At 47.6% G+C, this 240,990-nt stretch overlaps 4 protein-coding genes, 1 long non-coding RNA gene and 1 pseudogene across 9 annotated transcripts; 1 reads left to right on the top strand and 5 right to left on the bottom strand.

Annotated features, from left to right (window-relative positions):
- Positions 1 to 15,744: 15,744 nt before the first annotated feature.
- Positions 15,745 to 22,888, bottom strand: TMEM119 (transmembrane protein 119). Its single transcript, XM_077876054.1, is given in 5 exon segments — positions 15,745 to 17,592; positions 17,595 to 17,738; positions 17,741 to 17,905; positions 20,938 to 20,992; positions 22,826 to 22,888. Coding segments are annotated over 3 exon segments (840 nt in total). The 5' UTR covers positions 17,895 to 17,905; positions 20,938 to 20,992; positions 22,826 to 22,888; the 3' UTR covers positions 15,745 to 17,050.
- Positions 22,889 to 38,655: 15,767 nt separating this feature from the next.
- SELPLG (selectin P ligand) lies at positions 38,656 to 48,457 on the bottom strand. The gene is made up of 2 exons (XM_077876053.1): positions 48,279 to 48,457; positions 38,656 to 40,948 (listed from the first exon to the last, which is right to left on the bottom strand). The coding sequence occupies exon 2, from the start codon at positions 40,941 to 40,943 to the stop codon at positions 39,531 to 39,533; it is 1,413 nt and encodes a 470-aa protein (XP_077732179.1). The 5' UTR covers positions 40,944 to 40,948; positions 48,279 to 48,457; the 3' UTR covers positions 38,656 to 39,530.
- Positions 48,458 to 60,594: 12,137 nt separating this feature from the next.
- Positions 60,595 to 137,255, bottom strand: CORO1C (coronin 1C). 3 transcript variants are annotated; one of them, XM_077876049.1, is made up of 11 exons: positions 137,124 to 137,255; positions 108,574 to 108,773; positions 88,197 to 88,319; positions 74,013 to 74,142; positions 71,004 to 71,185; positions 69,744 to 69,863; positions 68,659 to 68,763; positions 66,535 to 66,680; positions 64,530 to 64,587; positions 64,189 to 64,434; positions 60,595 to 63,015 (listed from the first exon to the last, which is right to left on the bottom strand). In XM_077876049.1, the coding sequence occupies exons 2-11, from the start codon at positions 108,766 to 108,768 to the stop codon at positions 62,896 to 62,898; spliced, it is 1,425 nt and encodes a 474-aa protein (XP_077732175.1). In that variant the 5' UTR covers positions 108,769 to 108,773; positions 137,124 to 137,255; the 3' UTR covers positions 60,595 to 62,895. The 3 variants fall into 3 exon arrangements, with proteins under 3 accessions (XP_077732175.1, XP_077732178.1, XP_077732177.1); XM_077876052.1 differs by lacking the exon at positions 137,124 to 137,255 and adding an exon at positions 119,974 to 119,995; XM_077876051.1 differs by lacking the exon at positions 137,124 to 137,255 and adding an exon at positions 113,090 to 113,109.
- Positions 137,256 to 138,797: 1,542 nt separating this feature from the next.
- LOC144299505 (cytochrome c oxidase subunit 8A, mitochondrial pseudogene) lies at positions 138,798 to 139,665 on the top strand (annotated as a pseudogene).
- A 17,928-nt stretch (positions 139,666 to 157,593) lies between these two features.
- On the bottom strand, positions 157,594 to 160,158 carry LOC144300034 (uncharacterized). Its single transcript, XR_013366680.1, has 2 exons — positions 159,395 to 160,158; positions 157,594 to 158,341 (listed from the first exon to the last, which is right to left on the bottom strand). It is a non-coding gene; the product is annotated as an uncharacterized LOC144300034 (long non-coding RNA).
- Positions 160,159 to 162,975: 2,817 nt separating this feature from the next.
- On the bottom strand, positions 162,976 to 224,562 carry SSH1 (slingshot protein phosphatase 1). 3 transcript variants are annotated; one of them, XM_077876047.1, is made up of 15 exons: positions 224,446 to 224,562; positions 219,291 to 219,331; positions 196,969 to 197,072; positions 193,035 to 193,099; positions 192,610 to 192,731; positions 187,584 to 187,652; positions 186,239 to 186,304; positions 182,953 to 183,147; positions 181,587 to 181,680; positions 180,142 to 180,270; positions 177,584 to 177,630; positions 175,989 to 176,135; positions 174,250 to 174,450; positions 171,646 to 172,213; positions 162,976 to 169,047 (listed from the first exon to the last, which is right to left on the bottom strand). In XM_077876047.1, exons 1-15 carry the CDS (start codon positions 224,512 to 224,514, stop codon positions 167,794 to 167,796), a joined length of 3,171 nt encoding a protein of 1,056 aa, XP_077732173.1. In that variant the 5' UTR covers positions 224,515 to 224,562; the 3' UTR covers positions 162,976 to 167,793. The 3 variants fall into 3 exon arrangements, with proteins under 3 accessions (XP_077732173.1, XP_077732174.1, XP_077732172.1); XM_077876048.1 differs by lacking the exons at positions 219,291 to 219,331; positions 224,446 to 224,562 and adding exons at positions 210,540 to 210,707; positions 211,385 to 211,585; XM_077876046.1 differs by lacking the exons at positions 219,291 to 219,331; positions 224,446 to 224,562 and adding an exon at positions 200,646 to 201,142.
- Between the last annotated feature and the right edge of the window lie 16,428 nt (positions 224,563 to 240,990).

The following is a 240,990-nucleotide window of genomic DNA, read 5'->3' as shown; positions in this document are numbered from 1 at the left end:
TGAAGACCATTCCCTATCTGTTCCTATAGACTTGCCACATTCTAAACAGCTGCACAGCATTCCATGTATGAAGGTCCATAGTTTAGTTTTCTGTTGATGATTGTGTAATTATTTTCATAGCAATGTCCCAATTAGGGGACCCAGCATCTGGTATAGTTCTTAATCTACTAGAGGACTCCCTGAATGCTAATTGAGTGGATGCATGCATGCATGCATGCATGCATGGATTGGGTGGGTGGATAGATGGATGGATTGGTGGGTGGGTGGATGGATGGATGGATGGATTGGTGGGTGGGTGGGTGGGTGGGTCGATAGGTGAATGGATGGATGGATTCATGGGTAAGTAGATGGATGGGTGGGTTAGTGGATGAATAGGTCAATGGATGCGTGGATGGATAGAAGAATGTGTGAGTGGTTGGGTGAGTGGATAGATGGATGGATGAATGGATAGATACGGTAGGGATCTATCAATGGATAGATGGGTAGGTGGATTAATGGGTAAATGGATACATAGATGGATAGTGGTGGATGGATGGAGAGATGGATGGATGGATGGATGGATGGATGGATGGATGGATGGAGAAACAGGATCAGAATGGTTAAATGACTTGCCCCAGATGACACAGCTAGGAAGCAGTAGGTGAGCACTCCAATAATGTCCCCTATCCCCCTCTCACTCCTTTCAAAGCACCACACCACAGCAATGACCATGTCTCTAATTTAACCTTTTCTAGATGCTATTCTTGGATTTGGGCCACTTGGGACCACATCAGAATGCACAGTTTTAGAACCTCACATTAAGCATGTCCTGTCAAAACTTGCTGTCTCTATCTTGGAGTCTTCTTTAAAAGCCAAGCAAATGAGAGGCGCCTCTTGATAACTGAGGCTCCTTCAACTTGAGGCAGGAGTGCAGACTCTGTGTCTATCCTCATGGCAGGAAAGAATACTTCTAGGTCCCACTGAGTCTTGGTAGAGTGAGGAAGACCCTACAGGCAAGCTCCAACCCCAAGCGGGAGATAGATGTGGAGTGCATTCCTCATCCATGGCTCTTTCTGGCCTATCTCCTTGCTTTCTCCCCGCTCCAAGGTGACATCAGCCAACCCTCAAAAAGCCACCTCCCCAGAGAATGTGGTCCCCACACAGGGAGGCAGCAGCAGGGCAAAGTTGAGTGAGCTGGGAATGCTGGAATCAGACAGGGTGGATTCAAATGCCGGCTGTCCATGCATGACCCTGAACAAGAGACTCCAAACATCCCAAGCATCAGCTTACTCATCTGCAAAATGGGAATGATAATCATAACCTGCCCAGTCAAACTGTCAGGACCATTATATGGGACAATGCAGTAAAGTGCATGATACATAGAGCTCATCATTGTCACGGCGTCTGTTAGGATCACACACAATAGTTCAGCCCTGACTACATACCAGGCACAGTTGCCCAGTGTTGTTACAGAGGCGCTCACTGACTCCCCGCAGGAAGCCTAACATGCTATTATTATCCCATTTTATAGATGAAGAAACTAAAAGGTAAAGTGGCATGTCCAAGATCACACAGCTAGAAAGTAACAGGCGAAATTGGAGCCCACGGCTGTCTGAGCCGGAGTCCCGGCACTCTGCTTGCTACTACTCGACTCCATTCTCTCTACTGCCCTGATTACTATCAGCATCGGTATTATCACGGCTATTATGGATAGTAACTGTTGTTACTCTTACTCCTACTGTTTGCTGCTACTACTACTGTTACTCTTTTTAAAATACTAGAACCTCAAGACTTCCAACCTATGGTATCTTTGCCCTGAGACCGGCCCTCACAGTAAGGCCTAGTCTGGCTGCCCCAGCGCAGGACACACACAGATGTGACTTCTGTCACACACGGCTTGTTGGGCAAGCTCCTTTCACAGTGCTTGGCCAACCACAGGCATGGCTCTCCCCCAGATCCAGCCTCAGATACCACCACTACCCTCCCCGCCCAGCTATCTTTGGAAAGCTCTAGGTCCTGCCCTCACCTCAGAGAAGCCCAGGTCCCAGAATAACTCCAAAAGGCCCCTACAGTGAGGACAACTATTACTGCCCTAGAGCTGCTGGTGCCAAAGAAGTTCCAGGGGCCTCCCATCCTGCCCCTGGTACCTCAAGCCAATGGGTCACAGGAAGCCCCAATGGGGACACTGGGCTAGACCCCCCTTGGCCCAAATGCCTCCCCACCATATGTAGCCCTATGTCACTGGCCCCTTTGAATATGACCACAGGGCCTTAGGGAGCAACCCTGGATGCGGACCTGGGGGCTTGGGTTCTGATCCCAGCTCTGCCATGATCTCTGCATGTGACCTTAAGTGGGTACCGAACCTTTCTGAGCCTTAATTTCCCTTCCTGAAAAATCAGCAGAAAACCAGCTCCTAAGTCATAGGATTATTGTGAGGATTGAATGAATTATGACATGTCAAGTGAAACACAGAACCAGGCATGCAGTAAGAGCTCAATAAATGTTAACTGTCATCACCCTTACCATCACCCTGCCCACCATCAGCAGCAGCACCACCATCATCCTCTTTACCATCACCACCATGCCCATCATCATCACCATGATCCCCATCATCATTACCACCATCATTGTCACCCCCATCATCACCACCATAAGCACCATTACCACCCTCCCTATCATCATCCTTACCATCACCACCACCACCATCAGCAGTATCACTCCCATCATCACCATCATCATCATCACCATAATCCTCATCATCATCACCATCATCATTGTCATCCCCATCATCATCATTATTAATACCATCACCACCATGAGCAGCACCATCACCAAATTCAGCAGCAGCAACAGCACTGTCACCATCATGATCATCACCATCATCACTGTCCCCATTATCACTGCTATTAACTAAATCGTGTTTACCCCCAATCCATACAGTGAAACCCTAACCTACAACATGACTATCTGAAGATCAGGTCTCTAGGAGGGAATTATGGTTAGATGAGGTCGTAAGGGTGGAGCCTTACAATAAAGATCCCTCTGCATGGTCTCTGAGGAAAGACCATGTGAGGACAAAGCGGCCATCTACAGGCCAAGAAGAAAGCCCTCACCAGAAACTGATCCCTGTCCAAACCTTGACCTTAAACTTTCCAGCCTCCAAAACTATCAGAAAGTAAATTTCCATTGCTTAAGCCATGTGGTCTGGGGTATTTCGCTCTGGCAGTGCAAGCAGATGGATACATCTACCATCACCACCACCACCATCATCACCATCACTGTTACAGGTCAGATTCCCCAGGAAGCTGACTCTGAGATGGAATGTAGCATGAAGGGTATTTATTTGGGAGTAGTCCTGGTATCAACACCTGTGGAAGGGTGGTAAGAAATCAGGATTGGGCAGAGAAAAGAGATAGGCAGCAGTGTACCCCTGACAAAAGTGCCCGTCGATCCCACGGGAGCTCTAAATCTGAGAGCCCCTCAGAGTTGTCCTGCATCCAGGCCCCTGTCACTTACAATCTCTAGAACGTACCACAATATTGAGTTCAGGACTTCATCTTCCCACTCATTTTCCAAAGGAGATGTGCAAAGTACAAGAAGAGGAGCCAAGGGCTTACCACCAATGAATAAATCATTAATGGTGGAATTCCAGGCATCTGTTGGGTTTACTATCTCGGGGCAAAGGAGCTTTGTGGGAGCTTCTCACACTGTCCCACTTGCCTTGCTGCCTCAGAGTCCTGTTCACTTTCCCACAACAGCCGGGCCCCTGGGACCATCTCCCTTTGAGTGGGTACTCATCCATTTTAACCCCAAAGGCTTGGGACAGCTTGGCCCTGCTTCTTGGCAAGCCTTCTTGGGCGGTCGCTGGGATCTGTCTCCTCTTGACCTTTCCCACTCTTTTTTCTAAGGAGCTGAACCAAAGGACGATCTGCTCGTGCAAGCGAGTCCTTTTCTGGCCAAGCTGATGGAGCTGAGGGCCTCAGGGAGAGAGCCTGGGTCAGGGTCGCTTGTGTTGCATGGCCACGGACAAGTGTGGCCTCTCTCATTTAGAAAATCTTCAAGGGGCTGTTACAAGGCAAAATGAGGTCACATGATCATCCACAGGACAGGCCCTTAGCAGGCACCACAGGGCAGAAGGAAAAGTCAGGATTTATGCTAAGCAACAGCTTCCTGAACCTCTTTGGCCCCTCAGGCCTTACCTGCCTACTTATTGCTCCACTCACCCCATTCCACCTCCAGTGGCCTCCTTGCCATCCCTCAGACTCCCCAAGCTCATTCCCATCTTAGGGCCTTTGTACTTGCTGGCCCCTCTGCCCAGAGCCCCCTTCCCCAGAGCTTCCCAAGGCTGCCTCCTCCATTGGGGTCCTACCTCACCCCATCCCCCAGGGTTATGGTAGAAACCCATACCTACTCACTAGCTCATCACCCTCGTCCATTTTCTCCACTGTATACAGCCTCACCTTGCTCAGAGAGGGTATGTCTGAGGATTCAACACTCAATCTCCAATGCCTGGAACAGACTGTGTACAATACGGGAGGCCCTCCCAAAGGCTCGTTCTGGCCACGGGTCCTAAGAAAGCTCGAGGCAAAAGAGACCTGTTCTTACTCCCTGGGCAAATCTTTCTCCCACTCTGTATTTGCAGTTTCTCTGCAAAATGAGGGGATTGGACCCAATGACTCCATATTCCCTTCCAGCTCAAACAAAAAGATTCCACAAACTTGGACAACTTCTCATTTTAGCCAATAACCAACTCATGCCAGAACATGATTCATCTCTGCCGATTTCGCCTAGCAACCAGCCCTTCCCCCCACACCCGGAATCAACCCCCCCCCAAAGAAAAATTTTTCCCCCACCACACACTTGGCCCGCCTTCCCCCACCCCTCCGCTGGCATCCTGGAGAGGAATGCAAGGCTTCGAGGTCCCCCGCCCCCCCCACCCTGTCTGTCTGCCACCAACATTTTAACGCAACCTCAGAATGTCTCGGGCTATGTCTGGAACAGGCTGAGGAGAGCTGTTCCCCCTCGGGATTAGTACAGGAAACAGCAGCAGAAGTCAGGCAGGCAGAAAGCGCTGACCCAGCACCGGGAGATCATTTCTATTCCGATGCCTCACCCTCCTCAGGCCTTGAACAGCGTCTGCGTTTCAGGGAGGAAGAAAGGAGAGGCCGGGAAAGTGAACAAGGCAGCGGGAAGGCTGCACTCCCGAGACAAAGCCAGCCCATTCGGATGGCCCGAGGGCCGTTTGCCCCCAGGTCCCCACCCCGAGAAAAGGGACTGGTCTCATCTTAGGAAATACTGGAAAGCATTTAATAAACTTCAATACCGTTTGTGACACAAAATCTTGGCAATCTAAGAATAGAAAGGAATTTCCTCAACTTGAAAAAGGATATTTACCAGAAAACTAATAGCAAGTGATTTGTCCACTGGGAAACTTTGGAAGTATTACCATTAAGATCAGGCACAAGGCAAGGACGTCCACCGCCGCCGCCGCCACCACCACCACCATCACTGCCATCACCTATACCTCCTTAACCACCACTCCACCATCACCTCCACCATCTCACTATTACCTCCACCATCATAACCATCACCACCACCACCTCCACCATCATCACCATCACCTCCACTGCCTCCACCACACGACCACCTCCACCATCATCAACATCACCTCCACCGCCCCCACCATCACCACCACCTCCACCATCATCAACATCACCTCCACTATCACCACCACCTCTACCATCACCTCCACCATCACCACCATCACCATCACCTCCACCTCCTCCACCACCACTTCCACCACCTCTACCACCACCATCTCCACCATCACCACCACCTCCTCTACCACATCCCCAACTCTACCAACACTCCACCTCCATCTCTTCTTCTACTATCACTTCACCACCTCTGCCACTATTCCTACCTCTACCTCTACCTCTACCATCATGACCACCTCCATCACCATCACCTCCGCCAGTCAATATTGACAGTCAGGGGGCCTGGGTTCAAGACCTGCCTGCCTCGGCCATTGCCTTTTGGATAACTTTGAGTCTCATTTTCCACCTTTGTAGCTTGAGTGGTAGGACTGTGCCAACTGTTTGCAAACCACACTCCACTGAGGGCCAGGGGCTCCTGCAGGGGAGCACAGGGAGACAAATAGGTGCCTTCAGAGTAGCCCATCCCCCTTCCAAAATGTAGCTCTTTTTTCATGCAACTTACGTTAGGATTCCTGGTGAGAGTTAATTAGAACAAAGGATTCTGTGGCTCAAAAGAGTTGAAAATCAGTGGATACACAATCAATACAAGCAGAGACTAAGGATAGAAACAAGTAATTCATGGGAGAAGTACTCTGTAAGGAGAGAGTTCCCTTTCTCACCAGTATTCAGACAGCCCTACCTAACCCACCAATGGGATACCACTTCTCACCTATTGGATGGGAAAAAGCCTGAATGCCAGCAGTGTCGTCAAGGATGTAGAGAAATGGGGGGTCCTTCTAGACCAAGATGGGAATGGAAACTGGTGCCGCATCTTGGACAAGTCATTTGGCAGCATCTGTGAGCAGGCTATGCATGTTCCTTTGACCTGGCGATCCCACCAGAAGGACCTACAGGCAGGAGCACTCCCTGGGTCTGCAAAGACAGGCACCTGGAGGACGCCCTTGGAAATGTGTGAGGACACAGGGCCACCCAGCTCTGCCATCTGTGACCTCCCTTCACGAGCTCACCCAGGGCCTGCTGCAGCCTCTGTACCTACCCAGGGGAATCCCGAACTGGCTCCATTCTGGGGACACCTGAAGCCCGGGTGACCGGAAGCCCTCACCTCAGTCACACACCTGACTTGTGTGTATAAGTCCATCACGCCAGGGCTGCTCCCTGGAGCTCAGAGCCCTTTCCATTCTCATAAGGTAGACCACAAGGAGGTTGAGCTCCCAGGGCAGACCTAGGATCTGAGCCCTCTCCCCCACGTGCCGGCTGTGTAACCTTGGACAAGTCACCTCACCTCCATCAACAATTCGCCAGAGCAGGGATGGTTTCCTCGCCAGCTAAATGAAGTTGATCAAACCAACTCTGTAGTGATTTTTCAGGTGAAACCATTTACGTGAAAAGCAAATTGGGAAATACTATGTCAGTATTGACCACCCCTCATGTTGCAGCACCCCCCCAACAGCCAATTCTCTCTGAATATCCCCTCACTGGGCAGGAGCACCATCATTACCACTGCCACACTGATGGGCACAGAGACAGCTTCCCTTCTTCCACCTGTAAACAACACTGGCATGAACATCCTCATAGGTCCATGTGTAGGCCAGCCCTGGAAAAGAATTTCTGGGGCAAAGGGCAGGGACATTTACAACAATGGTCAATGTGGCCATCTGACCCCTCCGAGAGGGCCATTCATCTTCCCTCTGCTCTGCTGAAAACCAGACCATGTGAAGATCAAATCTGAACAAAGACAAGATGTTCCTGTCTTATGAGAGGTCATGGGAAAAAACCAAAAGTATTTCTAACTGGCTCCCCAATAGCTGGCCCCGTCCCTCCAGCCAGAGCTCTGCTGCAGGCCGGACTGTGGGGAAACTGGCCCTCAGGCCCGGCCTGTTCGACTTAGGTGCGCTAGAAGGAAGGACTTCCTAATAGGGAGGCATTCGCAGATGCTGGAGAGGACAGAATTTGCGGGAAGGATTCCTCTAGGGGTCTCTTAAGGGGAGAGAGGGGTAGTTTGAGTTCTCTGGGGAGGATTGGGAAGTGGCAGTGGAAGAAGCCAGATTCTCCCAAGACCTTCATGTCCAAGAATTGAGTGGCTCTTTGTACTTAGGGTAAATGGCATCCCGCAGTGCTTTCCCCAGGTGCTGACCATAACACCTCACACAGGAACAGTTTGGAACCCACCAGCTGGCTAAAATCCAGAGCAAGCCTCCTTCTTCCCTTTGCCAGAGACTCAGCTGAGGCCCAGGGAGGGCAAGTGACTTGCCCCCGCAGCACAGCCCGGGAGAGGGTAGAGCTGGACCCCCTCCCCCACCCCCACCCGGGGGCACGGACCCAGAGCCGGTGCCTGCCCAGGGCCTCCCACCTGCAAGTTCACGTCTCCGGAGAGCCCGAGGGCTGTGGGCCGGTCCTCCAGACCCGGTGGACTCGGAATCCCCGCACATGCCGCATCCTGGGCAGCACCAAGGGCCCCAGGGTGCCAAGGGCCGGCTGCTCCTTCACCTGCCACGTGACCTCGGGGTGATGCCAGGGGCTCAGACACCTGCTCCACCAGCGAGTGGGAGCGCCGCACCTGCGCGCATGCGCCGTGTGTGAGCCCGCAGGGCCCAGCCCCGCGGGCGGGGGGCTGTGGTCAGAGCCCCCTGCGCCACCTTTCTGCCCGCAGACCACGGGCGCCCCGGCCCCCGGCCCCTGTGACGACACCTGCTGCCCCAGCTGAGCTGCAGGGCCACGCGGAAGTGTGGGCGCCTTGGGCTTGGGCCTCTGCTCTAACCCTGTTGTCCTGCATTCGTTCGTTCGTTCATTCATTCATTCATTCATTCAGGGGCAGGATTGCAGGCCTTTTCAGAGCACCGGCCATGGGCTCCAAAGCCTCAGGAGATTCAAAGCCCAGCTCAGGCACCTTCTGGCTGTGTGGCCTTGAGCAAGTCACTTCACCTCTCTGAACTTCCATGTCTTCCTCTATAAAAGGTGCATAATATCTGTGCCTCCCTCAGCTCTGTGAGGACCCAGTGTATAGAAAGTGCTTAGTGCTGTGCCTGCCACACGGTGGGTACTCAAGTGATGGAAACTGGATGTGATAGTGGGATATAAACACTGACCAAGGACAGACGTAGGAGATGGGGGTAGAGGGGGGTTTTTCAGGGAACCTCGTCTCAACCCTCCCTAGGGTGGGTGCAAGGGAGATGTCCTACCTCCAATGTCACCCTTCCTCTCTGCTCCTCATTCAGGGAGCAACTCAAAGGGACCTCAGGACTCCTTGCTCAGCATTCACTGAGTACCTACTGGGTACCCAACTCCATACTGGGCTCTGACCCGCAGCGCTGGGCAGGGAAGCCACAGAATCTCAGAGATCAGAATGGCCCGCAGCATCCTCTCCGTAGCTTCCTGGCAGCAGGAGTGACAAAGATCGTCAGGAGAGTCTAGAGAAATGGAGCCCTTTCTCTACCCTGGACCCCGGGCCATGGGCTCGAGGAGCACCTTCTCATCTGAGTCTCACAACTGGGCAGGACTCGAGCTTTCACAGGGAAGGGGTTGAGGCCCCCAAAGCAGGGAGAAGCTGCCCAAGGTCACGCAGCCTGGAAGTGGAATCCCAACTCGGATTTGAATCCAAATCTTTTGGAATGCAGATACCTTCTGTCCTTCCCCTACACTGCCTGAAGGAGTCTCCCGCTCAGAGTCAGTGCTGATAAGTGGCTTGTTTTGTTTCATTTTGTTTTTTAATTTGTTTTTATTGACGTTTGATTTGCCAGCATATAGTATAACACCCAGTGTTTGGCTTGTTTTGTAGATGGGAACCCAACAAAGAAGGGAGGGAAGATATTCCAGGTCACCTGGCAACTAATCCAGCTGGGCCACCCTCCCCCCACCCATCTCCCCTCCTCCCACCTTTCCAACTCCCCAGAAATAGCCCTGGCACCCACCCCAGATGAGCCCAAGTCTCTGGGCTCCCCGACCCACGTTGTCAGCCACGTCTCCAGCTACACTCGCTCAGACAATGTCTAAGCCCTAACTGGGGTCACCACACCTCAGAGGGAACAGCTGCCACATGACCCCTGGCCCCCATCAGGCGCCAAACCCCTGCAGAGGGGCATACAGGGTTGGGGGGGTCTTTGCCCAAAGGGTAGCATGAGCCTGTCTCTTCTCTCCAGTCACACCCTTCGCCCCCTCCGTGGAGTTCACGGGACTTTCCTAGATACTGGCATTGTTCTGCTTTTACCAACATTTCCCGGCCCGTCTGCCCTGACCCACCCCAAGAAAACTCTAAAACAACTCTAAAGTTTCAAGTATCTAAGTAAGAATCACTGATCTTAGGATTCTGAAGCTCCTATTACTTAGATCTGGAAGGAAGAGGTAACTCTCGACACAGCTAGACACTTGGAGACAGAAGTTTCCCCCTTTGCACACAGTACGTCACAGTTTACAGCTAACAGAAGCTCACGGTTATTGAACACCCATGGGGGGCCTCTTCTAAACACTGGAAGTGAATGAACTCAACTTCCACCACCTCTCCGAGGCAGGGACCACCATTATTCCCACCTCACAGAAGCAGAAACTCAGGCCCAGGGAGGTTAAGTGACTTGCCTGAGGTCACACTGCCGGGTGGTAGCAGAGTTGAGATTCCAACCCAGGTCATGTGAAGCCCGTACCCCGCGCTCCACTGTGGACTGCGCTCCACTGTCCTACACATTGAGAAGTGCATTCACAGCATTCTGGGGAGCAGGGGGGAGACAGGACAGGGGCTGTGGTCCCAGGGCTTTATAAGTGAAGAGCCTGTAGTTCAAAGTTAGGTAAGCTGACTGCCCAAAGTCACGCAGCTAGAAGGAGCCTAACTAGGTCTCCTGGTTCCTTATTTCCGTATCCCTCTGCCTCTCTCCTCTCCTAGCTGTCCCCAAGCCTCCATGCCTGTACAATCCCAGTCTATCTTTTCCCCTCCAGGCCCCCTGGAGTCCCCCAAGCGGAGTCTTGTTTCCCAAACCCTAAGGCAGAGGCTACAGGTGGCCACCCATAGACCTGGAACCTCCAGTCTTCCAAGACACCCCCAGGTGTCCCTGCAGGGTCCCCGCGGGTGGCAGGATGCCCGTGCTGGGCACTGCAGAGGCCTCTGGCATCAGGGACCCTGGCAAGAGTGGATTTACGAGCAGGACTATTTTATACTTTGCAGCTGCCGCCATAAACCTTGAACCCATTTGGGGAGAGGGGAGCAGCTGCAGGGGATCCCCCACCCCGGGCCCTGGAGCCAGTGCCAAATCCTTCCTGCTATTTCTGAGCAGCCGGAGGAATCCTGAAATTAAAACCACTCAAAAAAATGACAAATCCCTGTCCCACTCCACATTGGCCTGCTTCTTCCCCAGCATCAGGTGAAGGGCCAGCGATGAAGCAGAGCAGAGCAGAGCTAGACACAGCACAGGACCGCCCACCAAAGACCCCAGATTCCTGGTCAGTTCTGCAGGGTCCTAGCCCCTGTCTGGTCCTCAGATGTCCGCGTATGAGGTGGGGTACTGGTCTAGATCAGGATTTCTGAGACCCTCCAAGCTTCAGAAGTTCACTACAGTAGCTTAGCTCAAACATTCCTACCCTAAGTTTCGGTGTTTTAACTGCTGGCTGTGTGACCTTGGGCAAATTACCCGACCTCTCTGAGTCTATTGTTTTCATCTGTCAAATGGGGAGAAATAACAACCGTCTCATTAAGAAAGCTGTAAGGGGGATCCCTGGGTGGTTCAGTGGTTTAGCACCTGCCTTCAGCCTAGGGCATGATCCTGGAGTCCCTGGATCAAGTCCCACATGGAGCCTGCTTCTCCCTCTGCCCGTGTCTCTGCCTCTCTCTCTCTCTCTCTCTCTCTCTAATAAATAAATAAAATCTTAAAAAAAAAAAAAGAAAACTGTAAGGAAGAAATAAACTAACATCAGGAGTTCACAGCAGCTTTCTTTGTAATAGCCAAAAGCTGGAAAACCACCCAAACGTCCATCAGCAGGTGAATGAATTAACAAATTGTAGTGTATCCACACAAGGGAATACTACTCAGCAGTAAAAAGTGGTGAAATATTAATACATACAATAGCCTGAATAAATCTCACAATATTTATGCTGCATGCAAGAAGCCAGATAAAAAGAGCACACAAATGGTTCCATTTATAAAAAATTCCAGAAAATAAAAATGAGTCATAGTGACAGAGAGAGTAGATCAATAGTGGTCTAAGGATTGAGGTGGGGAGGAACAACAATCAGCAGAGATTACAAAGGGGTACGAAGAAACAATCAGAGGTGACAGATGTGTCCATTATCTTGACTGTGTGAATGGCTTTATGAGTATACACGTATGTCAAATTATCAAATTGCACATTTTAACTGTGTGATTTTATGATGTGTCAATTATACCTCAACAAAGCTGTAAAAACTAATATCAGAGGATGCCCGGGCAGCTCAGTGGTTGAGCATCTGCCTTTGGCTCAGGTTGTGATCCTAGGGTCCTGGGATCGGGTCTTGCATCGGGCTCCGCAGCCGGGTCTATGGGTGCCCTGCTTCTCCCTCTGCCTATGTCTCTGCCTCTCTCTCTCTCTGTGTCTCTCATGAATAAATAAATAAAATCTTTAAAAAAAGAACTAGTATTAGTAAAGCACCAGACACATATAATAGCACATATATTTATGGCGGCCATTCCTGTTATTAATCACTATGGTTCCATCTAGATGATTCTTTGATTCATTTTCTGTCTCCTCCACTCACATATAGCCTCAGATCTGTTGTGCTAATGGTGTGTCCTCAATCCCTGGCACACAGTAGGTGCTCATTAAAGAGTCTGAGGTTGGAAAACAGAGTCCATGACCGTGGCAGTTGCTCCTTGGCCACCTTGGAACCCAGAGAGCTGATTAATGGCAACTGGGACAGACTCAGTGGTTCCGGGACTCTGCATGCACTGGGCAGTCACAGTCAACCCCCCGAGGGGGAGAGTAGGGTTAAAACAAGGAAGCAGGACCCACGATGAAATGCAACGGACACCCCGACATCAGTAGAAGGGCTCAGCAGTAGAAGGGTTCATCAGTAGAAGAACCACAAACAGGTTCTTAAAATGGAGCAGGAGGCTCAGTGCTGAAGGGCCTGGCTCGAGGAGTCAGACAGGCCTGGGTTCAAATCCCAGCTACGCCCATCTGTGTGACATTGGGCAAGCCTCTGCACCCTCTGTTTCCATATCTATAAAATGGGGGGTCATGATATTGCTCATCTCTCTGTGGGGAGTGTGGTGAGGGTTAAATGGATGTGCTGGCACAGAGGGCTTCCCTCAGCCTTATACACATGCACGCATGTGCATACACAGAGCACCTACTGTGTACCGGGCCACCCTGCCCAGTTCTGGGGACACTGTGGTGGACAGACCCACAGGCAGTGACAATTGCCCAGCTCTACCCTCAGACACTCTGATTTAATTGGTCTGGGTGAGCGGGGGCACGCCTCGCTGACTCAGTCGGTAGAGCACACGAATCTTGATCCTCAAGGTCGTCAGTTCAGGCCCATAGAGATGATTTTAATTATTTTATTATTTTTTATTATTTTAATTAAATAATTACCTAATTAATTAATGATCTGGGTGGAGCCCAGGAGTTATGATATTAAAAAGTTCTCATATAATCCCAACGTGCAGGTTGTGACCCTTACCAGGCAGGGTAAGATCATCTCCCTTTACACACATGGAAACAAAAGGGGTACGAAGAAACAATCAGGGGGGACAGATATGTCCATTGTCTTGACTGTGTGAATGGCCCAGAGAAGTGAGGCCACTTGCCCAAGGCCACACAGCTAAGGAAGGGTGGAGCTGGCATTGACCCCGGCAGTGTCCCCAGGGCTCAAACCACCTAATGACCCCAAGAGGGTTAAAGACGCTGAGCCTGGTACAGAGCTCCCAGGAGGCAGTGACTTCTGCCCATGCTCTTGCTTGGGACATGAGCCAGAGAATGCCCGGCCCCCCCCAGGGTGAGGCCGGGGTGATCCGAGAAAGTCAGGGCACCTGGAAGAGGCCCCTCCGGCCCCCCGCTGGCCCCCGCCACACCTCCCCAGAAGCCCCCACTTCCGCACGGAGTGGGGGTCTGTGTCTTGACAGGGTTTTGTTCCCCTCCCCCTCCCTCTGTACAGCCCGAGCGACAGCAGGCCTGGCCCCCAGACAGATGCGCAGCCTGGGGGCAGCTGTGCGGTTTTACAAGCCCTGGGACAGTGGGGGCCTGTTCTGGCCCTGGCAGATTCCCGGATCCCTGCGAACAGTGGGGACCCCCCAGCTCCCACCCACAAGCCCAGCCTCCCTCATGAGGCCACAGCACACACGTGCCCCCAGCCCCCTCCATAGCGCACCCTCTGCTGCTGCCTGGCCAGATGCGTGCCCTGGGAAGGCCCTTCCCGTGACTCCGACAAAAATGTGGGAGCAGGGGCACCTGGGTGGCTCAGTGGCTGAGCATCTGCCTTTGGCTCACTGGGTCCCGAGCTCCCGGGATCGAGTCCCACGTTGGGCTCCCTGCAGGGAGCCTGCTTCTCCCTCTGCCTGTGTCTCTGCCTCTCTGTGTTTCTCATGAATAAACAAATAAAATCTTTTTTTTAAATGTGGGAGCATACTGGAGGGCTCTAAGCGGAACAGGCCCCTGCTTCCTCCTCCCCAAGGGCTTCATTCACGCATCCACAAAGCTGTAGAGCCTGATGGAGAAGTCACTCTAGAATCAGACCAGGCTGGAGTCCCGGCTCTGTGACCCAGGCAACTGTCTGCCTCTGTGGACCTGTTTCCGCCTCTGCGAGGAAACAGCAGCAGGGCTCTCTCCTCAGGGTGGGAGTCTCAAGGAGTAAATGACGTTCGGTGCTTAGAGCAGTGCCTGGTACGTAAGAGGTGCTCGTTAGCTGTGAGCAATTATTAGTAGTACTGAGCCCAGGGGAGTGTGGGAGAGAGTCTGGGTGGGGGCTGTCAGGGGGGGCAGGTGACATCTAGGCTGGAAGCTAAAAGAGGAGGGGAAGTTAGCAAGACAAGGAAAGAGGTGGAAGGGTGCCTTAGGCAGAGGGAATAGTAGCTGTAAAAGCTCAGAGGTGAGGGAGAGGTTGACTCCCTCCCTGGGGCTCAAACTACCTCCTGAATCCCCACCCTCTTCAGTCCTGGAAGACACAGGCTACCGTTAAGGCCACACATTTTGTGTCCTCTAATGGGCCCCGTGACAATTAATGGGGAACCAGCGGCCAGGGAACTGCTGATTGCAAAATTCATCCCTGCCTGCTCCCCAGGAATCTCGACATCTGCTGCTGTCTTACCCGGGCTTTACTTGTTATGGGGAAGCTTATGTATATCCCAGCCACACCCGATTACCTCGGACCGTGCAGGAGCTCAGAAACGAGGGGAGAGCCTGTCCCACACAGAGACCCTGAGTGACTTGGTCCGGGACACGCAGCATTCACTTATCCATATTGGATTTTCCCTACATTCTTGGGCAGGAGCCGGTCTGGGCTGAGGGGGAGTGCCCTTCCCCACTGCGCGAGACAGAGGCCTTGTGTGTTATGAAACCCAAACCTGGTCCCCCCTGAAGGGATGTGGGGTCAGCGGAGGAGAGGAGCTGGGGGGACAGCCTCCCTGCCCCCCTCACCCCGGGGGATCCAGCACGTGCTCCCAGCCCAGCCACATCTGGATTCCAGCTGGCAGCTCCAGGGAGGAGGGGCAGCAGTGGCTGCAGGAACTTGCCATCAAAGGCAAGGAAGAGCCTGGTGGGCGAGGAGACAAAGGCTGGGGCTGCCTCCCACCCCAGGCCAAGGGTGCCAGGAGCCTGGCATTGTCCGCGAGATCTGTTCTAGTCCTCGGCCGCTCTGCCAGCAGGCGGGAGACTGAAACCTTGGCTGGCAGCTCTTCCCCTGCTCATGTTTCCCGGAAAAGGAGGTGGGAACCCCTTCGACGTTCCTTTCACGAATCTTCTCATTCAGCCTCTCGGGGCCTGCCTGATGTGTCTCCCCCCAAAAGCCCCACCCCATGGAACAGCCTGGAAGAAATACTCTACTCCCACCCCTGCCAGCAGACTCATTCCCATCCCCTCAGAAAACCAGCGACACTCAGGCCAGAATAAAGGTTTATTGTGCTGGTTTGCTATATCTCAGCACCTAAAAATTGTGCAGAGGTTGGGGGAGGGGCCCAGATGGAGGGGTGAGGAGGAGGACCCTCCAGAGCCTCCCCAAATCAAGACGGAGCTCAGGCTCCCTTGTCAAAGGCTAAAGAATGCTGTGAGCACAGGCTGCCAGACAACGCATATGAGCAAAGGGTGGGGGGGCCAGGGCCCCGCAGCTCCAGGCTGGGTGTTAGAAGCCCTCCCCTACCCCCTCAGACTCCCCCAGAGTGGGGCCCTCTCACATACAGACCCCCAGTTTCTGGGCTGCTTTGGGGGCCTGATAAGAAAGGCTCAATTCATTCACCCCCATGCCCGTAGCAATAATGGGATGAGAAATTCCTTCCCAGGCAGAGATGCTTGGAAGAACTTAAGCAGGCTGAGGCCCCCAGGCCCCACACCCCCAACCCCAACTAGGGGGCGCCTTCACGAACATTTGGGGCAGTAATTTTCCAGAGTGTGCTCTGCAAGTTTTTATTCTGTAGCTGTAAAAAAAAAAAAAAGAAAAAAAAAGTACCCTGTGGTCAAAAGCAGTTTGCGATAGATCAAGCCAAACCAGATTGTGCGCGGGGCCTTTCCTGGAGTATTTGCAGAGCCCTGGGGTGCTCTAAGGGGAGGGAGGGTGCAGGGAGCGGAGAGGCAGCGTTTCCTCAACTCATTGGACCCCAAAATCCTTTTCCCATGGAGTACCCCAGGGAACTCAGCCTTGGAAACGCTCACTTAGGGATGCGTCATGAGGCGTGCACAGGCCCCTTGGAAGCTTCCTGATTCACAGGCCCGCTTCTGCAGTAGCTCTAGTGACGCCCCTCCCGGGGCCTCTGACTCGTCCTGTTCACCCTCGTCCAAAACTCCTCGCTATCCTAATTTCTCTCTCCTACCTCTGTGGAAGAGCGGCAGCGTTGGCACCATCACAGGGGGCCTGTGACATACGTTGCCCAGATGACGTGGCTGATTTCGTGGGGTGTGTTATCACGAATACAGCGAGGATCCTTCCCATCCGCCCCCACCCCAGAGAGGCTGTTTGGGATGCAGCCCTCTGAGGCCGCAGGGGCGGGTGTCCCTGGTACCTGGGGTGATTCCTGGGGTAGACTGGAGACCAGCATCTCTGCCCGCTGCAGGGCCGGGACGCACGGGCATTGGCAGCAGGGGGTGGCCGAGGAGGGGGTGTCGGGAGCGGGAAGGGTCAGGGGCCTTTCCACCCCCGTGGAGGTGACCACTAGGGGTCGGACAGTCCGGGCCAGAGCCCCCGAGGCCTGTTAGACCTTGGGGGCGACACTGCAAGCACAGGGGCTTTCGGGGGGGTCAGCTGGTCCCCTGGCTTCCTGGGCCAGCGAAGGGGCCGACTCCGGCTCGCCTGGGCCCGGGCCGGGGTCGGCCTCCAGGGCCCCCTCCGCCCCCGCGGGGCAGGGCTCGGCCGGCGCGGCTGGCTTCTCGGCTGGGCTCCCGCGTCCCCGGGCTTCCTGGTCCACCTCCCGGCCGCCGCTCTCGTCCCCCTCCGACCTGCCGTCCAGCCTGGCTCCGTCCCCGCCGCCCAGGGCAGCCCGGGTGGGGGACCTGAGGTTCTGGGTGGCCGCGAGGATGTCAGCCTGGAGCTGCTGGGACGAATCCAGGGCCTCCTCGGGCCGGCCGTCGGGAGCCCGGTCGGGGACCTCGCTGAAGGCCCGCGGGCCCCCCGCCCGGTCACTCTGGTCCACGTACTTCTTCTTGGGGAAAGATGACGGGTAGTAGGCCGAGGCCTTGTGCTTCTGGCGGGTGATGAGGGCAGCGCAGACGATGAACATCAGCAGGAACGCCAGGAGCCCACCACGGCGATGAGCATCACGTACTGGCGGAAGAAGTCCACGATCCCGTCCAGGAAGTTGGTGGGGGGCTTGGGGCCCGCCAGGGGCGTGGGCTGGGCTCCCACCGATGTGGGGCTGAGCGCCGGGGTCCGGGGCGGCGGGGGCTTGGGGAGGAGGCCGACGAGCCCTCGGCGTCCCCGCTGCCCCCCGCGTCCTCCAGGGAGGCGGCCCGCAGGGGCATGGAGTAGGCCGCGGCGGGCAGGGCCCTGAGGAGCAGCAGCAGGGACACGGCCAGCCTGGGGGCCACCGCAGAAACCATGTTGGCGAGACCTGTGGGGAAGCGAGGCAGGAGAGAGCTCGGGTGGGACCCCAGGGCCTCGGCGGGCCCTGAGGAGGTGCGGGAAACGCAGACCACCTCCTAGCGGGCCACCTCCCTTGCGGGCCATGCGATGGGACCCGTTCGTTCCTACAGGGGGTTCTTGCCTGCCCTCCCACTTCATTCCAGCATCCTGGAGGGACCCCCAGGGAGTCACCCCACTTCACCCTGAGGTCCCGGAGGGCAGGGGCTGCATCCTATTTATCTCGGCACCCTCAGGGTTTCAAACCCGACCTGCTATACAGTAAGTGCTCAATAAATGTATCTTGACTGACCTGGCTGAATTAATAATGACTTACCCTTTCATTGCTTACCATGTGCCAGGTACTATGTTAAGTTTCTTTTTTTTTTAATTTTTTTATTTATTTATGATAGTCACAGAGAGAGAGAGAGAGAGAGAGAGGCAGAGACACAGGCAGAGGGAGAAGCAGGCTCCATGCACCGGGAGCCCGACGTGGGATTCGATCCCGGGGTCTCCAGGATCGCGCCCTGGGCCAAAGGCAAGCGCCAAACCGCTGCGCCACCCAGGGATCCCTATGTTAAGTTTCTTACACAGAATTTCATCGACTCCCGAGAACCACCTAATGGGGGGAGGTACTATTATCATCCCCATGTTCCAAGTATGGAAGCTGAGGCTCAGAGGGATGAAGTCACTGCCCAGCAAGAGCTGGGGTTGAGATCTGGGCACAGCATGGAGGGAGAAATGACGGTCAGGCTGGGTAAGTAAGAAATGGAGTAACTGATGGGGCGCCTGGGTGGCTCAGTGGTTGACCATCTGCCTTTGGCTCAGGGTGTGATCCCGGGGTCCTGGGATCGAGTCCTGCATCAGGCTCCCCACGGGGAGCCTGCTTCTCCCTCTGCCTGTGTCTCTGCCTCTCTCTGTGTTTCTCATGAATAAACAAATAAAATCTTAAAAAAAAAAAAAAAAGAAATGGAGTAGCTAAGGGAGCTGACCCCTCCTCCTCGGGGTGACCCTCCCCAGCAGCCCTCAGTCCTTCTGTGGTCCTGGTCCCTTCTTCAGGAGACGTGCAGGTTTTGAAGCTTCCAGACTCCCTGAGCTCAGTAGAGGGCCTGGATGCCAGGAACATGGTTAGCCCTCCCTCACCTCAAGGCGCAAAGTAGGGCCTGGAGGCCCGGGAGGGGACGTGCAGGCGGGGGGGAACCCTCGTGCCTGAGACAGAGCTGGAGCCTGCTGGAGCCCGAGTCCTAGGCCACCACTAAATGGGAACCAGATGAACCCCGCTCCTCCCTTCCTCCCCCCGCTGGAAGGCTGCTCCCGACGTGAACCCCCAGACCCCATCTGGCCCAGACAGCCAGGCTGACTAATACATTCCACATGGTCCAGGTTTGCGGAGGAGGCCAGCTTCTCAAACAAGGGCTCTCCCTGCCAGCCTAAGGGGGGCTGGGTGCTCAGACAAACCCAGAAGCCCCTTGCTGTGTCTCCCTTGTGGGCTGTCCCTGAGAACCCCCTCCTGACCTGTGCAGGGCTTGAAGCTCCAGGACTGAAAAGCCTTGGGATCCCCTTGCCTGACGCCCTCTCTCAGGTGTCAGGGGCCCAGGGGCACAGAGCGAGGTCCTGGGCTGGTGGGGAGGTCAGGTTCCCCACACCTGGGCTGTGTGGCCCCTTGAGTAGCCAGTTCTCACATGGCGGGCAGCACCGGCCTTGTGGGTCACTTGTGGGGATTCAGGGAGCTAAGTGGTTACAATGTCAGGACATGGAGTAGCTTGTTCCAACTGACCTGAGGTCTCCTAATTAAGGATCACTAATTGGAATTAATTCTACTGGTGTCTATTTGAACAAACTGGCTCAGATGACCGAGAAAACCAAAAGGTCATTCTAGGACATAAAAAGAAGCAAAACTACTCAGGGGTTCATTTTAAATTAGCTAATGACCCTGCACTTCCATCGCAGATGAAGCCCCTGCCCCCTTTGCCAGGGTTCAACCCTAGAGTGACCCTATAGCTCAACCCTATAGTTCAACCCTATAACTCAACCCTATAGCTGAACCCTATAGCTCAACACTATAGCTCAACCCTATAGCTCAACGCTGGGGGCTGGCACTGTCCACTTCTGCTTTGCAGACAAAGGACTGGAGGTTCCCAGACAGACAATGACTTGCCCAAGGACACACAGATGGTACGTGTCAGAGCTGGGATTTTAACCTTTCTCTATGTGACTCTGAGAATCCACACGCTGGCACCACACACGTGTACACACACACATTCTCACACACCACACACACATGCCACATACACACACTTGCACACATGCACATGTACACACACCATACATGCATATGCACACACTCACACATTATGCATATATACACACATGACACATACATATATTCAGGCACACACCCATGTTCACACATATACATTGCACAGAGACATACACACTCACAATACCTTCCTGTAGGGAAGGCTCCCATGTGCTCCGGGCTGGCCCCCAAATGAGCTAGCACCCCTGGAGGACATCACTCGTCTGCTGGAACCGGGGGCCTTCCCTACACCCCATACGATACTTGTCCTCAAAGGTCTCTGCAGATAGCTTTGGTCTTTGGGGTCCTTGTCCACGGTCACCTCCCTGCCTTGTGCAAATGAAGCTGAGGAGACCTTTCATAGTGGCTGCTGAAGTGTCTCACCACCGCAGGGGGCCACGAGGGGCGGGGAGGAGCAGTGGGGGGCATGCAGCCTGCCCCAGAGGCCAGGGCACAGCTAGGATCCCCGCCCCACCCCGGGCCAGTGCTGCCGTCTGCTACAGCCCCCCACAGCCTTGCTTTCCCCATCTGTAAAGTGGGGGGTTGGCGGAGCAGTGAGTGCAGGTCCTGCTCAGAGACACGAGGGCCAGGGGACACAAGTGCAGAGAGCAGCTGGCACTGGGTAGCCGCACACCCGGCAAGCTGGGGCCCAGGAGCAGCTACCCTGCCACCCCAGCAGAGCCCGGGGTGAGCCCCACCTTCACACCAGGCCGGCAGGTGCTCACCTCCATGAACCGGCTCCTTGCGGCCCCGCCTCGGGAAATGACCAGCTTTTTCACCCTGTTAAGTGAAATCTCAACCCTGACCACCCAGGAATCCGGGGAGCATACACACGCGCGTGTGCGTGCACACACACACACACACAGATACACAGAGACACACACACAGACACACACAGACACCCAGATACACGGAAACAGATACACAGAGACACACACATGCACAGACACACAGACATACAGACACACACACACACACACACACACACACACACACGCCCAGCAACGAGCAGGACAGAGGGGAGGGCCGCCTTCTCCCCGCAGCCCTGGGGTCAGGGACAGAGGTTAAGGAAAGAGGCCACACAAATGATCGCTGGCTCTTAGAGGCCGAGGCCCCGACTCTCAGGTGCCCCCACAGCCCTCAGCGGGGCTCCCCGGGAAAGGTGCAGGACAAGTGTGGGGGAGCCGGCTGGGCCTGAAAAGCAATGATGAGCCCCTGCCCTCTCTGGGCCTCAGTTTCCCCTGTGTACCCCAGGCCCAATGGCCCGGACAGCCCCGAAGCGGTCAGCCTCCCGCCAGCTGGCCCCACTCCTTCTGGGAGACGTTAGCCTAGTTCCCCAAGCCCTAGGTTCTTCCAGGGCTCAGAAGCCCACAGGCCCCTGGGGAGCGGGCTCAGGCCAACCCCTCTCATTTTACCAGAGGGGAGCCTCAGGGGAGCCTCAGGCCCGTGACTGGGAATGGCCTGCCCCGGGGGTCACCCAACCTGGGGCAGCAGAGCACGGGCGGAGAGCAGGTCTGACGGGCCCAGGGGACTTCAGGGCACAGCCGTGTCCGGGCTCAGCACGTCCCCTCTGAGGGCCTCGGCTTCCACATCTGTGCCATGGGGCTAAGGGCCCCGCCCCTGGACCAATGTTAGGACAGGAAGCCGCAGTGCCAGGTGAGGAGTGGGGACCAACTAGGGGGCACCTCAGGACTGTGCCGGGACCCCCAGCTTGGAGCAGGGCCTCCCTCCAGAGCCCACGTCACTCAGGGTTGGTGGTTTTGAAGGCCGTGGCCCCAGCAGAGGTGGGGAATACGCAGATGATGCAAATCCACCCCTTGGGCCCCGACCTAGGCTGAGGGGCCTGAGCCGCTGCCCCACCCCCACCCAGAGACTGGTGGCCAGAGGGGGAGGGGCAGCCCGCAAAAACCTGGCTTCAATTAGTGGCTTTTGGGGGAGGGGGGCTGGCTGAAGCAGTACACCCCCTGCCCCGGGGCAGCCAAGGACAGGGACTTGGGCCCCTTGGAAGGGAGGCCCGGAGAGGAAAGGGGAGTCCCGAGGCTCAAAATACACACCCACACAAAGCAGCGGCAGCAGGGACACACAATCTAGAGGCGCGCAACACAGACACGCTACCCTGTCTCACAGCACACACGCTCACAGCAACGGGGACACACAACGCCCAGACATCCCCAGAAAGTTTGCACAGCCCATCAGCACGGATCCACAGAGGACGCACAACAGACCCGAGCACATAGCCATCCCCGACACACACTCGGTTCCCCCACAGACCACGACGGTCGGGACATCCCGGTTCCACAGGAGCCTCCCGCTGATGCCGCTGATGCCAGGACAACTACCCGGGCGCCCACTTTTCGAGAACCCCTCCCCTACAGTTAGGCCACCACTGCACACGCGCACGCTGGCCCGGACACAGAGGAGGTGCACTCACACTCCGCCACCCGAACCCTTAGCACAGATGCCACGCGCACACAGCATCCAACACGCCCTCGGAATGCACACGAACTTAGAGACTCCCCCCAAAGTGCCTGTGCCGGCCTCCGTCCCTAAACCCCCAAGGCGCCCCGAGGCTCCCAGAACAGAGGGGACGCAGAGGGGACACCGGGGACTCACCAGTCCCTCCGCGCGCAGGCCTGGGTGCTCCCGCCAGGTGGAGCGACGGGGAGTGCCAGCTGCCGCTGCCGGGGCTGGCGCCGCCGCCCACCCTCCTGCCCCCGCCTCCTCCCTCCGCCCGGCGGCTGGGCTGCGGGGCCAGCTTGATTCCATTAGGAGGGTTTGGGGTGGGGACAGGGGAGGGGCGGGGCTGCGCTCGGCCACACACGATACCCCTGCTTCCAGCTTGCACGCCCACCCCCCCACCCACCCCCACACCCCGCGCGTGCTCGCGCGGTGCCCCCCAGCTCTGGGGGGACACCAGATGGGGCACTTCCTCCCTGACCCTGGGGCCCGGCGCTGGCCCATGCAGACAGGGCTGTCCTGTGGAGCTCCCCACCACCCCCACCCCCAGAGTGGGAGCCCCACCACCCCCACCCCCAGAGTGGGGAGCCGGGGCCTGCCTCCCTTCCAAAGGGGACCAAGGTCAGGGAGGTTGGGGAGCCCCTGGAAATGAGGAGGAAAGTCCCCAGTGCTGGGTTCCAGTGTGAGTCAGGTTTTCCAGAGGCTCGGGTGCAGGGTGGGAGCCGAGCGTGTTTGAGGGAGTGCGTGAGCGGAGGCCCCACGGAGGGCCCAGGCCTGGGCAGGGAGTGGGCTTCAAGCACCCACTGTCCAGCCCCGTTTGGGCTCTTCCCTGTCCCGGCCTCGGTTTGCTTCTTTGTGGCCAGGAAGCTTTCTGGGCTCCCCCTGGGCTCTGGCACATCATCCGTGGCCTGACAGGACCCCAGATGGAGTAGCCCAAGCAGGAGTCGGGGCCCACTTCACAGGTGGGCAAAGTGAGGCAGGGTGTAGTCAAGTGGCTCAGCCAGGAAACTGAGGCAAGTCAGTAGCAGCCCCTGGAGCTGAGATCTCTGGCTGACCCGACGACTCCAGCGGCTCTGCAGCCCTTTGCGTGCATTCATTCATTCATCCACACGCCGCTTCATTCGTTCACTTGGCAAATGCTTACTGAACATCCGTCGTGTGCCAGGCACCGTGCCCATCAGGTTCCAGGGGAACAGACACAAGCCGGCTCTCGAGGAGCTTTCATGTGGATGCGAATGACTTTTTACAGGACTGGAGGAGAGAGGTCAGGCCCAGGGCTCGGGGAACCCCAGGGCAGGGGAGGTCCCCTGAGAGAAAGAGGCAGGGAAGTCATCCTGGAGGATGAGGCTGTGAGCACGGGGAGTCTGAGTGAGACACTCCCCGAGAGTCCCCAGTGGAAGGACCTGGTGGACGGAGGCATTGCGGCCCGAATGCCATGCGGGTTACACTAGGCTAGAGCCCCAGGTGGACAAAGGGGAGGAGCAGGTAATGAGGGTTGAAGTCAGCAGGAGCCAGGCTAAGTGTCAGAAGGTCGCTCATCCAGGAGGCAGGAGGCAGTCGGGAGCCACAGGAGGTATGGGACAGGGAGGGGAGGACAGGGCTCCAGATTACTGTCATTCCTTCCAGCGGGCCCAGCAACCCCTGCTCACCTTCATAAAGGCCGGGGTGGGGGGACAGTTGTCTGTTTGGAAAATAAAACCAGACAAGTTTCCTTTTTTTTCTCAGGATCCGCCCCCCTCCAAAACCCGGCATCCTCCAGGGACAGGACAGCTGCCCACCCGCGGACCCGCACAGACACACACGCCCCCAGGTGCGAGGGGCCGCCCACAGACGCGTGCAGCAGCTGACCCCACCTTCCGGACAGCCAGCGGGCACCCCAGGAGCCCCTCTGCAGCGTCTGAGGGTTGCGGGGAACCTGCCCCTGAGAAATCCAGAGGCAGGGCCACGGCTCCCCCAAACAGGGCCTGCCCCCCGGCCTGACGGCCGCTCTGGCTCTGCTCCTCCTCTGGCGGCAGAGCAGCCGAGCCGACCCACAGGCAGACAGTCCTGGGTTCAGATCCCGCCTCCACTGTGTCCGGGCCCCTACGGAGCCTCCGCTGTGCCATCACTCTCTGCTGCTCACAAGGCTGCTGGCAAAAGTCGGAGGAGCTGGAGGCCAGGAAATGGCCTAGACGCCAAGTGTATGAGTTTCCTACAGTCGCTGTAACAAGCGACCGCAACCTTCGTGCCTTAAAACAACACACGTTTGTTCTCTCACGGTGCCAGCAGTCCGGAGGCAGAAATGGGTCTCCCTCCGCTGAAAGGCCGGTGTGGGCCGCGGGGTCAGCTCGTCCCAGAGGCTTCAGGGGGAGGGGACCTCAAGCCGCCTGCATTCCTCGCTCCTAGGCTCCTCGTCCTCACAGCCGGCTGCAGCAGGCGGAGGCCGCAGTCCCCCTGGCCCTCTTCCAAACTCTCTCCCGATTTCAAGGACCCCGGGGATGACGCTGAGCCCACCCAGGTAGCCCATGACGATGTCTCCCCATCTGCTCTCCTTAACTTAATCACGTCTGCAAAGCCCTCTCGCCAGGCCAGGGACCTCTCGGATCCGCAGCTTCCAGGGATGGGGGGGTGGGCGTCTCTGGGGGAGGCGCATTATCCGGTCTCCCACGCTGAGATTGAAGAGTATTTCTCGTTTCAGGCAGAGCTGGAGTCATCCACTCTGAAAGGTACAGAATTTTCCTGCCCTCCACGGAGCCTACCTCGGTGCCTCAGGCCCAGCAGGCCCCATAGGAGCTCGGGCAGAGGTGGATACACAAGCAGAGCCCCCTGGACAGATGTACAAACTGAGGCCCACAGCGGTGTGGCCTGGCCAGGACCCCACAGGCCAGACTAGGGGCATCCAGAGCTTGTGTCTCATCTGGAAATGAAACTGCCCGGCCAGTGATCCTCCCACCGCCTCCCACCGTTCCCCACAGTAGGGCCCCTGTTCTACCTCCATCTGGCCCCTGAAAGCCCCGTCAGACCGTGTCAACGCACACGCACACAAAGGCACGCGTGTTCCCCAAAGCCCAACGTCCCAACCCACAGTTCCCAGGACAGCAAAAATGTCAGGCACCCATGGGAGAGAAAAGGATCCTTGAGTCCCAGCCCCAGCCCATGCCTCAACGGTGGGGGGCTGGCACATCCCTGCCCCTCTCTGGGCCGCAGTGCAATGTGGGCTCCAACTAGATGTCTGCCACGAGCCCGCCAGCACTGAGGTTCCCATGCCCTAACATTCAGCCCTTCATTTGCCCCACAAATTTCTCTTGACATTTACTTTATACCCAGCCAGTGTCAGGCTCTGGGAGGCAGTGACGAGCAAGCACAGGCACAGAGCTTACAGAGAAGGCAGACCTGCAATAAACAAGTAAACAAACAAATGAATATCTAACTGCACACTGGGCTGAGTTGGGATGGGGCGGTTCTGGCGCTATAGGGGGCTAGTCTGGTCCCAGAGTTCACGGGAGCCTCCATGAGGCAGTAGTAGAGCTGCTCGTGAAGATGAGGAGGTATTTAGGAAGGCAAGGGTGCAAGAGGAGTCTCAGCAGTGAGAATAGCATGTGCAAAGGCCCTGAGGTAGATGGAACCCAGCACCTTCAGAGCAGTTCCTAAAGGTTATTATCGACAAATAGTAGATGAGCCCGTCTGCGGAGTCCATTTTGTGCACTGCCAGCATCGAGGAAAGTGCCTAGCACACAATAGGTGCTCAATAAATGCTTATTGATGTGCGCATGACCACTCTGACCGCCACTCTTGCATTCCCAGGTTCGGACAACCTCGTGCTCTGAGAGTTTTCTCCAGCCACTCTTTGTCCGAAGGTCTCACATTCTACACTTTCCGCTCCTGGGACCCGTTGTGGGGCCCAGCCCAGATGATCCCTATGGTCCACAGAGCCGTGGCTCCAAGGGGCGCAGGCAGGCCTGTGGCACAGAACAGGCCAGGCCACTCGTTTGCAACCTATAATTCCAGCCGTGAAGCCATTCAGAGACCCCACCCTGTGCCCACCGTACAATTAACAGCTGTGCCCCCGCCCTGCCGAACAGCCCCCAGCTCTAGCCTCTGGTGGGCTCGGAGCCACCTCTAATTACACAGCCCTCGGGCCACTGGGGCCTGCCCTCCTGGCAAAAATATCCCAAGCCTTTCATGTGGCTGGAGAAGCCTGGGCTGTGGCCCCATCACAGCATAGTCCTAGCCTTCAGAGGGACACCCATGGAGTGGCCTCCCGTGGGGTGCTCCAAGGAGGCAAAGTGGGCCTTGTCTGGGCAAGCCAGAGCTCTGGGTGGGCTGTGAAAGCTCCCTGGGCCTCAGTTTCCCCACCCGTAAACTAGAGAGGCTCATCCACTCCCCAGCTCTTTACTGGGCACCTCCTTGTGCCAGGATCTGTGCCAGGCACAGAGAGCTGTGAGACAGACACTGCCACCTTTGCTTGGGCCGTCCCCTCTGCCTGGTGCATTGTCTTCCACACACACCCCCCCTTGCCTGACCACACCCCTGCATATCTCATAGCTTGGTCATCACCACCTCCGGGAAGGCCTCCCTGACCCCATCCCCTGGAGCGGGAGCTCAGCAGCCTCCTCCGTGTCCACGAGGCTCCCCACTCAGAGCGCTGAGAACACTGGGCCCTCATGGCCTATCGACACTGGACTCTAGACTGTCAGCTTCTCAGGTCCAGAATCAGGGCCTTCTTCTGTGAAGGTATCCCCGATACCTGTGTCTGGACACAGCAGGTGCTCAAAAAATGCCATCCACTGGCTGAATGACTTTAGCAATCTGCCCATGTTACAGATGGGGAAACTGAGGCCTACACTGACTTTGCTCTGCACCAGCTCGTGCATGGGAACAAGAGAGACACCAGACCCCTGCCTGGGAACTCCTAATAGGGGACACAGATGAGGCACAAGTCAACTGGCAAATCAGAAAGATAACCCACCCCTGTAGGATGCTATCAGGGAGACAGAAAGGAAACAGAGTAGCTTAGAAGCAGGTGAGGGCATGTGGCTGGCAGCTATTTATGTGGCTGGGTCAGAGATAGCCTCCCTGAAGAGGTTTCTGAACTGAAGCCTGCAGGGTAAGAGAAAGTAGGCACTCGGGGTGCAGGAGGAAGAGCTCCCCAGGTCAAAGGAACAAGTGCAAAGGCCCTGAGGCAGGGAAGGGCGTGGCATGAGGCCTCTTCCAGGAAAACAAGACTAGGTCCTGATCTGAAAAGACCAGGCAGTAGTTAGAGCTTGGAAGTTGGGGGACCTGCATTAGCTCCTGGCCCTGCTCCCCACACACTGTGTGACTCGGGCCTCAGTTTCCCTTCCTGGATCAGGAAGGAGCAGGGGAGGCTCCCCCAAGCTCTGCCGTTCAGTGATCCTAGGTAAATTTTCCACTTGTTTGCACGCCCCCAGCAAACAAGCGGACGCTCACCCACTACGGATGGGAGAGAAATAGCACAGCCTCTTAGGAGAACCGTCTGGCAGTTTGTACGGAGATCACCGTCCGCGTCCCGGCCGGCCCAGCAAGCCCTCCCCTAGGTACCTGCCCAACAGAAATTAAGACACGCAGCCACACAAAGACCCAAATGCCCGTAAGTGCTCTAATCCATCAGAGCAAAAAAATCTGGAAACAACCCCGATGTCCACCAACAGAGAAACGGATGCCCAGCCCGTGGAGCCTCCTACGGGGGCGCTTCTCAGCAGCGAAGGGAGAGGCGGGAGACCCAGCGCCAGGAGAGGCCCCGTCGACAGGCCCAGCGGAAGAACTGGACCCCAGAGAACACACTCTGGGTGACGCCATTTACATGAAATTCTGGAACAAATGCAAAACCAAGCTATGAGAACAGGAGTCAGCGGGGCAGTTAGTTATCCTTGGCGCTGGAAGTTTCTGGGGCTGGAAATGTACACTGTCTAGACCCGGGGGGTGGTTGCCTGGGTGCATGTGTTTGGAAAAATCAAGGTGCAAGCTTCAGATTTGTGTCTTTTGTGGGGGTGATAAGTCAATTAAAAGTTTTTTCTTTTTAAAAAAAAGGCCTCTGTATCCCTCTTTTTTTTGAGGGGGGCGGCTGGAGCCCATAGGATCTCGGGCTTCCTGTGGCCGTGGTGGCCCCGCCAGCTGCACGCGGCCTTGTAAACATTTACATTTCCCCACACGGTGCAAGGAGCAGCTTCGTTAGCCCCACATGGAACCCATCCCGGAGCGCAGGAATGTAAACACCCGCTGCCATGCTGCAGACCTGGTCCCCCTCTCCCCGTCCGCATGGCCCACTGGGTGCCCTCGGGGGCTCCCTCCCCAGGAGGCCCGCGGCCCCCGCCCCACCCGCTCCCCCATCATGGGGAGGAATCCGGGGATGCTTCTGGATTCCTCCGCAGCACTGTTGGACTGACTTTGAGCAGAGGGGTGCTGGCTGAGAGGGAGAAGTGGGGAGGGCTGTGGCTGAACTTCAGGGGGTCCTGAGTCACCCAAACCTCAGTCCATCACCCCGCACGTCTCCTGCTTTCTTTCTGCACCTCTTGCTTTACACTAGGACCTTCTGTTCCATCTTCCTTCTCTCCCTCCTTTCCTCTTTTTCTCCCTCCTCCCCTCCTTCCTTTCCCCCCTCCTCCTTCCTCTCTCTCTCTCTCATTTTCCCTCTCTCAACATTTATTGAGCACATACTACGTGCTCATACTACGCTTTCCAAGCACTAGGGCTACAGCAGAGAACAACACAGATAAAAATCCTTGTCTGCATGGAGCTCACATCTGGTGGGACCAGCAGGACAATTAAAGCGATAACTTATATAATGTATATATGGTGTGGCATGAAGAAGAGTCAGGGAAGGGTGACATTCCAGTAAAGTAAAGCCCTGAGGGTGAGAGAGAGTGGGTCAGAGATGATGAGAGGAAGAGCATTCATTCCAGGCAGCGCAAAGAGCAAGTGCAAAGGTCCTGAGGTAGGGGACGCCTGGCATTTTCAAAGAGTGGAAAAGAAAAGTGTGGCCAGACCAGAACACAGAGCGTGAGGGGATGGTGAGAGGAAGTGAGGCCACAGGGCACCGGGGCCAGATCATGCGGGGCCCCCGCAGGTATTGGCAAGTGTTTGGGCTTTTATTGTAGGTGAAGACGGCCAGCCATGGGTCCCTGTGTGTGCAAAACCCTCCACCACTTCTCTCCTTGCACCAAACCCTTCTTCTCTTTACCCACCCCCAACGCTCTCTCTCTCCAGGACTCTGACCAAAAGATGGTTCTAGGTCTCATCTCTGGGGAAGAGAAGGGGCTCCATATGAGGCCCCCACGGAAGCCACACAGATCCCCAGCCCTTCCCGTGGCTCCTTCCACCCTGACCACCAGCTTCTGACTCGGCTGGGACCAGAAACTTGGCTGTGGGCACTGCTGAGAGCCTCCTCCTCCCGGCAGCCACCAGTCTTCTGCAGCTGGGCCTAGGGACATCCTCACAGAGACGGTCTTCTCGACATCCAGATCCACCTGCCAAGTGGAAAAGCCCCACATGCGGGTGACAGCGAGGAGGGAAACCCCACCTGCCCTTCAGGGACCTCTGGGTCCTGTTGTTTTGAAGCTGGGGCTAGGTTACTCAACCACTCTGGGCCTCAGTTTCCTCATCTGTGAAATGGGAGTAATGATAACACCTGGATCCCCGAGTTATCATGAGAAATCCATGAGCCTTGGCACCTGGTGCTAAATAAATATGCTGATGATAATAATAACAGCAACCAAGTGACACAGGGACTGAGAATGTTAAGCACACCATCTGGACAGCAGTGAGCGCAGAAGCCTGGCATACAGCAGGCGCTCCATCAGGCTACCGGATGGAAAGGGGCAGGGCGATTAGTCCCCCCACCCACCCTCCAGCAGGTGAGTCGGCAAGGGGTGCCCCCCATCCTAGGAGGGGTGTGCGCACCGACCCAGGGCTCCCCTCCACACCCCTGCACCCGCCACGCAGCGGGGGCTCCTGGGTGCGGGCGGCGGGTTCCTCTCCCCCGGGGTTAATTCAGCCCTCCCAGGGCAGGGACACAGGCAGGCGCTGGCTGGGGGAGATGGGCCCCAACAGCTGGAAACATCTGGTTTGAATTGTCGGTTGGAAGCACTGACCAGGGAGCCAAGGAATTTGTGAGCTAATTTTAGGCCAAAAGAGAGCTCAGCAGGGTGGGGGTTTGCTCCCCAAACCACAGGGACGGGGCTTCGAAGCTTGGGAGGCAGGGAGGCCTGCATGGGGCTGCTCAGGTGGCCCTGGTCTATCCCGAAGCCAGGGACCATCTCTCCCCACCCAACTGAGCCATAGCTGGGTGCCTACGACGTGCCAGCCACATGCGTGGCCACGTCCCACGGCCTCACGGTTAGCAAGGACTCCTCCTCCCCCCAGTTCACAGGTGTGGAAGCCGAGGGCCCCAGAAATTAGAGAGCTGCCCACCATCCTGCAACAGGGAAGCAGGGGGACAGGATTCAAACCACGGCTGCCTGGCCCCAAGCCTTACACACTCGGCTCCGTTGGCCTCCGCCCCCCTGTGCTTACACTCTTGTCAGTCCCATTGCTTTGTCTTCCTCCCCACGTCCTCACAGAGCCTCCCTTGCTTTTTTTGCTCATTCAGTAAATGTCCCCTGAAACTCTACTGTGAGCCAGGCTCCGGGCAGTGATGAGGGGAGACGACGAACGTGAGGGACAGGGGCCCCTGCCCTTGCACAGCAAAAACTGGCATCTCAACATTATCCCACAGTCATTGGTGCCTTGAAGGGAAAAGGGGTGGTGCCTTGAAGGGAAAAGGGGATTGTTGGTGGGATGCCTGGGTGGCTCAGTGGTTGAGCATCTGTCTTTGGCTCAGGTTGTGATCCCAGGATCCTGGGATCAAGTCCCACTTTGGGTTCCCCGAGAGGAGCCTGCTTCTCCCTCTGCCTGTGTCTTCTGCCTTTCTCTGTGTGTCTCTCATGAATAAATAAATAAAATCTTAAAAAAAAAAAAAAAAGAGCAGGGGGATTGTTGGAACAAAGACCTGTGGGCAGGGCTGCAGAGAAGGCCTCTCTGAAGACTGACATCAAGCTGGGACCAAAAAGATGAGACAGTGCCAGCCAGGAGGACATCTGGGAAGAGAACATTGGGTAGGGGAAACAGCAGGTGCAAAGGTCCTGAGGCAGGAGCATGTGGAGAAGAAAGAGCAAGAAGGATGGGGCCAGAGCACAGTGAGAGGGAGAATACGGTCCTTTGTGGTCATTTGTACCCAGCGACTGGCTGAGGCACAGCCGAAACTCCGCAGGAAATCACCTGAAGCCTCTCCCTCCTGGGGGCGTCCAGTGGCTGGACAACAGGGTCTCTGCAAAGAACCACCCCAAGGGGGCAGGGGGACAGCCCGGAACCAGCGCTGAGGCTGGAGGGGAGTGTGGTTCACGCGTACATGGCTTCCCTGGCAGGGTTCTTGTGCCTTGAAAGGGGTCTGCGTCTGTGCCCCTTTGGCACCTCTGTCTGGCACGGGACGTCAGGAGGCCCATTTCTCTCTCCTTTCTTGGGAAAAGCAGCCCTGAGCCTGACCCACCCAGCTCAGCGATGGCATTCTCATTCCTCCGACCTTGGGCATGGGGGTGCTCCGCAGTCTTGGGGGGCCAGGCCGGGGGCCAGCTGGGGCTACAGCCTTCCAACGTGTGGGACACACATAGCAGTGTGCACCTCGGCACTGCTGGCCTTGCGTTCCAGACACTTCTGGCTGGGGGGTCTGCCTGCGCGCTGCAGAGGGTTAGCAGCAGCCCCGACCACCCGCTAGATGCCAGGGGTGCCACCAAAGTATCTGCCGCCGTGGCCAATGTCCTGCGGAGGGCAGAGGCGCCCCCAGGTGAGGACCACGGGCTCAGAGCCTTCGTGTGCAGGCAGCAAGTATAGAGCGAGGGGCGCCCTGGGGCTCAGTGCTTGAGCCTCTGCCTTCGGCCCAGGGTTTGATGCCCAGGGTGTGATCCCGGGGTCCTGGGATCGAGTCCCGCGTCCGGCTCCCTGCATGGAGCCTGCTTCTCCCTCCGCCTGTGTCTCTGCCTCTCTCTCTGTCTCTCCTCTCTGTGTTTCTCATAAATAAATAAATAAAATCTTAAAAAAAAAAAAAAAAGGTATAGAATGACGGTTTACTCACCAGCCGGAGATTCTGGGCCCCAGAAAAGTCTGAAAGAAGCCAATAGAGCTCCCCTAGGACCGCGCACCGGGGGGCGCCCCTCAGCCATCGTGGGCTTCCTTCTAGGCTTCCCACCTCCGCAGCCCTAATAGCTGTGATTTAGGGAGCGAGCGGCGCTTCCCCTCCTGCAGCCTCGCCCTCCTGCACCCTCCGACCCCCCACCCGCCGCCGCTATTGCGCCATTTCGCGGAGGCGGAGACCGAGGCTGAGAGTCCAGGTGACCAGGCGCCCTTCGGAAACACTCTCATGCCCATTTCCAGCTGTCGGGACAGTCCACGAAGGCTGGCGGGTCACCTGCCGGGGGACATGCTGGAGGCGGAGGCGCGACCCCCCCCTCAAGCAGGCCCGCATGGGGGGGGGACGGGAGCAGGAGCCCAGGGGCGCCCACGCTGTCTTCGGGGCAATCTCCGTGCAGCCCAGCTTCAGGCCGCACCTCCAGGCAGATGTGCCCGCGCAGCCTCAGGCCCTCTGGCTCCCCGGCTGCCTGGGGGTGCCCTCACTGCCCACCGGGTCATCCCGGGCCGCTCCCCCCAGATCTGCTTCCTGCCCTCGGAGCTGTCCCTCGGCCAGGAGCTAGTACAGGTGCTCCCACTTTACAGATGGGAAAATCGGGTCTCAGAGCCGAGTCCGGGCCGGGGTTGAATTAGGGAGGACCTCTGCGCTCACGGAACCCCCGCCCCAGCGCCGCCCCTGCAGCCCCTGGCGCTGGGTGGGCACCGAGGGGCAGAGCCCAGGGGCCGCTTCCCAGCACGGGGTGCCCTCCACCGTGGCTGGCGTGGGTGCCCAGCGGCCCCCCCGGAGGACTCCGCTCTGTCCCCGAGGGGCGGTCAGGTGAGGCGTGACTCAGAGCAGTGGAGATCATGGGGGAGTTCCTCGAGGAGCCGGCCTCTCGGTGCGCCCCGCAAGTCTAAGGGCTAACCCCAGATCTGTGATTTTTCAAGCTGCGTGGCCTCAGGCAAAGCCACCGAACCTCTCTGAGCCTCAGTTTGTTCATCTGTAAAACAGGGTTACAGAGAGGCCCTACGTCCCAGGGCGAGGATGAAACCAGCAAAGAGAGACCACAAATCTAGCACAGAGTAAGTCAAGGTTGGCCCCCCGGGAGTGAGCGGCGCCCCCACTTCCCTGCCCCTGCGAAGGCTAACGGGCCCTTACTGTCCGCGGTTCCCTGGGGTGCTGCGACCATGCCTGTGCTGCAGATGAGGACTGGGAGGCTCGGAGAGGCACGCGGCAAAGACCGGGCGAGCACCTCTGACCTCTGACTCCTTCCTGAGCCTTCTAGGGCCTGAAAGCCCTCTCCAGACCCTGCCTCGTGCAGCTCCCACCTGAGTGGGAGGAACAGGGACACGAACAGTGGCTGCTGGGGCATGAGCAGACACGCGGACACCCAGCTTCCAGATGGAGAGACGGAGGCTGGGAGTGGAGAACAACCAGAAGTTATCTTTGGGTCAGCCAGCCTGGGCTCAGGGCGAAGAACCAGGAAGAGGAGGGGACAGCACACGGGGAGCCCAGAGGCATGGCTGGGTCAGCCCGGAGCTCAGCAAGGCCTCCGGGGCTGGGGTCGCTGTGCCCCAGAGAGAGGGAGTAGAAGGGGGCGATGACTCGGGCAGGAAACGTGTGTGAGAGTGAGGAGTGAGGAGGTCAGTCTGTCCGGCCCCTGAAACGTTTAGGTCAACAGGCAGCAAATGACAAGACTGGAAACTTCTTTGGTCCTCGGGCACCAGGGAGTCATATATATATATTTTTTTCACCGGGGAGTCATTGATGGTGTCTGAGCACAGGAGCAGCCAGCCGCTGCAGGAAAGGAGGGCTGCATCGAGGCAGGATCCGGGTGGGGATGCGGCCCCAGGAGACGTGGCCTGTCCCGGCCGCCCCGGGGCAGATGTCCCAGCCCCCCACCGTCACACACGCTCCTTCCCCGGAGCAGACCCGCAGACACGCCAGGCTCAGCAGCCCACCTGCCTGCTGCTTGTTCGTCGGCTCGCACGTGACGCACCTTCCCTCAGACGAGAACGGTTGAGTGAGCTCCGGGGGACGACGAGCTCGTGTGACCAGCACCCGCACCAAGGTCAAGCATGTTCCCATCACCCCGGAAGCCTCCTTCCAGCCCCCTCCTCCATCATCCCCAGCGACGGTAACCACTGATCTGATCCCCACCACTATAGATTGGTTTTGCCTCTTTCTGGACTTTTTACCATCGAAGCCACAGAGTAGACGAGTAGCCCTTGGGTCTGGCCTCTAACTCCGCGTGCGTTTGGGAGTCATCCACGCTGGTGCCCGTATCACCTATCCACTCCTTTTTATTCCGAGGAGTGTCCCATTGTTCACTGACCCGTTCGCCAGAGGATGGATCTTTGGATTGTTTCCCGCTTTTTGGCCATTATGAATAGAGCGGCCGCAGGCATCGCGTTCGGGTCTTTGTGCGGACGCACGTCTTCATTCTCTTGCGGAAATACCTAGGAAGGGAATTCGGAGTTGCCTGCGTGTGCAACGTGGTGCGATCGTGCAATACGGTGAATACGCGGCTAACTTTATAAGAAACCGCCACGCTGGCTTCCAAGGTGGCTGTGCCCTGTTGCACCCCCACCAGCACGTGTGTGTGTGTGTGTGTGTGTGTGTGTGTGTGTGCGCGCGCGCCGGCTTCTCCGCATCCTCGTCAGCACGCGGTATGCTGGGCCTTGAACTGTAGTCCTTCTGGCGGCGCAGGGTGACATCTCAGGGGGGCCGACATTTGCATCTCCCCGATGGCTAATGTTGGGGAGCATCTTTGCCAGCAGCCTCCTTGACGCTTCCGCCCGGAGACTGAACAGGCCCTGGAGACTCTTCACGGCCAAAGCCCATCCCACCACCCGGCCTGCTCCTTCCACTGACGACACCCACGTAGGAAACGGGATTTCAGGTTTTTTCCATCTCGTCATCACCCTGCCAAGGCATCACCAACTCCAACGCTTGCTCCTTCCCAGTTCTCTCTCCGTTCCTCACCTCTTGCACCCTCCACTCTGGCCCAGGCTCTCTTATCCTCACACAGGCCACCTCCCTGAAGCCACGCTGGCTCCCTCCCGCCGCCCCAGCCTTGTCCTTTCTCCCAGTGCTCCCACCCTGTTCTCTACACTGTTCTCCATGCCTGGAACATTCTCTTCTCCACACCCACCCTCAACAACTCTGCGCCTTTTCCAGCCTCCAACATTTTCCTGACTCCTCCCGTGGCCCCAAGATCTGGCCACATTGCACAGACTCAGAGTCCCCCAGTCCCCTACCCCTCCTTTTGGGCTCCGGGCCCAGCCACGATCTCCCATTTTTCTGGGTGATCGTTTGGTGAATCTCTTGCTGTCCCTCCAGCGCTGAGCCTCAACAGGCATCCCCGGGCCTCTCTTGCCCACATGGCATCCTTGGACCTAGCACAGTGGGCCTGGCACAGGATGGACACACTGTGACACTCAAGTTATGTGGCCTGGCTGAGCGGAGGTGGGGTGGGATATAGAGGGCAAGCCTGAGGAGCCTCTGCCCAGATCAGCTTCCAGGTGAACCCCCGCAGGGCTGCCCAGCCCGGAAGACACAAGAGACACAAAAGACGTAAACTTAGTATGCATCCCCTCCCACCGCCACCCCCACCTCCATTGCCTGATGTCCTGTCTACCCTCCTTCCTTCCTCACCAACAGAGCTGAAGTCAGCAGAGTCTGCTTTCTCAGCAGAGCAATGTGCTAGAGCAAGTGACCCAGCCTCCTGAACCTCAGTTTCCCCAACAGTAAAATGAGATAATAAGTATACCCACGTCCCAGGGTGGCTGTGAGGCCTGATAGATATTGCAGATGAAGTGCTGGGTGTGCGCTGGATGTGCACTCACTGCCCAGCGCGTGCCGGCTCCGTGCCCCCCTCCCCTCACCATTTCTCTTTGTTGGACCCCAGCATTACCACGTCCTGCTCTCTGCAAGGAGGGGAGCTGGCTTCGACCCTGTCACCTTCCCAAGTACCTGTGCCTTCCCTCCGCCACTGGAGCCACAGTGTGACTGATGGGGACTTCCAGGCACCAGGACAGGTCAGGCGCAGGGAGAGTTTGGGGCATGGCATTCCCCCAGAACCCCCACAGGGGCCGCAAGGGCAGCATGACATTGTGGTAGGAACATGGTTTTCTGCTCCAAGGCTGGATTCCAGTCCCAGATCCTGTGTGTCTCCTGAGACAGGTGACTTCGCCTCTCTGTGCCTGTTTCTTCTTCTGCAAAACGAGGAGAATCTGAGTCCTCCTTCCCAGGCTGTTGGAGGGGCAGGGAGGGAGATGTGGCAGATGCTTGCGCTTGGAATAGATGTGCTGAATGGATGAATGAGCGATTCAGGCAGGGGTTCAAGGTTGAGAGGAGGTCGGGGCAGGAGGAGGGCCCAGTGGTGCACAGGAGCCAGCCTATAGCCATCTCCCAGGGCCAACTGTTAGATTTTCAGAATTTTGTAAGCCAGTGTGCACTAAGTTAAATTATATATATATATATATACCTCTAATACTCAAAACTCATCACTTCCTAATTATTTTACTACATTCCGCTCCTGTGTTCTTGAGAGTATTTACGTCTGTTGCATTTACTGGATACATGGCTGGCTGCTCAAGAGTCAGCCCTGGGAGTGTTTACACCAGCGACATTGGCAAGCGCCGCGCGGCTGGGGTACCAGGCCCCGGGGAGCCGCTGGTTCCGCCCTCGCCAGCCCCTCCTGGGCCCGCAGCTCCGCGGCGCCCGATCCCGGCCCCTCCACGCGGGGAAGCCCCGGCCTCTCACGGCCCCAAGAGCTGGTGGCGGGCGCCCCCTGGTGGCTGCTTCGAGCACGCGTCTTCCTTCCCGAGCCTCGGAGCGCGAGCCGGGGAGGGCAGGCCCCTGGGGGGGGTCTCAGTGTCCTCCAGCGGCGGGGGGATGAGGGGGGGAGGGGGGCCTGGGGACGTGCTCCCTGCCCAGAGGATGGGATGACAAGACCCCACGGGGGCTGCTCAGATGTCCCCCAAGTCCTTCAGCCTCTGGGGCCCGGCTCCGGCTCCGTAATATCGAGTCCCTCCTCTCCCCCCACGTCGTCCCCCCGCCCCCCGCATGATTTTTCCCATCACTTGCAAAGAGCAAGCAAACCCATGTTTCTCATAATGTGCAATCCCGCCTTTTGCAGGGTCGGCTGTCCCGGCCCAGGGTGGGCACCCGTCTCCCACCAAATCACCTTGATCACCTTGCTCGTGGGTCACACTTGTTCTAGAGCGTCAGGGGGCGGGGCCGACATCCCTGCACCTCTCTGACTCTGCCCTGTTGGCCCAACGCCTGCCACCTTTCCTCCTGCCTGTCCCCAGGTGTCCCCTCTCCAGCTGCAGCCCACACCTACCAGGACTCAGCCCTGTCTTTGAACTCTCCGCAGGCCACAACCCAAAGTGAAGGGGTCCCTTGGCTCCCCAACAGGCCGCAAGAGGTATTTTTCTAGAAGACAGAAAGTCCTCCAAGGTGAGCTGCATTCCTCTCCCAGAAGGTTGAACCGTGTGCCTGAAGCCTCTCGTCCTTCTCCTGATACCAAAGTGACAGAAAAGCATCAGGAGGTGGAAGATCCCGGGTCTGAATCCCGGCTTGGCCACTGGGGAAGCCACTGGGGAAGCCTTGACTTTCGGATCTGCCCCTTGGGATCAGTGTGGGTCCAACTGTGTAAGGTGGGCACACGGTGAGTGTTGCTTGAATAGGGCGGCCGACTGTCCCGATTTGCTGGGGCTGAAGAGTTTCCCCCAACCCGGGGCTCCCAGCACTAAAATCACACAAAGTCCCACACAAACCGGACCATCTGGTCCCCCAGTGCTTAAATCAGGGGTCAGCAAACACAGAGCCTAATCCAGCCGGCTGCCTGTTTGGAAATCAAGTTTTATTAGAACCCAGCCAACCCCTTCTTCGTTTGTGACACGTTGTCCATCACCACATTCCACCTACGAGGACCCGTGGGGCTGAGAAGTTGCAGCTGAGACCACGTGGTCTGCAAAGTGTACAATATGTTCGGCCATTTAAGGAAAAGTCTGTGGGCCCCAAAGGACCAGCTCCCCACCAGGAGGAGTCACCCCGATACCCTGAAACATTCTGCCATCATTTGTTCATCAAAGATTTATTGAGGGCCTGTGCCAGGCCCTGGGCTGGGGAGTGAGCAAGTCAGAGTCCACCTTAAAATGTGGACACAGGGGCAGTTGAGAGAGGGCAGGATGGGGGTTACTCCCGGAAGGAAGCCCATTGGTACACATGGTCCCAAAGAAGGATGATATAGCCCTGGGCTCTCCAAGCCCACCCCAGACCCCATGGGCTAGGATCTCACCCTGGGTTCCCTTGAGAGATACCCAAGAAAACCCAAACTGCCTCCCAGTGGGGGGCAGGGGTGACCAGGAATGGCCTCAGGAACCTGGCACTTCTCCCCCCAGAGCCTCCTTCCTGTATGGTGACCACAGCCACCAGAAGACTTTGGGTCTTCCTTGGTGCACGGGGACGAGACCTCAGTGGCGGAGGCCCGAGAGGGAGCCCGGCCAGGCGTGAGCCAGGGAGGCAGGAGGGAGAGCAAGGTGGCTCGCTCACCGGTCCTGCTTTGGCTGTGGGAGTTCAGCTGCTTCCCGTCCTGGGGGGCAACCGCCCTGTCCTACAGCTCCCCAGGCTCCGCTCCCCTCAGCCGCGGCCGGAGGGGGCCTGGGAAGGCTGCGGAGGTCAGGGGGCGCTCGGTGGCGGAGCCGGGCGGGGGCGTTAAGGGAGGAAGCTCTGCAGGGTGAGGTCGTCCCCATCCCGGCCCTCCCTGGGCTCGGCCCTCAGGCCCTGGCTCTTGGCGTCGGGCAGGCCCCCGTTGGCCGCCGCGGTGGGCGTGGGCGCTTCGCCCCCCTCGGGCAGCAGGGATGAGATGCAGACCATCTCGGTGGGGGAGTAACTGCGCACGGGGTACACGTGGGTCTTGCGGGAGAGGCGCACGGCCAGCACTACGGTGCACACGAGGAAGGTAGTGGCGACCAGGGCCAGGACGAGGATGGCCAGCAGGCACTGCTTCACGGGGATGCGGTCCGGGCCCTCCGCGGCGGGGGGCACCGCGGAGCTCGGCGGGGGCAGGCCCTGACTATTTTTCCATCGTTTGATGAAGGCATCAGACAAATCGCCTCCTGTCACATTAGTGCTGTTTTGAGGATCAGAGGGCACAAGGACTGTGGTTAGGTGCCCTGTGGAGGCAGGTGTCGTGGACGGGCCCTTCACGGTGGCTGGATCTGTGGACGGGGCCTTTGTGGCAGCGGGCTCTGTGGACAGGGCGTCTGTGGCTCCTGGCCCTGTGGACAGGGTCCCCATGACAATAGGCTCCATGGACTGGGCCTCCGTGGCCGCCGGTTGCGTGGTCAGGGCCTCCGTGACTTCTGGCCCCGTGGACAGGGTCCCCATGACAATAGGCTCCATGGACTGGGCCTCCGTGGCCGCCGGTTGCGTGGTCAGGGCCTCCGTGACTTCTGGCCCCGTGGACAGGGTCCCCATGACAATAGGCTCCATGGACTGGGCCTCCGTGGCCTCCAGTTGCGTGGTCAGGGCCTCCGTGACTTCTGGCCCCGTGGACAGGGTCCCCACGACAATAGGCTCCATGGACTGGGCCTCCGTGGCCACCGGTTGCGTGGTCAGGGCCTCTGTGGCTGCTGGCTCTGTGGACAGGACCTCAGTGGTGGCCAGCTCTGTGGTTGGAGCCCCCTCTGTGAGTGGAGCCTCCGTGGTGGGAAGCAGTGTAGTGGCCGGTTCTTCGGTCAGAAAGTCCTGTGTGGCCACTTCCATGCTCAGGTTCCCCATGGTCACCCCTCCTGCGTCCAGGCCAGCAGAGTCCCCTGTGGCCGCCTCCAGAGTGGCTGGCTCTGGAGTTCCATGCCCCGTAGAATTCCTCTGCCCCAACATTGCCATCTCAGCCAGAAGTTTAGGGGTCAGGGGCATAGACTCAGGGGTGAGAAGCTCTGGGGCGTCTGTGCCTACTATGGAGTAGTCATATACGTCCAGTTCTAGCTCCTCATCCACTTGCCTCCTGCCCCGGGCAAGCAGGAGCTCTGGGGCCTCCTCCGTCCCACTCCGCTGTATCTCCCACGGCTGGAGGCTGTCGCCAGGGCCCAGCAAAACCAGAAGCAGGAGGACTTGCAGAGGCATGGCACCTGGAGGGAGACACGGACAGAAGGACATCAGGACAGCCTCCCCCCTGGGCCTGCCGAGCACCCTCTACTGCAATCCTGGACTATGTCTGATCTGGGGCAGGCACTTAGCATTCAGCACCCTCCTGACCCAGCGCACAGTAGCTCCCCAGCAAACAGCAGCTGTTATTGTTTCTCCACATGACTAAATCCATCCAGAGGGCTCTGCAACTCTCCTTATACGGTGCATAGACATAGTTTTTGCCTTCCTCTCCTTTTTGATTAAAACTTTAAAATTGTGGGCAAGGCAGGCCACTGGGGTATAGAAAGAAACTCTTAGAGCTTCGAGTTATATTGTTATGTCACCCCTTTGCGATTTCAATTTTTGCACACATTTCTAATCTGTCATGAGCCCAGCGGTACCTGCTTACAGTTCATAGATAGATCAATGTACATGCGTTGTCCACCGATGGGGTCCATGAGCCAAAGAGTTTGGAGACCACAGTCTACAGGATAAAGCTGCTTGTTTGGACACTTGAGGCCTTTGGAGTCCATTCCTGACCCGTCTCTCCGTGTCCCTCTGCTCTGCTTTCCTTTGTCTTGGCTCCCACCCTATGTGGCACTGGCCTGTTCCTCAGATTCTCAGTTTTTCCCATCCTCTCTCGGTGTCTCTGCTTGGTCTGTTCCCTTCTGTCCTCCCTTACACAACTCGGATGACAGTACCTACCTCATAGTTTATTGTGAGGTTGAAACAGGTAATGCCTACCTACGGAGCGCTTCAAACTTTGTTCCCGTTGCAAGCCCCAGCAAAGGGCAGCTACTTTGGCTCCATCAGTAAGCCTCTCCTGTAAGTCCTCCAGGGCCCAGAGCCATCAGCTATACTTTCTGCGGCCAGGAGAAACCTCCCACCTCTTCAGACCAGTCCTACCCTCAGGGAGCTGGCAGTCATCTCACCCGCCTGGGGGCCATTCTGCTGTGACCCTGCAGCCCCTTGGCCAGCAGCCAGAGAGGGCAGAGCCACTCCCTGCAACCATCTCCTTGGTCCTTCTTCCTGGCATTGCGAGCGCCCCTGCTTTTTCAATGGCTCTCCCTCTCCTTACGCTCCCCCTGGCCCTGGCTGGTTGTTCATGGGATTCAGAATCATGCACTTAAGGATCCTGTGGTGAGTGACAGCTGTGTTCCGGGCCAGGATTCGGGTATTCCTGGTTTCCTCGGACATAACAGCCCCAGCAGCATGCAATCCCACTCTGTCGGGGGCAGAGCCCAGATCATTTCCCATACTTTTCCTTGTACTTCACATAATTCAGAGCAGAGACCAGTTGCTCATCATTGCTTGAGTGACTATAACTTACTCGTAGGCCCCTGAATTTCTAGGCTCAACTCAATCCCCAGTCTGATCATGTCCTAAAATAATTTTTTAAGATTTTATTTATTTAATTGAGAGAGAGAGAAAGCACAAGAGGTTGTAGTGGCAGAGGGAGAGGGAGAAACAGACTCCCCACGAGCAGGGAGCCTGATGTGGGTCTTGATACCAGGACCCGAGGATAATGACCTGAGCCAAAAGCAGATGCTCAACTGATTGAGCCACCGGGCATCCCTTAAAATAATTTCTTAAGCCAAACTTTATTATATTTGCACTAGACACATCAGGCCTTTACGATTATCTTCATTTTACTATGGAGGGATAAGGCTCAGAGAGGTAAAGCAACTTGCCCGAAGGCACACAGCTGGCAAGTGGCAGAGATCAGACTGGAACCCAATGACGATTCAGGAAGACTTTGTGGAGAAACCTGACCTGGCTGAGGGGGCAGAAGGAGCCAAGCCTTGGAAGAGATCTTCGCTTATTGTGTCTGTGGCTGGGGACCCAGATGAGAGAAGGAAGGCAGAGTAAGAACAAAAAGGACCTTAAGGCACCTGGGTGGCTTGGTCAGTTAAGCATCTGACTCTTGGTTTTGGGTCATGTCATGACCTCAGAGTCCTGGGATGGAGTCCTGTGTCAGCTCCAAGTTGTTCAGGGGGGAGTCTGCTTGAGAGTCTCTCTCCCCCTCCCTTGCCCCTCCCCCCTCAAATAAACGAGTAAATCTAAAAAAAAAAGTACCTTGAAAGCTATCTCATCCAGAAAGGTCAGTCCCATTTGTACCAGGTGCTATTCAGGGCATAGGATTGAGAACACAGTCCTTGGGGTGAGACACAAAGATGTTCAGGTCCTAGCTCTGCTCCTTGTAAGCTCTAGGACCTTGAATTTCTCAGCCTCAATTTTCTCATCTGTAAAGTGGGGATAACTATCTGCCTCTATCTCATCCAGCTGTTAAGGAAATGCAACAAGATGATGGACTTGAAGGTCCAGGCTTGCAGTAGGTGCTTAATAAATGCATCACAGACACACACACACACACATTCTTTGCCTCCCAACCTGTGTTTAGGAGGCAGAGTGTCTTTGCACACGGGTGGAGTTCCTGCTTGGGGGTAACCTTGGCCCTGCTTTCCTGGGGGAGGAGTGGGGTGGATTTTAAGAAGAAGCCACCAGGTTGGGGCCGTATTTCAAAATCATGAAGACTTATACCCACCACCCCCACTGAGGCAGTTCTCGGTTCCTGGAAGGCAGAGCCCTCAGCACTTCCTGGAAACAGGGAGGGTGGGGACAAGAACAAAGGCCCCACCCACTGGTTCCAGGCTGAAGGAGGCACCTTGATGATTCAGGACCTTTTTATTTTTTAAAGATTTTTATTTATTTATTCATGAGAGACAGAGAGAGAGAGGAAGAGGCAGAGACACAGGCAGAGGAAGAGGCAGGCTCCCTGTGGAGCAGGGAGCATGACGTGGGGCTTGATTCTGGGACCCTGGGACCATGACCTGAGCTGAAGGCAGAAGCTTACTCCCTACTCCCCCCCCCCCCCCCCGCCCGAGCCACCCAGGCACCCAGGACCTGACTTTCTGCAGCCCAGAGGCCGGGAAGGAAGACATGGAAGGGGCTCTCCCCAGTGACTGCCCTCTCCCTGTGCGCGTCCCCACCATCCCCTGCATGCAGAGGCAGCTTGGAGGAGAGACCACTCAGCAGTTGTGTTTGTAACCTGAGCGGGTTGCCTCAGTTTCCCTATCTGTAAAATGGACGGCCTTGCTTCAAAGACTGGCCCTGAGAACCAAATTACGTGCTGCACGGAAGGTCCCCCATAGCTGGCACCCAGCAGGGGGTGTTTTACTGGGGGAGTCTTTTGGGGGCTGTGGACAGAGATGCAGAGGAATGAGCTCAGAGTCGGGGAGGTGGATGCAGCGGCCTCCCTACCTCCCCCTCCTGCCAGGAGCAGTGAGGATGCTACAGGTCCTGAGTGAGAGCAGAGACCCCCCGCCTCCACTGTGTGTTGAGATAAGACAGGGCACCCCAGGAAAGCCCCATCTCCCAGCCCAGGTCTATTTAGGGCGACTGCCTCGCCCAGGATGTTCCTGTTGTTAAGTGCTGAAAACCTCTCGGCCCCATACCTGGGCGCCAGGCAAGCCGGGCCGGCCGGTCACCGCAGCCTGGTGGCTGTCATCTCACGGGCTTCAGGGGAGAAGGACCACAGACCCCACAGCCACGAGCCAGGCTGCGCAGGTGGCAGGGAGAGGGGCGGAGGGCGAGCGCTGTGTCCCGCAGGTGGCCGGGAGCCTCAGTATCTGCTGAGACAAGTGTGTGACCAATGAGGGCGGCGAGGCGGACCCTTCCCCGCAGCCATGGCCACCTTGCGGGGCAGGACAGTGAGGCCCAGAAGGGTGAAGCCGCCTCCTCTTACGGCTTTCTGCCCCCAGAGCAGGGACAGTCACTCCCCACAGGAGAGGGGCGCTGGGAGAGGGGCAGAGAGCTGCTACATCCCATCTGTCTTCCTGCTTGCCTAACACGGTAGGTCAGATGCGGCCCATTTCCTGTCCCTTAGCCTAAAACCAGGTTGCTCTGCCCTTGCGCCACCCAGGCTGCTGTACCCTGCTCCAGACGGGGAGCCCGCGGCCGCCCCGGACCGCCCAGGAAAGACACCAGGGCGCTCCAAGAAGCTTGGGACTTCCCGTTCAGAATCTTGGATCCGGGAATCCCGGCACTCAAGGGTTTGGAAGCAGAGGATCAGAAGGACTGAGCATCAGGGCACCCGGGTGGCTCGGTCAGCTAAGCATCTGCCTTCGGCTCACGTCGTGGTCGTGATCGGATCCCCGAGTCCGGGATCCAGTCCATGGTGGGCTTTCTGCTCAACGGGGAGTCTGCTCCTCCCTCTGCCTCTGCCCCTCCCCTCCCCTCCCCTCTGCTCCGCAATCTCTCTCCTTCTCACATAAATGAATAAAATAAATAAATAAATAAATAAATAAATAAATAAATAAATAAATAAAAAAAAAGAGAGAAAGAAAGAAAAAAAGAAAGGAAGAAAGAAAGAAAGAAAGAAAGAAAGAAGAAAGAAAGGAAAGAAAGAAAGAAAGAAAGAAAGAAAGAAAGAAAGAAAGAAAGAAAGAAGAAAGAAAGAAAGAAAGAAAGAAGAAGAAGAAAGAAAGAAAGAAAGAAAGAAAGAAAGAAAGAAAGAAAGAAAGAAGAAAAAAAAAAAAAAGACTGAGCATCTCAGGGCATGGGGTTGAGCTGCCAGCCAAGAGAAGAGGAGGCTCCAAATCAATAAGTAGGTCAAACCGAGGCCCAGGTGTACCCCAGGGCCCCAGGGCAGTTCTCGGCCCAACTGATCCAGTATCAAACCAGATGCAGGCCCAGGTCTGGCACGCACAAGCTGTGTGACCTGGGGCAGCTGAACTCCCCTCTCTGGCCACAGATTCCTCATCTGGGATCAAAGGACAACCATAGCCCATACACTTCGTGGGGTGGCTGTGGGTTGAAGTGAGCTGGTTCAGGTTGAGTGTTTTGCACGGTAAGTGCTCAATAATGGCCACGTGTTATCTTTGTCATTCTGCATTCAGGGCCATATCCCTGAAAAATTCCCCCACCCTGGAATAGCTTTGACACACTTCTAATCTTGACAGAGAAGGCCGGGATGGAGAGTCCTAAAAAACCATCTCCACAGCAAGCCCCGGGCCATGGCCATCCCTGGTTTGCAAACCACAGGTATCAAGTGTAGACCATGTTCCAGAGACTGATCTAAGAGCTATGCATGAATCATTAGTTCAGTCAGGCCCTACCACCTCCTCTGTGACCCGCATGTGAAAGATGGGGATACCGAGACCCTCTTGGCATCTAGAGTCACGTACCCAGTAAGCGAGGGCTCAGGAACTTGAATCTGGGTGCTCTCGCTCCAGACGCACCTCACGGTCACAGCCTTCTATTTCATCCATTCTCCAGAGCTGAGCAAATAGGCACCTTCTCCAAGAAGCCATCCTGGGTTGCTCAGGCACTATTAGTCATTCCCATTGTTTAAACCGCTTAAAGTATTATTTACCATCTAAAACTTCATTCCCATTGGACCCTCAGCTTCAAAAGGACGGGAGCCACAGATGTCTTGCTGCTCATACCCCATGTCCAGGGCTTAGCAGACAGGCACTTAGCAGGCATTGTGACGTTTGCCCAGTGGAGTGCAGACTCTGTGGCTGCCCACTGCAAGCTTTTGCAGGGCACAGTCTCAACTGGGTCCCCAGCACCCCTGGGGGCTCATGAAAGGCCCGTTGCAGGAGGGGACCTGTGAATGGGAGACAAGCAACCAGCCCGCAAGTGCACAGGACATGCGCCTTAGAGCTTCTTGCACTGGGCCTGCCATCCTGCACATCCCGAGCTTTTCTCATCATTTCCCTGACCCCCATCAAGGAGCCCTTTCAGATTGTTTTGTTTTGTTTTTGTTTTTGTTCTTTACCTAGTGACCACCCGTCCCCACACATTTTAACACCGCAGATACACCTGTTTACTGTTCCATAGCTCTTTGCAGGAGCACAAGCCACAGTGATGGCTAAGATTTTTTTCTGCTCCCTCCTCACCAAAATAAACCCCACCAACTTTCACCTTCTCAACCCCAAATTTCCCAGCCTGGTACAGAGGAGGCAAGATAATTTACACAAATGAATTTAAAGAGAACTACACCTGGTTTTAGTTTAACACCTGATGCTTGTCCGAAGAATTGTCTGTGTAGACAGGCAGACGGACAAGCACACAGACACACAGACACACTGCAGCCATCCTATGTCCTTCCAGCCTGAGCCCCATGCCCCACCACCAGCTTCTTGCTCAGGTTCAGCAAAGGGGACCAAGGGACCTGGGCCGGGGTCAGGCCGGGGTCACGCTGGGCCCCACGAGGGTCCTGCAGCCAGATGGGGCCGCCGCAAGTCCAAGCTCAGCCGCCTCCCAGCCAGGCCACGATGGGCAGCTGCTTTTCCCCTCTGAGCCTCGATTTTCTCATCTGTGAAAAGGGGGCACAGCATTCTTGGAAGATTCCCCAGCCCCTCTGAAGGCCCTGCTCCTGCCTGGCCAGGCTTCCCAGGGGGTGCTCAGCCTGGCAGCCCAGCCCCTTCTGCCCTCTGGGTTTCAGTCTGCCCTGGCTGCTGGCCAAGTCTGATGAGGGAGGCATCTACCATCTCGGGTGTGGCCAGGCAAGCCCCGGAGGAAGCCACGGAGGGGTCTGGGGCCAGGAGAATCACCTCCTGAGTTCCCCGCCCGCCGAGAGGCCCGGTCTTGGGGCTGGGACTGGAAGTCAGAGATGGGAAAGGAAGAGAGTCCAGGAAGGAGGAAGAGAATTCGAGGCAACTGGAGCCCTGATCATTGTCTATGGGTGTTGATGGGTGTAGCACAAGCAGGGGGAGCGGCACGGGGAGATGGAGAAGCAGGCTCTCCACTGAGCAGGGACTCTGACTTGAGGCTCAATCCCAGGACCCCAGGATCATGACCCCAGCCAAAGGCAGCCGCTTAACCGACTGAGCCACCCAGGCACCCCTCGACTTTTTAAAAAGTGTGAAGAACGGAACTTTGGAGACAATATTGTTGTGGATCTGTAGCTATGAGGCTTCGACACGTCCTGCACCTGCTCACCCTTTCCAGAATCGCCTAGATCCAACCCCAGCACCGCTCTGAGCAAATCTCTTCACCTCCCTGTGCCCCACATGAGAGGAGGGGGTAGCATGATTTCTAGAGATATGTTCCTGATTTCTCTGATTTTTCAAATTGAGAACTCCCCCCTCCTCAGGCAGGGGCTTGCGGGCAAACCTGATGGAGATGGTGGGGAGGCTGGAAGTCGAGGTCGCAGAATCCAGAAGAGATGGCAGTAGAATAAGGCCACCATGTTGATCCGGAGCCCCCGGGGCCCTAGTTCGGAGTTCAGGTCCTGCCCCGGGCTGCCCCATGCTGTCACGCAGGCCTGCTGGTCCCAGGGCCACCACCCAGCCCCTCAGTGTGGTTTTGCGAGCCGGTACTTACTGTGCTCTATGCTCCGCAGAGCATGGGACAGCTGCCTCTGGGCCCCGGAGAAGCAGCTTCTCTGCCTTGGCGACAGGGACCAGGCCCAGATTGTCCGAGCACTGCCGTGGCACCCCGGCCGTAGTCCCCGCCAACCCTCAACGGCCTGCACCAAAGGAGGAAGCGAGAATGTGGTTACTCAGACACGACCACGTGACGGCCCACACCCCCTTGTTTGTGACAACTCAGTGACAGTGTGGATTGAAATGGAGCGGGTAGTGGGAGAAGGGACCTGCTGGGCCCAACATCACGCTTGGGTTCCGGTAATCAGGTGCACGCTGAAAACCACACGGCAGCTTTCTGCTGGGAGAGGGGTTGGGGGGCTGGGTGAAGAGGCATGACGCCACGGCCATAGAGTCAAGGTGAGGGGACCCCACCCTGGAAGGAAGGGAGTGACTGCATGCAGATAAGGATGGTTCTAGGTTCTTGTCCAAGAAGGGAATCAGGGGGGTGGGTGGGGGGAGAAGCCACGGAACACAGATCTTCCTGAGGTCTGCAAATATGAGGTGGCCATTCTTTCAAGATCCATCTCTAGGTGCACAGGTGGTCCTTTTCGCCACAATCAATGACTGGAGCTACATTGCAAATTCCACTGGGGCAAGACCTGCTTTTTTTTTTTTTAAGATTATTTATTCATGAGAGACACAGAGAAAGGCAGAGACATAGAGGAAGAAGAAGGCTGTCTGTAGGGAGCCCGATGCAGAACTCGATCCCAGGACCCCAGGATCACGACCTGAGCCACAGGCAGATGCTCAACCACTGAGCCACCCAGGTGCCCCAAGACTTGCTTATTTTATTTCTCTATCCTGACTCTCTGGTTGTGCCAACTCTGGTATCCCAGGCTGGATGCTCTGAGGTCCAAAAGGCAAGCAGTTCCAGGCTCTGGCCCTCCCTTCCTCTGGCGGGGAAGCCAGCAGGTGAACAAGTAAACAGGTCATGATGCATCGTAATGTCACCTTGCGGTGAGCCAGGGAGGGGCCCCTAACCCACCCTGGTAGGGGAGGGGGCCGGCAAGAGAACCTTCCAAGAAGTGGGTACATGGGATGACAAGTAGGGGTGCGCTACCCAGGAGGGTGGGCAGCCCAGGGGGAAACTAAAGGCATCCCAGGCAGACAGCACAGACCAAAGGCCAAGAGACATGAGAAAGCACAGAGCTCTCAGGGGAGTGAAGGAAGGCGTCATCTCCGAGGGTCTGGCCTGTGGCTTCGTACAACGTGGGATGCAGGACATATGCAGAAAGGGGTTCACACCCTGCCTTACACACAGGTTGTTCTAAAATGATAATGGGGGACACCTGAGTGGCTCAGCGGTTGAGCATCTGTCTGCCTCTGGCCCAGGGGGTGATCCCGGAGTCCCAGGATCAAGTTCCGCGTCAGGCTCCCCGCAGGGAGCCTGCTTCTCCCTCTGCCTCACTCTCTGTGTCCCTCATGAATAAATAAATAAAATCTTTAAAAATATATAAGTAAAATGATAATGGGGATGGGGCGCCTGGGTGGCTCAGTCAGTTGGGCATCTGCCTTCAGCTCAGGTTGTGATCCTGGGGTCCTGAGATCGAGTCCCACATGGGGCTCCCTGCATGGAGCCTGCTTCTCCCTCTGCCTCTGCCTGCCACTGTGCCTGCTTGTGTTCTCTCTCTCTGTCAAATAAATAAATACAAACTTTAAGAAAAAAATAAAATGATAATGGGGAGACCGTGTGGGTGTACACCATGACAGAACTGTTCCACGGGTGCCTGGGGTGAGCGGGTTGGCCATGCGGGGGTGGTGGGTTCCAGAGCGAGCAGATGCAGAGCCCCACATCCTCCAGATGCATCCCTTTCTCCCTGCGTCAGATGCAGCCACAAGCTGCGTCTCTGGAGGGCCGGGCACAGCCTGCGAAAAAGGAAACTGTACCACAGACCCACCCCTGGTCCTGTAGGCCGTCTGTGAGCTCTGAAAAGCATCCAGGAGCAGGGCCCTGCGGGAGACAACCTGCAAGGCCAGAGGCCTGATAACTGGCCTCCCACAGCTGTGAGACTGTGGGCAGGTCGCTTCTCTGGAGCCTCGGCTTCCTCGCCTGCAAAGCTTCGTAATACAGACGCGTAGCATTTCCTTGGCTCCCGCACACGCCAGGTGCTGTGCATCAGATCAGCTCATGTCACGCTCAGAGCAGTCCTTGGGGGAAGCTGAGACCCAAGGCGAGGCTGGGCCTTGCTCAAGGTCACACAGAGTAGGTGGCAGAGGCAGGTCCAGGTGGCCGGAAGATAAGCCCCTATCTCCAGGCCTGGCCTGTGTTGGTGCCGGCTGAGCGCCCGCATGCAGCGAGTCTGCCCTGCATTCTGGCGAGTGCTCTGTGCAAGGGGAAGGGTCACTTCGTGGCGGGGAAGCAACTTCAAGGTGAGACTTGCGCAGCTGAACGTGCCTCGCACAAGAGCAAATATCGCTAAGAGGATCCGGACTCGTGCCGTCCACGAGAAGACGGTAAAACCACATCTCGTGACACCTAACACCTGTGACACTCAAGCATTCAAAGCGAGCGGGTTTCTACTTCTACAGGCGAGAACCGCCCCCCCCCCCCCCCCCCCGCCCCAGTGCTCCAAAGATGCCTTCAGAGATCAAAGCGATGATACTCGATGTGAGAGAAACCCTGGAAAAAAACATCCAAGTGCCATCCTGATGGAAACCTGCTGCTCGGAGGGTGATACGGACGTGAACGCCGCACGTACTGAATGCCCACACAGCACTCACGCCTCGTTAGTGGAAAAGCAGGTGTAAAGATGTATAAACAGGGTGCTCGCAGCTGTGCGTGGGTTCCCGGACGACGCACTGAAAGAAATGCTCACAGTGCTTGTCTCTGCGCGGCCCAATTATGGGCGGCCCTTCCCTTTCTCATACGTCCTCCTCGGTATCTTTAAATAGAAAAATGCGTGTGATATGTCAGCTTTATTATCAGGAAATAGATATTTTAAGCAGCGCAAGGACTTTGTAGATACCCGAGATTTCAGGATGACTCGACTTAGCCCTCTGTCGGTCTCCACCCTTCTGGGGTGTTTGGGGGACTGCCCCTCCCAAGCCCCAACCCTGTGCTTCTCAGGGTTCTAAGTACGGTTTCCCAAGGCCCAGTGGCCACAGTGGTGGGGCCAGTCACATCACTTCCTCAAGTGCTCCTCAGCCTGGTACTGGAGGATTCTCTGGAGGCGTTTAGGAACCTACTCAGACATCATAGACTAACGGCCCGAGGGCAACTCTTCCCTAGAATAGGACCAAGGAGCTTTTTCTGTAAAGGGCCAGAGATTGAATCTTTTCAGCTTTGTGGATCTGTCCCAAATACCCAACTGCGCGGTGATGACATGGGAACAGCCATAGTCTATATGCAGTAAATGGGTGTGGCTGTGAGCCCATAACATTTTCATTGCAAAAAATAGGCAGTGGGTCAGATTTGACTTACCGGCTAAAGTTTACTGGCCCCTGACCTAGAAAAACGAGAGACACTGGCAGTAAGGAGAACCAAACTGCAATAAGAAGCGACCCACCAGGTCCCCGCGAATGGGCAGAATGAAACATGGGTCCCCTTAAGACTATGCCACTGGCTTTCTCAGTGAACGGCACGTGTACTGAGCCCTGAGCGCCAGGCACTGGGATGAGCCGCACACAAGACACACTCTGTCCTTGCCTCTGGGCGCCTATAGATCAGTGGCCAGGGCAAATGCCACCATCCAAGGCCACTGAACGTAGCCAGGTAGAAAAATACAGGTCTGAGAATGAGGAGAATTGGATCCTTGCCTCAGGCCTGCTGTGTTTAGGGAATTCACTTGACCTCTCTGAGATTGTCTCATCTGGAAAATGGAGGCATGAAGGCTTAGTGCAAAATAATGCAAGGAACCAGTAAAAGTCTAAGAGTAGATAGAGCTGCAGATGTAGCAGAGCCCAGTCGCAAAAACCCACTGTGGGTCTCCGGCCCCCAGCCCTCCATGTATATGATCCTTGCAACATGTGCAGGAACACTCTCCCTATGCAGGACTCAATGGCTCCCCATTGCTTTTAGAAGACTCAAATCCCTGACATGGTGGCCAATGCCTTAACCTCCCTTCCCCTCCAGCCTCATCTCACTCCCAGGCCTCCTTGTTCTCTGCTCCAGTGCCTTCTTTTAGCTCCTCTCATGTTTCCTCCTAACACAGGACCTTTGCACGTACAGCTCCGGCTGCCTGGAGCATTCCTTACTGCTCATCACCTGAGTAACTCCTACTCACAATTCAGACCCAGTTCACATGCCATCTCGTCAGGAAAAGTCTTTCCTGACCCCTGACCCCATCCATGATCTTAGAACACTGTGACCCTCTCCAATGTGCTTGATACCTACCTCTCTCCTTGGAAGTTCCAGAAGACACCCGTGTCTGTTTCGCCCACCATTGCATCTCCTGGGCCAAGCATAGTGCCTGGCATATAAGACTCAACAATGGCCAACATTTATCAGGTGCATCTTCATGGCAGGCACTGTCCTAGGCTCTTGACACATTTGTTTGTCACAATTAAACACCCTGGTAATTTGCCACAAATAATTGCCTCATGAGGAATTATTAGTATTCCTATTTTGGGATGGAAAAAGTCCAAGGTCCAGAGAGGTTAAGTAACTCACCTGAGGTCACACAGCTAAGTGAGAGAGCCAGGGTTTAAATCCAAGCTTTCTGTTTACTGAGCCTAAATGCAATCACAATAGATGTTTGTTGAATAAATATGCACATTATCACTGCTTCTCCAGGCAGACCCTGCCCGTTATGATTGGTCTAAGGGGATGCAACGCTCCCCACCACTCTCCAGCAGGATGAGCCACTGAGTGTGAGGTTTCTCTCTATATATGGACCCCCAGTGGTGGGGCTCTCCTTGGAACCAAGGGTCACTTATGGGCCTTTTGGCCAACATGTGCTCCAGGGAGTTCACTAACCAATTACTGCTGGAGCAGCCCCATTTTAAAGCTCGTTGGGCCCCCACTTGGACAACAGAAGACTTGCTCTCCAAGCAGTCTACTATCTCCTTATACCTGGACACTCCTAAATGGTTGTCCGTGCACTAAATGCAGTTTTGCTTATGTTAGCCGATGGGTGAAAACCCTTGTAGCTGCCACGTGATGATGTTTACACCAGCTTAGCGGAGATGAGGGGATGGGGGCACCTGTCAGTTGCATTTCACTCCTCTGTTGTTTCTGGTGGGGAGTGGAGTGGGGAGCTGTTCACACCAGTGACCAGTACAGCTGCAATGAAACTCAAACTGCAGAGACACAGATGCCAGCGAAGCTTAGCTTCGACCCCAGGTGTAAGCTGGTCGAACCATGCATTCAACAATTGAGGAACATGAGAAAAAACATTAAACACCAGTGGAATCCTGAGATTTCGTGGATGGGTAAGGACTGTGTCTGACAGGCTAGGTATGGCTGAGATCTGAACATCACTTTGTGATTTGCTCGAACTCACCGTGGCCCCTCCTTGCCCCTCCCCGCCAGATGCCCATTTACCTGAAAATGGTGCAGAACTGTGGGGGAAACGGCGTTACATCTAGAATCATGCCTGCCCTTTTTTTTTTTTTTAAGATTTTTATAATTTATTTATCCATGAGAGACATGCAGAGAGAAGCAGAGGCATAGGCAGAGGGAGAAGCAGGCTCCCTGCAGGGAGCCCGATGTAGGACTCAATCCCAGGACCCCAGGATCACAACCTGAGCCAAAGGCAGACACTCAACCACTGAGCCACCTGGGTGCCCCAGAATCATGTCTGCCTTCCAAGGTGGCCACTCTGCCTCCTAAGGAAGTGAGGCTCAGGGAAGGGCCCAGGTGGATTTGAGTCCAGGTTGACCAGACCAGACCACAAAGCCTATAGCTTCCCTACCAAACAAGCGTCCAAATGGCTGTGCCCAGTTTCTCTGGGGCAGCATTGGAAAAGTAGCCGCCATGGGTATCCTTTGTTCAAACGAAAGCAAAGATCCTTCTATAGAGAACAGAGCTGCTTTAATGAAAGGGAGGTGGTGGGGGTGGGGTCACACCCAAGGGCCTGCCCTCCCCCCTTCCCCAACACACACATCCTCTTTGATTGAAGGGAGGGCTCACAGGCTGTGATCTGCCAGTCTGAGCCATTGAAAGGGGAAATGGCCACTTTGGGGCCCACCACAGCTGGGATGCAATTCCCCTTCTCAAATGGGAACAGAACCTTGGGGAGTCCTGGATTCTGGTTGTCACTCTGGGCAGCCCCAGAAGCAGCTTCTGGGATGAAGGCCCTCAGAGTGAAGCTGCTCCTCTAGAGTAAACAGAACAGGGGCTCCCCAGGGCTCAAAGGAAGGGGCTGGTCCCAGACCTGGAAGGTCAGAGGGTAATCAAATATAGAAGTGTGCTCCAGGGGGGGCATCCAGGTGGCTCAGTGGTTGATTATCTGCCTTTGGCTCAGGGCATGGTCCTGGGATTAAGTCCTGCATCGGGCTCTCCCCGCAGGGAGCCTGCTTCTCCCTCTGCCTGTGTCTCTGCCTCTGTGTCTCTCATGAATAAATTAATAAAATCTTAAAAAAAAAAAGTGCTCCATTCTCAGTGATTTTTCCAACACTAGCAGTTGAAGGAATCAATGCCTCTGATGGCTACCCTGAGCACTGGGCCTGGTGATACAGTGATGGAGAACTCTGGAACTCAAACCTCAAGGGGCTCTGATAAAGGAGGAATACTGGCATGAGGAAGGAGTCTTGGTTGCAAACTCGTCTCAAACTGGCTTAAGTGGCAATGGGATTCCTGGGGTATCTCATGGAATTTGAGGTTAGAACTGTGGCTGGATCCTATGCATGGATTCAGTGAACTAAAGGGACCCAGAAGCCTTTTCTCCACCACTGCACACCTGCTCTGCCCGCTTGCTCCCTAGAATCCCCAAGTCTCTGGCCTCTGCAAAGGGAAACTCAGATTTGGCACCATGAGAAGTGGAGCATTGGCCCAGCCAGGGGAAGGTCATATTCTGGAAGCAAAGGTACTGCCATGCAGACAATCCCATTAGTGTCCCCATTCTCCGAAATGTCTCTATTTTCATTCATTTCTTTAGCAGATATTTTAAAATGTAATCTGCCAGATTCTAGGGATAACAGTGAATAAATGAGTTCTGTCTGTGCAGTTTACATTCAATTCAGGGGAAATAGTAAAAATCTCAAATGAAGTTGATAGATCTAGTGGAAACAAGGTGCTATGGGAAAGATGGCAGGAGAGGAGGAGCAAAGTGGTGAGCCTCACAGACGATGGGTGTTCTGGAGAGAGCAGTGCATGGAAAGATTAAAGGTAGGAGGCCTCCCCGAAAACAAGGGGACATGAGGAGAGGAGGTTAGGGAGACAGCAGGCCCAGCCAAACGTGCGGAAGTTAGATTTAATTCTGAGTGGGAAGAAAATCCTATAGAGAGTTTGGACTCTAAATACGGGGTTTGCAAGCTTTTTCTTAATGGGCCAGATTGTACATATTTTCGAATCTGTGGTCACAGAGTCAACTCTGAATGTGTAAAGAAAAAGCAGCCATCGATGTTGCTTAAACAGGAATGGCTAGGTTCCAAGAATTTTATGCTAAAACTTGAATTTTATATACTTTTTACTTGTCATTCTTTTTTAGTCCCCCCCCCAACCACTTAAAAATGTAAAAAATCTATTCTTGTGCACTCTACACAAACTTCCAGTGGGGTGGATTTGGCCTGTGGGCCTCAGTTTACTCACTTGTCTTACTACCTTAAATGGTTACTCTGGCCACTGTGTTGAGAACAGACAAAAGTAGGGAGCAGGAAAGTTGGTTTGGAAGCTGTGATAGTCCATTTCATGTCAATTTTACTGGACCATGGGGTACCTAGATTATTTGGGCAAATATTCTGAGTGTGTCCATGAGGGTGTTTCCCAGATACTAACATTCTAATCCTTAGACCAAGGAAAGCAGATTGTCCTCCACAGTGTGGGTGGGCCTCACCCCAATCAGGTGAAGGCCAGAAAAAGAACAAAAAGGGGGAGTTTAAGAGGGAACTCCTTGACTATCCTTGAGCCTTTTTTTCCCCATTGTCTTTGGACTCAAATGGAAACATCAGGTCTCCTGGGTCTCCAACTTGCTGAAAGGAGACCTTGGGACTTGTCAGCAACCATAACTATGAGCAAGTTCCTTATAATGACTTTATATATGTACACATCCGATTGGTCCTGTCTCTCTGGAGAACCCCACTGCAGAAGCTCAGTTCACATCAGAGATGGCAGTAGTGGTTAACAGTGGCAGTGTGAGAGGCAGCCACAGCCAACAGGAGTAGCTGAGTCTGTTGTGGGATATGAGAAAGGAGATGGGAATCAGGTGGGGTGGGAGGCAGGCAGCAAGTCCAGGGGGCAAGTCAGGGGGCTACCCCAGAGGAGGCTGAAAAGCATGGACTTCATTCTGGAGACAAGGGGAACCTTGTGCCCCCCTCAGGGGTCTCGACAGATTCTGTTCTAGAACACATCACTCATGAAGCAAAAAAGGGAACAGGTGGCTGGTGGTAGAGGAACCAGCTACAAGGCTGTTCAATGCTCTGTTCTCTCTACAAGGAGAAGTTTCTGGCAGGTGCCCAGATGCCTATATGGGATTCTCCACCCTGTCATCTTTTGTGGCATTTTAATCCACAGCCCCTAGTAGAAACTGGCCAGGGTGGTAATTCATTTTACTGTTTCAGGGGCTGTAGTTGATGGAGGGTGGCTCTAAGTGGTCCTGCAGGTTTGTTAACCATGAGGTGCCTCTTCTATCTTCTACAACCCAAGTATCATCTTGGCACGGAAATGAACCTGCAACAACTTCCTGTTATTTGTGGGGCAACTTCCCAGTTCTCAGACCTCTCAGTGCAGCCCAAAAGCTTGGATTTTGTTGCTAAAATACTGGTGATTTCTTGACCCTCAGGGCACACAGCTCCTGTCTGAACCCCAAACACAGCTGGACCACTTAAGTCATTTGCTCAACTACATTTTTTTCCAGGGCTTTCAAACCTTCACAGGAAAAATAAGTATTTACCCAGTGAATGCCACAACAGAATCATGTCTAGTGTGTGTGTGTGGTGGTGAAAAGGGTAATGGGGGGCGGGGAGTGGAGATTAGTCATGAGAAGACAGCAGGGCTATGATAAAGGCCAAGGCCTGCTGTTGGGGACCAGAGGCACCACTCATCTGGCAACCCACCCCCTCAAGGCCCCCAGGCACCCTGTGCTTCACCCCTTTATGCTGCAATCTACTTGCATCACCTGGACCAATTGGCGGTGAAGGTACTTTATTTGTAGCTGAAGCCCAAGCACAGCACCTGGCACCTGATGAGCTCCCTGCTCCTTCCCTTTGCAATGCTGATGACTGCACATTTTTAAAAAAAAAATATTTTATTTATTCATGAGAGACAGAGGCAGAGAGAGAAGCAGGCTTTCCACATGGAGTTTGATGTGGAACTCGATCCCAGGACCCTGGGATCATGACCTGAGCCAAAAGCAGATGCTCAACCACTGAGCCACCTAGGTGCCCCTGCTTGCCTCTTTCAATCTGAAGCTTTCCAAACAACCCACCAACTGGCTGCTAGTCTTTGTCTGATTCCTCTCTCTCCAGCACTGCCGCAAACCCAGCACTGTCATCCTGTCCAAAAATATCCATTCAGTCTTTGAGCCAGTGTGAGAAAGCCTCTCCACTTAAAAAACAAAAAACTAAGCACCCCGTGGTTTCAGTAACAGATCTACTTGCTTTCCGGCCTCCTGAGCATCCTGCAGTGATTCACTTGTCTCCCATCCCCGTCACCTGAGCAGCTGTGCTTCTCACTCAAACACTACCCCCACCCCCCATTTACGAACTCGGGCCCTTAAAATCTGTTTTCCTACCTGGTTGCATTTCTGTACAATAACAGTAAAGCTACGCTGAACTGCAGATTCTAGCAGCTTCTCTAAACTCACTGCCCTCCACTTTCCAGCCAACCTAACAAACTCAGAAGCTACTAGACCCTTGGGTACCTTTGAATCTGGAGCAGTTTCTCTCTCCCCACTTCTCCATTTCACCTTTTCCAGAAACTCGCCATTGAGAAACAAAGCTCATTCTGCCTAGTGTCGCCCAGCAATCTCCTTCCACCTCTGTGATGAACAGCTTGCCAACAGCCTGAACTCCTGGGGGCAGAAGGAATGCCGCTGGTGGCACACCCCACCAGGGAGGTGAGATCACCTCCATTTCAAACAGTGCAGGCAGCTGGAACGCAGATGAAGCACACTAAAATATATTATTTCGGGGGGCACCTGGGTAGCTCAGTAGTTGAGTGCCTGCCTTCCGCTCAGGGCATGATCCCAGGTTCCTGGGATGGAGTCCCACATCGGGCTCCCCACAGGGAGCCTGCTTCTCTGCCTGTGTCCCTCATGAGTAAATAAAATCATATCTATATATGATATATATATCACAGATATTAATAAACACCTTACTTCATATCATATTGGTTGGAAGTCTATTTCCCAGCTCCCATGACCTTTCACTTTTGACATATTAAAGTCTTATGTAATTGGGTTTTTATGGAGCCAATCTAGCTTTTCCTCTGAGATTTAAAAGGCTTCCCCCAGACTTAAGTCTAGATAGAAAAGGATTTTTTTCTTCTAAACTTGAAAATCAAGTTTCCATTTAACTACTGACTCCATCCGAACACACACTGGTGCTAATAGAGTCCCTGCCCCCAGGGATACTTAATGTCGCTGCACCACTTTCTCCCAGCCACTGACTTAGGATGCTTGTTTCAATGTATTACTATTTCATCATTCATACGTTGACTTTAATAACTTTTTTCTGGGAATTAAGATAGTTATGGGAAATACACAATTGAGTAAAATCTAATTAAATACAAATTTCCCACACAGCTGGTACCTCCACACAGCAGTAACAAAACTTGTGTTTATTCTACACGTAAATATACACTGCATATGCATATATCCTGAAAGATGGCTTGCCAAAAGCAATCCATCCTGGGCTGGTTAATTAACCAACCCCCCCCCCCCACACACACACACACACTGATTTTTCCTCTAATTCCTGAATGGATCTCCCACTAGTTTGCCTGGGCCAAAATTCCCAGAGATGAAAACTCTGGGCCAGAAGGCAGGAACATTTAGGACTTCAGATATACCTTGTTGCACTGCCCCTGGGAAAGGCTGTGCCAGTGTGTACACACTCCCTTCCAGTCTTTCAGGAAAGGACTTTAAACAAAGGGCACGGTCCCGTATTGCCTGTCTACTGGAGGAAAGTGTGTCCTTGGCCATGATGCATGTTCGAGTCCACTGATGGCTTCAGGACATGCTAATATGCTAGCAGAAACAGAAGGGTCACTGAGAGTTGACAGATTCTTAAGAGCCAACAATAAGTTTTTCTGGACACCAAGAGCACCAAAGGAAGTAGCCTTTAAAAAAAAACAGAAGTCTCCCTCCACTGGGCCTGGCTGGCCGTCTGGGGCTGACACGGTGACCTGTGGGTTTTCTGGCATGGACACAAGGCAGCGGAAGAGAGAGTCAGTTGTCAACACTTCACACATGCGTCTGCCCCCTGACTGTGGGCACAGAGGGGCACAGACAGTATCTGCTGCTTAACTTCCTGCAGCCACACAGAGGCTGACCACAAACCCGGCTGCCTTTCTCCTCACTGACTACAGCAACTTTAGGAGACTACATTTGAGGAGGGGGAGTTTTGTGCCAATTATTCATCATGTCTACAAACCTTTAGAAAAACCAAATGGTGGGGAATTCTTTGCTACAAATCACTGAAATGTCATGAGATGGTATTTTGGTATAAAAGGGGAAGCTAAAAGGGCCATGAAGTTCAACTGACCCTGAAAACCCTCTGTTGGAATAAAAATCACAGCTAAGCTGAGAAGGCTGTACTTGTACTGAAGAAAACAGTGCTTTCAAAAGCACAGTCAGAGACTCAGCAGTCACAATAACAATGCCAGCCATGCGGTAGTGGCAAGGGCTCTCAGTACGACTGGGCGCAGGTATCTCTCTTCCAAATGACATGGGATTCGTATCCCTCCTTCAGAGCAGGGAAAGAGATGCCCCAAGATTAGATCTGCCCCAGATCCCACCCCTGGTAAAGGCTAGAGGCTTAACTGGAGTCTGGCCTGTAGCCCTCACCCTGCTACACCCCACCCTACCTCCCCCTGTGCTGGAGGGCAGCGGCCTACCCACACTCACCCTGTACTCACCCTGAGAGAGGAACAGTCGCGCAGCTGGTTCCACTGAATCAGAGAGGCTGTGCGCTGCCTCAAAGACAGCTGAGGTGTGAAATAAACACGGACACCATTTTGTAATCAATGATTTTTTTATCTTTGAAAATGGAAGCAAGTGTTTTGACAGAATACTATGGCCGCTCTATAAGAGCCGATCTAGGAGTAATTCACTGGTTTTCCTCTGGGATAGCACGGCTTTAAAAAGAAAGAAAAGAAGAAGAAAAGAAAGAAAGACAAAACAGAAAGGATAATCCACAAACTTCAGGCGCTGACTTTGAGCCTGGCTGGGCACCTGTTCATTAAATAAGTCATAAGCTACGCACTAAGATCAGGATAATTTCTCCTTGCCCTCCGTCTTCTCTTTGAACCACATTTCCTATGGTGTTCCACCACCAACAATTTTGTTTACTTAATTTGATATCAGAATCTTAAAACATTTCTGAATCTTAAAAATGAAGGTCTTCAGCAGATTACGTTGATAAAGAAACATGTACAGATTTGAATATAAGTCATTGTGATTATTGTTTTCCTTATATTTCATTATCCACTCCAATATTACACACACACACACACACACACACACCAAACACTCAGATGCCCGGAAGTTGTGGAGACAGAGATCCCAATATTGGGAAAAAACATGGTACCTTTCCTACAAAGACATCAGCCCCAGCTTGGCCGTAGATTCCAACCCGCTGTCACCACATTCCATCTCCATCCTGATTCCCGGTTATAGACATTCCCTGCCAGTTCCCTTCCACATCAGCAGGAATAGGCGCCAAGAGCCCCCAGGGGGGCCCACTGGCACCATCTGTTCCATGTTCAACCACACTCACTCAGCTCTTCCCCGAGATTCCTTAAATCTTGCTCCTCAAGCGTGCAAAATGAAAACATGGAAATGGGAGAGAAGCTAACTTGGTAATGGAATAGGTATTCAGAGCTCAGTCCCTGGCCCCTGAGTCTGGGGAGCCTCTGTGGGAGCTGGAGGGGCAAAGCATGTTGGTTTGGTAGAGGGGGCAAAGGGACAGGTTTGTACACATTAAAGCTACAGCAGAGGCCTGTGCTCCTGGTTTTGCATAATTCTAGACCGTTCTCCTCAGTCTCAATATTAAATAGCACCCTCTGGCCTCCTCTTAGCTGAACGTGGAGAGGGCTGAGAGGCAGGAAGGACAGAAGGACTGGCTGGGGGAGCCCTGAGAGAGATGGCTGCATCTGGGAGACTGAGGGGAGGGCAGGGGCTCTGGTGGCACAGGGAGAGCCATGCTGCAGGCAGCATGGCACAGAGACAGCATGGGATGTTCGGAAGAGCAGAGGATCACGTGGGGGCACACACTCCCCTCCAGCTTCCCTAGGTCTTAGTCTCCTACTGTACTGAAGAGCTAGGCAAGCTGCTGAAATGGGCAAGAAGGAACACTCCACAGTGGCTTCTGTGGCTTCTTGTCCTGGGCCCTTATCAAGTATTGACCGAAACCTGAAACATGATGTTTAAAGTGATCAATGCAATAGATTCTATGTGTATAACAAAACTGCAGAAACACATGCTAGTTTAGGTTAGATTATAATCATCTGAAGCACAGGATAACCAAGAAGTGAAATTCCATCTGGTACAACCACCCAGTTTCTAGAAAAGAGAAAGAAAGAAAACAATACAATAGGAGCTTTTTTGATCAGAAGACTCCATGAAAGGAGAGGGTGGTGATCGAACCCACGTGATTTTTCAAGTCTTCCTTCTGTACAGTCATGAGGATGACCAGGTTTGTGCTGCAAACGAGCCAGCACCATGTGGCTACTGCTCTGATTGTTCTCAGATGAACGTGTATACAAAATAATATCTTATCTTCATTTAGTTTATAAACATACACAGTGCTGTCCCTTTCAAATTAAGAAAAAAAAAAAAAAACCACACACAAATACTGCAAAGTAGCAAAATACAAGGGGGAAAAAAGCTACTTTTGGTTTTGGCAACATTAAAAAAAAGAAATATAAAAAGCAATGTGGCATTGGTCCCTGTTTATAAAAAAAAAGGTACTTGGGCACGACACTGAATCAGAATTGGTTGGTTTTCTAAAATTCAGAATATCTGGGATTTTAAAAGTAGCACTTTTGTCTTTTAAAAGTTCGACAAGTCACATAACACTTAAAACATCAAAAAAGCTTTCTGATAAAAAGCTCGGCTTTTAAATCACATTATGTTTCTGCAAATTTGGGAGACGAATTGAGTTCTTACTGGAATGTGGCCTATCGCTGGTTGACAAATGTGACCCGGAATGTCTCCGAATGGCAGTGCCTCCCTTTCGCCCTCCCTGGGACCACGCCAACAACCAGCTACCAAGCACAAGTTCCTGCTCCCATTTTGGGGGTGGGGGATGGACCTTCAGGCTGCAATCTTCGCCATCTGCTGTTCTAACTTGGAAATGCGTTCGTCTTGATTGCAGATTGTGTCTTTTATAGATTTGATCTCTTTTAAAATCTCATCCAACTTGGCTTCATTTTGCTAAGGAAACCAAAAAGGAGGAGGGAGAGGAAAGAGGTTGACTAAAATGCAGTAAACGAAGCTTACCAAAGTTGAGAATTTATAAGGCATACAATCTAATTTTCTACTTTGGAAATGCAAGCCATAGCCACCAAGTTGGGCCTTCTGAGAAAGGAACTGCATGCTGGTCAGTCCACCTGCCACCCCACAGTAGAACCAGGGTCCCAGTACTCCCCATTCCATGTGCCTCTGCACTTACCTGGACTGAGACTCAGAACAAGTCAAACTGTGGGATAGGACCGATCCCTTCAGGGCTGCCCCACAGCCCAGCCACCCCATGCAATACCATCAGGAGTAACTTTTATGTGACCCAGGTCAGGAGTGAACTTCCAGAGGCTACAGAGCTCCTATCATCTCCCATGGAGGGTCCTTCTTAGGAGCCAACCCCCTTGCCATGCTTGCTCACTCTTCTGAAGAGGGCTCAGCCTCTGCCACATGTGGAGCTGATTCTTTTGGAAACCTTGCAATCCACAGCACCTCATGTGGCTACCTCAGTCATGGCCAAAACACCAGCTCTTCCAGGCACCTTGCCTCTTCATTCCACTCACCCTCTCACTGACAACTCTCTGCCTTCCCTCTGGCTCCCTGGGATCCTGTTCTACTCCTGCCAACTCCCCATGCCCTCTCCTCCCTGGCTGGACTCCGCTCTCCCAGCAGCAGCACCCTCAGCGGCCATGTGGGTCTCCAACATCAGGTTTTGGTTCCCACCACTCCAATGACATGGTTCTTGCCAATAGGCCCAAGATCATCTTTGCTGCTAAGTCCCACTCACCGCCAGATATTTTGTCTCTGGAACATTCAGCAACACCTGAACCCTGTCACTACTCTTTCCCTTTCCTTGGGCCCTTTCTTTCCGGGTTCATTTCTACCCCAATCAGAGATGAATGTAAACACTCCGGGTGGGGAGAGACCGCTAAGAAAACACCCAAGCAGCTCCTGTATACTCTCTCAAAGATGGTAGCAGACAGATTTCTATCCTGGTCATTATAAAAAATGCAGCTAAAGGAGCCAAAGTGGCCACGAGCTCATAAATGTCATGTAACCAAGAAGGTTCTTACAAATAGTATGTGTCCTCGTTTACTAAAAGCCCTGAGCCACAACCAAGCACACCCCTCCACCTCTTGCAGTCCTCACCACACTGGCCGTGTCTGGAGTTTTCTTGGGGGCACTGATCAGGTCGCACTTCTTATTTGCAGTGGGCTTGCTATCCAGAATGTTCTTCTTGACCACCTTGAGATCCCTGTTTTTGCCAGGGATGTATCCATGCTTTAAGGAGATGAGGACCGGGTCTGCATTTTTCCCCTCAAACCACTCCTCTGCCTCCAGCGCTGCTTCAGGCCCCGCTGTGTCAGGATACAGGTCATCTTGGAAAAGGTCGGACTATAAGAGACATTTGGGAAAACGCTTAAAGATGACAAGCCTGAAATTTTAAGAATCTTTTTAATCGTGGATTGCCCAGGAAACTGGGCACTTACCTTCCTGGGAACAGTCATGATAATAGGCTCACACTTTCTCTCATGAAGTTTGAAGAATCTTCAAGGGAGAAATAGAAATAATAACAAAGTTGTATTAAGTGAAACAGGAGGCCAGGTTAACAGGCTTCATGACTGACGGCTAGTCTTCTACACTGCTGTCTGGGGCATGAAACGCTCTGCCTATCACCTGAGCTGATCTACTCTGGGGAGCAGGTGCAGTGTGTGCTCCCATTTTCCAGAGGAGAAATGCGAGGCAATGGGGGACTGGAAACAAGAACCAGGAGCAGAAGTCTTTGCTTCTGGGGACGGCCCAACTCTGGTAATCTGGGGGCTGACCAGCCATGGGGGAAGAAACACCACTACCGACTATGATTCACTTCTGCAAAAGTGACCAAGTCAGCAGGCAGGTGAAAACAAATACCTAATATTAGACAGAATCTAGGACCTGGAATGCCAGGTCTTCTGCCAACTAGAGGTGGCTGAACATTTGTCAGCATAAATGGGATTTTTAAAAGGGAAAAGAAAAGAATCCTGAGATTAAAACTTTGGCATTCAAGCAAACCACATCACGTCTAACATTCAAGAAAAATTTGAAATTACCCAAAATGTGGATAAGACTGGGCACCTCTGCAGTCAGCAGAGCAATAACGAAGACCGGCCTGGGTTGACACCCAGCTCAAGTGCTACAGTGCCCGAGTGTGTGGCAGCACATTTAGCATAGCATCCAGCATATAACGAGTGCTCAATAAACAGTAAGTAGGAGGTATCCTGAATGGTTATGCTTGTAGTCTTTTAAACTTTTAGATGACAGTAAAATTAATGCTTTTCCAAATACTGGAGGCAACCTTAAGTTAGGATTTGATCAGTTTTGAACCATGTTTTGATGAGACTAGTTTAAACCATACTTTTGACTTATCTCTGACAGCTTTCCTTTGCACTCCAGGTGTAGAGAAATGTATTTTTAAGAGAAACTTCTAATAATATAAAAAGGGGCTTCTAAAAAATTATTTTTAAAGATGTGTTCATTATTGTGTGATCAGGACAGCATAGTTAGGCAGATACGTATGTAGTGTTGTGGGGTGCCTGCGAGGCTCAGTCAGTTACTAGTGTCCGACTCTTGATTTTGGCTCAGGTCATACATGAGGTCAGGGTTGTGAGATCGAGCCCTGTGTCTGGCTCTGTGCTCAGCGGGGAGTCTACTTGAGATCTCTCTCTTTCCCCTCTCTCTCTGCCCCTCCCCCTGTGCATGGTCTATCTAAAATAAATAAATTAAAATTTAAAAAAGAAACGCAGTACTGTACAAATGTGTGGTAGGACCACAGGCCTGATGGTGCAGCACTAGTCATTCTGTTGTTTAAAACGGCCAGTTATCCATGCATCTCATGGACTATCTTTTGTCGACCACGAGGAGAAAACAGCCTATTGTTTAGGAAGACCACTAGGCATTATGCAATACAAATTTTTTTTTAAACCACAGTAGTATATTTTATGTATTATATAACACAGCTGAACTTCCTACATCAAGCTAACCCAACAACCCAGCTATTGGTCTTTGGCTTCTCTAGTTTAGGATCCATGAGGTCTACAATCCAGTTTGGAACCTGTTCGTCTCCCTCAGGGCAGGAAAACCATCTCTTCTGTCCATCTCAGCAGCAGGCTCTCCCTGCTTGCCTCCCAGAGGACACTGGCCACAGACTCAGCCTGAAGACAAGAGATGAAGGCTTCACTATTTAAGTGTACAAAATCTGCCTTGGCTAAGCCACTGCACCACAGGTTATGTAGTCCAAAGAATGAGGAGGGGCGCAATTCAATTACAGGATTTTGAAAGGCTCTTCACTACTCTAAAACTCCACGTTCCTAAGTGTGAGCAGGAAACGAGATACCAATTCTACAGGACAACAAAGGGTAGATAGACTGGCACTATGGCATGACTGGTAGTTGTACTACTCTTGAGTAACACATGTGGCACAAACAATCTGAATACTTTATGATACCAATTCTTTACCTGGCAATCTCGCATTTGTTAACATCAAGTCCCCTCTTGGGCATGTAGCCCATCCCTCTCTGAGGCTCCTTGCTGCTGAATGTGTTGAGGTAGTGGACATACGGGGATTCATCTGTGATCTCAAAATAGCGGATACTGCTGTCACCCTACAAGAAATCAGAGACAAATTTGCATTGAATGTTACCTGAAGTATCTGGTTAAAGTGGTATCTCTCTCCCCTATAAACCAGAATTAACTGGGACTCTGCTTCAGTGGCCAACCTCAGCTTTCCCTTCAGAGGAAGAGGATACAATGGTTTCTCTTCATGGCAGAGCAGGCCCTCACTTATCAAATGCTAGCACAGCCTTTAAACAGTCTCTCCTTTGCCTCCTACTGAAGGCTCAAATTTTACACTGCTGAGCCTAGACATCAAGTTGGAGTCAGAGCAAAAGCATTAACACCTCTGGCCAAGCAACTGCAATTGCAATTCAACTTCAAAAACCAAACACAAGTCTAGGAGGATCTCAGAGAAGGCAATAACTGATTTGAGTACTCTCACTGCCATGGAATAGTGTCATTCCCAAACCCAAGGGCACTAACATGGGACAATCAGACGATGATAAAAAATAAGATTTTTATAATTAAGAAATATTAAGAATAAATAGTTCTTAATCATTCTTATTTCATAATTAATTCTTAACTCATAATTCTTAATTAAAAAACTCACTAAAACATGAGTATCCTTTAACTTAAGAATATAGTACTATCTCATTGCAGTGTATCAAATTCTATGATAATTTTGCCTAGAATGTTCAGATGTTTTTGGGGGTCTGAAGCACATGCTAGCTTGTCCAAGTATAACTGTCACACAGTTCTACCAACCTGAAAAATGAAGGCAGGGCTGCCTGCTAGAGGGGGAAGTATGTATATAGATAACCAGGCAGTATTATGCCCTTCAAGACTCTTATTTTGCATGGTTTCCATTTGTTTCAATGATGTAAATATCTAAAGCAATGGTAAAGAAGCTAAACACAGACTATTTGCTCCCTGCATATTCAAGAGTAATGTTCTGTGTTAATAATATATCTGGGTAACCGCTCCTGTTGTTTGTTCTGATGTACTCTATGGCAATTGTGAACATCTGAAGTAAAATGACTTTCAAAGAAACAGACAAGATCTCAGTTTCTAAGCAACTGACTGACCTATGACAATATAAAGCGTTCTCAGCCAAATATGAGAACTGAAACATCTCTGGCTTTACCTAGCAAGGGGCTATCTAACAGGTTTAGGGGAAATATATCAACAGCTCCAGCTGCCTTAGTTCATTTATTCCAACTACAAAAATTCTAAGGAAAATTGAACCTACAAAAGAATAAGGAATATTAAGGTTACCAGTCCACTAAAATAAGTCATCATCATCATCAAGCTAGACATCATAGTTAGGGAGAGAGGCTCATAAAGCAGGCAAGTAGGCTCTCTGATTTTAGTGTGGGGTCTTCCTGTAACAACTGTCACCTCCTGAAACTAGTCAGACCACCTACTTTCAAGCAGAGGGCCCTAATGCTGAGCTCCTCCAAGAACACCCTGGAGAATATCTGAGGCCTTCAAAAGCTCCTATCCGCAAAGCACCATTCTCTCCACAAGTCCATGGCATGTGGTGATAAGTAACGATATGCCAATAAAGGGCTACCCAGGGGATTTCAGGGTTAAATGTGGAAACCTGGTTACTCATTTGTCATACCATTACAGAGCAATCTAAAATCCTGGATGGCACTAGAGGTGAAAGGACAACAATGTGTCCTTTTTTCTCACTAAAATGCCTGAGTGAAGATGTCCCTGTCAGCGTTTGCCCCAACGCCAGAGCCCCATACCTAATGCAGTCAGAAGTCCTGAACACAGTGTGTTGTTACCACACAAATGACAAGTTCAAAGGGTCCAGTCTCAAGACTTAAAACACACCAAAATCACCAGCCCTTACTTTAGCTCAAGGCATATACACAGAGATCAGATAAATTAAAATATTAAAATGATGTAATGCACGGCCCACCTACTAAATTTTTTTTCCTCTTTCAAGACTACATCTAAAAAAAAAAAAAAAAAAAAAAAAGACTACATCTAATATGAAACATTAAAACGACCATTTACCTTTCCACATAAGTAGATGATACTGGTGTCAGGGTCATAGAAGGGCAGCAACACCCCATTGCTAGTGTCCATTTCATGAAGAGCGATTGGTTCCTGCATATTTTTCTGGGGAAAAAAATACAAAAAAATATATATTTGCATATACACACACATTTACAAGATGAATCATTCTTTCATACATAATTATGGGAGCAATTTCCTAGAATAATGAAAGGTTGAACAATGCATATATAATACTTATACAAGTAAATACCAATTCATACATGTAAATATCAATTTTCCAACCCATTGAAAACTATCAATTTGACAACCTCATCAATGTATATATACATCAGTGTGATTCCATGACAAAAATGAGACAGCTCTTCTCCTTTATGATTTTGTTTCCTTTTATTTTTTATTTAAACTTATGTATTTAAAATAGGCTCCACACCCAATGCAGGGGTTGAATTTATGAGCCTGAGACCAAGAGCCATGTACTCTACCAACTGAGCCAGGGAGAAACCTTATTTTCTTTTTTTAAAGAAATCTTTCTTATTATAAAAATACACTCTTTAGTTAAAGTTACAGAAAGACTATAAAAACCATCCCATATTCCATAATCCCACAGTCCAGTGGATGGCAAAAACAATGACCGTTTTGGTCTACTTACTTCCAACACACACACACACATACACACACACACACACAGATCATACCATATATTCAGTTTTGTTATTTTTTCACTTATGCTATTCTCAACATATTCCTAAGCGTGACTATTGTGACTTTAACATTTGATCATATTCTTTATAATACAAAGTTCAGAACTTGTTTCCCAAGTCCCAAACACTGGCTTCTTCGTGCAGTCTTTTAAAAATATATAGTCAACACAGAGTATTTGAGAGTATCAAGAATGCATTTTTCTAATACATTTAAGCAGTAAGTCTCCAGTGACGACGAGAGTGTCACATCCAATTCAAGTCAAGCAGGAGTTCAGAAAACTACACTAAGAATCCTATAATCTACCTACCCACCCAAAGACCTGCTCAGAAAAGAGAGAAAGCTCAAGTGTAAGCCTGTGGAAAGGCTGGGAAGGGGCATACCGGATTCCAGAGAGCCAGCTGCCGCTCACTCATGCGGCTGAAACCAGTGGTAAAGACATTCCCATCAGCCAGAAAGATGGCTCTCATGGGTCTTGCTCCTTCGTGTGCTTTCTCCTTCTCCTGGGAGATCAAGAACAATAGGAATATTATATTCAAACTGCAAGAAAGATGGAGGGCTCATACACTGAATTTAACCCATGCCCACCCCCATGTCTTTCAGATTACCAGGTGTGCGTGTTTGTGTGTGTTGGTCTCCTCTGAAGATGAGAAACCAGAGACACTATGTAATTTGGCCAAGGTCCCTCAGCTAGTTAGTAAGCAGAAATGCCAGTTGATGACTCAAAAGCCTCACTCCTTCCACTATGCCCTGCTGCCAACCCATGCCCATGTTCTGCAAAAAGAAAACATGAAAGGACTCTGCCAGATGTCTGCTTCTCAGGAAGATAACCTGAAAGTTGGATATACCCTTCAGTTTCTACCAATTTCATTGTACAGAAGGCTGTATGGTTCAGTAACCCTTTCCTTAATCTCATGTGTCTACTGAGAGTGCACAAGCAGTGAGCCCTAGAAGGTTCTAGTGGAGAAAGCACTTTGTGAAGGGCTGGGAGAGTCCTCGGTGCTTGAGAAGCACTAGCCACAACCACTATCCAACTCTTAAGAAGTAATACTGTCCAAGAATCAGCACATCCCAGAGAAAGGTAAATGCAGGACCACAGAGCAGGGCTGATGCAAGACATCCCATGCTGGATGGGATCCAGCATCTGCCGTTTCAACCCCAGCTCAAGTCCCAAATGCCTGTCTTCTGTCATGCTGGGTGACCTGGTGAGGCTGAGTTTGGGTGGCAGGAACTAAGACACTGAGCTGAAGAGATAGCGGTGGCATCTCTGTGAGGTGCTCTGATGATGGTTACAGGAAGGGACAGGGATCAATTAACCAATACTCAGCACTAAGCCAGGATTGCAATTAACTGTTTAGGTTAGCTGATCTAGGTTTGTAAATTCATGAAGACTCCAGTGAACTGATAAAAACTTTGTTTCTTTGTGAAAAATGGTCACCAAGTGAGAGAGAAAGCTCATGTCAATGCTGGAATGCACAACTCTGAAGGGTGGCTGGGAGGCAGAAACTTGTACAAGGCTCTGTGGATTCGTGGTCTGCTGTCTGCACACAACGAGGCTCCACTGACCAGGGAGCCTTAACAAGCAAAGTTCACACTCACTGAAGTGCTACAGAGATGGAGGCACTTGTCCTAAGCATACTTACAGCAACGATCTCTTGTTTTCTAGGATCGATTACTCTCACTTTCTTGTCTTTGGAAGCTGTGCAGATCAGACTGCCATTCCGGTTCCAGCTTACGTTGTAAATCATGTCTGAATGCATATCATCCAAGTTTATAAGGGCTTCCCCTGTCCCCACATTCCAGATGATGATGGCATTATCACAGCCTGTAAGCAAGCAAAGCCACACCCCTCAGAGATTAGAAACACCTGTAGAGTAACACTTGAAAGCTACAAATGCAGTGAGGAGACAAATGCACAGAAAGAATGACGCTGATTATAAGTGGCCTGACTTACTTGCTAGAAGTTAAAAACTCAAGCGACAAAGAAAAAAGACATCTGTATAAAAGAAATGTGGTAAAGGTAGAATATGGCTTGCTAAGTTCGGGTTCATATGAAACAAACAAAAAGCAATGACCAAAGAACTCTAAGAAAATACAATTCTATGTTTTTTGAGTTAACTGGGGCTGGTGGACCCCACGTGATCTTAAGCTTCCTTTTCCAGTAAACCAACATCAGAATGGATACAGTTTATTTCTTCTCCACAGCAGAACTAAAAATGAAGAGTTTAAATAACTGCTTAGAATACTCAACAAAAATGTGGGACAGCACATTATTCAAATCAATAATGCTGTAAAACATGGTCTTCCATTAAAGCATGGTAAACCAAGTAACCAGAAGGTAAATGCATGTGCTCACAACAGATCTTTATCTTTTAAAGGGGAGAAAAATAGGTCAAGACTGGGCTGATCTAAGAAGCCCAAACTGTAATCAAGTAGACATGTGGATTCAGAAGCTGATCCCCAGAGAGGCCACAATGCTGACATAGCCACACCCCTCTGATCATAGACTCTACTTTCCTTCAAGCATCAGCCCCAAGTTCCCTTTATTTTATTAAAGAGTTATTTATTTGAGAGAGAAAGAGGATGTGCATGGAGGGAAGAACAGAGAGAATCCCAAGCAGAACCCCTGCTGAGCATGGAGCCTGATGCAGGACTCGATCCCAGGACCCTGAGATCACGACTTGATCCGAAACCAAGAGTTGGATGCTTACCTGGCTGAGCCACCCAGGCGCCCCACCCTAGATTCCTTTAAAAGGCGGGTGCCAGGGACACCTGGGTGGCTCAGAGGTAAAGCATCTGCCTTTGGCTCAGGTGGTGATCCAGGTCCCCAGGAGTCTGCTTCTCCCTCTGCCTGTGTCTCTGCCTCTCTGTGTCTCATGAATAAATAAACAGTATCTTAAAAAAAAAAAAAAAAGAAAGGCAGGTGCCATTTGTTGCCTTCCAGGACATTAGTTCAAGGATGAAGCCAAATAAAGGATGGATATCTTGAAGATAAATTCTTGTCAATAAGCCAATTTTGCAAGCATTTCAAAAAACTTAGCCACTGATACCCAGACACCTAAGCTGTCTAAGGGCTAGAAGCAGGAGACTGGAGAAAAAGCATGCACAACAGCAAAGCTGTAGCTGAACCCTGGGATGAGACCCGACCCTCTGCCTTGTGCACCACAGGCAAACAGGTAACTTCAGCCACCATGGATGGATCATGTAGTCTTAAAATATGCACAACACTGCCATCAAGGCATTCTCCTTTGCTTGTAGAAGGCAGAGTGGGAAACAGTTGGCTGATGATGCCCTATGTTCGACCTCGATGACAAGGGGCAGCAGGAAAATTTCCATGACAGAATTCCACCTTTGGAACTGTTTTCTCTCCTTATCAGAGTGAGGAGAACATTAGGAGGGTTCCCAGGTATAGTTACTTGTGATTTTAAATAAAAGAGAGAATTCTATATAGCGTCATTTTTTAAAAGCAGCCCTTGATTTCAATAGGTACCTGGTAAATTCACCATAAACACCCTCTATTCCTACTTAAAAAAGCTCAACTGCCTCCTCCCTTCCTTTTTTTTTACTGGTGAGAGGAAATATCTTTGAAATTCTACCACTAGCAGTTTTCATAAATCACTTTTATTAAGGTATAATTTACATACAATGCAACGTTCCCATTTTGAGTATACATTTGCTAAACTTTGACAAATGTATATATTCATGTAGCCACCAACACAATCAAGATATAGAACATTTACACCATCCCAAAAGGCTCCCTTGTGACCTTTGTATTGTTCCTATAAAAGATAAAACCTCAACTTGTAGACTGAGGACAAGATTTCTGTAGGATAACACTTGGAAACTACTCTAGTGGCAAAGCAAGAACACTAGGTCTTGGTTTGATACACTGTAGTGCTGTTCAACAGTGTAAAAAAATGCAGAAAGCCTCAGTGTACTGAAATAGGGGCCTAATTAAATAAATGAAGGTATCCAAGTATTGGTAGCATTGTTAAAAATATCACAGGAATAACATTTAATAGGACACGGAGAGGACCACAGCGCACCACTAAATACAAAAAGCAGGTCACATGTAAAATGTCTGAACCCATTTTTGTGGGTAAAATCATTTATGTATGTTAGCATAAGTATCTTCTGGAAAGAAATATCAATGGTGATGGACTGGTAGGATTACAAATGATTTTATTTTCCCCTTTTATTTATATATTTTTTCCTATAACATACATGTATTATATGTATAAGGAGAAAAAAATCAAAGTATCTTCCTTAAAGGAAGGAGGAGATTTGCCTATCAGGACCACCCCAAGATTGGCAACAACATCAGAGCCTGGCACCCAGGGCTCCCATGAGGGATCCTCCTGCTGTATCAGGAATAACTAAAACTGTGTTCCATGAAGGGCCCCAGCAGGAGCCATGAGTCTGCTGGAATTCTAGGTAAGCGTGTTCATTTCTCTAGGCAAGAAGTCTTGAGTCATTGGCCTTTTCACACAGACATGTGCATGTCTGCAGGTGGGCTGGGGAGCTGCTGCATCTTAGCCCCTCACCGTGGATTCCCAGTGAGTTGCTTCAGAACTGCACAATGCACAAACACATTGGCCACTGCACAACGCATGGTCAAACACATTGGCCCTTACCCACCACTTTGCTCCTACCTGCACTAAGAAGTACATTGCGGGCAGTTGGATGCCAGGCCACAATGCCAACTCTCTTCGAGTGGCCTTCTAAAATTACCACAGGTTCGGTCAGGGAAAGAGTGAGTCCGTTTTCTGGGATCTGCCACACCTGTTGGGAAAGGAAGCAAGAGGGTCCATATGAGGGATGACCTTTTACTGTGACCATCCAATTTGCAGACTTGCTCTGCAGAAATAGAACACACACTGGTCTTTGGACAAAAGGCAGAATATTGTACAACGACTGCATCTATGGAGGTACTTTTAAAATGGAGGATATTAAAGATCAGAACATTCATCAGGCCTATGAAATATTGCCTCTCCACTTTTATTTAATAATAGTTCAGATTTTATTTAAAATTCCCTGTTAAGTTCAAAACTCTCCAGCTAGAAGCGTGAGAAAAAAAAAAAAAAAAGGAAAGAAGAATAGAAAACAAGTGAAGCACCTGTGAGAAGCAGCACTGTGGGACAGCACCCAGCTAGGCCCACAGTTCTGGAGGGGGGAGCAGCCCCACTAGGGCTCCTGAGGGATGGTGCAGTTTTTAAAACAACATGTTTTCTGTGTTTTACATTTGGAAAATAAAAATATACATAATATACATAATAAATTCTGTAACATTTATCATAGAAAAATCTTGTGAAGAAAAAAAGATAAACTGGGCCTTATCAAAATTAAAAACTTTGCCTTTCAAACGACACGATCAAGACAATGAAAAAGAATATATAAAGGACTCTGAACAAATCAGTAATAAAAGGAAAATAACCCAATTTTTAAAATAGGCAAGGAATCTAAACAGAACATTTCTGCAAGAAAGATATATAGATAGTTTTAAGGCACATGAAAATGTGCACAATATTAGTCATTAGGGAAATGCAAATCTAAACCATAATAAAATATTGGCTCATACCCCCTAGGAGGCTATAATCAAAAGACCATGAGTGATCCATGAGGATGGGAGGCAATCAGAGTCCCCCCCCCCCCCCCCCACCGCTGGTGGGAATGTAAAATGGTGCAGCCACTTTGGAAAAATCTGACAAGTTTTCAAATGATTAAACATAGAATTACTATATGCCCCAGCATTATCACTCCTAAGGCAACCCAAGAGAAATGAAAATCTACGTCCAGACAAAAACTTGTACGTGAATGTTCATTGCAGCATTATTCATAAAGGCCAAAATGCGGTAACAACCTAAATGTCCAGCAACTGAGAGAGATAAACAAAATGTGCTATCTCTATACATCAGAATGTTATTTGCCCACACAAAGCAACTGAGTACTGATTCATGCTACAACATGGATGAAGCTTGAAAATATTATGCTAAGTGATAAAAGTGAGTTCCAAAAGACCACACATATTGCAGGATTTTGTATACATGAAAGATCCAGAATAGAAAGATATGTAGAGACAGAAAGTAGATTAGTGGTTGCTTAGTACCGGGGACTTGGGGGCAGTGATAGTTAATGGGTAGAGGGTTTCTTTTTTGAGGTAATGAAATGTGCTAAAATCATCTCTGGTAATGGCTGTATGTATCTGTGAAATTAGGACCACTGAATTGTACACTTTAAATGGGCGAACTGTATGTGTATTATAGCTCAATGAAGTGGTTTAAAAAATCCTGACTGGCAAAGACACACAGAAGATTCGCCATATCTTCCTGCAGACATGCCAGGGTGGCAGAGGGGACAGGGTTGCAAAAAGCATCAGACAGAAGGGACAAGAGACTATGACAGTGAAAGGAAGACCTTTTAATAGACTAAGAGACACCCTCTGAGAAGAAAGAACGGAGTCACCACTAAGCTGAGTCATAGAATCCTGTAGAAAACCAGATATTAAGTAACATTAAATTTGTGGAAAAGCTAAAGTTTAAAATAATGATAATGATCTTCTTATATACGGAGATTAAAACACATTAAATACTTTAATATATTTTAAACATACAGATATTAAATAATCTGTATGTTTAAAATATATTAAACAACTCAAATGTATTATTAAATAAATTTACCACCAAAAAAGATTTTAAGGAACTAGTTCATGAAAAACTTAGAACTTGCCATGAAAAACTTAGATCATGCTCAACAGTGGAACAAGTGAGAAACAAAATTTTCCTTTGTTGGGGATTTTTAAGGAACTGTCTGTTTTCAACTGCTTAGTGGAAGGCAGAGGTCTGGATTAGATGAGTGTTTAAGGTTCAGTTCAGTTCTGGTGTCCTGCAAAAAATTAGAAGAAAAAGTTTGCCATCCTGAAGAATGAGAAAAGTCACGAATTAAGTGATCATTCTTACAACTAAATTCTGTCCAGGCTAACTACACAACCCCTTACGTCAATCACGGCAAAACAAAGGTGTCTTCTGAGGGTCTGAGTTATTAGCACATCACCTGATTTCTCCTGAACCCTCAAATTTTAAACAATGCAGCTGTGAGCAAGCATAGACAGCAAAAGAAGATCTACCTTGCCTCTCTCCCCCAGGGGTGTGGCATCTGCTTGCCACCCCCCCGCATTATAAGTTTGCTTTTATCCTGATATACACTATTTTTAGTCAAGGCTTTATAAGTAGTCAAACAGCTCCAAATTGAACTTAACTACCTGAATGTAGAGCAGGCCTTGTTTTTTTATTTTTTTATTTTATTTATTTATTTATTTATTATTTATTTATTTATTTTAACAGAAGGAATGGAAAACAACTACTGATTTGATCAAAGCATGAAGTCACAGAGAAACAATTATGAAATGGGACTTCACTGACTCAACTGGAAATGCATTTTCCAAGTTGAATTCTGACCCAGTCTTAGAGCTGTTGGAGCAGTAACACCACCTGCCATCTCCAGATGGCACCACAACCATGGGCTGCTGGTTTTCACTCATACAAAGGACTGGAAACCTTTGCACCCTGTATCCAACTCTGACCACAATTAAACAGTGTGTTTTCTAAATCCCTAATGAGGCATGGAGTGATAGAAGTCTTTGTTCATAGTCAGCATTTCCAATCTTAAATATGAAGGTGGAAGCAGAGCCCAGAATGGGACATTACTTTTTCCTCTCTCTAGCTGCTCCCTCAGCCACATTTTTCCTTGGACTGCAAGGAAATTTTAATGATGAAGCAAAACACTTATTATGTAATTTTTAAAATGAGGAAACTGTTCCTTTTTTTATCTCACCTTGGCAGATTTTGCCACCTTGGTCACTCATTCAAACAACACCTCTCTCAAGTAGCCTCTGTAAGGGTGGAAGGCGGGGGTGGGGGGGTGGCGGGGAAGGGGACTACATACAGGCTCTGCTTTCAAGGGGTTCACAGTCTGATAGAAAGCAGAGACTTCTAGAAGACCAAAAATCAAAGCAAGTGGTATGATGTAGAGGCTTAGGGCATGGGTGCCAGAGCCAAACAGATCCTGGTTCAAATCCTGCCTGGGCCACTTATAATGATGGTCCTGGGCAAACAACTCAACATCCCTGTGCACAGAGGAAACATGAGTACTTATACTTTCTAGGGCTGCTGTGAGGATTAAATGAGTTTGTAAGCCCTAGAACAGTGCCCAGCAAACAATTAGTGCCCCCCAAATGCAGAGACACAACAGTGAAGTGGCTAAGAACAGGGGCTCCAGAACTAGACTAGACTGTTCAATTCCTGATTCTGCCGCATAGCAGCTGCATAACCTTGGAGATACTGACCTAAACTTTCAGAGACTTAAGATTTTCTCATCTGCAAAATGGGAATAATAATGATTCTGCTTTCATTACAGTTTTGAGAAGCAATGTGGTAGTAAGAATCCAGAGTATTTAGAATAATGCCTGTCATAAGACAAGCTCTTCCTAAGCATTAGCCATTGCTACTGCCTGTATTATGTGCCAGGAAACCACACAGTGTATGTAACCAAAGCTACACTGGTATAAGTCAGGTGCTGCATGAAAACTCAAGTGTCATAAGGTTACCTTCTTGCTATCCAGTCTGGTGCAGCCAGGAAGGCTCTCTGAGGGGATGACCTCTAACAACGAATAGGAGTTCGGTGACAGGAAGAAGAGAAAAAGAAGGAAGAAGTAACATAGGCCTGAGGATTTACAGTGGGAGGTCAGTGACTGGAAAAGTCTGTGAAACTCAATGAAAAGATGATGGAACTCTTCTTGTCTTTAGTGAGAAGTAAAGGTGGTGGTGTTCTGCATTATGGACTATGGAAAAGAGCTGGAAGATCTGTAAGCTTTTCCACATAAAACTTGCACGTCCTCTGGCTGGTGCCCACTGGCCCTTCTCACGGCCTGTGGCTCTGTCCTTTGTAGTGTTTGTCTGAGGCTTCCAGGCAATGGCCTTCCTGTTTGGACCAAAGAGATCTTGCCTCCTAAAGTGCAGGGACAACAAAGCTGAACCCCGACTTGGTATGTGTTTAGTCTTCTTGTAGTCTGGGACGTAGCCTGGTGTGGCAGAAAGGACGCTAGCCTAGATGCCAGAAGACACCGGCGCCTGACAGAGCTAGGGTACTAAGTGGTTGTGTTAATATTAAGAAGGGACTTCACTTCTGGGAGCTTCAATTTCCTTGTTTGATATGGGGCCAGCATCAACTCTACTTACATGCATTACTGGATGCATGAAAAGAGCTAAAACATTCTGTACACCCGAAGCACTTCCCTGTCGTGAGATACTGCGAACAGGGTGACCTTTGACAAACCAGTTACTGCCTGGGCTGGTGTTTCCTAGGCTGTAAAATGAGACATCCTCTTGTCTTACTGTGCTGTTATAACAATTAAATATAATCATGCACATAAGGGCTTATAAAACATGGCTTGGCCAAAAAAACCACAAATGCTTACTGCGTTCACAATTATTTTTCTTGCTGTTTGCTCTGAGTCTGCATATATTTTCAAGAGTGAACATCAAGATTTCTTTCATGAGCCTTATCTTCAAATTAATTCAGCACTGTAACCAACTACCTAATTTACATCCAAGATATTACGTGTGAAAGCTCTAGTATATATGCCTACGCCCATCAGCACAAATGAAAACAACTTTGATGTCTACGCAGAGACATGGATAAAAAACCATGTCTAAAACCACTCTAAAACCAATAGCTTTTTCAAAAACATGTCAACGAGTAGAGAGGAAAATAGGTGCCAACCATCCTCTGCTATGCCCAGACTGAGCATCCCAGCACAGCAGGGATAACAAACTCTCTCTCTCCTCCACCAGATTTTTGCTTTTTTTTTTTAAATAATAATTTGTAGTCCTGAAAATTTTCTATTTGGACAGGACATTGCTATGGCAATGTTTTGTTTTGAAAAAGAAAAACAAAAACAAAAACAAAAAACACGTAATCAGCCCCAAGGGCTTCCAGATGAAAAAGCAAATCAATTAGTAAAAACCCATCATGGTTCTGGGAAAAAATAACTTGAAGCACATGTTCAGGAACTAATGTATCACTGGAATCCTTTTCAACATGTGAAATTCTGAAAATGGAAAAAGGACAGCTCAAGAGAACAGTTCCAATAGGAAAAAAGTGATGAATGGGGCACTTGGCTGGCTCAGTTAGAGGAGCATGAGACTCTTGACCTCAGAGTTGTGAATTCAAGCCCCACACTGGGTGTAGAGGTTACTTAAAAATAAAATCTTTTAAAAAAAAAGAAGAAAGCGTGATGAAAATAAAGAAACTTGGGTTTCTCTCAAGGAGTAATTTTTATCCAATTCATTAATGGTGTTGTGTCTCAAACACAGTGCAAATTTAAAGCACACACAAGCATTTCTAGACACTGCTTCCCTATTTTAATTACCTCTCTTGAACTTGCTACTGGTCTAGCACTAGAGTTACAGTCATAAAAAGGGTATTCCCTCCCAAAGGCCATATTTTTTAAGGGCTAAGGAAACGAATTCCAAAGGGAAAGTGAAGAAAGAGATGATCTTAAGAGACAGGAAGAAGCTCACAGAGTCTGTAGCAGTTACAGAGCAGCAGAAACTGCCCCTACAGAAACTGCCTAAATAAACCAGGCCATTAAGAACATTAGTTTCGGGCAGCCTGGGTGGCTCAGCAGTTTAGAGCAGCCTTCAGCCCAGGGCCTGATGATCCTGGAGACCAGGGATCAAGTCCCACATCAGGCTCCGTGCATGGAGCCTGTTTCTCCCTCTGCCTGTGTCTCTTCCTCTCTCTCTCTGTCTCTGTGTCTCTCATGAATAAATAAATACAGTCTTTAAAAAAAAAAAAGTTAGTTTTGGGAAAATCAAGAACTGAGAGCTGGCTTCTAATGTGCCCAGGTTATAACACCTACTGGCAAATGGCCCAGATGCAATCTGCACAAAACAGAAATGACACGAAGCCCTGCAGAATGACTGAGGAATTCACTCTCACCAACTACAAAGTCACTTCCATTTTTATTTCAAGGCAAAAGCTGTATTAGGAAAATCTGTCACAGATTTTGGGACTGGTGAGAACATCTAGCCAGAGACTAGTAAAACAAATACTCTGTTTCCAAGATCTTTCCCTCTCCCAGACTCTGGGAGAAACAATGATTGCAACCCACTGTTTGAATTGGCCATTTTTTGCATTTATGTTTGATTACTCCCTGCAGATAAGGAACAACGGTGAATCAATGTCATTCACTAAACTTAACTTGGTTCCTCTTTGTATTATTTAAAATAGTAATATTTTCTTGAGCTAAACTTTTCCCAAGTAAAATACTTAGTAGCCACAATCTTTAAAACTCTCTATGAGAAGATATTGTTGGAGAAAAGTACAAAAAGTCTGAAAAAACCTAGAAGCAGAGCATAATTTCTGGGAAAAGTTTATATATAATTTATATATAATTGTTTTCTGCCAGGATAAGAAACTGCTAAAAATTTTTAAAAATGTTTTCTGCCAGGATAAGAAACTGCTAAAAATTATATAATTTATATATAATTGTTTTCTGCCAGGATAAGAAACTGCTAAAAAGGACATTCAGGGACACCTAGGTGGCTCTGGGACGCCTGGGTGGCTCAGTGGCTGAGTATCTGCCTTTGGCTCAGGTCATGATCCTGGGGTCCTGGGATTAAGTCCCCCACAGGGAGCCTGCTTCTCCCTCCTGTGTGTCTCTGCCTCTCATGAATAAATAAATATAATATTTTTCTTAAGTACATTCAAGGTAAGATACACCAATATAATTTACTTTTAGGCTGCTTAAAGAAGCCATTTATAAAAGATGAAGGAATGTACCAATAGCCTGGCACTCCTTTTCCTAAACCTACAATGAAAGAGATATCACTGTTACTGAATTGATGCTTGCAAAATTAACTAAGCAATGCTTAAATGCTTAGGATTTAATAGAATTAAAACTATAAATACAAAAAGCAGTTTTAAAATTAATTTTTAGGGACGCCTGGGTGGCAAAGTCATTGAGCATCTAACTCTTGATTTCTGCTTAGGTCATAATCTCAGGGTTGTGTGATGGAGACCCTGCGACAGGCTCTGTGCTGGGCATGGAGCCTGCTTAAGATTTTATTCCTCTGCCTCACTGTGCTACATTCCCCACCCCGACCCCGTCAGGTGCTCTCTCTCTAAAAAAAGAAAAAGAAATCTCAATTTAATTCTTTTATAGTTGGGATGTCTGGGTGGCTCAGTGGTTTAGTCTGCCTTTGGCTCAGGGCGTGATCCTGGATTCCCGGACCAAGTCTCACATCAGGCTCCCTGCATGGAGCCTGTTTCTCCTCCCTCTGCCTGTGTCTCTGCCTCTCTCTGTGTGTCTCTCATGAATAAATAAGTAAAGTATTTTAAAATAAAAAAATAATCTCGCTCTCTCTGAATGAAAAAATAAATAAATCTTAAAAAAAAAAAAAAAAAAAGGGCAGCCCCAGTGGCGCAGCGGTTTAGCGCTGCCTGCAGCCTGGGGTGTGATCCTGGAGACCCAGTATTGAGTCCCACATCGGGCTTCCTGCATGGGGCCTGCTTCTCCCTCTGCCTGTGTCTCTGCCTCTCTCTCGCTCTCTCTGAATGAATAAATAAATAAATCTTTAAAAATAAAAAAAATTAAAATTAAAATTAAAAAATAAAAAATAATTCTTTTACAGTTCATTTGACAAAGTGGTTCTATTTTATTTTTTTAACAAATATTTGCTAAAGATATTCTTACTGCTATGAATCCACTATAGGTACAATGTAAAAAATAGTAACATGTTTTATATTTATAGCTTCCTTGTTGTTTTTATTATTTTACACTTGTTGTTATTATTATTATTTTACCTATAAGGTAAATGAGGTTGAGAGCATGTAAGTGGCCTCCACATGCTCCAAAATCCCCATCTTTGGACTTTTCTTAAGACTCTTCTCAAAAAAAAAAAAAAAAAAAAAAAAAGACTCTTCTCTTACTAGAATGAAGTCTTGTTACACTACCTACTATTTGAGCTCCTGGGTTACTACCAACAGCCTAGGCTTGGGAAACTACTGAAAGCATTTCTGTTTTTAAAAAATAGTACTTGGGTGCCTGGCTGGCTCCATCAGTAAAGCAGGTGACTCCTGATCTCTAGGTCATGAGTTTGAGCCCCACAGTGGGCGTGGAGATTAGTTAAAAAATAATAATATAGTAAAAATAAAATTTAAAAATCGTGTTATGTCTGAAATGGTTTGGTCTATCATAGTGTTCTTTTACCTTCAGGAGAGCAAAGGGAAAAATGAGGTACTGAGAAAGTGCAGTTGGAGATAATCAACTATTTCTTTAAAATTTCATTTCATTTTTTTAAAATTTTTATTTATTATTTATTTATGATAGTCACAGAGAGAGAGAGAGAGAGAGAGAGAGAGAGGCAGAGACACAGGCAGAGGGAGAAGCAGGCTCCATGTACCGGGAGCCCGATGTGGGATTTGATCCCGGGTCTCCGGGATCGCGCCCTGGGCCAAAGGCAGGCGCCAAACCGCTGCGCCACCCAGAGATCCCTAAAATTTCATTTCAATTGCTAAGCTATAGAAGCTTCTTGTAATTGCCCTAATAATAATAACAAATGGGGACACCTGGGTGGCTCAGTGGTTGAGCATCTGCCTTTGGCTCAGGGCTCAGGGCTCAGGGCATGATCTGGGATCCAGAATGAGACTCACATTGGGCTTGCTGAGGGGAGCTTGCTTCTCTCTCTACCTGTGTCTCTGCCTCTCTCTGTGTGTCTCTCATGAGTAAGTAAATAAATCTTAAAAAAAAAAAAAAGATTTGGGGGATATTAAACAATTAAAATATCAGTGCCACACTTAAGGGCTTAAAAAAGCAAACTAAGAGGAGGATTAATCTCAAAGTATTACTTAATTTACAAAATGTTCACTCTGGCAATACCAATATAAGGTCAAGGTCAGAAGATTCTGGAAGGATGGTGGTATCAGTGGCAAGCACAATTTTGGGATCTCCTCAAGTCTCTCTGTAAAAACACAGAGCAAACAAAAACCCAGAACTACGTGATAACCCCCAAATCCAAGTGGGAGGAGGAAAACTACCAACAGCCATATGACTTGTGTATTAGGGGTCTCTGTGTGGAAAAATCATGGGGTAGTGATGGGGTGCTTCACAGACCTGGCAGCAGCAGGCCAATGTAGAGGCAAGCAGTGGAAACTGGGAAGGGTTTGCCCTCTCCAAGAGCAAGCAATGATAGGGACCCGAAATACAAAGGTCTAAAGGGGCTTGAGCAGTCTAGACCCCATACTCTAGAAGTGAACCATAAACAGCTCCCTTCCAAGACAGGCTCCACAATGAGGATAAATTCCAAGGAATGGAATCAAATCAGAGGACAGAAATAACAGGGAGAAAGACCAAATAAAAAGCAGGCCAGGAAATCTCAGAAAGCAAGCCACCACGTTTCTGAACGCTATCTGAAAAGGACAGAAGGGGGAGCTCTGTGAAGTTAGGTTGGCTGTGTAAACTGAGCCACCTTCAGAACAATTAAATGCATATCAAAAATAAGAAAAAAAAGCCAAAGCCCCCCAAATTACTATAAGAAACAAAGAGAACAAGGTATAGAATAGCATCCCAATAGACAACAGAAGAATGCTAAGAAGTGTTTTTTCAAAATGAGAAAAAAACCATCACTACTTCAAAATAATATCAGAACTTGAAAACTCAAAAGGCAGCAAAATTTTTTCGAAATTAAAGAAAAATCACTTTAGAAATGAAGACAAACCAAGAAAGAACACATTATTAAAAACATAATAATGCCCCCAAATAAGTAGAAAGCAGAAAAAAGATTAAAGTTCTGAAGCTAACGTAACAAACACTATGTCAACTATACTTCAATTAAAAAATAAAATAAAATAAATGAACATGAAAAAAAGTTGGGAGAGAAATTGACCCACTATTGAAGACAGGTAAAGATGACAAAGCAAATGGATTAACAAGTGTCCCTGAAAAAGAAAACCAAGGCAAGAAAACAGAACAAATTCTAAGGACTATAACTGGAGAAAATATTCCTGGGAGGGGGAAGACCTGAAATTCTACATTGAAAGAACATACCATCAACCTAGGAATGCCAACTCAGAATAACCAACAATATTCTAGCACGATTACTGTATTCTAAGAAAAAAAAAATCTTATGAACATCTAGGCAAAAAAGAACGTATGGTTTATAAAGGAGAGAGAATTAGATTATCTGATTTTTTTTTTACATCAAAACTTTATGCCAAAAGAAAATGGAATAATATATTTAGATACCTGAGGAAAATCTCTGAGCCAATGATTTTTTTTTTAATTTTTTTTTATTTATTTATGATAGGCACACAGTGGGGGGGGGGGTGCAGAGACACAGGCAGAGGGAGAAGCAGGCTCCATGCACCGGGAGCCCGACGTGGGATTCGATCCCGGGTCTCCAGGATCGCGCCCTGGGCCAAAGGCAGGCGCTAAACCGCTGCGCCACCCAGGGATCCCGCCAATGATTTTATATTCAGAAAAACCAGAAAATCTGTAAAGGTCACAGATAAGGCATTATCTATATAGAAGGATTTTTTAAAGTACTGTTCCCATGAGCCTTTTCTACTTGATTCCATTCTTTTTGCAATCTCTCCTCAGGGGGCCTGTCCCAGAAGGGAGCACTCTCTGGTTGAGTTCTAGCATACTAGGGTCTCGAATCTACTAGGGAAGGAGCTTAGACTAAATGACGAGAAGTAGATATAAGGACCTATGGAGAGCACTAACTATAGTGACTTACAGAACTAAGGAGAGGCTGTTAAATGTAATGGCTACGTCACCTTGGAATAGAAAGTATATCATTTTTAAAGCGGAAGAACAGAGAGAGCATAGATTGAAAAGCTGTGGTTCTTTAAAACTACTTTCTGTAATCATCAACTGGTAGTCATAATAGTATTTTTGCTCTGAGTTTTGCTCTTAGTTGTATCTATAATATGATAAAGCACATGAGACAGATCAAAACAGTCTAATTCACCCTCTGAGCCCTTTAGGACCTGGATTCTCAGTGTGCAAGAAGAGAGATAAAGATGCAATGTTCAAGAGGTTAGGTTAAAACTAGACAGTCCAGAATTTAAACAAGGAATATTAGGATGAAGTCACAGGGTATTTTATCCTTAAATATGTATGTATATTCTAGTCCCATTTACTGCAAAGTCTTTAAAAAAAAAAAAAGATCACCATGGTAACAATGAACATTCCTAGCATCCAGACTGATCTAGAAATTCCATTTTCCATTAAAAGAAGCCAGAGCTTCTGAGAGAAGTGGCTGGTATGAAGCTTGGGTAAAGAGATGTCCAAGACAAGCCTGGAACACCTTAACATACTAAATAGCAAGGAAATTATCAAAAACAACTAGGGTATGTGAAAAAAACCTCAGGAAATTTGAAAAAGTTCCCATTAACAAAGACTGGATGACCTAAGCTTTGAAATAAGAATTGTAACGAATCAAAACCCATGAAATACTTTTAAATCCATAAGCTCAAGATGAAATGAAAGTGGGGTCAGGGGTAGAGAACCTAACTCGTCATTTTCTGAGAAAGACAGAACCAATTCATTATCTTTTTTTTTTTTTTTTTTTAAAGATTTATTTATCTATCATAGACAGAGAGAGAGAGAGGCAGAGACACAGGAGGAGGGAGAAGCAGGCTCCATGCCGGGAGCCTGACGTGGGACTCGATCCCGGGACTCCAGGATCGCGCCCCGGGCCAAAGGCAGGCGCTAAACCGCTGGGCCACCCAGGGATCCCCCACCAATTCATTATCTTGAAAACTGGGTAAGTCAAAGGAAAAAATGAGCATCTAGACTACTTTCCTATATGAACAGTACTACTAGACAACCAAATAGTAGATAAGAGGGGGTTATCACCTTTCAATTTTTACCAGCTAAGAATGGAAAACAAAATAACAGAATTTAACATTACCATATTGTGACCCTTAAGGATTTGATGGATCTAGGTACTGAGCATTGATAACTGCACAAATCAAAAAAGAACAAAGACCAGATTATCTTGGTATCATGGGCCTCTAGACTGAAGGACATAATAACACTAGCTATAGTCTTGCCAAAGGTACTGAACCTGAATCTGATCACACTTCTGGATCCAGCTGCCAATTTGAAGGGAATTCAGAGGACAGGCAAGCATGTTGAAAGTGCACCATGAGCGTGCCATCACCAAAAACTAGACAGCTGAAAGATGCAGGTCAAAGGTCAGGCATCTTCATCAGATTTATTGTTAAGGACAAGGAAACAATGGAGGAGGAAGCTACAGATTACAAAAGACTTAGAAGACATCAAGTTCTTTAAACCGGCAAGACTAAGTTACAGCGTCTAGAAATACACGCTTGGGTAATTAAAACCACGAAGAACAGAAATTGAGTATTCGAAGAGTAGAAGTAGTGGTTACCTGGTTACCACAGCGAAGGAGCGCATGGAAGAGTCTGAGAAGAAAATGTTCTATTTCCTAACCTGGGTGGTGGTTAGAGGGTATTCACTTCACTGAACTTCCTTCCCTGTTTAAGTATGTTTTATAATAAAAAAGGCGTTTTCTTAAGATGAATCAAACCTGCTTCTTCAGAAGAAGTTAAGGTTTAGTTGAAGATTTGGCATCAGTGGTCTAAATAATATTCCTTTCCCTTAGCAAAATGTGTCTGCAGCCACGAAAATGATCAATTTAGCAATGAACACTAAGCAGAACAATTCCTTTTAACAGCAGCATATTTCTTTATAATGTGACTTGGCTGCCAAAATTATGAGATCACAGGAGGAGTTATCCTTAGCCAAAAGTCCATGAGGAAAAATGAGTAAATGTTTAAATGACACAGTTCAGGAATTAATTTGTGTTTATGTAAAATAATTTTAATTAATAAAACCTTCCAAACAATGTTTCTAAGTCTGGCTCAGTCCACAGAAAATGAAGAGAAAATAATAGTAGTGTGGGTCTCCAAGCCCTGTACCCGATAGACATGAGATTGCCTGCAACTGACATAGGGACCACTTTCACTTATTTCTACTCTTAGCACATTATTCCCCATCCGTGCTTATGGTAGCCTTTCAACATATTTTGGGCTAGGATTAAGAATTGATCCAAACCAATAATTACATTTTAAGCCTAAGAAGAACATAATCAAGAACAAGCAGCTTTGCATTAAAAAGTATCCCAAAGCCTGGTTTCACACTAACCTACTCTCGGAATCTAAATGAGGGAATGTAAAGAACCTACTTTAAATATCTTTCATGTTGTGTATCTGCATAAAAAGGACTTTCTTAACAGGGTCCAACTAGACAGAACACACCTTCTGATATTATCTTGGAAATAAGCACTTTATTTATTGCAAAACTTACTATCTCCCAATATCTGTTATATATCCCATTTTTTACATATAACCTTTCACTATAATGTACCATTCATGCCAGCCATGTTTTTTCTCCTTTAGAGGAGTGAGAAGAATTGTTGATCAAGGGCATTCACAGAAGTACTGGAAAGCCATTCTGCTTTCTCCAAAATCTTTCCACAGAGCAGATGTGACAACTGTCATTAAGCATGTGGACACCCATACAAAAGAAGAAGAAAGACAATATAGTACATCTTTGATATAAGCCCTGGGCTTATATCACAGTTATGTTTATATCTATAGTTATACTTTGTCACTAAAATATTGTATAATCCAATGGACAATCAAAATTGCTATGACCTTCTGCTTTTCAAGCCTCTGCCCACACTTTTTGGAAGGAGTAGGTGGGTCTCACTGGCCTTTGTGCATGCTACACCCTGGGAGCTTACCATAACCGTGCAGTCCTCTGAGCCACTGGCAATGACCTGATCATTATGTGGGCACCAGTCTATGTCAAGCACCGGTCCTGTGTGGCCACATACTGTAGGGTAGGATTTGTCAATCCGACCAGTCTGAAAGAAAAGAGAAACAAATCTACTATATAACACCAACACCACAGAATCTGTATGTTTTCTCAAGCCCGTTTTTTCCTTTGTTACCTCCACCCCAAATCCAGAGTCTATATATGATGACATTCATATCGGTCAGTGTCAACTAGTAGGAACTGTCAATTTGCATTTCTAGAAATAACTACTCCACCAAATCAAAAGGATCCAAACTTCTAGAACCACAGAGATTTTATTTAATCAACTGCATTATTAGGCATAGCCAACAAAAATATAAAATCTTTTCACCAAAACACAATTTGTAAATTATAAGTGTGTTTTTACTATTAAAAAACCCTTGGTATTATTCAAAATGTTAAATATAACTTTTAATATAATTAACTAATACCCTTGAATATAACAAATTACCAGTACTGGAAGTGAATGGCATTGTAAGCATACAAAGTTAGGATAATAAAAAGAAAAGCTTTAGCTATTGCTCAGGGGTTGAAGGACAGACTCTATTTTAAGTCTCAGTCTCTTCACTGTCTTCAATCAACAGAAGAGCCAGCCAGACCATCTAATTGACACCAGCTTGGATCCCACCCATTATCCACTCCACATCTCATTAAGAATACTATTTTCAACATTGATTAAGTAGACATCACAATATGCTCATGTTATACATTTGAATCTAACAAGTCAATCTGGCTTATCAAGCCCATTTTTGTGTTAACTAATACAAACACTGCTATAACAACAGGTACATAAAAGCTCTTTCCTTTTTAAGCAGGTTAATACCAGTCCACACTGAGGTCCTATACGCTCTAAAAGCAGGTCTACAAAGATGAATCACTGCCAAGCAACACTGAACCTATTCTTTGTAGCTGTTGTTGTTTTCCTATTATGGCAAGTCATCACATCACTGGGGCGAGGCGTCTCAAAAATTTTTCAAGATCAAGAAATTCTGTAATTTCTCTACTTTAACTCAATTGTGGAAATCTCCAGAGCAGTAGTATGCTAAATGCAAAGACCACAGTATCAGAGTCAGACACATATGGGTTCAAAACCAGGCTCTACTGCTTCAACAGCAGGTGACCTTAAACAAGTCATATAATCTCCTTGAGCTTCATCTCATCATCTGTGAAATGAGTAACAAGAATACTTACCTTCCAAGATTACTGTAAGGATTAGATAAAGTTTTTTGGCAAACCATAACTTAGTATTACAATTGTATAAAGTATGTAAAAAATTTAATTTCAGGTGTACCTCAGAGGTATTACAGGTTCTGGTCCATATCACTGCAACTAAAGCAAGTCAAATGAATTTCTGATTTCCCAGTGCACATAAAAGTTATATTTACACCGTAATGTAATCTATTAAGTGCACAAGCCTTATGTCTAAAACAAATACAATTGTAAACCTTAATTAAAAAGTACTTTATTGCTGAAGAATGCTGTCAATGAATCATAATCACCGATCACAGATAAACCTTAACAAATATACTAGTTATGAAAAAGTCTGAGATATTCCAAGAATGACCAAAATGTGACAAAGAGACATGAAGTAAGCAAATGCTATTGGGAAAATGGCATCGACAGACTTGCTCCATGCAGGATTGCCAAAGATCTTCAGTTTGGAAAAAAAAAAAAAAAAAAAAAAAAAGACATGGTATGTGGGAAGGGTAGTAAATGAGGTAAGCCTGTATAGTGCCTGGAATATAGTAAATAATAAAAAAAAACTACTATCACTTATTATTAGTTCTATATATATGTTAGCATAATATATTAATTTACTCTGCCATTAAGAACTACAAATATGTGTCCCTTATGAACTTTTAGGGGCCAGACACCATACTAAGTACTGGGGGTACAAATGTTTACAGGGCAGTCCTTGAATTGGCTGAACATGGACTTGAGTCCATTAAATCCCCAACTCCAGTGCAGCGTGAGACATGCTCCACCAGGACAGGTACAGGGGGGCAAGGACACAGAAGGGAGACATTCAATCAGGTCTGTGGGGGTAATAGTCTTTGGGACGGTTTTCTGCTGAGAAAGAAGAACTCTAAACTGAGGTGTGGAGATGGCCTGTCCACAGACCTAAAGCCTGGGAGTTTCACATGCTCATTTCCCCTTGCAAATCTAATTCAACCCCGTTTGGATCTTCAGAATTGCATTACCAAAAAAAGAATACTAGAAGAAAATGCCAATGAATACCATATGATATAGAATATGGGTGTTTATTTTAAGGAGGGCCATACAGACAGGTCATTTACAGGCAGCAAAGCACAAGGGGCTGGGAAGCAGACTGCCTGGGCTGGCGTCGTAGCTCCATCCTTTTCCAGCTCTGAGGCCCTGGCCAAATGACTTCATCTCCCAACCTCATTTCCTCATCTGTAAAATGAGAATGTTACAACTCCTTCTATAAGAGCTCATGTGAGGATTAACTGAAGACAATCAAAGTAGGGGACTTGGTACTTTCCCAGCACCTGAAGGGATCAATAAATGGTACCCTAAATTAAGCAACTGCTGGGATCCACTCTATCATATCCCTGATCACAGCTTTCTTTAAAGAGGTAACTGCTACAGAGCACCTAGCCAGCTGGTTTTCCCTATCTCCCTCCCTGCAACTACACAGAAACCATGTGAGTAACCCAGCCCTGAAGCTACTGCCTGCCACCCGGTAATATTCCACTGCTGAAGCAGGTGGTAGCGGAACTCACAGGTGTCCATTTTATAATAATATGATATACAGAATACAAAATTATAATATGAACATTAAATCCAGCAGTGAAAGGCATGTCTCAGATTAGATTAAAATCAGCTACAAGTCATGTTTAAGAAATAATAAAGCAACTAAATTAAAAAATAAAAAGGTCACTAAAGGAGGAAACAAAAATATGTAACAGCCAGCTGGCTAGAACAAACCAACTTTAAGATGCAATGCATTATTAAAGGTTAATGTCACTACGTAACATTTAAACAATTCATTGGGATGCTATGGGTTCTATGAACTCTAACTCCTCTAACTACATAGATTAAAAATAATTATAGTGAAATCTGACAGAACTAGGAAGAGAAAAGGACAGAGCCATAATCTTAAGAGATGTTAACAAAGACTCTCAAGCAAACAGACAAAAATTAGCATGAATATAGAAGACTCTAGCAAGTAACAAGCTTGATCTAATGGGCCAATCCAGCCTTGGAGCCAATATTTCAAAAATTAACTTTTTTTCCAAGCACACATTAAACATTACCTTTTTAAGATGACCAATTAGGATACCACAAAGCAAATCTCACAAAATACCAAGGAATCAATATCCTGTAGCCCATGTTCAGAGTACAATGCAATTCAATTAAAAAATTAATAGAAAAATATATAAACCCCATATTACCAAGGCACCTGAAAATTTTTTTTACTTTACCAAATAATTCACACAAAAAATTATAATGGCCAATAGAAAAGGCTAAAACTGATAAACACATGATGTTTCAGAATTTGTGGGACAGAGCTACAACAGACCTCCAATGGAAAATCAGTAGCCTTACATGATTATACAAAAAGTCCAAAAATTAAGGAGCTAAGCATGTAATATGAGAAGTTAGAACATACAGAGCACACCCACAGAATGTAAAATTACAAGAAGAAACTAACAAAAAGGGGGGTGGGGGTGAATGGGTGACGGGCACTGAGGGGGGCACTTGACGGGATGAGCACTGGGTGTTATTCTGTATGTTGGCAAATTGAACACCAATAAAAAATAAATTTATTATTAAAAAAAAAAGAAACTAACAAAAATAAATAATAAGCCAAACTGACACAATACAATAGATTTAGAAAAGAGAGAAAGCGCAAATACCAGGAATTTTAAAGGGGACATAACTTATGGTGTAAACTTACATGATATGACAATACTGGGAATAACATCTGATAATAAATTTGAACATCCCAGATTGAACTGGCAATCTCCCAGGAAAAAAAGATAGCATACCAAAACTTTTTCAATAAATAAAAAACCTGGGGTACCTGGGCAGCTCAGTTGGTTAAGCATCTGCTCTCAGCTCAGGTCATGATCCCAGAATGCTGGGACTGAGCCCCGCATCAACAGGCTCCCCACTCAGCAGGGATCCTGCTTCTCCCTCTCCCCACTGCCATTCCCCCTGCTTGTGTTCTCGTGCTATCAAATAAATCTTTTTTTTTAAAAGGTAAAAGATATAAAAAATAAATAAAAAACCTGAATAGACCCATAACCATAAAAGAACCAGTAACAAAAGTCCACATATTACCCACCTCCCTATCAGTCAATCATGTTAACACCAAAAGTCACTAGGCCCAGATGGTTTTACCAGAGTTTTACCAAACACTCAAGGAAGAGATCATCTCAGATAAAACTTCCCAGAGAACAGAAAGAAGAGCACCACTGAATTCATTACATACGGAATGTACCACCCTCACACAGAGGACAATATAAGAAAGGGAAACTGAAGCCTGTATGACATAAATATTGATGCAAACCTCCCTCAACAACAACAAACTCAGCAGTGTGGGTTGTTCTCAAAAAAAAAAAAAAAAAAAAAAAAAAGCAGCAGAGTGGAAAGACAAGTTGCAGACAGAAAAACACATATGCAACATCCATACTAGACAAAGTCAACAAACAACCTACACAGAATAATGACAAATGGTACGAGCACGGAACTCACAGGGAAAGAAACTCAAACACCCTAGAGATGTAAGAAAAGCTACTGGTCTCACTGGTAATCAGGGACTACAGATTAAAATAGTGAGGTAACACTTCACAACTATTAAAACTGGCAAAAGTTTGGAAGTTGAAATACAAGTGCTGCAAAGGATGTCAGGAAAGAGGACCTCAAAAACACCAGGCATAGGAGTTTCTCCTGCTACCATACTTTTTGAGAGCGATCCAGAAAGGTCAGGTGGGGATGCCCACCCCTGAGCAATACCGCCTCTGGGTAGTCTGTGGAAGAGCAAGGCTCCCATATTTTACACAGAAAATATATTAACTGAGGCACCACAGGGAATAGTGAAAAAAGCAGAAGCAATTTAAGTGTCCTAAGTATGGAAACAAACATCACTTAAGTAGAGGTTTAACACATATAATATTATAACCTATGCGTAGATAGATACACACGTGATAAAAGTACACATCCCAACTTTGAGGAAATGGTTACCTCTGGTGAAAGAGAAGAGGAGGGAAGGGTATTTCAGCTACATCTGTTATGCTTTATTGTTTTTCAAAAAAGGGAGGTATGAAATAAACAGGGAAAAATATTAACATCTGTTTAATCTTGTGGGTAAGTACATGAGTGTTCTATTATTTTGCTTCCTATTTTTAAAAAATAATTAAAATATATAAAGTTGAGAAACGCATCAACATATGGTTATTCACACATACACACAAGACAAATGTACTGTTACTAACTTTACATTAAAAAATTTTTTACTCTAAAGGAAAAAAAGTTTTTCTATCTGAAGTGCTTTATCTCGGGAGTCTTTGCATCCTTACACTCTCCCCAGCAAACCACATCTGGCAGCTTTGATGGCAAAGTACAGTCACTTAACTCTGAACTTCTAAGGACACAAAATAATTTTTTCCAATCTGGGCTAAGAAGAGCTTTTGCTCAGATATACAGTAATTTTGAGGGCAATCTGGAAGTACTAATACAAGCTGTTCTTAATTCTACTGAGAAGCTTACTAAATGACTTTCTTTTTAAGGTGAAAATTATACAATCCTAGCTTAAAGATACTGGCCAGTAATGTTCAGTCATGTCAGACATTTGAGAGCAGGAGTTAGCCTAGCTTCCATTCTCAGCTCAGTGCTGACAAGTCCATAGCATTAATATACTAAGAAGGCTAACATTTTCATAGGAATTTATCACTTAAAGAGCAACTGCACTGCCTTCCTATCAAAAATAAGTAATAATAAAAATAGCTAACACTTGGGGTATCTGAGTGGCAGTTAAGCATCTGACTCTTGGTTTCAGCTTAGGTCACAATCTCAGGATTGTGAGATCGAGTCTCGAGTCAGGCTCCATGCTCAGCGTGGAGTGTGCTTGTTCCCCCCTCTCCCTCTGCTCCAACGCATCCCATCCCATCCCACCCGCTGCCTGCACACTCCCTCTCTCAAACAAATAAATAAAATCTTTAAAAAAAATAGCTAATACTTTCAGAGTGCTTATATTACATGCCAGGAACTGTATAAAGAGCTTTAGATCCTCATTCTAAGCTGCTTTTTGATATATCAACTTTATTTATCCCCATTTTCTAAATAAAGAAATGGAGTGAAGAAGCAGAGCTCTAAAACATCACTGATCATCCAGCCATACTAGATTTCCATAGGGAAAGAAAATTCCCACTAGGCCACGGGTTGTGAAAAAGGCACGAAAGTAATGTTAGAATTATTGGCAGCTGGTCATCAGAAACAGAGGTAATAAAAAATGATATCCTGCCAACAGCTGTTTCCTCTGGTGGTAACATCATCACAAATCCTTACACCAAATAAAACAGGGAAAGTAGCATCAAATTTCAGCAGAACAAAAAGGGAATTGACTAAATGTCTGATAGTGATAAAGGAACAAAAAAGAAGACATGGGAAAAGAACTGGCATTTTAAATGTGCGTGGACTGTTTTACATACAGGATGCTCACCACACACAATCCAGGGTCAGCTACCTTGATTTCAAGGGCTTATACCCGAGTATCTTCTTATCCATAACAAAATTAATCAAAAGAAAAGCACATCTTTTACCCAGTGGGTATACGTTATTAAAGAGGTAGAGCTGGGCAATTATAAACTGCTGAGAGCTCGACTACATGGAAACTGCAGGAAACCATACAATACTGGCCTTATATGGTAAAGATGTGGACGCAGTGTTTCTCAGAAACACTCTGCACTAGGATCTAATGAAAATGCATTTCTTGTTCATACCCATGACACATCCTCATTCATCATGCAGTGAATAAACCAAGGAATCCATGTCTAATCACTGGCTTGTGAAGGACCACTCAGAAGAGACATCCATTGCAAGTCATGGTGACAGTACAGCTCACCTGCACCTCTAAGCAGCAAATATAAGTGCATGCTGAGGTCAGAAAAAAAGAGTTACAAGAACTTTTTTTTAACTAAATGGTGATTTAAGTTCTACCTATAAGTTTTCCAATGTTTACATATAGAGTAATTTCATTTACTAAAAAAAATCAAGTTGCTGTCTCATTAAGGATGTGTCACACCTCAGCTTCATCATCTAGAATATCACTTCTTTTCTAGCATGGAATTAAAAGTTTAGCTGAGAATAGTCAGTCACCATTTAGGCTCCTTGCTTTGAATAATGTTTAAAATTTTATTGATTACTTATTAGTTCCTGCCACTTGTCACAGGAGAGCTCTTATTGTACCCCTCTAGCTAAAACTCCTAAGTGGTGGGAATTGCCAGCAAGTCCTCAAGTGGCAAAATGACCAAGGTTACCAACAGAGCTGGCTCCGTGCCTAGTAAACTTGTGAAATATTAGTGAAACAGGTCAGGGCACTGGCTTATGGACTGTGATTATCTAAAAGATCCAGTGGCCTGCCTGGGGCCCAGCAACATGAGCCCCAGGGAAAATTCAGCCTCCAAAGTGTGTGTACAGCTGGCACAGGGGAGAGGTGTGACAGCACAATTTCCATGTGGCTGGCCCGAGCTGAGGCTGATGGCTTTGACATGTTCCAGCCAGCAACCCTTATGGTGGCAGAAAACCACCTAGACACTAGCACTATCATTTACTTTGGGTTTGAGGAAAGTTCTCAAAAATTTCAAAGCAGCCACAAAACTCAACAGAGCTCCTGGAAACTGATGCCTCAATTAAACCCAGAGTTAGGCAACACTTTCCTCCAATAGGCTTTTTTGGGGAGGGGAAAGTAAAAATCAAAATTTAAATACCAGTAAATACATTATCTAGCTGTTCTCTAAGAAAGAATGTTTGTAATTTTAAATAAACCTACAAACACATTCCTCCTGAGGCATAAATAATTCAATGTAACTCTTATGACATATTTCTAATTATTAAAGATATCTTCCATCAATTTTGGTGGAAAACCATAACTTCTCCCACTTACATTTCACAGTGTATTTTATTTATTTCTCACATCTCATGTCAAAAAGGAATCCATACTTAGGGAGTGCACTCATCCTATATGCCCAGGGCAGTACCGTTGCAATCAAACAACTCTAAATATACAAGAACAGAAGCATACAGATGTCTTCTTACAGATTTGCTTCTATAAAGGAGCTCCACACTGCACTGTTTTTAAAGGAGATGATGGTATATCACAGATGAGCCTGCAGACATTTTCACCCTCTCAAACTCTCAAAATTCAACATTGGGAAGCTTCCCATAAGACTTCTGCATTATATAGAAGATCATTCAGAATGACTGTTTTTTTAATGTAACAACCACCCCTCACAGGATAACTGTGTTCAATCCACACATTAGCTTGCTCAATATTATGCTGAAGATGCTACCAAACTGAGGCTTATGGGAGCCTCTAATGGGTCCTTCAAAATGTACCATTTTGTTAAAGCCACACAGCACTTTACTCGGCAGGCTCACTCTTTTTCACAATAACCTAGGTTTCCAACAACTTAATAAACTTCCATGGTATAAAAAAGTGACATGTGTTTATTTTACTAGTCAAATAAAGTATTCCCCTTTAAGAGGCTCCAAGTATTCCACATAAGACGTCTTTCTAGCTGACAACCCAGAGTTCAGTCATGCACACCCAGACTGTTCCGGGGGGCGGCCTCTGACCACAGCCCACACCGTCCCCCTCATCTAGTCCTTTTTTTTTTAAAAAAGATTTTTATTTATTTATTCATGAGAGACACACAGAGAGAGAGAGAGAGAGAGAGAGAGAGAGAGGCAGAGACACAGGCAGAGGGAAGCAGGCTCCATGCAGGAAGCCTGACGTGGGACTCGATCCCCGGTCTCTAGGATCACACCCTGGGCTGAAGGCAGCACTAAACCTCTGAACCACCAGGGCTGCCCCCCCCCCCCCAATCTAGTCCTGCACAGCAGCGTCCCAGAGCCTTAACCAGCTTCTGACCTGCAGTCATCTTATTCAGTCGCTTCACAATCCATCATTATACCCTGTCCTTATTATCCAGACTGACTTCACCAACCTCGGATGTAAAGGCCTGAAAAGTCCCTCCCTCTCCTGACTCAAGGAACAAGAGACCAAGATTTTCCAAACTGTCCATCCTTACTTTATATAAGCTTTTATTTTAGGAAAAAATGCTGATCAAAACCACTTTATATCCCCCAAGTTCACTAACTTTGTCATTCTGTCCATACTTTAAAAGATCTTTAGTGAGGCACTGATAATGACTCCTAACTGGCCTTGGAGCAATACACTGAAAATTCTTGAACTCTCGGCAAGGAGAATGGTAAGTCAAACGTGCTCGGAAGCAAGGGAAAAGTTTTCATCCCAAGCATAGTGGCTCCATTCACACTGTGTAGAGTTCAAAGAAGTCCAAAAAGAATGCCTACCGAAGTTTTTTTCAACTTCCTTTTTCTTGTATCAGTGTTATTTATGTGGATATATGCTCTGTTGAAATCTCTTCAGGCCCCGTTGCGCCACATGAACAGCTCTGGTGTCTGCGATCATGGGCCGGGGCAAAGTGATGACAGGGATTTCTTCAGCAGCCTAGAAAGACTGAGGCACACACAACAGGACTTGTGGACAGGCCGGCCACCGAGAGTGACCGCTTCTGACCCAGGACTAATACATTCTGTGGAGGTTTTCCTTTAAAGGAACCAAAAATACCCACCTTGAGGGTAAGCGGAGGCACCCTGGAATAAAACACACAGGTTGGGTTACTCAGGACTGTAAAGTAAGCCAGCTCCTCGCCTGCCAGGGAGAGGCAGTGCAGCTCTGCACAGGGCTCACCTGCCTGTGAGCGAACAGCAACAGAGAAAATGCCAAGCAAATTACTTGGCAGCACGGGTTCTCTTTAACACCTGGGTCTAATACCATTTTAAAAGTCCATTAAGAATCTGAGGGAAGTGACTATAAAACTATGGACTTCATGATCAGAAAGCAGAACAGAGGAAGTTAACATTTCCTTGCTCAACTACACCTAAATATGCAACAGTGCGCAGAGACACACTATGTCCTAACTTAACAATTTATAAAGTGAAAACCTCATCGCTACAGACAAATAATTCCATAGACTTCTGGTGTGAGAATAAGCAAAAGCTAGGAACACAAGGTGAGGCAGAAACTAGTCAAAATAAAATTCCACTCGAAAGCAAAAGCTGAAAAGCAAAGTAACTACTGACGTTAAGTGCAAATATAGGAAATGAAAACAAATTGTTCAACTTCAAATCAGAAAGGAGAGTAATCAGTTCCCTAACCCCTTGTACTCAGCAAATGACCGTGTAGATTTCTCCCCTGAGGACCTCCTGTGAATGACAAAGAGCTCCAGAGCTACTAACCTTTTTGGTCTGAGCTTTGCACTGGTTTACACACAAGCTTCAGAAAAAAAAAAAATCTGGGACACCTGGGTGGCTCAGTGGTTGAGTGCCTGCCTTCAGCCCAGGGTGTGATCCTGGAGTCCCAGGATTGAGCCCCACATCGGGCTGCCTGCATGGAGCCTGCTTCTCCCTCTGCCTATGTCTTTGCCTCTCTCTCTCTCTCCGTGTCTCTCATGAATAAATAAAATCTTAAAAAAAAAAAAAAAAAAAGGAAAAAAATCCACCCTCCTTCAGGTTGAGATGAAAACCAGAAAAATATATAACTTTTTTTAAAAGGTAAATGCCTTGGGCTCCATGGCAGAGGCCATTCTCATCTTGCAGCAGCTATAAACAAGCAGGAAGGGGATCCCTGGGTGGCACAGCGGTTTGGCGCCTGCCTTTGGCCCAGGGCGTGATCCTGGAGATCCGGGATCGAATCCCATGTCGGGCTCCCGGTGCATGGAGCCTGCTTCTCCCTCTGCCTGTGTCTCTGCCTCTCTCTCTCTCTCTCTGTGTGTGACTATCATAAATAAAAAAAAAAAAAAAAAAAAAAAAAAAACAAGCAGGAGGATGGAAGTATAGACCCAATTCAGTAGAGTGTATCATTTACTCATGACTTAAAGCTCAGCCAGAAACCCAAGTCACTGTTCCTCTAAGAAAGCCAACACGTGCTCCATCACTCAGTCTTCCGGCTCAGCCTACCCTGGATTCAACTCAGGTCCCACCCTAACCATACAGATATTCAACTTGGCAACAGAAAATTTGCTACATATGGTTATAAAGGAGGCTTCTGGACAAATCAGGACTGCAGATATTTGCCCATCAAACCTTGGGTCTATTTCAGAGTAATCTGTGTTCGGAAAGCTTTTCTTTGATTTCCCAGACTTAGGTTATAATGTTTACATGGTGAGGGCTTCCGCTAGCAGCACTTGCCTGTGCACACTCTACACAGGCTCACACTCCAAAAAACCAGCAAAGAGTTAAACGTTCTTTGCACTTGACTCAGTGGCTTCCCTTCACCACACACTCCCAGATCCCACCATTCTCTGAGCTGAGCAGCCAATCAAAGCAAAGGAAGGAAATTATCCTGGCCAGCTGACAGCCCCAGAGTTCTGATGGCCATATATGGTAAAAACCACTGTCAGAGCCCTGTCAGCCCTACAGGCCGGCTGCTGTGGACATATCAGTAAACTGCAGCGGCAGGAGAAGTCGGCCAAGGAAACGTACAAAGGACAGGCTGCCTGCTCATCTCCAGGGGAGGAGGGTGCAGAGGGGAGGGGGGAGCCGGCATCTGCCAGGGCACACTCTGAGTCACAGCCACTCACTGTAATCAAAAATAGCCCCAGGGTACATTGTGAGGTTCGTTCTGCCAGGACTTTGTGCTTCATTGTTAACTGGGGGTGAGCAGGGTATCCCCCTTAAAAGCCCCCATGGCAGGACTGTGGAAAACAGTCCCTGGGAGAAAATGAAAGGGCCCTTCTGTGGCACTTCATGTGGTAATGAGGCCGTGCAGTGCTCGTGCTGCTGGCAGCTCGTGACATAATTTGGAAGTCATTGTTCTGCACCTGGTGCCGTCCCCCTGCATCCCTCCCACCCCTACCCCGCTGCCTTGCAGCCTTTCACGGCCCATACAATTGACAGTTCAAGGTGCTCAGCGCATCAGACAGCGTCTATTTCAGGAGGCGGTGAATGGGCATCCCGTGACACATCAGGACACTGGCAATGAATAAAATTCCCTGCCGTAACACCAAAGCGACCGTGTGCCAAACGCCCACATCTGTACAAAGGGCTACTGGCACCGCTCCCCTTGTCCAAACTGGAGCACTGCTATTTGTGGGAAAGAAAATTGCCTGTCAGCAGAGTACAGTAAGGGGAGTAAGGGGGAGATGCAGCCAATGCAAATCCAGCAGGTGCTGGCAGTGACACGGGGGCGGGGGGGGGGGGGTTGTCACAGAGAAAAGCACCATCGGGAGACTGCCATTCCTTTTGAACCAGTCCATGAAAAGAAGGCACTCATCAGCACGGTGCCTGGCGCTTTAGCAGAGCCCTCCATAATGCAAAGTGCTGCAATTTCATCACTCTGGCTGTCTCCTTGAGGCAGAGTATGGACCCAGTACCTTCCAAACCTTAAGATAATTCTCTGACAGAGCCAAAGCCCTGGCAACCTAGTGTTTTTTGTTATTAACCCTTCTAATCCCAGAGAAAGAATGCCAAGGATTAAGTATCAATGAGACCACAGTTTCTATATGTCCCTCCCCATCAAAAAAATCTTTCACACTAGGTGGGGAAAAAATGTTAATCAAAAATATACATGTACAAATCAAATAAAGACTCAGAGGCCCAGGTTCTAATGCATGAAAGACCCCACAGCCCCGAGCAATCACTCAGTCTGAGCTTCAATCCCTGCACCTGCAGAACACAGGGAGGACAGCAAGCCCACCCATGCAACAGCTAAGACCATTTATGAAGGGGACCCTCCAAGCACACTCTGACGTCATTTTGGAGTCATATTTTTATGAAGATGACATGAAAGCATTGCCTTTTCCTGAAGAAGACACAGGAAAGATGCTTTGTGGATCCAGTTACAACAATAATCCTAAAATGCAGGACAGTGCTGCTTATTTTCTCGTTCTTCTCCATAAAATGATCAAGGAAAACACTAATTTTGCACTATTTACACTGGAAGCAACAGGACTAAAAGGACAAAAGAAAAGGTGTTTCTACCAAAAAGCTATTTTCACCCCCTCTTAATCCTTCCAAACATCCCATTTGACCAGTTTCACCAAACACTCATCTCCACACTCAAAGATCCTAGTATCTGAGGGGGAATGTAGCTCCCACCTCATTCTCCATTCTCCTGAGAACAGAGCACCTCTTCAAACTCATCAGTTTAGCAAATTGGCTGGGCTCCTCTTCTGTTTCATCCCTAGCTCCTACATATAGGAGAAACCTGAATTCCAATAGAACCTTCTCTGTGATATCTTCCTTGACTTATGAGCCTCAGTTGGAACACATCTTTCATCAGTGTGTCAAAAGAACTTTATGTACACACATAGCTCCCTATCAGAGAGATCAAGGTCAACTGTTACCAAAGCTTTTTAAGAGCAAAAACCCAACACAGGTCCTGGCACAGAGCAGGTACTCAAATGTCTAAGGAAGGAGTATGTGAATGAATAAATATGACTTCTTTTAAAGTACTGTTTTAGACTTCACTAAAGTTTAAAGAACAATTAGCTCTTTATACATGCCCTGATAGCACTACTGATAATACTTTTTAAAAAATAACCTTTACATGTAATAAATTCATTATAAAACATTTTGAGAAAAGCACAGTAATCATAAAGTAGAAAATAAAAATCACCTTCAGAAAAAAAAAAAATCACCTTCAGTCCCACCATCAATGTTAACATGCCACACTTCTTCCCAAACCATTAACATAATTTGAAGTTACACATAAGACAGTGACTATGACCTTATAATACATTTTTTAGGTTATATGACTGTATCATAGAACATAGGTTAAACAAATCTTGCCATATAACTTTCTCTTGTAACTGTACAGAATCCCTCAATTATCCATTTTAGATTTTTTTTTTAAGATTTTATTTATTTATTCATGAGAGAGAGAGAGAGAGAGAGAGAGAGAGAGAGGCAGAAACACAGGCAGAGGGGGAAGCAGGCTCCATGCAGGGAGCCTGATGTGGGACTCGATCCCGGGACTCCAGGATCACACTCTGGGCCAAAGGCAGGTGCTAAACCGCTAAGCCACTCAAGGATCCCCCATTTTAGATTTATTTAACATTGTTATATACCTATATATATTTATATATCTGTATAGATATTTTAAGATATATATGGAAAGGGCACCTAAAACTACCAGAGGCCTTTTAGATCACTGTAAGTAACTAATTTATTTATGCATTGTGTGACCTAACAGTATGAGTCAAGTGCTACATTCTGAGAATACATGAATCAGTTCTCAAGTACTGCTTAATAATTACCCTAAAACTTAGCTGCTTAAACTAATCATTTATTATCTCATAGTTTGAGAGTCAGGAGTTCAAAAGTACCTTATCTGGGTGGTTCTAGCTCAGGGTTCTCACGAATCATGTGTCAGCCAGGGCTGCAAGATGCACTTTCAAGACAGCTCCATCACAGGGTTGGTTGGTTGACACGGACTACAGCAGGAGGTCCTGTGGACCTCTCCACAAAACTGCTTGAGTGTCCTCAAAACATGGTGCTTCCCAAAGAGACAACATGGACTACAGCGGGAAGTTCTATAGACCTCTCCACAGAACTGCTCGAGTGTCCTCAAAACATGGTACTTCCCAAAGAGACAAAGTGGCAGCCAACATGCTTTCATGACCTACTCTCAGAAGTCACACTCCAGGGACACCTGGGTGGCTCAGTGGTTAAGCATCTGCCTTCCGGCCCAGGGTGTGATCGTGGAGTCCCGGGATCAAGTCCCACATTGGGCTCCCTGCGTGGAGCCTACTTCTCCCTCTGCCTGTGTCTCTGCTTCTCTCTATCATGAATAAATAAATAAAATCTTAAAAAAAAAAAAAAAAGCTGTCACACTCCATCAATTCCACCATATCCCAGTGGTTACATCGTTCAGGACTATTAAATGTGGAAGGGACCCAAACTACAGCATGAATACAAGGAGGTGGGGATCCCTGGAGGTCTACCACAGTGGAGTAAGGCCAGATTTTGGAGAACCTTTATCAAGAGCTACCATACAAGCAGCCATCTGGTTTTGCATCCTCCAACCAAGTCAATGTCTAGAGATCAATATAATTATAATCATCCTCCCCTTATCTGTTAAGTGGCTAAGAACACAATTAAATTGCAATGTGATGACACATTTTGTGGTACCATGAGCATGCACAAGTAGCTAAGGGAACCCAAAAGATGATTTTCACTGACTCAGTGAATCAGAGGTAACATCTGAGTTGGATACTGAACAGTAAGAACAGGTACTTAGAATACTGACTGAAATGAATCAAGATTTCTTCTTCAATAAACATGACAGAAAAAACTATAAAAGTGGCTCTTATCCACCCAGTTCTATGAGAAAATTAAGTCCTAACATTCTAAGGCAGCAAATCTATGTAATGAATTAATTTCTCTCCTATGCATCCAGAAGGCATAGCATGTACCATCCTTGAGAGAACTAAGAAAATATTTACTGAAATGATTTTCTGTAGGATTGAATTCTTTCAGAAAACCCTAGTTGACAAAGACTACAGGATCAATTGAAAAGAGGGCAGACTGGGTGGCTCAGCACTTTGGTGCCGCCTTCAGCTCAGGGCCTGGTCCTGGAGACCCGGGATCAAGTCCCATGTCAGGCTCCCTGCATGGAGCCTGCTTCTCCCTCTCTGCCTGTGTCTCTGCCTCTCTCTCTCTTTCTCTCTTTCTCTCTGTGTTTCTCATGAATAAATAAATAAAATCTTAAAAAAAAGAAAGAAAAAATAGTTCACAGACATAAAGCCATGTCAGAAATATTCCCACGAACAGTTCCTAAACAAATGGGGGAAACATAACTGTGTACAAGAAGGTACTGTACAACTATACCACAGAAGCTAGAAGAAGAGGAGATAGTGACCCAAAAGAGTAAACAGAGGCCTGGCCACACCCAGCCCACACTGGCCCAGAGCAGAGCTGTCTCACAGGCCATTACTGGGAGGATGAAATCAGCCATCACTCCAATAACCCGAAGTAAAAATAGCCCAGGGAGGAAGGGAGAAAGTAATGAGGGAAGACAGGAGCCCTCCAATGTGCATCCTCCACCCAAGTAAATGTTAAGAGATCTAGAGCACAAAATTCAAATTCCTCTCACTCTGTTTTAAGTTGGGATTTACAGGTTCACTGTGACCTGAAGCTTTAGTGTGTATGTGCATGCACATACATGAACCTTCCCATAAACAGTGGTGTGTATGAACCACCAGGGTTCACGACAGCGATGGGAATGCCTCATCCCACATCACCAGTGCAGCTGCTCCACAGAGGGGAGGCTTCTTCGTGCCCACATGGTACACTGACCACAGGGAGCTAAAATCTGTATGCTCTCCATATGCAGCAGGTTGTGAAATTGTGGGGGGAAAAATCCCTACAGCCAAAACCACAAAGCCAACTTCTGTTCTGCAAGACTGCTATTATTCATCCTCTGAAAGACCAAATAATAAGAAAATGTATTAAGCCACACCTTGAAAGTCATGACAGCATGGCATGCCACAGCTTGATGGGAGCATTACAAAAGAGATCCTGAACCACGTGTGCTAATCTAAATCACCCCACCTCAGAGCTGAGTACTTTCTGTAGTCCTCTAGCAGTGACCTCCTACAATCCCACCTTCCCTAATAAAACCTTAATGAAAACCTCACAAATCATACACTTAAAATAAATATACATTCATTCCTAAGATTGCTTCTTGCTATGTATGTGTTTTAACTTATTTGTCCCTACTACTCTCCTTTTTAAGTCTATAGAGATCACAATTTTCCCCAGAATCTAACCACAGCCTCATGAAGTAGCAATAATGAGCCCAATTTACTGCTTACGCTAAGGAGCTTTGAAGAGAAATTCACAGAAGGCCATGTTTGCAAATAGAAACCTTTAACGAAGAGTCACAACGTATCTTAAGATCAATACATGCATATTCAAAATTAACATGTACAGAGAGCTCCAAAAGCATCACCAAAACTCACCTGCCCATTTGTATCCAGAAAAAAAGGGGGCAGGGGAGACATTAATAGAAGTCTCTGAGAGGTTATTAAAAACCATGGCCATCTCCTACAGTTCATGTTTAGAGGAATCCCAGACTGCTATCAACACATACTGGAGCCCAGTATACACCTAGAGTATCATTTCCTGCAATCTTAATTTCAAGCATCACTTCATATTATATGTAGGAACTTGGTTTTTCTTTGCTTTAAACCAAAGCAGCACCTCATTATAAAACTATTTCAAAGTTGTCAAGAGACTAAAGATATAGGAAGGATATCCATGTCCCACTAGGCTCCCCAGTTCCCAGACCCATGTTCTTCTATGCCACACTGACCCTAAGGGCAAAAATATAGACACTTTTAATACACAAAAATCCCACACAGTACATGTGAACCCATCACTTATAAAACTCATTAACACTAAGTACTTCTAATGGTTGGGCTTAGTTTATGCCAATGTCACCTCCTCCAAAATAAATTAATATTTTAAATATTAACATTAAATATTAATATTTTTAAAATATCTTATTGATTGATGAGAGACACACAGAGGCAGAGACACAGGCAGAAGTCTCCCTCAGAGAGGACTCTTGCGGGGAGTCCATTGCAGAACTTGATCCCAGGATCACACCTTGAGCCGAAGGCAGATGACCAACCACCAAGCCACCCAGGCGTCCCCAAAATAAATTAATATTTAAGGAGCAAAGCCTCATGGACCATATTATAGTCTGGGAAAAAAGACCCTAGAACCTCCTCCAAAAACTACCGCTTCTTCCCAACATGGCAATTTTTAGAGCAACTTCTTATACCTTAATTCCTATACAACTGGCAAAAGAACAAAATACTAACACAAGTGAAAACCAAATCTTAAGATCCAGGTGGCTCAGGAACTACATACAGGTCTCCCTTAAATGACATAAATGAAACTCAAAGCTTCTGTGGTTTTTAAAAACCAAAATGGATTCACAGAGCCTTCTGTGGATGTGGAACTTGAAGAGAACTATCTGAACTCAGAGGTAGATTAGCCATTCAAAAGTTTATTTGGGGCTTTACTGGCTTTGAAGCAAAATAAATAAATTAGTAAGTCATTCTTAAATGTATCCCTCAGTCTATAGAATAAAAACTCAAACTCCCAAAACACATCATGGTGCTCCAGTGCCTGATCTCAGTTGACAAGCTGAGGTGTCCTCTCAGATGGCCACCGTAAAACCCACCACATGCAATTGACATTAAATTCAAACTCCCACTGTAGAATCAGGTAAGCAGTTACAATACTGTAATGTATTATTGTCCCTGCATTTTCTCCACAGAAATAAAAGTATCCGAGTAGGTGGGCGCCTGAGGGGCTCAGTTGGTTAAACATCTGCCTTTGGCTCAGGTCATGATCTCGGGGTCCTGGGATCAAGACCCACATGAGGCTCCTTGCTTGGTGGGGAGTTTGCCTCTCACTCTCCCTCTGCCTGCCACTTCTCCTGCTTGTGCTCTCTCTCTCTCTCTCTTAAATTAATAAAATCTTAAAAGAAAAGTATCCAAGTAGAAAATTAAATTTCGACTTCATGAAAAGATTCTCCTTTAAAATATAACCAACAACTCTGCCAGTAAAAAGGTATGTGGGAACACTTATCAAATTTGTTCCCCAAAGGCATCCATCTACTATTTCTGTAGTAAGATGGTCCTATTGTATAATATCACATCAATCTGGCCACTGAAGTAAAAATCAGATGTTAAAATAAGTCAGTCATGAGCATCCGAGAGGAAGTAAAATATAGGGGAACTGGGAGTTTTCCCAAGGGAAAAAAGTCAAAATATAATGGGAAACAACATTTTGACAGAAACTCACTTTACTGTAACCACTTTCAGAATCACACGGTCCATTATGACAAGATGTACCCCTAATATACATGGCTCAGACACATGGAGACCCAATGTTCTCAGCAGAGTGGAAACAGCTGTAATGTGACCCAACACCTGCATCCTCACCAGTACTGAGCCCTTATCATTAGAGCTCAGGACCTACCAAACTTATTTTTCCTCCTAGAAGCCAACTAGAAAATGATTCTTTCCAGGCTCACTCTTTCTCTTTTCATACCCTCTGTCCCACCCTCCACTTATCTACCATCCTGGGATTTCCTGTTAAAGCAAATTCTAAGCTTTGTCTACAATATTCAAGAACAGTCAGAAATTCACAGATCTATGTTCTCCCCCATATTGGAGAGAGCTCTCTGGAAGAATAAAGTCAGGAGACTGGGAAGACCAGTAAGGTTGAAGATCACATATAACAATTTTCAGTAAAGATCCTTTATTTCTACCACTTATTTGCATTGCTTAGATTCTATGCTGAAATTTAGTCTAGTCCATACTTGAAACCTGCATTGTTTGGGGACATCTTCTTAAGGTCTCATTCCACTTACCATTCAAAAAACCAATAAGTCTCAGTCTTTATGACTTCACAGGAGAAGGAGAAGAAGAGAAGAGGAAGAAGATTAACTTAAAAATCTCTGCTCAGGTGCCTGGATGGCTCAGTCAGTTGAATGTCCAACTTTTGATTTTGGCTCAGGTTATGATCTCAGGGTCATGAGATCAACCCCTCGTGAAGGGCTCTGAGCTAGGCGTGGAGTCTACTTGAGACTCTTTTTTCCCCTCCCTCTCCCCTAACCCCCTCACAAGTGCACGTGCTCTCTAATAAAATCTTTTTAAAAAAAAAATCCTGTTTACTTTAACAATTGCACTTTTGGGAAAAACTTTTGTGAAAAGTGGATGATTACTAAGCAATCATAAAATGCCTGTGCCTGCCCATGCTCATAGATAGCATCGCTATAATAATCTCTTCATCCAGGGAAGGCACACCCAGAACAGAGTTCACCATTTTATTTAATGATTCGGTTAGAGAAAAACTGATGTGATTAGTGAAGCATGTGGAACTAAACCTCAGTAACATCAGTCTAATGGTCTCCATAATCACACAATTCTTAGTAAACTGTCAATTCCCAAAGTCAATCTATTATAAAATAAATCAAGATTACCAAGAGAATAGTAAGTCAGTTTACTTACCTTGTGCAAAGGGAGCACAAGAAACGCTCCTCCCCCACTTGCTTCTATGATTATGGCAACAAATCTGGGATTGACAGCGCAAAAGGAACTATCCCAAGTCACTCGAGAAACCCGGATGTCATCATAACACTGGTCATTTTTCACTGCTTGTCCAAATACATGCCGAAACTTGCTCTGTCGTACCACTCGCCTCATTGTGTCTGTGGAAGAGCAAAAAGTAGTACATTAATCCAAGGGGGAAAAAAATCAGAATGATACGGCATTCTGTCTACTCTCCTAAAAAGTAGCCAAATGGCAAATCCAAATTTCCTTTAGCAGCACATACCCAGAGAAGACTGCAAAATGCGTCAGGGAAAGAATTACAAAGAAATGAAAAATTCCTAATTCAAGATCCAGAAACTGCTCATCAGTTTTAATTTCAGGAGAAAGATCAAGGCAAAGAATGAAAGAAAATTAGCCTTTCAGGGTTGGGTGGGGGAGCTGAAAGACAATTCACTCCAACCTTCTTCTTTCATAGATAAGGAAACTCCAAAGTGAAGTTATCTGGTGAATTTGAAGCTAAAGCAAATCCCCCACAAAAATTATGATACTATGGCTTTTTCCTCAGTCTGCCAAGGAACTTTTTTCAGTATGTAAGCATTTTCCCCAGATATTGGCACTCTGCTGAGGACTGTGCCTGCTTACGAGTGTTTCCATAAGACCGGCTACGTGTAGTGGCAAATTCAAGAGACATAAGCAACAATCTTTGTCTTCAAGAGCCTTCCGGAATAGGAATAATATCAGAGCAATGTAAAACAAGACTTCTGGTGCTAAGGGCTAACAGCAATCTAAGGCAACAGAAAGGTCAAAAGCCAGATCTTAGAAGAGTAGCAAAGATTTAAATAAAAAGATTGTGATAAAAGTGCTACTATTTAGGATGACAAGAGGTCTAACTAGCATATATTTCTTAAAGATTTTATTTATTATGAGAGACACACACACAGAAAGAGAGAGAGAGAGAGAGGCAGAGACACAGTCAGAGGGAGAAGTAGGCTCCATGTAGGGAGCCTGACAAAGGACTCAATCCCAGGACTCCAGGATCACGCCCTGGGCCGGAAGGCAGATGCTCAACCACTGAGCCACCCAGGAGTCCCTCATATTGGGCATATTAGATAGAAGAAGCTAGAAGCAAGGTGCTGGCTGAACTATGGGAGTAAACCAGTCTGAGAAAGTTCCAGAATGATTACAGCAGTAGTAGTCAGAGGAAAGGAAAAACTCAGGGAGGGGAAACAAAATCAGGATGGGTTTTCATGTCAGAGCTGATCATTCACCACAGCCATTTCCCAAGTAAGTAGGGGACTGGGGAAAGGGGAAGTGACACCAAGCTGCTGTTCCTGGGCTTCCTCATGGGTCACTTCAGACTCCAAATTCCACTAGGTATCCCAGAGACATATGCATGAAAGCTTCATGGTTTGGGATCACCAGACCTCACCTAATCCAGGTTTCCTAGACTGCAGCCAATATAATTTTCCTGTCTGCTAATATGCAGGACATTCTGTTCATATTGGCTAGTATAGAAGGAGCCTAGAGAAGACAGAAGAGGAAATGGAACATGGTCAAACCTGCCAATTCAGCTGAAAACCAGTACTCCTGATCATCATGCACAGAGGAAAGCTAACACCTGTCTACTTGTGCCAAATAGGACACATGGTGGGCTGTTGCTAATTCCTTCCCTCTGATTGTCTTCTTCATGGCTCTGGGCCCACTGGTAAATGCAGAGGGAGATCATTTATATTTGCCAGAGCCTCCTTCTACCCTTCCAAGGCATGTGCAAAAGTGGCCTCTTTCCAAGCCTGGGGCATGTGGCTGGGCTGAGGCAACAAACGCTTGGCAGGCAGCTGAGCACCCGTGTTCCTCAGCCCAGCTGTTGCCAGACCTTTCCAGCTGACTACCAGGACCATATATTTAGAGTATCTGGTAGAAGAAGATGGCAAATGATTTGCTTCCACTTGGCCAGAGTCTGTTCATTTGTGAAACAGTATGAATATTTCTCAAACATGAATGGATAAGACAGCTTCCATGAGGTGGTGAAAACCAAAAGAAAATCACATCCATACAAAAGTCAATGTACAACCAGCTGGTCTCAGGATCCACTTCCCTATACAACCATCTGTACAAGTTAGTAAAAACTGGAATCCCCACTGGTATCTTCCAGTGAGTGTTTCAAAAGTTAACAGAGACGAAAGGAAGGATTGCACCGTATGTTAAAAAGAGTTGTTATTGTTATTTCATATATAAAGTTTTTACAGATTCAAAACATGAAAATTCCAATAGAAAATTATACAAAGGACATGAAGAGGTAATCTACAAAAGAAATACAAATGAGGGACGCCTGGGTGGCTCAGAGGTTAAGCACCTGCCTTCAGCTCAGGGTGTGATCCTACCTAGAGTCCTGGGACTCAACCCGCATTGGACTCCCTGCATAGAGCCTGCTTCTCCCTCTGCATATGTCTCTGCCTCTCTCTCTCTCTGTGTCTCTCATGAATAAATAAATAAAATCTTTTTTTAAAAATTACAAATGATATTTATCTCCACTCTTTTCTGAAATCCTAATAAAATGCCAGTAAAGGAATAAAAGTAGGTAATATGAAAGGACAGAGAAAGAACGCTGGAAAGAAGCCTACAAAGGAGCAAATGTGGGGGTGCCTGGCTCGCACAGTGGTGGAGAGTGTGGCCCTTAACCCAGGGTTGTAAAAGTTCGAGCCTCACTTTGGGTGTACAGATTACTTAAAATATATATATATATATATTTTTTTTTAATTATCATTTCTATCCTTTTCTTTGTCCTTTCTTTTCATCCTCATGGTTTCTTCTCTTTCTTGGCTTCCTTACTTCTTTACTTATCTCCTCCCAACCCCTGTTTTGACTTACTACCTTCTTTTTTTTTTTTTTAATTTTATTTATTTATTTATTTATTTGTTTGTTTGTTTGTTTGTTTATGATAGTCATACAGAGAGAGAGAGAGAGAGAGAGAGAGGCAGAGACACAGGCGGAGGGAGAAGCAGGTTCCATGCACCGGGAGCCCGACGTGGGATTCGATCCCGGGTCTCCAGGATCGTGCCCTGGGCCAAAGGCAGGCGCCAAACCGCTGCACCACCCAGGGATCCCTATATATATATATTTTAAAAAAAGGAGTAAATGTGACAAGAAAATCTGGGAATACAGAATGCAATGTGACTGACTGAAGTGTGAATGTTCTGCACTCAGTTGAGTGCCCCAGGAGGAGAGGCTCACAAAAGGATGCCTGCCAAGGCCCACTGCAAATCCCAAGAGCACTCAGAGAAAAGCTGTATGTCTCTAGACAGGGATGTGGAAAACAGGCTGCAGAGAAAATTGACTAAAAGCCTACATTAAGAGCAGCTAGGGGATCCCTGGGTGGCGCAGCAGTTTGGCGCCTGCCTTTGGCCCAGAGCGCGATCCTGGAGACCCGGGATCGAATCCCACGTCGGGCTCCCGGTGCATGGAGCCTGCTTCTCCCTCTGCCTATGTCTCTGTCTCTCTCTCTCTCTCTCTCTGTGACTATCATAAATAAATAAAAAAATTTAAAAAGAGCAGCTAGATATTCAGATACCTTCCTTCCAGTGCTGCACGATCACGCAATTGCCCCAAGCCAGCCTCAGCAGAAGCCAGGCTGTTGGCTCTGGATAAAACAACACCTAGCAGAGGTGAGCACAGGTATGAGCAGGTACCACTGACAATCTGGGTCTGTACAGTGAAGCCTTGGGCCATTGCTCCTGGGGCTCCCAAAACAACTAGCTGCCAAGCCTGGATACCACTCACCCACTCTACAGGAAATGAGACCTCACCTGCCTCTGTGAGCTCTACCACTCAATGGGCCCTTCCACCCACACAAGGCATCAGGTCAGCTTTTTGTGCCTCCCCTGAATTGTGAATGGACATTTGAAAAAGAACTTTTTTTTTTTTTTAGATTTTATTTATTTATTCATGAGAGACACAGACAGAGGGAGAAGCAGGCTCCACGCAGGGAGCCGGATGCGGGACTCGATCCCAGGTCTCCAGGGTCACGCCCCGGGCCGAAGGCTGAGCCACCCAGGATGCCCCTGAAGAGGACCTTTAAGTAAAAAATGAAGACAGGGCAGCCCCAGTGGCGCAGCGGTTTAGCGCCGCCTGCAGCCCGGGGTGTGATCCTGGAGACCCGGGATTGAGTCCCATGTCGGGCTCCCTGCGTGGTGCCTGCTTCTCCCTCTGCCTGTGTCTCTGCCTCTCTCTCTCTCTCTAGCTGTGTCTCTATGAATAAATAAATAAAATCTTTAAAAAAAAAAAATGAAGACAATTTTTCCTCTTTACACAAATAGGCTAGATACCATCTAATCTCACCAACAATATGAATATTAATATAAACATGAAAAGTGCTTTGAATGTCCTCATTGAAAGACATTATGTAAATCTGCTGGCTGACGTCCACATTAAAATACCTTTAAAAGTCATTTCTATATTACTCACAGTGACAACTTACTTTTATCCTGACCACATGGAATCAAAATGATATACAGGTTCTTTTGCTACAACCAAAGAGAAGAGTGTCAGTTACATAGCACAGTGAGAAAAGGCAGTAGTACTTATACAGCACTATGCTGAATGAGCCAGGTATGTCCAAGTGGAATTTGAAGGGCAGTGTGAGCCCATTCACATCCAAGGCCGAACCTGTCCTGGGCTCAGCCGCCCACATGTGGCACAGTTGCTTTTACTGCACACAATAGAGAAAAGCAATTAAGAGGGCAGGCTCCAGAGTCAGACAGCCTTGTGAGTGAGAAGCAGAGCTGTATCATTTGTTTCCTGGCCAAGATTCAGTATGGCAAGTTAGTGTCAGATTCTCTATCCGAAAATGGGTACAATACATATGAAGCTATTATTAAATAAGCACTTGATGTGGGGATTGTAGCAGGAGATTAATACGTCAGAGCACCTTGTTTGGTTAGAGACACATAACTATGAGGTAAATGTCAGCTATTTACGTGGTAAATGTCAGCTATTGTTACCATCCTAGAACTTGACATATAGCCATTCGGATTAAGATCCCTGTTTTGCCATTTATTAGTGAATTATTTAACCTTTCTGAGCTTCAGTTTCCTCTTCTATAAAATGAAGGGAATGACACCTATAAGAAGAATTTAAAACATCTGACTAAGCCCAGGTCCAGACGGTTTCACCACTGAAGCCTATCAAATATTTAAAGAATACCAATTCTTCACAAATGCTTCCAAAGAACAGAAGAGGAGGGGACACTTCCAAACTAATTTTATGAGGTTATTATTACTCTAATACCAAAAATCAAAGAAATATATCCCAAGAAAATGAAACCAATATGTCTTATGAATACAGATGCAAAAATCCTCAACAGTATACTAGATCAAACCTAGCAACCTATGAAAAGGATTATACACCATGACCAAATGGGATTGTTCTAGAAATGCAAGGCAGAGTCAACATCTGAAAATCAAATAATGTAACATCAATTGAATAAAAACAAAATCAATCATCTCATACAGATAAAGCATTTGACAAAATCCAACACTTTCATGATAAAAACCCTCAACAAAGTAGGAATACAAGAAAACTTACTCAAAACAAAAACAAAACTTCCAAACAAGACAAAATTCCCACAACACAATTTTCAATGATGAAAGATGCTTTCCCTCCAAGATGGAGACACAGACAACAATGTCTAATCTTACCATTACTATTCAGCAATGTGCTACAAGTTCTAGCCAAAGCAATTAGACAAGAAAAATAAAAGGCATTCAGATTGTAAAGAAAGAAGTGAAACTATCTCTGTACACAGATGACATGATCTTACATATAGAAAATCCTAAGGAAGTCACCAAAAAACTATTAGGATAAGTTCAGCAAGGTTGCAGGATAAGAGATCAAAACACAAGAATCGACTATTTCTATACACTCCTAACAATCTGGAAATGAGGGACGCCTGGGTGGCTCAGCAGTTGAGCATCTGCCTTTGGCTCAGGGCATGATCCCAGAGTCCCAGGATCAAGTCCCACATTGTGCTCCCTGTGGGGAGTCTGCTGTCTGCCTATGTTTCTGCCCCCCCCTTCTCATGAATAAATAAATCTTTTTTAAAAAATCTGAAAATGAAATTAAGAAAACAATTCCATTTACAGCAGTATCAGAATAAAATACTTAGGAATAAACCTAACCAAAAAGGTAAAAAACGTGTACACTGAGAACTACAAGATACTGCTAAAAGAAATTAAAGAAGATCACAATTAAATGAAAAGACATCCAGTGTTGATGGATCAGAAGACTTAACATTAAGATAGCAATACTCCGGGGAGCCTGGCTGGCTCAGTTGGTAGAACATAAGACACCTGATCTCAGGATTGTGAGGTCAAGCCCCACAGTGTGCATAGAGCCTACTTAAAAAAAAAAAAAAAAAAAAAAAAAGTACAATACTCCTCAAACTGGAAATTAAGAGATTCTAAAATTCATATGGAATTGCAAGGGACCTCAAAATAACCAAAACAACCTTGAAAAAGAACAAATTAGGAATATCCATACTTTCTGACTGCAAAACTTACTACAAAGCAATGAAAATCAAGACAGTGAGGTAGAAGAACAAAGATAGACATATAGATCAATGGAACAAAATTCAAAGTCCAGAAATAAATTCATACATCTTTGGTCAAGTGATTTATTTTCTTCCTTCCTTCCTTCTTCCCTCCCTCCTTCCAAGATTTTTATTTATTTGAGAGAGAGAGAGAGAGAGAACGAGGATGAGCAATGGGGAGGAGGCAGAGGGAGAAGCATACCGTGGGATCATGACCTGAGCTAAAGGTAGATGCTTAACCAACTGAGCCACCCAGGTGCCCCTGTCAAGTGATTTTCAACAAGGGTGCCAAAACCATTCAATGGGGAAAGAATGGTCTTTTCAACAAAAAGTGCTGGGACCATTGGATAGCCACATATAAAAGAAGTTGGACCCTGACCCACACCATATAAAATGATTAATTCTAAAAGGATCAGGGGATCCCTGGATGGCTCAGTGGTTTTGGCAACTGCCTTCAGCCCAGGGCATGATCCTGGAGTCCCAGGATCGAGTCCCACATCGGGCTCCCTGCATGGAGCCTGCTTCTCCCTCTGCCTATGTCTTTCTCTGTGTCTCTCATTAATAAATAAATGATTTTTTAAAAAAATGGATCAAAGACATAATCATAAAAGAATTAAAACTATGAAAGTCTTAGAAGAAAACAGAAGTAATCTCCATGATCTTGAATCTGACAAAGGATTCTTAGATATGACACAACCAAAAGCACAAGCAACAAAATAAAAAGTAGATAAACTGGATTTTCTCAAAGTTAAAAACCTTTGTGCTTCAAAAGATACCATCAAGAAAGTGAAAAGACAATCCCCCAGAATGCAAGAGATTTTTTGCAAATCATGTATCCGATAAGGCACCTGTATCTAGAATACATAAGAATTCCTACAATTCAATTAGAGAAACTTAGTATATGTATTCATAAATATGTGAAACTTTCACCACAGATTTTAGAACATTTCCATACTTTAGAAACTCTGTACTTGTTAGCTGTAACGTTTTATTCCCCTGTGTCATCTCCCCTCCCCCAACCCCTACTAAGCAACCAAAACTGAATTCAATTTAAAAGGGAACAAAGAAATTGAATAGATTTTTTCAAAGAAAATATACAAATGTCCAATAAGCACATGAAAAGATACTAGACATCATTAGTATTAAGGAAATGTAAATCACTACCACAAAGAATACGACTTCATGCCCCACTAAGATGGCTAAAATCAAAAACAGAACAAGTATTGATGAGGATGCAGAGAAATGAGAACCTTCATACACTTCTAGTGAAAAATATAAAATGGTAGAGCTGTTCTGGAAAGCACTGGTGGCAGTTTTTGAAATGATTAAACAGTTACCATAGATCCCAGAAATTCACTCCTAGAAATATACCCCAAAGAACTGAAAACAGGTATTCAAGTATCTGTACATGAATGTTCTTAGCAGCATATTCACAATAGCCAAAGGGTAGAAACAACCAATAGGCTGGATACCCTTTAGATGAATGGGAAAACAAAATGTGGTATACAATTAAGTATTATTTAGCAATAAAAAGGAATGAAGTAGTAATATATGCTACAACTTGGATGAACCTTAAAATTATGCTGATATAATCACAAAATCTCAATCCCCAAAGTCTACATAGTATGATTCCATTCACATTGAAGTCCAGAATAGGCAAATTGACAGATATAGAAAGTAAATTAGTGGTTGCTTGGTGGGGGGTAGGGGAAGGGAGATGACAACAGGGGAATAAAATGTTACAGCTAACAAGTACGGAGTTTCTTTCTGAAGTATGAAAATATTCTAAAATTGACTGTGGTGATAGTTTCACGTATTTGTGAATATGTATACTAAAAACCATTGAACTGTATGCCTTAAATGGGTGAATTGTATGATATGTGAATTACAGTCGACCCTTGAACAACATAGGTTTCAACTGCATGGGTACACTTGCTGATTTTTTTTTTCCAATACATACAGTACAGGACTGTAAATGTATTTTCTCTTCCTTATAATTTTCTTAGTAACACTTTCTTTTCTCTAGTTTACTCTACTGTAAAAATGCAGAATATAACATATAACATACAAAATATGTGTTAATTGACTCTATTCTTGGTAAGGATTCTGGTCAACGGTAGGGTGTTAATAAAGTATTTGGGGAGTCAAAAGTTATATACAGATTTTTGACTGTGCAGGGTGTCACTGCCCCTAACCTCCATGTTGTTCAAAAATCAACCCTATATCTCAAAAAGATGTTTTTAAAAATATCTGTCAAGTGGGATGCCAGGGTGGCTCAGCAGTTGAGCATCTGCTTTTGGCTCAGGACATGATCCAGAGTCCCACATCAGGCTCCCTGGAGGGAGTCTGCTTCTCCCTCTGCCTGTATCTCTGCCTCTGTGTGTGTCTCATGAATAAATAAATCTTTTTTTTTTAATTATGTTCTCCTCATAAATACCTCAGCATGGTACTTACTATACTTCAATTTCCCCTCAAAGGGAAAAAAAAAAAAAAAAAGACCTATCTCAACTTCTCAACTCCCCTGCATTTTTTAAAGATTTTATTTATTTATTCATGAGAGAATAAACAGCACATCTTATCAATTCATCTGTGAAGGACACTTAGGTTGTTTCCAATTCTTGGCTATTATAAATAATGCTATAATGAACATGAGGATAAACACCCAGAAGTGGAATTGTTGGATCATAAGGTAGTTTTACTTTTAATTTTCTGAGGAACTTCCATAGTGGCTGCATAAATTTACACTTCCACAAAGATTTCTAATGAGTTGATAATATACTCCTGTTTTTGCTTCAAATAAAGAAAATCTAAAAGCTGACTACTGACATTTCCAATGCTTAACAGTTTATCTAAGGAAGAAAAAAAAAAAACCACACACACAAAATTTTCTTTACATGTTGGGTCATCATCTTAACCAAGAACAAGCTGTTAAAAATAAGGTCTATCTCTATAGTTTAGGGACTTATTTTAGTTTTTAAAGATTTTACAAGTAATCTCTAGACCCAACATGGGGCTTGAACTCAAAACCCTGAGATCAAGAGTTACATGCTCTACCGACTGAGCCGCCCATGTGCCCCAAACTTATAAGTGTTAGAGGAAAGTTTGCTAAAAATCATACTTAGAATAAAATTTGCATCTTACAGCCAGTTAATAATCTTCAACCTCTACGAGAGTGTAGTCTTCTGGTCCTGCCAAGCTACACCTAGAAAATTTATTCCATAGGCCATACAAGAAATGTGTTGGGTGTTAGGATGAAAAAATGTAGACAAGACAGGGTGTTTATACTGTAATGGTACCAAATAAAATACACTCAACACACCTGAGTAAATGTTACTACATTTTCTCTATTCTCTACTTCCATCAATCTCATAAAAAATTACCACAATTTTGACATTTTCCTGTTTATTGAGAAGTTATCTGTTTAAAGATTCCAGCAGATGTATTTCTATGGTTCATATGAAAGGAAACACATCCTGCTAGGAACACATACAGGAAAACCCCTACTAGTAGTAAAATCCTGCCCAGCACATTTGCTGAGACTACTCCAGAGCATCAATTACTCCAGTGCTCACAGAGTGTTCCCTAGCCAGCACCAACTGCAGGAAGACTCCAGAATATCCCAACAGGGAAAGAGCATGTTCCCTCTAAGTTGTTGCTTTAATGGCAGGCACTTTTCAACATGGGAGAGATTGGATGCATTATTTAAGAGAAACTGACAAGTAAGATCGCAGATGAGGATATGTCCTAAAAATCAGCTTTTAAATGGCAATACAAAAAGTTAAAACTGCTTTTAAGAATGTCAGAGTTCATTCTAGAATATGTAAGCCTATGTAGAATACACATTCACAGGAGAGCACACACCCAAAGCAAATATGGGAGGTGCTCCGATTAAATACAAAAATTCAACATTCATCATTTCTGGATATGAGATGGCTGAGCTGTTTTGATTTTTTTTAACTAATTTATTTATTTATTTATGATAGTCACAGAGAGAGAGAGAGAGAGAGAGAGAGAGAGAGGCAGAGACACAGGCAGAGGGAGAAGCAGGCTCCATGCACCGGGAGCCCGATGTGGGACTCGATCCTGGGTCTCCAGGATCGCACCCTGGGCCAAAGGCAGGCACCAAACCGCTGCGCCACCCAGGGATCCCCGGCTGAGCTGTTTTGAATTTTCTTTTCTTTTTTTATTATTATTTAAGATTTTATTCATCCATTCCTGTGAGACAGAGAGAGGCAGAGACATAGGCAGAGGAAGAAGCAGACTTCCTGCAGGGAGCCCAATGCAGGACTAGATCCCAGGACCCCGAGATCACGACCTGAGCCAAAGGCAGATGCTGAGCCACTGAACCACCCAGGCGCCCTGTTTTTTCTTAAACAAAAATCTACCAGTGACACTCGAATTCATCTGACAAATCATTCTCACTGCATCCAATTCCTTAATTAACAGATTCATATGTGACACATTCCAAGAAAAAAATATGCCTAATTTACCTACTTTAATAGAAGTTGTTTTAAAAAAGAAGAAAAAAGGGGCGCCTGGGTGGCTCAGTGGTTGAGCGTCTGCCTTTGGCTCAGGTTGTGGTCCTGGGATCTAGTCCCAATTCAGGCTCCCTGAAGGGAGTCTGCTTCTCCCTCTGCCTGTACCTCTCTATGTCTCTCATGAATAAATAAATAAAACCTTTAAAAATAAATAAATAAGAATTTTAAAAAGGAAGAAAAAAGGCCACATGCTACATTTCTTTAAAAGCACAACAGAAAGTCAGATACACAACAGACCTCATTACACAGCAGCTATGGCTCAGAGATGTGAACTCCCCTAATGACACTGAGGTGCTGGGGAAAAAATGGTTTTTCTCTAGAAAAATAGCTGACCACTTAAGACAACTGACTACAAGTATGGAACAACCTTGATGTTGGTTCAATTTATTATGACATCAAGAATGGTAAGAACAAAGGGGGGAAATTCATCCTTATTCCTGCCTTCCAAGTAGTTTCCTTCCATTACCATTATTCATCCAGGTAATAGGCAGAATGCCAAGAAGGAGGCATTAATTATAAATGTGCTTTGTTTCAATTCAATGATCCATTATCATTTTAGTTTTTAAATCTTTCCAGGAATAAGAGAAGAAAAGAAAAGGAAAGGAAAGGAAAGGAAAGGAAAGGAAAGGAAAGGAAAGGAAAGGAAAGGAAAGGAAAGGAAAGGAAAGGAAGAGAAAGAAGAGAAGAGAAGAGAAGAGAAGAGAAGAGAAGAGAAGAGAAGAGAAGAGAAGAGAAGAGAAGAGAAGAGAAAGAAAGAGAGAGAGAAGGGGGGGGAGGGGAAGGGCAGGGCAGACACACACGCACAAATAAGATCCACCAAGAAGCATCCAGGCTCACTCCTCACAGCAGCCTGGAGTGGAAAAGGTTTCAAAGCTCATCAATTCCAGGACCTTCATTTTCGGCACAGAAACATTATGTGACTTGACCAAAGATAAAAGACTTTTCTGGAGAGACACAATGACCTTGAACCACAAAGTACAGGCCAGTTCAACCTTCTACCCCCATGAACTTTCATACTTTTTCAATGATAAACTCCCCATCACACATACAATTTGGCTTTCCCACATCAGCCAATAATGCCACTCAGAGATCTTTTGTGGGGGTGCTGCTTCGACAGTTCAAGGTTCCACATAGCCTGCTTGTGTAATTTAAGTTTGAAACTGCATTTGCTCACATTTTATAAAATATAGAAACTGGCTGTAAACATTCAAAGACAGAGAGACAAACAGCATTAAATATGCCAAAAGAAGCAAATCTTTACTTCTGATTGAAAACCCTTAGGCTTAATGCCAGAGGACTATGCACTCTATTGTCTAAGAAACCAGCACAAAAAGACATGGGTAAAAAGCTAGAAATCTATATCAAGGACCATTTCTCAAAGGTGAGGTAAAATGAACAGGTTTGTACTTTTTAAAGCTTTCTAAGCAAAGAACTCTTTCATCTTTTGCAATTTTGTATTCATTTTACCAACTTGCTACAGAGAGAAACTGAGGACTACTGACATCTACATAAACAGTCACTGATGACCTGAAGTAGAAGGGGAAGCTATGAAAATGACTGTTAAAAATGAAGTCTGACAAGAAATGAAATGAGCTATAGAATATAAATCAAGGGTATCCCTGGGTGGGCTCAGCCTTTGGCCCAGGGCGCGATCCTGGAGTTCCAGGATCGGGTCCCGCGTCAGGCTCCTGGCATGGAGCCTGCTTCTCCGACCCTCTCTCTATATCTATCATGAATAAATAAATAAATAAATAAATAAACCTTTAAAAATATATATATATAAATCAAATCACCACAAGGTGCACTTCAAACATCTTAACAATTTCATGTCAACTATACCTCAATAAAGCCAAAATTTAAAAAAAGAAATGAATCAGCACATGAGGGACACCTGGGTGGCTCAGTGGTTGAGCGTCTGCCTTCGGCTCAGGGCCTGATCCCAAGATCCAGGATCAAGTCCCACATCGGGTTCCCTATGAGGAGCTGGTTTCTCTCTCTGCCTGTGTCTCTGCTTCTCTCTCTGTGCCTCTCATGAATAAATAAATAAATCTTAAAAAAAAAAAAGGTAATCAGCATATGAACAGCAAAATACCAACATATAAAGGTCCCAAATTCAAAAACTAAAAATTTTCAAATTAACTCTCTCTTGCACTAGAGAAACTCATTATTAACTAAAAGATGCACTCACTAATAGGACCTGTAACTCACTTAAGATATAATAAATAATGACATTACAGAAATATTACAGTTGCTAAATCACGAGATTATAAGGTTTTAGAGGTCATCTCTGGCTTTTCAATGATAGAAATATATTTTTGTTATTGCACCATCAAAATAAGCAGATTCTTTTCCTACGATCATATACAAAGATAATCTGTTTACTATCCCTCATACTCTTCCAATTTGCTGCTTATCACCAGCATCTGCTTATATACAACCACCTCTCCCCATCCTGGAGCTTTGAAAAAGAATTGCGTGAGAAACCTCCATCACAGAGACAGAGGCAGGCCCCCTACCTGCCAGAAGAACACTATGGATCAGATTCGAGGCTGCTGCCATCTCCCTCAAGTGCACCACAGGAGACTAATCTCAGAAGCTGAACCTCTTCTCATCAAAGAGCCAAATTAATCCCAAGAGTTCTCATATCAACAGCAGAACTTTTACAAACATGACTGACCCAGCAATCTCACTTAAAAAATTAATGATGAATGTGTTTTGAAATACTCTTTCTATACCAATGACCTACTTCTCTTATCAACAACTGGTAAAAAGCACACCACGTATGACTGTTCAAACTTGTTAAGTCTGTTTCTACCGCTTAGTCAGATGAAGTTACTCTTGATATAAAATTCTAACAATTCTTTGCCATTATACTTGTACTAGGAAATGAAATTACTGGACTCCCAGATCTTTTGGGGGTCTTTAAAAGACATTTTTGGGACGCCTGGGTGCCTCAGCAGTTGAGCATCTGTCTTTGGCTCAGGGCGTGATCCCACGGTCCCAGGATCAAGTCCCACATCAGGCTCCCTGCATGGAGCCTGCTTCTCCCTCTGCCCATGTCTCTGCCTGCCTCTCTCTCGTTGTCTCTCATGAATAAATAAATAAAATCGAAAAAAAAAAAAGACATTTTTATGAACATTCTCATAGGGCTGGTCATAGGCAAAACTAGCAATGTCAAAAGACAAAGTAATCACCTTTCACTGAATAATCTGTCTTCCCTTTTTAATACCCTATACCCTGGGCGGTAAGTAAACATATACTCCCGACAATGTTTCAAGGGAACAGAGAGAAGGAAAACTCTGGCTTAGATGTAAGACACAAGTTTATCCTGACATAGTCCCTTAACCACTAAATTATTTTTGTACTATGGTTGTTGGTTTCTTCATCTATAAAATGGACAACTAACAAAAGATGTTATTCTAGGGATCCTATTATAATCTAAAGCCTACAAGTGGAAATGAAATGCTTCTTTCACTGGGATCCAGTCCACAACCCATAAAAGACACACAATTCACTGAGAATTCAGTTACTAGCACTCACAGGGTTATACACACAACACATACACTCATCTGTGAATACTGAGTAGGTCTTTAATCCTTGTCATTCATCATGCATTTATTCAAATATTTATTAATCTTTGATCACATGCTTGGCATCATGCTAGACATGGCAGACAATAGTGAGCAAGGAGACTGGCCCTAGCTCTCATGCAGCTTACAATCTGCTGGAAGAGATGCATCATAATCAAATAGTCCCACTACTATTAATGTGCTGTTGTGACAAATGTTGGGAAACAGAAAGTGCGCCCAGAGGGAGTCAAAAACCAGGGCAAAGAATTACCTTAGTAGTAGCTCCAAAGAGCCTTCTCTCTGCAAGTAGTGTTTGAAAGGAAAAAAAAAAAAAATTAGGGGAAAAATTCAAATTACTTATTGTACCTTTTCATATTAATAACTAGACTCATGGGGGATCAAGACCTCCATTCTTGAGGAAAAAACATCATACATCCCATCTCACCAATAAAATGAAAATACCTCCAGGGAAGTGAGACAAACAAATAAAGCACTCTTTGAGGAGGAAACAGTTGGGTTAAGTATTTTGGGAGTGAATATTCCATTACAAGAAGCTTTTAGTAGCCTTAGCTGGCAAAACTGTAACACAATCCCCCCAGTTCTATTTTCATTCCAAACTGTATGAAAATTTGAAAAGAAAATCATAGTCAATTCTTTATGTTAAATTAATTGGACTATATAATAGTAACTAAAAGAGAAATTGTATATGCCTCAAAAGAAAGTAGAAAGAATCCTCTTTAAAGTATTTTGAGTAGAAGACTAGCAGAAAAATAGGTGGCTTTCCATCCCTCATATTCTTTTAAAAGACAGCATTTATAATAGACAAGCAAGAAAACTACATTTATAGTAGTAATCTCTAAAAACTGCCAGAAATACATACACACACAAATGCAATTACAAAACAATTTTTTTTTTTTCTTAAAGGTAGGCTCTATCCCAGCATGGGGCTTGAACTCATGACTATGAGAGCAAGGACTTCTCTGGACGCCTGGGTGGGTGGCTCAATCAGTTAAGTGTCTGACTCTTGATTTCTGTTCAGGTCAGGGTTGTGAGACAGAGCTACAGCAGGCTACACACTGGGCATGGAGCATGCTTAAAATTCTCTCCCTCCCCACCTCTCTGTGTGTGCGTAGGCTCCCTTGCTCTCTCCATCGCCCTCTTTAAAAAAGAAAAAAAAAAAAAAGTTGCATGCTCTACCAACTGAGCCAGCCAGGAGCCCCTACAAAGCAATTCTTATGATCGTTTATCATAACTACAAAACAATTCTTTCTTTGAAATCACATATCACAATTACAAAACAATTTTTTGTGATCATGCATCACTAATATACCTTGAGTTTTCAAATTTTAATCCTGCACCAATAAACCCCCAAATGATCCAACAGTTGAAATGGTACACAATATGGCCTATCTTACTATACACTATACCCAGTTCTTGTCAATTTTCTCAAGTCAAATGAATGCAAACACATTAAAACCCTGGAGCCCAGGAGCTCCTGAAAAGGGCTGAGAGCTGTCCGTGATTACCCTGGGGCTGGCCTGGAGTCCCCTCAGGGTCCACTAGGGACACTTAGCAGTCAGTCAATGCATTAAAGGACAAGAAACTTAAGAAAGGGAAGCTCAATTTTTTTCATGACTACCTTAACTTCAAATCCTCATTTTGATACAAATTATGGTTCTTCTTGTATCTATTTTAACAAAAACTCACAAGATAAAAGCATGCTTCCAGGGGATGTTACTTTAATTGTTTCTAAAGTCCAAGTTGCAGGCACCTGTGTGGCTCAGTCAAGTGTCTGCCTTTGGCTCAGGTCTATCTCAGGGTTCTGGATTGAATCCCACATGGGGCTCCCCACTCAGCAGGGAGGCTGCTCCTTCCTCTCCCTCTGCCTCTCCCCTGGCTTGTGCTCACTCTTGCTCACTCTCTCAAATAAATAAATGCATGACATCACAGTTATGTGTGATGATGGGCTGATTAAAAAAAAAAAGTCAAAGTTGCTAGCCAAACTACAAAACAAAGACCTAAAAACCCCAAGCTACCAATATTTTCAACTTATTCAAGTCAGTTAAGTACATTTGCAATGAAGTACCAGTATGTTAGGTCACCCTGTTTTTCATCAGAATTCATGCTTTAAATAACCAGAGCTCCAAAATGTTCTTTACAAATAAAGCATGTTTCAATAAATAAATGTGTACATATACACACACACTTTGCTTACAGTATTTATAATGAAAATTATGGGGTTAGATTACTGTAAAATTATTTAATAAGCAAATGTTTACAATTAGCAATCCTTCCACACCACAGAAAACGTCCCCTTCACTACTTTCGTCTTCTAATAAAATGGGAAGACCGGCCATCTCTATCACAAGTGTATCACGTAAAACTGAAATTCAATTATTTAACTAACACTTACTAGCACCTATGTGCCAGGCAGCATGTTGGGGAATGGAGGCACAGAAAATGTAGGATATTCCCTGCCTTCAGAGAACATGGAAGATAGCAGTATTAGTGTTCACTTTCACAAACTGAAAAATAATTCCCTACAGATATTTACTTTTAAATTTCTACTCATTTAATCCAAAATATAATCATATTAGTAGAGAAATTATGAACACTAGTGACACCCACAAACTACATGTTCACCTACCTTTGTAACTCCTATCTAAGCTATGTTTATATTTTATATCCATAGAATGTATATTCTGTTATCATGACTTCTCACAACCTGGGCCATATCTTATGTCCATCTGACATTCGTTCTCTTCTATTACACCTATTCCAAATCAGCCAAGTGCTATTTTGTACACCTTAGGGCCTCAGCCCATAGATACGGACTCTCCAATCACCTTATCCTCCCAACACCCATGGAGCTCAGTCCCCACAGAGAATTCAATATCAAGAATTACACTTGAGGAGCACCTGGCTGGCTCTGTCAGTAGAGCTAGGACTCTTGATGTCAAGGTTGTAAGTTCGAGCCCCATATTAGGTGTAGATATTACTTTAAAAAGGGGGGGGATATGCTAGAGGAAGGTTATAACATATTTTTTAAACTATTACACATTTTAAAAGCAAATAAAATAATACATAAAAATGTTTGAATGATGGGACGCCTGGGTGGCTCAGCAGTTGAGTGTCTGCCTTCAGCCCAAGCTATGATCCTGGAATCCTGGGATCGAGTCCCACTTCAGGCTCTCTGCACAGAGCCTGCTTCTCCCTCTGCCTATGACTCTCCCTCTCTCTCTCTGTTCGCTCATGAATAAGTAAATAAAATCTTTTAAAAAATAATGTTTGAATGAGTTCTTAGAAACCAGACAATCCAAACCCTTCAAAAAGGTAATGACAAAAGAGAGAGATCAATTATTTCTCATTGTTTGAGAAAAAAGGGGCTTTCTGGTAAGAGTTTATAAGGGAATAGAAATAAAAAGATCAGTGCCTAGCTCTAGCCAGTACAAGCTGACCCAATTTATAGCCATTACCCTGCCCTGATCCACTGCTCAAAGGTCACAGAAACCAAGTCATTGGCTAAAACCTAACACCCTTTCATGAGTGGTTTCCAAAAGGGAAGAGGAAAAAAAAAGGGATCATGAATGTTGGGAAGGGGAGAAAGAAAGAAAACTTAGCAAATTAAGTATCTCAGAGGTAACAGAAAGAAACTTTCAAAAGCAGGCAAGGCCTCTTCCCGATCCCAGGTATCAGAACTAGCCTCTCTGTTCCCAGGTATCAGAACTAGCCTCTCTGTATGTGCTCCCCCGATCCCACATGCCTTATTTAACTTTCCCCTTGAAACCTTGTTATGCAGACTGAATGCCAAAATTTCAGAGAGATGATCTATTCACAGGAATCTCCTTTTAAAAAGTATTAATATTGAGGCGTCTGGGTGGTTCAGTTGTTTAAGTGTCTGACTCCTGATTTCAGCTCAAGCCATGATCTCAGGGTCGTGAGATCAAGCCCAGAGTCCAGCTCTGGGCTCAGTGTGGAGCCTGCTTAAGATTCTCTCCCTCTCCTCCCTCCAAGCTCACGTCCCCTCTCTAAAACAATAATAATATTATTAATATTGTACCTCTGAAAGGGTAAAGGGATGTGAGGAAAATAACATAATTAAAGCCTATAGTCATCCTAGCACTGATTAACAGTGGTAGTCCTGTAGTGACTATGGCCATCCAGGAACACATTAGTAGAAATGAATTTGAACCATTTACTTTACTATTTAAAGGAGATCAGTTTAACCAGGGGGAACAGAAGTGTCAAATTAAGAAAGGAGAATGAAGCACATGGAGGGCTGCCAGAGCAAGAGGCCCCAAGATGCCAGCACAGGCTGGTAGGGGTAGAACGTGGTACCTTCCCTCTGTTTCACAGGACTCCACTATCACCATTAAGAGGCAAAAAAACCTGTGCTACGAATTAAACAGATTTCTTCAGTCTAGCCTGGGAACTTACCCACCACTTATAATACTGAATCTATACCACAAACGCCATTTAAGTTCCAAATAACGGAGTTCAACTTTGGAATACAACCCAGTTCCGGATTGAGGACTAAATGTACACAGTGCCTACAAAATGAAAACTGTATCTGGGCTCTCAACCATTCAGTCTTTAAAAATTGCATGGTTCACCACCATTCTTTACAGGTAATATGCATTATTTTGTTCCACTTGACAATGTAATTCAGCCCAGTGTATGCAAGGTATCTCTATACTGTACAAGAACAAAATGAAAGCCTCAGTGTTTAAAAAAAAAAAAAAAAAGCCACCCAAAACTTCTAACTTATCTTTTCTTATAATAGCACTCCAAAGCAGCAATGGCTTGAATAAGAAAGAAAGCCTAAGATTACTCTATTTCTAAAACAGACAACATGCATCTTATTAAATACCACCCCAAAGAGCTATGGCCAGCACTCCTTGGCTGAGGCCCCTCTCTTACTTGCCAAGAAAAACTAGGATGACAATGTTAAGCTAAATACACTACTAGCCACAAAATTAATTCACCACCTAGCTTGTAAAGTGATGAGTCTCCCAATAAATCCTTCTGCTTAACGGAGAAGACAGCTCAAGTTTACACGTGTTTCTCGGTCACCACCACATAGCATTTGAGTTTTTATATTCGTAAAATAGCCTCAATTCTTTAAGTTCCTAGGAATGAAAGGAATTAGAATCTTTAACTAGAAAAGAATGCTTGACCATTATGAAAAGGAATTTAAGTATCTTTCATATGAAGTAAGCAAATAATGGTGATTAAACATTTGTCCTAAGGAGGGGGTGCTTATGAATTCTGTCAAGAACCCCTACAATATCAAGAGTGGACAATACCCCCTCAAAGGCTGCACTCTCCCAACACTTCCTTTCCCACATGTGTTCATGGCCTTTTAAAAACTGAAAAACTACAACTCTGTTGATTCAGGATGAAGACCTCAGCAGTTCTCAGAATATGGAGACACACATCTGGCTCCACAATGGGGCAAAACAGGCTCATGCACCAAACTGCCATGTGCCCAGATTCCCAGTCTTAGTTCTGCGGAGACAGAATGACCACACTGTGAAGCTGTGATCAACCTCTGCTAATCCTAAAGGGTTTTCACTATGCCTGTTACAATCAGTGTAGTTCCAGTACCTGGTATGTGTTGCTCCTGTCAAAATTAACGTCTCCATATGCATATGGCATAATGGTGCTGATTATTCTGGCAAGATGCAATGTGAAGGCCTTTGGAGTATTAATTGGTCTTTGAAACTTTCGAGATAAATTCCCACAACCACTGCTTACTAATGGTCAGATTAGAAGACTGAGGAAATAAAAAAAGGGATTTTTTTTTTTTTTTTTACATTAAAACTAAGAAATCAGGGCTCCAGGATGGCTCAGCCAGTTAAGTGTCTGCCTTCAGCTCAGGTCATGAACTCAGGGTCCTGGAATCGTGCCCCACATCAGGCTCCCTGCTCAGCAGACGCCTGCTTCTTCTCTCCCTCTGCCTCTTCCCCTGTTTGCACACACTCTCTCTCTGTGTCAAATAAATAAATAAAATATTAAAAAATAAGAAAAAAAGAAATCAAATCTATAAAAGGCTTATCCAAGAGGTTCAGTATTTTTGAGTTTCTGAAAAATACATTGAAAAAACCCTGAAAATCTGGACCAAGCTTCATAGTATAAAATACACGTACAATCTAAAGATGTGAGAAAACACACAACCATTGGTACAAACTACTGATAGTGGTGATAAACAGAAGAGGCAAACTCTGTAAGCAGATCTGGCAAAAGACCGTGCTGGAAGGTTAAGAGGGAACTAGTGCATTCGGTCAAGGACTAAAAAGAGAAAGCACATCAGGTTCACACTGTTTAAAAAAAATTTTTTTTTTTCACAAGACACAACCGACGCTAAAAATGAATTTCACACAACACATGGAAGGAGGTGGAAAGCAGTTGGGGGAGAAGGGATGGAACAGTTAAGTTCCTGATCTTGGGCAAGTCTCTCATGCTTCTATGACAATAGTCCCCTCACCCGTAAGATGAGGAATAGACCAACGAGGTACTTTCCACTCTGGCTGTGATTCAGAGTCACCGGGGAGAACAAACCCAGGCAGCTAGCTGTATTTATAAAGGTCTACAGCTGATCCCCACTGGGCAGTCAAAAATGAGGTCCTCTGGACTTGAGAAAAATAATACACCCAACACCCTAAAATGACATAGTCTTAAAAAGGTGATGACTGGTGCTGTGTACGATCCATTTTAATAATTAAAAAAAATAAATGTAGACAATTTCATAACCAAAGGGGGAGGATATGTATTGTGAAATTATTGCCTTCAGTGGTACAAAATATAAGCCTCTCTACACCCATTTGTATTCCAGTTTCTCTCATTCTGACCTTTGCATTAAATTAATTTCTCTTTACTGTGGAAAACAGTTCGAGGAACCGTTTTTGTTATTAATGTGAAATCCAAATGACAGGCCCAATTTAATATCTCATGAAGCTACTGAGGCTCTTGCCCACACAGAATGTTCGTTTTATCACAATGCTGCCATTCACATTGTAACCCCGATGAGGGTCTCAGACACTGTAGCTCAATATTCCCAACCCTAAAAAGATCAATTTTCTCCAGGAACTAAATATTTTTTCTTAAAATAGATTGAATACAAAGGAGGCCTAAATAAGAAAACCTTGTCTAAATAGACATTTCCAATTCAGACAGAAGGCAAACAAAACAAAACAAAACAAAACAGAAAACCCAGCCTCATCTTTAATATTACCTTCCTAACCTACATGTCTTCCCCCTTCGGTAATTCAACTTTGATTCAAAGTCTAAAACGCTGAGGTAGGAGTGGAAATCCATACGTTAATAGCTTAGTTTCAGAAATAAAATATATTAAACTTAGTCTGTTTGATTCTCCCTAGTTCCATTCATTAAGAGTGAAGACAGAGGGAATACAAACTTAGTCACAGTCTACCCTGATAGCCCAGCAAGGCATCATTAGCATCCCTATACTACAGAAGAGAAATCAGGCTCAGGGAGGTGAGATAACTGGCAGTCACAGCTAATTAAGAAGTAGAGCCAAGAGTGAAACCCAGCTCAGTCTAGCTCTAAAGGCCTGCATCTTCCATTGCCTCAGTTTCTCTAAATATAAAACTCTCTTAGAGCAAAAAACTACAAAGGTAGGAACAGCTCACTGAGCCTAAAGAGACAAATTTGAAATTATTTTTTTTTCTTTACTACCTTACCATAATCCAACCACTTTAATGAACACACATAAAAAAAGAAATGTTCCCTAAATGGCCAACCGGTTTCTCCTAATTCTCAAGATACTAAGTGAGGGAGCCTGAGTGGCTCAGTCAGTTGAGCATCCAATTCTTGATTTCAGTTCAGACTGAACGCCAGCCACATCAGGATCCTCACTCAGCAGAGAATCTGCTTGAGGTTCTCTCTCCCTCTTCCCCCTCACCCAGACACTTGTTCTCCCTCTAAAATAAATAAATAAATCTTTAAAAAAAAAAAAGAGTATTTTATTTTTCTTTTTTTTAAGATTTTATTTATTTATTCATGAGAGACACAGAGAGAGAGGCAGACACAGGCAGAGGGAGAAGCAGGCTCCATGCAGGCACCCTGATGTGGGACTCGATCTCAGGTCTCCAGGATCACGCCCTGGGCCGAAGGCAGGTGCTAAACCGCTGAGCCACCTAGGCTGCCCAACAGTAGAGTATTTTTTTTTCAGTAGAGTATTTTCAATGAAACTATAAAGAGTGAACATAGGAGCACAAAGCATAACTAAAGACTAGTAGAGTCAGATGCTCTGAGAGAAGCAAGAGAGCATTAACAAAAGAATGAAAGACAAGAATGCATGTGCCCTGAAAACCCAGTTTACACCCATCATCGGGTGTACACAGGAATGGTTCCAGTACTGATCAACTCCATATCATCAGGGCTGGCCTGCTGCATTTGGTGTGGCGAAATCATATCAAACCTAAAAATGTACCCTGCCCATCTGTCCTACTGAGAAGGCTGTGCACCAGTCATCACTGTTCATTAGGGGGAAAGAACCTGGACAAGATTCTGCTCTCAGGAAAATATTTCACATGCTCAGTTTTACATCTGAGCAATTTTTTGGCAAGAGCTGGACCTGGGTGTCAGGAAGGCAGAGGAGGAATCACCCCAGTACTTCAGGTTACTTCAACACACACAATAAAGATGTAATTAATCAGAGAAACCCACTGAACTCAAAATCTTTCCAATTAACTTTGATAATCCTTCATTCAGCAAATAACCCAACAGGCACTCGAGACAAAGCTGTGAGCAAGGCAATCTCAGCCTGCCTTCCATGTGAACTTCTCTCTCATTCTGCCTTCTGTGGAAGGTGCCTTTCTGACACTAAGCTCAAGTTCAGGTCCAGTTCCTGTAGCAGACAGTAGGATGACAGGGACAATGTCTGCCTGCAGGGATGAGGAGGTTTCATGGAGGATCCCAAAGGACAAGTGGGATTCAGCAGATTAGGGGGTAGGTTCGTAGTAGTAAGCTCATTATAAGAAGGTCTAAGGCTGGGAAGTTTCAGGAAGTGAAAACAGGAAGGAGTGTAGTGAGAGAGGAGGCTGCTGAAATCAGAGACACCTTGATCTACAACCACATGAAGAAGTCTGGAGTTTAACCAGAGAGGAGGCAGGAAGCCGCCAGAGAATTAAACAGCGGAATGATATGTTCCTGATGAACCCTTTATCATCTAGAACTTTTTTTTTTTTTAATTTTTTATTTATTTATGATAGTCACAGAGAGAGAGAGAGAGAGGCGCAGAGACACAGGCAGAGGGAGAAGCAGGCTCCATGCACCGGGAGCCCGACGTGGGATTCGATCCCGGGTCTCCAGGATCGAGCCCTGGGCCAAAGGCAGGCGCCAAACCGCTGCGCCACCCAGGGATCCCTCATCTAGAACTTTTAAATCTTTCCCTAACCCTTTACATTTGGTTTCTAATCTGTAGAACCAAATTATCGATGAGGATGTGATTTAAGGTCCAAGTAACTCCTAACTCCATTATCAGTTGACTCCATTATGCATAAATTGGACTTCAACAATATTAAAAACTTCTTGTGCTTCAAGGGATGCCATCAAAAAAGTGAAAAGGCTGGGAAGCCCGGGTGGCTCAGCGGTTTGGTGCTTGCCTTCGGCCCAGGGCATGATCCTGGAGACCCGGGATCAGTGGGTTCCCATGTCCGGCTCCCTGCATGGAGCCTGCTTCTCCCTCTGCCTCTCTCTCTCTGTCTCTCTCATGAATAAATAAAATCTTTAAAAAATAAAAAAAAAAGTGAAAAGGCAACTCACAGAATTAGAAAAAAATTTTGCAAAGCATACATCTGATAAGGTACTGTAAATCTAGAATATATAAATAATTCATAACTCAATAAAAAGATAATACAATTTAAAAATTTAAAAAACATCTGAATAGAGATTTCTCCAGAGAAAATATACAGTTGTCTGCGAATTACTTTAGAAGATGCTGGATATCATGAGCCATCAGGGAAATGCAAATCAAAACCACAATGAGATACTGCTTCACACCCACTAGGATAGCTAGTCAAAAAGTAAGAGAATAACTGTGTTGACAAGGAGATGGAGAAATTGAAACCTTTATACACTGCTGGTGGAATTGTAAAATGATGCAGCTGCTTTGGAAAACAGTCTGGCAGTTCCTCTAACAGTTAAACACAGAGTAACCAATATGACCCAGCAAGTCCCAAGAGATATGAAAACATGTCCACACAGAAACTTTGTACAGGAATGTTCACAGCAGCATTATGCACAGCAGCCAAGGGGGAAACACCCAAATGTCTATCAACTGATGAATGGACAAACAAAATACTGTATATCCATGCAATGGAATATTATTTGACCATTAAAAAAAGAATAAAGCAGGGATGCCTGGGTGGCTCAGCGGTTGAGCGCCTGCCTTTGGCTCAGGGTGTGATCCTATCCTAGGATGGAGTCCCACATCAGGCTACCTGCGAGGGAGCCTGCTTCTCCCTCTGCCTATGTCTCTGCCTCTCTCTCTGCGTCTCTCATGAATAAAATCTTATTTTAAAAAAAGAATAAAGCACAGATACATGCTACAACATAAATAAACCTTGAAAATCCTTATACTTAATAAGACAGACACAAAAGACCACATACTGAATGATCCCACTTATATGAAATGTCTAAAATAGGCAAATCCACAGAGACAGAAAATACATTAATGGCTGCCTGAGGACAGTGAATAGGAGGGTGGAAGGACAGCTATCGGGTATGGGATTTCTTTTTGGACTGATGGAAATGCTCTAAAACTATGGTGATGACTGCACAACTCTGAATATAACAAAAACCACTGAGTTGTACAGGTTTAAGTAGTGAATTACATGGTAGGTGAATTAAATCTCAAAAAGCAGTTATAAAACAAAAAGGATTCCATTATGCATTACTGAAGTACAAATAAGGTCTCAAAAAGGAGTAGAGAATCGTGCTCACTCGTTTTATTTTAAAGGATCCAAACTAGGGCAAAGAAAACCCAGAGAGATTCTATTACTTAAGATTCTAGGTACTAGGTCATACTGAAATATTCATGAGGATTTCCATGTTTTAATACAGAAAAGGCATCTTAAATTGAAAAAGATGTAGAAGTGTCAGAAAAAGAGTTTTTATAACTCAGAAACAGGATAACACAGGGAAGTCATCAAATGGAAAACAAACATGGATTTGTACTCTGCCTAAGAAAAAGGCACCCAAGTTTATTACTGTTCTACCTCTGAAACAAAGTTGAAACAGCCCAAATAATGTTTCTAAAGCACCAATTTGTGACAAATCAAAGTATTAAGAAATAATTTGCCATTCCCGGTTACATAACTGAGAACTGATAACCTTTTGAACATTCCATTTCACAGACATTGGAGTGACTCTTCTCCTCATGGCTGAAGTGGATCCCAAAAGTGACAGGTGCCTATTTTAGACATTTTATTAAAAATAAAATAAAAATCAAAAAATCCAACAGTGTTTTATTTTATTTTTATTTTTTTTTAATTTTTATTTATTTATGATAGTCACAGAGAGAGAGGCAGAGACACAGGCAGAGGGAGAAACAGGCTCCATGTACCGGGAGCCCGACGTGGGACTCGATCCCGGGTCTCCAGGATCACGCCCTGGGCCAAAGGCAGGCGCCAAACCGCTGCGCCACCCAGGGATCCCAAAAAATCCAACAGTGTTTTAAAAAGTACTATGTGTCACCTACTAACACAATCTAATCCTGAACTATGTAAAGTAATAGACATAAAGGCTAATTAGCCCAATCTGCAGGCAAAGTAACAAACATGAAAAATTCAACACTGTGTGCAGTGTGATAGTTCACTGGTATGTATCTATCAAAAGCCTTCAGGCTTCAATGTACCTTTCACAATAATCAAAAACAAATATGGGGGCAAGGCACATTCTGCCTTTGTCAAAACGGTGTGTACCTGACCTTTATACCAATCCTAGTTCAGTCGTCCGTACCCATGACTATCACCTACCACACAACATTGCATGTCTTGGAGGCCTAACATACAATGTAATTCCCAGTTTTATTTTGCTTCTGCCCCAAAGTATTCATGCAACCTCTCAGAGCCCAGGGTTACTAACTAGACTTCACATCCAAACACTGTGTCTGAAATGTACCTCCACTCTGAAACAACAACAATAATAATAATAAATAATAATTCCTTTCCTTAAGTTAGTTCTCTGAAATATACGGGATCAAGTCCAAAACAGATTTTTCCCATTTCTTCAGATTTACAGGGAACCCAGAAAGTGAAGTTATATAAACAGATAATCTATTTGCCTTCACAAATGAACAGCCGGTACAAAGCAACTGCTTATACTTAATCATGTTTTTGTCTATGCTTCCAGGCCCTGGTGTCAGGAGAGAGTTCTGCCGGGTAAGGACAATGAAATGCATTATTATATAGAGTGACTAAGAGCCCTACAAGAACTGTTTTAGAATGCAACCCCAGGCAGGAAGACTGCAGTAAAAGGGCCCAATATTCTGTGATAACTCTTACCAAAAGTAAGGACCTTCGCCACCCAGTACCAGTTTAAAAACACGCACTATACTCCTTTTCTGTCTAACTGTCTTAAAGGAAGGAAGGGCCTTTGTATCTGTCTTCCCGTCCTGGGGGAGATGAACAACTTGCAATTTGCTCCGCACGCTGAATCCCACGTTTGCGACATGTAGAGCAAGCACTTGAGACACCACAAAACAAGGGCAGCCTACATTAAGGCCAAATATAGGATGTGATTCTAAACCACCATGCAGTAAAGCCTACGTTTCCTTTTCCAGCCATCAAAACCCTTTGAACACTCCCAAAAAAGGACGGCAGGGCCAGCGCCTCCCTCCAAGAGGAAGCCCCTTTCTTCTCGGCTTTCCCTTGCAGCCTGCCACTTCCCCCGACACGTTCAAAGCATCGGAGACGGGGAGCTGGTGCGTGCGCGCCTCTGTGCACAGGCGGGAGAGCTGGGTTCCTGCATCTCCACCCTCCACATCTGACCTCATCCCCAGGCATCTGGGCGCCGCCGAGCCCCACCTGCACCTCGCTCCCGCCGCCTGCGCCCCTCGCCGGCTGCTGCGCTCCTCCCGGCGCACTCGGGCGCTCCAGGGCCCGACCCCGCGGCGTCCCGGCTCCGTCCTTCCCCGCCCGGCCCATCCCGCTCCCGAAGGCGCCCCCGCCCACGTTGCTCCGGCTCCGGCTCGGGCTCGGGCTCCCGCTCGGGCTCCGGCCGCGCCCCGCCCTTCCCGGCCCGGGGCTGGCCTCGCACCCACAGCCAGCCACCCTGGGGCCGGCCCGTCGCCCCCCGCCCTCCCACGCCGAGCCCCAGCTCGCCCCCGCCCCGCGCGAGCCCGGCCCCCCACCCACTCGCCCCCCGGGGCCGCTCCAGCCCCGCTCCAGCCCCGCCCCCCGCCCCCCCGGCTCGGCGCCGCGCCCCGCCCCGGACCCCACCCCGCCGGCGGGTCCGCGACCCCCGAAGCCCTTCCTCGGCAGCCCCGCGGCTGCTCACCCCGCCGGGAGCCCCCCCGGGCGGCCGCCCCCCCACGGGGGCCGCGCGTCACCCTCCCCAGCCAAGCGGTTCCGTCCCGAGCCTCCGGCACCAGCTCCGGCTCCGGCCCCTGCACCTCGGCCGGGGGCGGGGGGGCCTAGGTCCGCGCCCCGCGCGCCGCCGCAGCCCACTCCCCGGCACCGGGCCCTGCTCCACGCCCTGCCGGCTGCTGTCACCGGCGCCGGCACATGCCGAGACGACCAGCCTGCCCGCCGGCTCGCTCCCGAGCGGCCCCGCCAGGCGCGCGCCGCTCACCAGGGCCGAGGTGCCGAGGCGCCGCCGCCGCCGAAGTCCCCGCTGCACAGCCCCGCGAAGCCTCCAACCGCTGCCGCCTCCCGCCTGGCACTGAGCGCCGCGCGGGGGAGGGGCGCGGGCAGCCGCCGCCGCCGCCGCCGCCGCACGCAGGCCCCGCCCCCGCGCCGCGCCGCGCCCAACCCGGGGCCTCGGGCTGCGGCGCGCCCCGCCCACTTCCGGGAGGGGAAGCCCGCCCCGCTCTCCTTAGCGCCCCCTCTGGTCGCGCCGGGGGGTGCGAGTGGGCTGCGGAGGCAGGCGGCAGCCGAGCCCACGCGCCGCCCACGAGTCCACCCCCAGGGCCACGCCTCCGGGCGCCCCCGGGCCACGCCCGCTGCCCCTCAGAACCGGGAGGGGCGTTCTCAGAGCTCCGCCCTCCGGCCCGCCCGGCTCCTCGGAGATTCCCGCAGAGCCCCTCAAAGCCGGAGCCGCGGCGCCTGCGAGCCCCGCCCGCTGCCCCTGCAGCCCGCGGCCCGCCTCCCCTCCCACGGCTTCCGAACCGACCCGAGGGCGCCGCCGAGCCCCGCCCCGCCGCCGAGCCCCGCCCACGGGCCTGACCCGGTCCTCGGCCTCGCGGGCCCCGCCCACTGCCCGGGTCAGCCCGCGAACCTCCAGGCCCCGCCCCGATCCTCCGACTCCCGCCTCTGGCTGCCGAAGCCCCGCCCCGCCCCGCCCGCCTCCGAGGCCGCCCGCCTCCGCGCCCGCCTCCCTGCGCCTTCCCGCGTAGCGTTCCGGGCTCCCGGGGCCGCCCCTGCGCCGGCCGCACGGCTCGGCAGGGAGCGCCCCTCTCCGCCGGTTCCCAGGTGGGGAGCGGGGCCCCTCCCTTCCTCCTGCGGGCCGGAGTCCCGTTCGCTCAGCAGCTGGGCGGCCCCGGCCGCAGAGCACCGGATTCGAGGCCCAGCTTTGATGCTGTCGGACTGTGTGCCTTGGGTCAGTTCCCGTCCCCTCCTCAGGCCAGAACTTCCTGATGGTTAGTTAGCGTGAAGTTGTCCTGTGAAGAGCCAGAGCCCCTGTTCGGAAACACCAAGCTCTGCAGTGCCAAGATTGGGGGAACGACCTGAAGAACTGCATGAGCGGAGCAACGCCTGCCTGCCTGCCTGCCGCCTGCCGCCTGCCTGCCGAGGGGTGGTCCCTTCCCCCAACGAGGCACCTTTGCAGTTCCCAGGGGGAGGGGAGGATTTTTCATTTACGCTTTAGCCTTAGAAATATGTGTTATGTAGGGATTCCCGGGTGGCTCAGCGGTTTAGCACCTGCCTTCGGCCCAGGGCGTGATCCTGCAGTCCTGGAATCAAGTCCCACCTCAAGCTCCCTGCATGGAGCCTGCTTCTCCCTCTGCCTGCCTGTGTTGTGTCTCTGCCTCTCTCTCTCTGTCTCTAATGAATAAATAAAATCTTTTAAAAATATATATGTATTATGTAAATCATGGTCCACCTGAACCAAAAGAGCCATGACAGCAACCTACGTATCTTCTCTAGGGCTCAGTTTCTTTATCAATAAAATAGGAACAGTAGCAGCTACTCCTGGAAGGATTCCTCGAGCTTAGTAATGCACTTGGCAAGGTGACTAACTTGAGATAAGCCCCCCCCCTCCCCCGACAAATGGTACCTGTTGCTGCTAATTTCTGGGCCTCAACAAAGGGCAGGGGTGACCTTCGTTCTGCCTTCAAGCAGCCACCATCAGGAGGGACTGAGCACTACTTCCACAGCAAGGCTTGGCTTGGCTACTCACTTCATTTAAATGAGGTGAAGGTGAAGCACCTGATGCAGAGCCAGGCTTTTGGCGATGCACAAAGAAACCATTGGCTAGTGTCACGATGCCAATTTTTAGCGAAGCAAGGGCATTGTTAGCAGTGGAGCCCTGAGTGGATTTGGGGAAATGAAGGTTGATGCAAACGCTTTGAAAAGGGACGGGGGCTGTGTGGTGGTGTCTGTGCTGATGCCGCAGCTGCTGAGGGGCCTAACAGGCCTCACCCGGCGGCTCCCGGTGCAGCGTGCCCAGATCCATTCCAAGCCGCCGGGGGACCAGCTCGGCGGGGACCATGGATGTTGCCGTTGGGCTCATCTCCTGCTTCCTGTGTTTCCTCCTGCCATCGGGCTGGGTCCTGTCACATCTGGAGAGCTACAAGAAGCAGGAGTGAAGGGGGCTGTCCTGTCCCTCACCCTGTGACCTGACCACCCCTGGCCTGTCCTGATGATGTCTGCTGCATTCCTGGCCGCCCTTCCATGGATCATGTCCTTCAATTACAGTGACCTCTTCTACAATCATGACCTCTTGATTTCTCCATGGTGACATCCTGGGACCAAACATATTGGTTTATAAGGCCCCACTCAGTAGGGCCCTCCTTGTCACAATAAAGTCTATTTAAACCTTAAAAAAAAAAAAAAAAAAAGGAACAGAGAACCAAACTGGCTTATTCTTTGGGAACGGATTATTGCTAACATTTAACATCACTTATATATGCCAGGCACTACCTGAGTGCTTTTTGAACACAAAATATCCTGAAATTCCGCCAACAACCCAATGTCTACAAAAAAAATTCTTCTTTTTCTTAAGATTTTAATTTATTTATTAGAGAGAGAGAAAGAGCACGAGTAGTGGGGAGAGACAGAGGGAGAAACAGACTCCCCACTGAGCGGGGCTCCATCCCAAGACCCCCAAATCCTGACCTGAGCCTAAGGCAGATACTTTGTGGACTGAGCCACTCAGGTGCCCCTAAAAAAATGATTCTTAATCCTCATCTATACAGGTGAAGAAAATAAGTTAATTGCCTGAGGCCATTCAACTTGAGTTAGTCGGAGCTAATAAGATAGAACCCACATCCCCCTAATGGCAGAATTTGCACCCTCTGCCAGTTAGTCATTTCATTAAACCGCCTCTATGGCAGCAAGAAAGAATAGAAAAAACAGGGACTTTGGATCTGGTGGACTTGGCCTTACCTTCAAGCTCCTCTACTTATCCACTGTGTGACCTTGGGCAAGTCATTTTCCCTCTTTGGCCTTACTCTCTTTATCTATACAGTGGGATTCATCAAATGCTTACTTCGGGGTGGGGTTTTAAAGATTCCAGGGTTTATGGGCAGCCCGGGTGGCACAGCAGTTTGGCTCCACCTTTAGCCCAGGGTGTGATCCTGGAGACCCGGGATCGAATCCCACGTCGGGCTCCCTGCATGGAGCCTGCTTCTCCCTTTGCCTGTGTCTCTGCTTCTGTGTGTGTGTGTCATGAATAAATAAATAAAATCATAAAAAAAAAAAGATTCCAGGGTTTAAAGTCCATGAATTAAGGCATGGCAAAGCAACCGGCACAGTGCCTGTCACACAGCAGATGCTTAAAACTTGTTAATTCGCTTATCTCATTTTTTTAAATGATGAAATTAGGGGTAAAATTTTCCTTGACACCAATTTTCCCCCAGGTGACACCACCATAGAGCAACCATGGACTATAATGAGAAAGAGAGATCCCAAGGCCTTTGCCTTCCAGGTTCCTGCTTTGATTCCTAGTTTTATTCCCGGTTTGGGAGTGGTGATTCTTGCACAAGAAACAAGGCCACCTCACCACCTCACCCCACCCCACACCTGCCTTGAATGTGGTCAGCTGAGAGCTACTGACTCCCAGAAACAGCAGGAAAATTGCATAACCCTTGACTGGAAGAAAACCCTGTATCTCCCTGTTCTTGAATCCACAGCAATGCCTTTGTGAACCTGAAGGAAATCTTGGCTCTGCCAAGCTGGCCCTTAAATGATAGGACTCTGGTCCAGGTGAGACACTGGATTTTAGAGTCTTTTACCAGTGGTTTCTGAAGTGACCTACAACACATGGTAGGTGAAGAGGAATTTTTTTTTTTAAGATTTATTTATTCATGAGAGACACAGAGAGAGAGGCAGAGGGAGAAGCAGGCTCCCTGTGGGGAGCCTGATGTGGGACTCGATCCCGGATCCTGGGATCACGCCCTGAGCCGAAGGCAGATGCTCAACCGCTGAGCCACCCAGGTGTCCCGGTAAAGAGGAATTTAATGATCGGGAAAAATAAGAGTGATTCCAAATCCTACCCACCGCAGGTGCCAGCTCATGTATGAAGAAGAAAGGATTATGAAACCTGCATTTGGAGCTCCTCAGCACATCATTTTTCTGGTTTCTCTTTGTACCAAATGGGGACATTAGTCTTGGGTTGCCAGGGCAACCTGGAAGCTGAGTGAATTAGCCCTGTGGAAGCATTAACAAATAATAATAATATTAAATAAATGAGAGACTGGAAACCCCTAAAGTAATCTCAGCAGGCAAGACCCCTAATTGAGTGACAGAAAAGGACAAAGCTCAGAGAATATTAGAATTCACGCTACAATGATACATCTTGATTCTCACTGCTTTGAGTGCTTCTTCCTACAAACCAGGAACTAGAAATGATTGGCTACAGATGGACTGTCTTCTTTAAATTAAAATTTTTATTTTGAGACAATTGTAGATTCACATGCAAGTATAAGAAATAATAGAGATCATATGTACCCTTTACCCAGTTTCCCCCAGTGATAATGTCTTATAAAATGATAGTACAATATAACAATCCAGATGTTGACATTGATACAGTCAAGATACAGAGTATTTCCAAAACCACAAAATCACTTCCCCTTTTCATAGCCACACCCACTTCTTTCCTGCCCTGCCTTAACTCCTGGCAGCCATTCATCTGTTCTCAGTTTCTCTAATTCAGTCATTTCAAGAATGACATGAAATTATGTAGTATGCAAGCTTTGGGGATTGGCTTTTATCATTCAGTATAAATTTCTGGAGATGTACCTAGGTCGTTGTATATATGAGTAGTTTATTCTTTATTACTACTAAGTGGTATTCCATGGTTGGTATGGCTACATCACAGTTTAACCATTTGTCCCCAGTTTGGAGCAAATTATTACCAAAAAAAACCAAACCAAACAAAACAAAACAAAAAAACAGAAAACAAAAACAAAAACAAAAAAAAGCTGCTATAAACATTATAAATATTCATGTTCAGGTTTTTGTGTAAATATAAATTTTTATTTCTCTATGGAAAAAAATTTGCCCCATTTTACAATGGCTAGGTCATATGGTAAGTGTATGTTTAGTATTTTAAAAAACTGCCAGACTATTCTCCAGAGTGATGATACCATTTTATACCCTTATCAACCAGAAATCTACACATGATCCAGTTTTTCTGCATCTTCACCAGCATTTGGTGTTGTCATTATTATTTATTTTAGCCATTCTGATAGGCATGTAGTGGTATCTCATTGTGGTTTTAATTTACATTTCTCTGATGGCTAGTGATTTTGAAATCTTCTTTTTTAAATTTTATATATTTATTTTGAGAGAAAGAACAAGTGCAGGGGAGAAGGACAAGGAGCAGAGGGAGAGAAGCATACTCCCCACTGAGCACAGCACCAGATGTGGGGCTCAGTCTCATGACCCTGAGATCATGACCTGAGCCAACAAAATCAAGAGTTGGATGCTTAACTGACTGAGCTACCCAGGTGTCCCTGAAATCTTTTCATATGCTTACTTACCATCTCTTTGTCTCTTCCTATCTTTTGCCCATTTTTTAAACTGAACTTTTTATGTTTTTGACTGTTGGGTTTGAGAGTTCTTTGTATGTTCTACATACTAGTCCTCTTTTGGATATGTGGTTCAAAATTTTCTCCCAGTATATAGTATTTTTTCATCCCCTTAATGTAGTCTTTCACACACACCCCCAAAAAGAAAAGTTTTAATTTTGATTATATTCAATTTGTCAATTTTCCTTTTTGGATCACTTTTGGTGTTAAATCTAAGAAGTACATGATCCATATTGAATTATTATTTCTTTAGGTTTATTTATTTATTTATGCACCCAAAGCAGGGCTCAAACTCACCACCCAGAAACCAAGAGTCACACAGCCAAGTGTACCTTTGTTAAATTATTTTTTAAAAATATTTCATTTATTTATTCATGAGAGACACAGAGACAGAGAGAGGCAGAGACACAGGCAGAGGGAGAAGAAGGCTCCATGCAGGGAGCCCGACGTGGGACTCGATCCTGGAACTCCAGGATCATGCCCTGAGCTGAAGGCAGATGCTCAACCACTGAGCTACCCAGGCGTCCCATTAAATTAATTTTTGTATAAAATTTGAGACATAGGTTGAGGTTGTTTTGTTTTTTATTTTGTTTTTGCCAACAGCTGTACAATCACTCCAGTGTCATTTATTGGAAATGCTATCTTCCTCCGTTGAGTTTTAATTTTGCATCTTTGTCAAAAATCAGTTGGGCATATTTATATGGGTCTATTTATGCTTTCCTACTTTGTTGATTTATCTATTTTCTGCCATTAACACACAGTCATGATCACTGTGGGTCTATAATAAATCCTGGAATTGGGTATACTGTTTCTGCCCACTTTATTCTTCTTCTTTTTTTAAGATTTATTTATTCATGAGAGGGTCAGAGACATAGGCAGAGGAAGAAGCAGGCTCCCCGCAGAGAGCCTAGTGTGGGACTCCATCCCAGGATCCAGGATCATGCCCTGAGCCAAAGGCAGATGCTCAACCACTGAGCCACCCAGGCGTCCCTTTATTCTTCATTTTTAAAAATGTTTTAGTTATTCTATTTTTTAAGATTTGAGAGAGAGCCAGAGAGAGCAAGCAGAGGGAGGGCAAGATAAGCAGACACCCCGCTGAGCAGGGAGCCTGACATGGGGCTCAATCCTAGGATCACCCTGTGATCATGACCCAAGCAGAAGTCAAGAGCCAGATGCTCAACTGACTGAGCCACCCAGGCGTCCCTGTTTTAGTTACTCTAACTTCACTACTTTTACATATAAATTTTAGAATAATCTTGTTTATATCTCAAAAAAAATCTCTCTGAGATTTTATAGGAACTATTAAACCTGTATATCACTTTGGGGAGAAGTGACAGCAGCTTTACTTTGTTGTTTTCCAATCCATAACATCATATTTATTTCTGCTTAGATCTTTGATTTCTTTCATCATGTTGTGTAGCTTTATTATATACAGTCCTGTGAGATTTACCCCCAAGTTATTTTTTTTACAATTATAAATAGCATTGTATTTTTGAAACTTTATTTATTAGAGAGAGAGAGAGAGAGAAAGAATGAGCAGTAGGGAGGGGTAGAGGGAGAGGGAGAAGGAAACTCCCTGCTCAGCAGGGAGTCCGATGCAGGACTTGATCCTAGAACCCCAAGATCATGGTCTGAGCCAAAGGCAGACACTTAATTGACTGAGCCACCCAGGAACCCAGTATTGTATTTTAAATTTCAGTGTCTATGAGTTCCTTGGTAGTGTATTGAAACATAATTGATTTTTTTTTTGTATGTTTAACTTGTATCCTGCAATTTTCTTGAACTCACTTATTAGTTCCAGAAAGTGTTCTGTAGATTCCTTGGGATTTTCTATGCAGACAATCATGTCCTCTAAAATAGGGATAGTCTTATTTCTTCCTTTCTGATCTGTATGCCATTATTCCTTTTTCTTGACTTATTGCACTGGCTAGAACTGTCAGTACTATGTTAAATAAATAGAGCAAACATCTTTGTCTTTTTCTGACTTCAGGGGGGGAAGCATTCTGTCTTTCATCATTAACTATATTGTTAACTATAGATTTTCTTTGTAGATATCCTTTATTGAGTTGTGAAAGCTCCCCTTTATTTTAATATTTAGAAGAGTTTTTTATTATGAATAGGTGTTGAATGTTGTCAAATATTTTCTTTATATCAAATGACATGATCATATAATTTTTATGCTCTAGCCTATTAATATGGTAGGCTACACTGATTGATTTTTGAATATTGAGCTAGCCTTGTATCTCTAGAATAAATTCCACTTGGTCATGGTATATCATTCTTTTTACATGTTGCTGAATTCTATTTGCTAATGTATTTTTAAGAATGTTTGTTTCTAAACTAATGAGGGATATTGGTCTATAGTTTCCCTTTTTTGCATTCTTTGCCTGGTTTTGATAAGGCAGAGTAACACTGCCTTAATAAAATAAGGTGGGATACATTTTCTTCTCTATTTTCTGGAGAGATTGTGTAGATAACTGTTAATACTTTAAATGTTTGGTAGGCTTTTCCAGTGAAACCAAATGGATCTAGACATTTTTCTTTTGAGGAGGAGCTGTTAAATTACAAATTCAAGGGGTGCTTGGCTGGCTTAGTCAGTTAAGTGTCTGCCTTCAGCTTAGGTCATGATCCTAGGGTCCTGGGATCAAGCCCTATGTCAGGCTCCCTATTCAGCTTCTCCTTCTCCACTTCCCCTGCTTGTGCTCTCTCTCTCTCTGTCAAATAAATAATAAAATATATTTTTAGAAATTAAAAATTCAATGTCCTCAATAGTTACATTGCTTTTCAAATTATCTGTTCTGTATTTGGTGACTTATGGTAGTTTGTGTTTTTCAAAGTATTGGCCCATTTCACTTAAGTTGTTAAATTTATGTGTGTAGAGTTGATTGTAGAGTGTTCTTATCATCTTTTGATGCCTGTAGGGTCTGTAGTAATAATTCCTGTTTCATTCCTGATATTTGTAAGTTGTGTCTTCTTTTTTTTATTGTTTTCTTGGTCAGTCTTAGAGAGTTGTCAATTTCACTGATCCTTCTGAAGAACTACTCTTCATTTCACTGATTTTCTCTATTGTTTTTCTATTTTCCATTCATTGATTTGTGCTCTTTATTATTGCCTTCCTTCTGCTTAATTTGTGTTTATTTTGCTCTTCTTTTTCTAGGTGTTTGAAGTAGGAGCTTAGATTATTGACATGAGACTTTATCTAGTATATGTATTTGGTACTTCATTTGTAATATATGCATTTAGTACTACAGAATTCCTTCCCAGTACTACTTTAGCTATGTGCCACACATTTTGATATTTGTTTTGTCATTCAGTTCATTATATTTTCAAATTTCCCTGAAGACTTCCTCTTTGACTCATGAATTATTTATAACTGTGTTGTTTAGTGTTGAAGTGTTTGGAGATTATCCTGTTATCTTTCTGTTATTGATTTCTAATTTGATTTCATCATGATCAGAGAACACACTGTATGGCTAAATTTGTTGACGTTTCTTTTTTTTTTAATTTTTCATTTTGATTAAATAGGCTTTCATTTTAATTAAGTAGGCTTAATGTGGGGCTTGAATTCATGACCCTGACATCAAGAGTCATATGCTCTTACTGACTGAGCCAGCCAGGTGCCCTGATGTTTTGTTTTGTTTTGCATTTTTATAAAACTTGACCAAAGAAAAAAATAGTATTTCAGGGGAATCTGGGTGGCTTAGTCAGATAAACGTCTGCCTTTGGCTCAGGTTATGATTCCAGGGTCCTAGGATCAAGCCCTGCATTGGGCTCTCTGCTCAGGGGGAAACCTGCTTCTCCCTCTCCCTCCTCTGTGACTTCCCCTGCTTGTGCTCTCTCTCTCTCTGTCAAATAAATAAATAATTTTTAATAAATAAAATTAAAAGAAATAGTATTTCAGGGGCACATGAGTTGCTAGGTCATGGTCCCAGGGTCCTGAGATCGAGCCCTGCATCAGGCTCCCTCTCCCTCTCCTCCTCCCCACTGCTTGTGCTCTCTCTCAAATAAATAAATAATCTTTTAAAAAATAGCATTTTAAATTGTACAATCACCAGAAGTACATAGTCAAAAAGTACACGCTTCACTTGGCATCTTCTGAAATTTATTTCTAATGGTCCAGGATATAGTTTGTGTTGGTATGTGTTCTATGAGTACTTGAAAAGAATGTGGATTCTGTTATGGTTCAATAGAGTGTTCTAAAAATGGCAGACAGATCCTATCAGTTGATAGTGTCCCTATTGATTTTTTTTATCAAGTTGTTCTTTCGATTGAGAGAGGAACATTGAAAACTTAAACTTGAACAAATATGGATGGATTTATTTCTCCTTTCAGTTTTATCAGTTTTTGCTTCACATATTCTGCAGTTCTGTTGTTTGGTATATACACAATGGTTGTATATAGGATGGTTAGGTCTTCCTGGTGGATCGAGCTTTTATCATTATAGAGTGTCCCTCTCCACCTGGTCATTTTCTTTGCTCTGAAATATATTCTAATATTAACATGGCTATTCCTGAATTATTTTGATTAATATTTCCATAGTATACCTTTTTCCATCCTTTTTAAAAAAGATTTTATTTATTTATTCATGAGAGACAAACAGAGAGAGGCAGAGATGTAGGCAGAAGGAAAAGCAAGCTCTCTGTAGGGAATCTGATGTGGGACTCGATTCTGGGACCCTGGGATCACGACCTGAGGTGAAGGCAGATGATTAACGTGAGCCACCCAGGCATCCCTTTTTTCCATCCTTTTACTTTCAACCAGCCTATATGGATATATTGAAGTGAGTTTCTTATAGAGTATATTGGTTCATGTTTTTTAATGCCATTCTCTGTCTTAATTAGTGTGTTTAGACCATTTACATTTAAGGTAATTGTTGATACATTAAAGCATAATCTGACATATTGTTTTGTGCTTGTTTTACTTTTCATTTGTCTTATTTTCTTTTTCCTGCTTTCTTGTGGGTTACTTGAACATTCTTTTTTATAATTCCATCTTGATTTATCCTCGTGTGTTTTTTTGTTGTTGGTTTTTTTTTTTAAGATTTTATTTGTTTATTCATGAGAGACACAGAGAGAGAGAGAGAGGAAGAGACGCAGGCAAAGGGAGAAGCAGGCTCCATGTGGAGAGCCTGATGTGGGACTCAATCCCAGGACTCCAGGATCATGCTCTGAGCTGAAGGGAGATGCTCAACCATTGAACCACTCAGGCATCCCTATCCCTAGTGTTTTTGAGTATATCTTTGCGTATAGCTTTTATAATGGTTGCTCTAAGTATTACATAATAGATAGGATAAATCTATACCTCTGTATCTATATCTATATATTTACAGATATGTTCACAGTCCACTGGTGTCATTTTACCAGTTCAAGTAAAGTACAGCGAACTTATTTCTCTTTATGTCGCCTTTGTTTGCAGTATAATTGTCTTAAAGATTTTCTCTACATACATTTAGGACTATATCAGATAGTGGTAAAAGTCCTGACTCTCTACTATTTCTCCTCTTATGCCACCCTAGAGGAGAGAGACAAGTACATTTTATCATGTGGGGGTAGAAATCCTGGCTCCTCCTGTGGTCTCTACTGATACCAGTGGGGTGAAGGCTGCATGACCACTCGTGGATATGAAAGTCTCACTCCCTACTCAGCCTCTTCTAACATCACTTCATTATATAGGAACATCCATGAAAAAGTGCAGCTTGCACACCTGGCTCACAGCCCAGCACATGGTGATGGCTCATCCATGCATGATAGCCATGATGGATTGAGCTGATGGCGGAAGCCCTGGTGTAATGACTGGCCCTGCTACTGGTCCTCCTAGCCCTGTGATCTTGGATAAATCACATCACCTCTCAGAGTCTCAATTTCCTTATCTCTTCACTGGGAAAAAAGTGATACTAACCTGACATTATGTTTGTGAGAGCACCTACCACAGATCTTTAATACAAATAAATACTATCATGGATCTGGTACTTATTAAGCACTTACTGCTTAATAAACACCACAGCCAGTGTTACCAACTTGTCAGGCACCAGCTCAAGGAATATTCCTCCTATGCTGACAAAAACTAATATAGTTTTTCTAGATCTCCATTATACAGAGGAAACAGGTTTGCTGCCCAATAAGAGCTAACTGATACAAACTCAGAAGACTTCAGTAGGGCGATTCTACTTAAGCTCAGTAACTCCATTCTCAGAAATTTATCCTAAGGCAATAATTATGATTCCATGCAAAGATGCAGTCAATTCTTATTACTCACTATTGTTATACTCTATAATAAAGTCACCATACTTTATTAGTGAATACTGAATCATCGCACCTAGGGGAAATACAGAGCTAGGTTCCTGCAGGCCTCTTGTGATGACATTTTCATCAACCAATCAAAATACAGCCTTGTTTCATGTGTGTTTCTGTTTGACGGCACCTTACTTAATACATATATTGTTCATTAATGTATATTTGTATCTTGATTCATTAACATCAAACTCACAGCCAATAGCCCAATTACTCATGTCTGAACAAAGCTTATCTCTCTTTTTTTTTAAGGTTTTATTTATTTATTAATGAGAGACACAGAGAGAGAGAGATTGGCAGAGACACAGGCAGAGGGAGAAGCAGGCTCCATGCAGGAAGCCCAATGCGGGACCCAATCCAGGACTCTGGGATCACGCCCTGAGCCGAAGGCAGATGCTCAACTGCTGAACTACCCGGCGTCCCTTTTCTTTCTTTCTTTCTTTCTTTCTTTCTTTCTTTCTTTCTTTCTTTCTTTCTTTCTTTCTTTCTTTCTGTCTTTCTTTCTTTCTTCTTTCTTTCTTTCTTTCTTTCTTTCTTAAGATTTTGTTTATTTATTCATGAGAAACACAGACAGCGAGAGGCAGAGACATAGGCAGAGGGAGAAGCAGGCTCCCTGTGAGGAGCCTGATGCAAGACTAGATCCCAGGACCCAGAATCATGACCTCAGCCAAAGTCAGATGCTCAACCACTGAGCCACCCAGGTGCCCTTGAACAAAGCTTCTCTAACACAAGTATTTTCTCCCTAAGGCACATCACAGCCTCCTTGCCACTTAGGAAGTCCAGACTGCACTTGAGCACTACACCTGGGGGCCATTTGAAATAGCAGATCATGCCCTAAATGCACATAAATGCTAAAATTGTGCACAAATGCTAACTATACCATGAAAGGATGCTTTCTTACATTATGAGAGCTGAAACAAGAAGGCAGAGCGTTGCCTAGGTTGACCTCAGCTGGCAATGTGTGTGCTAGATGACTAACACTTTCTCCACTCTGCTCATGCACATGCCTGTGAATAACTACAAAAGCACTACAAATGTGACTTTGGGGGTTGCAAATAAATTTTAACAAGATGTTGAATTTGCGAATATGGAGTCCGCAGATAATGAAGATTGACCACATACGTGTAAGGATGTTTGTCCATGTTTGCTATGGAAACAATCCTTGACAGAAACAAGAGCGGATAGGTAAATACATTCCAGAGTAGTAATTGGACAGAACGTGATAAAGAAGGGGTATGACCAGAAAGACAGACTGAGGCCAGGCTCTGGAAAGAATGAACAGCAGCCAAAAATGTCTGTACCTCACCCTAGACTTGGATCCTGACTTCCCAGAATCCAACCTCTGCCCGGACTTCAGAGCCTGCGTTCTCCTCTCTCCTGCATGAGGTCTGTGGTCCCTGACCCCCACATGCCCAGGTAACATCTGTAAGGGACTGGTCTGTCACAAACCATGGGATATGGCCTCAGCCTTTCCCCTCGTGAAGCCTGCCTATTCCCAGTCCACTGGGAACCACAGGTTTTTGAGCAGGAAATATGAAAGAATTTTGTGGAAGACAATTATTGCTTAATGATATGTAAAGACGTCCCAGATATACAGTTAAGTGAAAAAGGCAAGTCAGAAAGCTGTTATGTCCTATTTCTACACACACACACACACACACACACACAGTAATAGAAATTATCTCCAGGATCCCTGGGTGGCGCAGCGGTTTAGCGCCTGCCTTTGGCCCAGGGCACGATCCTGGAGACCCGGGATCGAATCCCACGTCAGGCTCCCGGTGCATGGAGCCTGCTTCTCCCTCTGCCTGTGTGTGACTCTGCCTCTCTCTCTCTCTGTGTGACTATCATAAATAAATAAAAATTAAAAAAAAAAAGAAATTATCTCCAAGTGACGGATTTCAAGTTATAAGCGAGTTTCCTTTTTCTGAACAGTTGCCTGTTCAGTACTTTCTCATATTTCTGTGAAAGGCATTCAATGGTTTGAAATTTTAAAATGTTACCTTTTTGAAGAGGGTGAAGGAATTCTGTACATTCTAGGTGTGCTGTCAAGACCCCCGAGATCCTTAAAGATTTTTCAAAATTCAAATAGGGATCTTGGTACAAGGAGCACTCTCTCACCCATGTAAATCTCGTCCTTGAGGCAATAAACCTTGCAACTGCCTGTATCATCTACAACAACATGAGCTACAGTTTTCAAGGTCTTACCTTGACAAATCAGGTCACAAATAAGATGCCTCCACCTCACATGACAAGGGATTACTGTTAATTAATAACAATGATAAAGGTTGTTTATCATTTAGACCAACAGTTGTCAACTGGGGCCAATTACACTCCCCACCTCTGCCCCCAGGGCACATCGGACAAGGTCTAGAGACATTTTTGGTTGCCAGAGCTATGAGAGTGCTACTGGCATCTAGTGTGTAGAGGCCAGGAATGCTGCTAAATATAATGCAATGTACAGAAAAGCCTCCGTCCCACCCCACACCAGAGAAGTATTAGACCCCTATTAGATGCCAACTGGAGCACTGGAGCGAGGTTGGGGAATCCTGGCTCAGACACAGGGAGACTTTACTAAGTCTTACTGGGCTCAGGTTTTTTGTTTGTTTGTTTGTTTGTTTTTGTTTTTGTTTTTTTTTAAGATTTTATTTATCCATGAGAGACACAGAGAGAGAGAGAGGCAGAGACACAGGCAGAGGGAGAAGCAGGCTCCACCCAGGGAGCCCGACGTGGGACTCGATCCCAGGTCTCCAGGATCATGCCCTGGGCTGAAGGCAGCGCTAAACCACTGAGCCACCGGGGCTGCCCTGGGCTCAGGGTTTTACAGGAAAGATCTCATTTGATCCTCACAGCAATCCTAGGAGATAGGGCCTATTACGATGCCCATTTTGCAGAAGAGGAAACTGAGTCTTCAGGAGGAGAGGAGAGTTGAGATTATACAGCTGTATCTCAAGGGTTTCGGACGGACTTCAGAGCACTGCGATCTCCCCTCTCCCCCATAGCCTCTGCTTCCAAATTATTGAGTTATTGCTATTCCCGTTTTTTTGAATCATGGAAACTTTCAGGTATAAACAAAAGCAAAGCAACCAGTTGAGCGAGCCCATAGGTTCCCACGCTCTAGCTTCAGGGCTGCCCTTGGCACCTCCGGGACATGATGCTCCCCTGCAGCGTCAAGAATCCCTGAACACGCCAGGGTAAATCACACCAGGCTTGGGCCCTCGGGGGCACATGAGCTCCTCTCTCAGATATTTGGAATATCTTCCCCTTTCCTTTACAGGTTTTTTGGTGTTGTTGTTGTTTTAAGATTTTATTTATTTATTCATGAGACAGAGAGAGAGGCAGAGACACAGGCAGAGGGAGAAACAGGCTCCATGCAGGGAGCCACCGGGGTGGCTCAGTGGGCTAAGCATCCGACTTGGGGGGGGTTGGCACAGGTCCTGATCTCAGGATCTTGAGATCAAGCCCTGTGTCAGGCTCCACACTCAATGGGGAGTCTGCTTGAAGATTCTCTTCCTCTGCCCTCCCCCACACTCACTCGCTCTTTCTCAAATAAACAAACCTTAAAAAAAAAAAAAAAAAAAAGGATTGCAGTCAGGTAAAAATGGGGCTGCAGTCTGTGGAAGGCTTGATTGAGACCCCACTCCCCTTCCCAGTTGGTCCGCCCACAGCTAGCAAGCTGGTGTGGCCCTTGGTGGGAGACCTCAGTTCCCCGTCACATGGGCATCCCCTCTGGCTGTCGGAGTGTCCTCAGGCACGGCAGTTGGCCTCCCCAGACGGTGAGACTCCAGAGCCCAAGGTAGAGGCTGGAGTGCCATCTATGATTTAGCTCTGAAAGTCACATGCAGGCCAGCCCCGGTTCCATTGGGCAGGAAACTTCCTAAAGACGTGAGTATGAGGAAGCATAGATTGCTGGGCCCCCCTTGGAGGTAAGGCTATCACTTCTGAGAACCCGGTCTAAGGAAGGCTGGCAGGGGCTGCAGATGCGTTAGGCTAAAGGGTGGTCCCTGCAGTGTTGTTTACAATAGTAAGAAATTGGAAGCAACCTATGTACCCCTCCTTCCATGGGAGAAGCCACACGACGGAATGACGATTATCTGCACGCATATGCCCAGAGAAAGAACCAGAAGACGTCATCAAGACATCATCACACTTTGAGTCCTGGTTATTGAGTCACAGGGGGCCTGTGAGTGGGTAGCATCGGTAGCAAACTGAGGCTCAGGGCACCCAAATATGGGGCCAATGAGGGAAGGACGCTGGCCCTTCGTTTCTAAATCCATCCTGCTGGGCTGCTCTCTCCTCTAGCCTCCCAGAAAATTGAAGCTGAGCATTTTGGTTTCTGAGTGCCTGCCTGGCTGAAATACCCCTTTAGCCAGGCTGGCTTCCAACCAGAGGTTTAGCAGCCACTTATAGGATTTGATTCCAAGTAGTAGATGGTCCAGCTCGGTGGCAGTGATTGCTTCTCATTCACCTTCCCAATCCTGCCACCTACACCAATGAGGACACGGGGAGAGTCTTCTGGAGCACCCAAGACAGGGAAGGGCCACAGAGGTATTACCTTGTCCTGTAAATTAGAAACAGACATTTGTCCCCCGGCCCCTTCCACTCCACCAGTTCAGTGAGAAATGTCCTTTTTTTTTTTCTTGACCCTCAAGACATTAATTATCCAGGGATTGCAAAGAAAATGAGACCATTTCTGGAAGAAATCTATGGCCCCATCTGTCCCTATTTCCCTGAGGCTCTCGGGACTCAAAAAGCTTTTAAAGGAGGCACATACAGTTCCCTGGTAGCCAGCTTGCCACCAAGGCCTTTTCCAGGGCCTGGGAAGTGATATCCCTCAGGGAGAAGAAGCTGATGGCGTGAGAGGACTGGATGCTATCTCTTCCCCCGCCTTGGCTGGCAAGGCAGAAGTGATGGAGAAAAAGAGCAAGACGTTCTGCTGTCATTTGAGCACCACTGGAGCACTTTGGCCGTTGAGCAGAGCCTTGGGCAATGAGCAGCCCCCCTTTTGATTGCCATCTCTGCCAAAGACATGCAGTGTGGTCTTGGGCAAGTCACTATGCTTCTCTGTGCCTCCATTTCCTCACCTTTAAAAGGAGAGACGGAGCAGCCTGGGTGGTGGCTCAGTGGTTTAGCACCTGCCTTCAGCCCAGGGCGTGATCCTGGACCCTGGGATCGAGTCCCACGTTGGGCTCTCGGCGTGGAGCCTGCTTCTCCCTCTGTGTCTCTGCCTCTCTCTCTCTCTCTCTCTCTGTGTGTGTGTGTGTGTCTCATGAATAAATAAATAAAATCTTTAAAAAAGAAAGGAGAGACTAAGGGGGCATACCTCTCCTGGTTGCCGTGAGGTTTCACAAGGTCGCATTTAAACGCTTAGCAAAGTGTAGGGCGCGCAATGGTGGTGTCAGGATCACGCTACCGCAGATTCCCCAGACTGGCTGCAAGAGCAGGGCTACTGGCCTAGATGGAGCCTTTGTGAAATTAGGAGAAGCTGGATCAGTAAGACCTCAGGTTTCCCGTCTCTCAAATGGGGATACACAAGGCATACCCATGCCGCCAGGATGTTGAGATCAGCTGGTGGATCTAGTGTAGATGGTGGTGCAGCTTTCAAAGCCTGCCTGTTGGACCTGACTGCATTAAGTGCACCTGCTCTTTGCCTTGGCCTTCAGCCACGCCCTGCCCCCATCCTGCAGGAGCTGGAGGCTGGTGGGCACGCAGGCCTGCGCTGGGACCCTTGCACTGGAGGCCCTGCCCACTCTCCTCCAGACTGTGTCCCGCAGGCTCAGGAGGAGGGGGGTGGCCCCTGGGGTCCCTGGGAGGAGGCCAGCAGTGCTGGGAGGAGGAGGAGGAGCATCCTGTGGGAGGGCAGGTAGAAGACAGTGCTGCCCAGAGTCCACCCATCTGGCCTGGAGCGACCCTCCGTGCCCCCAGGGCTGCAGAAGCATCCTGACACCCTTTGGCCATCCCTGAGATGCTTCTGGACCCACAGGAGGAGGGGGCATGGGTGACAGGGCCTTTTCTTACCTGCACTTTGGAAGCTTCTAATCACACCCCAAGCTGACCTTGTGTTTCCTCTCACTTCCCTTTCCTGGGGGACGGGAGGCAGATTGAACTCCTGAAGCCACAGGATTCGCTGTGTGTCCCTGTATTGTCCACACTCACTTCCTTCTTCCAGAAAACAGACTTGGGGCTGTGGTCAAGGGTCTCCTGGGGCTGGGGATATGAACTTCCCTTCTCCACCGTATGCTTTGGTAAGTGACAGTCACCTTTCTGAGCCCATGGTCCCTCAGCTGTTAAATGGGGACAACAGCATTTCCTTGGAGTTCTTAGGATTTAATGAGAAAACAAGGCCCAGGATAAAGGCCTAAAACTATTGCTCTCCTCCACCCCTCTCTAGGGCCTCCTCAGGCCTAGGAGACCTCTCTTGGTCTCCCCAGAAGCCCAGCCCTGCTGATTGTTTGGGGGCAGAGCAGCGAGGATAGCTAAGGCCACAGGTGGATCCAGCAAGATCCTTGCTGTGAGAATTTGGACATGTCACTGGCCTCTCTGAGGCTGAGCTTCTGCATCTGTGAAAGTAGGAGCTTCACTCCTAAAACTGAGACCGCAGTGCCTGTCCATTCGTCCAGCGCTCACTGTATGATCCAGCCTTCATTGCCTTGTCAACCATTTCATGGGCACCAGTGCCATAGACAGCCCCTGGTCCAGGAACCATTGCTCAGAGAGGTGGAGTGACGTGTCCACAGGCACCAAGCTAGGCATAGTGATGCTATCCTGAGCCCCACTCTCCTCTCTGTGTATCTTCCTTCCATTGGGTAACAGTCCTCACACCGGAGGCACTCCCACTCCCACTCAAATTTCCCTACTTCCTTTGTAGGCTCTGTGGAGAGATGATCCCTGGAAGAGCACTTACTAACCCAGCTCCTCAAGAATCAGCACAGAGGCTGTGACAGGGTCATGGCTCCATGTGCACCTAGTCGGGAAGTGGAATGGAGAAACACCCCAGAGCCGGCCCAGGTATAGGAATAGAGTTCTGGGAGGTGCTTTGGCTCCCTAGACCTAGAGCCAAACAGAAATGGATTTGATGCCTTCAAAAATGTGAGCACCTACTTCCTCCTGGCACAGAGCAACGCACTGGTGTCGGGTAGAAGAAATGGGAGAACTCACCCCAAATCATAGAGGCCCATGTTTATGGTGGACTTACTATGTGGACTCTCATTTGATCCTCACTACACCAAGTGATCAGTGATATAATTAACCCTAAGTGGCAGATAGGGAAAATGAGGCCCAGAGAAGGAAAGTGATTTTACGCATTTAGTCGGTGTTGGAGCTCGGATTAGGAACCCCCACAGCCTGACTTCGGGCCTGAATTCTCTCTTTACAGTGCTATTTATTATTTACTGAACACCTACTACGTACAGTCATTGCAAGTCATCTCCACCCCTCCCTATAGACTGTAACCCTTTTTTACAGACAGGTTACTGGGCCAAGGTCACACAGCCAGGAAGTGGCACAGGAAAGATTCAATCAGGACTGCCTGACTGCCGCAAACCTCTCAAGGCCCAAGACGAGAAGAGATCAATTCCACCATTCATCATTTTATTTATCCATTCATTGAATAAATACTTGTTGAGTGTCTATTATGTCAGGCACAGAGTGGGCCACAATAAAGCTGACCCAGCCCCCAACCTAAGGGGTTCACAGTCTTGTACATGCCCATGGGGTGCTCAGACTAAATAGCCCTCTCTCCCAGACTTGAGGGCACGCTATTAGGGGTGGCTTTCTGGAAGAGCTGGCTCTGGAGTTCTATTTTCTGGCTGGGCAACCTGGGTAAGTCATTTCAACTTCTGAGTCTCTTCATCTGAACAATGGTGGAAACAAAGCCACCTTGTCTAGGGTGGCTCAAGAGGTGTCACCTGTTACAAGTAACATTAGGATCCCAACCAAGCCTGCACTGCAGGGCAGGGAAAGTGGGCAGAGGGAAAAGGTGTGATGTCACTGAGGTCTAGGCCCTGGGAGGGGACGGTAGAGTGCCGAAACCCTTGGAAGGCAAGAACACAGACGAACGGGTGAGGAGAGCCCAAAGGCCCCAGACAGGGTGTGGCCTCCATGAGTTAGGGCCAGAACTGTGACCTCAGTTGGACCCCTGGGGCTTCCAGCAGGAATGAGGTCAGGGCTGGGAGAGCGTGGCCCGGAGAGAGGAGGGGACCTGGCAACGTGTTCAAGGACTATGTGAAGCAGCAAAGGGGGTTGGTGGTGATGGAAGATTCTGGGCTTAAAGCTGTATAGTGTTGGTGTCACCCGGATTCACATCCAGATCAGAGACTCCTTAGTGACCTTAGGCGGGTGTGATGTCACTTCTCTGAGCCTCTGTTTCTTCCTTGCACTGCCAGTTTGACAGATGGAATCACATATTAAGAATGATCTTATTTGACAAATGCAGGTATAGCACGTACCTGGGCCCGGTGCTACACTAAGCCCTTTATGCACGCATATTTTTAACGAGAGGTATGTGGCCCAGCGGCTGGCTTGTACACCACGAGCGCGAGCAGCTACTGTCGCTACAGACATCATGTGATTTTGATACAATGACTGTGTTTTACTTTCTAATCAGGAAAAACAACAATAACAACCAGGAAAGCAAATTCCATTTTGGGAGCAGGACGGGGCCACGTAGGGCAGCTCTGGGAGCCTGGCTGGGAGCGAGACCAGGATGAGAATTCGGGGTCGGCGGGGAGGGGGGAGCAGTCCTGCGAGGGCTGTGCACTTGGGATCTTCTCCCAGGGCCTCGGGGAAGAACATCGGGAGTTGGGAACTCTTCCCTATGGGAAACGGGCCGGTCCCGGAAGCTGTCCAGACACAGCGAGCGGGTGCGTGCCTGCGATCGTCTGGGGCAGGAGGGGGCGGTTTCGAGGAGGCTTCCCGGGTCACTGTCCAGCGCAGGTCTTGCTGGGTCTTGCGTCCTCTCCACCCCAGCCTCCGGTGCCCGTCCACGGCCTCGCTGCCAGCCGCCAGCCGCAGCCGTCTGTTGTGGCAGATGTTTGGCTGTGCCATGGCAACGCCAGAACAGGATGTGCCTCTGGATCGCAGCAGGGACAAGCCCACGCTCACAGGCCGCCCACGCCGTTCCCTTCCCCAAAGGCGTATTGCGAAGAACCACTCAGGTCCAGGTTGGGATGGATGGTGTTTGTATCCGGAGAAAGGCCGAGCCAGCATCCTCCAAGGGTTCGGTGGCAGGGGATGGGGAGGGCGTGTGTGCATATCCCAGCTGAGATCTCCCCCTCCTTGCTCCAGTTTGCTTCCCTCTGCCCTTCAGAGTGATGCTAAGGGAGCAGGGTGGAGAGGAGAGCTGCCCATCCGCAGGGTCTGATCTGTGGGTGTCCAACCATTGGCTTCCCCTGTTGCAGCAACTAGTCATTGACGGATTGCTTTTTTGCCGGGACCTGTGCTAGGTACTTTATCTAACAAATAACACTAAAATTCGGGGGTATGTACTGAGTGCTGGCTACCCAGTGTTAATCTTTAGTACATCGTTATGAGGTTATTTTTGTTCTTCAACTCGGGAAACTGAGTCACAGGGAGGTCAAGCCACTTGTTCCAGGTCACAGAGTACGTAAGTCAGGGAGCGGGGATTGGGACCCAGGCCCGTCTTGCTCCAAAGCCCTTGACTGGAAGAGTGACACTGCCAGCGCCGGCTACATAATTTGCAGGGCCCAATTGCAAAATGAAAAGGCCTGATTTTTGTTAAAGAGTTATTAGGGATATCAAAGGAGCGACAAGCAGAGCATTAGACCAGTCGCAAAGCCCCTGCAAGCAGCACAGAGCCCCTGCAGCTGCCCGTGGAGCCTACCCTGGATGCTACACTGCCACCCCCAGATGCTCAGAGGATAGGCCTGAGCAGGCTGGAGAAGCTCACGGACCAGGCTAGCAAACCACTGCAATCTGGGAGCAGATCGCAATCTCTGTCTATTCCAGACGCCTGTGCTAGCTCATCAGAAGGGAGGAGTGACCTTCTCCCGCAAAATGCTCTGCTGCGTCCCCCAGAGCCATGAGCCTGGGAGCTTACAGTGCAAATTTTAGCTCAATACAAAAGCATTCCTTTATTAAATCTTTACATTTCCCTTTTTTGTTATAAAAATAACATAATCCTGTTGCAGAGATACTGGAAAATAAGTTAAAAGGAGGAAAAAACAGGGATGCCTGGCTCAGGGTGTGATCCCAGGGCCCGGGATCGAGTCCCACATCGGGCTCTCTGCATGGAGCCTGCTTCTCCCTCTGCCTGTGTCTCTGCCTCTCTCTCTGTGTCTCTGATGAATAAATAAATAAAATCTATTTTTTTAAAAAAAGGAGGAAAAGACATAAACCTTGAATCCTACCTGTCCGACTCCATTTCTGTTAGCAGGTGGTGCATTTTCTTCCTGTCTTTTACAGAAGGGTTTTCTGTCAGGACCCCCAGGGATGAAACAGATGGCCTTTCTTTGTCCCCAGCGTCTGGCACATGGCAGGGGAGCCACGGATGGGGGGAGGATGTTGGAATGGATGCTATAAAGGAACCTGGCTTGAGTGACCTTTCACGTGCTTCTGGACTCTGAAAGACTAAGGATTATTAGATTCATAGCTAATGCCCGGTGCTGACCTAAGGTTTGGTCCAATGTGCCAAGCCCTTTTGGGGGTCCAGAAGGTGACAGGCACCATCCTTATCTCAGAGAGACTTGGTTTAGGCAATCATGGGTGTCCCCAAATTTTCTAGGCCTTGGTGAATGAAACTAGGACTCGCTTTCAGAGCCTATTTCATTCATTTGCTCACTCACTCACAATCATCAAATATTTATTGAGCACCTACTATGTGCTCAGCATTACACTGTGTACACTATGGGCTATTTTCCATGGGGGAATGGATGGTGGGGTAGAAAGTCTATAAATTTGGAGTCAGGCACCCTGGACCTTTGTCCCTTTCTGGCTGTGCAGCTCTAACCCACCTTTCCTAACCTCTCTGCGTTTGTACCTTTTCATTTGTAAAAGGGGGTCTTTTCAGTTGTGAGGACCAACATATATGGGTAACATATGTGCAACACTTGCAAGCTCAGCTAGGCTACTTCCTGCTTGCCTCCCTCCCCCCATCCCTCCCGCCCTTACCAACAGTAACGGCCACCATGATACAGCATGGATGATGTGCCAGGCAAAGGGGGTTGTGTACATTTATCAGCTAATTCTCAAATTCTTGGCTCCATGAGGTAGGGTAGCATTGTTCTTAACCCATTTTGATACCAAACTTCCAAACCAGAGAGAGCTCACCCCCAACAAACCACTTGCACCTGCATCTGCAGGGCCCCATGCATCCTTTTCTGTGCTGGGAGGCTGCTCATGCCAGCACCATTTTATTTGCTGGAACAGTTTACACCGAGAGGACTTTTGAGCTGAAATGGGACCCTTTACAAATATACTTCAGGATGCACGAGCAATTTCTCCTTAAAGGCAAAAAAAATGGTGGATATGACTCGGGAGAGAGAGGTACATTTTGTATCATCCAAATAGCCTTTGGAGCATGACGTGGGTCAGATTTCCCCGGGGGGCTGGAGGTTTCATTTCTGACTCCTGTGTTTTCTTGCTGATATCTATAGGGCGATCAACACGCATCTATCTTCAGGTTGCTTTTTCTACTTCTGGGGTGGGGACGGCTCTGGGTAAAGTTTCAGGTGGGGAAGAAGCAGTACCTATGGGCCTCACCACTTTCCAGATGCAACCGTGGGCAAACCACTTAGACTCTGCAGGCCTGTTTCTTCAGGTCTGAACTGTGGTTAACATCAACAGGGCTGCCTAGAGGGCTCTGGGATTCCTTATGTAAAGTGCTGGGTACACAGAAGGGTCAGTATGATCTGCTCCTTCGTGCTAGGGCACGGGATGTGTGGCTGGTATTTCCCAGCAGGGCTCACTTTGCATGCTATTGATGGACATCTTTAGAAAGGGCTTATCTGGGGGCACCCGGGCGACTCAGTGGTTGAAGGTCTGCCTGTGGGTCAGGTCCTGATCCTGGGGGTCCTGGGATGGAGTCCCCTGCAGGGAGCCTGCTTCTCCCTCTGCCTGTGTCTCTGCCTTTCTCTGTCTCTCATGAATAAATAAAATCTTAAAAAAGGAGGGGAGCTTACCCAACTATACAGTGAATCCTTCTGAAATGCCATTCTCCAAGTCCTGCCTTCTGGAGTATCCTCCAAGCACCTCACGGAGGGGCTTCTCCAGGCGTAAACACAAACAAGCAGGAGGGTCCTCCTCTATAAAACTACCCCTGCTGGAGGAGTGACCTGGAATCACACTCAACCTCAGCATCGTTACTCTGAGGATGAAATCAGGGTAAAACCAGCCAATTAGAGGAACGTTCTCCAAAGTGCCCTCGGTAAGCGGAGTATCTGACTGAGTTTTGGAACACCATATTCCGTTAGGGGGATGTGGGTGTTGTCTCTAGGAAGCATGTGTGGAATGCGATTGTAGCTAGCAAAGTGGAAGCCTGCCCCATTGCATCACATTCTTATTTTGATGGTTTTTGTGCTCAGCCATTAGAATTCCCAGGGACTCCATCAGGAACATACAGCGTGCTGGGCCCCATCCTCAGGCTCTGCTTCATGGCTGGAGCTTGAAGAGAATTTAGGAGGGGTCTCCAGACTTGCCAACAGACTGTCCTGAACCATGACCCTCAGTGGTTTGGTTTCAGAACCATCTTACAGAAAGGACTGCCCTGCAGCGTGCTGGCATCAACCACTGGAATCACCGTCCCCCCTTCGGCTTTGATTTCATACTCCATCAACAATTCCTAACCATAATTTGGCTTCGAATGTAGATTTGTCTAGAGGACTCAATGTGCTAATTGGCAAGTGAGAGTAATCGGACCTGCCTGACCGCTATAATTTTGGCTCTAAAGTCATCAGCTTGCATTCTGGTTTATCCATCAGTCCCCTGTGAATCCAGGCGACAGACACAGCATGCCGAGGTGAGCTAAGCTGTTTCTTGGATACACAGGCACTGGAATTTAGTGGTCATGCCAAGGTACTTGTGGTAGACAGCAGTGCTCACCGAGCGTGCGTGCACATCCCCCAGCAATCCCGGCGGTCGGGGTGGAGCCATGTGACTGGGTCTCGCCCATGATGACATAAAGAGATGCGATGTGGCACATCTAAAGGCAGTGAAGGAGCACCTGGGTGGTTGAGCGTCTGCCTCTGGGTCAGGTCATGATCCCGGGGTCCTGAGATCGAGTCCCACATGGCGCTCTGTGTGGGGTGCCTGCTTCTCCCTCTGCCTAGATCTCTTCCTCTGTCTCTCATGAATAAAATTTTAAAAATTAAAAAAAAAAAAGTGAAGAGTGAACGTGAGTCCCCGTGCTTTCACCCTGACTGCACAGCCAGAGCAAAGAACTCGAAATAGCAGGGTTTAAAGTAGCTCAGCTTCATGAGTCAACAGGGGAGAGCCACCAAAAGGTCCTGACCTGCAGTGGGTTGTGACCTTGGCATGAGTTAAGCCTTCGTTGTGTGCAGCAACTCTGGTTCCCTAGAACTCCTGCCCTGGCCACCAGCAATCATTAGCCTCCATGGTCTCCTCTCCTGTGACAGGTTGCTGGACTAACTTAGGTGGTAGGGTCAAGCACACTCTAGCTTTCTGCTTTTGTGCAAGATACCCCACTGAGCAGGGACTTTTTTTTTTTTTTTTTTAATACAAATAGCCACCCACAAGTGGGACTGCTCTTCCTTAATGACCAAATCAGGAGGAAAAAACAAGACAATTCCTGGAGGAGCTAACACTTTTTCCCTTGGTCTTTCCTTCAGTCTAATGAGTCCAGGTTTCTGGCACGGGGCTTAGCACAGGGTAGGTGCTCAGAGAAGATTGGCTGTTATGACGATTGCAGATATGCTGTCTTGGCAAGGGTTGAAGCAGCAGTTTCCTTTTGCACAAGTTCACAAGTCATCAAACATTTATAAAGAAAAAGTTTATTATCATCACAAGAAGCACACAGACTATTACAGTACACACCAACAGAAGTAAAAAAAAAAGTGCATTATGCATCTTCTACTGCAAATTCACAGTACAAAAGATACTGCTTTTTAAATATATAATATAAAAAAAAACACGAAGGAAAACAATAGAATAAAAAAAATCATTGATATCTTAACGCAACACACTGGAACCCACTGGCAGCTTCTGAAAACCAAAGAACTTATCTTACAGAGCTCCTGATTTTGCAGGGGCTGGTGTCTGTTCCTGCATTTTGTTGCAGAGAGCTTGGGACACCAACAGAGGAGAAAACAGGGTGGCCTAGGTGGTAACCACATCTCTGTGAAACAACTGTGTGATGGGGGTGAGGGTGGGGGAGTGGAGGAGGTGCCGCCCCAGCTGGCTAGCGAACCAAATTCTGTGCTTTCCTTCCTACTGTGGGACACAAGGTGAGCTAGTGCCTGCCTCGCTTGCAGGAACCACTGTCGCTCCTTGGACAGTGGTGGGGGGGCACTCCTCTCCCCAACCCCCCCAACCCTGCACATGACTGCACAGCAGATGAGCACAAGTAGGAGGTAGGGTAAGCTCCGGCCCTCACGCCAACCACCACTGACAAGGCAAAGGTCCAATCACAGAAGGTGACAGCTTACCAGTTTCCCATAAATACACAGTATTTGTAAACTATTATTAAGGCACTCAATTGTAAAACAATAATTACAGTGTCGGAAAAGGGGCGGGGTGGGGGGGAAGCAGCCACCTTCTTGTGTGGCACAGCCAACACGAAGGACAGCAGAGAACCGGTGGGCTGGTTATAAAGACTCCTGTTGAAGAGGCTGGATGGGGCCAGGGCCGTGGCACCCACTACAAGACAAAAGGAGGTCGCATTGGGTCTATCGAGAGCAGCGCTGCACACAGCCCCACTCCAGATCGGTCAGGTGATCTGCTTTGTACTCGCATGACAGGGCACATGTGTGGATGGGCGAGAAGGGACCCACAAGGTGATTTGATTCAAGTTGCATATATATATATATGTATGCAGAGTGAACTCCTAGACACAGAAACTCAGTCGTACACAATAAAAAGACCAAGAAGCTGAGCATGGGGTGGGGGTGGGGGGGTCAGTGGACTACAGTTTGGCATGCAGCATTGGCAAGAACCCGCACAGTGGGAGTGGAGCTAAGGGTCACAGACTCCTTAGCCTGCCTAGCTCTCCTGCCAGAGGTCAAGTGAGTGCCCTCACTGGGTCTGGGGGAAGCCCTGCTAGGTGGCAAGCCAGAGTACGGCTGGGTGGGATGTGTGCTGGAACAAAGCATTTCTGGTCAACAGAGAACATGTCTTTCATATTCAGACACCTTGGGTAAGGTCAGTATATGACTTGACTAAAGGACGCATCACTTCTCCCCACTGGGGAGAAATGGCCCCAGGGGGGCAGGGGGAGTCATGAACCTTCTGGGGTCTGGCCTGTGTAGAAAGACAAGAGTGGCGAAGATCAGGGCTGTCCTGAAAATGTGAATTCTATTGCAATGTTGGCTCTACCCTGTGGCACCCTCTGGGCTTATTCAGGAGGAGAAGAGCTTAAGAATAGGCTGGAATGGTTTTTGGCTAGAGGCATGGGGTGGGACAGAGGGGGTGAGACAGTGCGGCCACTGGGGAGCAGCTGGTGAGTGGTCTCACATATGACGGACAGAGTGCCACTACCCAGGAGCATGCTGTTCAGCACCCAAGGTTGGCATGGGTTCCCACAAAGAGAACAAAAAACCGGGGAATGCCAAGGGCAAGAAGCCTTGTTCTTAAGTTCATGCGGTGGGGAACATCAGTCCGACACCTCGAAGTAACGCCAAGGCAAAGAAACTGAAATGGGCATTATCGAATCATGGTCAGAGGGCAGCGTGGTTTTTTCTCTGTGCCCAGCTGCACCCTCATACTTGACAAGAAGACCCCGACCCTACCCCGGATCAATGCGAGATGACGATCTAGGGAAGTTCTAACTTGCGCTTACCACATGAAGTCAAGTAAAAGACAGAAAGGTGAGTTGGTACTAGAAAAGCAGTCCAAGGCTCAGGGAGATTTTCCAGTTGATCTAGCAAATCTCCATTCTCTATTTCAACAAGGGCATTCCCTGAAGATGGCAGTCACCACAATCAATGACTTTCACAGCAGAAACCCCTGCCTCTGACTTGTGCCACCCATGCTCGGCATGGTTGCCATCAGCAGATTCCAGGCAGAGCACTGGTCAAGAGGGGGCATATCTTATGGCACAGATCTTCTTTTCAGAGGCCAGCGTGAGGCTCTCTTTGCTAGGGTGCCCCCAGGCCCCACAGAATGCTCTTGGTGATGTGGGTTTCGGGGAAATGCTTGTTGTATCCTTTCCTACAGGCCAGAGTGTTACCTGTCCAATCAAGAATGCTCCCACTTCACCCTGATGATGGGGACCCAGGCCCTAGTCTGCGTAGATGCTGACATGTAAGCTGTGCTTATGAAAACGAAAAGGATAACTAAGAGCCAAAGACTCACTCCAGTTTGTAACCCTCCTCCTACGCTTTCAAAATTAAAGTTTTCAAAAATATATTGTTCTCACGCACCGAGCCATCAAGAGCAACATAAGCCTGTCGGCATCAAATCTAAAGAATTATTCGACACAAAAATTGAGCCACCACGTGAAATTTAATTTGGCAAAACATATTGAACTCGATATGTTTTTTGAGGATGATGTTTCTTTTGGCTGGGGGCATGGGGGCAGCACAAGAGGGTTTTCAGGATGAAATAGATAATCACCTTTTAATGTGACTTCAATTGACAGGGGTGGGAAAACAAATTCCTATAAAATAATGTTATGGTAAAAAAAAAAAAAAATTAACAGCAGGGAGGGAAAGTTCCTGGAGAGAGCATTTCTGTATAAACTCTACCCATTAGTTGAAATGTGGACCACCTATGTCCACCCTTTGTCCTGAGGAGCCTGCCTGGGGTGCTCTCTAGAACAGCTGCCCCTGGGGACCCAGGTCTGACCAATGTAAGATAAAAGACGGCAGCCCTTTTGGCCACTTTCGGAGCTTGGCTGGCACCTGAGGGCTTCTAGCTTCACTGAATAAATCTGGCTGCAAGCTGACTGCACACCATACTCTGGGAGAGCTCTGGCCAGCGGCCTCTGCACCTACACAGCTACTCTGCCCTCGGTGAGAGCCACATGGGGGTGAGTAGGCAAGGTCTAGGCTGGGAGAAGGCAAGGGTTGGGCCTGAGGTGTCCAAGAAGGAGGGGAGGCCTTCGAATATGCCAGATTCTTCTTGGAGGGCCCTGGGCAGCAAATCTTGTCTATAAAGGTTTCTGATACAGCGTGAATTTCCTAAGCTTTGCAGGCTACATGGTGCCTGTTGCATATTGGATTTTTTTTTTTTTTAAATAACTCCTTAAAAATGTAAAAGCCATTCTTAGCTCATGGATCTGTACACCAGAGTGTGTGGAATCCTTGGATGAAGCCTTTCTGCCTTACTACCAAGGTTCTTTTTACCTCTCTCTTCAAAATACTTTACCAGCCTGTCTTGCCAACCAACAGCAGCAGACTCCCTCCACCCATGTGCCCAGAGCCTGTGGCAGCATTACGGGCACAGCTCACATTCTGAAAGGACCCACTCCAGAGCCCAGGCCGGGACTAGAGACCCCTCCTCTACTCTGTCTTCACTGCCAGGAAGAGCCACTGGGAGACAGGAAGAGGTATCCTCAAGCAAAGGAAGGGACAACTATAAACATCTGTGAAGCTTTCCAATGGTCTTGTTTCTCTGAGCAGCGGCTGAAGGGTTGCTCCCGGAGAGGGACTAGCAGGGTGGCTCACTACTGATGAAAGCCCCCTCTCCTCCCCAAACATGCTCCTGTGACCTCATGCACCCAAGGGGCTAGGGCTCCTGGCAGGACGATCTGTGTCTCGGAACCACTCCTGGCCCCCACCCGACTCTCTAGCACTTTCACAGCCTCAACACAACCACATCAGGTTCAACAGCAGATGAGATGCAGTGCATGCTCCATGGGTCCTGCTCCCCAGACCAGGGGGCACAGCATGAGGACATCACAGGTACCTCCTGCCTCCTCACCCCAGTGCCGGCCAGACACATCACTCCGCTGGGACAACACATCAGGACAAAGAAGTCAACCGCACAGATGATCTCCATGCCACATCAGAGTTGCTTCAACAACTAGACGACTTTGTGTAACTTCACCTAGAGGTGTTGGGTGTAGGCAACTTAAAAGTCTGAACACTTTTTGGGGTCCCAACCCCACCTCAATTCTTTTTGGAAAAACCTTTTCTGACACAGCATTATTCCCTGGAACGAGCCTTGGACACTACTGTATTTTAAAAATAAAAAGCACAGCAAGAACAGAGGTAGGACTTATACTGTCACCCCAGGGTTTCCCCGCAAGGGCCTGAATGAGCTAGGAACGTGCGCCGTGGTGAGGCAGCCTTCATTGCTGCCACTCGTTTGCATGGTGCAAATGGAGTATTTGTGATGTGTGTGCATATTTGCATATGCTCTTTTTAAAACAGGATTCTTCCTGAAAACACAGGACTTGGGGATCGGAGTTTTGTATCTACTGGCCGGCGGCTTTTGGCTTCCCTGGGCCACCCGACTGGCAAAACCACCCTTTCTTCTTGTGCTGGGTTATTCTTGATTTTTTTCTCTTCCTCTCTGTGGCAAGAGGGGGAGAGTGAGAATGTCAACTGTTTAGGAGAAATCACGGCCAAAACCCACAGTGAAACGAAGGGAGAGACCATGTGAAAATACACGTCCGATTACAGCAAGAGGCGGGTCAGCTTTTGCTCATCCATGAGGGGCTTCTCGAGTGTTCTGAAGCAGATTTCCCTGATGGTTGAGAGGTCGCAGTTGGGCTCCTCAGGGCTGCCGGGGGCTGATGCAAGAAGGAAGACTCGCTCAACTTGGCATCCCGGGAGTCGGTGAGGGTGGATGCGTCCGCCTCACTGGACAGGTCCTCTGTCGAGAAATTGAGACTTCCAAGCTTGGCCAGAGAGTGTGAGCGTTTCAGCGGGGACGAGACAGTGAGGCCTGCCAGCCGGAGCCGGGTCTCAATCTCCTGTGTCCGCTGCTTCACCAGCCCCGGCTTGCCTCGGATGCTGTGGATGCTGTCACTGCTGGAGCTCCGCGTCAGGTTGGAGCTCATGGAGGAGGACGTGGGGGTGTAGCAGATGGTCTTCAGGAAGTCCTTTGAGAAATGACTGGTGTGATCTAGGCGGGAGAGGAAGGGAGTGGGGCTCTTAAGTGGGGTGCCTTCCAACGGAGAGGGGATGGCCTCTGACTTCTCGTCACTCCCAGTGAGGATAGGCAGGGCTGGGGGCCCCGGCAGAGGAACAGGAGCCAGGTCGGGGTTCTCCTCGGGTATGCTGGGCTCCAGTCTGCTGCTGGTGCCATCCCTACAGGAAGATGCTGGGTCTGCAGGTGTGCCCTTCAGCCTCTCCAATTCTTTGGTGTGCTTTCGGACCAAACCTGCCTTCTGCAGCTGAATGATGGATTCCTGGTGCTGCATCAAGTAGCTGTTGGTTGTGGGCTTCTCAGCTTCTTTACTGAACAGAAGTCGCAGGTCCTTGGCTGGTTTCAGATCTTTCTTGGGTGGTGATTCATCCTTCGCTACTTCCATGCTTGGAGGGTTCTTGTCACAGTGAGAATTCTTCAAAAGGAGGGACTTTGGCGGGACTTTTTGGGTTTCTCTGGAAGGTTCCAAAACGCTAGCTGGTAGTTCTGGGGCTGCTGCAGCCCCAGAGCCGCCGGTGTCTGACCTCCTTGAGCCTGCTGGTGGTAGGAATGAGAGACTCTCGCTTGGGCCAGAGGCCAGTTTCTCTAAAGCTCGGGACCTGCTGGCTGTGTGGGCCACAAGGGAAGATGTGAGGTGGGGCAGGAAGGTTGGCTGGGTACAGATGGCAGGAGCGCCAGGATTCTCGCCTCGCTCCCTGAAGACCTCAGGAGCCCCGCTGGCTGTAGGGTACATGCAGTCAGCACAGGATTTGTAGGAAGGCTTCACCTTGTTAAGGATCCCAAATATAGCATCATGCTGAAAGGTGACAAGAACATCGTGAATATACAACAGTGAGCCAGACGCCACAAAACACAAGGAGGGTGTTAAGTGGGCTGTGCAGGCACCGGAGAGGCAGCGCCCACCCTTCAGTTAGCACAGAACAGAGGCCTCTTGGAACCCACTTGGCCATGAGTAGTGATGGTTAGAGATGCTGAACCAAACTTCCCAGAAGCTGTATGGCTATGATTACTGGGCAAATCTCTGGGTCACAGATCCAGCATGGTCAGAACCAGGGCTTGTTCAACCCTACCTTCACCATCTCATATGGGTGCCCCTCCCTTCCTTTCCCTTTCAGAAAGAATCTCTTCTTGGGGAGTTTGTGGCCTGAAAATGGAGTTCTTCCCTTCCAGCACATACACATCATGGCTCCAAGGAACCACCATCTAGCCATTGGGTGTGGTCTTCACAGTGAGGAAACCAAGGGCAAAAATGGCTTTGGAAGACTCCAGTATAGACACAAACATGGGTCCTCACAGTCCCAGATGAGGGAGCCAGGCTGAAGTGGATTTTATATACCAATGGAGAACATGTTTGCATTGTTTTCCGAGGAAAGCCACCTACCTGGCTCTAAGTGAGCATGACATACGCCTCCACACCACACCCTCCTGGTGGGCAGAGCAACAGCCTACCTCCCTCACATGCCCATCAACAGATCCCAGGGCTGCTCCTCTGAGCTGATGCGGGCAACCAACCCTCTGCCTGACAGTGGTTTAGCTGTGGGATTCCCAAGCTAGTCTAAAACAAAGGCTTCTTGAAAAAGGGCTGCTGCTGCATCCTGTTTCTCCCTCCCCCTGCCCATGGCCCTGATCATCAGGGCCTTATCCCATCCTGGGTCACGCACATAGGGCCCCCAAGTCATGGAGTGGTCCAATACTGAAGGCATCATAAGGAAACCCAGCCATGATCCATAGAGGCTGCAGGGGAACACATGGAGAACGTGTGCTGGGGGGAGGTGGGAGGCCGGGTCTCCTGTTCCTAACGTTGTCAGGATTCCTGGGGTCAGCTTCCAGGTCGGACAGTGAGACCTGATCACCTCCGAACTCTTGACCCAGAAAGTTTTCTTAAACCCTGATCAAAGTTTCCTTCTAAAACCTTTAGAACCTAACGTTCTAAAACGTGGTGAAAAGTCCCACAGTGAGAGATTTAGGACTACCTTTTGGAGCCCAAGGAGCAATCAGGCGAGGGGGGCGGGGGGCACTCCACTCAACCAACTTGTATTTCAGGAGTGCCTGTCATGCACCAGCACTTGAATCAGGCACGGGGCTGTAAACAAGACATGGTCCTTGCTCTCAGGGTCTATTGTGGACCAGGAAACTGAGGACAAGGGTGAGGATGGAGAGGGGTGAGCTCAAAGTTTTCTGCAGAGGGAAGGCTTCCCGGAGTGGCTGAACCTCAGCTAAGACCTTTGGGATGAGCAGGTGCTAATCAGGCTGAGGGGAGGAGAGGAGGTTCAGACCCCTCACAGCTGAACCGCTCACCAACCTGGCACCCTAGTGCACAAACAAGAGTTGAACAAGGGGAGGAGTACTTGTCTCTTGGTCCCATTCTTTAGAAAACATCACCTGTTCAAATTCCAGCAAAGGCAGGATATCCTTCATGCACCTTTTCACCCACCCCTACTGTATTTTTCATGACTCACCCCTGTGCCATCTCAGACTGATGAAGGCACTGCTGCCCTGGACAGACGTTTTGTATCACCTCTCTTTATGGGTATTTGCTCTTTGAGGGAAGGGGAGTGGCGGCAGAAATTCATGAGTAATTAACATTTGGTCTGGAATGTTCTATGGTCAGTAGATCTAATTTCCCATTTCATTTATATTAGAACATGGTAAAGACAGACCCTTTGGATGTGGGAATGCACCTGTCAGCTTTCCGAGTGCTCTCACTTACAAATCACAGCGGTCTTGGAAGATGGGCGGTGAGGCCAGGGGAAGTGAAGCTCTTTGGCCCCAGCCATGGCAAAAGCCAGTGCAGAGGTAGGGTGGAACCCAGAAGTGGGCAACACAGCACACCCCTCACAAAACCAGCCTTGGCTCCTGGGCCACTGGGAGGAGGGGAAAGCCTGGTGGAATTACTGATTTTTCTGAGCAGGTGCCATCTTGCTAAGACCTTATTGCAGAAAGCCCCCAAATGTGATAGCTACATGGGACTAATGGGGCCGAGCATTACAGTGAGTTGGAAGTCCAGACACTTGACAACACTGAGCACTTCCTAGCAATTTCTTAAACGTGGTATGAAGAAGCGACACAGCTGGGGTTTGTTTCAAGACAATTCAGAGTGTGGGAAAGTTGAGTGGGGTGGGGATGAAATAGGACCGGCCTTGTGTTGATAAATTTTGAAGCGGGGTGGTTAAGTTTTGTTTTACATTTTACGTAAGAAAGAAATCGACTTGGGAGCTCTGCCTGAGAGCTGCGTGGGGGAAAGAAGGCAAGCAGGAATGTGTGCCAGGCCCTGCAGAGCCCCGAAACCATGGTGCACCCGTACTCCTTGGCAGCCTGCAGCCACACTTCCATAAGGCCCGCTGGCAGGACGGGAGCCGCTGCCCTCCGCCCTCCATGCTGGCCCCCTGCCTACCTCGAAGTCGTCTGGACAGCTCCTCTTGCTGTTGTTGTTGTTGAGGTTTTCCCGGTTGAGCAGGCTCTTATCAAGCTGGGGCGGGGGCCGCCCCCACCGCCCTGCTCCCAGGGCCTCCTCCCCTTCCATCTCCTCCACCTGTGGTAAAGAGCCACTCCGGGCCTTGGGGCTCCCGAAGTCCAGTTTCTTCTTCACTTCCTTCTCACAGCGGTCAGGAGAGTCTTGGGGAGGTCTGGCTGGCGTGTGTGCCCCGGTTGGCTCGGCTGCTTCCTCCAACAGAGCATCCCTCTCCAGATCCTCCAGGTGGACCAAGCTGGCAGTTTCGTCACTGGGGGAATGCAGGAGGGGGTCTGACAGTCGCCGGAAGCAGCTGGGGAGAGTGGGTCCCCCTGGAGCTCTGCTGTCTGCAAACCCAGGCTGGGTGGCATCGTCCAAACAGGGCAGCCGGGCCTCCGGGCCGCTGTCCAAGGTCTCTGGCAAGAAGTCCCCAGACCCTTCGGGGTCATCCACAGGCTGCTGGAGGCAGGTCTTGCTCTGCTGGCGCCACAGCTTGTTGTGCCGCTGTTTGCTGTGGGGGGAGGGGAGCAGAGGAAGGTCATCATTAGGAGCCAGTGTCCAGAGGGTCGCAGGAGGAAGGGCAGTGGTGAGCCAGCAAGAGATAGCTCGGGGCTGACAGAAATGGTGCTAAGACCCTCAACCACCATGGCTCAAGCCTTAAATGACTGCCACACAATGACGCCATGGCAGACATGTGAAGGCAGTCTAAACCTCAAAGACCTCCACGGTCTCGGTGTCCCGTCTCATTCTATGAACTAAGGCTCTCCATGTGTCAAAAGGAGTAACAATCCTCTCCTCCCTGTATTGGAGGGAGATAGCAAGGACCGAAGCAGAGAGCTCATGCAGATTCACGGGCAAACGCAAAGCACACATGCGTCCGTTGGGACAATCAGAGAAAAATATGAGATTTTTTTTTCTGGTTAGATAGATGACAGATCACTTTTAAAAACAGTTCTTATAAGGACGCCTGGGTGGCTCAGTGGTTGAGCGTCTGTCTTAGGCTCAGGGCGTGATCCCAGAATTCCAAGATCGAGTCCCACATTGGGCTCCCTGTGAGGAGCCTGCTTCTCCTCTGCCTTCTCTGTGTCTCTCATGAATAAATAAATAAAATCTTTAAAAAAATTTTTTTAAATAAAAATAGGTCTTATAATACCATGATAGTATTATCATAACACAGTTTTAATGTAAAGATCTAAAAAAAAAAAAAAAAAGGAGAGAAAACTTTAACGTGAAGGTCAGTAAGTCACCCCCATGACCCCCAGGGCCATACTCATTCCAACATCACATAGTTGTGTGGGCTACGATTAGAGAAGTCAATGTATAAAGACATTGGGAATTAAGGACCTGCTGTTGTTTTGCAATGCACGGAAGCACCTTGAACACTGGTGAATGCTCTGTGTGCACAGTCCAGGCAAGGCCAGGAGGGCCCCTAGATGGGGCTACAAGTCAAGATCAGTGCCTCATGGCTGTAACCCTGGCCTGAAGACCCCGGGTGAGGCTGTGAAGGCTGCAAACCCCTGAAGGCAGCAAGCATCTGAAGGGCTAAAGAGGAAGAAGGGCAAGATGCACCCGCCTCCTTTCCCTCCTCCTCCCCCTCCTCATCATCCTGGGGCTCTGCCTGGGGACCTGTCCGTAGCTCCCTGGTTGACAGTAAAGGGACTCTAGAGATGTCCAGGACTGTTCTCAGACCCCCGTTCCACCCTGCCAGGGCATTCCTGCATTCTCACACTTGCCCAAGAAACCAGTGGACTGAGCCTGTGGCCTCCTCATAATACCAGTCAGAAATAATCCAGACAGAAAAGGAGGGGAACAGGAAGAAAGTGAGTTCCAGCATCCAGCGGGGATCAGCCTCCATGGGGCCCCTCCACAGGAACCCTGAGGGCCAACAGACTTGGGTGTGCTCTCTCCCTGCTGCTGCCCACCGCTCGATATAAGATAAGCTAACCTCCAGTGTCAGTTCCTCATCCCCCCATACACGGGGGACAGTGGCAACCTGTGCTTTGCAGACCTTTGCTGGGTGGGGGTTAGAGATGTCAAAAACTGCATTTTATTTATCATGAGCCAGGTCTAGCAAAGCATCTGCGAAGGTTAACTTGTACGGTACTCAGGTAAATCTCCCATCAGCCCTCCCCAGCAGGCTTTAATTCAACTCAGAGGGGGACACCGAGGCTGAGATTGGCAAGCCTGCCCTAAGGGCCCAGCTCATCAGTGCCAGAAGAGGGTTCACTCACAGTCCTTGAAACTGCCTGGTGGTGAGGCCTGGCATGGGGTTTGGTGCAAAGCAGATGCTCAGGAAACAGGGACGTCCACAGGCCTGTGCCACTCGTGACGTCATGCCCTGGAGTGGAAGCTGTGCACCATTCCCTCTAGCAGCAAAACAGCCTTCTGTGTGTGCCAACAAAATCAAACAGATCCCTCCTGGAAACCACTAATCAAACCCCAAACAATAGTTGTTTTTCTCGGCCCAGCTCCCCCTCCAGAGGCCGCTGCCAGGCCGGACGGGAGCCCGCTCGGTTCGCCAATCCTTCCCCACAGAGGCTCACCCACCTCGCGTCCAAGATGCCTTCATACTCAGACAGCTGCCTCATAAAGCCCGCATTGGGCCGTGTAATGCTGCGCTTCTGCTTCACGTAGTTGTACGCTTTTTCCAGAGGCCAGCCAAATTCCTTCATCGCATAGGCTATGACCGTGGAAGCGGATCGACTGACACCCATTTTGCAATGTACCAAGCACTTGGAATGGTTCCTCCTGCAGAGGCGGGAGAGAGTGTCCAAAAACCTCAACGATTTCATTCTCTTAGATTTCACCCAATGGTTTTTTTTTTTTTAAACCCTGAAGTTATCTCGGTGTCCAGACCCCCCTCCCCATGTCCTGATATTTATCCAGCAGATGGCCACACACCCTCGAAAGGAAATAACTTCACTGCAAAATCAATTAGCACACAATGGGAAATCGAGATAAATCTGTCCTGGCCTTGCCAAGTCGCACAGGGAGAGCTCCCAAATCAGGCCGCCTTCAGGGACAGAGTGGGATTGCTGGGACAGGCCAGGAGACCACAAATTCTTTTTTTGCAGGAAGCGAAGGGGCAGCGAAAGGGGCATCTGCAAAAGCTACACAGCTGCCACAACAGATGGAGGCGGGGCGCGGGGTTATTGCAGAGAAACGGGGTCAGCGAATTGAAGGCTTCGAGGCCCTGGGGCAGGCAAGATGTTCGCCAGACAAGGAGGGTTGGAGAGCCAGACCAAGGATGGCAGTGCCCTGGATTTGGACGAGGGGTAGAAGGCAGGTGGGCTGGTCGTTCGTAAGGAAGTGGTACTGTGGTAGAAATGGCAAGGCCGCCAACAGACAGCGTTTCTCGAGACTTCAGCGGGCTGGAGAATGGGAGGGGACCATGATGTTCAAAGGGGCTGCACCTGGGAGGCTTTATTTGGACAGGAGGCAGACCCACCAGCCTGCCTGTTTATATTGGAAGCAGCTGGCCCGTCAGGTGGGTCTGGGCTCCCTTCCTAGACCCCAGGCTTCAACTTCATCCCTATTTGTCAGTGCATTTTGTTTTTTGTTTTGTTTTTTTTTTGTTTGACTGCTGGTCTGGAGTCAATCCCCCAGGAATGCAAACAAACTAAGATTTGCTAAGGACATGCTACAGAGCTTTGAGCAGAAGGGGTACAAAGCAGAAGACGGGGCTCCTCTCCAAAGAATTGCAAAGGCTTCTCTCTCTCTGTTCTGGACTTTCGTAAGGCAGAGTTGCTCCATAGGAGAATAAGGGGAGGACAAGAGATGGGGGACACCAGTAACAAGCTCAGGGCAATGGAGACCTCTGACGGACCGTCCCATTCTTTGAACAGGAAAAGTGCACTAACTCAGGTACATTGTGGGCCATACCCTGGGCCTCTGCCTCAGCAGCTTCCTTTGGGGAAGCAGCCCCAAAGGTACCCACAGTCTACGACCTCACTCTCCTCCCTCCCTCAGCTCAGCGACTCCCCATAGACAGAGTTCCCAAGAATGTCCACTTGATATCAGATTCTTGCCTAGAAGCAGCGCTGATGACAAAAGTGGGGTCCGATGCCACAATTGATGACGGGTGAAAAAAAGACTCACTGGGGCCCCTACCTTGAGAAGATCAGTGACTGTGCTCTTTTGGTACAAGGGGTCCCACGCTCTAAAACCAAAAGTCCACAGACAGCAAAGGCTCCACAAACCAGAGACATCTGGGTCTGGGATTGCCATTAATTTCTGCCCACCCAGCATCTGCCAGACCAGTTTCTTTGGCTTCTCAACCCACTTACTTTGCTTTGTTTATAAAATGGTATGCTTCGTTCCAGTGGGCAAGAAGGTCTGTTGTCTCTTCATCATAGACTCGGATGTTATGATATGCAAATAAGCCAGGAAAAAAATTATCTATTTCTCTGGTGACATTTAAAATGTAGTCAACACTGTAATGAGAAAGAAAGAAAGAAAGAAAGAAAGAAAGAAAGAAAGAAAGAAAGAAAGAAAGAAAGAAAGAACAATTGTGGAGAATCAGAATGAGGAATTACAAAAAAAAAAAAAAGTAACAGAAAATTGAGCAAAGAAAAAAATTAAATACTCATAAAGTAGGTATGTTTCAGTGGGACTTTTGTTTTTCCTTAGTCTTTTTTTTTCTTTTTTTTTGCGTTTTCCAAATGCCCTCTATGTGACAAAAATGTATGATATTTACAATAAAGAACTAATCTCTTTGTAAAAAACTTACAAAACGAAAGTTCCAAGTATTGCTAAGCAATGTGAATTCTGGAAAACAGACATATGTATTACTTAAATATGTTTTCAGACACTCAAAGTTTCAAACTTTGTAACCGTTACGAATAAACACAGGCTTTAAAAAAAGTCTCCACTTTTAAATAGCTAAAAGAGTAGAATATAGCCATCCATTATTTATGTCCTTGAGAATTGCCTTAAATATTTTTGAAACAAGGCAGACTACAAATAAATAAATAAACAGTGGAGGGGGTTTTTGAATGCAGGTTCTCTAGTTCTCTAAACTTGATACTTATATTCCTGGAAGACCAAAATAATTTCAGGAGTTAGAAAATACCTCACATAGGGTGTAAGAAAATACTTATAAATGTTTTACAAAATACCTTTTAAAATCATTTATTTATTCCCAACCAGAGAAAGCATATAGTATCATTCTACATTTTAAGAACACTTTCTGTTGCAAGAACACATCTTAACCAGTAGTTCTAAAGATATATTTTAAGATTTGTTTAGTCTTGATTTTTAAATGCAGTAATTCAAGAATGCCATCATGTCAGATCCACAGAATGGTGATTTTGTGGCTGTGTTGTTTAAAAAAAAAAAAATGTCCAGACATCTGTTCTTGAAGGTCTAGATTTAAACTTTTTTTTTTTAATTCTTGCTGCTGGGCATTTCTCAGACTAAGATGAACATATGTTTCTGGCCAACACTAAGTATTCAGCTGCAAGATTCCCACCAGGCAGGCCCCAAAGTATAACCTCAGGTAGAACAAGAGTGGTCCTGGGATCAGAGTTGCCAACTGGCCTGACAGGTGTGTGTGTCCATACCAGGATTGCCAGCGCCTGTGCAGGGCCAGTGGGGCCCAGGAGGGGGTCATGGCCCTATCAGTATCCAGGCTGTCCTCTGCCACTGGAGTGTGATTATAAATTGTTCTTGGTGACATACACAATCACACCCCACCCCCCTTAAGACTGAAAAGTCATGAATTATTCAGGAGGTGGCATTTTGAAGCTCGTCTGTTTAGCTATGCAAAATCAGCCCAGCCCTTGGGAGATGGGAGACAGGGTGTAGGCAGTTATAAGGGCTCAATCTTGGGGGTTTCTAAGCTGCCTGGAAGGACAAGAGAAGACGAGGGGAGCAGACTCACCCTGAGCCCTGCAGTTCCTCCAGATTGGATGCATTCCATTCAGAGCCCTGGGGGACAGATCACACAAACCCCCGTGAGTGTCACATGTCAGCCTCAGAGCTGCTTAGGGGATGTACGGTGTGGGCTAGTCCTGGAGGGGGGGCAGATGGTTATTTCATGGCCATTGGCCTCAGACAACGGACGGAACTGAAAGAAGCCACTAGCAAAGCAGGTTCCCGAGGCATTCCCAGCGTCGTCAGCCAGAGTGGAAGGCCCTGGCTGCCCCCTGGCCTTTGTGAAACAGCAAAACCTATATCCCCTCTCACCACTACTTCCTTTCCTAAGGCTCCAGCAGGTCCTGTCACCAGAGGCAGTGACTTCCAGCTTCCCACTGGGGAGAGGGCACTTTCACACAACACTCATTTAAAGCAGGAGTTGCCTACATTTTTGGGGAAGTATTTTTCAAAGCTCCCACCCTTTGACCCAGCCGTTCCACCTACAAACAGCTGCCCTAAGGAAACGCCCAGAATTCGCACACAGATTTACGCACAAGGATATTTATGGTTATGTGCAACGACAAACAATGGGGACAATTCAGAGGACCAACAAGAAATTAGTAAAATAAATGATGACGAAGGCACACGATGGGGCAATTAAAAACAAATCCTACTTTTGGTGGCTGTTTAAAGACACAGGGAAATGCCACATAATGAAAACAATTTAAAAAGAGAAAACAGGATATAAAACTATATAAAGAGTATGAGTCTTTCCTTTTCTATTTTTAAGAAGCTCTATAGACATAAAAAGAAAAAAAATCCCAGAAGATGGGAAAATAAATATAGTAAAATAATAACAATGACTACGCCTAGATTTATGAAATGGAAATGCAAAATTTTTGCTTTCTTCTCTAGAGTTACTTGTGTTTCTGAACCTTCCATAGCATGTTTTAATTTAATGCCTTTTAAAGCATATTAAAAAACAAACCCTCCATTTCTGAGCTTACTGGGAACACGGAGGGGGAAAAGCAAAGAAAGAGCTATCATGTCACTCTGTGGCAATGCAAATGACAGAGTCACGAAGAGCAAAAGACTCCCCTGAGTTTCCCTAAAAACTTCCTTTCTCAGGGGGGTAGACCTCTCAGGACACACAGATTGCAGGAGGCCCAACGGAGCTGACAAGTATGGGTGCTAGCTGCATTTTCATGGGGGAGGGAGAGGCTCAAACATAAAAATTCCTTTAGTATCTCTCATGGAAAAAGTGACATAAAGCACCGAACCACACTGAAAAAAATAACAAAAGCTCAGTAAGTCTGTGAGCATCCTCTTGCTGTGATCACCACCTAGTGGAGAGACAGCCTGCCTTCTGTTGTTTCCACTAGGAAAAACCACCAACTTCCCAGAGAGAAGATTAGAGCCCAGTGCTGCCAGACGGCTTTTGAGATACAGGCTTCAAATCCACACACTCACAGACGTTTTAATATAAGTATTAAATATATATATATATGTGTACACACACATATATACATATATACGGATTAATACATAAATACATTAAAAATATATATGTTATATATATATTTATTTAACACACTAAGTATATATTATGACACATGGATCTGGAGAACTAGTAATTAATTCTTGTGGGCAGGAAACAAAACTGTTCATGCCTTCAGCAGCAAATTCACTTCCTCCACTTTCCCAGGAAGTGACTTCTGCTGTAACAATGGTTGCCACGTATTAGCGCCTACAGAAACTGCACTCAGTGCGTTAAATGTGTCTTTTACTTAATCCTCGTGATCATTCCACATGCTATGGAATGAAGGAGAAAAGGAAAAGACCCGGTTACATGGCTGCTTAGGCTGGGGAGTGGGAACTTGGCCCTGGTGGGTCTAATTTTCTTCACACTGTATTGCTTCTCTAATTTTAGTAACATGCTTTCCTCTATAGTCTCTCGGAGAGACTGAGAACTAGCCAGTTGCCTTCTATGGAGATTTATAGCATTAAGAGAATCTGAGCAAGAGATGGAGGTAGGGAGAATCCACAAAACCCAACCCCCTGGTGGTGCTCCTGGGGCCTGTCCATTTGATGGGCCTGGGAACAGTGCACAGAGTAGCCATGCGGACAGAGAGAGGGGAAGAAGCTGTGTTTTGGGGGTTCGGTCTGTCTTCCCTACTGTTTCTCACATCTCGGCAATGCCCAGGCAAATTCTGGGTTTTGGTGAGAACTGGGGTTCTGAGCCCTCAAACCACGTGGAGGAAATTGGACGGGGCCTCTGTGTTACTGACTGCAGACCAAGGATGGAGAGAGTCTGAGAACTGCCGACGTGGCCTATGTCAGAGAGCCTTCAAACAATTCCCCACAGCTCAACTGGGAGCCACATCTCAGACATCTGGCTTGAGAGCAAACTAGGGCAGACCAGAGGAAGGGGGTCAAAGACAGGAGTTCCCAGAACAGCCAGGATTGAGGTTCCAGCAACACAAATTCTCTCCCCCTCTCTGACTTTGCTGCAAACTTCAAACAATCAAGGTTTGTTGATTTATGTTCCCCCAACCAGACCCTGCCGTGCGCTGTGCTTCTTACAAGATAAAGGTGGTCGAAGATAAGGGAGGGCTTGTCCATCTGTCCCAAGATAAGGAGCATCTCATTGTCTATGAATTCTTTAAATTCTTTCAAGTTACAGTTCATCTGCGTCTCCAATTCATTACGGATCTGTGGAGTGGAAAACAGCAGGAAAAAGTGATTTGTCATAAAGCAAAATGACAGTGGCCCACCTCCAAAGAGGTCAAGTCACCACTTCAACTGCGGTGGTTTTCAAAAAAGGTGTTTTGTTGGTGTTGTGGTTTGTTTTTTTACCCCATAGTAAGCACACATGCAGGTGGTAGAGATGCAGGACCCACAGCCTCAAAGTCAGCCTGACTGGGAAAAGCTGATTATTTTATATGAAGAGGCTCATTCACATGGGATCTCTTCTACTCAGTTAAGGCACTTATATTTTTACGATTAAATATCAAATATATGGGACGCCTGGGTGGCTCAGCGGTTGAGCATCTGCCTTCAGCCCAGGGCATGATCCTGGAGTCCTGGGATTGAGTCCCACACAGGCGCCCTGCACGGAGCCTGCTTCTCCCTCTGCCTGGGTCTCTGCCTCTCTGTGTCTCTCTCATGAATAAAATCTTTTTTTAAAAAAATCAAATATATCACAGGCAACACATACTGTTAGTTTTCATCTTGCTTTGGGAGGCATCATAATATGATTTTTTTAATGTGTATTAACTAATAAAAGATGATATATGGCTTTTTTTAAAAAAGACTTTATTTATTTACTCAGAAACAGAGAGACAGAGAGGCAGAGACACAGGCAGAGGGAGAAGCAGGCTCCGTGCAGGGAGCCCAACGTGGGACTCTATTCCGGGACTCCAGGATTGGGCCCTGGGCTGAAGGCGGCGCTAAACCGCTGCGCCACCTGGGCTGTCCTGATATATGGGTTTTTTAAACGGCCCTTCCAAGCCCTTATATCTGCCTAGTTTAAGCTACCATAATAATTCATTGCATTCCTTGAACCAAAAGCAACTGAAAAAAGAAAAGTGATCCAGAAAAATTTTGAAGGCACAATAGAAGGCAGTCCAGAGTCAGTAACTTGCTGGTAAGTGATAATCCTGAAGTAAGAAACAAGATCTTGTTTGCTGTATCTCAGTAAAACACAACGCAGAGGAAAGGACACTAATAGAAAAACGTGTCTCGGTGCAATCCATTGCAATCCACAGGTCTCGTGAAATTATCACCAAAGGTCTTGCAGGTTCAGAGAGATCAGGAAATTTGCTCAAGGCCCCATCAGTATGCAGCATAGCTGGATCCAAACTAGAGTCAGACTCTAAAGCCTGCGCTCTCTCTGCTAAGCCCTCCAGGGGGAAAAAGCCTCTGAGAGCCGCTGAGCTGACCAGTAAGGAAGGCCTCTCTGTGCTTTGGGCAACAGGATAAATGAACACTGTGTGACCTCTGGCCTACTAAGGGAAGAGCTCTCTTACTTCTTTTGAGGTCACATTTTCTAGATCCTGGCTCATCATGATGCTCCGGAGCTTGGCTTTGATAAGGCGCTCAGTCCTTTCCCCTTCGGTTGGCCTGGAAAGAAATGACATTCAGTAAGTCGCAGAATGACAAAGAGCCTGAGATCAGTGTTTACAGAAACACCAGATGCTCTCAGGCTACATAGAACATGGCCTGGACTCAGAGAGCTACCTTCTTGGTGTGCATGTTTTTGGGAGGAGGGAAAAGGGACAGAGTGGTCCTGCTCTGTGTCTGGAACTTCCATGGGAGCCCACAGAGTGGTGAGCAGATGGAGAGCACAAAACAATGGCTGGAAAGCATATTCCTTGTGCAGATCTGCAGAGAATCAGGCTCTCAGGACAAGACGCTGGGAGCACCAGAGTAACGTCCACCCACCACCTTCCAGACCCTTCTGTCTCTGTCTGAACACGTCTGGGGGTGGGGACATCACTGTGTCTAGAGGCAGTCCATAGTCCCAACTATGTCCGGCTCCCATTATCTTCTTCTTACATAGAGAATCTGTGTTACCCTGTAACTTCTACCCATCAGCCCCTGGTTCTACACAGACCAGGATTAATTCTTCCACGGAGGCCCCTTTTATATATTCAAAGGCAACTATCATTCTCCCCAACCCTCTCATCATTTGGGGCCTCACAGAATGTGGCTTCCGGTCCTCTCCTCATTCAAGTTGACCTCTCTGCCCATAGTCCTTGTAACACAGTCCCAGAGGGACGCACAGGAGTCTAGGGGAGGAGGATCCTGACCAAGATAGAAGCAGAGAGCCATTTCCTTTTTCTGGACCTGGACTTGCACTTATGCAGCCTCAGGCTGCATGAGCTCTGCCGGTGGCCACACGACATAAGCCACGTGATTCACTGTTGCAGCCTCTCAGGCAGGCTGCCTTTGGCCAGCATGGAGGCAGTCGTGTTTTGGGATCCCAGGATGAGGGATGTATAATACTCCTAAGAATAGAGGAAAAGGCTTTGGGAATTAAGTCTCTGGCCACGTGGAGACGAAGGGGTAGATCCCAGAACACTGCCCAAGAGCCGGTGACACATGTGGGTCCCACTTTCCTTTGAGAAGCTGATGGGCATTATGGAGCTGCTCCCCAGAGATGCACGCACCCCCAAATCTGTCTCTAGCTTCACAAGTGGGGTGGCAGTCACGGATCCTTCTCTAAGCTAAACATTATCCGTGGGCAGTAGGTTAGGAGTCCCTGCTTGGAATGCTGGTCCTGGGCAGGAGACCCTCAATCAAGAGCTACGGGGAAGTGTGACTTCATGCGACTCAGGGACTGGCCCAGCACAGGGGTGGGCAAGGGTGAAGGCGAGACAGCACTGCACTTACTTGTCCACAAACAGGGCCGGGGAGTCAGGCCGTGTGGACTCCAGGTCCTGCATGGCGTTCCACTCATTGATGCAGCTCTGATCGGAGCTGATGCAGCTTTCGTAGTAGGCAGCCCAGATGAGAGCCACGCCCCCGGGGAAGTAGTTGTGTCTCCGAGCCACTTCGCAGGCCTTGTGAAGGACCTGCAGGGCAGACCTAGGGTAAGGACAGGGACAGGGTCAGGCCTGGGGAGGTACAGAGAGTGCTAGGCTTTTACCTCAACACAGGAGTGGAGAACGGGGCAGGGTGATCCCTCAAGGACTCACCTTGAGTTGGGAGTTGCTGTGTGTATAAGGTAATGTGGGGAACACAAGGCGGCCCAAAACCTCCAGGCTGCCAGGTCACAGAGCTAGTCTCTGAGACATGTGCTTCAAGCCCGAGGGTGGATAGGACAGCCGTCACCATTCCCAACAAGGACACAGAACAAACTTCATAACCCTCCCACCCAGGCTGGCTCACATGTCACTTCGCACTCCATCAATGAACTCCCAAGAATTCAGACTGACTTGTGAGGCTGTGGGTACCTTGAACACAGGAACCACTGCCAAGCCCAGCGAGTGGGAGGAAAGAGTCTAACTTGTGACAGACACGCTTTACTGCGTTCTGAATAACTTATTTTTTTAAATTTATTCATAAGAGACACAAAGGGGGGGGGGGGGAGAGAGAGAGGCAGAGACACAGGCAGAGGGAGAAGCAGGCTCTATGCAGAGAGCCCAATGTGGGACACGATCCAGGGACTCCGGGATCACGCCCTGAGCAGAAGGCAGGCACTCAACTGCTGAGCCACCCAGGCGTCCCTGAATGACTTACTTCTTATGACCTTTTCCCATCACTGTTCTAACAACTCTGAAGCTTACATCTCTTAGGGAAATAAGTGCTAGGAACTCACATTAATAGAGAAACAAGATGTACAAGAGGTTTGGGAAGGAAGCATGGGGCAGAAAGAACAACATGGAAAATGTGTATGGTAATGCTCAGCTTAGTCATCTTTTTTTTTTCTTTTACAAAAATTTAGTTTTTCTTTCTTTTAAATAAAAACTTGTTTTTTTACAAAACTTTCTCAGTGAATGGGGTGACCCATGCATGCATGGATGAAAGGTGGAATGGGAAGCCCTGGAGGGAGCTAGAGTCCTTGGGCCTGAAGGGCTCACCAGTGGTATGAAAACCACTGCCGTCCGACGCACGCGTTCCACTCAGGCACAGCTGTCCTAGCGCTACCCTGCTTGGGGGAACAGGCTTGAGCTGCGTATTTACTAAATTTAGTGTTGCTCCTGAAAGTTTGGAAAAATGTGTGGGCCTAGTTTCTATTTGCCTGTAGAGAAAGAGGTAAGAAATGATCCAGGGGCACAAGAAACATCTGGGACATCACGAGAATTCTGATTTTGTGATATTTTCCCAGAAGGAGCCTGAATTGAAGGCAGTGTAGAGTGACAGACGAGGTCAAAATGCAGCGCTGTACTGACTTGTGGCCCAGGGGAGAATTCTGCCTGAGTCTCGCCATTTCAGAGAACAAAGTGCATGAAACACTGGGTAGAACCCTTCTCATCATATGCCACCAGCTTTCCCCTGAGCCTCTTCCAGATTACTGGAGAGAGAGAGAGAGAGAGAGAGACTGTCGTGTTGTGTTCACTACAGGAGTACTTAGTGCGGCAGTTCAAGGAGGAGGAAGGCTCTCAGGTGTGTGCATGTGCGCCAGGTTTGGAGAAGCACCTGACCTATATTACTCGTGGCTACCTCATCCCCAAAGCAGAGTGTGCAGGAGCCCCCCCCCCCCCCCCACACACACACCCAGGCCCTGTACCCTGCATCCCGTAGCGAGGCACCTGTGAGAACGTGTTCCCTGGGCTCTCTGGTACAACACGCCACTCGGCGTGGGTTACGGCCACCTCCCCCAACGAGCATAGGAATCATATCTGTTGTATGCCTCCTCAGATGCCCAGTGCCTGGCAGAGGGGGCATTCGTGGGGCATTCCAATCATGGTACAAACCGAGCATGAGCCAAGTATAAAGAATACCAAATTCACACTGGCATCGAGTTTGGAACCGTAGATACATAAGAACAGTGCACTTCAACAATGAAAAAAAAAATTAGAAACTGTCTGAAGGAACTGAATAGACTTTTCTCCAAAGGTGATGTACAAATAGCCAATAAACACGTAAAGAGATGCCCGGTATTAATCAATTGGGGAAATCCAGATCAAAACTTCAGTGATACCATTTCACACCCATTAAGAGGGCTATAATGAAAACTAAGTAACTGGCAGGCACTGGTGAGGACATGGAGAAACTGGAACTCTTGTGCACGGCAGGTGGGACGCGAAATGGCGCGAGAGTCTGGCGTGCGGAAAACAGTTTCAGTTCCTCAAAAAATTAAACATATGATTAACCGTATGCTCTAGAAATTCCACTTCTAGGTACATGCACAAAAGAATTGAAAGCAGGGAGATCTCTGGATGGCTCAGCAGTTCAGCGTCTGCCTTTGGCTCAGGGCGTGATCCTGGAGTCCCAGGATCAAGTCCCACATCAGGCTCCCTGCATGGAGCCTGCTTCTTTCTCTGCCTGTGTCTCTGCCTCTCTCTGTGTGTCTCTCATGAATAAATAAATTAAAAATCTTAAAAAAAAAAAAATAAGAACTGAAAGCAGAGGCTCCAACAGACACTTCGTTCACCCATATTCACAGCAGCCCCAAGCACAAGAGCCAAGAGGTGGAAATAACCCAAATGTCCACCAACAGATGACAGGCTACATAACAGTCTATGACCACAGACTGGAATAACACTCAGCCTCAGAAAGAATTCTGCTACAAGCCACGATACGAACAAACCTTGAAAACACTGCGATTTGTGACACCAGTCAGACACAGAAAGGTACATTGCATATGATTCCCCCTATATGAGGGATCTGGGGTAGACAAACTCATAGAGACAGAACAGAGAACAGAGGTTAACCAGGGCCTGGCCTGGGAGGGGTGGGCTGGTGGTATGCGGACTTAGTGTTTAATGGGATGACAAGAAAGTTCTAGAAATGGATAGTGATGTTTGCTCATCATTGGAGGTACACTGAATTGCACATTTATAAAATGGTTAACACGGTACACGGTATGTTATGTGTCTTTTGCCACATACACAAAAATAAATGCACCTAAAAGAGCTTCAAAGTTGAAGGGGTTTTTTTCTAGCTTGCCAGTTCAGGCTGGCAGTTAAAAAAGTATTTCTAAGGTGATAAAAGTCCCTAAAAGCACACTTACCACATGGCCTGCACGGATACGGGCTTGAAGACGTGCATCCGTCCCGCTGTGCTGACACTGAATCCCCTGAGATGAAAAACATATGAGATAGCAGCCCCTGCAACCACACCACCATGTGATGACAGGGCGGCCCACCAAGGACACCCTCAGGACAAGGGTGGCTCATGCTTTCTGAGAAGGGAATACAGGCCTGCTGCACGGAACAAGGAAGAAAGGGAAAAGAAGTGTTCTCAAATCTGGAAGATTTGTTTTTATTTTTAAAAAAGATTTTATTTTTATGTATTCATTTTATTTATTCGAGAGAGCCTGCATATGCGCACAAGCAAGGGGGAGGGGCAGAGGGAGAGGCAGAAGCAGGCTCCCCACTGAGCAGGAAGCCTGATGTGGGACTCGATCTCAGGACCCTGGGATCATGACCTGAGCCGAAGGCAGATGCTTAACCATCTGAGCCACTCAGGCGCTCCGAAGACTTGTTTTTAATCCAGCTATTCAAGTCTATCAAAAACACAGACCCTGGCAAAGGCAACACCATTATTTGACACCATCTTGTTCACGTTCCTGAGACCATCCCAGCTCTCTCGCTACTTCTTGCCCCACAAATCCCACCCACTATTCTTGTAACTGCATAGGAAATATAGTCACGGTTGGCAAAATCTGAAGAAGGAAAAAATATAACCATAACCCTATCTCTTCAAAAAAATAAAAATCACATTTTAATTTCTCTCCCCCAATTCTATCTATGAGGCAACATAACTTGCATCTCAGTGGAGAGACAACTTGTATTAAGCTCCTTCCACTCAGGGCAGAACCCATGTATTTCTCCTGGAAGCAAATGTATGTGGAACCCAGATGGTTCTTCGTCTCATTTACCTGCCCAGGCCCAATGGAAGGGTTCTTCCTCTGCAGCCCCCGCAGCCCCCAGAGAGGCCCCTGATGTGTTGCCATTGTCTGCCTCTCCCTGCACCCCCGTGGCTGTGAGGTCCCGCTGTGTCCTTCCCGACCGTGAACTTGCAGTGACCAGCTCCCCAGGGAGGGCACGTACTGAACATTCATTTAACACATCAAGGTAAATGAGTGAATGTCAGCTGCCTGCTGTTCTTAAACTTTGCACAGCAGCACATCTCCTGCAAACACACGTCCATTGATACTTCACGACCCAAACTCCCTTGTACAGTGTCCCAAATAGCCCCGTTCTTGTGTGGCTCACTGGAGGGAATACTGTTTCTCCTGCTGTAATACGCGAGTCACACATGTGACTCTGCTCCTAATCATTCTCCAACGGTGCTCAAACCAACTTGGGTTTCAAAGTCTACAGTGGAAGAATCTTTTACGGAGATCTCCTTACCCATCTCCATCGAGGTGGATTATTGTGTCGCTCCACAGCCGGAGAACCATCCCAATGGTGCAGCTTTTACTGTTCAGGAGGAAAGACAAGTAGCCTAGTCAGGGTCCACCCGCTCGTGCACCCTCTTCCCTGTCTTTAACCAGCCTGTCCAGCTTGCAGAAGAGAACTACCCCCTGACCTGGGGCAGGCTGCTGGGTATGTATCTGGGAGAAGCTGTGTTGCCACTAAATTCTTAGAGACATGAGCCTGCGATGGACCCACCTGAGGCAGTCACCAACAACGTCTACCTGGGGATGGTCACAGAGGACTCTGACCCTACCAAAGTATGAATGAAGCTCCGTAAACACCAGGTCTCAGCTGTGGCTCTCAGGGGGCAGGGAGCAAGAGGCTGACTACATGCCCACACTGCAGCAGGGGGTGTAGCCACCGATGGCTGGCACACTCCTGGCACAGGGCCATATGCACTCCAAGGGAAACAGGCGAAAGGTGGCAGCCAACCAGGCCTCTTGTCCTAGGGTGGCGAGGGTGGGGAGCGTGCCAACACCACTGCTAGAGTTCATTTCTAGGCCTCTGCTGCTGTACCTTTTGTATAGCTGCATTGTAAAAACTAGCTTAATCTGCTTTTATTTTGCTCACACTAACAGTGAAATGATACTTAATGACTTTGGAGATAGGCTCCACTGAAAAACATGGAGGGACAGAAAGGGACTTTATCAGAGGGTTACTCAGATTATTATGAAATTCTCCTGGCATTTAAGAGTCTGCTCTGAGAGACTACTGTGACTGCCAAGGCAGGATCCTACAGCCTCCAGGGATCTTGAATGTACACCTCTACTACCACTTAGCAACACCCCAGGGAGTAATGTGACGCCTAGGACTGCAGGCAGGGGGCCCTGAGCCACAGACCCCCCCCTTCCTCCAGAGCACTGGCGACCATGCAGGATTCTTTCTACCCTCTGCTACTCTGTCCGTGGGGAAGGGAGCTGCAAGGCCTTCAGGTCAAATTAGACTAAGTCTTTTGTGTTAGGCAAATTCTCCGGCCCTACCCGCACACGCCTACCCATTCTCTCTCTCTTTTTTTTTTAAGATTTTATTTATTTATGAGACAGAGAGAGAGAGAGGCAGAGACATAGGCAGAGGGAGAAGCAGGCTCCACGCAGGGAGCCCGATGTGGGACTCGATCCCGTGACTCCAGGATCATGCGCTGGGCCAAAGGCAGGCGCTCAACCGCTAAGCCACCCAGGCTTCCCTCCTACCCATTCTCGATGGGCTAATTATATTTCCTTTGTACAGCTGCAAGATAAAATTGATGCTGGGACCTGCAGAGCTCTGGAGCTACTTGGCTGTATCAGTGCCCGGGAGGGCGAGCAGGGGGCCCCTTCACAGCCCAAAACCAACATGCTGAAAGCCCAGGGCAGAGGGCTCGCTGGGAACATGTGGCTGGGACTGGAAGACTCACCCCCTTTTAGCACTGATGGCCCACACCAGGGACTAGTAATGAGGAAAGAAGATAGAATAGGTAGCTACAAGGAGCACCAGACTGGCCCTTCCAGGGCAGGCAGAGATGAACTGTGTATTAAACAAGGGTGGCATCTCAACCGGCCTCCACTAACTGTAGAGATGGGAGATGGGGATGAGCCTAGAGAGCACTGTGTGTGTGGGGCTAAGTGGAGGACTGCCACTCAGGCTCCCAACCTGCAGTCAAAAAAGCATGAACAGGGATCATGCATGACCTGACTACAAAAACTCAGCAAATTCCCTAATGTTCCCTTACCTGCCATTTTGTGAGTTTCTAGTAGTCCCATCATGACTGCAGCAAAATTTCTACAGTGAAGGAGGGCATGTGTGCTTACATGTAGGGGAAACAGGGATACCCAGTCAGGGAAATGGGGTCTTTCAGAGGAAGAATGACCTTGAAGGATAAAGTGGGTAGCAGTGGCTATGGGAGAAGAAAATTTCAGACGAAAACTGAAACAGGAGCAACAGAGGAGCCAGCCGGGCGGGCGTGGGGACTCAAGGGCTAAGCAGGAGAAAGCCCTGGCCCGAGGCATGCCATGAAAGTCCTTCACAGACTGCAAGGTACCAGCAAAGGCAGTGCAGCTATACAGGCTCACGGCACTCCGAGTGCTCCCAAATCCCAAGGAATGACACGAGATGGAACCTGAGGGTGACTGCTCGGGTCTCCCTAGGCTGCGTGTGCAGATGGGCAGCTCTGGAAGAGAAGCTGTGAGCCCACAGGGCCAGTCACTGTCCCAGCGTCCTCCCTTCTAACTCAGCACCTGCCTGTCCTCTTGCCCGAACCCCTGCAAGTGCCTGCTGTGGGCAAGACTCATCTCTCCCTTCATTTTTTTTTTTAAATGAAAAAAGCAAAATCTTATGTCAGGAATTTAGAAAAACAAGCCTATCATGCTTTCAGCAGATCAAAAGCTTCCCTAAGGACCAGGACTTTGTTTTTCAGCCAAGGACAAATAAAAGTGCCTGGTGCTCCACCAGTGGGTGCCCAGGCTGCTGCCTCCTTATGCCTGGGCAGGTAGGCCCGCCATCCAGACCCGACACGAGGAAGGGCCACTTAGTTCTCATTCTCCTCTGACTACCTGCTCACCCTCTGCAGCCCATCAAATCACTTCCCCAACCACAAGACGCCTGTACCAGCCTTGGGGCTGGCACCTGCACACAGGCCTGTCCACTCCAGCTGGGAAGGACGACTTGAAGTGCATGAGTACCTGTCTGATGGAGATCACGACCTCCAGACTACGAGGCTGGAGAGCAGAAACCAGGCTGGAGAGCAGAAGCCAGATGCTCTTACTCACTCTGTGGGGCACCAGGCACACAGGAAGTGCTAACAAGTACAGATGGTTGAGTATGAATGAATTCACGAACAACAGAGTGTAGAGGTGAGCCACCACATATGGATGTGTGAGGTCTACACTGGCAGGGCTGCCATAAAAGCCCCAATTCAGAGGTCCTTCTTAACTAGTAGGATGGCCTTGGGATAATCACACTGACGTCTTGAGCTGCATTCCTCATCTGTAAAACATGAATCAGGGCTACCTACTCCACAGGGCAGTTTAAGGGTTCAATGAGAGGTTGAGGACACATTGTGGCAACTGCCCTGTGCTTTCCCACGGAAGGATCAGAGAGGGCCGGCAGGAGGGGCAGACCTCCTCTCAACTCCGACAATTTGGGCAGAGACGATGGGCATATCCCACAGGGAGGAATCCCGCTCAGGGCCAGGGTGCTACAGGAATGGACCACACAAGGTAAAGAAAGCCTCTGCCCTGGAAGGAACGACGAAAGGCTGGTTGATCGTTGGAAAAGCAAATATAACTGCATCATTATTTTACACTAAACACCTCTGTGCTTCACAACCACACCGACAGTGGCCCAAAACACAGAGGACAGAGGTCAGCCCATTTCCCAGAGTACCTGCCTGGGGGTACCTGACACGGAGTACTGGGCCCTCTAGTCTTTTTTTTTTTTTTAGGATTTTATTTATTTATTCATGAGAGAGACAGAGAAAGAGAGAGAGAGAGAGAGAGAGAGGCAGAGACACAGGCCGAGGGAGAAGCAGGCTCCCTGCAGAGAGCCCAACGTGGGACCAGATCCCAGGACCCCAGGATCAGGCCCTGGGCAGAAGGCAGACGCTCCACTGCTGTGCCGCCCGGGCGCCCCTGGGCCCTCTAGTCTTCAATGGCACTCTTCACAGCTCACCTCCTAAGAGCTGTCAGGCTACACATTCTTCCAGATCCAGACTTCCCAACCAGCCCAAAGCCACAGACATCAGCTCACACATCTCTCCCTAAGTATGCCACACAAAACTTTCTTATGATGCCACCCTGTACCAGGAAGGCCATAAAAGAAACATCCTCCCTCTTTCCTCGTGGACTTGTTAACCAGCAATGAAGCCTTGGTCCCTTGTAACAGCAGCTCTCTCACGGGAACATGATGAGACCACAAGCTGCCACAACACCATTCACTGCTTCGGTGGCTTTTCCTTTCCTGCCATCAATTCTGCCCACGACACCTTCGAATGTACCTCCTGCCCCCCGTCCCTGCTGCCCACTTGCCCTATAAGACATGGTTAGCCACCACATGCTGCAGAAGGCCTCTGGCTTGCTCCATCCGAGCCCACCCAGCTCCTGAGCTTCCACAACCCCCTGAGCATCTCCCCATCACCAAGCCCGCTGCCCCACCATCTATCTGATCATGGCTCCTTCCTCGCTCAGCTTAGAGGCTCTCGGAGGTGGACAACTGCGTATGGCTGCCTCTTTGTGTTCCTGGCCCATTGCCGCATACATAAGAGAAAGCACACACTTTCCTCAGTGGAGGAGCCTAACTTAATAAAGATGATAAATAAAGGGAGCCTAACTTAATTCAGGGTCTGCAATGATCTCACGCACATTCATTTACTCTAGAGGTAAAAAGAGCCGTTCACCCTCATTTCACACACATAATAGGATCTATGATATAACTGACCTGAACTCCAGTTATTGGGAAATTCCAAACCTCTCTTCAAGCATCTGACCAAGCACCTGTCAACAAATACTTGGGAATCTACTTGGGATAGTGATACCGGATTAAGGCGCTTGATACGATGCCTATCAACCACATACTTCTACATGGGCCTGTCCCTGCTTTACGTGACTGGTTTCTGCTTGTCCTTAGGTGTTCACCACAGCTGTCACTTCCTTCAGGAAGCCCTCCTGGCCAAGGTACTGTCTTCTATGGCTCCCCACCCCCCCGCCCCGCCATAGCAACCCAGTGGTAAACCTCTAAGCTCAGTGTAATTTGTCTATCCTCTCAGTAGACCCTGAGCTGAGAGTAGAGACTGGATCTACACAGCACCAGGCATGCAAGAGCTACAAGGGTGCATTGTACTGTTATGTTCTGCATGCCTGGTCACCCCCACCACTGACCCCGACCCATTCCACCAGCATCTCCCACAGATACTGAACCACGGAAAACTTTCTTCAGCATCAGCCCATGTCCCCGCCGCAGAAGGGAAGCACCGCCCCACCAGACTCACCTTTCCTTACTGGAAAAGTCGACGCCCAGCAAGATACTCTCCTCCGTGTCCTGGCGCCCGCTGCTGTCCACCACCACCATGTACCGCACCCGCTCCGCCCAGGCGCTCTCCAAGCGCACAGCCTAGACAGGCAAAGATGCTCTCACTGGGCTGCCTTTCCAGGTGGTGGCCCCTTCTGGCACCAAACCAACATCAAGGACTTTTGTTTTCTATCTTTCCCCCTGTGAGTTCAGGAATTAAGATGAGATTCTTAAGAGGAGGAGCCACGTCTGGTTTATATCCATGAACAAAGGACAGTGCTTGGCTCTGAGGAGACCAAAGTTGGTCAAATGGGTGAACAGGTAAAATCCAGAGAATGAAGCTCTCAACCTAGCATAGACCAACATGGACACCTAGAAAAACTTGCCACTCTCATCTCTTCTTACCAGCCTGATCCGATCTTCACATCGCAGAAGGTTGATCATTACTTGAAGATGTTGAGGCAAGTCACCTGTTGGACCAATGAAGAAAGTTTGAAAAGGTCACCCACACACCTTCTAGGCAGAAACCTTCAAGATCTTGGCTGACGGTGAGGGTCTGGGTGAAGACCTCAGAGTCAAAATCCCTCCAGTTCCACAAGACAACCATCAGAGACTAAGAGGCTCCATTTCTGTTACTTCACTCCTAAATGTTGCATGAGGATGGGGAGATCTAGTTGGTGGCCACGTTTTTAGAAATTGCTTTTATAGCCTAAGATGTGGGTGCCTGGGTGGCTCAGCTGGTGGAGCATCAGACTCTTGATTTCGGCTAGGGTCATAATCTCAGGGTGGGGGATTGAGCCCCATCTGGGGCTCTGTGCTCAGCATGGAGTCTGCTTAAGATTCTCTCTCTCTCATTCTGCCCCATCCCCCACTCATGTGCCTCAGAACTTGGCTCCCTTGACAACCACTATGATCAACATCCACAGCAAGACCTCTGTGCCTGACCACACCATGTGGTCCCTGTGCTGCTGAGTCTTTGTGGCATCTGCCTACTCTGTGAAGTCCAGGGACTGGGGGATGGCAGGTGACATGACTGGGGCCCAGGCCTACATGTCCACCACCAAGTGCTTACACATCTGGGCCCTCGTCTTGGGCCTCCTTCTGATCATTATGTTCAGCATTATTTCTGCCCACTAGCCCACTGATGATCATCCAAGCAATTTCAGAGGTCATAAAATGTTATGAAGGCTACTAGTAGCTGCCCATGCCTAAGCTTTCACCTCTTTTCACAGCAGTTTATATACACATCAGTCTACAACTGAATTCTATAAAGAATTATTACTTTATAAGGAAGGAACAGAATTATCTTTAAAAAACGTTATCCTGGGACGCCTGGGTGGCTCAGCATTTAAGGGTCTGCCTTCAACTCAGGGAATGATACTGGGGTCCCAGGATCGGGTCCCACATCAGGCTCTCTGCATGGAGCCTGCTTCTCCCTCTGCCTATGTCTCTGCTTCTTCTCTTGTCTCTCATGAATAAATAAAATCTTAAAAAAACAAACAAAAACAAACACGTTATCCTATAGGTCCCAACTAGAATCCTGGAAGGATCAATATACTGTATTCATTCCTTTTGCAAAAGTATCTTTTATTTATTTATTTATTTATTTATTTATTTATTTATTTATTTATTTAGATTTTATTTATTTACGTATGAGAGATAGAGAGAGAGGGGCAGAGACACAGGCAGAGGAAGAAGCAGGCCCCATGCAGGGAGCCCAACGCAGGACTCGATCCTGGGTCACTAGGATCACGCCCTGGGCTGAAGGTGGTGCTAAACCGCTGAGCCACTGGGGCTGCTCTCAAAAGCATCTTTTAAATTTTAGGTCAGGTTGATATACGATGTCCAAATTGTACTTCTTGCCTCCAAGAGGACCCAGGGTGTTGGAAGCTTGCCCCTCTCGTCTTGTTCTCTCCATGACAGCATGGTGCAAGACACCCCTCACTGCCACTGCTTTCCCTAAGGAATACTTGGCAGGTGACGGTTCACATTTCAGGAGGACAAGGAGCTCCTCGTTCCCCTGCCTCTCTACCCAACAGCACACAATTACCTCAGCTGGGTCTGGGCTCGCCTGCACCCCACCACCATCCACTCTGAGTCACAGAAGCACACAGATGAAAGCAAAAAGAAGCCCCTTTGTCTGCTGAGTGCCAATGAAAGGGACATTTTCACACAGATAGGCTCCTTTCAGTGGGACTGCTTGTGGAGATGTGGAATTGCTGACTGACATAACTCCCGACTGTGGTCTGGCATCCACACACCGCCTCTATATGTTGAAGTGTTCACTCAGCACTTGAGAAAACAGCAGAGACTAGAAGCCCAAAGGAGAGGCCCTAGCAAGAGTCTCAGATTGGAGACTGGTTGAAATAACCTGAATGATTTCTGCATGGGCAGAATTAACCCTCACTTGTACTCAGCTCTGCAGGATTACTACTGGGACTGTGGGCCATCCAGGGCTCTTGACAGTGATTCTAGAAAAACAAGAATTGACATAAAGTCCAGTCTGTGCCTGCCCTAGGATGGTTTCCTGAGAGCCTGGGACAGTCACCATACCATCCCTCTGCTTTTTTTTTTCCCCCTCCGCTTCTCTGAGCTCATCAGCTATTCCAGTCCTCAGGGGCAGAAGAGCCACGAGGCCTACAGCTTTCTTCTTACTCTCTGATATGTTCCAGAGATGCACAAACCAGCCTGACTTATGCTTTTTATATGGCTTTGCACTCACTTCCCCAAGCTCCACACACTATGAAAACACTTTGAATCAGAGGATGGAGACACTGAATACAAAGGGTGAACAAAGCTGGAGCATTCACTTTGCTGTGTTAAGACACAAACAATGGTTAAATTCCTGACAGGACAGAACCATTAGAGATTCAAGAAAGAAGGCTCTGTTTGTAGTACTACTGTACTCGAAATCATTGTAGTAATAATCAGAGCTTCCTTACACAGAGCACCCATGAGGAGGTAAACAGGTTCTGTGCACACTTTTTTTTTTTTTTTTTTTAAGTAGGCTCCAAACCCAGCACGGAGCCCAACATGGGGCTTGAACTCATAACCCTGAGATCAAGACATGAGCTGAGATCAGGAGTTGGACGTTTAACCAGCTGATCCACCAGGCACCTCTACATGCATACACTTTAAATTCTGTCCTGAGGTACTGCTATTTGATGCCTATTGTGAGGATTAGGCAACTGAGGCTCAGAAGTCAACTGTGACTGCTCGGTAAGGTATAGGACTGGGATCAGAAGCCAGGTCTGTCTTGCTCCAAAACACATATTCTTGCCCCACACTCCACTGCCTCCCTATGCAGAACTGTTTTCTGAGCAGAAAACAAACTTAAATCTTGATCCCTGATTTGTATGTAAAAATACTGACTGATCCCTGGTGTTTGCTGTAAACTGTAAGACACGAAATTCTAACCAAGGCACTCAGATCCAAAATGAGGCTAAATGACTTGAGGTGAGACAACATGTCACGATGACAAGAAAGCTGGCCCTGACTGCTGGCTGCTTTCACCTGCTGTTGTTCTAAGGGCCAGAGGCCTCTCCAGATCACACTGAGAGGCGCTGCTCATCCAAGAAGTGCCTGCAGAGGTTACAGACCTATTATAAAGATTCGCTTGTATGGGATGTCTTCTGGTTCCTCTTTTCAAATTGCCTTTGGTTTCAGAGTCAAGTCACCTAAGAAAACCAGTCTCTTTTACTATAGAAACATTTCTTATTTATGTGTGGTTGGAACTAAATGGACCCAAAGTGGGTCTGATCCCCACTTTATCACTTCTACTTCCAAAACACAAATCCACCGTTAAATAATAAAGACTTCCCACCCCAATGCCTGACAAAGACTTGTAAAGAAATTCTCCAAATGAGAGTTTTCCAAATGCTCAGATAAATGACCAGAGTCCTTAGGGAAAGTACATGGCATCCCAAGGGTGGTTATTTTCAAGGGGACAACATCTGGCTATCACATGTTCTGGTGCATTTGTTTAAAAAAAAAAAAAAAAAAAAATCGTACCATAACTTAAAATCTGCAGTTAACTGATGAACTGTGAGTGGGAAATCTTTACATCCAAACAGAACACTGCTGACTGCCTTACTTCTTCCATAGACACACAGTCCAAGTTCTCAGAACACACAGAACACAGTCCAAGTTCTCAGTGCTAGCTGGAAAACATGTATGACTTACCTGCTCTAGAAAAGAGCTTCTACTTTGCACCAGGCATGATAAGCCTGTGTTCCACTATTTTCTCTGGCCTTGACAGTCAGCAAATTGTTTACTACCAGTAATGGAAGGTTCCTCCATTGCACAGCAAAGAAGTTCTAAGGTAAGAACCTCAATTTACCTGCATGCTTGTGGGGATGCTGAAGACTTCGCTGGCTTTGAGGGCTGTTTCCCTGCTGTAAGAAGAGGGCTGCTCCTTTCACCATGAAAAAGCTCTCACTTAAGCTGGGAAGAATAAAACCAAACACAGTCAGTCTGGAATTCAGAGAGGAAAATGGGCAAAGACACACAACAGAGGAAAAGCTTTAGTGTGGACAATGCACATGGGACAAAACAGCTTTTAGGATCATTTCCCACTGCACTCTTCCCACATCTTTGCTATGAGCTTCCTGCCGGAGAGTCTGTGATGAACTCATGCTTCGGCTAAAACACCCAAGGTTCTTTGGACTCTTGCAAGGTTGGAGCCCCTTCCTGCAGGATACTGTACAGGATCTCCCTGTAACACATCTTCCGAAAATAGAGAGCAACTCTGAATTTTACGAATTTTTCACGTTCTTGCTGTGGAATCTTTATGACTCCCTGACTTAAAACAACTTCAGCGATCTCAGTGCCTTTCCTTGATGGAATATTAAGAAGAGGAAGTTATACTTTCACTATTTGTTTGCATCTTAACAAAAGCCGGACCTGGTGATTTAACTTGGTCAAGGTTACCATGCCACTACTCCAATAAAAAACCTCCAGTTATAACGGATGCCTGGGTGGCTCAGCAGTTAAGTGCATCCGCCTTCGACTCCCGGGCGTGATCCTGGAGTCCCAGGATTGAGCCTCGCATCGGGCTCGCAGCATGGAGCCTGCTTCTCTCTCTGCCTGTGTCTCTGCCTCTCTCTGTGTATCTCTCATGAATGAATGAATGAATGAATGAATAAATAAATAAATAAATAAATAAATAAAATCTTAAAAAAACAAAAACAAAAAAACCCTCCAGTTGACACCATGAATTTCTCAGCAGAATGAACTTTTCGGTTTTTATTATTTTAAACTAGCAATAACATTTACATTCAATATATAACACAAGAAGTTACAATGTAAGTTTCAAAAATTTCATGATTTGGCTATCAAAAAAATCTTTAGCTTACACATAAATCAAGACTATATAAACTGACAGGCTGTATGTAGCTACTAGTTATGACCAATTATTCAAAAATAATGTTAATGCTGAGAATCACCCATTAAATGCACTAAAACTGTTAACAGTGTTCTTTGGTGAAGGGCTGGACCACCTATGATTATCTTCTTTCTGCTTCTTGGTATCTTCCAAATTTTCTCTACTGAGCAAATATTAACTTGTTAAAAGGATTATCTTTTTGATTTTCAGAGTAAGGGAAGATATATACTCTACATTATAATGAAAAAGCATTTTAGTTCTACTAATTTTGTGAAAGATCACAGTTCACAATAAAGGGAACTGTAAAACTCATTAAATCTCTAGCCACCAATTCATATATTAATGATTTGAAGGGAAAAATCTCCAAGAAAAAGCAGCACTTTTTGTGTGCATTTAACAGAAAGCAAAATCGATTCCTGACGGAAATACAGGGTCAGTTTCTGTAAATATAAAAAAAGCAACATCACCTTCTCCCCCAATGTCTAACATTAGCAGTTAAATGTTCTAACCCTTGGAATAAAAACCTCTGTTAAGTCTCACATGCAATTCTAGGTGCTGAGAAAACTCACCACATTGAACTCAGCAGCTCCTGGAATCAGAAAAACAGTGATCTTGTATAATATGAAGTCCACAATAAAATCTGTGACTTCTGCTGGTTGAATCCTCACGCCAACAATAGTGATGCTTCTCAAATACCCAATGGTAAGGCTGAAAAGGCTGCCTCTCTTATTTGGGCCTCTGAGTTACTGACAGTTTTGTAGATTTCATTTACCAATCCTTTATATCCGTACAGCTTTTCTTCACTTAGTAACCCCAACCATGCTGCCAAACCATCCTCTCCACTCTACCTGCTTTATGTTTGTGTTGCCAGTTTTAAGAGCTGGGAAGCCCAGGACTATAGGGTACTGAAAAAGGGGGTGCCCAGCTGGCTCAGCTAGTAGAAGCCTATGACTCTTGATCTCAGGGTTTTGAGTTCAAACCTCATGCTGGGCGTAGAGATTACTTAAAAATAAAATCTTAAAAAAAAAAATACTGAGGGGGCACCAGGGTGGCTCAGTCAGGTCAAGCATCTGACTCTTGATTTTGGCTTAGGTCGTGATCTCAGGATCACAAGATGAAGCCCTGTGTTGGCTTCATGCTGGGTGTGGAGCCTGCTTAAGATTCTCTCCTTAAAAAAAATTTAAAAAAAAAAAGGATTCTCTCCTTCACTGTCCTCTCTCCCCACAAAAAAAGAAAAAGGGAAAAGGAAAAAAAAAAAAATCCCTATTGACCAGAAGCCTGAACACTCTGGAAACAGCCAGCCATTAACAGTGACCTTTGCCTTGAAAATCATGGGCAAAAATTCCCCTTGGTTTCCCTTACATTTCCTTTGGAAAAAAAAAAAAAAAAAAAGAGAACAATGCAAAAAAGAATAGGCTGGTTTTACCCCGTGATTGCTTACAAGGCCAGTTTCTCCTCTGTGTTCCTGTGACTGATAAAGAATGAGAGTCCCCCATCTACACATGAAGTCAGGGCCCATGTGGACTGCGCCCTGGAACACTGCCTCTGCCCTCAGGTCAATCAGGCACAAGCGTTTACTGTAAAGAGCTACAGGGAAGCCCACAAAGCACATTATCTGCCCCAGGCTTGTGAGCCCGCCCTGCGTCTGGGATGAGAGTAACCGCATATGGGGCCAAGAGGCTGTGAAACATGGGCAGTCATAGGATTTATGAAAACAAAATGTAGATACTCTCTGTGAGCTCACTCTAGGCCTTGAGCCTCACACACCTTCTGGGAGGCTGAGAAGAACACCGTTTCCCCTCCAGTACCCCCTAACCCCTGCTGCCAAGGCTCCATGAGGGTTCTCTGTGCCTGGTTTCTAACACAGCAAAGCGTGGTACCGTGATTTGCCAGTCTTGGGGTACTGCCATGGGGATGTCCTTTAAGAAATCCATTTTGGGGGGGGGGCACCTGGGTGGCTCAGTTGGTTGGTTAAGTGTGTGCCTTTGGCTCAGGTCATGATCCCAGGGTCCTAGGATGAACCCCCCACATCCACATCGGGCTCCCTGCTCAGCAGGGAGTCTGCTTCTCCCTTCCCCTCTGCTTCTCCTCCCCGCCCCCCCCGCCCCAGCTCCGATCATTCTCTCTCAAATAAATAAAATCTTTAAAAAGAAAAAAAGTCCATTTTGGGGATGGCACACTCAACTAGGTTCTTGGAGCAAGGAAATACAGACCCACAAACCATACCTCCCCGCTAAAGAAAAACCAGCCTTCTCTCCCAAAATGCTTGTGTCTTTAAAAAGTGTGTGTGACTGAAGTTTCAGAAAAGTTAGACCTAGATAAATAAAACTGAACTGTTTTCCTCCACTGCTTTAAGAAAAATCTTGCTGGGAGAGTAAAAACAAGTTCAGCCTGGGCCCTCCCTGCCCCCGCCCCAATGCTTTTATCTCTGCAATACAAATATGTTCTCAGACACTGGTCACCGCCCAGTTCGGGAGAGGACAAAAGATTAGGGTTTTCTACCCAGCACTAAGGACAGATGAAAACCTCCAACGATGCTCCTCAAAACACCCCAGCCCTCCAAGCATAATCAGCCAGTGTCACCCAGAAATCGATACGTGGTAGGAAGAGAGAGATCAGGTGGGGATACGTACTAATTTGGGCTGGAAACCTCTGAAGAGTGCAAGTTGTGAGCCGGCTGAAGGGAGACGCAGAAGTCAGTGAAATAAAACAGGTTCATGACAGCTGGCTTCACATCTTTAACTGCTCCTAAGCTCCTGCTTCGCACTCCCTCCGGAGAATGATCAAAGGGAAGGAAGGGGCCTGAGTCCTCTGGCAGACAGGCAGGCAGGCAGGCAGGAATCCTCAGCTCCGGATGATGTTCCCACCCAGAGAGCGAATGGCCCTTGTGGGACTCTTGTCTTCCCCTGATATTTGGGTTTAAAAAGGCCCTTGTCCCTGCATATCCAGATGAAAGAGGGCCATTCAGAGGGAGCAAAACAGCTGAAGTTCCTCTAATCACTTTACTCCTACGGCTTTTTGCAGGCCTTAGGAACAAGCACCAGGGTGTGTAGAAAATTGTGAGGGAAAACAGCTGGCCACCAAAGAACAAGTCCCGAAGCAGTGAGGACCCCATTCTGGTTGAAATTGACAGACTGAAGGACTCCTATTTCTGTCAAATCGCCACCCGTTCACCCTACGGTGACCGTGGGCAGCTGCCACAGTTAGCCCAAGTCGTCAAAGCATTTTGCATCCTGAAAATTCGTCAGTCATGCTAATCACTGCCTGAGGAGGCAAAGTGGGGGGAGAATCCAGGTAGAGGGAACTGCGGGTGCACACACAGGAGGGACTCTGAGAACCACAGGCTCGGGGTGCCGGCCAGGGCTGGCTGCAAAGGTAAAGCAGGTCCCGGTCCCCAAGAGTTTGGCACGAGACCCTGAAACCCGCAGAGCAGAAGCCAGTGGGCACTATGTTTTCAGCGCTTCTTTTGGCCCATGAAAGAAATTAGAGCCACAAATAGCCACATGCAAGGCAGAATGGAAATAAGCACCCAAAGAAAGGAGACCTGCTGGTGTTCGGAAGAAGGAAGGGGAAAGCATCTAACTGGTGGGTTTGGGAACACTTGGTGAAGGAGGGAACACTTCACAGACTGCACAGACTCCTGGCGAGGCCTCATCTGGAAGCTTCTCCCAGCTTCTAAAGGATAAATTAATCCTCACAAGAGGATTAAGTGGGACACATACTACAATTATTCTGCAGTGGAGGAAACTACAGCTTGCCCAGGAGCATAATAATAATCTTTACAAGTTGGGACTAGACCCAAATGTCTCTGGTCCACACCCAGCTTCGTAAGCCCTAGAGTGCCCATCGTCCCTATGAGTCCCGAATGAGAATCAGAGCCATTACCCTGATGTCACCTCTGTCCCTGCCTGCCCCCGTGGCTAACTGCAGGGTGGCTGCTTTGCTTACGCTAAGCAAATGTCACTGAGAAGTCAGAATAGGGTCCGCAGCCCTTTTTCCCCAGTAGATGAAAGCATCGTGCGAAGGAAGAACAGCAGACATGATTCAGGGAAACAGGACTCCAGGAGAAGACTTGGCATCAGAGCTCTCCCACCAGCCCTGGGGACGAGCAGGAGGCCTAGGGGGACCACCACCGCAATCACCCTGCCCACTGCCTCCACAAGCCATGGGGCGGGACATGATATCTGGTCCTTGTGTACTAAATGGGAATCTGGAGGAGGAGTTCTGTGGGCAGCACAGCCATGCTGGTCAAGCTTCTGGGCAGGCTTCCTATCAACAGCACTGTCATCCGCAGAGTGCCTGCCATGCGGCAGAAGAAGACTGTGCCAGGTACGCAGCTACACCGTGGTGTCCAGCTCCCACAGCTCTGTAGGCCAGGTTTCATTTTTTCCAAATGACAAATGAAGGAAGCCGGTCAAACTCCTGAAACACAGTCTCTAGGGACAACCTTATTTTTAACCAACTCCTTTAGTGGTTCAGGGGCATACTGGGCTTTAAAATAAAATAAAATGCAGTGGACTGGGAATCCCTATTCCTGGGCTCTCATTTATGTGCTACCACACGTTTGTTCTGATATTCACTTACAGGGCTCTGTTCATCTTCAACAGCCAAATATCTGCAGGCAGAGGAGTACCATGTGAAGCCAAGCCTGCCCAAGTGTCAATAAAGGTAAAAATAATCAACCGCTTTAAGGAATGGGTCTATGTTCGGGTGGCTTGGGTGTGTGCTAAGTCACTCAGAAACACAATTCCTTGAAAAACAGAAATGTGAGGTTTAGAAACACACCACAGAATAATATACTACTGCCCGATTCCCAACTCTGGCTATACATCTGAAGAACGTATAATACTTCTAAAACAAAAAACAAACAAACAAAAAAAATACTTCTAAAACAGTCATGCCCAGGTCCAGCCTCGGCCGATTCTAATGCAAAACGTCTGCAGTAAGTCCAGGCATCTGCTTTTTAAGAAGTTCTGGAAGCTTTGCTCCTGATGCAGAGTTAGAACCCCTGAACTTCATAACAGAAGACACAGAAAACTGGCTTCTGACATGGGTGTCACACAGTATGGTTACAGTAGGGATGCAATCAATGTCTTCTGCTGGTGAAAAATAACACCCATAAAAATGCAGGGCCCTCTCAGAAAGAGAGTAGACACAATTCGGTGCAATGAGGGAAGATCTTGCTGGGTCAAAAAATAATACGCTCCTTGAAGCAGCCAAACAGGTTAGCATATAAATGCATGGGCCCATCTTCTACCAAACCCTTCAGTCACAGGGTCCTGACCACTGAAAGGCAGCCCCACATTATAATACGAAATGACAGTAACAAAACTGACACATCAGCCCTGGGACAGGCTCTGCTGTGGACAAAGCATTCTGGCTAACGTCAGGCACTTGATCTTCATGAAACTCTTCCAGGTAAGGTGAATAGATGTTATCATTCTCATCTTACAGATGAGAAAACAGAAAGTTACTAAATGAAATGATTTTAGTATTTCTAATGCTCCATCTCATTCAAAATCAGAGAATTGGAGCCCGAAGCATTAGGCTCTGAAAAGAATCCCAAACTGACAGGACCGTCTGAAATGAACTGAACTACTTCTATGGGGAAATCAACTCTCGATTCACTCAGCCCTGCACAGTGATGGCTGAGGGGACTGTGGTTTGTCTAGCAAATGTGATGACAACTCGGCGGGGGGAGGGAAGCAACGAATGTAAAGTTGTCACCACAGAAAAGCCAATGAATGCTCGTGAGGGGAGTTTCCATTAATTCCATTTAGATGGGGGATCCCTGGGTGGCTCAGCAGTTTAGCACCTGCCTTGGGCTCAGGGCATGATCCTGGAGCCCCATCTAGTCCCATATCGGGCTCTCTGCATGGAGCCTGCTTCTCCCTCTGCCTGTGTCTCTGCCTCTCTCTCTCTCTGTCTCTCATGAATAAGTAAAATCTTAAAAAAAAATAATAATTCCATTTAGATGAACAAATATTTGCTGGTCAGTGCTAAGTCCTGGGAATGAGGAAATAAAAGACATGGCTCCTGCCTTGGAGCGACATAACATTCCAGGGGGTCAGACAGATGTAGGATAATAACTGTAATGTAATGCAGCAGGTTCCACAGAAGAGGGTTATATAGGGCGCTGCACACGCATGCACATATGTACAAATGCATATACACGGGATGGGCGCCCAGCACAGCCTGGGTTTCTAAGATCTCTCTGGAAAAAACAACACCAAGCTGGGCAAGGATCAGTGAACGCAGAAGAGGGGAGTGGGGAGCAGGAGAGTAGGGAGTTATGTTAGACATACCCCATAACGAACAGAGAAGATTTGGTCTCTGTTGTAAAAGGCCCCACTGTGAATTCATAAATGTCTGTTCTGGTTTACAAGTCAGTTCCGTGTGAGTTTAGTTAGCATAAGTTGGTTTCTCAGAACTTGACCATCCCTAAGTATACTAATAACATTCAAGTTTCAGAATATGCAAAGTTAAGAACCTAACCTTGGGCCTAAAGTTGAGCCATCACCCCGTCAACATAAGTTCTCAGCACCCAAATGCTCAGTACGCCAATAGTACTCAATGAATGTTGTTTTAAACAAACAGATAAAATGTTAATGATGCCTTTAACCTGAATGGTGCTCTACAGTTTTCAGAGAGCTTGCCCCTCCATTTTTTTTTTTCACTTAATTCTTACAATTTCATTCTTCTCCTGAAGGAATCAAGACGGAGAAGGGGGATGACTTGTCTACGGTCACATGTCTACAAAGCGGCAGAACTGGACCGAGAAGCTCCACGTTTGGCACCCCTGCTGCAGGATGCCCGGGTCAGAGGGCACGACGGCCTAACCTGTGGCACCAGAAACGGTGGGCAAAGCTGGGTGGATATAGCTCTGCCTCAAAACCCCTATTGGTGGGGGTCTGCATGGATTCAGACTCCACTCCCAGCAAAGCAGAGTATGAAGACGGAAAGATGGAAGACTTGCTATTTGCTCTCCCTCAAGTCCTTTTGAACTCATGTTCAAAAGTCACCAAGACCCCAGAGTTGTGCCAAGGCCCTGTCCTTCTTCACTTATGCCTCACAGTGCCCCTGGCACAGCCCTGTCCCAAATACCATTCTTCAGAGCACAGGGAAACAAGTAACCCATCTGAACACCTACCGGCCAGAGCTCTCCAAATGCTCTCCTACACTCATAATGCTGAGGACAGGGAAATTCCAGCTCTGCAGGGCATTCTACTTAGGGAACGGGGTCACAGGCAAGAAATGCTGGCAGGGCTCGGTACAAATGTCTCTGCTGCTGGGGCATGTATTGTTTGGCTAGAAGGCGTAGGCTTTTCTCACAGAGAAGGAATGTCCATAAGTATTTCAAACTGTAAGAGACATTCTCCGAAGCCAGCTACACAGCTCTCCTTCATATCAACGGGTAGGAGCAAGCAGCTCCTACCAGGAATATGCCAGAAAGTTCGCAGAAGCAGGATTTTGCCCCTGCCCTGTGTACAAAAGACTGCAAATGATGTGCCTGGAGTTGGCTCTCCAAACCTTCAGATGCTTCCTTCATGCCCCACATCCTTGCCCCGCCCAAGAGCCCTCAGGCCCCCTTGCCTTTAGAAGCTCCTACTAGTGCTATCTTCCTCTGAACATCTGGGATACCAGGATCTAAGCCCCCTTAGGAGGGCAGAAGCCACAAAGGCTGCATTGTGCTGGAAATGCAGTGGCAGCAAAGACAACATAGCCAGCCAGAAATAACAGGCACATGGAGGAAATGTTTTTGAAACAACGCAAAAATTCCAAGGACAGATAATCTCAATGGTCCCAGGTCCTTCGCCCATTCTTTTTGGTATGCAGTCCCATCCCACATTCACTGGGTGCTGAGTCCTAAACTTACCAGCGGTCCCTAAACTTCCTCTCCGGTCCCTCAGTCATCACTCTAGCTCGGGCCCCGCTTGTCCCGGGGAGCCACAAAACACCCACCTCACCCCTGGGCCCCTGCTGCACGCCTGGCTCTATGCTGGGTTCTCAGAACGTCCCTGCAACGGAGTGGGACACACTCTCTACCTGCACTGTCCCAGAGAGGAGCCACCAGCCACAGGCGCCTCCTGAACACTACAGTGTGGGGAGTGTGACTGATTAACTGAATTTGTCCTTTTATTCATTCTAATGCAATTCAAGTTTAATGAGCTGCAAGCGGCAAGCAGCTCTAGTGGAGACGGCACAGGTTCAAGAGCTCTCCACCTGCTGAGAGTCAGGGCAGGGACCTCTGGCCTCTAATCCACCGTACAGGTCCTAACCACAGCTCCTGTGAGGCCATTCCCGGCTCCAGAACTTTCAACGACACATTATGTGTAGAGTCCAACCTGCTTCTGCTAGCTTTCTCTGGTAGCTACAGTCAGCCATTATATGTTGCTAACCTCAGTTTCATTCAGCTGACGCTCTCTGACCTCAAGGCGCTCATAAAAAAATCAGAAAAAGTGATTTATAATAAAAACCTTCCTCGTACTAGCTTGTACACGGTTCCTCCCATACTCCACACGTTCTCTGCTTTCTCTCTGTGCGGTCGTCTTCATCAAATCTTCTACCCTGGCCTCAGCTCACTGCTTTCTTTCTCTCCTGTCTGCCTCCCCACCTCGTGCCCACCTGCCAGCGTTCACACCTTCTCTGGGAAGCCCTCCCTTGCCTCCCCAGCTGCCAGCTGTGGCTCTTCCTTTTTAACATCTGATAGCACCTTCTCTCTTCTTGCAGGTAAGGAAGCTGGGGCTTAGAGCTTAAGTCAATTGTCCAAGGTCATATACCTAAGAAGTGACAGGAACCTGAGGCCCCTGGTTCCCTACCTATGTTTCCAGACATACTTACTACTAACTTATGGTGCAGTTATCCTCACGTCAGTGTATCTGAACTTCACAGTGGGACTACAGGGCCAGAACACATGTAATTTTCTAAAGCTCCTTCCTCACCTGACATACAGTAGATTCTAAGTAAATACTCACAAACAAACTCACCGAGCTGGCTTCCTTTTCAGTCTCAAAGCACCACATGACTAACTCTCCTTGGTAATCTCTGAGCACCCGGCGCTCAGAGTGCTCACCACCCACAGGATGCACTAGCCACCTAAGACTCACCACGTAAAGGCTCTAAGTAGAGATACAGTCACCTGGTGGTCAGGTCCTCTGGGCAACCAAGGGCATTGAACAACACAACTGAGTTCTCCACCTCACCATGAGTGTCTTGACAACTAGGATGAGGACTTCTCCATCTGGGGATTTCCAAGGGCCCAAAAGGCAGTGTGCACTCAATGAGTGTAATGCTAACAGTGAACATCTTCGCTGACTGTCATGTTAAGCAATTTATATGTATTAAGAACCTAGTTCTTGGTGTCTATCTCTGAGAGAAACAGAGCCTCAGAGACGTTGAGTTGCTTACTCATGTTCACATGGCCCAAAGTGCAAGAGTAGGACTCTGACGTACTGGACCTCAGAAAAGCATCATTAAAAATGCTGACTTCTCTTCTCCAGTAATTCAGACTCAAAACCATTTGGAGGATAGAGCCAGGCAGGCATCTGAGTCGGGAGGGGTGTGGTGAGAAGAGCTGGAATGATATCTAAGCAGAGGAGAGGTGGTTGCAGAGACGGGAAGCTGGTTAGAGCCAGGGAGACCCGTCAAACGAGCAAATGTATTAGGGACAATTTGGAAATACGTTTCTGATGGTCAGAGAAGGGAGCTACAAATACATAGGGAGAGAAAATGAGAAGGAACCATGAGATGTTGGATCAGAGGAACGTAGCAGTCCAAACCCATGGTTCCCAAAATTATTTAGAAACTAGAGATGCAGCTGTGTGTGTGCACATGTGCACATATATACATATATTTCCTAATTCTGCCCACTAAGAGGGCCGGAGTGGGGGAACACTCCCACAGTAATAAGCACACCTTCTAAATTCCATTCTCCACTATACAGAATCAGGGCCCCTTGAACAAAAGACTGATTCCAGGCATGGGGCACAGAAAGTACGAGCTGAGGTCTGGAACATCTGGTGTCTGAAAGCAAGGCTGTGCTGAAGGATGGCAGGGACATGTCAGGGGTCACAGAAGCCAGCTTAAATGTGACCCTAGTGACCAAGTCAGAGACTTTGAAGTCAATGATACAACCAATGGATTATAAACCATGGAGTAAAACAGACAAACATGAGTCTCTGCAGATATAAATAAACGTGGGGGATGGGACTAACATCATTTCTAAGTATCGCCCTCAAGAAATACCTCTGAATGATAAAGTGGAAAAGAATAATCATATAGTAAAGAAGCCACACAAAACTCACCATGATGCCAGAGTGAATGTCACCAGAAACTGGACAAAATGAAATCATGTGCCACCCAGTGAGACTCAAGAAATACACAGTATTGCTTCTGTGCTATTCTTGCCAAAGATACACCACCCAAATCTAATCTCCAGAGAATACCACGCAAAGCTAAACTGAGAGACATTCTACAAAATGATAGGCCTATCCCCTGCAAAAGTATCCCGTTCATTAGACTTGAAGAAAGATGGGGGAAATGCGCTAGAATGAAGGAGATACAGGACACCTACAAGCAACATGCAATCCTGAACTGGACCCTTCTATTACAAAGGAGGTTATTGAGTCAAATGGCAGACCTTGAGGGTGGGATGGTGGTAATGAGTCAGGGTCAAGGGCCAATGGTCTGCTTTGTAGGTCTTTGCCTGTATGCAAAAGGGTGACGACAGGCATCAGGCCGGCAACTTGACTCTCAAATGGTTCAGAAAAAAGTTTTGTGCTGTCTTTGCTCTACATTTTATAAACTTTCCTATAAGTTTTATATTGTTTCAAAATCTAAAAAATTTTGGGGACAATGTCCAGTTGGTTGGATTTTGGGAAAACACTACTTGTAACTTTTATTAGCAGATGATAAAAACTTTTCAGACTACTTTATCAGTCATTGCCACTGGCATACTTCACAGCTTTCCTCTTCAATCTTTTGGAGACTTTTTTACCCTCACCAGTGGAGATCTCTACCAGTCTTAGAATGCTTTTCCCTCTCTGCATTTCCCGGGATGGAGATAGCCTTGCTTTGTGCAGGAGGCAGTAGCGAATGATGGGAAACTGCTCTGCTGGCTCCTCCTGGTCTCTGTGTACTCCAGAGTTTGAGGGCTTCGTGCACACACAGCCCTGACCCATGTAAAACCTAATTTTAGCATTTTCCTGCTTGAGACCATACTTCTGAAACAGCAGCAGGAGGCCAACCTGCCCATGCGAGCCTCCCATTGTGAAGGGCACATGAAGTCAGGATGCTACAGGCCTGCAGGATGTGACTCAGCATCCTGTTTTCAATGTTTGGGGCGGCCAGCAGCTTTGGCACTGAGTATTGCCGCTGACCTCACCTCTCCAGACCACAAATACCCAGGTTAATTGGTGGGCCGGCCCGTAACATCAGCTCCCTCTGTAGGCCTCAGGGCTAAATCCAAGACAACCTGCTTATCCACCCAACTACATTAGGTCTTCTTATGAACACCCAGAAGTGTCCATCAGGAAGAGTTCTTCAGAGGAACTGACTTGGTAGTATTTTAAGGAATAGCAGGAATCACACAGCTGATCTTGTTTCTCTCTTTGTTTTGACTACTAGGAAGCTCAAAGTCACATCTGGTGCCACGGTCTGCTAACTGTACCAAGGATATGCTGTGCATTCCACAGATGAATCCTTTCCTGGCTTCATCTTATTTTCCTCTACTTTCCCTATGTCCCACTTTTCTCATTAATTTTAAATTATATTTGTTTTCTAAGAATTTTATAAGGTGCTTCAAATCCCCTTTGGACAAAACTATGGCAGACACAGCATACGCACATTGCCTATGGTGGGTGAGGACTTTTTTTTTTTATTTAACAAAGAACATCCAGCCTTCATCACAGAACCCAATATATACACACTAAATATCTATATGTTGGTTGAATTGATAAATAAAGCAAATAATTCAAAAGCTGCCTCCAGGGCAGCCCGGGTAGCTCAGCGGTTTAGTGCCACCTTCAGCCCAGGGCCTGATCCTGGAGACCCAGGATTGAGTTCCACGTTGGGCTCCCTGCATGGAGCCTGCTTCTCCCTCTGCTTGTGTCTCTGCCTCTCTCTCTCTCTCTCTCTCTCTGTGTCTCTCATGAATAAATAAAATCTTAAAAAAATAAAATAAAAATAAAATAAAATAAAATAAAATAAAAAAAGCTGCCTCCATTACCAGGCTGCCTCACAAGAGACTCTTCTCCCTCCCACCCTACAAGACGGGATTGGCACAGGGGTGCCGGAAGCCTAGAGCCGGCTCCTTAGGGAGCCCTCCTGCTTCATGGTTCAATGCCTCAACCCCAACCTAAAGAGCCACTCCCAAACTTCCACCTGCAACAGACCAGGCACAGGACAGATGGGCTTGGACATATGGGAAATGACAAGTGATATCCAGAGGTGGCAGCTGACCTGGCCCTCTCCAAACCACATCCCACCTTGTGGGAATTTCGGCTAGGCCCAGATTTGGGGAAACACACCTCAATAACTCTTGCCAAACACCTGCCAAGACCTGACTGTGAGTTAACTCCTGCCAGGGCAGGGTGGCCTCCAGCAGCAAAAGCATGAGACATTCCCTAACACAGAACTGCTTCTTTGAAGTAAAATCTTCTTAAAAATAACTTCAAAGTAGCCATTAAAAACCAAATCTGTAAAAAAAAAAAAAAACAAATCTGTAAAAATAAAGGCACACAAGATACAATCACAAGATATGATGCTCCCCAGATAAAGGTCTGGTACAAGGTTCAGTAGAACTTGGGAGGGAAAGAGGTCACACATTGGTGGTTTCTCCTCTCGAATTCCACTTGGTTGACCTTTTGGTCTTTTGTGGTGGAACTGGGAATCTCTGGAGGGGAAGGTCAGGACAGGCAGCTGCAGGAACTGGCACTCACTACCATCAATGAAAATAACAGCTAAAAAAACCCCAAACAGCTACCATGTGTCTAGCAGTATCAGCAAGGACTCTGCACATGCAGTTAAGACTCTCCCTAAGCCTCCCTAAGGTCCCTAAGAGTGAGAAAGACTTTTCCTTAGTTTCGGGGAGGGCAGGTGGCTGTCCCCAGACCACAGTCACACAGGCAGCCAGGTGCCAAGGGCCGTACCCTGACCTGGAGGCCCTGATCCAGCTGGGCACAGGCCTGCCTGTTAGCCCTCTGTGATTTACATGACAGCCTGCCATCTTCCTCCGATTCTGGGGGTACAGTGGGCGGGCCAGCTGGCTTCCCCAATGGTGCACTACCTCCCGCATGAGATTTGTCATGGTACTGACCCCACCCCACAGTGGGACTCACAATCATGCCCCAACCCAACCCAATCACTTGCTTGCCTTGAAAATGGCTCCTCCTGACTCGGATTAATCCTCTTTTGATTAATCCTGTTTTCTTATTGCAGTCTTCCTTGAAGCAGAACGACTTGTTTTGGATATTCTCCTAGTCTTAGGAATTTTCTAATAAGCTGTCCAAATCCAGAGGTCTGACCACAGTACAATGTGCGCCAAAGGCAAGTTCCAAGGCTGGAGTCCTTTCTTTCTAGCCGGCTTCTGACAGCGAAGCGTGGCTGGCCTAGGGCTCTGCTGAGGAGTAGATGAGTCTGAGCAAAGGGTCCACTTCCTCCCAGAGGCCACACCATTGTTCTCCATATCAGGGTCAGACCATAACCCTGACCTGACTAGATGCCCTACAAATATATGACCTTGACCTCAGTGTTGAAATAAAAGAGAAAGACTGGGCAATCTGTTAAAATCGACAGGGAAGGAAAAGAAGTACACTGTAACATAGTACAAGATGGATGGGTCTGAGGACTCTCATTTTCAGATTTGGGAGCCACCATCTCATCTTATCTCCACTTGACAAAGGAGTAAGTGGAGGCCCAGAAATGTCTAGTAACCTGTCTAAGGTTGCACAACAAATGATACCTCTCAGGACAGAACCTAGCTTTTCTGACTCTTTCTCACAGCTTTGTTCCACTTACCACAAGGGTGACTGCTGGTACCAGTGTCAACCATAAAGCAAGACTGGCTCAAGCATTCCCGGTGTGTACACATGCTCGCCTGATGCACTCAGTGCATGAGGAGACCAGGGCCCCATGGCATTCTTCTGAAGCCTAAGTACTGTATTTTGAAAGCTTAATGAACCTACTAGACTCTGAGCAAAATTCAAGTTAACCTTAATAATAAGTTTAATTAAGTTCCAACAGAATCAAATTAACTTTCCCTCTGTCCTTATTTGTCCTCACTCAAGGAGGAGTTTTTCTAACAATAAATTTAACATGTCCCAAAGAAAAATTCTTTTTCTTTTAAAAATTTATTTATTCATGAGAGACACAGAGAGAGAGAGAGGCAGAGACACAGGCAGAGGGAGAAGCAGGCTCCATGCAGGCAGCTCGATGTGGAACTCGATCCTGGATCCCAGGATCACACCCTGAGCCGAAGGCTGACACTCAACCGCTGAGCCACCCAGGTGTCCCTCAAAGGAAAATTCTGATTTGAAAATCAAATGTCCCAACACACCATGAAGAACACCTGAGTTAAACTGAATGGAACAAATCTTAAAAAAAAAAAAAAAAAAAGAGGGACGCCTGGGTGGCTCCGTGTCTCTGCCTTCAAAACCTGTCCTCACCCCCCAAATTCAAGAGCCGTTTCTACTAGCCCTTCTGCCCATGGCTCAGAGCTCTCACCAGGAGCCAGAGAGGAAGGTGTACACCCATTCTTGCTGCTTGGACCCTAGCGGTCCCACCGTAAGCTGTGTGCTTATTAGCAAGTTGCAGGACACCCCCCCACCCCAAACCCCACTAAGAGAGAGAATGGTAGTATATCCCCTTTCCCCAGTAGTCACTGGGCAAGCACCTGGGGGGATGACAGTATCAGCTCCTGTTTACCGTGTGCAGGCACCGGGTTTGGAACCTTGCTCATAGGACCTTGAGCCTCTACCACTTTGTACTGCATGAAATCAGGCCAGGTAACGTCTCCAAAGCTCACTCTTCTAATCCAGAGGAGGGGAATCAAGATGTTGCCTTCCTTACAGGATGCCTGCGTGGGTTAAATGAAATGACTCACGTTTGGCGACTCACAGTACAGAGTGTGTTTGTAGGTTCCCTTCCAGATTTTCCATCTCCATTTTACTTTCTCCCCCTAGCACTTACTAAGACGCTATTAACATATTTGTTCATCTCCCTTACTGCCTTGTCTCCCCCACAGCATGTCAGCCATGTGGGCAGAGATCTGCCTTGTTTGCCGCTAGATTCCCAGCCCCTAGAACAATGGCTGGTGCATAGTAGGTGCCCAGTAAGTATCTGTTGAATAAATGGCTCATACACAGACAGGTAAGGACAGGGCGTACTGCAACTTCTGTGCGCCTGTTGCCAAACTGCCGGGGGAAGTGGAAGGAAGGTTCTCTGTCCTTAGCATTCTGTATGTCATCCAAAAGCACTTTTGAGTTCTTCCACGTGAAAAAGAACACAGAAAAGTCGATGGCCCATCCAGTGTGTGCCAGGTGCTGTGAGGGTTGAGGCCAAGAAGGACCGGGGCTCATGCTTAGTTAGCTCTGCTTGTACCATCTTGAAATTCCTAACCATTTTTTAACAAAGGCCTCCATAATTTTCATTCTATACGGGCCCCACAAATTATGCAGCTAGCTCTGCTAGTGGGGGACATTTAGATACTTGGATCAGTGCAGGTGGTATTTCAGAGGACAAAATATTCAAAGTGGGGGTGAATCCAAGAGATGCCAAACCTGAAAGTGAGAAAAAGTGTGTGGGCGCTGAGCAGAAAGAATGTGGCATTCACTGGTGTGATGGTCAAACCCTGAGGGATCACTGGTACTCCAGTCCTCTTCCCTTGAGGACCAAACATCTCCCAGTTGACATCACCTTTATGTAATGTACCCACAGGCTGGGGCATCTCAAGAACTCCCACAGGTTGAGGCAACTGGGCCGAATTCTGAGATGGCCCAAGATCCCTGTCCCGGTTGCAGGTACCCTGGGTGAGCCCTTATCCTGAGTGTGGTGAGAACAGGGAATAGGACAGGACAGTTGCTCCCTTCAGATTACACTGTACGGTAAAGGGGACGGGACGGTCACTCCTGTGATTGCATTCCATTACAAGATTCCACAGCAGCAGATCCTCCTGCTGGCCTTGAAGAAGCAACCCACAATGACCTCCAAAGCTGCGAGAAAAGGAATTCAGCCAAGAATGACCTAAGCCTGGATGAGAACCAGAAGCTCAGATAAGACCCTAGCCGTGGCCAACACCTTGACTACACCCATGTGAGACCCCAATCAGAGGACCCAGCTAAACCATGTCCAGATTCCTGACCCTGGCAATTGTGAGATGATAACCAGAAATTGTTTTGGACTGCTAGGTTTAGGGTAACTTGTTACCCCAAACAGCAATTGCTAACCAATACAGTGATCTGGTACATAGCTGGGATGCAAGGGATGCTTGATGCCCCTTGGCAGGACTTACCTGGACAGATTATCACCAGAGCTAAAAACTCCAGACTAAGAAACCATTGGTTGAGAAAGGCAGAGAGGAACCCCAAGAGTGGACAGGCATAACAGATGGGGTGCTGAATGGAGCAGGGGAAGCAGGGTCTACAGAGCAAGTACACACCCACGTCCACCCCACCCCAATGCTGTGGGGGAGGGACGTAAGGCACAACCACATTTCAGGCAGTTATAAGGAAAGTAGGTCCTCCAGGGAGAATTCAAGGTCAAGATCCAAAGGGGAAGGGAGCATGGAGGGAAAGGCAGAGGCGCAGGGAGTTTACAGTTTACCCCCGGACACCAGATAAAACAGAGAAGACAAAGTCCTGCCGCCTTGGCCCGAATGTTTGCTTGGGTAGGCAAGAAAAAAAATTAAAAGAACTCTAATGAACATTTTCATACGCTTGACTTGGAAACTCTAGATGGAAACAACAACAACAAAAAACATTCACTCCTGATCCACCCTCTGGAAACCACACAACCATATTCACTCCCCAGGGCCCTGCCTGGCACACAAGCACTTACGTCTCATGCCAGCCTGGGGCAGCTCCCAGGATGGCAAGGGAGCCAGGAGCTGCTGCCAGCAAAGCCATCTGCTCACCAATTCCCACAGTCTGAACGGCACAGCTTCCAGAAGGGTACTGCTGGAGACCGGCGACAGTCTGTGCATACGGAGGGCAGGGGAAAGGACACAGGGAACTAGGTCTCTGTTGCTCTCCATCAGTCAGCTTCGTTCTGGTCACGAGGTGATCTGCTCCTGAGGTGTTTCCTGGAAGGCCCTCAGAGAAACTGTCTGCATTATAACCCTGATTCGCAGACAGTGCCTTCCTACTTGCATCTTACAAGGATGCTGCTGGTACAAGGACCGGGGCTGCTGCAGGTCACACAGGGGCCCAGCAGGACACAGCAGACACCACACCCACAGGAAGTCAAGGTCTGTAAGTCTGGGCTATGGACTAACACTAACGCGGTCATCTTATGACGACCAGACGTCGGCGATGGTTCTTCTGGTCTTTTGTAAGCCTGGCTCTGTGTGAGGAGCTCCGGCCCAGCTACTCCGCGGCCCTAAATGGTCCTAGTCGTATCCATTTTGCCAATGGAATGAAAAAGACCTTCGGAAGGGCAGTAAGTCACAGAGGTCAGCCGCTAGGGGAGGAGCCAGATCTTGAACCTATGTCTGCCTGGCTCCAAATCCCACGCTGTCTCCTCGGCACCTCACTCTTTCCCATATGGATATGCAACTGACTGCAGGGCCAGAACAAAGTCACCATACTGAAAGTGTTGAAATGTCATGCACAGACAGAGAACTAAGGCCCAGACCCCAAGGGAAGCACCACCAATGTGAGGGCTGAGAGCACATGTAGGTGCCATGCAAGGCAGGTGTGGAACCTGGCCCACAAAGATGATCTAAGAGCTACTCTCCAGACAGAGGGAAGTCACAAATGCTGGGGGTGGACTGCTGTGCTGGCTGTGAGCACCGGGGCCAATGGAAAATGAACCTGGCTTCAAGAAAGAGCATGGCCCAGAAGTGGGATTAGAACACAGCATGTGCAAGAGCTGGGGGGAGGGCAGCAACAGGGGGCAAGGTAGAAAGCAGGAAAGATGGAACCACAGCAAGAAGCGCAGGGGTGCTTCAAGACTGCATCCATCTGACTGCGGGGAAGAAAACCTGGCCAGGAAGCAGGGGTGGATGGGATGACGGCCTGACACAGAACACAGGAGGTATGGGGACCTGAGCAATGGTGCCACCAGGGGGAGGTGGGAAAGAAGAGCAACTGAGACACAGAAGACCCACCCATGTGACTCGGCCATTTCCTGGCTACTGCTGAGTCGATGAGAACTCCTTGGATGAGCCAAAATATGAAGTTTCAATTAAGGGTAGAGACAGAAGGGAGAGAAGAGAGGAATATCCTGTTAGCCCCAGATTTTCTGCCTGCCGGCAACTCTTCAGAACCAATGAGAAGCACAGAGAAACCCCCTTTCTCCCAGGCAAGGAAATGCAATGGACTATTCCATTATTTCTTCTTCTAGAAGCCTCGACAGCTGAGGCTTGCAAACACAAATGAACACACAGATGTGAATGAGTTTCAATCAAAGTTTAACCAGAACACCAGAATTTCTCCAGTGTGGCTACAAGGGTTAGAAAGCCAGATGGTATCATCTGCCTACAAATGGGGAGTAAATGTCAAGGTGGGGGAAAAGGGACTGAGAAGGGAACCAAGTAGGACGAGCTCAGAGCCCAGGGTCTCCCAGGGCTCACAAGGGCGTGGGAGGCCTGCAGGAGGTGGTAACAAGGGAGTCCTGTGGTCAGCACACATGGGGGAGGGGGGGACCATCCCAAGTTAGCGGGGGGTACTTGATCCAGGCCCCAGCACTCCCTCTGACCACCTAGTAACTCAGGCAAGTTCCCTCACCTGGACACTGGGACAGCTGATTCCACTGAACCACTGCACTGGTCTTCAGTAAGGCTGGCAGGGGGTCGGGTTGGGAGGGGGGGAAAAATCCCATGGCAAACTCAGGTGTTGGAGCAGAAGCCTAGCTTGAAATTTAGTACCTGCCATGTGCAACATTGGGTGTCAGGTCCCTCCGCTGTAAGCTGGGAAAAACTCCCTCCTAGTGCTGTTGAGAGGATTAAATATGGCAATATACAGAGCTGACTTCGGTTCCCTTTGTGAAGTCCTCTCCAGCTCCAAATCATGCAGAGAAAGGGGCCTTTTCTTAGCTGCAAGGGCACACACGTTTTCACATCACTGCTATTTTGAGTTATTAATTGAAATAATTCGGGACACCCGGGTGGCTCAGTGGTTGAGTGTCTGCCTTCGGCTCAGGTCGTGATCCTGGGGTCCTGGGATCAAGTGCTATGCTGCATCAGGCTCCTAGCAGGGAGCCTGCTGCTTCTTCTGCCTCTCTCTGTGGGTCTCTCATGAATAAATAAATAAAATCTTTTTTAAAAAAATTGAAACAACTCAAAACAGTATGCTGTCAGTTAACTAAGGGCAATTTGAAAAAAAAAAAAAAAAAGTTATTTGCCCCAAAGACAATGTGAGAGAGCTGAATACTATCTCCTGGGCAAGAGCCTTGAAAGGGGAGGGCTCAGGGATAGAAGAAACTCCCACTCCAGGTGAGCACTGGCAGGAGGCTTGGGGCAGGAGATACATCTACGGACATAGTCCCTAACATGGCCACCACAGCAGTCAGCAAGCCCTTCTTCCAGCACTTCCTCCCCGAAATAACCTCCACAAAACAGACTTCCACTTCTCCTTTCTGCCTCCACCCAGAGAGCCAAGCACAAAAGAGTCTAATCTACAACACGGCCCATCACTGCCCCCACTTGGGAGTTCGGGGTCTAGGTCTTTGAGACCTGACCTAGACCCCGAACAACCAACACCCCAGCCATCGAAATAAGATCTCTCTGATGTCTGCAGGCTGTTATTTCCTTTCACATATACTCTTTAGACACAACATATGCCACAATAAAAGTGAGCGTTCTCCCTCCTTTCACTCAAAGGCACAGGACCTTCAGAGACATGTGAGTTTAACCCGAAGAACATCCTGCTCTTGGTAATGAATGGTGGACCCCGTTTCCTTTTTTTTCTTTTTAAGATTTTATTTTATGTATGTATGTATGTATGAGAGACACAGTGAGAGAAGCAGAGACATAGAGGGAGAAGCAGGCTCCCTACAGGGAGCCCGATGTGGGACACAATCCCTGGCCCCGGGATCATGCCCCAGCTAAAAGCAGATGCTCAACCACTAAGCCACCCAGGCTGGGGACCTGGACCCCAGTTTCTGAACACACATTCCTTTTCCCAATTGGTTTTCCCCCTCCTCACCAGATGAAACTCTTTTTTCCTCAAAGAACAATATCCTTGAAACTCTATTTACTTTTTTAGACTCTAAGAGCCTGAGACTGGAGCCTTAGTGTAGAATATGTTATATAATAAGAATACCTTATATAATGGGAGTGCTAAATCTTTTGTAAACAAAATACCCAAAAGAAGGCCTTTATTTTTGGCAGGAAAAAATAAAAACGCCTTTGGGGTCTACCAGCAGCTGAGAACTACAGCCTGAGGATTTTTTTTAAAAAGAGCCTACAGAAAGATTTCTCACAAGCACAAAAAAATGCACCTTGAATTAAACTTTGGAGGTGGGCTGTTTCAAATCAGCAATGTGCTTACCCCAGAAGGAACATCTTACCAAAAGCAGGATGGAGAAGCAGCAGCATATTACAAAGAGTTTTTTTTTTTTTTTTTTTTAAGCAGAAGTAAAATCTGGAAGTATCTAAAAGATGCTCAAAATGGTACAGCAAGAAGAGTGGTGGAATTCTGGCAATGATGTTCCTTTTCAAGCTGTTGTAATACAACGCTATGAAAGCTATTTATACTTAAATATAGTCACAAATGTTTAAAGCACTACCTTTGTAGTACATGCTCTCAGTATAACTTTGAAAGCTCTAAACTGAGGGACGCCTGGGTGGCTTGGCGATTAAGTGTGATCCTGGGATCCAGATCGAGGAGTCCCGCATTGGGCTCCCCACAGGGCGCCTGCTTCTCCCTCTGCCTGTGTCTCTGCCCCGCTCCCTCTCTGTCTCTCATGAATAAATGAATAAAACCTTTTTAAATAAATAAATAAAGTTCTAAACTGAAAACGCTGGTGTCTTCTCTTGTGAAGGTTCTCCTTTCTGGAAGGGAAAAAGAATATTCCAACCTGACTGGAAGAAAGACTTAGAAAGGAAAATGAAGTCAGCTTACCTGAGGTTTACCTTTCGCTCTTCATCGCTGCCAGCCTCCAACTACAGAGAAAGAAAGAGAATGTCACACCACAGACGCCACTAGCAACAAGTCTCACATTTTCTACTCTGATGTCTGAAAAAGATACAGATGTCCAGGAAACCTGGCTGTGTCAACACGGTCGCACCCTTTCCTCAGCAACCCCGTTCTGCTGTCCCTCTAAGAAGTTCCCATGGAGGAATTTTCAGGTTTCCCAACATTTGCCCACATTCCTTCCAAAGTGTTGTACGTTAATTCCTGTTGATGGGACACTCCTATCTGGCACTGCTCCTCAACAGGCTCTTCTCAACTTTCCCGGGTTGTTTTGGATCACACCGTTTTTGAAGAGGAGAGGGGGGTGATATTTTAAGAGAACCTATTTCCTCCTTCAAGCCAGGCAACAGCTGAATGATCAACACCATTTTCAGCCCCACGCATGGGTTTGAAAAGAAAAGAAAAGAAAAGAAAAGAAAAGAAAAGAAAAGAAAAGAAAAGAGAAAGAGGGGCACCTGGGTGGCTCAGTTGGCCAAGCTGTCTGTCTGTCCTTGGCTCAGGTCATGATCTCAGGGTCCTGGGATTGAGCCCTGCATCAAGCTCCCTGCTCAGCAGCAAGTCTGCTTCTCCCTCTCCCTCTTCTCCCCCTCCCTCTGTGATCTCTCTCGCTCTCTCTCAAATAAATAAAATCTTAAAAAAAAAAAAAAAAGGAAAGAAAGAAAAGAAAAGAAAAGAAAAGAAAAGAAAAGAAAAGAAAAGAAAAGAAAAACCATTCCAGGCAAGTCTTTCATGATGGAAAGGGGCCAGGAGCAGCCTGCCTGTCTGTGGGTCTCAAAAGCTCTTGGTGGTTCTCAAAAAGGCTTAAATGTTTAATATAAAACTTTCAAGGCTATTGGTTTATTTATAGAAATGAAAGAAATGGACATTTAATATTTTCTAAAAGTTTAAAGGCCAAGAGGGTTAGAATCTAAGTCACCAAGAACTTAAGGCCCGATTGCAATTTTTTTCTTTCTTTCTTTCTTTCTTTCTTTCTTTCTTTCTTTTTCTTTCTTTCTTTCTTTCTTTTCTTTCTTTCTTTCTCTCTCTTTCTCTCTCTCTTTCTTTCTTTCTTTCTTCTTCCTTCCTTCCTTCCTTCCTTTTTTGCTTTCAATGAGAAAACTGACAGAAGAATATACACCCCCACCCCCGCCCCCAACAACTCTGCACCGCCGGGACCTGGCATGTTTTGTATGTCACACAGAGGAGCCCATTGAATAGTAAAGAGAAACCTAGAAAGCAGTGATCCCTGGGAGAGATGCAAGGCTGAACAAGGACAGAGACTAGGCAGGAGCCAGCGCTGATGGGAAAAGGATACAGAACTCACACATGAAAGGGCCTGGGAAGCAAGAGACACAGAGCACAGGTGGCAGTTTCAGCAAAGGAGGGTATACCAGAGAGTCCCAGGGTCCCTAACCTTGAGGAAAATACTGTACATACAGTATGGTGCAGAGGTGGATACTGGTGGCCAGTCAATTAGTTCTCACGCTCCCTACCTCACGGTGAGGGAGAAATGGAAAAATCAGGCCAGACTTCACTGACCACAGGGCCCTGAGCTTCCGTCCCAAAGTGAAGCATAAACAACTCACACAACCACACACCCTTAGAAGAGAATTGTGTCTAACCCAGTGGTCTTCAACAGGGGAAGATTTTTCTCAATGGGAGACACTGGGCAAGGTCTGGAGTCTTTTTTGAGAGGATGCTACTGGCATCTAGTGGGTGGAGGTCTGGGTGATGCTAAACCTGCCTCGATGCACAAGACAACGCCCCAGGACAGCAAACTGTCTGGCCCCAACATCAGCAGTGCCAAGGCTGAGAAACCCTAAGCCCCAACCCCCACCCACCATATTAAAAAAAAAAAAAAAGAGAGAGAGAGAGACTGGCGATCTGCCCATAAAAATTAGTCACCTTGAACGTTTGTCAAAAATAACAATGTTCCAGTCCATTCCTGAAAGTTATTGATTTATCTGTTGTGGGGCTTTCTGCTTGTTCTCACAAAGGAATGAGATAAGATTAACAGTAAAGTGACACGAATGAGATAATTAAAGATGGAGGGAAGGGGAAAAAATTAAGAGAGGAGAGTTGCTTTGCTGGTCAGGCTGACTTCCCTGTTCCCACGCTGAACCGGCTGAGTCAGGAAACAGCTGCTCTAAGTCTCTGACTCAGAAGGGGAGTTGCATTTCGAGGAGTGAGGAAGTGATTTAGGGGTGCAGACCTCAAAGACATTTAATTCTTGGTCATTCTCTGGGATTCCCGGGAATGAAATGAAGGCAACGTACAGTCAGTTCTTCCAGAGAAGAAAGCTATACACGCCCAAGGACATATGTAGGGGGGATCCCTGGGTGGCGCAGCGGTTTAGCGCCTGCCTTTGGCCCAGGGCGCGATCCTGGAGACCCGGGATCAAATCCCACGTCGGGCTCCCGGTGCATGGAGCCTGCTTCTCTCTCTGCCTGTGTCTCTGCCTCTCTCTCTCTCTCAATGTGTGACTATCATAAATAAATAAATAAATAAAAATTTAAAAAAAAAGAACATATGTAGGAGGGAAGCCAGCCCTTTCACACGAGCCGAGGCCGGAGGAAGGTCAGACCAGAGGCACAGCGGGCCTGGACCCACGCCCCCGGACTCCACATGCACGTGCCTGCTCTCTCTGTGCTGTCTGCTTCTTCCCGCCTCACCCCACCTGGAATGAAACCTCGCCTCCCAGGGAACATCCCAACTTCGGCTAGTTCACTGGGCCATCAATGCTGCTGATCTAACGGGAAATAAAAGGTGGCTGAGGGGGATCTGGGTGGCTCAGATGGTTAAAATTCTGTCTTCGGCTAGGGTCATGACCCCAGGGTCCCGGCACTGAGCCTGCTTCTCCCTTTCCCTCTGCCTGCTGCTCCCCCTGCTTGCCACACTCTCTCTGCCAAATAAATAAACAAAACCTTTGCGGGGGAAAAAAACGGTGCCTGAGTTTTGTTCTCGTGTTTACCGGGCCACTGGCACTTGGTAAAAATAATGCTCTATATAATTTGAAACGTCTTGTAGAGACGACCCAAATGTCCAACAACGTGTGATACATCCATACAATGGAATATTACTTGGCAATAAAAAGGAATGAAGTATTGATCTATGCTACAACATGGAGGAACCTTGTGTACACTATGCTAAGTGACAAGAGCAAGACACAAAAGGTCACATATTGTATGATTCTGCTCATATGCAATGTACAGAACAGGCAAATCTATGGGAACAGTAAGTAGATCAGTGGAAACATAGAGTTTGGTAAGAGCAGGATAGGGGTGAGGAGATGGGGGAGCTAAGGAGTGTGGGGCTTCTTTTTCCAAGTGATGAAGATTTCTGTCACTAGATCATGGTGATGATTGCGCAACTTTGTGACTATACCAAAAGCCACTGAATCATACACTAGGAAATGGTGAAGTGATATGTGGATCATATCTTAGGTAAAAAGTAACATAAAATTCTAAAAGTGTGTCTCAGACAGGAATAGATCAGGTGTAAGCTACGCAAGGGAACGGGGGTTTTGAATCCAAGACAGAGGCTGAGGGGTAATCCCTTACTGAATTTGAACTCTTCCCCCACTTCACAGTTTTTGAGCTGAGATTAAGTGCATGGAAGTATTCTGTGAACTGCAAGACGGCCATAATCAGAATGATGGAGAACAGATGTCTGTGTGGAGAGGAAAAAAGCTACCGCAGCCTAAATTCTCAGTTGCAGGCAACTAGCCACCAGTGTTCTTTTCCCTGCACTTGACTTGCAGAGGAAGGACTATGAGAATCCTGTCTGCAGACAAGGTATCTCATGAATGGCCTCTCCTGGAGAAGAAGAGGAGGGGGATATGGGGGGGGGGGGGTTCACCCTTGCAGCCACTCCGACTGTGTTCCTGGTGCTCCTAGCAAAACAGGCCGAAGAGCTATGGGGCCAGAAGCCTGCAGGACAGGCAGGGCTGCTTACACCAAAACCAGTTCCTCTTCTCTCACACAAACCTTTCCTGTTATCAACTCCCCCCACCCCCACCCCCACCCCCAGAAGGGGCTTGAATCTTAGATGCTGGCGGGGCCACTTCCTGGGCCTGCAGGGCTCCTCCTCCAGCGTTCTCTCCCTTCTCTAAACAGTTCCCAATCTCCTCCCCCAACTGCTCTGTCCTCAGGCCAACACTCAGCCTGGCCATGGATAGGAGGTTACACCAGAGGCCATGAACGGTTCTCCGGGAGAAGGTGGGAGTAGGAAAGGAGAGGGTCAGCCGTGCAGCTGCGGGAAGCCACAGCCCTAGTGCAGCCCAGGCCAACTGCAGCCTCAGAGGACCCCCTTCCCCAATCTACCCTAGAGCAAGAAGGAGCCGGCCAACACAGGCCTGATCACACGCAGGCCGAGAAACCCGCAGGGTGCAGCGATGCACCCTCAGCCCCCAGAATGCACCGTGCAACCAGACACCCCGGGCCGGCCCCAGCCACGCAGCCGGATAAACACAGACATGCAGCCCTGAAGGATACGACAGAGGAACAAGTCCAGACTCGGCCGCACACAGAGACAAGACACGCAGTCGCGCAGCGCCCTGAGCTCTCAGTCGTGTCACACAGCGGCACGGCCCCGAGAGGACAGCCACACGCCGGCCTCGGAGGCGGGCCTGCGGGGGCCTGCAGGTGGGGAAACACTCGGACAGCCACGGGCCACCCGGGGCCTCCGTCACAGCAGCAGAGCTCCCGGCGCACACGAGACTCGCACACACGGCCCGGCAGGCAGGCAGGCAGCCAGCAGCCAGGGGAGGGGCCCGGAGCCGCCGCCGGGCCACGCATCCCCGGGCCAGCACCTCCCGCAGCCGCCGGCTGGAGGAGTCCGGGCGGCTCCGGGCGGCTCCGCGCGGCACACGGCCTCCCGCCGTCACCCCCGTGGGGTCGGCCACGCGCGCAGACCACCCCGCGGTACAGCCTCGCTGCAGCCCCCGCGCCCAGCCGGGGTGGCACCGCCGCTCCCCCGCACGGGGCCCGGGACGGCGGCCCAGGCACGCTCGCCCCGGGGCCCGGCGCCCTCCGCCCTCCGCCCTCCGCCCCGCGCTCGCCCCGCACTCGCGGCCCAGGCCTGGCGCCGCGGGCCCGGGGCTCACCTCGCTGTTGCTGGCCGAGGAGGAGGCGGCGCTGGGCGTGGGCGAGCGCTGCAGGGTCACCAGGGCCATGGCTGCGGCGCGGCGCGCGGACGCCGCCGAAGCCGCAGGCCGGAGCCGCCTCCGCCGCCGCCGCCGCCGCCGCCCGGGCCGGGCCCGGGGCGCTCCAGCAGCCGCGCGCGGGCGGCCGGGCCGAGCCGGGCCGGGCCCGCCCCTCCCCCTCCCCCTCGGCGTCCTCCGCCCCCGCCCCCCGCCTCCCGCCTCCCGCCTCCCGCGCCGGCGCGCGCGGGGCCTGGGGCCCTGGGGGGCGGGGCGGGGCGCGCGCGTGCGCTCAGACCGGCGGCTGGAGGCCTGCGCGCCCCCGCCCCGCCCCCGCCCCCCGCCCCCGCGCGCGCCCGGGCCCCGAGCCTGGGGACGTCCACCCGGGAGGCTGCCCTGCGGCGCAGGCGGGGCGGCGAGGGGCCCGGAAGTGCCCCCTCCCCCGCGACCGGCCGCGGCCTGCGGAAACTCGCTCGCTCATTCATTCGTGAGCCGTAGAGCATCTGCGGGGCCGGGCACGCCGCAGCCTGCGGAGCGCAGAACGCTACGGGCCTGTCCCGGGAATGTCACCGCAGTGAATCCCACGGCTCCGCGCGTTTAAAAGTTATTTTGCTCGGGGATCCCCGGGCTAAGCAGCGGTTTGGCGCCGCCTTCGGCCCAGGGCGTGACCCCGGAGTCCCGGGACCGAGTCCCGCGTCGGGCTCCCTGCGTGGAGCCTGCTTCTCCCTCTGCCCGTGTCTCTCCCTCTCTCTCTCTCTCTCTCTCTCTCTCTATCATAAATAGGTAAATCTTTAAAAAAAAAAAGTTATTTTGCTCGTGTTTTTATACGAATTCTTTATGTGCCTGTAGACCCAGGCAAGTCCTTGGGGAGTCCGGGAAGGCTTGCTCAGAGACCCGAGCAGCATCAACGGGTGAAGGCAGGGGCAGCCCAGCGGCCGGAGGGGGAGCTCGGAGGGGGAGCTCGGAGGGGGAAGGCGGCCTGCACTAAGGCAGGCCCGGAAACGGGGGGGAGGCCAGGGCCTGGGCGGGGAGAAGAGTGGCGCCGCGAGGTGCGCTCTGGAAAGCTCTAGGCTGCGGAGTAGAGAACGGGCTGCGGGTTAAGGGAGACCAGGGAATGCGCTGCTGCTGTCCCCCTGGAAGGTGTGACCAGTATGGGGATGGAGAGCGGCAGTACCATATACCGGTCGGGTGGTACTGGCTCGACTCAGTGATAGGAAGCTTCCCCTTAATTTCCAAAAAGCCCTCCCCCACTTCTGTCTGCATGCACACCGCACACGCACCCGCAGATGACCTGGTCCAATCCTGCATTTTAGCAGAGGGCTCCACCCCGCCAGCTCAGTGCCCAGCTAGAAGCCCAGGAAGCCTCCTGGAACCCTCCCCCAGATCCAGGGGCTGGGACCTCGGGTTTATTCCTGGGATCTGGGTCTCGGCACCATTCATTTTATTTTCTTTTATTTAAAGATTTTATTTACTAATGAGGGACACACGGAGAGAAGCAGAAACATAGGTAGAGGGAGAAGCAGGCTCCCTGCGGGGAGCCTGATGCCAGATTGGATCTCAGGATCCCGGGATCACGATCACGACCTGAGCGAAGGCAGACACTCAACCATTGATCCACCGAGGCATCCCAGCACCATTCATATTAAAGGAGGTTCTCGGGGTGATGAAATTTTGGAATTAGGTGAGGTTTTGGTGGGGTGAGGTCCAGAGCCGACCACCAAGAAAGAATTTTTTTTTTAAAGATATCATTTATTTATTCATGAGAGACAGAGAGAGGGAGGCAGAGACACAGGCAGAGGGAGAGGCAGGCTCCATGCAGGGAGCCCAACGTGGGACTCAATCCCAGCTCCCCGGGATCACACCCTGGGCTGAAGTCAGGTGCTCAACACTGAGCCACCCAGGTGTCCTTTTTTCCTTTTTTTTGTTTTTTGAATATTTTATTTATTTATTCATGAGAGACACAGAAAGAGGCAGAAACACAGGCAGAGAAAGACCAAGAAAGAATTCTTGAGAAGTCTTTTGGTGCAAAATGGTGGTTTTATTAAAGCCCAGGGACAGAACCCCTGGGCAGGAAGAGCCTCTGCCTTTGGCCTGTGAGGGGTGGCTAATGATTTACCTGGGAGTCAGGAGGGGTTTGAGGATAGCATACTCTCTTAGGAATTTTGGAAGCAAGGTTTCCAGGACCTTGAAGAGGCTAGCTGTTGTTGGGAAAAGGTCACTTAGTACTGTGTAATAAAACCTTAGTCATGAGACCCTTCAGATGTGTATCTGTGGGCCATGTGCTTGGGCGATGATTGCCAGCACGTATCTTGAGGGTTTGGAGGGTTTAGAGATAAAGGAAATTTCTAAAGGAATTTTTTTTAATTTTTAAAAAAAATTTTTTTATGATAGTCACAGAAAGAGAGAGAGGCAGAGGGAGAAGCAGGCTCCATGCACCGGGAGCCCGATGTGGGATTCGATCCCGGGTCTCCAGGATCGCCCCCTAGGCCAAAGGCAGGTGCCAAACCGCTGCACCACCCAGGGATCCCCTCTAAAGGAATTTTTTTTTTTTAATTTTTATTTATTTATGATAGTCACAGAGAGAGAGAGAGAGAGAGAGGCAGAGACACAGGCAGAGGGAGAAGCAGGCTCCATGCACCGGGAGCCTGATGTGGGATTCGATCCTGGGTCTCCAGGATCGCACCCTGGGCCAAAGGCAGGCGCCAAACCGCTGCGCCACCCAGGGATCCCCCCTCTAAAGGAATTTTTTATGTTAAAGTAGACTTACAAGATCCTGGAGGTGGGACTAAGATTGCCTTCTGCCCTTAGCAAAGTATGAACATTGAGGCAGTTGAGTCTGTAGAGGAGCGAGCGTCTCTTTGCCTGTTTCAAGGACTTGTCAATATGCTGCCCTGGGCTCCTGCTTTGTCCTCAGCTACTCCTCTGTTCCCCCATCAGCAGCATTTCAGCCACTTTGGAGCTGCTGCTGCTGCTAGTGCTGCTTCTTGTTTTTAATCGTAGGAATATTTTTGCTTGTCTTGCTGATGGGGACTGGAGGAGCCGGGAATAGTAAATGTCCTGCAATGCACTGGACAGTCTACCCAAAGAATTGTTCCATTCCCACAGATACTTGTGTAGGTGAGAAACCCATTCTTAATTCTCTGTTTTAGATATCAACACAAAGTCCCTTTCACTGAATTTTCAGAAATGCAACTATGTTTAAGTAGAGGGAAAAGTATACTTTGAGAGCTCTGTACCAAGTTGATTACCAATTTGGGAAAAATTTATGGTTGCCAACACCACTCCTAATATTAGCATAGTTGACTCAGCACATTTACATTTGTAGCAGTGATCTTGGCTGAGAGACAGTCATACTTATTTAGTACTTATTTTAAAATAACAAATATAAGACAAATTTGGGGGCAAAATTCAGTTGAATGTTGAATATCTTACTCTCAAATCCAAACATATTCCTTAAAAACAGCTTCCGAAACTTTACCTGTGTCCTCCAGGGAAATTGTGCCCAAGTATTTGCATACTGAAATGCATGTTTTGTTATGATTTATTTTTCTTTGATGTCTACATTACAGTTGGTGTATTATGGATTTGGGGTTTTTAGACCTCCCCCACATGCCTTTATTATCTATAAATTTTGTTCCCAATTAGTAACCATTACAAACTATTTGTAAAAGGGATGTGGGATTTTAGGGTTGAGAGCCTGAGGCCAATGTTTCTCAAATTCAAGTGTTTGAAAATCCCCTGGAGTACAGAGACTTCTAGGCCCTGCCCTCTTGAGTTTCTGATGCACTGTTTGTTTAAGATTTTATTTATTTATTCATGAGAGACACAGAGAGAGTGAGAGGCAGAGACACAAGCAGAGGGAGAAGCAGGCTCCATGCAGGGAGACAGACATGGGATTCGATCCTGGGTCTCCAGGATCACTCCCTGGGGTGAAGGCGGTGCCAACCCCCTGAGCCACCCGGGCTGCCCTGATGCACTGTTTTCTAAGTGAGATGGGAAATTTTGCATTTTAACAATCCCCTGAGAATGCTGAAGATCCTGGTTTGGGGACTACAGTTTGAGAACCACTACCTACAAAAATGCCAAGTCATCCCTCTGCTCTTTCCTGCATTTTCTCCCACTCCAATTTATCAAGAAATCTGTTTCTTGGATGGCACTAAGCCCACCACTTTTTGGGAGATCACCTCTACCCTTTCTCACTTCCTCCTCAAACTGAGAGGTCCTCTTCCCTCCCACAACTAACTGCTGCCAGATACTAATGGGGGCACAGAGGAGTAGCTGAGGACAAAGCACGAGCCCAGGACAGCACATTGATAAGTCCTTGAAACAGGCAAAGAGACACTCCTCTACAGACTCAACTGCCTCAATGTTCATACTTTGCTAAGGGCAGAAGGCAATCTTAGTCCCACCTCCAGGATCCTGTAAGTCTACCTAAAAATAAAAAAATTCCTTTAGAAATTTCCTTTATCTCAAAAAAAAAAAAAAAGAAAGAAAGAAAGAAAAGAGAAAAGAAAAAAGAAAAGAAATTTCCTTTATCTCTAAACCCCCCAAGCCCCCAAGATACGTGCTGGCAATCATCCCCCAAGCACATGGCCCATGGATACACATCTGAAGGGTCTCATGACTAAGGTTTTATTACACAGTACTAAGTGACCTTTTCCCAACAACAGCTAGCCTCTTCAAGGTCCTGGAAACCTTGCTTCCAAAATTCCTAAGAGAGTATGCTATCCTCAAACCCCTCCTGACTCCCAGGTAAATCATTAGCCACCCCTCACAGGCCAAAGGCAGGGGCTCTTCCTGCCCAGGGGTTCTGTCCCCGGGCTTTAATAAAACCACCATCTTCCACCCAAAGATGTCTCAAGAATTCTTTCTTAGTGGTGGGCTCTAGACCTTACCCCACCCCCCCAACCTCACCTATTCAAAAACTTCATCAATACCACCTCCCAAAAAGCCTCTGGTCTGGGTTCAGGGTCCTTCCCAGGATCCCATAACCCCCATTCCACCTCCAATGACACTGTAAGTGTCACTGGGCATTGTTGTGTCTCTGTCTTGTCACAGGGTCCCTAAAAAAATCTCAGGGGCTGGGCTGGGACCAGAGTGAGGACACAAAATTTAAGGAGGCACCAAAAAAACCCCACAAAATAAAAACCCCACCTCAGTAAGTAACCAGAGAAAAAAAAATTTAATATTTTATTTATTTGTTCATGAGGGACACAGAGAGAGAGGCAGAGACATAGGCAGAGGGAGAACAAGGTTCCCTGCAGGGAGCCCGATGCGGGACTTGGTCCTGGGTCTCCAGGATCACACCCTGGGCTGAAGGCAGATGTTTAACCGCTGAGCCACTCAGGCATCCCCAGAGAAATATTTTCATGCAACATTTTAGGGAATCAAATTTAGTGCCAAAATCCATGATGAACAAAATATCAACATTTTTTTTTCAAAATATCAACATTTTAAATAAAGACAGGATCAGTACTGTATTTCTGATCTTTCCTATTACCTCCAGACTCCAATAAGGCACAGGAAGACACTTTTACTGATCTTGTCCTGCTTTCATTCTAGCTTTCAAATTCTGGTCACTAACCTCTTGTGCAAACTGGGCTTGACTCAGCCTTGGTGATAAGAAGGGTGAGGTGGTGAAAGAAGTGAAAGCTATTTTCAAGTATTTAAAACAACACGTTATTGAGTTCTTTGCTGTCTGCTAGGTGTCATGCAAAATGCTTTGGGAGTGTGCTGGGGACACAGTTTATTAACATGTGATGGCCCCACTCAGGATCCAGGCTTACCTCCTTCAGGAAGCCTTCCCTGATTGAGGCTGGATTAGGTACCCCTTCTCTGTGCTCATGATGGGGAACAGAGGGCTAGCTGAGGACAAAGCACAAGCTGACACCTCACAAATGACTGCCCCCCCCCAATGGGTGGGACATGTATGACATTCCTCAGGAAGTTTCCAATTGTCTTAATGTCTTGCTAGAGGGAAAAACAATCTTTAACTTGACAATGGCAAGGCCTCCAGTATCTTGTAGGTGCTCCTTAGCATATGAAAATCCCTTTCAAATCTCCTTCCCTCCCCCACTCTGCAGGTATATAATCAGCCACCCCTCACAGGCCCCGAACAGCAGCTCTTCCTGCCCACAGGTCTTGTCCCTATGCTTTAATAAAATCACCTAATTCCATCCATTGGAACACAGTTTATTAACATGTGAATGCCCCCACTCAGGCTCCGGGCTCCCCTCCTCTGGGAAGCCTTCCCTGAATGGAAGCTGGATTAGGTCCCTCTTCTCTATGCTCCTATGGCCCCAGTGTTTCTTCTTGGGTTGAGCTACTTCTTGTATATCTTGTCACCACTGTTGTGATCCTTATTTCACAGATGAGGAAATTGTTGCAGAGTTGTTAAGTCATGCCCGAGGTCACAGAACTAGGGAGTGGTAAAGCTGGTATCCAAGATCTTGTTTTCTGCTTTAGACTTAAAGACCAAGGAACACCCGAGTGGCTCAGCAGTTAAGCGCCAGCCTTCAGCCCAAGGTGTGATTCTGAAGTCCCAGGATCCAGTCCCGCATCGGGCTTCCTGCATGGAGCCTGCTTCTCTCTCTGCCTCTGTCTCTCTGGGTCTCTCATGAATAAATAAATAAAATCTTAAAAAAAAAAAAAATCAAGACACAGTTCTCCCAGAACTCTACCCTTCTTACTTATTTTTGTATATTTTTAAAAAGATTGTTTAATTATTTATTTATTCATGAGTGAGTGAGTGAGTAACAGAGAGGCAGAGACATAGGCAGAGGGAGAAGCAGACTTCCCGCAAGGAGCCCAATGCGGGACTTGATCCCAGGACCCCGAACCACGACCCGAGCCAAAGGCATACACTCAACCATTGAGGCCCATAGGTGCCCCTATTTTTATTTTTATTTTTTTAAATATTTTATTTATATGAAAGAGAGAGCATTGGGTGGGGGCAGAGGGAGATAGAGAAGCAGACTCCCCGCTGAGCAGGGTGGGTCCCAGGACCCTGAGATCATGACCTGAGCCCAAGATGGACAGATGCTTGACTGAGTCACCCAGGTATCCTGTTACCTTTTTAGAGCAAACTAATTTGCAATTCCTTTGTAACTATTCAGAATTGAAATTCAGAGGTAATAAAGCTTTGGTGGGCTAAATAATGGCCCTCCAAAAATACCTGTATCCCAATCCCTGGAACTCGTGAATATTACCTGACATGATAAGAGGGATTTTGCAGGCCTGATTAAATTAAGGCTGTTAGGGGATCCCTGGGTGGCGCAGCGGTTTGGCGCCTGCCTTTGGCCCAGGGCGTGATCCTGGAGACCCGGGATCGAATCCCACATCAGGCTCCCGGTGCATGGAGCCTGCTTCTCCCTCTGCCTTTGTTTCTGGCTCTCTCTGTCTCTCAGTCTTTCATGGATAAATAAATAAATAAAATCTTTAAAAAAAAAAAAAAAAAATTAAGGCTGTTAAAATGGGGAGAGTATCCTGGATTATTCAGGTGGGCCCAATTTAATCCCAAGGGCCTTTATAAGAAGGAGATAGTAGGATCAGAGTGAGCAGAAAGAGATGTAACAACAAAAGCAAGAAGTTGGAATGATAACAAGCAAGACCCTGATTTAAGGTGTTCCAGCAGCCTCTATAAGCAGAAAAAGGCAAGCAGGGATCCCTGGGTGGCGCAGCGGTTTGGCGCCTGCCTTTGGCCCAGGGCGTGATCCTGGAGACCCGGGATCGAATCCCATGTCGGGCTCCCGGTGCATGGAGCCTGCTTCTCCCTCTGCCTGTGTCTCTGTGTGCCTCTCTCTCTCTGTGACTATCATAAATAAAAAAAAAAAAAAAAGGCAAGCAAATAAATTCTCCACTCATTGCTCTGAAAGAACTCAGCCCTACTTGATTTTAGACATCTGGCTTCTAGAACTACAAGAGAAAAAAATCCTGTTGTTTTAAGCCACTATGCTTGTGGTAATTTATAGCAGCCATAGCAAATGAATATAAGGGATGCCTGGGTGGCTCAGTGGTTGAGCCTCTGCCTTCAGCTCAGGGCGTGATCCCGGAGTTCCAGGATTGTTTTTCTTTAAAAAAGAATGAGACAAACACAGATAAGGATCAAATAAGTGAAATAAGACGTCAAGTAGTAAAAAGGATTTGAGAGAAAAGCAAAGCAGACCAAGGAGAGAAGGGTGATGGGGAGGGCTGTTTAGACTAATGGTTAGGGAAAGCCCTGGACAAGGTGACATTTGGGCAGAAGAAATACACGACAACCCCACCAGGGAGGTATAGAGCCCCTGGGATCCACCTCATTCAACCTGGGAGCTGTGGAGCTTGAGATCAGACACTTGGTTTTTCTGAGGCTCACCGTTCTCCTCTGTAAAATGGGAATTAGAATGAGAGCACTTATTTATTTCATGGGTTGGTTGTGAGGATTTTTTTAAGGTATTTATTTATTCATGAGAGACGCAGGGAGAGAGAGAGACAGAGACATAGGCAGAGAGAGAAGCAGGCTCCTCGCAGGGGCCTGAGCTGAAGGCAGACACTTAACTGACTGAGCCCAATGTAGGACTCGATCCTGGGATCACGCCCTGAGCCAAAGGCAGACACTCAACCCCTGAACCACCCAGGCGTCCCTGGTTGTGAGGATTGAGTGAACCATGTGCATCAAAGGAAGAGCCAGCTCTTCTGTTCATTCATGAATGAGCTCTTCTGCTCATTCTTCTGCTCCTGCCATATCCCCCCCAGAAGACATCAAAGTCCTCACTCCCAGGACCTGTGTATGTGGCCTGATTTAGAAACAGAGTCTGTGCCGATGGTCAAATTAAGAGGAGGTCCTTAGGGTGGGGCCTTGTCTGATGTGACTGTCCTTACAGGAAGGGGAAATTCGGACACAGAGGGAGACACGCAAGGAAATTGCCATTTTGGAGTTACTGCCACAAGCCAGGGAACCCCTGAGGTCACCAGCAAACCACCAGAAACTAGAAGAGGAACAAGAAACAGATTCCCATAGCCCTCAGAAGGAGTCAACCCTGGCAACAGCCTAATTTCAGACTTCTGGCATCTAGAACCACGAGGTGACAGATTTCTGCTGCTTAAACCATGTAGTTAATGGTACTTTGTTACAGCAGCTCTAGGAAACGAATATACCTAATTATCATTTCCTTGGGTGCAGAAACTGAAGCACAGAGCAGAGCTGGTATTTGAACCCAGGCCAACCAGCCCCCAGCGTCCATGTGCAGGCTGTCAGGCTCTCATGTGCCCCCAGTGCAGGGAGTGGTGTTCTGAGAATGAAAGCCTCAGTCACTGAGCATGCATGGTGTCCAGAGATGGATCTGGCAACTGTTGGTACCCAGGACTCCTATCAAGGACATCTCTCTGGGCTTATTAATGGGCACCAGCAGCTGGGCCAACTCAGAGATCCATGTTCCTGTATATTGGCTAAAGGCTCCCTTCCTCTATCTACCCCCTACTTTAACCAGGTTTTGTGGGTTTTCCTTGCTAGATGCCTCCAGGCATCCCCTCAGCTCTCCACCTATGGGTTACTACAGGCAACACACTGACTCTCACTAGAATCTTGGGATCTCAGCCTGTGAGATAGAGTGATTGAATGCCCCACCAAGGGGTGCCTGTGTGGCTCAGTCAGTTAAGTGTCTGCCTTCGGCTCAAGTCATGATCCCAGGGTCCTGGGATCCAGCCCCACATCAGGCTCCCTGCACAGCAGAGAATCTGCTTCTCTCTTTGCCTCTCCCCTGCTCGTGCTCTCTCTCTCAAATAAATAAAATCTTAAAAAAGTAAATGTTCCATGAGAGGAAATGGTTAAGTAATTGTGGGTATATGCATATGACGGCCTCCCTAGATGAGCCTCCACATCCCCATCTCCTGATACATCTGCCTTTATGGAGCACTCTCCACAATGAATAGGGTTGACCTGTGTAACGACTGTGTAATCACAGATGTGACAGTGTGTGACTTCTGAGGCAAGGTTATACAAGACACTGTGGCTTCCATTTTGCTATCTCTTGGATCACTCCCTCTCAGGGAAGCCAGCTGCCGTGTCATGAAGACACACTCCACTCCAGTGACCCTATGGAGAGGGGTCTTCATGGCAAAGAACTGAGGCTTCCCACCAACAGCCAGCACCAACCTACCAGCCGTGTGACTAAACCACCTTGAAAGTGGTTCCTCTGGTCCCATTCAAGCCCTCCGTGAGACCAGAGCCATGGCCTACATCCTGACTGGTACTTGAGAGAGAGAGAGAGACGCAGCCAGAACCATCCAGCTAAGCTGCTCCCAGATTCCAGACCCACAGAAAAGGTATGATAATACATGTTTATTATTTTAAGCTGCTAGATTTTGAGGTAATTTGTTAAATAGTAATAGAAAACAAATACAGTAGTCATATAAAAACTATATTACAAAACAATGCACTACTGCAGAAAGATTTTCATAAAATATTAAGTAGTGGGAGGAAGTAGGTCACCATATAGCATATGACAGGATCCCAGTTTTGGAAGAAAAGTATGAACAGCTAGAAAGCTACCACAGAACTAAAGAGAAGACATAGATGGAGAGATGGAAAAGCTTTTTAAAAAAAAAATAGATTGTGTTTTTTTTTAAGATTTTCTTTCTTTTTTTTTTTTTTTTTTTTTTTTAATTCATGAGAGACAAAATGAGAGGCAGACACATAGGCAGAAGGAGAAGCAGGCTCCTCTCGGGGAACTCGATGTGGGATTCGGTCTCAAGACTCCAGGATCATGCCTGAGCTGAAGGCAGACACTCAACTGCTGAGCCACCCAGGAGTCCCCTAAAGATTGTATATTTTTTTTTAAAGATTTTATCTATTTATTTGTGGGAGACAGAGAGAGGCAGAGACACAGGCAGAGGGAAGAGAAGCAGGCTCCATGCAGGGAGCCCGATCCTAGACTCGATTCCAGGACTCCAGGATCACGACCTGAACCAAAGGCAGACACTCAACCGCTGACCACCCAGGCATCCCAATATTGTACTTTTAAGTCATCTCTACACCCAACATAGGGCTTGAACACACAACCCAGAGACCAGGAGTCGCACACTCCACTGAATGAGCCAGCCAGCCACCCTGGAAAAACTTTGTTTTTGTTGGAAAGACTCATTATAGTAGGATCATCAATCTCTATATTAAATTAAATGCAATTCCAGTGAAAATCCCAAGCTGATTTTTTGGGGTTAAGGGGTCCTGGGGAGAAATGACTGAAACAGCTAATGTTTGTGGGACACATACTTGCATCCTCTGACAATCACTATTTCATTTTAATTCCACAGTAGGGGGACACCTGGATGGCTTGAGTGTCTGCCTTTGGCTCAGGTCCTGATCCTGGAATCCGGGATCAAGTCCCACGTCGGGCTCCTTGCATGGAGCCTGCTTCTCTCTCTGCCTATGTCTCTGCCTCTGTCTCTGTGTCTCTCATGAATAAATAAATAAATAAATAAATAAATAAATAAATAAATAAATTGTTAAAAAAAAAATTCCACAGTAGGAGAAAGTCTCTAGTTACTTAATTTTTCCAATAGTGAGGAACTGTTATGAGGCCCCTCCCCTGTTCTACATGAGGCATTGGGGGAAACTTGTCTGAGATCTTGAGGACCCCAAGGGATGGAGCTGGGGGTTGACATGTGCGATACTAAAACATATGCACATGGCCTCCCAATTGTGCTCTAGTTTCATTTTTCCTTTCTTTTGAATCATTTTGTAGCTGGCATTTTTTATGATGATTTTTTTTTAAGTAAGCTCTAGACCCAACTTGAGGCTTGAACACATGACCCTGAGATCGAGAGTCACCTGCTGTATCTACTGTGCTCTGGTTTCCTTCAATATTAGTGCAAAACCACACAGGTAGAGGGATGCCTGGGTGGCTCAGTAGTTTAGCACCTGCCTTTATCCTAGGGCATCCCAGGATGGAGTCCCACATCAGGCTCCCTGCATGGAGCCTGCTTCTCCCTATGCCTATGTCTCGGCCTCTCTCTGTGTGTCTCTCATGAATAAATAAATAAAATCCTTAAAAAAAAAAAATAAACCCACACAGGTAGAGAGGGCAAAACTAGGGTGCCAATCGAGTCCCCTGTCAGACTCCAGAGTTCATGGCCTAATCACTACCCTCACCCCCATTGCCAGAAAGGTAACTGTGGGAAAAGAGGGAGGTATAACTCTGAGAGGGTAAGTAAAGAGGAGGGAGGGGTCTGTTCTACTAGATATTAAAACATATGATGGAGCTGCAGAAAGTGAAACAAAAAGGGCACTGGCTTAGAAAGCCACATCCAGATCAATGGAGAGTTCAGGAATAGACCCAAACATTCAGGAAAGTTTAGTGAATGATAAAATCAGGCAGGTAACAGTGGAGAAAATCTAAGTCACTTCACCAATGGTTTGGTGCCATCAGCTAGCCAGTAGAGCCAGATCCATATCCTGCTTCTAGTCTCCAAAATTAATTCCAAATGAATATAATATCAAAATGTAAAAAAATCCCCCCAAAACAAAAAAGCCAACAACCCTCAACAGTTCTTTAAAAGTCTGTGCAAGTAGCTCAGTGGTTGAGCGTCTGCCTTCGGCTCAGGTCATGATCCTGGGGTCCTTGGATCGAGTCCCACATCAGGCTCCCTGCATGGAGCCTGCTTCTCCCTCTGCCTCTCTGTGTGTGTCTCTCATGAGTGAATGAATAAAAATCTTTTTTAAAAAGTCTGTGCAAGTAATTTATAATAAGGGGCAGGCAGGGCTGGGGGGGCAGGGAGGCAAGGCTTCTAAATATGACATTAATGGCAGAAACCATTAAGGGAAACAAAGAGATGAATAGATTTGATGGCAGAAAAGTTTTGAAATCTGACAAATTGAGGAAAATATTTGCAGCAGAAGGAGAAAATCAATATATATATATATATGTATATATATATGTAAATTATTACAAATCAATAAGAAAAATATCCAGCTCAATTCAAGAGAAAAATGAGCTAAATGCATACATACATGCATGCATACATACATAGGCATTTTGTAAAGAAATCCAGAAGGGCCCATCACAGTCTGAGAAGATTTGCGATGTTATCAGTGGGCCCCGGAACCAGGCTGAGGCCAGTGGTGGGTGGGGGCTGGGCAAAAAACAGAAGGAGGTTTTCATTCTTGGGATGCTGCAAGTACAGAGTGGCAACCCCTTAAATTTGTCAACTGATAAAGCCCTTCTGGAGGGCCGTCCAGCGAAATGGATCAACATTTTAAACATGCAAACTCTTTGGCACAATGAGTTCATTTTTGGGAATCGAGTCAAAGGAAATAATCAGACGAGCCTGCCAAGGAACACATCCAGGATATTTCTTAGTAACATCAAAAAAAAAAAAAAAAAAACCACAGAATAGGGACACCCCCCTTCCCCCCCAGTAGGGACTGGCTTGAAAGATTATTATAGCCAGAGACAGTAGTACCCTGTGTGAGATGGCTGCTGCTGTTGTACAGCGGTATGGAAAGAGATTCAGGACCTACAATACTGATAAGGAGACATAGTACATAGAGCATGATCACATTTTTGTCACCGGGGTGTTCATCCAACATTAACAGGCCCTATTTCCTGGTGGGGGGCTGCAGGTGATGAGTAATTTCTTTGTGACTCCTCCTGTGTTGTACGTATTTACAGAGGTTCTGATGACCTTAATACTTGAAAAAGTTAAAATAAAACTTGAGTTTATATGAGGCAAAGTTTATATGAGGAAAATTACATAAAAAGTAATTTTATACATTAACTTGTTTACTCTGGAACTTCACTTGCCCCACCTAGAATTCCACCTCCTGCAGGGAATGATTCTTTCGCCCAAGCCAAGAGTATTTCAGAGCTGCTTAACATGGAATAACAGGAAAAGTGTAAAAATTCAAAAGTTAAATAAAAAATTTTAGCAGTGGCCTGTGGGGAAAAAAAGGGGGGGGGGTCACCTGGGTGGCTCAGTTGGTGAAGTTTCTGCCTTCGGCTCAGGTCATGGTCCTGTGATAGAGCCCCATGTTGGACTCCCTGCTCAGTGGAGAGCTTGCTTCTCCTTTTCCCTCTGCCTCTTCCCCAACTTGAGCTTGTTCTCTCTCTGTCTTTCTCCCCCTTGCTCACTCTAAATCAAATAAATAAATAAAAATCTTTAAAACAAACAAAAAAGAGAGGCAGCAAACCAGCAACACTCTTCTAGGAACTTAACATCTGAACAAGAATAGGTATGTCCAAATTAAATTGCAAAGTTACCCCCATCATAACATCTGCCCCTCCTTTAAAAAAAAAAAAAATCCTTGGGACGCCTGGGTGGCTCAGCAGTTTAGCACCTGCCTTCTGCCCAGGGCACGATCCTGGAGTCCTGGGATTGAGTCCCCCATTGGGCTCCCTGCAGGGAGCCTGCTTCCTCCTCTGCCTGTGTCTCTGCCTCTCTCTCTCTGGGTCTCTCATGAATAAATAAACAACATCTTTGAAATAAAAAAATAAAAAACAAACAAACAAAAATCCAGACCAAACCAAAACAAAAAAACAGGGTCATGCTGGGTGTCAACCAGCTACCGGAACAGAAGGATCTTTGACTCCTACAGCTCTACCCAAATACACAGAAATTGCTTCCAGAAGTCCTTTCTAGGGGCTTTTTGGGGAACTTCTATCATTATGATCAGTGAACTTTGGGGATTCAGATTAGTTTCTGAAGGGCCTTATGATCACCAAGACCACATGAGCCCTATACTGAATCTATGGGACTTCCTTCCATCTTTCCTTCTCCCCTCTTTCTCTCTCTCTCTCCCCCACTCTTCTACTTGTGGCAAAGACATCCATCTTGACTTCAAATGTGCAGCTGAAAAAAAATGTGCACCTGGATGAATTTTTACATATATATATACATTCCTGTAACCACTGCCCTATTAAGGAGTATGTTTTAAGCCTCTCAGAAGATATCCTTGTGCCTTATCCTTGTCAGTGCCTCTTCCAGAGGGCATCAATCTTCCCACATCCCCTAGCACCATTAGTTTGTTTTGCCTTTTTCTTGAATTTCATATATATGGAACCATGCCCTAAGGGTTTCTTCGTGTATGGTTTCATCCACTCAACATAGAGATTGTGTGATTCCTCTGAGTTCTTGTGTGTGGCAACATTTGACTTTTTCATTGCTGTATAATATTTCATGGTGGGAATTGTCTGAAAACTCCAGCATTGGTTCCATTCATTCTCCAGCTGATAGTACTTGAGTCGTTTCTGCTTTGGGACCATGAATGTTCTTGTACAAACCTTTTGGTTGATGTGTGTTTTTATTTCTATTGGGTATGTGTGTGAGATTTGGGTTCCTGGGTTTGGGGATAAGGGTGTGTTTCGTGTTAGTGGGGATGGGGAACACGTTTTTGAACTGAAAGGAGGTATGATCATAATAGCACCTACTGTATAAGGCTGTTGCGAGATTAAATGAAATAAACCAGATAAGGTATTTAAAACTAGCACATCGTGGGATGCCTGGCAGGCTCAGTCAGGGGAGCACAGGACTCTTGATCTCAGGGTTGTGAGTTTGAGGCTGTGTTGGATATAGATATTGCTTGAAAAGAAACTCTTTTAAAAAAATAATAAATAGGAGTGCCTGGGTGGCTCAGTGGTTGAGCCTCTGTCTTCGGCTCAGGGTGTGATCCTGGGGTCCTGGGATCAAGTCCCGGATCAGGTTCCCTGAGGGAGCCTGCTTCTCCCTCTCTGTGTCTCTGCCTCTCTCTGTGTGTCTCTCATAAATAAATAGAATCTTTCTTAAAAATTGTAAAAACTTAATAAATAAAACTGGCACACTGAAATTTACAAGACATACATCATTGCTGGGATAGAACTGGGGGCCAGGTGAAGATATCCAGTGAATTTCTGTTAGCTTTAAATATTCCCATAATGAACCAGGGGACAAGGTCATGTGAAATAAAAGTGAATACATGACTATTATTTTAAAATTAAAAAAAAATTCAAATGAAGTGGAAGTACATAGAATAAAAGGTGGAGTTCCCTCCTTTAAAAAATTATCATTACTTTTTAAAGATTTTATTTATTTATTTATTCATGAGAGACACAGAGAGGCAGGGACATAGGCAGAAGGAGAAGCAGACTCCCTGCAGGGAGCCTGATGCGGGACTCTATCCCAAGACCCCCGGGATCACGACCTGAGCCAAAGGCAGACGCTCAACCACTAGGGCACCCAGGCGTCCCTAAAAATCATTATTAAAAGAATACCATGCTGAATGCTAAAGAATGCCAAAACTAAATGTTTTGTATGCATTTTCTTATTTTATCTTCACTTTTTTATTCCACGATGCTGAAGATAGGGACGCCAAGGCTGGTTCTTCAAAGCTGACCCAAGGGATACCTTACTCAGGGCTGGTTAGTCTCTGTCTCTGGGCCTCAGTCTCCCCATCCACACAGTGAGGCGCCTGATAATCCTTCGGCTCTAATAATCGCAACTCCACGTCTAGCCCTGGCAGAGGAGGGACCTGGAGTCCTGCCGCCCGTGTCTCTGGGATAC

Source organism: Canis aureus, chromosome 27 (assembly GCF_053574225.1).
Source record: "Canis aureus isolate CA01 chromosome 27, VMU_Caureus_v.1.0, whole genome shotgun sequence".
In the NCBI taxonomy this organism is placed as follows: Eukaryota; Metazoa; Chordata; class Mammalia; order Carnivora; family Canidae; genus Canis; species Canis aureus.
This window is presented reverse-complemented; position numbering and strand designations above follow the sequence as displayed.

Excerpts from the sequence above, each read along its gene's own strand:
- SELPLG (XM_077876053.1), bottom strand. The coding sequence starts at position 40,943 with ATGCCTCTGCAAGTCCTCCTGCTTCTGGTTTTGCTGGGCCCTGGCGAC.
- CORO1C (XM_077876049.1), bottom strand. The coding sequence starts at position 108,768 with ATGAGGCGAGTGGTACGACAGAGCAAGTTTCGGCATGTATTTGGACAA. Across the intron at positions 88,320-108,573 it reads TTGTGCTCCCTTTGCACAAG|ACTGGTCGGATTGACAAATC; the intron begins GTAAGTAAACTG and ends CTTTTCTTTCAG. Across the intron at positions 68,764-69,743 it reads AGCTGGCTCTCTGGAATCCG|AAAAATATGCAGGAACCAAT; the intron begins GTATGCCCCTTC and ends TTTTTTCCCCAG.
- SSH1 (XM_077876046.1), bottom strand. The coding sequence starts at position 201,127 with ATGGGGTCCTCACTGCTTCGGGACTTGTTCTTTGGTGGCCAGCTGTTT. Across the intron at positions 197,073-200,645 it reads GAGGTTTCCAGCCCAAATTA|CTTAAGTGAGAGCTTTTTCA; the intron begins GTACGTATCCCC and ends TATTCTTCCCAG. Across the intron at positions 180,271-181,586 it reads AAAATGTGACCTCAAAAGAA|ATCCGTAATGAATTGGAGAC; the intron begins GTAAGAGAGCTC and ends TCCACTCCACAG.